The following is a 288,358-nucleotide window of genomic DNA, read 5'->3' as shown; positions in this document are numbered from 1 at the left end:
CTCATCTATTAAAGTGGCTGTTTTTGTTGAAATTCTGAAACTATAACTTAATGTCAAATTAAAACAATTCTAGCCAGACCTTAGAAATACTTCCTCATATGTGAAATACACCCTTAAAGGACTTTAAGTTGTATTAAATTGTAAGATTCTAGCCATAAAATTTTCTGCAGACAAACGTAGAGAGATCCTATCTGTCTACTGACAATGGACATTATGGTAAGATGTTTGAAAGGTTGTTTTTTAATTTCAAAAATACATGGTTTTGGGGTCTGAAGCAAAGCTTTTAATATTTGTGATTATCAATTACAGACTAAACTACATGGTTCAAATTTAATATCAAACTTAAAGTCAAATTTTAATTTCAAACCATGTAACAGGTAATAATTCAATTCATATCGATAAAAAAAGTCGATTTTCCTTAACATTATTATCAACAACTTTATCAAGATAACTCATTAATATAAAAATAATAATATATTTATTAATTAGCTAATGAATTTGGAAAGAAGAGACTCCACACCACTCTCAAATATCCACCATGTCTCATTTGTTTGGAACTAAACTTCTAAGGCTATTTTTATTCCCTGTGATTTACCACCGGTATCCTCTGGGTGATAGTTGAGGAAACAGATGCTGGGAATCTCTGTCTGCTCAGTTCCTGAGAGGAGAATTCTGACTCACAGCCCTGCCAGCTCTTGGCTTTGTATGGCTTTGTACTCGCACATGCCGAGGTGGGTGGAGTAAAAGGTAAATGACGGCCCGATTTCCAGTCTCTCATTGCCAGTTTCCTCAAAGTTTCCACTTACGCATTTGACTCCCTTACTAACTTCGTTTGAAGTTCCCATTCCAAAATCCTGAACAGCATGTTCCCAGGATACTTTTAATTAAAAGAAAAAAAAAAAAAAAAGCCCTCATTCAGTGGGGATTTTCCAACTGAATTTTTTTTTTAAATTAATTGAAAACTAGAGAGGGGAGCATTCTTTTTTCAGGGTTCTTCCTTCACTGTTAATTGGTAGTCACTGTTAATTGTTACTGATATCTGCAGAGGAAAGATGCAGAAAAAAATTGTAAAATGTTCCCTTCTGAGCTGTAAGCACGTTTTCTTGTGGGAAACCATACACTTTTCCAAAGTTTCCTAGACTCTTATTTATTGTGAATGGATTTGAACTAAAATAGATATATATCTATTTGGAGAGTATATTTAAACTGTTAATAAAAAATTAATGTTAATTAAATACCCACAAAGTCTAGAGCTTTGTCAGTGCATCTAGGCTAATGAGAATATGGGGTTTTGGGGTGTGGAGGGAGGAATCAGTGCATTTTAAATACCTTTTATAATGGATTTATAACGGAAGTACATTATAGATTGAGAATTCAGTTTTACAAGGCAACAGCTTCTATTAAAACTGTTATTTTACAGAGAATTTAAATTCACTAGCTAATCTATATTTTTACAAAGGCTTTTTTTAAATACCTACTTTATTTTAAACAATAGGACCTATATAGGTGATTTTTACAATTAAATTTTACATAAACCAAGGGATTTCCGTATTAAGCACTAAGAATTTCCTAAATATTTACTTTTTTAATCCTGCTATTTACTGTGGTTTTTTTATAGCCCAGAATAATTGATTTAGGCTATTTTTACATTTAAAAAACTTTGCAATTGTTATTGCATTTAGGATAAAATGAGTTTAAATCAACAAATTGGGTTTCACAACATAACTACAACACCTTCTCTTGGTATATCTACGTGAAAATGAAGCAACAACTCAGTTTACTAATTTAATGGAAATCTGTCAGTTCTAGGTAAGGGAAGAAAGCTTTTGGTTTATTAGAATGTAGATCAAGCAACCAACTTAAGACTAAACTACTGATTTTCCATCATAGACACCTACCTACACTCCAGTTTACTACTATATGATCCTCTAGGGAAGACCTCACTGGTAGATTGGGCACAGTGCCTCCTCACTACCACCAAATAAATATTTTTTACCAGCCAAGGAAATAAATATATAGTGCCAAGTTAGTAACATTCTAATGGAAAATTAGATACTTTGAATAAGAAAAACTACTTTAATGAAAAAATTTGGTGAGTGGCCCACAGTGAGCAAAGAACCTTAAAATGCAAGAGATTCTCCAGTGGAAAATCCTTACAAACCATTACCCACAGGCAAAAAGTCAACATAAAAACAGACATTTTAAAAATCTATTCCCCGATAATATTGTGCACAGATATTATAAGAATCATGAGAAAAACACACATGCACGCACACATGCACACATAAATGATGTTAAACTACTTTGTAGCTACAACAAATAACTGATGTTTAACAGTTGCACTGTTGGGCTCTCTGTACAAAAACACCAAAATAATCATTCAATTCAGTCAGAAAGTCAGTCAAATGTGCTGGGTGATCAAAATAACTATTTGGCCACCCAGGGAAAGAGGTTAAGTCACCACCATTATTATATAAATGAAAAAAGATAGGGTCAGCAATATGCTTATGATGACAGACTGGAGCAGGGGGGAAATTTTTTTAAATGCATACTTCAACTCTGGTGTATATATCACAAAATCCCTCCAATATACACAATTACAATTTCCTAATTTAAAAGTCCCAGGCAGTGCCAACATGAGTAAGACATACTCTCATTTTAATGTATTCCTGATACCATAAATGGCCTAATAAGTGTAATATTGAAAGTCAATTCTATAGCATCCTAAGGGTTAAGTTCTCTGCTGTGAATAATTTTGAAAAAGTCTCCCAGTAAGAATCAGGCTCCGGCTAGTTCAGCAAGAGGAACTGTTCTATAATGAGGCTTGGCCTGGACCAGTCCCAGTAGAATTAATTTTGTGCCATAGAACACCTAGATAAATTAGTTTTGCTTTAAATATTGAGTCCTAAAAGAGTTAAAAGAGGGAGAATATCAATCAATAATTTTTAGATTAACTACTTTGTATATGACAAAACAAAATTAACTTTGGCATTATAACCCCTTCTTCTGGCATTTCAGATGAACCCCAAGTTTAAAATAAAGAATTGGAGATTTAAAACTCAGGCAAACATGTGCATTTGCTTCTTGGTACAGAATATTAACTCTCTTTCTAGTTTGAAAAAGAAAAATTACTCATACATTTTGTAAAATTACAAATATGACTATTATTTTTAATTATTAAAACAACAACATCTGTGAATTAAGAATGCTGAAGATATATAGAAAGATTTCTGTACAGTTTTTAATGAAAATATGGAAGCAATTAAGCTTAAATTTAAGTGGAAAACATTATCTCAGTTAATGTTAGATTCTTAAACTCTATTTTAACTAATCCTCCCAATGTCTACCCATTGTTTCCCTTTTATAAAATTGATTTCTATTGAAATATTTGTGCAGAATTAAAACCACATCTACAAATGACAACAAATTTAAGCTAAAACTCTCTTGTGTTTTAATGTTTTTTTTTCTGGTTAAATGCCTACCAAAAAAGGTAAGTACAAGATTCATTTCCACAGGATATGAAATCAGGCTTTTAACCTGGCCAATGGCCCATATAAACAATCTTCAATGTTATTTGGTCATCGTTTGATAATTAAAATGGCAAATCATAAACATACTGAATTTACATTCATGTGCCAAAAAGTTATTTAGCAGATAACTACAGATAGAGGAAATGTCTCTTTAACAAATTCTTTTAAGAATACAACTACAGGAAGCATCAGTCATAAAAAACAAGAAGCAGTTGAACAGTGGCACCCAGAGGTGAAAAGTATATTACTCCCAGAGATTTATATGGTTCAACATAATCTGTTTTTCAGCCATCCTTTTTGTCACTTCCAGGTTTTTCACTAGTAGCATACTGGAAATCATTTTTTTCTCAGTTGCATATTAAATGCCATGTTTAATGAATAAAATAAATGTTTTACTTTAGAAAAAGTACTCTACTTCTGGATTAAATTGCATTTCAATTTTCCTCCTTCAAAACAACAAACCAGCTGAATGCCAGGCAAAATATTTTCCAGAATCAAATAGAATGCTCACTCATCTACATCTAGCCTGTCAAAATTATCAGCAATAACATTTTTAAGAAATGGCTCTCTGACTACTACACAATTTCCTTACACCCCAAATTATGAGTTTTTTTTTTTTTCTTAAAATGTTTATGTCGAACAATCGTTTATCCCTGAACCAAAATTATAACCCTGGGGAGATTTTCAGAATTCCTCGTTGCAGCTTCCCATTATTATGGTGGAGGATGAGGACAGGAATAAGAGTGCTGAGCAAGGAGAAAAGGAAATAAAAATATTGTTTTATTTCACTGGAAATCTAAATAAAATCTATTTTGACCAAAATTAAAATGAGCCTGCTGGTTTTTAATTAAAGAAGCTCCATACTTTTGAACCTGCCAACCAGCAGCTGCATTATGCATTGGGCTAGGGTTGAGTTCTTAAACTAAACTGCAGAAAAACACCTTTTCCTGGGCCTAATCACCTTCAGGGAGCCTCAAATAAACCTTAGTTTGTGAGGCCAGCATAGGTCAGGTTTTTTAAGAGCCTCAGAAGAACAAAGTCTTATTTTTTGCTCCTGAGCTGAAATGCACACGTGTACTTTAGTAGAGAGGGTTTTCCAGAAGGGTTATGCCTAATCCATCATGGATTTACATCTGTTACCTTTTGTCAGATGTTTTCTCCAAGATCGTACTGCTTTTTTAAAATCACCTAAGAAGCAACACTGATGTGACATGCTCTGGAATTAGGTCCATCCTTTCCTATCTGCATTTTCACCTATTGATGAGAAATGGACTTCCATAAAATTGAAAAAGGCAGGAAAATTCTGCCAAAGTCATTATCTACTACCTAGAACTGAGAAAAGAGAGCTGTCCCTTTTTAGAAGAATATTAAGTATAAAATAATTTTACAAAGCTTTCAGCATTTCACACACGAAATAAAGAAAATTGCCCAGTGTTATTCAAAAGAAAAACAAAATACTACATTTCCTACTATCTGAAATCTACATCAGAATATATTCTCAATTTTGCATATCAAGCAGTGTTCAATCGTCCAACAGAAATGAAAGAATTGTATCTGCATGAAAGCTAGTATTAATATAATCGCTCCCTCTTTGATACCTTCTTTATTGTCTTTTTCCCCCTTTCCCATAAACAGCAGTGTCGTTGTCTAAATCAATATGTGGACCTCAAGGAGTAGCTTCTATGTAGCTTCTAAGTCGCTACATGCTGTTTACATGAATAGGTTGTGAACGCCAGCTAAACGCCTGTGTCGGCCGGCTTGTGGCTCCATCTCGTAGAGCAAAATTGCGGGCTTTCTCGTACTCGAAACCACACCACCATTGCCCATATTTGGTGATTCCATTACAGTAACAATGAAGGAGCACCACAATTACAGCATGTCGGAGCAAACCTTAAGGAAACTGCTCCACAGGGATCACACTGATCTCTCCGGCCAGTCTTAGAAAACCCACGGCTGTCCCCTGATCCAAGCCCCGCGGAGGTAACACTCAGCAGTGGATCTGGGCGCCATCTAGTGGATTCTCCTGATCTGAGGGAGTCGTCAAGAAATAGTGGGGGGTTTTATAAAGATCCTGGGAGCTATCCCTACAGCCAACCTATAAAATAATTTTTTTTTTCGAACTATAATAGAAGCAATAGGGAAGGAGGTTTATCTATAGACAAAGGGAAAGAGGGCTATGTATATTTACTCAAAGGACTCTCACAGAAACTTCACAAATTGGTCTTTCAACATGAATTTTAAAAGTCTTCGAAATGTCCAAGTGTTCATTATTTATATATTTACTACGAGACTGAAAATATGAAAAGCTTATTTTGCCAAAATATTACTACTGTCCTATAATCTGCTATATTGGACACTATACAGCTAGATTTTACCTGAAGGGTTTATAATTCTGTAAGCCAATTTAAATGGAATTGAATACTTATTTTTTCCTCTCATCTAATAAATACGTGAATCTTAAAGATCCACTTATAAAATATTCCACCAACTATGTCCTCCTTCTTTACTCCACACCATCCATTCCCAAAATCTCCTCAAAAGAGATCTCAACTCCACCCCCTCTCTATTCTTTGCACACATATTTTCTGGGTGAAAAGACTTGAACCTTCTTCTTGGCAAAGTCGTGTCTATTACCCAGATTAAGATCAAACTCAAAATACAATCCCTCAAAAGTTGTACCTCTGACTGATCCAAAACCACTCCCTCCTCTGCTGCCAAACATATCTTAGTCAACGCTGCCACTTGTAATTGATCTTCTAATTGCTTATCTCCACAAATACTATTTCTTATGATCCACAGTCTCTGCTGCAGTGAAGGAGACTATTAAATATTGAATAAATAGCTATGATGTAAGTAGATGACTGTCTTTGTCAAACTCCATTAATAAATATGTAGGTTATTCTGCCCTTTTGATGGGCTAAATATATCAATAACTAACATTTATTGAGCTCTACTAAAGCAGGCTCTATGTTAAGTACTTACATATTTTCTTATTAGATGATCATAACAGCCCTATGAAATAAGGACTTCTACTGTTTTTATTTTACTGTAAAAGAAAGCTGAATCTGAAAGGTTAAGAAATTCACCCAGTTGACACTGGTAGTAAGAGGTAGAGCTAGAACTCTATCTCAGTCTATCTCCAGAGCCTATACTCTGAACCACTTTATTACACTGTCTGTCTTCTACGTTGTTATTAAATATATAACATATTATGATCTTATTACTGGTTGTATTATATTTCGATGAGTCACTTTACAAAAATTAAATAGTTATTTTATCCCATGCAAAACCAGTTATTTTAGATACTTGCTAAAATTATTCAAGTTGTTCATATTTTTTACCATGTTTGTTCTTCAAAGAATGAGCTTACTATAATCAAAAGATTTGTACAGAGGAAGGAAAAGAAATTACTTTACTGATCAAAGGGCTGATGTAGGAAAATATGCAAGCTGACTGCATTTAGCTAAGATTGCAACAATGAAGTGGAAGAGCTAGGGGAAATGGGAGATCTGGTAATAACTGTTTCTTTGTTTTTTCAGTTCACCTGACCACTTTAAACATTTTAATTTAGAAATTCTCCTCACAGTCCTCATGCTTTGCCTCATGAGTAAGCAAATCAGCAACCCCACAGGAACCACCTGTGGGGGTTCATTTCAAGGGAATTAAAAAGGGCTCCCACCCCCCTAAAATATTAAAAGATGTTTAAAATTATATTCTTAGAGCTTCTTGACTTTGACTTGATCAAAAAGGGACAACACTGATCATAAATGTTCAAAACCGGAATAAACTTACGTATCCCTAAACAATGAAATGGATAAATAATATGGTAAATTCATACAACAACATATTATCCAGCATCAAAAATGAATGCACTAATGCCACACACAATACAAAGTATAATTTTGAACTAAAGAAGCAAGACACAGAAGAATAAATGTAATTCCACTTACACAAAGTGCCAAAACAGGCAAAACTAGACTCTGTTGTTTAGGGATGCATAGTTCAGGTAGGGAAACTACAGAGAAATGTAGGGAAATAATGCTGTAAAGGTTGGTTTCGTGGTTGCCTCTGAGAGGAGGGGAACAGGACAGGGAAGGAGACACAGACAATTTCCAGAGGTTTGACAATGCTTCTTCACACTGTACACTCATGTTGTGTTCACTTTTCCATTTGTACGTTCTATTTCACAATAAAAATGTAAAATAAGCACATCCAATGGTCATTTAAATGCATCAGGAAAAAGAACACATTAAACTTCATTCATCACTTATGTTTAGGTGAGAATAAGTTTACTAGCTCTATGATTGCAGGCAGACTTGGGAGGAGAAGAGAACAAGCAAGCATGAAGACTAAATTTCAGAAGAAGGTAATGGTTGGACTGTGAGCTTTGAAATTAGATAGACCTGGATTTGAACTACAGAACCGCTACTTGCCAACTGTAGGCCGTGGGCTAGTGTATAAACCTCTTAAACCCTCCACTCTCTACCTATAAAATGAAAATTAGAGTAGGCCCTACATCATAGGGTCATTAAGAGGCTGACAAAAGGTACTGGTTTTCATTAATTGCCCTATAAATGTCTTTTTCTTTCCCCAAGATTAGAAGTAGAAGCAGAAGTCACGACAGGCAGTAATAGAAAAGGAGAAAGCTCAGAGACCCCACTTACTGTATTTCCTTTCCACTCATTCCTGTTACTCCACAACCCTTTTTGTGAACCACTCACCTGAGATCACTCTAGCAAAAGTCACCAGGGACCTTATTACTAAACCCTATAAAGATCTTTCCTCTGCATTATCTGACACTGTTAACTGTTCTTCCTTGAAACTTTTCTTGCTTTGGTTTCTTCAATATTCTGAGCTGTTCCTTTCTCACCAAACCCCTACCACTGCCCCTGGTCAGGCCCCCTAGCATTTTCCCCCTTGTCCTCCCACAGCCTCCTAACTTGTCCTCTCCAGTGTGGCTCATCCGCACTCTTTAGCTAGAGTGTTCTAACATGTAAAGCTCATCATGCCTCTTCTTCGGAGCCTCCTTATGAACCTCTGTGATCTTTAGTTCTGGAGGAACTGGTTTGTCTCTGTCTTTGGGCTCATCTACTGCCATGTTAACCTACCCAAACTCATTTGGACCTCCTTGCCTTTATACCACATGCTTTCTCTGCCTAGAAGGCTCTATTCTTCACCATATGGCCTGCCTCACCTATTAATCTTCAAAACCCAGGACAAATCTCTTTCCCACCCGCCACCCACCCTTTTCTAGATCACATACCTTCCTTGGTAATCAATACAATCCCTGATCATTCTTGAACCATTGCGCCATTTGTATGATGGTTTATGTCCTCACAAGACTGAAAACTCTTTAAAGGCAGGTACATTCCTTACTCACCTTTGTACACTACCACCCAACACAGTGACCAACAAACACCTAGTTAAGTGAATTAATGAATCAGGCAAAAACCGGTGCTTACATCACAGTTTTACAGGACTACCATTGCCATCTCTTCTACTGTAACTCTCTTACCCACTCCTTCTAAAGGGAAAAAGAATTTGTATCATATTCTCATCCTTTAAACCCTGTCTTCTAACATTTCTTGGTCTTGTCATAATTATTCTATTTTTTCCATATTATATTTAACTAATCAAAAGCTTTACAAGTAAATTAAACCTATCTGATCTTGTTCAATTCACTGTGTGTGTGCAATTGCACCACCATGGATTTAAATCCTAGCTCTGTCACTAACTAGCATGGGGCTTTGAATGAGTCACTCAATGCCAAGTTTGTTTTCAACCTGTAAAATGAGGGTAAAATACTTAACCCATGGCTTTCTTATGAGATTATATGAATTAATATACATAAAGCACTTAGCATATTGCCTAACACAAACAAGTATGCAATAAATATTATCTATTATTATTAATGTACAATTAAGAATGTTACTTTGCAGACTATAATTTGTTAAGCATTTATTATAGTGCTCTGTACTTTTTCTTTTTCTTTTTTTTTCTTTTTTACCTTTTCACTGATTTTATTTCAGGGTATTCTATCCTTGTTAGTGCTCTGTACTTTTCAAAACTAAGGATGACCTTGGTTTTAAGATTAAGGCCTCAATAAAGCCCTTTATCTATCTAAAGAGATATTAGATAGATGATAGATAGATAGATAGATAGATAGATAGATAGATAGATAGATAGACAGACACATAGATATATCAAGGGGGGAAAATCTAAAATATATGCTAGTATTATATATAGAGAGATTTGCATTATATATATTTAACAGTTTTACTACCTTGTTTATTTTATAACTGAAAAATATATAAACTAGAATAAATTAAATGAAATATAAATAGATTCCACTTAATATTCACAGTGGAATCTACAATTTTTATTAAATTCCCATTAATCATATTTGTTATTCACTGGTAAAACATGCTTTAAGTACATAACACGAAAATCCAATGCCACAAAACTTAACCTTTGCTATTCCTATTTTCTGTGCTTAATATTGCAGTTCAAATAATGTTAAATTTAAAACAATGATTTTGAAGACTGCAATAAGTACAGGAATATAGAAATGAAGAAAAACAGAACTGATTAGATAGAACTATGTGAGAACACTTGTATGGCCTTTTTAAATATGAGGATGAGATCTTTGGAAGATATTCCTGATCTTTAATTTGTATTATAGGTACCTTATTATATATTTGCATCTTTAAAAAGTCACTAATTTCAAAGCAAAAATCTGTTTCTTTTATCTACAACTTTCCCTCTCCCACTTGCCCCCTGAAAAAGAAGCACCAAATGTGAGCACTTAACTCAAAAAATAGAATCTCATGATAATAAGATTATTATGGTAAGTATTTTCCACACTTTATCCTTTGTGCCCTAATAACGGTGGTAAGATAAGACATTTTAAAAGTCAATAGCACTTAGTTTGAAGTTTAAACTATCATGTTAAAAAAAAAAGGTCACTTCCTTAAACAGGAAATGTATTAATAATGGCACAAAAGACAGTAGAAGTCAATCTATAGAGTACAATGTTTCCTTTCAAAGAGAAAATAATATCCTCATTCTCAAAGGGTAGTAATCCTTTAACATAGCTATTTTAGAAAAATACAGAAGTGGGAGAAATCTTGGCACCCTCGTATTTGCATATATTTTGTTGAGCTCTGATCATGTGATTTAACTAAAGATTTAAATTGAAAATATCTGAAATTTAAAGTTGCAATAATATTCTCTAATTCTCACCAGTCAAATAAGTTCTATTTGCTTTATATATTTTTTACACCAACATTTGCAAAACTATCATATTTTTTGCAATTGATCCATTCTGTTAAGTGTCATACCCCAGAAAGCTCTGCAAAGAATGACTTATTAAAGTACATTTTTACAGACTCTTAAAGTTTTTAGATTTATTAATGGCTGAGAGGGATGTGTAGAGGGAGAGAGGGGTTAAGCTCTCTTGTGTGTTGACCAGCTATTGGTCATTCAAAGGCATTGTCATATCTATCCTTAAATACAATAAACTAGATTGTGTCACTTCACTTCATAAAATCCATCAAAACACATCAGAATTAATGAGTTTTGGTCAAATATTCCAAACTCTTTTTCCAAAGTAGCTAACAGATTTCCTAGAGCCAGTGGATGATAGCTAGTATGGAGACTCTCCTGGGGGATTGAGTCAGTTCATCAAATTGGCCTGTTAGTGAGGAAATGGTTATATGAAGATTGTAAACCCAATGGAAGCCCCTTATCTTCCAGACTCAGGATATGAGTTGATATCTGGCAACAAACAGTTCTTTCCTTGCAAAAACTAACCTTCTATATGGAATACTTCTAAGTCTCTAAAACTGTTGCTTTACTTGTAAATCAGCATCCTTATGATCTAGGATATAAACTACTCACTTAAAATAACTTTTCACTAAAAATTGTTTTGAGGCATGATTTAGAAATGTTTATTCTTTGCTCATTTTTCTGATCAAAGATGAATAGTTCTGGCTTGGTAACACAAAGAGCAAAGATGGAATTTTAACTTTCCATAAAGCTTGAATAAAAGTTACATAGATACATAACATGAAAAGGCACATCATTTTTATATGAATTACCTAAAAATGTTTTAACCAAAAGCCAAGGAATAGAAAATATGGTTACACCAAACCTACCTATCTAATATACTTGCATTCATTCAAGTTGAATGGGGAAGCGGGAGATTCATCCCGTTAAGTTGATTTAGTAAAAACCTAGAAATATGTACCTAAGCACAGCATGGGTATAAGGATGACTCACTCTTCCACTATTTCTTGAACTGTTTCATGGGCAAAGTTGCCTTTACTTTGTCTGATGTGATTTGAGGAAAATTTAGAGATTCCAGAAGTCTTCATCTATTCCAACAAAAAAATAAACACACACATTTTGCTATCCCAGAATATCTTCCTTATTAATGTGTGACATTTCACCATTCTATGAAAGTAAATAAAAGAGTAAGTCTATATATTCCAAGGGGACAGAGGCCATAACTGTCTCACGGTTCTATCCCCAGGACAAGAACAGTGCTCGGCACAGAACCCGATCAATAAATTGTTGAATTAACACATTTCTTGATATTTTATGCAAAGGAGGATTTTTAAATGCTATGTGTTGCTTTTTTTCTTATCAAATTTCTTCCTAGTCCATAAATGCTAGAAAGCAAATTATTGAAAAGCTAAGAAAGAGGGAACTTTGAAGGAACAAAGTGCGTTTATTCTTTCAGAATAATGGAGATGAGGGGAAATTCCTGACTTGTAGCCATTTTTGTCCAGTGTAGCTACAATCTAATACATGAGGAAAAGAGAATAGATGTTTTTTTTCTCTAACACATGAATTTGGTTACTTAATAATGGAGTATATTCTTTATCATCAAAATTTTGTAACCCAAAAATCAATGGGCGGTAGTGTGCCCTTGTCTTTATGAGTTCCTATAAATCCTAATTCCAGCCTTATTTAATTGAGTAGTTGAGGTGGGAGTGATGGATTAACCAACAAAAAATAATTCCAGCATGTAGATTTTCGTTAGCCCCTCCCTATTATCAGATTTCTCAGTAATAGTATTTATTATTGAAATGGAGCATTAATACACTTAAGAACAAATAACTGAGGCTAGAAACATTTTAATCTTTATGGGAAAAAAAAAACCTTACATGAATAAAGTTTTTTTCCCTAGGAACCTATGAGTCTGTGTTAATTTGCACAGTTTGTAACCTAAAGTCTGAAGAAGACATTGGAATAAGTCAAATTGAGAGCCGTGTACTGTAGAATCGTGCCAACTATTAGATTACTTTTTAAAGGGGGAAGATATATGTCAGGTTTCATTTCAACAGAAACGAAAGAAAAGGCATTAGGTTATGTTAAGTTCAGGAAGGAAAATAGTTAAAGTTGCATCTTTGTTAACAATTTGGAAGCATCTATTGTATTACTTCTGTAATGTTATTGAGCTAGTTTTATTAAGGCAAATTTATAGCGATGTTAGAAATTAATATCACTCTTATTTCCTCCACTGCCTGACTTTATTGAATGCCATGGGGCATATTAATCAGTAAAGCCAAGTAGTGCATGAAATAAAAGTATAAATTAACCTGTAACATGAATGTAAAAGGGGCTTAATAAAATAGAAATAAATAACACTTTAATGATAATCAACCTGCCCTGTCTGAGCCAAGCAAAAATTGTGATAATGCCAAACACAGAGTCTAAAGAGTCCTATTTATTTGCATGAAGTTAGATGGAAGCGAGCACTGACATGAAAGCCAATGGCCACATAAGCCAGAAAGGATGTGTTGCTCGAATGATGATACTATTGGTTCAACAGATAAACAAATGTACTGCATTAAAAGAGTTTGAACAATGAGCAGCTAACTATTCTACGTTCCTACTTTTTGTCAAGTGGTTTAGAAGAAAATGATTTCATTATTGGGTCCTCTCCCCTCCCCAATATATTCTGGTACTTTTAAAAGTACAATATGTGGCTTTTAAATTTATTAATGTATGCTGTATTTTCTTCAAAAAATTTTAAAATATTATATTTTATTAAAATTTTTAAAATCTCTTTTCTGTCTGTAATTAGGACTCTCTTTTTTCCATGTTATCATACCTTTTCTCTTTCTTTCTAAGTAAAATACAGTATTAATATCACTAATAATATGGTATATCTATAAATCATAAATATTTTTTAGGAAAAGACATTACTGAGCACACTTACACATAACTGGATACACTCTAATTTATTTTCCTCCAAAAGTTGTTTCCTATGAGTGTATAATTGAATCAACTATGGTACTACAATGTAAGACATCTACAAAATGAAAGTCAAAGCTTAGTTAAAACAAGTATCCATAGAATGATATTCTCAGCTCTTCACAGAAAAACTGAAACAGCCATAAATCTATACTTATACATGTAATCAAAAAGAGATCATGGGAGCAGAAGGAGGGGTTTGTAATATCTCTCATTTTTAGAAACATCCATTAGCCTCACCAGGTTGATAGAAGAACAAAACAAAATAATATGATAGCATTTCAAATAATAAAATGTGCTCCCCAAATGCAAGATGCTATTATTAATATTCATGGGAAGCAAATACTCACAGCTCTACTGAGGCTTTTTCTCTTGGATTTTAGCATTGACCATATTAATCAAGAAAGGTGATATAAAAAAAAAACACTTTAAATCATATTTAAAATTATGTGAACAGTGACTTTAAAGTATAATTTTCTTATTTTGCTTTCTAATGCTGATGCTAAATCAACTGAATTAAATTTTCATAGATCCTGTTGCCTGTCACCAAATCGAGCTCCCAGGAATAGTATTCCTGTTGTGTTTCCCTCTAAAATTCTCCCTGGCTCCCTCTGCCCCCAGAATAAAGCCCTGGATGCTTAGCTGCACATTAAAACTTCAGGCAGCCCCATATTTCCCTGTAAGCACCCAAGGTCACCATGTCGGGGTCTAACTGGGCCCCTTTCCAGTCCCACTCTTTTGTTTATGAGCTTTCTCCCTGAAGAATCTCACCACACTACATACTCCAGCCCCTCCACCATTCCTATAAAGTTCTTTCCAATCTTCAAGGCACTGCTCAGATGCCACTCCTCCCTAAAGTTTTCTGATCGCTCTGAATTGGAATTTTTTATTTCGACATGAGGGGAACCAGAAATGGAGATCCGCATAATTATTGATCCATCATAGAATTTTATGTCTTATACTGTTTTGGCAAAAAATAAAATAAAATAAATTCTTTCTTAATTTTTAAAAAGCTGTATGTATTGTTATCAATATTCAATGTCCTCGGCAATGTGAAGCTGATGCTTAGTGTTAAGCTATTTCTTATGAAATCAAAAAATTACTCAATAAAAATTGTTTAAATTTACAAAACGCTTCTTAATACAATTATGAAACCTCACATTGTCAGGTGACTTTTCTGATATTATGGGCAAAATTGCCAATGCAGAATAGAGCAGAATAATCCGGGATGGGCTACACCATGTAAAATGTATGCCAGAGACACTACGATGGCTTATTTTGAGGGCAAAAAGTCATTCAGATATTCTAAATTATTTTATAATGGTGAAATCCTACCGACCCAAGGACCTCATCAAGCATAAGAAAACAATATTAAAGGCCAATGGGCTTTCGCATTTTATGAACTTCAAAACCGAAAATTAAGTCTGGGTCATATTAAAATACCAAGTGATTATGGTGGGACTTCCCCTCATTATGACAATCTCAAAAATATGTCAGATGATGTATTTTAACATCTACATTTTATTTTAGAGAGAGAGAAAAAAAAAGTTGTAAGTGCCAGAGAATGGCCACAGAGATTACAGAAAGATTTTAGCTGATTCCATTTTTTGTGTGTGAGAAATAACAAAATTCTTACCGCCAAATTCTTACCTATCAATTTTTCTTAGTGATATACGAATAATGTTATATAATTAAAGAATAAAAACTCACCCTCTTTGACTTAAAATTATAATGGTCTAGCACATGGTGATTATCTGAATTTCAAATATCTATGTTATAAATGTACGGAGGGTGTAAACATCTTTGTCATAAATGTAAAACAACTATAGTAATTATTATTATTATAATCCAGCCAGAGAAATTGCAGAGCATAAAACAGTATGGGCTCCCCCTGCTGTTTCTACTGCTAAACTTAACTAACATTTCCGGTTGCCAGGGCTTGGTGCCCTGGTTTGAAGGCTGATTCATAAACGAAGGGTAAACAAAACAAAATTAAAATGCCATTATGTCAATAAATCAGCAGGTCAAGGCGAAGAGGAGAAATGAGGTTGTCAATGCATTTAGTGTAATAAGTGAGCACGTATGTGAAGATGAGCATTGCCTGGAATTCCAAAAGCTACATTAATGAGCTTCTGGGGAGCATTAAGACTGTCCCGCCACTGCATTTAGATTAAGAAGTTTTCCAAGTTACATTTGCTGTAGAACTTTGTCAAATTCGAAAAATCATATAATGCCCATTGGCAACTTGGACACAGTGCCGTCATCTCAAATCTCTTCAAGTGTGACATGTAGACCAGCCCAAGCCCAACAAGGCACACTGGAGATTACTTTGGAGAAACTATAATGACATTGAACAGGAGGCTAGCTTAACATCTTGTCCAAGTGAGATCCCAGGCCTCCTCCATGATGGCTGCTTGGAGTTCTGTGGGCTAATGAGGGGAACCATCTGTAGTACTTTGCTGGCAGATGTGTCCCCCTCACACTGTGCCAAAGTCTCCTAATGGGGAAGTCTGCAGAGGGCTCCATATCACTCCGTGAGGGAAGATTGTGCTATATAGCAACTGTATAATCTAGAGGCCAAACAAATATTTAAGTATTTGTATATATGCATTTTAGTATGCCTTGTTTTTTCAACTCTCAGAAAGATGTGTATTTATTTGAAAGTCTGTTTTTATGTTGTAACATTCAGAGATACCCATGAGTAAAAATGATAGCCTACATTTATTTCTTTGGTAAAAATTTTATAGACTATTTCAAATGAAAGAAAGATCCAAATTGAGTGAACTGGTTATTTGCTGATATCACTATTTCAAAGTCATTAGAAAAATCTCGAAAAATATAGACACACACTCAGGTACGTTTTCCTTCCTTCGAATTTGTTCATTTTGGAATATAGAGTTCAATTTCTAATTTTATAATATAAAAAAGTAATAAGAAATTAAACTCAAATGAAAAATCTTAAAATCTTTATGAGTAAATTTCAAATTATGATGAAATGACATTTCAAAGCATTTACTTGGCAGCATATGGGAAATTATATAAGGATTATAGTAGGCATCAAAATATTTTAAAGCAACCATTAAACAGTTTAAAGATAGACCTAATCACAAACTCGGCATTTAAAATAAGTACTTACATACTACAAAGCTATTTTAAAAGAGCATAAATAATTTTATATTGCTGTAATTCTCAAAATTTTATGTCAATTCAACTGTCGTTCAATTCAGATTCAATTAATCTACTGTCATTGAAAAAGCCTTGTTAAAATTAATTTTCCTTGCCCCCTAAAATACTAATAATAATCCTTTTCAGGTCCTGATTTGAAATTCTTATTCACTTATGTAGGCTCAGCTTCTATCTCAAAAGAGAAATAGAAGAAACCAGATAAGACTGAAGATTTTAAGATATTTAACCAGGCCCTTATTACATACCAAAAGTTACTAGATGCTTAAAACCAAAGAGAAAAACATTCAAACTTTAACTTGGTTTGAAACACGGGTTGGTAAATTTTTAATGTGAAATACTCAGTTTTTAGCAAAAGTGTAAAATATCCTTAAAATAGTAGTTTATGTAAATCTCACACAGCAGTGCCATGACCAGCTATTTTATCATCTAACGTTTCACACAAAGATTTTAAATGTATTTAAAATATAACTCTATTATAACAGAGTAACATAAATTAGACTACTAGGTAAAATGGACAATTCTTCCTGCCTGAAATCTCCACTTAAATTAGATCTACCTTCCAAAAATATTATAAGAAATTTCCATTCAGGTTACCCTTTTTCTCTATAAATAACATAGGTATAGATATACATGAATGAAAGAAAAGTTCTTCTTTATAAGCTTTAAAAGGAAAAGTTCTTCTTTATAAGCTTCAACTTGTTTTCATAATAAATTCCACTTAGAATATCAGTACTAATAATTAATTTTAGGAATAAGTAAGAGAGTTATAAACAGCTCCCACTATTTAATGATAGAAATATCTCAACTTCTGATCTTATTTATTAGCATTTGAAGTCCCTCCATAAGCCTAGTAAGATCAATTATGGCATAATTACATGAGAAAAAATGGCCTGCCAAAAATTCTTTGTTCTTAAAATAAATACTGTATGTTTTCAGTTTTCCTGTAAATCATTATAACCTATTTCAATCTGAGGATAAATTAGACTTCAAGCCTAAATTTATTTCATGCATCCCAAATAAAGTGTTTGCTGCCTGGAATTTATATATATTTTGTTTTCATAGTGCATCCGCTACAAATATCATCTTAAGAGGTTTCTGCTTTATTAACCATTTGAGAGTTATTCATCTTAGAATTGTACCAGTGAGAAGGTAGCAGAGCCTGTTCACAGAAGAAATATTTGCTACTTAAAAATGAACACAAATTTAGACTTACAACATGTCTGTCCTCAGTGCTCTGTTTGTGGTGAGATTCCATAGTTATTACATTTCCTAAGTATATAGTCAAATACATCTACAAATGAAAAACAAAAAGCTAAACATTCCCTGGCAAAAGACTGAGCTGCTCCATCAACATGGCAGGAATATTTCAAATAAATGATCTCTTCTCAAATCCTTTGGAAGAACGATTGCGTTTGTCTGGCCTTTCCTCTCCCCGCCCCTGCCCACCATTTTTCTCTGCTTTCATCTATAATCCCATCTGCCCCTCTCTGGTCACACTGCAATGATCCCCCATTATATTAATGGGGGGAAAAATGGGGAAGGACGAGGGCTAAGGAGAGGCAACAAGATGACAGACGCCTCCTCGGATTTGAGAACGACAGCGTGGCTCTCGTCTCCTACCACTAGCTGGCGCCAGAGCTCTAAAGATGCTGTGATACATCGCGTCTTAGCTCGCTAATTAACAAAGCTGTTTTCCATCTGCAGTTATCGGAGGAAAACATGAAATAATTTTAACTATGAACATGTAGTAAAGCAGCAGCACAGAGTTTGCCATTCCGATTAAAATACCTCCATTTTATGCCTCCAAGCTTTTGTCTTCAAAAAAATAAAGAAATGCAGCATTAAAGAATTAGTGAAGGGTTTTTTTGTTTTTTGTTTTTTTTAATCCAGATAATAAATCGACGGGAAGTCTTCTTTTCCTCCACAAACTATTTTCTATACATATAAAACTGTAAAATTTTCCGATTATATAACGCTCTGTTAACCTAAATAAAGTATCTTTTTTATTATACCTTTAGTCTAATACAGAAATGTCTGACACATCAGGGTCACACACAGAAAGCGATTTTACTGCCTTAGCTCCTAATTCACTCTTATACCCTTTTTCACTGTAACTAGCTTCAGCTTTCCACTCTTGGCATACATGCTCCCAGAAACCCCTGCTGTCCTGGCCTCTTCTTGTACAAGCAGAACACTGACCTTCCAGATACTTCCATGGCTGCAGAGCTGTGGGATGGAGCTGGCCAGCCATCTAAATGCACATAATTGCTCATTTAGGGAAAGACGGCTTCTAGACAAAAGAGCAGAAAACAGTATATTTGGTTCACGATATAAATGATCATTATTCAAGTAAGATATGCTGAAATTTCGAACTGGACACAACAAAATCGTATGTGAAAAATTCAAACTTATGCTGCCATGGAAAATATTCTTTTTCATTTGGGAAAATTTCATATATGTAGTACATTTTTACAATTAGAAAAAAGAAACCTATTATTTTGGCAAGAGAAGGTGAATTCAGACAAAACTACAGGGAAATACCATCATGTTATAAAGAAATACTTCATAGTTTGACTAGTCAACGTTCTTAATGGCTGGCAATAATCACTCAAATCATGTGGCCTATTACACTCCCCCATCTTCTCAGGGACAGTGGTGTTGGGCCGCTTGGGAGAAGAGTATAATGGGACGGATTGGTTTCTCGGAGCTTTCCTCTGGCTTTCATTGGCAGAAAAATGTCAAGCTTTCCTTCCCTCAGTCTTACCCTAATTCCTCAAAGAAAAGAATGATAAGCTTTATCTTGGGCAAACTTGCCTTACCTACTTTACAAATGAGATAAATGTCTTCTGTACTTACAAGCCAGTCTCTCTATGAGCCAAATGTGTACATGTGGTGCCTCTCAGGGCTGCAGTTCTAAATCCTTTATTGAGCTGAGTTTTCCCTTAGGATTAGGGAATCATTGTCCTTTAGTGTCCAAATACAGCCTCAGAAATAAATCAGGAAAGCGTGGTCTGTAATATCAGTTGATGTTTGTTTTGATGCTTCAGTTTTCCAGCTGAAATCTTTATGAACCCTTATCTAATGAACCCCGAGTGACTTGATGTAGGAGAAGGGAACATTCAGAAGGTGAACATGAAATTTGTGCACAGTGAGCACATTGGAGTTCAGTGTGTTTGTTGTGTAAGGGAGGGTCAGATTTAATCCTTTGCTATTGGTCATAATTTTGCTGGGCTTTTCCAGGAGACAAAATGACAGAGAAACTACATTACCACGATTCGGAATGCCTGGCTCTTCATGCTTACTACAGTTATCTTTTGTTACTTAGTGGCCTTGACCCATAGATGGACTGCATCAGTTGCAAATGAAGCCAGCGGGTCCATCTCCAAAGCCTAGTGCAGGCCCGAGTCCTATATGGTTTAATTCATATTCCACTCAACATCCCCTTTTTATTTCCAGTGGAAATTGCTCATTTAATTGCACTGTAAGTTTTATGGGGTATGCCCCAGGCTGCGTTCTTTATTCTAGGCATTTCAGTATTTATGGGCAGAGCTATACCCAAAATTTCAAACATAAAGTAAAACCAGCAAAATATGCTCTCCTCTGGTTCCATAAATACTTTTTACCAGTTTCATTATTTTTTCCAATGAAATTAAATGAGTGTATTAAACCTATAACATAGACTATTGCTTGGTGTCTCTAGAGCTGCTTTTGTCCTTCATTTTCACATCTGATACAGCTGCGCTTTCCTACTTAAAAATGAGGCTGCCAAAGAGCACGCGTGGTCCGTTCTGTGTGTGGGCTAGCTCCCCAGTAACAAAAAAGACTTCTACAGAATGTTTATCTATGAAACTAACATTATTTAAAAAGAATTTTTTTTTAATAAACTGCGCCTGCTTCTAGGTGACACCTACACACAATAAATAAACACTAGATTACAGATCTAATGTATGTGTTGAAGAATGGGGTTGGTTTTAAGAAATAAAGATCTATGTCGGCCTCTGTCACAGATGGTTTCTGTGTTTGGGGGCAAGGGCGGACAGACATGATTTCACCTACAATAGGTCAGAATACATTCCTAAAACTACCTAAATGCTAATGAGGTTCTATTGTGTTTTACTAAACCTATAATTGCTTCTATCTGCTACTGCTATCCCAGTAAGAAATATATGAAAGCATGTTTCCAGGGAATTCTGGAGATTTAGACAATTATTTCCAATGTACTAGATCTTAATGATTCAGGGATGACTGCAAATGAGATGGGGGATGGGGTGGGGAGTGGAGGCTGGGAAACTTAAGAAAGGTGTGGCTTCTTCCTTCCCTGAAAAACCCCTGGCAGAACACGACTCCTGCAAATCCCGCAGAGTATGGGGGAGACCCTCAGCAGCAACCCCTCATATGGGATTTGGTTTAAACCTACTGATCACAGTACTGATGTGATCATTCCTGTATTGGTTGGGATTCAGTGAAGCTGCAAGTCGCTGAAAACCCAAAATAACAGCAGCTTAAACAGGACAGAAACTGTAGTACTCATTAGGGCAGTTCACATATACTGGTTCTCTTTCCTTTTGGGCATGTGGGAAAACCATACTTCCCTACGGCCTTTAAGATTAGGCATGGCGATGTGACTTGCGTTAGCCAACAAAGTGACATGTGTGTCATTTTCAGTGGAAGTTTTAAGAGCATACAATTCACTACATCCCCTTCACTTGTTTCTGAAATTGTGGAAGCTCTAGTTGAGATGGAACCCTTCAGCCTGCATCTCTGAGTACCAGCATTGAACAGAGTCCGCCTGCTGGCCAACACTGGACAAGTGGTGTGATCAAGAAGTAAACTTTTGTGGTGGTATAACACAGTAAATTTCTTTTTCACATAAAAGTCTAGGTAGGAGGCCCAGAACTGGGACTGTGACCATGGTTTTGGGGACCCATACTCCTCTGTCTTGCTGTTCTGGTGTGTACTGACATGTGTTCATGAAGCTCCCAGAAGTGGTCTCCCTTAGATTGCCCCTTGCAGAATTTGGTTATATGGCTACACCTGGAGCTGTAAGGGAAGGGGAATGGATGAAGACTAGATGAGGCTCAGCCAAAATCTCTGGACTGTTCCACTATGTAAGGGAAGATAGGTTACTGCCACTCTGCTCTTAACTCTTAAAAACTCCTTTTGTAAATGGAAGCTGGTGAATAGTGAGAGATAGAGGCCACTTGATTTTATTTGTTGTCGAAGAGGGACATTTTTTTCTTCCCCAGCATCTTTTTTGGTGAGAAATTGAGATGACAGTCCTCATTATCACTGTCAACAAGATTTGAGAGGACACTATTTGTATTAATTCCATGCACTTGCTCATCTGACTACTTTTCAGGAAACACTACAAAAATTAGATTTATATTATCTGATATGATATCTCATTAAGAGTCCCAGAAATACAAGATACAGGACTGTGAGTTTGGCTACACACTCATTGTTTCTTACAAAGACCAGAACTAAAGAAAAATTGATCACTGTGATCAATTCTAACTTTGGGGGCTTGTTTTCCCATTGTGTCTGAGCTGAAGATGGCAGCAAGAATTAGTGCTGTCATCTTTAAATGTACACACCACAATCGATCCACTTTCTGAGATAGTCATTGAACAGACTTGGTGAAACTGGTCACAGTAGAATTGTCATTGCAAAAAGAACTTCGTTCTTTTAACAATATACTCAATTCAAAGCAAAGTGAAAAGGTATTTTGTCTGTTTTAGTTTCACATCTAAGTTCATTTTCAGTCACCACTCCTTGTGTAGAAATATTTTTTTTTCATTTTTTTATTGTCAAATACTTTTCCTAAGCATTTTTTACGAATACAATACGTAGGCCAGGAAGGAACATTACCCACGAAATACTGATGGTCCAAGATGTGGGGAGAAGGCAAACCAGTGGGTGTATAACAATTTTTGTACCAAATTAACCATCAAAATGCAAATCAGAAAAGGACCCGAGGAAGGCAGCAGGAACCGTGCTGTTCTTTCTCCTTTCATTGACTCTGCTTCTTTTCCTTCTTCCTTACTTTATTTACACAGTGGGAAATCTATTGTCCATTCCTGGGGTTCAAGCGTGCCTGGATTTGTTTGTCAGACTGGTTGAGCAGGCCTAGCAGAAGCCCAGGGGCCTCTGGCAATGGACTTCAATTGGGTCTGCTGCTTAAATTCAAACACATCCAGACAAGTCTGGCAAATTAGTAGGAGGTAGAGCAAGGGGTTAGGTGTGAGATGCAGAAAAGTCTCCCAACAAAAGAACTCATTCTCTTGGAAGAGGGAGAGACTTACTTGCATGACACAAGAACTGATTTATTTTCTCTTCCCAACCTTTTTTTTTTTATTATTAAGGTATAATCGACATACAATATTAGTTTTATGTGTACAACAAAAGGATTTGGTATTTGTTTATGTTATGAAATGGTCACTATAATAAGTCTAGTTAACATCCATCACCGTACATAGTTACAGAATTTTTTTTCTTGTGGTAAAAACTTTTAAGATTTACTCTTATGTGGTGTCACATGAATACTAGATTTATCAGGGCAATCAATTTGTAAGTTATATAAGTGTCTAATCACTATGTTATATACCTGAAACTAACAATATTTTATGTCAAGTGTAATTGATTATTTTTTATTTTTTTATTTTTACTTTTTTAATTAAAAAAAGATTTACTCTCAGCAACTTTCAGATATACAATACAGTATTGTTAATTACAGTCACCATTCTATATATTACATCCCCATTCTATATATTATAGTTGGAAGTTTGTACCTTTAGTCTCCCTTCACTCATTCTACCCACTTCCTTACCCCCAGCCACGGGCAACCACCAATAATGCCAACCTCTGTGTATCAGTATAATTTCAGTATAGGTGCTGCCAAAGCAAGCATTCAAAATAATTCTTATGATTGTTTTTGTTTTTCAACCTAGGAAATTGAGACCGGGGTCATAATCTGTGTACCTAATGGGATCATCACTGTTAGAGGTTTAAGCAACATTTGGTATCAGATCAAAAAACAAGCCTGAAGGGTACCTTTGTGTACATTAGAGAAAGATGTCCTGCATCGGAGCCTGGCCAGGGGTGAGGCTGGGGCAGGTAACCAGGTTCAAAACCAGACAGCCACACATAGAGGCATGAGGGCCTCATGCCATTAAATCAAGGTACCCAAAAGTACCCAACTCCTGCATCAGCCCAGCAACCTCTCCTCCCCATAGATCCTGGGAAATGGGACATCAAAGAACTATACTCCTAAAATCCCAGTGCAGAGCTCAATGTTAAATAGGCCGAGCACATGGTTTAGGCTTAACTTGAAATGAGTTCTCTCCCTTACCTTAAGCCCAACCCACATCTTGGCATCTTCCATCCCTCAAGCCAGCTAGCCTCATGGGATAAGAGACCAAAGTAAAAAATAACCCAAATAGTGACCTGAAATCTGACCTAACAAAGCTTGAGAAAGGGACAGCAAGAGTTGGGGCAGAGACCTAAGGAGAGTGATCTAATGCTTAAATCACCAACACTCTATGATATCATTGGTCAACTTTAGTCTCAAAGTGCAATTTTAGGGAGCCACTACAGCAAGCTGGTGAGGAAAAAAATTAGGGGTCCAAAAGTTATGCAGAATAAATCAATACAGTATTCCAATACCATAACCCAAAAGGAACAAGAATGTTAACGAGAACTTAGAGAAACATTAACACTGCCCCCTGGCACATAAAACATAGAAGAGTGACATTTTTCTGGAACACATTCATTTCTTTAATTACTAACTAATCTAAGGGAGGCCAAATTTGCTAAACTCCAAGATCATAACCAAGGGTTTTTCTTTCTTTTGATATATCTTAAAACATTTTAAGTACTTTAAACTTACATCATTTTATGTAGATTTATTAGCATGGTATGGAATGAAACTGCTATCATTTTAGTAAATAATAAAATTAATGCCATCTCAAAACAAATAGTGACATAAACAATAAAATGATTCACAGTTCTTCAAATGGTAATATTCACCAGGTATTTTACTCAGAAAGGAAGAAAATATCTGAGGCATGGTTTTCAAACTTCTTTTGGCCCGAAAAACCTTTTTCAAAAGCTATATTTTACATAGACATTCTCTATAAATACAGGTAAAATCAGACCTGCTCCAGGAGTTTGCTGGTAAATGTTTAACAAGGAGGTCTCCAAGAAAAACCGATTTGGAGGTTTACTACTTTCTATGCCGTAAGTGCTCCTACCCATGGCCACTGCTGAATGCAGATTTGGGAAGAGATGCACATAACCTGCTCTTAGGAGCATCCCACCTCTGAAACCTCTGCACCACCCCCAGCTCTCACCCCCTCCCCCGCCCCCGCACTGCCACTACCACCACCTTAATGCCCCGAGGGCACAGTTTGAAAACTCACAGCAAGATAACTTTGTTCAGGAAAATGTTTTGGTGATTATCTCTAAGATTACAAAATCGCTGCTTACCAATACTGAGAAATCCTGTTTCCCTAGCCTTATCTCATGAGTCAGTGATAGAACTTTAAAAATACACAGTAGGGATTTAGTAACCACTAACAGACAACTTCCCCCCTGCTCGTTTAAATAACCTTTTGACCTTCATCCTATGACATTCCCAATAAATTATTTATTACATTTTGTCTCAAATGTAACGAGACAGAATTCTAAAGAAGGTCACAAATTCTTAAAATTTTGCTTTTAAAATTATAAAAGTCAGTGCACACAGATTTTATCTAACTCCCACTTTCCCTCCCTCTCCTTTCCCTTATCTCTTTCTCTCAAATTCTCTCATCTCCCTCCCCAACTCCCTCTCCTTAACTATCTCTCTCCAAAAGTTATAATAAATTTGGAGATATGTAGCCTGGTTGAACAAGGAATTTCTACAGAAATGGAGAGAATGTTTCAATCCTTTACCCGCCCACCCTTAGAAATGAAGGATACAGGCCTTTAGATTTGGGGCAGTGTAGGGGCATGGCCAGAAGCAAATTACCTTTTTGCTAGTGTTTCTGTCTCTGAAAGCCCAGGAGGTCAGAACAGTCGGCTACAGTCATGTAACAAACAAATGTTCAGTTAGAGAATGCTTTTGGGAGCAGAATCACCTATGGATAAAAGGATTAAAGAAGGAACCGATGAGGAATCCCAGCTTTTGGCACTTCTTAGCAATACTCATGTTTTCTCCCCTCTTTTTACGTGTTTGCTTTCTTGTTAGCAAATAATCATATCATTTCTTTCTTCTTTTCATGGCTCTCTCTAGCCATCTTTTTTTTTTTTTTTTTTTTTTTTTCCATAATATTGCTGGATTATACTGTCAGGGGACAAGAAACATTTCCTCACATATGCTAGGAGGACTCCACAGTGAAATCCTTGCAGCTTTCTCCTCAGCGGATCAAGTTAACCAAACAAAAGAAGGAGCTGGACGGAGTCCACAGAGTTAAATAAAGACAAGAGCCCTAGAAGGCGGTCCGGTCCTTCTCAGACTGTGGCAGCTGAGGGGCTGAGCCAGTTCACGGATTCCACACACTTATATGGATCCATTCATTACTATGTGCTGGGCACTTGCTAAGTACAGAGGCTCTAGAAATCTGTTCTGCTATCCAAGAGCCCCAGTGAGCCTTCATTTTATTGTTATTGTTGTTTATTTTTGTAGGGGCAGGGAATTTGGTAGTCTTTTTTTCACTGCAGGCAATATTTAATTACCTTGCATATACCCCACAGAGACTTGTCTGAAACTCGAAGCAAAGGTCCACCAAGGTGACCGTGCTCTCTGCCTAGAAGGGAGTGAGGGGTGGTGTCTTGGGAAAGGAAGGTAGGGGAGGAAGGCAGATATGTTGTCTAGATTAAGCTAGGCATATCGAAGATGGGGAGAGGAGCTTGTAAAGGGCTAAAGACTTTAAGGAAAAAAACATAAGAGATCTAGAATGTACTAATTTAAGGTAAAAAAAAAAAAAAAAAATCCAGCAAGGAGCAAGGATAGGAGAGGACAGAAAGAAAACACATGCTAATGGGAAGCTCACCACAGAGAAACCGATCAGAGGGTGAACTTTATGACCAGGAAATACCGGAAAGCTATTCCAACATTGGTGTTGTAATATCCTTTTATGTTTTCGTTATTATCACTCATTTTTCTATTATAAAAAAAAAAAATCAACATGTGAAAGAACATGTCTTGCATTATAGGTATCTGTGTAAATATTTTAAATGACATTTTGAGGCCTCCAAACATATAAGTGATTCAAAAATTGCTTCTCTCAAAAACACAAATTCTAAATTAACCAAAGCAAATTCTGAGTAATCACAGAGGCTTACTAAACTTTAAAAGAAACTTCTAAATGTTCTTCTGATGTCTCATTACCTGTACCTTCTGCTCCTTTGCCTCCTGCTTATCCTCACCCCCAAACCCCCACCCTGACCTGAACTCCCTTTTCATAACAATGAACGTGAGGCTCCATTAGACCCCACTGCTCTTACCACCGCGTTTAAAGTTAAACTGTCAGCTGGACCTGGTCTAGAATGACAACTCATTATTTTCTGTACCCCATGGACTAAAGCTGAGCTCCATGACATAACTAAGGATTTTCTCAATCCTATAGAGGAATCTGTTGGTTATGCTAAAGCATGTCTGCTCCCTATCCGACCACATGAGCTAAGGTTCTTTGACCCCTATCAGCTTATCTACATGCTTGTAGAAGGACATGCCAGAGAATGGCTAAGCAAGGTAGGACGGCAAAACCCTAAGGGAGACTTTTCCAGGTCAAGAATGAGAAGCCATGAATGAAGCCTCAAATCTGGCTCACCTGCTTCAGGACCTCCTAACTATCAATTGCCCTTTTTATTGTTTATCCATGAAAGAGAAAAAATGTCTTAGGTGTCTACCTGATGACATGGAAGCCAAAACAGACCCATTGGATACTGTCGATCCGGTGGCCAAAGTTCTCGCTCCCTGTAGGAGAGCGATTGCGGCCACTGCCAGTGTACTCACATGTAGAAGAGATGGTAATGGGCTCTCCACTGACTCTTTATGTGCCGGTGGAAGCCTCACTTAATTTATACTCAGCACATCTCTGCTAGCAGACTAACCTCTTACAAAGTTCCTTTACTGTCTTCATCTAATGTGACTCTTGATCACTACAATACTCTGAACCCTGCTACTCTCCCCCCTCCTTGTCCTCTGACAAAAGCCCTCAGGACTATCTGATATTAACAGATCCACTACTAATTCTTCAAGTCAATTTACAGGAAACACCTCTTGAAAATGCTTAGTTACTTTGGATTACTGACAGTTTTTACTTGAAAGATGAAACAGGCCACTATCAAGCAGGCCATGCAATTATCTCTCTAAATGAAACCATAGAGGCCAGTCTAATGCCTCAGGCAACTTCTGCTCAACAAGCAGAGCTCTATGCATTAATTCAAGCTTGCAGGTTAGCCAAAGGCAAAATGGCTACCAGGTGCACTGATAGCAGGTAAGCTTTTGTTGTTCCCAGGACTTGGTATGCTCTGGAAACAGAGAGGATTCTTGACTTCTTCCAGATGAAAGATAAAAAATAATTCTTATGTTTTAGAACCCTTAGAGGCTATCCCATTATCTAAATCTTTAGTGATCACAAAAATCCCTGGACATTCAATGACAAACACAGAGGAAAGTAGAGGTAATTATTTGGCTGACATTGCTGCTAACTTAACAGTGTTAAAATAATCCCAGTCCCAATGGAAGCACCTATGCTACCGACTGAAGCAATTGGTAATTTAAAAGATAACATATGGAAGCACAGCATTTAGCTCTTCAATATAATAGAAAAAGAAAATGTTTAGAATGAGGCTATAAATTTGACCCTGAAAGAAACTTACAGGTAGGTCCAAACAACCAACTACTTCTTCCTGATTGTATACAACACTATATGTTACAATATGTACATGAACTTAACTCACTAGAACACTGACGAAATGGTTTTACAGGAAAACAATACTACTGGAAGTCATCTCCAAAGATAGCTTCCCTGGCATATCATTAATGCCATATCTGCTAAAAGCATAACCCTAGAAAGCCCATTCCAACCTCCATGGGGCATTTTCCTTTGCTTTTTGGAGCCTTCGAGGTCTGGCAAGTGAACTGTATTCAGTTGCCCCTTCTCAAGGATACGAATATGTGTTAATGATGAATTGTGTGTTTTCTCATGGGGTGGAAGCATTCTCATGCCTCAGAGTCAAAGCCTCAGCAGTTAATAAAATACTCCTGGAAAAGATCTTCCCCACTTGGGGAATTCATTTCACAGGACAGATTATGCAATTTGAAAGATTTGGCCAATTTTGCAAGATTCCCATGGTGTTTTTTATCCTCAGTCCTCCAGTCTTATAGGACGAACTATCAGAGTAATCAAAACTCAATAGGCAGATATGGTTCCCTAGTGTAGCAGTTAGCACATCTGCTTTACATGCAGAAGGTCCTGGGTTCATGTCCCAGTAGAGGTACAGTCCATTGTCTGTGGCCATGCCACCCTGAATAAGCCCTATATCTGATCTTGGAAGCTAAGCAGGGTTGGGCCTGGTTAGTACTTGGATGGGAGACCACCTAGGAAGATGAGGTGCTGTAGGCATAAATAATAAAAAAATAAATATAGATAAAAAAAATTCAATAGGCAAAACTGATTCAGTCTTATAAGTTCCCTTGGCCTAAGGTTCTTCTTCCCTTGGTATTTTTCAACCTAAGATCTACTCCCTTTAGATTGTCTCCTTTTGAAATTATTACCAGCAGACGCACGAGATTAGATCAAGGGATGTATGAACTTGCACTGGTGAAAGGAGACCTTATGATTTACTGTACAAAACTTATAAGGGCCCACAAGACTAACTCATAGCTCACAGAGCAATCTTTCCATAGCATGCTCTTGGGAGATAAAGATCTACAACATCATGGTCTCCACCTGGAGTTTACATTAGAAACACCCTCTCCATAAAGATGCCTTTCATTGAGAATACAGTCAACAATATTGTAATAACTACAATATTGTAATAACTACATTAGATGCATACTAGACATACCAGGGTGATTACTTCATAAGTTATGTAAATATCTCTAATCAATATGCTGTGTACCTGAAACTAATATATTGTATGTCAACTGTAATAAAAAAATTTTTCTTTTAAAAGATGCCATTCAGTCCCGAAGGAAAGGGCCATATGAGGTATTACCCCTCTTCAGGCTTCTCCTCGATGTGCAGGAATCCCACTACATTGCCCTACCCAGGCATGTCATTCCAACTTTATCCCTGATACCGTGACCTATAAGCTTTCACTTTCACTCAAACCTGATTGTATTGTTTCCTTAGGTTTAAAAAAGTTAAGGGTTTTGCTTCTTTCTCCTAATTTCCTTTCTTGCCTTTGCCCAAACCAGTCCCCAAAAGTAATGTTGATGATTGATCTGAACCTGAGATATTAAATTAGACCAAGTTTACTGTTGAGCAAATTCACTGTGTTTAAAGGTCATGTTCCCTTCTCTTTTTCCCAAAACGACTAGATCAATTGGTAGCCTGATTCAGGTTCTCAGACATCTATCTCTCTCTTATTATGTTCTTTCATGTGGTCAATCAGATAATATCTCAAAGCAAGTTCGAGAACAGAACTGTCTACAACCTCAAGAGAATCTAATCTTCCTTGACTTTGATTAGACTCTTAACTAGCAGTCTCAGGGAGAAATACCTAAGGCAAAACAAAACAAAAAAAAGAGCTATCTTCATTCTGGTAGCAATCCAGTTAGGTCAGGAGTGAAGTAGTTTATGGGAAACTGGATAAATACTAAAAAAATAATAATCTGAAGAGTCATATTTTATGTTTTACCTAATAGCAAGTCAAATATTCATAAAATTCTTCATCTGTAAGGAAGGCAGAAGAGATGCCTGGTGAGTGCTGGAAATTTATCATGGGGATGGAGCGAAGAGGAAGATCCCATACATATATAAAAATAATTTACTAAAATTTTTTTGGTTAATCTGAGAGATATGGGCTAGTGAACAGAGAGGATATTCTGTCAGTAGAAGGTCTTGGTGAAGGTACAGTAGGAAGGGGAGGGAGCTCTAGTTTTGTTCTGCTACATGGAGCTCAACTTAGAAACACTACCCACTGAATATGCTATTGGCTCTTTCATGAATATGATTTTATTATTTTATGACTGTTGTGGAGATTTTAAAAAGATAAAGCAAAAGGGATAAGGAATAAAAACATGGAGTTTTATCTGGACTTTACCCACGTTTAGCAATTACTCTTTGGTCAAATTATTCAACCCACAATGAAGAGACAAATTTGGACTGAGTTGAAGGGAAATGACAATAAATTGTTGGAAAGCACCTCATTACTAAATACCAACTTGATCAAAGTTTGGTAGTTTTTATTTTTGTTTTTTTTATACAAAATGAAAATTAAATGTTTAATTTTTTAATTCTGAAAACAATATTTTCTCAGCACATGATGCTAGCCAGAGGTTTCTGAGTCTTCCTGAGGCTGCCCATAGGAGACTATGAAGACAAACCCATATAAAGAAGGATACGTCTAGAAATATCAAGATGTAGTCCTGTTTGTTTGTTTGTTTGTTTGTTTGTTTGTTTTTAAGTAAAATATTGAAACATGTTCCTTGGGCAGAATATATTTTAGATGCCTCAGCCCTTGGGCAATCTTGCAGGACTGAGTTCTTAACCTGTGGAATCCGATGCTATCTAAGGGTAGATAGGGTGAGATCGATCTGAGTTGTAGTCCACCTGAGTTGTACCTTACACACTCTCAGGATTTTACTTTTTCTGATTCATATAGCTGGCCTGTGTTTTAGCAGTTTACTGGAAGACAGAGTCTGAAGGAGACTGAGTGCTCTTGTTTTATGGTAAGTGTAAATCTAGACAGAGAGAGGGAAAAGCAGGAAGGAATGGGAAGCAATGCACAGGTAGGCTATATGGAAAAACTTGCCATGGGGTAGTCAGTCAGTGAAAGGGAGGGAGGAAGGTGATAATTGATCAGCCACACTCTATTTGATTCTATTTCTAGTGATCACAGTTCATCCTGTGTGTAGTTAATACCTCAGTCCTTTGCATTGCATCATCCAGATCATTTGACAGCCGCTTGGGAAGCCAGATACCATGATTTTTAGTGTGATGTTTCATCCAAGTCTCAAAGTGGTAGGAGGAGCCAGAAACCTAATGACTGGCACAGCAGTAGCCAGGAAGAATCAACATCCTGGACAAGCAACTCATCAGCCCCAGCAGCAGAACTACATAGGCCCCAGTTATTCATTTTTGGGCTAAGACAAAGCAATCATCCCTGTGGGGGCAGAGAGAGTCTGCAGAGGTGCCTATGATGTCTCTGGCATAACGTAGCATAAGATTCAGAGGAGAAGACCATTTCCCATTTTCTCTGAGAATTCTTTCCCTGAAATCTCAAAGAGGCATGATATATTCATTATGGTAATCAAATGGAATGCCCCAGCTTCCATTCTGTGCGCATAGAACAAGGATCTTTGCTCACTTCATTGGAATTACATTAGAATGTGTCTGAGATAAAGATAATCCTTCTGCCAGCTAGCTATACCATCTAGGGGTGAGCGGTGGGAACTAGCTTCTCTATTTTCCATGTGATACCTGATATATGAATAATCTATGGTTTAAATCAAAATGTATTCTATGAGAATTGTATAAATTTATCAAGGGACTCAACTGTGCAGCTTCCACAAGGAAATGGGTTCCTGTAAGAGAGAGCACCACACTTTAGTTTCCATACACAACCACCTTCCATTGTAGGCCTGCCTCCTTGGGGGATAGAGTAAGCCCACTTTAGTTCCATCCAGAAAAACAGGTAAAATTTGCAGGGCCTGAGGCAAGAATACAAATAGAGGCCAGTGCCTGCCTGCAGGCTGCCCCCACCTTCTCTTTCCACCACCTGCTCAGACCTACCATAGGAGTGGCCTCTGGAGTATTCTTGTGGACACTCTAGCGCATTCATCTAAGGAGCCCATGGAATGGTACACCCTAGGGAGGAGAGATATAAAGGACACTGCAGGCTCTGCTGTGTGTGCTGGGCTGTTTGGGCAAGGAAGCATGGTCTAGAAGGGGGGTTGCACTATGAAAATCAAAAAGGTGCATATCTTGCTGAAGGTAGTTGAGGGCAGTGGACTGGCTTGCTCTGCTTAGGCCCAGAGGCCTTCTCATGAGTTTCTAGGTGTGGTATCAGTACTGCTTGTTATCTGCAGATGACATACTGACATTTGAGGTAACTGGCTGCATATATTTCTTATGAGAGATCAAAGGCTTTGTTTCCTGTGCAGTAATTTTGTGTTTTGTGATCCTATTTGTAATCTAGCCTAGGAATTGATTATTGACTTTCAATAGCTTATACTGCAGAGCTTGTTTTGACAAAGAACTGCAGAAACAAAATAGTATGAAGACGTTAGGAATTATATAGTGAGACATTACTAGGCGATGATTATAGTTTCAGTTTAAATTGTGTGCTGCAAACTGTTTTGTTTCTCCTGTGAATGAGGAGATAGGATTTGAGGATTCAGCCAATCTCCCAACCTAATTTCTCAGGGAGAGCCCTTAGAAATAATTCATTCCTCTGCCATGAAATGATATCAGGCATTATTTTGATTACAATTTATGTCATTGTCCTGCAATCAGAGATTTATTGTATGGTGTGATAAAGTAGCTAGTGGATTATTTTATACGCCTTAACTCACGCATCTAATTAGATGAGCAAAACATGATTAGCATCTACATTTTGCACAACTTTGGAAGGAAAAGAAAATATTTACTAAAATCCAGTTCTGAGTCTTAAGAGACAAATTGCCCATTAATTGAGAGAATCAAGTGGGAAAAGGTTTGAAAGCACAAAAATAAGCCTGTCAGGCTGAGGTTTATTTGAGGTCACCAGTACGGGTGCCCCACCTCACTCTGCAACAGGAGCTATGCTGACTCCCTATGGAGAATTTTCACTACGAGACTGCTAATAAAAGAAGGAATTCAATATTATACCTTAAATTATTTTATGGCATTCGACTCAAAGCGTACTTGGCAGGTCATGGGCTTTATTTCAGAAAATTAAAACTTCTATGGAATGGCAGTTGCCTTCATCCTGCACACAGGCCCAGGGCTGCCTAAGCTATTGCTACTGTCACTGTTAGTGTGATAGGGCCAGGAAGAAAGATAGGGGTGAGTTGCTTTCAGAGTGCTATGTTTATCTCACACTATTTCTGTTTCAGGTCAGACCTATTATTCTCTTCCAGTCTTACTCTTATTAGCCATATATTAGGCAAATGACTTAGCTTCTCTGACATATAGAGTCCTAGCCTCTAAAATGGAGATAATAAACCTATGTATGGCCAATAAAAGCATTAATTAAAACAATGTTTGCAAACACTTTTTGGCAACTAGTGGGCTCTTAATCGACATGTGGTTTCCAGTCAACTTCTACCTTTTAAATATAGGTGGAAAAGAGAAACCATACTGTTTCTACCTTGTTATCTTTATTGCCCAGAAATTTAAGCTCACAGGACAGGAAACAGCACAGAATCTAATGTTGAAATTGACAGACAGCCAGGAATGGGGGAGATGGCTGCATCATTCTTACCGGATAATTAGTGAAACAGGTTCTCAAAGGCATAGGCAAGAATTTCTTTTTAGATATCTATTTTTAATTTTTTTTTTTACTATTCAGAAACTTTACTTTATGAACACTTTTTAGAAACAATCTTTGCTCCACACATTAAGGGTTACTTTAATGACACCCTTGGACTTGGCTCATACTACCATGTTAAAAAAAAACACACACACATTAGCTAGAATGTGATATTCTTGGCAACTAAAAATAGCCTGGTGTCTGTCCTTTCCATTTCTAAGCTGAAAGACTCCTTTCAGATCTCCCAGGTGTGTGGTCACTAAACATGAACAAAACTTAAGTGTTTGACACAGAAATAGCTTGAGGACTTCAGAATACATATTCCTTATAACCGAGATGGTACCTTGTCCATCAGAGCACTGCAAATATTAATGAATATATTATAGAAATAAGCCTTTTGTTTCAAATAGTATAAAGAATTTTAAAATTTTATCCTAAACCTTAAATAAGCTTTTCAGATTTGTCTGCAAAGAAAATCTCAACATCAGTGATGTATTTAATGTCTATGTATATTTCACGAATGTAGGAAGATTACCTAAAAGTTGGTTTTCTTTACTGTAATAGAAATCATAAACATGACCACCTTCTTATTTCATATCTGTGAATACTATGATTCAAGTAATATAAAACAAAGACAAAAAGCTATCTTATGTAAACATTCAAGTAATAACTATGGCGTAAATAAATAAAGCTCCACTGATAAAGATGAGGCCTCATTTGAGTGGCATTCTTTCTCCAAAAAGTATTTCATTTTCCTGAAGTCTCAGATTTTTCTTATTGCTTGTTGCTATCTCACTAAAATATTATTATCAATAATTATAAGCATAAAATATGGTATAAGTTAATGAGGGAGTTGAACTAGATCATTTCTAATATTTCCTCCAGGTCTAATATTCTAAATTCTATTATAATAAAATTTCATAAGTAATATAAAGAGAGAGGAGCATAACATCATTATAGAAACAATGAACTAATTAAAACACCTGAGGTGTAGAAGACTTTTTGTAAACTGATCTGGCAATTCTTTTTTGATGGATTTGAATATACATGGAACTTCATTATCATGAGAGGAATTAAAGTGGTCCCTAGAGCATAAGCAACACATTCACAGTCACATGTCAACCCAGTGTGAATTCGTTAAACTTATCATATATCAAGAGAAAAATCTTTAAATAACCTTATTAGATTTTATTTGTCTATCTTAGCCAGTTTGGGCTGCTACAACAAATACTATAGAGTGGGCTGCTTGAACAACAAAGATTTATGTGTTACAGTGCTGGAGACTGGAAAGTCTAAGATACAGACAGATTTGGTGTCTGGCAAGGACCCTCTTCCTGGGCTGCAGATGGCAGCCTGCTTGCTGTATCCTCACATGGCAGAGAGAATGATATCATATCTCTTGTGACTCTTCTTACAAGGGCACTAGTAATTCCATTCATGAGGTCCTACCTTCGTGACTTAATTACCTCCCAAAGGCCCCGCCTCCAGTACCAACATATTGGAAATTAGAGCTTCAAAATACTAATTGGGGTGGGGGACACAAGCATTTAGTCTCTTTTGATAATGTGAGCTGTTTACTAAATAGAATTCTTGAGAAATATGTGAATTTAAAAATATAGTGACAGGAAGTTGTGGCTTTGCATCACTCACTTTCTTTGTCTGTGTTTTAATTTGTTCTTCTGTAAAAGTGTGGGATTGAACTAAATGACTTGTAAAACCCCTTCCAGATGTAAAATACTATAATTATCACCATGAGGGTTTGATACTTTTGGAAGGTCTAAATATTCTCAAAAGTTTTGGTTTATCAAATGTCTCTCTAGCTGATATAAGGCTAAAATTAGAAATTTAATGTTTAAATTCATTTGAATAAAAATAAAATAAAGAAGTAAAAGACAGACATAGAAACAAATGCACAGTATAAAAAATGCTAGTCTATACCCCACCTGCTATACCCTGTAACACTGTTTTACCTTTCCGCAAATAGCAATACTCATTGAATAAGAGTCAGTTTTCTACATTTGAGAATTAACTATCTCATACAGTTCTAACTGTAGCAGTCACACCAGTATGTGACCAGTTTGTCTTTATTACTTATTATAAGGTCTAGACTAAATATTTCAAAATTGAAAAATTAAGGTCATTTTTTAGGCAGAAGGAGAAAAAACTCAAAATTAATTCCAATTGGTTGCTGGAAATTTGTGACAATTCTCCCTCAGACACATGGAATCAGTGTTTTGAACATGTTAGCACATTTTGAGGTACTTAATGGGAAATAATTTTTATGAGGCTGCTTGAGCCCCTGCTTAAGTGTATTTGAAACTTCCTTTATGCCTCCCCCAAAACACTTTTATTGCTCTATTATTTAATAACAATACTGTCTGCTTTTCAAATTGTCTTATTCATAATAGTAATAGCGCTTAAGATAAATCCAAATTTAAAATAATATTAATGAAGTAATATATACATTTTATTTCCAGAACTCATAAAATTGCTTTAAATCTAAATCCCTGCACATTAGAATATTCATAATTATTCTTTCGTATGGTTCATTGCATATTAGAATATTTATAACTATTAATATCATATGATATTATCTGATTTAAGGGACATTTCACCAAGACGTAATTAACTTGCTGAAAAAAGTACAGTAGAAATATAATTACATGTAGATAATTAAAATAATAAAAATTGGAGAAATCTAAGATATAAACTGAAAAAATTAACCTGGCTTTACTAGTATATCTAACAGTGTTTAAAATATTGTAACAATATTTTAAACTTACAACTTTACAAGAGCATGATAGTATTTGGACTGAACAGAATTCACAGTTGATATTGTAAGTTTGAAGTAAACACAGAACATATGGTAGCTAGCACACACTCTGTGAATAAGCTATAAGATACAAATGAGACCAGAGATGTGTTATCATTATAAATCCAACATGGTTAGCCCTACCAAATGGAGATCTGTATCTTGCAAAAAAAGGGGTCGGGGAGGACATTCAGTATTCTATCTACTCTGTCCCTATAACCCTTCATAGTGTTTCTACTATTATATCAGGTTTTTACTAGTAGTCCTGCTTTGTTCTATTATGTTTACTCCCAACCACAATCTGAATTGTACTTCGTTTTGTACTTTCAGGTTTATGATTCTCATAATTGCTGCAAGGGACTAACCAAAACCATAGATCTGTCACATTAAGGGTAGAATAACATTGTTTGGATTTAATATTGCTCAACTGTAAGAATAACTCATTAACTCAGCCTTCACCCATTTGTGTCTGTCATTTCCTATAGATTTAGGGTTATTTCTATTTTATGAATTGGTAACACAACTGAAAGCACGTTTATTCATTCACTAACTTTTGAAAGTATGGGTTATCACCACCTACATCAGGCTACATAAACATCTACAAAGAATCAAAAAACACCTATTTTCTGAGCCCAAGTAGACTTCTTAGAGTTCTATTTTCGTTCAGTCATTTCTCCATTTTGTTCTATGAGTCATAATAATAATAATGCATAATAATTAACTTTTTTGAGTTTTTTCTATATGTCACATTTTAATTAATTTAATCATTTTAAGAATCTTATAAAAACTTTGTTAAAACCCCAAACAATACCACATCAGGTAAGAAATCTGACATAATAAGAGAGACGCTGTATAGTGCTATAGAGTCAAAATAGATAGAATCCCAAACGTCTTTTTTTTTTTTTGTAAGGTACAGGCAAACACTCTCCATTTGGTAGGACCAACCATATTCAATTTTACAATGATAATTGATGTCTGGTCTTGTTTATATCCTGTAGGAGTAATTAAATAACTTATTCCAAGTTACAGAGGTACCAAGAAGTAGTACTGGGGTTCAAATCTGGACAGTCCAAGTCCCAAATACTTGCTGTAAATCACTATATTGTGTGGTCTCTATGCCCATAAAATGAAAGCTGAAACAAAGCAAAGCCTCCTCTGAAACTGAAGGCATCAGAGCTGGGCACATCACAAAGTGCATATACCTTCGCCTGCTGCTACTCACTGGAGCCAGACGCTGCAGTAGGCCAAGATCGAGGTCTCATATTAGAGGTTCTCATTAAGGCCTTTCCTACTCCCCTCAGACCTACCTCCAAATTCTTCAGGCGGTATGACGAAGAAATATACTCATCAGGCTCCCTTCCCTCTTAGAACGTATTTTCTGAAGAAAGAAACCATTCTGCATAAAGTAGTTTATAGCAAAGACAGGACGGGACCAGTCTTAGCTGAAATTACAGGATAGGGAACATTTCTTTGTTACTTTCTAAGCTAGCAAAACCCATTTCCTAGCTTCTTGACGTACCCAGAACTAACCTACTTTTGACACTCAATGTCCTCACATTGGGTTGCCGTTGGGCCACCCAAAGCTCCCTATTACCCTGTTACAATACTGTTCACTCAGTATTGCCCTCCATCTTGAAGTCTCATTCTTCAAACTACCTCTTTTTCTGTGGCAGAAAGTGCTAGCTATTTCCTCAATATCTTTATGTCCCTTTTTCCATAATGATAGAGTTCCCATTTTCTGGCTCCATTGCAGTTTGTTATGGCCATGTGACTAAGTTTTGCCCAACAGGATATGAACATAGATTTTGTGTGCAATTTATAGCAAATGTCCTTAAAGAAAGGTGATGTATCTTTCTTTCCCCCACTTTGTCCTGCCTGCTGGCTACAACGTAGATTTAATTTCTGGAATTATAGGAGTCTAAGTCTCTAAGTCTCATGGAATGCCATCGCATACTTGGACTGACAAGCTCGTAAACTAAAAAGATTTCTAGAACATGATAGAGAAACAAACTTCTACCTTGTTTATTATTATCTGAAGCAATTTTTTACTTGCAGAAAAATTTAATCTAACTATTCTCCCTCTTTCTGTTATTGAGCAGCAGGACTTGTGGTTTTGCTAATATAAACAGAAGAGTATCCTCTCTATAACACAGAACTTTATGAGCTGGTCCCTCTTGATTCAGCCAGTGACTATTAAAGGAATTTAGAAAAACCCTCTCTTAAAAACTCAGCTTGCAAGGCTACTTACTGAAAGAGCCTCTGTCCAAAATCAATTCCTCCCCTGATCTGATTCAGTGACCCAAGCCCCCACCCTTTGAAAACATTTGCTTTGTGTTAAGGTATTACTGTCACAAGAAATTTTAACAGATAACTCTCACATAACCCAAAGCTGTGGGATTCATGTGTCAATGTAAATTCAGAAAGCCATGAAGGAACAAGGCACAGGACAGCTAAATTATGGTGTGTGGAGGGCTCCATGTGTCTGTTCTTTCTCAGTGTCTCAGTCAGAAGTCTCATATCACTATATATGTTAACATGCTTTCCTCATTTAATATCCCATATTACTACTGATGAGTATTTCCCTTTAATTATAATTAATTATACTTGGGTCAGAGTTATCTTCACTCTTCCCACACATAAAAGCAGGCAGTTCTTAATTTATAAACAAGCAAAATATTCATATAGTAATTTCAGCCTCCTGCTGCCAATAAATTATTAAAAACAGGAGAGCTTTTGGTGAATCTGGGGCTCAAATATGAAGGAAGGGAAGATTCTCCAGGTCAAGATGAGCCTAGGAGGGCTGATTCCAAGGACAATCTCACTGGTCTACCTATATAAGAGCCACTCTTTCCCCCCTTCACCCCTAAATCTGTTCTGCATATTGCCTAAAATTCCACCTTATAGAGTTCGTTTTGATTAGTAAAATTCAAATATACCGGAAAGAGAATTTAGGCACCCTCTTTAAGACTCATAAGGGCATGACAAAAAAAACCATAAAAGTCAAATTGGGGCAATTTAAATACCGAAAGGAATAATAGCTGCAATTAATTATAAAACATTTAATAAATACAATATTTAATACATTTTTTAAAACATGATAATGTGATCATGTAAGAGAATGCAAGCTATAAAGTACTAGGGGGAATGTGTCATAAGGTTGGCAATGCATTTCCATACAGATACATAAAGAAAGAATATATTGCAGATTATTATCAATTGTTGAGTTTAGTTGATGGGCATAAAGGTATACAATTCTCTCGATTTTTCTGTATTATTGAAATCATCTATATTTTTTTTTTAAATGAGGGAAAAGGAGCCCAGAGAGAATTTAATGTCTGTTAGACAATATGGATGTTAGTCTCATTTCTTTCAATCGGATTATTTTCTTTCTAACAGTAGCTGAAACCAACTGTACTTTAAGCAACCACGACACTAAAATTCTTTTTCTTCATAGTCTTACATTTTATACTATTTCCATTCAGTGTGTACTCTGAGCTTTCTTAGCTGCACAGAAGCCAGGTGTTGCACGATATTAAAATTAAAGCAAAATACACCAAAATTAGGGTGATTGGGGTAGTGGTGGTTGCCAGTGATGAAGAACTGAGGTTGAGAAATGAAGATAAAACTCAGGACTGGCCACTAGTAGCTACCAAGATACCACAGTAAAAACTGCCAAGTCCAAGTTGTTACATACAGCACCCCAGTTGTATGGAAGTAATCCTGAGCTGAGGAGCCTGTCCACTAAAACTAAGTCCATCCTCTTTCTAGGCTCCTATCTTTTTCCTCTTACTTCATCTACCTATCTCCTTCCTAATATTTGGCTCCCATTTCATGTTGAGATTGCTCTGTGACCCATTCAAAATTCTATCCCTTGCTTCCGGGACTGGAGCTGACAGTTCACCTTCGGCTTCTCCACTCCTGAGCCCTTCCCATGTAGTACTGTGTTGTAAGTATACTTTTGGGTATTATCTCATCTAATGTTATCTCATTTAACCCTTTAAAGAAAATACCATTATTTACACAGCTACTAAGTATCAGAAGCTGGCTCTGCTGACTCAAAAGTTCACCTTCAATCTTCTTTCAAGGACCTAGTATCGAATTCCTTAAAAAGTCACCTTATTTTCTCTACATATTTTATCCCTAGCCGTTAAGCTGTTTTCTCACTTCCCTATATTAATTGAAGATGTGGTATTCAACACAGTTTTCTTCTCTCCTCCAAGCCCTATTATCATCAGGGATAAGTCCAATGTCCTTGGCCAACTAGCCTAACACTCTGACTTCACATTTCCCTGACCCTTTCACCCCCAGGAGGCATCATCTCCCCTCTACTTCAGCCACCCAGTTCTATAAATTTTATCATCACAGGGGATTCTTCCTCTGACATCTTATGCTCATATGTCCCACTGGACAACAATCTTTGATCCTTCTAGCTGTTCTGCCTAGTTATTTTCACACTCCTTTTTCAATATCTGGTCCCTTGGATTGCTCGATTTTCTTCCAATCCATCACGGTTTTTACTTCTTTATCTAGTCTTCATGACCCATGACTTCAACCACTCATCAATACTCTCAACTCCATTGCTTCCCAAGGCCTCCTGTCCAGTTCCATAATCCTGGACCAAAATGACTGGCTGATTTCTTTGCTCATGCTCTCAGTCTGCCGAGACTATCTGGAAAAAATTACTCAGCTAAGGAAATTGGAGCCACCCCAGTTTTTGATTTCCCGACCTCAAAATGGGTTTCTGGAGGCCCTCATCAGTTCTTTCACAACAGCTTTTCAAAATTTCACAAGCTTCCACCATCCCTAACCATCTCAGCAGATAATTTTGTTTCCTACTCGCTAGGGAGAGCAGAGGCCGTCAAGCATTGAGGTCCTGAGACCTTACCAACAATCTTATTTGGTACCATATTCATCCTTGAGTGAGACAACTGCCTCCCCAGTAAAGGGCTAATCCTTCTCTCTGCTCCCAAGAGCTCTTCTGCTGATCTAGAGCCCTTCTACGATCTTACTTCATGCATCAATTTTCCTTTCTCTTGCATTTTCAAATGTTTCTACTCTGTTGGAAACAAACAGTTCTTAACTGGCCGTTCCCCTTCCTACTTCCAGAGCTCAATGCAGAAGGAGAGTAGACAGAAATACCCATCTCCTGGACTTTCCCTGAAAGAAGCCTAATTGCTACTGCCTGAGGATCCAGCTTCCAATCAGCCTGCATCTAGGTGCTAACTGAGAGTCTCCCTTTTACTGACTTGTCGTGGCACACACACCCTCAGCCACTAGGAACAAAGAAGGCTACTTGGACGATCAAGAAGGTTTGAAAGAGCATGGACAGGACTAAACAATAAGGTTCATCTCCTATAGGAGACCACTACTTCAAGACTCTTTCTTATTCTTATTCCTTGTTCTCCCCAATATCCACAGTACTCAATCCTTCATGTCCTTCAAGTCTTTGTTCAAACCCCAATCTTCTCAATTAGGCCATCTTGGACCACCCAAATGCATTTTCTCCTGCCTCCCCCAGAACTTTCTACCAATTTCCCTATTCTGTTTTGCTCCACAGTATTTATCACCTTATAATATCTCATATTATTTATTTAGTTAGTTAGTTTATTGTCTGTCTCTCTCATTTTGAATGTAAGCTCCTCCTCCACCCTTCAAGTTTCTTTCATCTGGTTTAATAGTTAAACCTACATGAGATGGATTAATAAGAGAAAATAACCAGATTTAATTACATACATTTGTATGGGAATCCCACATACATGAGAGAATCAGAGACCCCACAAACATGAGAGGTTCAAAGACAGAAAGGGAAAATGAGGTATACACGGCATTCTGAGATAAGGATGAGGTAAAGTAACTTGGGGCTTCAGAGGAGAGAAAAGTCATTGCAGGAAAATAAAAAGAGCAGATGTTCATAATTACTAGTTTGCCCTGTCATATAGATAGGTCAAAAAGGTTATCTCTGCTAATCTTTTATTATGACAAGACCTCTAATTTAAGTTCTTCTAGGTAGTTAACTGAGGCAGGGAGGGTGGAAGTTTCTCTTGAGCCTGCAGGGTCTTGATTGACTTTAGCTCAAAATAATCCGCATACCACAGAGGTACTTTTTGAAGTGACCTGTTCTGAATCTCTGCAGCAAGGACTTTGTCTTTTTTTAATTTTTTTCCCCTAGTGATGTATCCCTAGCACCCAAAATTTTGGCAGACACATGGCTGGTGCTCAATAAATATTTGTTGAATAAATAAATGAATTAGTAAATAATAAGTCACTTGCCCAATCTCAAACCAATTACTGTAGGTAGAGGAATATAATATTCTTATTGGCCAGGCCTCAGTCAAATGCTGCCCCTGTGGTCAGGGATTGGATGAACTCCCCCTGGAATCACATGGTCTAAGAATGAGAAGTGGGTGGTCCCATAAGAAAATCGGAGTGCTGTCACTAAAAGGGAACTAGATGCTAGGCAGGCAACATCACAGATATTCGTCTCAAAAAGATGTGACTAGTACAGGGAAGCTGTTGTTAAAAACAAAACAAAACAAAACACAAATACCAAGATTTTAGCCTTTCAAAGTCCAGTTGAGACCTACCTGAGAAACAGCAGTCATTGTATATGACTCATCAGTACTTCTGGTATCAAATTACCTCTTCACTTTTTAAATTACCCATGCATTGTGTGCATGTGTGTGTGTGTGTGTGTGTGTGAGAGAGAGAGAGAGAGTGAGAGAGAGAGAGAGAGAGAGAAGGAGGGTGTGATCTATTCCATCATCTCAATACACTAATCAAGCCTGACCACTACTTCAGCCTCCCAGGTATGTACAAATTCCCCAAGGGTTCTCAGGCACGTACCTTACTCACAGTCTTTCCTAAAAAAGTAACCACTCCAGGGAAAGCAATGGGTGCCTTTCACAAAGTCCCTCAGGAGGTTCCACACCTCAATGTGACAATGCCTTATGGAAAGAGAGGGCAGAAGTGAAAGAGGGAAGATCCAGAAGGAAGTAGAGATAGCACTAAAGGAGGGAATCAACGTCCTTAGTAAAGACAAGGCAGGAGAGAAACGAAAAGGAGGAATGGGCAGTAACGTCAATCCCTGGGCTAGGGAGGTATTATGGACTGAACATGTGTTGAAACCATAATCCCCAGTGCGATGGTACTAGGAGATGGGGCTTTTAGGGAGTAATAAGTTCATTAAGATGGAGCCCCCATAATGTTATTGGTGTTCTTGAAGAAACACAAGAGCTAGCTAGGGTGAGCCCTCTCTCTGTCATATGAGGACACAGCAAGATGGCCATCCGTAAACCAGAAAGAGGGTTCTCTATAGCACATGACCATGCTGACACCATGATAGACTTCCTTGTCTCCAGCACTGAGAGAAATGTTTTTAATTTACCAGGCCATGGTATTTTGTTAAAGCAGCCTGAACTGACTGAGACAGGAGGATTAATATTGAAAAAGGGAAAATTAATTTGGCAGATAATTTTTTGTGACCTTGGAGAAAGAGAGTTTCCACAGCCTGGGACAGAAACTAAATTCTGAACACTTAAGAAATGAGTGGCTAATAAGGAAGTGGAGGCAAATCACAACATGGAAAATGAATAAATTGCTTAAAAGAGACTAAGAGCCTACTCTAAACACTAGGTACCAGTGCCAGCTTTATAGAGTATGACCTTTGTAGTCACATAGGGCCCTGTGCTCAAAAAGGTCTTGGTGCGGCTTAATGCTCTGATATCACTATCTTGAAATTCTTAATAAATTCTGAACAAGGGGCCCTGAATTTTTATTTTGCATGAAGTCCACAAATTATGCAGTAGAACATGTAGGGCACTGAAAGGGACTCAAAATCTTTCATTCCTCATTTATTCATTCATTGATTCAACAACAAATAAATGAATTGCCTACTACAAACTAGGCATTCTAGTAGTCTCTGCAGACATAATGAAAAAGGTAGTGAACATGACAGATATATGACAGAAAATATTATAGGAAAAGCTTTTTACTTTTAGGAATATTAAAATAAATATTAAAATAAATACAGCTAGCTATGACATGACTTTCTATCTCAGTTCCATGTCGTATGGCCTATATAATCCTGGTAAATTTATTCAACTTCCTTAAACCCTAGTTTACTCAAAACTCAACTTAATCTAATTGGCTGTATTAATGATTCCTAAATCATGCAGCATCCCATCTAGCAACTGGAAAGGCCCTCCAAGGGGTTGTACAAAATGGAAGGTTTTTATAGGCAAGAGAGTGGGACTAAGAAGTTAAGTGTGGATTATTTCAGGCTAGGACATCTTCCTTTAGGGAAAGGCAGGGGGTCTTATTAAGCAGATTACCTGACTATTGTGGACCAGGAAATTCCAGACTGATTGGTTTAAAACTCCAGTCTTGGAAAAGGCTGCAACTGCAATTAGGTTAGGTGTTACATCCAGGTTTGGTATCATGGGCTTTTTAGCTCAAACGACACCATTTTGGGCTCATGGCTTTTCTTTTTAACATCTAAAAAATGACAATAATAGGACTTCCTCCTAAGGTTGTCTGGGGAATTAAATGAGATCAGGAACACAAGGTGCTTAGAACAGTAGAAGATATGTGACTATGAAGAATTTCTGGCACTTGACATTGCCTAGTACATAGTTAAGAGTTCAATAAATGACTGGTTTGTTAAGTAGAGGTAAAAAGGAAATTACATATTAATCTGGATAGCTTGTTATATGTGTATACATGAAGCAGATATAGCTATATATACACATTAGACATACTTAGGGCATTGAGTAGCCCCAGAAGAAAACGTAAAAGGATATATACTAAATCGGTAACAGCGGTCAAATCTATGTAATAGGATTTGAGGGGAGACACTTTTTGCTTTTTGTTTTACTTTATATATGCTTTATTTAAAAAACCAAGATTTCAGAAAAATAAAGCTATTGGGATATTTAGAATACAGTAGCAGATAACAAAGCTTATAGTCTATCACAATTTTTCCCTTCTAAGAATTACTATCCTCCTGTCCAAAGTATTTTCATTTGATTTCCATTCTCTTTCTTCTAGTTCTGAATCTGCCATAATCTGTTATTAATCTTGGAAAAAATCAACTTCTTGATCTGCATTACAGCTTTCTTATTCATAAAATGAAGCACACAATCCAGACAGTGCTTCCCAACTAGTGGGTTATGGCATGCTGGTGTCCTGAATGTGGGCAAAAAATTGACCCCTCCTGCAATGAGGCAGTCAAGAAGGGTCAGAGGCAGCCAGAGCCGCCTGATCCAGTACCTCTGGCAATGAGCAGTCTTGTTTAGGGCTCCTCAGGGTTCTCTGGGGTGTATGCCAAAGATGCAGCAAGCACCATGGACAACAAGCAACACATAATTTGGCTGTCTGTGCGTGGCCAAGGATGCCTGCCACATGGGCATTTATCTGTAAGGCACTCCACTGCCCAACATGAATCAGACATTCTGGTGTCAATGTACAAGTTTGCGATCCAGGTGCCCAAGGGGGACAGTACACAGACCCAAGGGAAATCTGTCAGAGGGTGGGAGAGGAGGAGCTTGGACACAGTGGGGTTCCTGGTGGGCTCAACTCTAGGCAATGCGCTTAATATTTGTCTTCACATGTAGTGGCTATTTCTACCTTTTTATGACAGTGCACTCTTTTAATGGTCCCCAGACTAACTTGACAATGCATGCATGTTCTGAAAGCTAGAATTTCATTGTGAAAACACTGATATAAAAATGTACTATTAGTTTGAAATCAATTTGCATTATCATATGAAATTGCAACATTACATTCGTCAATAAGAGTTGTTATTCTTTAAATTTAATTACAACTGTAAATTTTGAATGATAGTATAAAACGGTTATAAATATTTTATCATCTACTTAAGTGATCATAGTCCCTCACTGATAATTACTATTCAGAATCTGAGTTTATCATTAAAAAGTTGAGATTAGAAACTGCATAAAGCCATTTCAACCATAAAACCTAATATCAAAATATATTCATAGAAACAAATTCAAGCTTATCATTAAAATATGTGGAAAATTTTTATCTGAAAGTTTTATTCAAATTCAATATTTAATATCTTCTCTAATACATTGCATTTTATTATTACATAATTTAAAGAAAATGTTATGAACTTTTAAAACTATCATTTAGATGCCTCCAAATGTTTATGTAACCTAGTGTATTGTACAAAAACAATCTTTTTCTGTATGTGTTGATATGAAAGAAGTTGAGAGGCCCTGATATAATTATTTATAAAGCTATCTGCCACTCCATCCCTCCTTAGGACACTTGTCCTGCTTCTTTACCCATATACTCTCTTTCTATCTCAATTTCAAAGAGCAAGGGCTATAATGATAGACAGAAGCTAAGTTTCAAGTTTGTGTCCAACAGGGTCAAGAACACAAGTAGGGATATTCATATGAGATACCACGTGGCCCCAGAGCTGGGGGTAAACTTAGACAAAAGCATAAAAAGTAGCTAATGTCTAAAACTACAGTCTAGATGAACAACACAACTCCAAAGGGAGGAATTCACTTTTTACTGAAGGACAAAAGACCTGAATAAATGGACTAATATACTATGTTCCTGGATGGAAGTATTTAGTATCCCATTCTCTATCATTTATTAATTTAATATAAGAATTTAATACAATTCAAAGAAGAAAGAATAACAGAAATTACTAATTAGAAGTAACTTGGTAGAAAATCAGTCTTCATGATCACCTTTGTAGTGTCTCGCAGAGTACTTTGGTGTGAATACTATCTTCCTAAGGCCTTTGACTTTCCATCTTTCAACTTATAGTAGAAACAGAAATTATCCGTGACTATTTCATAGTAATCAAACTCACAAAACCTTGATATGTTAACAAGACTCTAAAGCTATAAATGTTCCCTACAGTCTCAAGTACTGTTGTTGACTATCGGAAGTACCTGATAAGCTGAATACACAACAGTTTGCTTGTGATTGGAATCAGAGCAACGGGAGGAGGCTAATTTGGAGGGTTATTTCATTCAAGTCATATTAAAGCCTGGTAACTGGTTTCTGCCCTGGAACAGAGTATCTTTTGTTCATGTCTGCCAAAAATACCTGTTCTGCTTGGGCAATACTAGATAAACGTTAACAATTATGTGTGTGTGTGTGTGTGTGTGTGTGTGTGTGTGTGCGCGCGCCCTCCCTTTTCCCAAGCTCTAAGCAGACCATTTGTGACCCTTTTCCCATTTGTTAATACAAACTTAAAAAAAAACTACAACATAATTAAATTTCTAATCTTTCCAAGGGGGGAACTTCAGTATGGGTTGCTATATTAAAATACAGGATATTACTTAATAGGATAGGGAGACTTGTCAGTTGTGGTCACTTTTATCAGTACCTTTGCTTAACATCAGTTAAGAGATTGACAGCTGTCTTGGTGAGATCACCTAATTTCATCCTATTTTTGTTTTGAAAAAACTAAAACTGGAGCTCAGTCAGGTCAAGAGATTTAAAATCACTTAAGGCCAGAAAGGATTACATTTCTATTTTTTTTTTGACTCTTTAAGTGATCTCATTCATTACTGCTTCAGAACACAATTAGAAACAAAGGTAAAAATCGCTCGCGAACAGGTAGCATACCTACTTTTTAAAGTTTTGTAAAGCATTCAAGTCCTTAAATTCCACCAGTGAGAAAAGTTGCTTCAGCTCTTTCCACAGTAACTAGCAAAGTGTTAGAAAACAGGGCCGACAGATCTGAGTTCAGTGAGTACCTAATGAATTGACCATGGCTAGTCCTGCCTCAGCTCGTTAGGGTAAAATTTCAGTACGTCAGCCGCGTTGTGAGGCCTTTCCAAAGTGCCCATAATTCACATATGTCGGTGTCGCAGGGGTTTTAAGTACGGTCCCTCACAGTCGGCATCGCAATCACAAAAACTGGTGCCTGGCATTTGGAACCATGTGAGGAGACGGCGAGGGGCCAAGAATTCTTTCTTGCGACCTTTAAGTACAAGAGAGAAAAAGTATGGTTTTATACAGGGACCCGCAAAGGAAAGAATTCGGAAATGGAGACTGAGAGGCCTACGTGGGGGAGGGGAAAGAAGCCCGAGAAGAAAGGGAAAGGCCTTTTTCTCCGGTGACGCGCGGTCACGAGGCGTTCTCCCGACGTGGGCGCTCGCCATTGGCCAAGCCCAAGCTGACGTTCCCTCAGCGGCCTGGGCGCGAACGGCAGCCAGGGCGGCACCGCCCTGGAAGTTGGAGAGGCGCGCGCGCTCCCGCGGCCTGCCACGCCCCCGCTCTCCGCCCGCCAACCCGCTCCTCCAGTCCCTCTTCGCGCCCAATTGACCACGCCTCTTTCCTAACTCGCCCCTCCTCCATCAGACCGGCGGCGCGCGGAAAGCGCGTCACGTGATAATTGGTCCCGCCTCTTCCTCTCGGTCCCATATTGCACTCGAGTTGGAAGAGGCGAGTCCGGTCTCAAAATGGAGGTAAAACCGCCGCCCGGTCGCCCCCAGCCCGACTCCGGCCGTCGCCGCCGCCGCCGGGGGGAGGAGGTATTAGGGGGAGAGTGGGGGGTTGATGGGTAGTGGCCGGCGTGGGGGGCCTGGCTCGGTGGGAGCGGGGAGGCCGGGTGGACGGGTCGGCCGTCCCGCGCTCTGCGTTGAGACGGGCGGTGGGAGGGGGAGGGGAGAGGGCCTGGGAGGCCTCCTCCGGGCCTCTCGCTCGCCTCGCTTTCTCCTTCGGCTGCACAGGTGGCTCCTCGGAGGTGCGGCATGGCTGAGGAGATCTCGGGAGGGGAGCTGGCCCGTCGGCCGCGCGGCTTCGGATCGAGTCCGAGAGCGGCATGGCGGTCCTGGGCGGGAGCGGTTGAGAAGAGGCGGTGGGGGAGGGGAGGGGACGAGCAGGCACATCCGGGCGAGCGAGCAGGCGGGCGGCGGCCACATTGACATTGATCCGCTGCCGCGTTACGAAATGGCGCATTGGCCCGCAATGGCCGCCGCCTCGCTCCGCCACCAGGAAAGAGCGCGGGATTGGAAGGAAGAGGGAGGATGCGGCCCAGCAGAAAATGCTGCAAATGGCCTCTAAGCTTGGGGTGCAGTGCTTTTCCTGGAGTTCTGCCGTCGCGTTCTAGGCTTTACAGACATCTTTAAGGCGTGGAGAATTTAATTGTCTTGCCCGTATTTTTGCAGCATTCTGTTGAAAATAAGTTTTGAAAAAGTTTGCTGCTTTTTATTACTCCCTGATCTATTATTCTTGCTAAAGTACTTAAAATTATACATATCTTCGCGCCATTCTCACTAATATTTGAGTGTGGATGTAAAATAACTGGAAAATTTTTGATCTCCATTTTTCTCGTTTTCTGATTGGTCGGCTCTGGCTAGAGTTTCTTGGATTTTTGTTTTAGAGGACTGCAACCACAGTTGAATTTTTCGTGTGCTTGAGAGATAATTTTATATGGGTTATAGCTTTTTTTAAGTCAGTGTTGTATGTTGCTAATGACATGCATTTAGCCAAGAACTGAACAGATGAGAGTAACTGAATTAATGTTTGAGGCTATTAATCATTTAACATTTTTTCCTAGCATGTGACAGTCTCTTCATATTAAATGCCTTAACGTCGCCACTTTTAGAAATCACAGGAAGACCTTAAAATGTAAACGTGAGCCCCTTTAAGGACTGGATGAATGATATACTAATGCATGTATTAGTGGCAATTAATGTAATTTTTTAAAGAACTGGTTAAGTTGTAAAACAATTCAGTCCCCTTTAAAAATCTCAATTTTTGTATTATTACATTCTTTTAAAGAAATATAATATATACATATACACACAGTTAAATACAATGATTTTTTTTTTTGTGATCCCCATAAAATATATTAGAAAATTTTGTGCGATAAAATGCAGATAGGTAATTTTCGTAGCACTTAACCTGTAACAGATGGTACAGAAAGCTATCAAGTTTCGTGAGGGATTTTTTTAATTTGGGGGGGGTGTTGGTGTGGCCATTTATTGAGAAATAGCCTGTTTTAACATTTTGATTTGCTTGAAACCGGTGAATTTATCTAAATTTTCCCCTCAAAACTTACACGTTAAACCTCACCATTTTATAGTTTAAAATTAAATGTTTGTTGGGATGTAGACGGAGTAGGGAAAACATGAAAAAAAAACTGGCATGGTTGAAAGCACCACTTCTATAACTTTGGTTTCTTAGAAAATGGTTTCTCAGTTGCAACATCTGAAATCTATTACCAGGTACTTTTGTAGTTCAAAATTAAGGGGCTTTTGATTCTGGGATTCCCTTGGACTTCAATTTAGTTTGTGATGTTGGCCTTTGAAAGGCTGATGATAGGTTTTCTTGGTAGTTTGGTTCCTTTACTAAGTTGATGTGTAATATATGTGATCCTGCTCCGTTTTTTAATTGGACAAAGTGTTAATGGTACAGAATTTAACATTGAGCTTATTCGGAGCTGATTAAAGGCTTGTGGGTCTTCCTTAGCAATTCACCTAAAAGAAATAATTAAAATATATTGGTTTGTTTTCTTTTCTCAGGGCCATGATCCGAAGGAACCAGAGCAGTTGAGAAAACTGTTTATTGGTGGTCTGAGCTTTGAAACTACAGATGATAGTTTAAGAGAACATTTTGAAAAATGGGGTACACTCACAGATTGTGTGGTAAGTTACTAAAGGAACAAAAAAAAAGTTGTTAAGTGGAAAAGAATTTGTGGGGATGTCTCAGTGCTTTAAAATTTGTATTTTGTAGGTGATGAGAGACCCCCAAACAAAACGTTCCAGGGGCTTTGGTTTTGTGACATATTCTTGTGTTGAAGAGGTGGATGCAGCAATGTGTGCTCGACCACACAAGGTTGATGGGCGTGTAGTGGAACCAAAGAGAGCTGTGTCTAGAGAGGTATTTTAATGATATCATGTTACATAATGTGAAATTGTTATAAAAATTTGTTCTTTTTACTTAATCATAGTTTTTACTTGTAGGATTCGGTAAAGCCTGGAGCCCATCTAACAGTGAAGAAAATTTTTGTTGGTGGTATTAAAGAAGATACAGAAGAATATAATTTGAGAGACTACTTTGAAAAGTATGGCAAGATTGAAACCATAGAAGTTATGGAAGACAGGCAGAGTGGGAAAAAAAGAGGATTTGCTTTTGTAACTTTTGATGATCATGATACAGTTGATAAAATTGTTGGTAAGTAGTTTATCAGAATGTGAATAAGAAAGCAGAAATGGCTTTTCTACACTAAATTTGCTAAATTCTTTATAATTTTACGTTGTGCATGATAGCATATAAAGTATTTAGTTTTCATAAAGTGACTAAACTTGTGTAACCAGCATTGGCTCAGGAAATGTTAATATCTGAGAACTTTTTCTAATCCCACTCTAGAAGTCCCTATGTTGATATTTTAATGAGTTATGTAGTGCTAAAGGATATAACATACGTGTGCTTTTTCAGACATCAAGTAACTTTTGTTTGTTTGATTTAAAAAAAATTTAGTTCAGAAATACCACACTATTAATGGGCATAATTGTGAAGTGAAAAAAGCCCTTTCTAAACAAGAAATGCAGTCTGCTGGATCGCAAAGAGGTGAGTAGGACCATGTATTACTTTCACAGTAAATGCGAGTGGTATTTGTAAGATTCTTAAAAGATCATCTTGCCTGTGTTAAAGGTCGTGGTGGTGGATCTGGCAACTTTATGGGTCGTGGAGGAAACTTTGGAGGTGGTGGGGGTAACTTTGGCCGTGGTGGAAACTTTGGTGGAAGAGGTAGGATGGTTATCTTACTTTTAAGTACATGTCTACCTAAAATTTATTGGTAAGTTGAATGTACACTTTTAATTGATACCTTGCTTTTTCCTCAGGAGGCTATGGTGGTGGAGGTGGCAGCAGAGGTAGTTATGGAGGAGGTGATGGTGGATATAATGGATTTGGAGGTGATGGTAAGTTTTTAAAAAACTGATGTTTGATGTTTTGACTGTTTACTGTGCTTTATTGAAAATTAACTATTTGTTTTAAGTTTTTCTAATTTTAGGCAGAATTTAGAGTTTAATAAAGTGTGCTTTTGTATATTAATAATGTATAAGACTAGATTTTTTTCTCTCTAAACCTTTAACATTAGCTATTTTTAGCTAAGATTTGTTGTGCTAGTTAGTAGCTGAGCGTGTGTTGGCTTAGAAGAGACTATCATTTTCCTTAGTGAAATTTAAAATATAAAAAGCTTTTAGTGTCAAGATATTTAATCATTCATCTTAAATTGTTCTACCTAGATTCTTGGGATTCTATTAACCAGCTGTTGAAGTGTTAAATCAATTAATTAATTTATTTTACAGTGTTCTAAATGTAACATAATAAACTAGAATTCAATAATTTGACTCATATTTTTTGTGTGTGTGTGGCCCAATTTTTTTTTCTTTTTTTTTTAGGTGGCAACTATGGCGGTGGTCCTGGTTATAGTAGTAGAGGAGGCTATGGTGGTGGTGGTGGTGGTGGACCAGGAGGATATGGAAACCAAGGTGGTGGATATGGTGGTGGAGGATATGATGGTTACAATGAAGGGGGAAATTTTGGCGGTAAGTTTTCACTTGTTTTAAATATTCATTATAGTTTTATTACAGATGTAAAGTATTAAAGTGTAGAATTTGGTCACATTTCACGATGTATAAAATTGGAAAATATTCAGTAGGTAATCGAACTGAATTTTCTCACGTTGCTGGTTATTTAGTAAGTTGGTGGAATATAGTCAGCTCTTCATTTTATAGTTTAAATGGGCATGTATTAGTAATCTGTCAGAATTTTACTTAATCCTTGGCACTTTTAAGTGGGAAAATGGGAACTGTAACTTTAATGTACAGACATGTTAAAACGAATGGGGTGTCACCTGGAGTCTAAGTGACAAAAGTACTTTGAGTCTGTGTCACAGATATATTGGAGACGGTAAGCAAATCTACATCATTGCTCCATGATACTATATAGAGTTATCAGTAGGTTTTTCTTAATTGTCAATTTAGGGTACTTTCTCTGTCATTGATTTCAAAGTTGTACTGCATCAGAATTTTGTGAATCAAACTAACAGTTTTAATAGTGTTAGCATATGGAGAGAACATGTGCTAAAATGTCGCCTCAGGTATGAACAACATGGCAGCTATCTAGATACATATTCTTCAGACCATCTTCCACTGTGTTTTTTCCCCTACTCAAGCCTGAGGTCTGCTGATGGACCTCTGTTCGTGGTGGAGTTTGGTAGTTCTGTAAAATATTTTTTCAAAGGGGTTGCTTAAAAACATTGTATAACATGTTGCCATGATTATCAAAAGAATAATAGGTACATATATTAGAAGAGAGAAGTAATTGTGTAAGTTAACCATAAATGAAACCTTTGTCATTTCAGGTAACTATGGTGGTGGTGGGAACTATAATGATTTTGGAAATTACAGTGGACAACAGCAATCAAATTATGGACCCATGAAAGGGGGGGGAAGTTTTGGTGGAAGAAGCTCGGGCAGTCCCTATGGTGGTAAATAATTTTTTTTCATCAAAAATTCATCATTGTCTTTTAAATTTAAAAACTTAGGTATATTTCATTTAAAACACTGCATATATTTCCAGGTGGTTATGGATCTGGTGGTGGAAGTGGTGGATATGGTAGCAGAAGGTTCTAAAAACTGAGAAAAGGGTAGGTATCTTTAAATTTTTATTATGATGATAAAGCATATGTGGAACTGTTCACTGAGTGTAATAATTTTTTTATCCTGTATTATTCAACAGGCTACAGTTCTTAGCAGGAGAGAGAGCGAGGAGTTGTCAGGAAAGCTGCAGGTTACTTTGAGACAGTCGTCCCAAATGCATTAGAGGAACTGTAAAAATCTGCCACAGAAGGAACGATGATCCATAGTCAGAAAAGTTACTGCAGCTTAAACAGGAAACCCTTCTTGTTCAGGACTGTCATAGCCACAGTTTGCAAAAAGTGCAGCTATTGATTAATGCAATGTAGTGTCAATTAGATGTACATTCCTGAGGTCTTTTATCTGTTGTAGCTTTGTCTTTTTCTTTTTCTTTTCATTACATCAGGTATATTGCCCTGTAAATTGTGGTAGTGGTACCAGGAATAAAAAATTAAGGAATTTTTAACTTTTCAATATTTGTGTAGTTCAGTTTTTCTACATTTTAGTACAGAAACTTTAACAAAATGCAGTTTTGAAGGTGTTTCCTTGTGAGTTAACAAGTAAAGAAGATCATTGTTAATTACTATTTTGTATGAATTTTGCTAAAGTTAACTGTAAAGAAACACCTGCCGACTTGCAGTTAAGGGGAATCTATTCTCCCCATTTCCAAACCATGAAATAAATGGGCTCTGACATGTGGAGAGAATAGATACTTGTATGTTTGCAATGTGTGTTTTAGATAAATAGAATTGGGTATTTAAATTAGCATATTTGTGACTTTAATAGCGTTAAGATTTACCTTCAAATGAAAAATTTCAATTCCTATTTGGTTTTTGTGCATTTTCTTTCAAAATGTAATCATGATTTTAGTGTGTTAGCTTTGCTGAGAGTCCTAGCTGTGTTTGGAACATCTCCATTCTACATTCACCTTGGTCACATGTGAACTGCTGCCATAGTTTTATTCGGGTGTAAAGAATGTCTACTGCCCTCTGTTTAAGGTCTGGAAAGGGTGGGGTAGTGGATGTTTTCCTTTTCCTCTTACATTAAAAATTATTCATAGAATCTTTTCAAAATACAGGACCACTAAGCCTGCTATATCTGAGCAAATTAGTGGCTACATTTTTCCTCCCCCCCTTTTTAAAGCACAAGAGGCCCATAGATCTTCAGTTTTTTTCCCCCTTGGTTTAATATATTTTTTTGATACAAGCTCTTAAAGCAACAGAATAAAAATCATGCATTGTTGAATCCTTAACCGGCTGGCATGCTTTACTGTTTGTACCCTCTACATTGTATTGGTTGTTACCAAGGGCAGTCTAGGTACAGTTGTCCCAATTGACTTAATGCAGTAGATGTGTACCACTGTTGCTTAGTACAAGCTTCTCACTTCCCAAAGACCTGAATTCAAATTTGCATAGTCTTGAGTTATTCAAAATCCCAAAGAACACACTGTTATTCCTTGTGTATGCTTGAATCTAAATCATGTTGGTATGAGCAATTTGTTTGGAAGACCCTGGTTGAGAATTTTAGATATTAAGGTCATATATATAAACCAATGTCAACTGTTTTGCGCCAGCCTACTGCTTACAATTTCATTTGAGCCCTAAGTATGTGCCCTGCTGTTATTTCTTTGGCAGTTGAACATTGACTTCAAGATTCTTTTTGTTTTAAGAAGTACTAAGCAAAACAAGCAATAAAAAGGGGAATGGGGCGTGCTAGTGTTTGCATTTGCTCTCATGTTGCTCTAATTCTGTGCCTCTGTGCATTAATATTTGGATGCATGCGATGCCAGCATGGAAATCGGTCTTCACAGATACTGAAGTTTTCCAGAAAACACTCACAAACCAATAAATGTAACAGACAACACACCATTTGTTAATGGACATATGTGAATAAGCAGTGTAGACAATAGGAAAATATTAGAAAATGGTTAAGTCTTTAACAACTTCAAGTGTGGTTATACAAATGGACACTGTCAATGTTTATAACTTAAAGCTGGGTACCTGGTCAAAATGCTTGGGAAACATTTTATTAAAATCGAGCTAAATTGTCTCAAGTTCTTTTATTCATATAATAAAGGTTGAAGGAATGGGGGAGATAAACATTTCCTGTTTTTATGTTTGTGGAATTGTTTGACACAACCTTGACAGTATCCTTTAATGGCATATGAAGTTAATTGTACTGTTAACAAACTTTTTGTGTTCTGGAACTAGTTTAATAGTGAATACTTTAAGTAAGTTGATGTTTGCAACCTATAAGCAGGTGAAATCTGTGTATGTGACCTGTTTATAAGTTGTATTAGCTTAGTTCTTGTGAACAGTGTGGAAAAGTAAGCCATGAGGAGAGCGATTTAACCAGCTTTAATGGACCTAAGATGTGCTTTTTAAGCACAGTGTGGATCAAAGACTCACTAAGACAGGACTTCAGCAGCCTTTTGAGTATGGACAAGTCAGCATAAATAAAGAATGACAAGGCAGCAGCAAGAGCATCAACTACAGAGAAGTGAAGGCATAAGATACTATGGTGATAGTGAGCAACTTTACAAAAGCTAGTTAAATCTGCTTATTACAACTGAAATATCGAAGAAAGTAGCAGGAAGGAGCTCTTCGCCTTTTGGAACATCAATGAGAGATAGTTGCCACAGTCACTAGGTCTAGCATTTAGACCTGCAAGGAAGGGCAATAAGCATTAGGTAAGGCTTGAATTTGATTTTTTTCACTAATTAAAGAGTAATTTTTTGTAAAGCAAGGTAAGAGTAATCTTTTTGATTTGCAGGTTGAATGAGAACCTACTTGCCTAAATGAGGAATGTCTTTCCTACCATCTTAAATACGAAGGTTTCTGGCTGGGTAAGGTTTGTAGCTCACAGTAAAACCTGATGACACCATTTGTTTCCCTACAAATTTATATTACATATTTAAAACTTAGATACATTAGTGAAATTGTTCAGATGAACCACATCCAACACATTTTAAAGTTTTAAAAATTAACCTGCACTAACCATGAGTGTTCAGTCTTGAGTGAGATGTGGCCTCATGTACACAATTCATTATTGGTGTCTTTAGGGTAAAGTAAATTTTTGATGAGAAAGGAAGGGAGTAACCTCAAATTTTGTGAAATTTTTATATTAAGCATGATCTAACAATTACAGCAGTGAAAAAGTATTGAGCCGTCAATCCTTGTTCTAGGAAAAACACCTTGGAGTGAACTTTTTAAATTGCCAGATGATACATAAAAATGGTCTTTGTTCAAGTGGCCTCATATATAATATCAGGGGATTATTTGGACTAAGGATACCTTGGGGTTTTATTTTGGAGGGGGTCACCTAACCTATTAAGCAGAAGCAGAGGGGGGGAGGCTAATTACATTAATGCTCCTTTTTTAAGATTGATGAGATCCAGCACATTCAGAGTGGTATGGCCTTAGAATCCTCCTTTTAAAAAGACAACTTTTCCCAAAGAATAAACTCTTAGTTCAGTTGCTGATTTCATAAGGGCTATTGTTGCCCCAAAAGGGCTTGTTAAAAATTGAGATTTGATATTCACTTTTTTTTTAAGGCATTTGGTAGATAAATGCTTAAAATTAGTTTCTCAATTATAAATGACATTCTTATATAAAGTTTGCCAGAGTTTAACTCTGAAAATGACTGGTTGGCTCTCTTTAAATCAGGACTGAATTTCTACGCATCACCAATAGAATGAAGTGTTGAACAAGATAATTGGCCTTTCGGTAAATTTTCTTAACGTGGGTTTAGTGAAGCAGATTTCCTAAAATAGGAAACATTTTCCTTTTTTAAAGGCATTGCTCTTTCCAGTCCAACTCATTTCTTTCGGTAATAAAGTGATTTTATTTAAATGTAGTCCCACTGTCATTTCTGAAAAGTACTCTTAAAGTCATGGTACCGGTAAATAAAAGGACGACATTCATAAGGGAAGTAGACAAGGCAAACAACTGATTCTGTCAAAGCAACTCAAGAGGTTATTGCTTGCCACACTGTTTCTTCAAAATTTTTTTTTTTACATTCATGTCCCAAAGAAGAAAATTTGGTAATAAAGACCCATTAGTTAAGCAACCAATTAAAATAACCTTGGTTTTATGAGCTTCAGTATAGAAGTCAATTTGAAACATTGCTAGTTAATGACAGTATCTCTTGGGGTTCCAGTAATTGATGTCACAAAGGGGATAAGCATGCTAATGTGCAGGGGTAATGTAAGGATTGTTAGCCTATATACTCAAAATTTTAAGTTTCAAATGTTTTCTGACTTGAGGTGGCCTGTAATGGATTAAAATGTTTCATTTGTGGTATAATGAAATGTTTACAGAAAGATAACTTTTTCATTAAAATATTTTTAGAAATGTGTGTGTGTTTTGTCACTTCACAATGTTCATGTAACTTAAATGCTATTATAGGTGATTATTGCATACTTTACTAGTAATAAAATAACAGGAAACTTGGAATGAGATCTTACATGTCAGTTGATTTAAAGAATGGATTGTATTCAATGGGAAATAGGCGTGGGAAGAAAATTGTAAGCAGAAAACACAACTAAAGGGTTTGTCTTGGACAATATGAGATCTTGGGTGATAAGAGGAATCTAATTTTATTTGGGGTGTAGGTAAGGATAAGTGAAAATTGAGAAAAAGTTTTCTGGATGTTTCTTAAAGGCATTGGTTGAATATTGGTGTGAGAACGGGTTGGAAAACTCATTAAGTCAAAACTACAGTGCTGCATTTTGAATCAAGGGAAGAGAATAACCTTAAAACTTGATAGGTTTGTGAGGTAGGGTTTTGATAATTGTGATTTTGAATTTTTTTGTAGCAAGTATTAGGATTTTTAGCATTAATAGTTAAAAACATTAAGGTAAATTGTGAGTTGAAGCCTTGGGTGTTTTAAGCTGTTAACAGGATTGTAGCATGCTTGTATTCCACATTGGTTTCAGAGTGTTTGTGTGTGTGTATATATGTATGTATGCATGTGTATATATATACACACGCGTGTGGTGATTTCATATTCTGCAGCTTGTAATTCCAGTTTATTGAATCAGAATAACTCAGAGCAAGAATAGATTTCATTTCCACTAAAATAGAACAATAATACATAGTTAAACTGCAAAATATTTAGGCAACAAGGTAAATTGGAATCTTACATGTACTCCTCATAGGCCAGTATTTTGAAGATCAGTGTTTTCTTTTTCAAAAGTGGATACTGTCAGTATATTAGGTCAATATAACTTAGAATTGAATAGAAAGTACCAAAGGTTAGGGGAGAGTAAGGTAATAGTAAAATACCCCATTTTCTACCTATCATGCTTTCAAAAGTAATGGCAAGGGTGTGTTTACTATTCATGAGGGAGAGTTCAGTGGACAGAGTCCTGAAAGCTAAGAAATAGGAATTTACCCTTACTGAACTATTAAAATTTAATAGTAATGGGTAGTTAAGTACAAGGGTGTTGACACCTTTAAAATATTTTAAAAGGAAGTGGCTAAATTACATATATAGCCAATAATAGTTAACAGGTTTATAATCAGATGAAAAATTCTACAAGTGTTAACTAGCTATATCTGAAAGTTAATGGCAATTCATTCTTAAAAATCATTACATGCATTCTCATGTTGAGAAAAGTACATCCTTTAAAATATGTTTACATCAAAAAGTGAATTTTCTATTATCAGTTGTCTTGCATCCTTAATAGGTACTAGAAGAAAATGCCTATCAGTAAAAAAATTAAGTACAGAAATTAAGTATTGTGAACTTGGGCAGGTTGCTTAAGGCTTACTTTTTATGCCGTGTTCCCCTTTGGCGGTTTGGTGATGCCAACTGACCCCTTAGAATGAATTCATATGAATTAAATGTGTAGAATTAAACACGTTGAAAAGTTACAAAATATTAAATTTGGTTTAGTATGTACTTTAAACATTAAATGAGGTTATGGTGGGTCTTCTAACTTTGAAGATATGTATTTTGAGATACTTGGTGGTAACAATAATCTGATGTGATTTAAATGACAGTGACGAATTTTGAGAACCATAGTTTGCTGACTGATATTGAAGGAATGTTAAATTTCACTAAATGTTAGTGAAATTAACATTCTCCCAGTCAAAATCCTGACAAATTCTATTCCGATTAAAAACTTTTTACCTAACTCCTTTTGTAAAATGGAGATAATACCCTCATTGAATCTGAAGGTTAAATATAATGAAATTAAAGAGCTTAACCTAGTGTCTGGATCTTTAGCCCTAAAAATAGTATTTTTGGTAATCATGAGTACTGTATTCTTAATGTCCTGAAGCATATCTAAAGTTTTAATGGGTGACAATAAAGTTAATTATGCCAATGTCTCAGTTTTTTCCTCCACACACACTGACTCAAGTTTTTATGGTCTTTACATTTTTCCAGTTCTCAAAGTATTACACAGCATCAACTGAAAGCTGAAAATGCCCTGATAATTAAAATAGGAATGAGAATTGTATATGTTCTGAGGCTTAAAAGCAGAAATGTGGGTATGGGCCATCTCAAGCATGGGCTTGAGAAATCTCAACAAGAAGATATTTTATATAATGTATCATGTGATTAAAGTTTAATAAAATATTTTATAAGTCAATGTAAACTGCATAGATGTATTTTAAAATTAGAAACAGTTCAAGTGAGGTTTAACAATTGGATAACCAAATTTAGTGTGAGGACACGGATCTAATATTTCAAATCCATAGGTAAGTTGGGCTTTGTTATACAAGTGGACCTCCGAGGCTGCCTCGGTTCCACAGCACCACAATAAAGCAAGTCATAATCTTTGGTGTAAAGGGTATTCATTTTATAAAACATCTGTGAAGAACAAAATGAGAAATGCCTGTATGTAAGTTGTTTTTGTTTCTAATAAATGTACAATATGTCTAGTTCAAAATAATTTTTAGGTTTCTGTAAGGTTTCTATGATACCTTGAATGAACTTGGCAAAGTATTTTGAAAAATTTGACTACTTCAAAAAATGCATGTGAACAAAGGCATCTGCTATCAAGCTAGTGGAAGTCTGGTCAGCCTAGCAGTGCTTTCTGTTGGAGGTGCCGGCCAATTCCAGGTGCTCCTGATGGGGCTGCTGGTAACAGCCACCACCACCCCAAACCCCAACAATGATTTTAGGGTGGGGCACTCTTCAACTTTTTGTCCTGAGATTGGTCAGAAAAGTCCTGTCTTCTGCAGGGCTTACTCACCACCACTACAGGAGGAAATGCTTGACCACATTAGGGAGACTAGCAGTGGAATCACCACATTTGAATGTTTGGATTGATTTAGTCTTGTAGTCTGCAACCTTTTTGGCACCGGGCACTGGTACTCCTGGAAGAATCTGTAAGAATCTAATGCCTGATTATCTGAGGTGGTGGTAGTGCTGGGGAACAGCTGCTTCATTCCCCTGCTGCTCGCCTGTGTGGCCTGCTTCCTTCAGGCCACAAACCAGTACCTGTCCATGGCTTGGAGGTTGGGGACCCCTGCTTTAAGTCATTTTCAACATGGGGCTTTCCAGTCTGAGTCAACTTCTAAGCTAATTTGGCTTTAGTTTCGTGTGCAACCAAAAGGCATCCTAAAGCTAAAGAAAATGAAATGCCCATTTATAGAGTGCTAGGTACAGTACTTCTTGTGGAGTAACAAAATTATTGCTTTACCGATGAAACAAGCCTGGTTGAGTTTGGCGGTCATTCTAGGAAAGTGGCAGCAGCAAGCCCAGGTGATCTGGCTCTAGGGCCAGTGGACCTCTACTGTATTGCTAGCAGAATAATAGGATGCTCGGTGAACAATTTGCACGCAGTGTTTATTCCAAACATGCTCAACTTGCAGATGAATCTGCATTTCCTCAATGCTATAAATGGTTTATTAGGCAGCATGCAGATTTTCAGTTTTGTGGGGCTTTGCCTTTGTGCTTATTATTTACATGTTTAACATGTTCCAAAGTGAACCGATTTTCCCACCTAGATTTCCCTCTAACCAGTTTTCTCCATCTGTGGGCACCTCAGTTCTTAAAGATGTTCAAGGCCTGACTCCACCTTCACCCCACATTCATTGTTAAAATCCTTTTAGTTCTACCTTTGAAACGCAGAATCCAGTTCCTTCTCACTACTACTATCACCCTAGAGAAAGACACTATTACCCATGTGAATATTGCAGAGGCAGAGGAGACTATATCAGATGTTACCCCTATTTAACACCTTCAATGGCTCCCCAGCTTTGTTCTGTAAAAGCCAAAATCTTTAAGGCTTAACAGAGCAGTTATATGTACCACTCTTCTACCCGCCCCCCTTTTCCTCCGTCTCCATTTTCAACCATATAGTCCGTCCATCTGAAACAGGCCTGAGTCTTTGAACTCGAGTTCAGTCTGAAATATTTTTAACACCATGGGTTTCCCACACCTTCAAATATTGCCACCTCAATAAGGCATTTCCTATTTATGACCTATTTTAAATGACAATGCTTCCTTTTTACTGGTCTTCCTAATCCTCTTTCTGGCAGTGTAGTACATATGTTGTCTTTACCCACTAGTTTTAGGACAGGGGTTTCCAACTTTAAACAATTCCCTGCACATAGGAATACATCTTTTGATAGGAATAAATGTTTCATGTCAAGGTAAAACATCTTTGGTTGAGATGTACAACCTGTTGAAGTGATAAAGTATCTTCTTGATATATTTTATTTTTCTGTGTCTCTAGCACCAGAACTTTAATATAAAAAACATATCAAAACATTTCTGAAAATGCATATCACCTAAATATGTTGTATGTAATATTAATGTCATGGAAAATACTGTGAATAAACTCATGAATTGCAAAGATGATTTAACAATCATAATATTCCTTTATTAGTACCAGCTTTCCAACTAATTTTTTAACCAGAGCTAAACAATTTCATATAAAAAATGCCATTTTTTTCATACAGTATTTATAAAAAAGTACATAGTGGTTAGTTTTGCAATAATTTGCTTTTAGCCAGATGTCAAAACATAGAAATCTATGGATGTAACAAATGAGATAAGAACAGTATAAGAAATTTTCGAGTTTTTGTAGTATTTACATGTATATAGAATGTATGGTGTTCTAAGAAATTAAGTTTGCAGTTAAAGTGGAACTGATTTCAGCATACTGACAACTTATTTTAATGCCGCTTAAAGTTTTATAGTATTTGCTACACTAGTTTGACTATAATTTTGCATAGAATTACTTATAAAGTATATTTCTGCATTTCACATCACAGTAGGAACTTTTAGTATAACAGTACAAAAAAAAACCAACAAAACACTAGCTCAGAAAACGTCAGGGCTTCCCAAATCTAGTTTTTCTTAACATCTGGCTTCTTACTCTTGGGAACAAGGAATACATTGCCATCTCTTGTTTGCTGCAGGGAGTATTCACTAGGAGAGTAAGGTTTCCCGTCTTCATCCCGTAGCATGCTGAAGACTTCGAGATACAAGGTGCTGAGTTGTTTTTTCAGTAGATGAAGAGTTCTGTCATTTTCTCCTTTTTCTTTGAGCAATTTTTCTTTTTCATCTTTTAAATGATCCAAATCTTGCTCCAGTTCCACTATGTTTTCCAGTTTTCTTTTTCTGCAATTCTGAGCAGCCACTTTATTCTTACCCCTCCTACGTATATCTCGAATTAATGCAAGTTGAGCCTCATTGAATTGTTCCTTGGACATCATTTCGTTGAAGTCATCAACAGGGAGGTTAATGATTTTTTCTACAGGGAATGGGATATGGAGAGCTTTTGCCCGTAGCTCATCTCTTGTTAGATGAGCCTCCAAGCGGCTTGAATGTTTATCTTTTGTGAACGGGGTTTTGCGATGACCAGGACTTACAGGCAGTTCTTTCCTGGGTGTACTTTCGCACTGGGCATCATGCGCTGGAGCACTGTGTCCCTGAGATGGTGACAGGGGTCGGGCCGCATCCTCAGAAGACTGTACTGGCTGTGTTTTAGGACCATTCTGTTTGACACTTCCAGGGGCACTATCTGTCTCTTCCATTTCGGAATCACTGAAGCCAAGTGGTGTGTCTCCATAGATAGAAGATTCCAGTGAGTGTTCTGGGGATGCCATACTGGGACTTCTGTTCAGTGAAATGCCAGAGTCAGAGTCATTGAATTCTCCTGTGCTTTCAGGGTGGTTTTGGTTGAAGGCTTTACAAAGTGATAGTTCAGAAACATCAATGGGTCTATTTAGAAGTTCAGAGAGTGACTGGCTGAAAGTAGAAGAGGACATGCTGTTGCTGACACTGGGCTCTGCTATGAAAGCAGAATAAAATTCGTCACCAAAATCTATGTTTATTGTGGCATTTGAATTTGATGAATTCACTGTCAGCTGGTTGGGGTCTTCTGTGGAGAGGATGCTGCTGAAGGAATCCTCAAAAGCACTGAGAAAATGTGGACTGTAGTTACCTACTTCTTTTTCCAGTGGGGGGACTGAGGAGTAGAAATGATAACTGTTGCCAATTTCGGTCAGTTTGGTTTCTGGACTTGGAACCGTGCTGGTCTCAAGCAGCTTGAAATTTTGAATATTAAGACACTGTATGGAAAAGACATTTATACTATGTAAATCAAAGTTTTTTAACATTCATACTATGTAAATCAAATATTTTTAACAGCTGATAATCTGTATATGATGGTAAAAACTGTCCCTACCCCCATTATCTCCAAGCTGGTCTCATCTATAATTCAGAGATAATTCCCATTTCCGACAGATCTTTATTCCTAAAGCATCTGTATTATTTTCAGAGTTCCTAGATCAGACTTCAGGTTTCTGAATACATCCAGCTCATGGTAACTAACAAGACTGTACTTAAGTGAGCATAGGCAGCTCTCATGACTAATTTAACACCACCCTCTAATCCTTCTTAAAGTAGGTGGCATATAAATAATAACTGGAATGACTAAAAGTACTGAATATAAAATAGCATCTTTGGAATTTATAATATCAGATCTTAGTTACCTGTAATTCTGGAATGGATAATAGCTCCTCCCAAACTTGCTCCATGTCCTGCTGCATATTATCTAAATTGGCACTGGTTAGCTGAAGGACAACAGGTTCAGGTGACTGAGTCTGATTTGACTGAGTCTGATTAGGAGCAGTGAAGACTGGGCTCTCGACGTGGCTGGGAATATCAGGAACAAGTGGCTGAAACGTAGCTGAAGAAACCTAAAATTGACAAGGCATTTATCTACGTGAGTCTGCTACCAGCAGTGGATGAGTACACTCCAAGGCACCATCATAACACCTTAAGGTGGAACTGGCTGCAGTTCTGCATTCCTCTACTTAAAATTATTTAATCCCCCTATTTCTATATAATGAAATATCTTTTTTTCTTACCCAACTGGCTCCAAATTTATTCCTTCTCTACTGGTTTGTTTGATCCTATGCATTCAAAGCCAAACTTCAAAATAGGTAAGAACAATCTTTAGGGTTTAACTTGTATGTCTTTATATAATACCTCATACAGTGCTTCAAACATGGTTCATTTATTAAAATTGTTAATTAAACCAGTTTTTGGTGTATTACTCAGTTTGCTCTTTACTCATCAAAATTATTTTTTAGTACCTATAACAAATGAGTTCATTGTTTCCAGGTTATGCTGATCCATGCTGCTTCTGACTATGCAGTAGTTAATGTTTGGGGTTTTGTATTGTGAGGGGGCCTGTAAAATTATGTATAGGTTAAGGCTTCATTGACAAAATTTCCTCCTGATACGTTTTTTATTCTTTTTTTAAAAACGGAGACATTAAAAGGACCCATAAAAGATGTATTAAATGTAGCTGTGGAGTTTTGCTATGAATCAAATGTTATACCTCATCGTCATCTACAAATGGGAATGTCTCTGCCAAAAGCTGCATGCAGTCATCGAAGTACAGAGCATCTGGTTTGGGAATGTGATCAACCTGGATAAAAGGGAAAGACATAAAGGCAAAAAAAAAAAAAAAAAAATGATTTAATGTTCCATTCCCAAGCTAAAGGTTCATGATCAATGTTCTTAAAATGTTCACTATTTGCTTAAGTAAATATTTCTCGTATTTCAGAAAGTGGGTTAGTGTTGTGGTTAAGAGCACAAAATTGAACCAGATCATCTGCATTCAAATTGGCTCCCCCAATTTCTTGAGCGCTCTGGGCAAGTTATTTAACATCTTTAAGCTTCAGATGCTCATTTGTAGATAAGATGAGGATAATGGTACCTAATTCACATAGCTGTTATACTGATAAATCAATCAGTATATGTCAAGTGCTTTAGAACAGTCCACAATGCCTGCCAGTTAGTGCCATAAATCATCTGTACCTACTAGTTCCACTACTGCCACTACAGCTGCTGTTTGATCCTTACATATTTCTGTAGTTTACAAAGCTCATCTAATTCATGTCCTAATCCTAATAAACTCTGTGAGGTAAGTCAGTCAGGTATTGAACTCATCAGGAGGCTGAGGTTGGGAAAGTGACGTGATATAGTTTGTAAAGACACGGTAAAAGGCAAAACTGGAACTCATCCAGATGTTTTACCTCCTGGGTTAATGTTCTTTCCTTAAACCCTGCCATACGCCTGCATAGGAACTAAGTACTCCATACCTGGGAGTAGTTGTCAGATCCACTGGTTTCTGACGGGATGTGCTGGGCTGGCTGAATGGGGAGGAATTCTCCTGTCTCTTCGTCTAGTTGTAACTGGGCAAAAAAAGCTTTCTCCTGCTCCTTTTGGAGTTGTTCTTGTCTTTCTTTTTCAAGTTTTTTCTGTTTTTCTAGCTCATGCTCCTTCCGTCGTTGACTAAAGTCAAATACTTCTCGACTCACTCCAAGATCTATATCTTGCCTCCAGAGTATGTCAATCAAGTCCATGTCCTATGTGCAAAACAAAAAGAGAAAGACCATAGTTAAGATGGTTTTAAAATGGCAGATACCACATAATTTACTTCATGCCATTGATGATGGGGGCAAAGAATTACAACCTGATTCTGAATGGAGACAGATCCAATGTTCTGGAAGGGCACAGTTAATTCCACTCAATCTATTCATTAAAAAAACAAACAAACAAAAAACCCCCAAAAACCCTACAAATACAGTCATCCATTCTAATCTCTAATTACTTGGATTATTAGCAACCAAGTCTGGGCAGAGGTCACTAAACAGCAAAGTTAACAAATGTTTCACGTTATAGTTCTTGAAAGAATCTACACTTGTTTAATGGGATACAGAAATTAGAGAAAGCACTTAAAGCCACTGGTTTATTATCAGAAATGGGATTTGGAAAACATGATTGAATACATAGAATTTTTTCTAAATTTGCTCAGCAACGGTCCAATTTACAGAAAAGGAGGAAAACCCCAAGTAAAATTGTTAGTCTAGCAGTTGTAAAATAGCACCATTCTTTTGGTTTTTCCTACATTGGTTTATCTTTTCCTCATTTCATGCTACTGCCTTTGTGGCTCATTTCTTAAAGCAATATCACAATGACTTAAATTTTATCTCTTGAAGCATGAACTGGCAAACTGGTAAGAAAAGTCATAGCTAATGGTAATCTTATCACATGTGGGTGGGGCAAGAGGTTGTTTGTTGTCTACCAACAGTTGGGAAAGGAGTAGTGCCCATTAGATTCACTCCTGAGAAATCATACTTTAAATCTCTAATCTTACAACAAAAACAAAAACAAAAAAAACATGGCTCCAGGAAAGAATGAAAGATGTTAAGTTTTAAGATACTGGGAGAATCTTATAAGGAGAAAATGGCTATTTTGATTTAAACAGCAAGGCTAGGCCTAGGTACCAAGTCCATCCAGATTTTCATAAACAAAATGTGTCAAAACCAGTTTTTCTGATTTATAACTTTAGTTTTTGGAAACTTATAAAATGGGTAGGAAATATAAGTCAGTTTCCACTTAATAAACCATGATATATTGAAAACAATATCAGATTGGAGAAATCAAAACACAGAGGGAAAAGGAGTTGTGGCCTGACAACCAGGAGAGTGTGCACAGAATCGAACTTTGTATTTTGGTTCTGATGACGGCTGGCAGCACCAGGCCGGCCCAGTATGTCTAGAGCTCTCCTAATTTCAGCCTTCCAAGGACAAAAATAACATGGTTGTTGCTTCAGTTTGCTTCAGTGAGCAGTCAAGCTATTTTTACCCAACAGAGGAGGAGTAGGTCACCCAGCCTAGAGGCAGCTTTTGGCAGATAGCTGGATAGCAGAGGCCATCTCGAGCCTTGACTGAAAATTGGTGTTGGGATCTTAAATGCTATGAAACCTTGCTCATGGGGATTCATCATCATTCTAGCCTAAGCAGTATAACATATAGTATGTAAAGCACACAGAGTGGGTAGAGTTTAAAGCAACACCTGTAGCTCTAAAACTGGCTAAGGTATATATGTGTTTAAAACATCTATTGAGAGCTTTTATATGCCAGGCATTATTCTAAGTGCTTTAGATATACAAACCAATCCTCAAAACAACCACGTAAATATATAGATCACTATTTTACAGATAAGAACTACAAGGTTTAGAAGGGAGACTACTAGAAAGTGGCTGAACAGGGATACATGTGCGGCGGCTTCAATCATGGACTCTTGCTTTTTAAACACAATAGCCTACTTCTAAACATATATAATCCGATCATTGGCCTAAATTGGGCAGGATGTAAAATCCATCAGCTCATATACTTTGTCTTAACATCTTGATGGTATAAAGAAGTGGCCAGTTTATAGAAGGCTGGATTAAGCACATGTCACCTGGATCATTTTCCTGACCACAAGCAACAAATAGCAGCCAACAAAATAGCAACCATAGAAGCATTCACGGCTATGTTCTCAAGGGGATCCCCCACTGAAATAAAGCATGAGAATCATTTCCATTTTTAAAATGATTTGTTTCCATTTTAATAGGCATGTTTACCGAAAGGTCATGTGAAAGAGAAAGGCCCAGGGTATAGAGAAACCTATTTTAAAATTGCAGTTAGGTTGGGCTGTATCCTTCTGGGAATCTAGATAAAGCAGAGTATCCTATCTAGGCCTTTTTTCTGAACTGGAGCTATTGCACCTACTAAGACTAAAAATTAAAGGAATGCATGCTCTCACAATCTCAACTGAACTGCAGTCTCTAAATAGGCAGTACCTGCTCCTACTCATCTCAAAAACTGATGTGGAACATGCACTGAGCTATTTACAGGATCAATAAAAGGGAAACTCAAATGCTTGTCCCTGCACCTGGGGACTACTCTGACACATCCTTCCTTCACTTTCCCCAGACTGCCTATGCCTGAGGCTTCTCTTTCTTAAGAGATCCCCAAATAAAAACCAGTATCCAATTTTTATTTTTTTTCGCAAAAGAACTGAAAGGGCACTGCAGCAATTTGTGTTCAAAACACCTGCACACACATCTGACTATTCCAAAGTATCCCTATAACAGTTGGAGGAAATTTTCAAATGTAATTTACTCCAAAATCATGAGTTGTACTGAGTTGATAAAACTTTTTCTTCCTTTCCTTCCCACCAGATGAGATGTGTTGAGTAGGTTCAGATGGTTTAGCTATAAATTTAGGATAATTATTCCATCTTATTGCTACCATACAGATGTTGGTGGATCAAATGAGATACGTAAATGAACTCTATAAATGTAAAGTATATGCAAATGTTGTCACACATGCTGACGGTGGTGGGTCGTACTACCTGCTATAATGGAGACCAAAGTCCAGGCCATAGGATAATAATGAAGTCGTGGACCTACCTGTATTGGGAGCATGAAATAAAGCAATGAAGCGATTTGGTTCCTCCTCAGGAAAGGCCTGAAATTGACTATGAAGCATGTACAACATGTGTTGTAAATAAAAATAAACTTTACTTTTATGTACACGCCCATTCAATTGTCACTCAGTTCCTGATACGACTACCTTTCAATGCACAGCTCCAAACCAATTCAATTTTTTAAAAAAAATTTCCCATAACATGATCAGAAAAGGACACTTCGATGGAATCTTATCAACAAACAGGAAATATAAAACATGAAGTATCATTTGGATCCGCTCTTGAGTACCTACCTGTTCTCATTATCTGACCTGAAACAATGCAGGACTCTGGGGTACACAGAGCTCCTACTGCCCTAGTTCATTGTGTCCACCAAGAACACCACCAAAAGACCTTTCAACTGACAACATCTAATTGTTCTTAATGCAGGCTAGGCAGCCTTCAATGACATCATAATGAACCCCAAACATGTTTCAAAGTATTCTCAGATGTTTTCCTCTGTATGTTTATTTTTATGTAATGTTCATTCTTGCTATGAGAGGTCTCCAAAAGAAAACATGCCTTAAAAAAAGAAAAAAAAAAGCTGAGTTTTAACCACTTTGAATTCCTTAAGAAAGTTGTTCTGATCAAATTTAGGATGCAGCAAAAATGGGTTTCTTTCGTGGCCTCAATATGTAATACTCTGTTACTCAGATTGTCATGTAAGTTTCAGAAATTAAAAACAAAAAAAAAAACCTGCAGGGATTTGATACTGTGTGAAATACTCAAAACTTAATGTTGAAAATGAGAAAAGAAGTTTGTCTACCCAAGACTCAGTGCCGGGGACCCCACAGGCTCAGGACTGTGTGTGTCCGGTGCTAAACTAACAGACAGTGAGTGTTTTCCTGCAACGAGCCCTGTGACTGTGCACATGACTTCTTCCACAAATGACCCAGCCCTGCAAAGCTCGAGCACTACCTCAGAGGAAACAGTTCTGGTGGAGCCCCGTAACAAAGAACATGACACTGGACAGTGGGGAAGGGAAGTGCTTAAGGAAGAACCAAAACTGCTCTCCTATACATAAATCCAAGGCACTGAGGAAATACAAGCTGCCTTACCCCATCCAGGCCCCCATGAGAAAAACCACCATACAAAATGGCAGATGAAGGGTTAGGGAGGGATAGGAAAGCAGGGGACGGTTTGCACAGTATTCCAACAGGAAATACATGAAGGCTTCCCAGGGCGGCTGTGAGCCTTCACATGCACATGGAGCAAATGCTGCTGACCACTTCAGTGCCTGAATTTTTTTGTTGTTGTCCTTTAGTAATTCCTGAATATGTTTCAAATTATGTTGCCAGCTTGGTTTAGACAAAAGACAATTTAATAAGAAACATAAATGTTCGCCAATTCACATTAAATCACCATCTGGCCCAATTGAAATATTTATATTTAAAATGTATATATCATCATTTGCCATCTGGGTAATATTACACGTTTATGGGAAATTTGAAGTTGGACAATTAACTTATACTACTTTAAAACAAACATCTTTGTTCCAGGATAAACAAAGAAGAAAGCCTCGAACACAGAATCCCATATTAAAAGTCTTTTGCAAGCCAGTTCTAGTGCCTTGAACAAGCCAGCATTTATCATGCTCAGATGATTCTCACAAAATAATAATAAGATACAACAAAAGCAAAAATACTAGAAAAGATAAGCAATTCGGTAACTGAGGCTTTGGAAAAGTATTTGAAATGAAAAATAAAATGGTTTCTATTATACATTCAAATGTGTAAATGAGGCTTGTACCCCAACTCTTCCTTTCTCTCATCATCTATTTTGTCCTAAGAATGACAGGATGGTGGTGGGAGGTTTCTTTCTAAAAATAAATTTCTCCAATAAACTGTTAAAATAAATTTCTGATTACTAACTTTGTAAGCAGAGAATGAAAATTGATTCTCTCAATTTTACAGTATGAGTTAAGACAATATCTCAAGTTATTCTTTCTTAAAATCATGTATTTCTATTAAGAAAATAAATAAATCTTAAAAGTTTATTCCCTTGAAATATTATCTTTATCTAAATATTACTTACTAGCAGTAAGAGTCTGAGTTATACCTGATCATGTTTTTCTTTCATACAATTTAGTTTTTATATTATGCCCAGATTGTTATATTTATCTAAAAGATAAATCTGGTTTAATATGCTTTCCATAGAAGTTGCTCAAATATTTTTGAGCAAAACCTGATGGAACATGAATCACATCCTACTGTCTGTTAAGAGTATAAACCCCATGAAGAGCTATAGGAGGCTACAAAAAAAAAAAAAAAAAAAAACAAAACACAAAACAAAACAAAACAAAAACTGAGGGCATGCTTGAATTTTGAAGAATTGCTAAAACAACAAAAATAATCTCCTCTACATTCACATGACTCTACCTTGTAGTATACTTACCAAATAAAGTAAAATGACACCAAGCAGGTGTGTTTTTAAAATACATCTTGTTGATGACTATTATTTCATAAATATCTACCTATTTACTTTTTTGCTTCTCTACTACTGCTTCATTACAAGATACACAACACAATGCCAATGGTTTTCTCAGGGAAAGCAGATGACACATTATTCTTTAGTTTGCCCACATTCAAGTACTTTTGGTTCTATTGGACTTGCTAATTTCTGAATATATTGCTACAATAATGGTGAAGTAGGTGATTAAAAACAAATCTCTTTCATACACACACACACACACACACACACACACACACACACACAATCATAAAATGTTAGTGATGGAAGGGCCTTCCAGCCATCTAGGCCAAATGTCAATGTTGCCGGGTTCATTTCTTTGTAACCACAGCTCCTTTTTTTTGAAATCACCTACAGCACCTGTTCTTCCTAGGTGGTCTCCCATCCAAGTACTAGCCAGGCCCAACCCTGCTTAGCTTCCGAGATCACACGAGGTCGGGCATAGCCATAGACTATAGCTTCCTTTTTTTAAAAAAAAAACTAACCTAGCAACCAGTTATACGTGTCAACAGAGATTCCTAATAGGTAGTAACGGTTACCACTAATCCAAACTTTCTAGAGAAATCTCACCTTTAAGAATCACTTCCCTAATCTTCAACAACTAGCAATTTTTAACAGCATAAAAATTCTCAAACACACACCTAGAGAGGAATTATTTGACAAGTTAAAAACTCTAGATGACAAATTTTGCTATTCCTTGGGTTGTAGAATCATTCTTGTACCGTTGGTCTTTCAATGAGAAAGTGGGCCGGTTTCCTCAGTCTGGCATGTTACTCTGTACAGACACTTTAATGGGCTGTTTCCTGTTTCTTAGCAATGACTCAGTCTAAGAAATATGATCCCTCCAGTTTACTGGAAGTCATTTATTACGACTGTGTGCAAATTGAAAAGCATGATGCAAAGATAAAGCAAGACTGGAAACTGAAAAGAACAGGAACTCTGATTATTTTCTCACGAGGCACATAGGTATTTGACCAAAAAGATCAGAAAGTTAATTTTCAAAATAGTAGGTGATCCCACCAGCTACCAAAAATGCATGGATCTGACGTTTCCATGAGAAGTTTCACGCCTAAATCCCGACAGAGTTATTTTTTGGTGGCTGGTGTCAGCAAGATGCTGCTGCTATAAAGGATATATGCTATCATTACTTTGCCAAGAGAATGATTTGGTTTGATAAACAAACTTTAGGATATGTTTTGCTAATCTCTTCCCCATTTTGAACAAGCCATAGTATGTATTCAGTTCTGGATGCTGTCTTCCACACATAAAAGGGAATTCTCCCTTCGTGAGGTCTTCCATTAGTATTAGAGTGATTCTATAGGGGAACATACACACCTGCATGAACCATTATTATCAACAGAACCTTCAGGAGCACTGGATCTAACTCCCTAACCTCCTCTATACCTTGTGTATAATGAAATTAACTGGATATGGACTAACCAGGTGGCTCAGCCATCCACCTTGGGCAAATAGCCCTGCTTGCCCACCCTGTGTACCCTCCTCCCACAGGGCGCCCCCCACGAGGGAGGGCAGTGCTCCATCTGGCCTGCTTGAACACTTCAACTCCCGGAAGATCCTTGACCCCATTTGGGTTCTGCATTTGTAAAAAGCAATTATTTATTTCCATCTTAAAGCTCCTTTTCAGGTTTAACTACCTACGACTAGCTTAAAAAAAGAATCAGAACACTCATTCAGGCCTGGGGGCCGGGTAAGTTCTCTAAGGAGTCGGCTGCTGATAGCGAAAGACCTGTGTGCTGGTGGCAGTGTGAAGACTGGCCATGGTGATGAATGTTGTAACAGAGACGATCTAAAACGCTTACCTTCCTTTTTTTTTTTTTAAACTGCAGATACTGTTAAACTATATTCTAAGGGGTTTAATATTTTTAGTGTGGACTTTTTAAAGTATGACAATAGTTCTTCAAATAATAAGCTACTAATAGCTAAAACTTAATTTTACCAGAATGATGGTTATTACAATAAAAGTGGTGATCAAGATCAACAAGATTAGTACATACACTACCCTAAATGGATCATTAATCCATCCACCTATCTCATACATGTGTATAGATCACCTCTCAGGTGCCAGAATGTGCTAGGTGCTGGGGACACAAAGGTAACAGGTATTTTCTGATCTTAGCTTTGAGATGTGATGAGAAGCATGCAGGAGCTAAGGCAGCACACCAGAAGTGTCGCTAAACTGCACAGACAGACCTCACAGGGCGACAACTGACAAAGTACACCAGTCACAACCATGTGAGCATCCTACCCAACAGACCAAGCGCTGAACTCGGTTTCCACACGTCTAGTCCAAGTGAACGTCTGAAAGCAAAGGCTATAAAGCTGAAGAGAACACAAAACACTGCTTTTTGGGGTCACCCCTCGTGGCAGTAGCAATGTTTTCCCCTTTTCCCCCCACAGAGGATCATATTTACAGCTCAAGGAAATTCTCAAACACAAAGAGACTTCTTCCTTGCATCTGGACTTTTCGGTCAGTATGACTCATCTCGGCTGTGATGGGAACTACTGCTAATGCCACACTGTCACGACACGCTACAACTGGAAGGGACCACAAGACTCACATAGATAGCCTCTTTCATTTTTCAAATAGGGAAACAGGTCTACAGGGTGAAATGACTTGCCTCAAGGTCTGAGGTCAAGGCTTCCAAAACTACCTTCGATCTACTTTTCTAATTTTATAACTCTTGCCAAATTATTTGGCAGAGGGAAAAGGATGTTTCTTTGTCCTTTAATTTCTGAATTAGCATCTCTTGCTCTAGTCTGTAAGCCTGTAGCTACCTAACAGCTTATATTGTAGCTGGTGTCTGCATGGTTTACAGGAGTGTTTGTAGGCAGCACTTCATTCAAGCCTCACTGCCAAAGCATGGAGGAGGTGCTTTATCTTTATTTATGGATGAGCACATTTAGGCTTTGGGTATCAGGCAACCCTGTCCCAAATCACATGTTCCGTAAGTAGCAGAGCCAGGACTCCAACCCGGAATCGTTTCTGAGTCTGGCAGGCTCTTCGCACATCGTGGTGCCACTCCTTGGTAGTCACACAACAAAACAAGGTATGGAAACTATTAGCTCTGGTGCCCTCTCCCCAGGCAGGACACAAGCGTGCTGGGAAGTCAGCCCTCTGACACTCAGACCTGCCTGCTCTAAAGGCCCATGGGTAAATCAGGTCTGCCTAACAGGATAAGGAGCGATTAACATTTAAATAAATCCTTCCACAAAGCTAGTATTTTACCCTGTGCTTTTCTCAGCTGGGCTTTCTTTTCTTTCAGTGGCCTGACTAAACTGTAAACTCCTATGTCTTTCGTAAATAGTTAACATGCATATAGTACAAAATGTAAAAACTACAAGTTACCCTCTATTACCCTCCCCCAAGGTAACCACTGACATGATTTTTTTTTTTTCTTATGAAGGTGTTCTGTTAAATACACACACACACACAAAGTAGCACGTAACAATTGGATTCTACATTTATTTCTCCCTATTTAATATATTGTAGAGATGGTTATACATCAGGGCAGAGTTGTCCCATTATTTTTAATGGCTGAGCAGTATTTCATTATAAAGATATACTATAATAATATTATTTAATAATATAATTAATCAGTCCCCTGTTGGGCTTTTAAGTTATTTCTAATCTTTGGCTATTACGAATAATGCTATAATGAATATCCTGTATATAAATCATTTCATAAATGTGTGGGGATATCGTAGGATAAATACTTAGAAGTGGAATTGCTGGGTCGAAGAGTATATGTATTTTTATGATAGATACTGCCAAATAGCTCTACACATGCATTGTGCCTTTTACACTCCCACCAGCAATGTGCGAGTGTGCCTGTTTCCCCACTCTTCCCCCAAGTCATGCATCTTTCACACCTGGCACATGGTACCCACTAAATAAATACACAGTAACTGTTGTACAAGTCTCCTATGTTAATTCCAGAATGACTTCAAGGCAGAGGTTGGGCAAAGTCTCAATAGGTGAAATACTCAAGCATAATAGGCAAAATCAGCAACCTCAGCCTTTAATGAACTTAATGAAAAAGCAAATTCAGCCAGGCTGACTTGTCTACTAGCTCCTTAATGACAAGGAAAATGTATTCCTTCTAGGGATGCATCTCTCAGGAATAGATGTTTGTTGGCCATTAAATTACATTTAGAATACATACAAGACTAAGGAGAGCTGACAGTGACCTTGGAAATCATGGTCCAAGCCCAAGGTTTATGAAAATCTTAAAGCCCAGAGATGCTTAATGGGCAACTAGCCCTGGGTCTCATCTGACTGAGCAGAATCCAGGAGGGGTAGTCAACCTAATACAAATCAGATTCAAACTAGACTTCCTTATTGCAATTTCTATTACTTAAAAACTCACAGACTATTAGGAATTACTTTGAAAACAGACCTTTACAAGACTGTTGTGTGGCATTCAACCCTGCAGCCAAATTAAGGGCCCATGAAACTCTTTTATTAGGAGAAAACGACCAGCAACCAGCGTTTGACCTGTACTTGTCTGTAGAGAACTTTCCCCAACCCCAGGCTATAAGTACTGTGTGGATTTCTAAAGACTCTGCCTGTGCTCAATACAGTCAAACTACAACCAGACTAAGAGTCTCCTAGTTCTAAGGCCCTTCGGGCAGATCACCTCTGCTACCAAGAGCAAAAGTGGCTCAAAATTAATGTGGAGCCCTGAGAACTCCCAAATCTTGGAGTAAAGGCCATGTACCCACTAAAGGCACATTCTAATTGACTGACTCATGTAAGGGCTGGCTAATACCAAGAGTAACCCAAGAAATAGCTCTACATCTCCTTGGAGAAAGTCCTTGGAGACACCAGCCCTTACATCTATAGTGCTTTAGAGCACAAAACTCTCTCACCTGCAACATGACATAATTTATTTATATATTTTTTAAAGAAGAAAGCAAAAGCTCTATTAGGGGGGGAAATACACTTCCAGACATGGAAGTGGACCTGAGCAAGAGAAGCGTGACTCAAAAAGCCTGCACCATGATGTCATTTAATCCTCACACTGCTCTGTGTGAAGATTAGGGAGGTGAAGAAATTGACACGGCATTTGCGGCAGGAGCAGCCCTCCTCCAAATATGATGATATACCCATAAATCAAATCATAGAAGTAATGCCTCCCTTTCCTCCTCTAAATATAAATACGATTCTGGTTTGCTCTAAGAATGTCCACTGTAGTTGTTGGTGGCTTCTTCCTTTAAGTCAGTTTGCTAAACTCATAAGACAACAATACCATAAAACAGGGCTAAACCTCTGCCAAATGATCTCAGAACACCTAACTGAATAATAAATACAACCTAACTGAATAATAAACGCATGAGGTCAAACTCTTAGCCGTCTCCTCAAGGACAAAAGCTGTGGGTCTGTCTGCTGTAAAATCTCTGGCTTTGAGAAGAGGACTTAAGTTAAAATCTGAAAGCCCGCTGTACAGAGTTCTCCAAAGCAAATGCTCATACGAAGTATGAGAATTATTTTTACCTTACTATTCCCATGAAAGTATCATTATACTGCCCAACAAAAATATACATCACATACATAATTAATCATCCTATTTGCTGCTAAGCACAGCACAAAAAATTACTTTTCCTTACCACCTGAAATAATTTCTTTAAAAGTCCTTTTCTTTAGCCTGGACCTGTAAGAATTAAGTTCTTTGAAGCCCTGATGCCTACCACATTTCCAACGCCATGTTAACCCAGGACACATCAGGTCCCGCTCCCTGTCTGGGATTGGGTCATGCCACTGTTCAGTAACTGTTAGCCTCAGTTTCTTCATCTGCCACAGGACACATCTGGTTTAGGCAACCCTAAGATCCCTTCCTTTAAATATCTCTGAGTCTATGAAGTCCAAAATTATGTAAACTAATTCTGAATTTTAAAACAGACTAATTTCAGCTACCTGTAACAGATGCTCTAAAGCAGTACTGTCCAACAGAAATACAAAGCAAGCTACATTGTATTTAACACAACTTTAAGTAGCCTCACTAAAAAAAGAAACAAGTGAATTTAATTTTAACAATATATTTATTTAACTCAATATGTCAAAAAATTAATGCAACATGTAACCAAGATATAAATTTATTAATGTGCTATTACAACTGATGAACATGTTCAACATACAGGAAATTCCACCTGATATGATCACAGGCAATGCAGCCTTACCAGAATAGTTCTATTTAACAGAGATTCCTTATAATACTGCTGTTTTTACATTTAAACCAAAGTTCTTTAAATTTAAAAATTCAGTTCTTCAGAGGCACTAGCCCCATTTCAAGCACTCAAAAGTGTCAAGTGGCTAGTGACTGCTGTTGGACAGTGCAGCTCTGCAAGAGCCTACAAAGTGAGGCCTGCACACTGCTTAGGGGGGATTGTACTGAACCAAACTCCTGTTTTGCAAGTTACTTCCTGAGGATACACTGGGAAATTAGCCCTTCCAAACTACACTGGGTAGTATTTATACTTTTAGCGATTATTTAGAAAAAGCTACCTCAATGACCTGGAAGTGCTAGCGTGAATCTGAATTACTAAGAGGGCTCAAAATGATTAAATGGATCATGATATTATTTGGCAATGTTAAGGTCCAGATGCCACACAATTACCATGATTATTGTAAAGGTCATCTGAAGAATGGGTAGAAATAAGGCGTCTTAGATGATGGGAAAATATTTATCTGTTCCAACCAAGGATATGAATAATCCTGAGTTTGAAAATTATATTTTGCCTGCTTTCAGATGTATACATTTGAAAATGCACAGTACCTACTGTTGTTGCCAATTGCCAGGTGGCAATTTGGACCTCTTATAAAGGAAATTAGTGTATATGTCATATTATATTCTCTTAAAATCAGTATAGAAATCTTTTAATGTAAATCTTTTCAATTAACTTGCTAAGTAAATATGTAAGGACAGTGGTTACCTGGTGAGTCTTCACATTAAGATTTGAGAAAGATCACAGTGCCAATATTCTAAGTCCAGATAAAGATAAGTATGATAAGCTAAGCGGTAATAACAATGGCTACCACTTACTGTGCACCTTTTATGTGCTCAACACTCTTCTAGGTACTTGTATTCACTATCTGTTTATACTCACATCAATCTGTGAGGTGGGTAGTATCATTATCATCACCCTTTTGGAGCAAGGAAACCGAAGCATGGAGGTTAAGTAATTTTGCCTGAACACCTCAGTCTAGTAAATGTTGACAATGAGATCCAATTCAAGTTCATATTACAGAATCACTCAAATAACACAGGTTCTTACTTCAGAATAACCCAGGCCTCTTTAAGGGAGGCTGACAACGCTGACTTAGGGACACCTGCAGGTGTCCTGTTGGGGCTCGGCTACCTACTAGCTGCATAGGGTAGCTCGGCCTAGGCAACTGATCCCACCGTGCTGTTCCTGTGAGGGAAAAACCAAGACAATAAGACATGTCATCACAGAATTTTTTTTTTCATATATAAAAAAAGTATGTGAATGGCCCTTAAAAATACAGTGGACAACTCAGGGGTCAGGTATTAATACCATTAATAAATTCAGTTCCTGTTGCAGATGTCAAAAGAACATGAGAAGCATCAAATTTTCAGGCTTCTGAGTATAACCACTATATAAAAAATAGCAGGTGAGGTCCTAACTTGTTTAAATATCAGGTTCCTGCATGGCAACAACAAAGGGTGGTAAATGTAAAATTTTCAGCTGTGCCATCTTCCTGAGGGTCTTAGAAGGTTCTTTTCCTTCACCACTCTGGTTTTTCTGTTGTTGTTGTTGCTGTTGTTGTTGTTGTTGTTGTTGTTGTTGTTGTTGTTAAAGGCCAGAGATACTTCGGGGTAGTTATTACTAAAGAAATATTTTGGTCAAGACTAAAAGAAGGGGGTGTGCTTGGGAAGAAGACAAGGCCACAGGGGTCAACTTGGTTCATGTTCGAATTTAGCCTTGCACTAACGTACTTCTGCCTCCCAAACTCTTTCTGTTCATACAACTTACCTGTGGACACTGCTCTGTTTCTAGGCCCAGAACCTCAGAGTAAGAAATTCTGGCAGAAGTGAAAAAGTGTATCTGGGAAGACGTTCAGTGAGATGGCTTATTAATCCACCTAAGTACAGGGAATCCAGAGGGAAGGCCAGAGGGTTCCACAGAGGAAGCTGGGCATTGCGTGACATTGCTGTCCTAACGGTGCACATTAAGGCCTTGCCACCCACCGATTGGTTTTCTGTCTCAAGAGGCTTCAGTTGCCAACAATCAGACCCTCATATGAGGCCTGGGATGCACATAGGGAAAACCACAGGAAAATAAGAAGTTTATAGCAAAGAGCAAGAAGGGTCACGTGAATGCTCATGCCGTTATACAGCTAGAATTCAAGGAGGGATTTTTTTTTTCAAATGGGCTATACACATCTCAGACTCCCACACATTCAAATATCCCTGACAAAGAAGAAATGTAATAACAATAATCACAGTCACCATTTGTTCAATGTGTACCATGTGCTAGGTCTTGTACCCAGTTCTTTTCTTAAGAATACTGTGATACAGATCAGCCACATCGTAGAGATGATGAAACGGAGGCACATCCCACTGTAAAATCTGTCAACTTAACCTCTTGGGACCTTGGTTCTGAAAGCCTATAAAACAGGGATAATGCTTCTTACCTCACAGAGTAGAGTAAGGAGTACACAAGACAAAACCAGTTTGTTAAAGCACTCAGCACCCTGCCTGGCCTTGGTGAGAGCCTGAGAGATGGCAGCTGTCATCACCAATATTGTCAGATGCCCACCTCTGTTAGCTTGGGACTTACAACCAAATCCCATGGCAGAGAAAAGAGAGGACACTGTTTTTTCTTTTCTTTGGTGAATACTGCTCATCACTGGGACTGGAAGCCAAAGATGAGACTCGCTAATGACTGGAGATGGCTGGAGCGAATCGATCTCAGGAAAGGGCAGAAAGAGAGAAACTCTCCCTATGCCACCTTGGAGAAGAAAACGATCCATCCTTGCAGCAAAATAGAAGTTTCCGGCTTGTCCTCCTCTCCTGTCAATGGAATGAACACACTGGTGGATGGGTTTCTGTTAAAACACAGGAATAACTGGGCATGCAAACTTGTGCACAAATAATTGCATCATGGGGCCAAAAGGAAGAGAAAATCTACTCTCCTCCAAACTTTAAAAAATTCTTTTAAAATAGCTAACAAAGGTACAGTTTAGAGTTACAGTTACTGATCCTCAATCGTTGTGCTGATGCCAAATTGACTCAGCCATTTGCACACCAGAGCCCCCTCACCATCTCTGCCTTCAACCTGCCTGTCTTCTGATTCACGGGCCGTAATAACTTCCTGTCCACATCCAGCTCTTCCTTGACCTTTCCAAAATATTCCATGATTTCCAGCTGCCTTGTATAAACATGAAATGTCACACGCAGGCACTTGAAGGCTCTCTACAGCTAGCCCCAGATTAACCTTTTCGGCCCTACTGACTCAATATGCTGCCAGTCCATCCAGCTCACGCCGACACCTTTCCTCGGGCTTCCAACTAAAGCTCGTGCCACATGAAATCCTTGGCTTGAAAAGAAGTCTAGATAAAATGCTACCTCTCCTCTGCACTGTCATGGAGCTGTCATATATCACAGAAGAGCCCGTATAAACACCATGCTCCTAGAATGCAGTAACACACTCACTCTGGTGTTTATTGAGCAACTACTATCAAGTACCAGGCATGGTGCCAGAGGTCAGAGTTATATAAATGAATAAAGGACAGTCCCTACCCTGGAGGAAGTCATACCTTAAACAGACAAATATGCAAGTTATAATCATTATGATATGATGCATGCCCTATAATCCAGGGGTACAAAGGGATTGATTAATTAGGAGGGGCAATTTAGAAAGCAAACATCCTTCAAGGAGAACAGCACATTTGCTGCATTATCTTGAAAGGGTAAAACAATTTTATGCCCTGCAAGTTCCGCAGGGTGTGTAAATACCTAATAAATATTTATGGAATGAGTAAGTGTACATTTGTGCTCAGAATTTGGTATCTTCATTGTACATCTAGATGTCTGGGGTTAAATAGTTCTAACTACTGAATTTACAAAGGTATCATGTTTAATATCATTTATGACTCAAACACTAGCCATAGAGAAATTATTTAACTTCACTCACAATAATGATGCTTCAAATTATTCTTTGGGTACTTTACTAAAACAAAATGTTATTTCTTAAGAACTATAAACGCACACTCCACATTAAAAATAAAGTTGATTTTTTTAAGAAAACGAACATGATATTATCTTTAAATATCCATTAAAGAATTTTGCAATTTGGATAGTATAACAATTAATCAACCAACAAATGCTGATTAAGGATATTTTCTTAGAGGACACTAGTTATTTCCCTCAGACTGATGTTCAGTAAAAGGACAAGAAATGGGCAACTTCACTTTGCCCCCATATTCTAGGTTTTTTCCCCAAAGCATCAATCTATTAACTATAACATTCCAACCTCTTTCACTGTTCTACAGCTTCCCTTACTCTCAGATCTCAGGCATCTTCAAATAGTGCTCAGCAGAAAAGGCAGTAAAAACCTAGAGAGATACAGTATATGACTTTTAACTTCATCTTGAAAATTAAAAATAATGTTTACCTTTTTCAGACCAACTCCTTGCAGCTGTAGGCTCAAGAAATGGTATATAGTGGTTAATAATCACCATCAAATAACACAGCTCTGTTAAGGGAACTGGACTAGATATTCTACCTGAGTCAATGAAATGGACCTGGTCCCTCTGGTTTCTAGAGCTTTCACCACTTTCTATGATTTCTCTTCCATTACACCGTTTCAGTTTAGAATACAAGGTGTGAATCGGCTGCCATCTGAGACAGTGGGCCTCTTTACAAAGACCAAGGAGGTAATATCCTGAGATTTCCTGAGGACAAGCAGTGATATCTAGAAGTCAATGAATGCATCACAGCGGTTCCACTGGGCTGGCATTGACACCTCGGAGCATTTAGAATTGTATGGGGGCTGATGGGCCTGCCTTCTGGTTGTCACAAAATATCCTGTAGTGTGGGACCGTCCTCCAAAGACAAGTTCGGCCCACGTGCCAGTAGCACTCCACTGACAAGGTTGGGACTCCTGTCTTCATTTTTGTTAAGGAGTCTCTTACTCATTCGCATCTAACGAAACACCCATAGTCATTAGACAAGAAAAGAAAGAAAGCAGGGAAAGAGGAAAAGAGGGAAGGGAGAGCAGAGATTATGAACAGATATCTCAATTCCTGCTCTGCTACCACAAGTCACATGGCCCTGGACAAGATACTTTAACTCTTTGTATAGGTTTCCTCATCTGTAAAATGGAAATAACAGCCCCCATCAGCATAGATTTATTGTCAAAATCAAGTAAGAGAACATGTCTAGGATCTATAACAGTACTAGCAGGTGTTCAGTAAAATTTAGTCTTTTCCCCCTTTTTCTTCCCCATGAAATTGCCAGTTATCTGTATTCAGATGTAACAACAGAAGGCTGGTTCTCTTCACAACGTAGGAAGGAAATTAGTTGGCAACGTGAACCTAAATAAAGACTAGGTGTTCTCTCTGCCTCTGTTATCATCTTTACCAGCGCACACATAATCACTGAAGCTTTACGGCGCAATTGTACTACCAAGTGGACTTTGGAAACCTGTAGCACAGGGCAAGAGATATGTATTCTGGAGCCCCAGACTTCCAGGAGTCCCTCAGGGACAAAAGGAAGAGAGATGAATAAATTTCTATCTAGGGGAGTTATTTCTACTCATATCTCCCTAGGGAGAAAAGTCTGTTATTTATTAGGATGAATGGGAAGAGCTGTGAAGTTATCCCAGTTCTTCTTAAGATTATTCCCTCCTTTCTGAACTTCCCCCCAAGTTCAAGACCCAAAGGTCTAAGTCCTTCAGCAAACCCAAAATCTCTCTATATAATCAATCCTGCCCTGGCATCATGAGGGAAGGGGGAGCACAGAACCTACCAACAATGGGAATAGTTATCTAAACTGGGAACTCCCAAAATGGAGCCTCCGCCCGCACTCTTTAGAGGAATTTCTAGGATTACATTACTACTGAACTACTCTGCAGTCACATACGTGTGGCTCCATAACTAGAGGAAATGTATAACTATAACATGTTACATGGAAGTCAAAATACAGTGGGCACTGCAGTCTCATTCTCCTTGCAAACGGGGAAATGTGAATTCTATACTTCATGGAATTCCCATTCAATTTACCCGCAAGCAGGAATGACAACTGCCCTTGCTCCGTTCCCAGGCTCCCTTGCCAACTGGCTTCCGACTATGTTCCAAGGATTGGGGGTGGGGAGGACACTGGAGAGATGCCGGAGATGGGAAGGCCACTTCTCAGTGGTCGCAGCTCCCAAGGCCAGGCTAGCTTCAGGAGGGCAGGCCAGACCCTGGTATTCCACTGCCTCCCTCAGCCCCTCCAGCTCTACGGATGGCAGTGGCTTCCCAAGGCTGCTCATTTCTGGGTTGTCTGGCTTCTCAGCTCTTCTATCACCTATGTAATTCATTTCCTATGTTAAATTCCTTCTGTTTGAAATCGCTCTCATGGTTTCTGGTTTTCTAAACCAAACCCTAGACTGTTTTTTAACCTCTCCAAAGAGTTTTCTCAATAATGACAATAACTACATTAAAGGGTTGTTAAAAGAACTGAAGATAATGTGTGTAAACATAACACAAGTAAATACTCACAAACGCTTTCCCTTTTTTCACATGGAGAACTTAACTGAAAGCTGCATGTTGAAGAGCATAACTAAGCATTACAGATTTGGGAAATCCTCATGTGAAAATTCTGGGGCAACCTGAGGCTTCCCTCAGGAAGAGCCCAAAAAGAAGAGATTCCTCCTGGGTTCATTAAAAGAAAGTGTACAGGCTAGTTTTCTTTTTCCTTCCAGCCCCTCTCAATTTAATTACAGAACCCTTCCTCCAAGTGAAACCTAACCTGGAATCTCCTCTCTTGAAGTCACCATCCTCACTCTCAATCCAGTGACCCAAGGAGTCTCCCAAACATGCAGCGTGGTAAAGAAGTTCCTAGCAGAGGTGAGCTTCTGCCTCTGGAGAAGAACCTGAACCCACAGGACAGTTCTCCTTTTTGGCCTAGTCTCAGCTTGGGTACCAGTGGAAGAACGTACGGCCAGGGCTGAGAAGAGGACCTAGCCAGCACAAAGGAAAGGAACCCTGTTCCTGTCTTTTAGGGTTTCTCAATATAGATTTTGTAGATGTTAATTATGTTTCATTGAGAATTATCAAGAACAAAAACAACTTCTTCAAAAATTGGCAATTTTTCCTATTGCAAGCAAAAAATGATTTGTTTTAATTTCTGGTGGTTTTCGTCACCAGGATTTTTAAGATTTAAAAAATTTTTTTTTGCTAGGTCGAAAAAATTCATGGTTGTTTGATACTCTCGAGACACAGCAGCAAGACTCTAGCACTGTAAAACAAACCAGCAAAAAAGTACAGGCTCTCAGCCCTCAAGCACCCGAAAGAGTGGTATAGTTCCATCATGTGCCGCGCCTCTGCGCCTCTTCTGTTCACAGATGGCGACAGAGCATCGTCATCTTTTCCTCTACACCACTCCCTTAGGCTGGGAATAGGCTGGACTCTACATCCACGTATCGTATTATAATAACTGTGCTGAGGCAGAGGAGACAAGACTGTCAAGTCTGGAGTAAAGCAAAATTCCACACCCTTTATCAGCAGGCCGCCCAATACCTGTTATTCCTGACTTTCACACAGACATAGGAGGGTGACAGGGGAGATGGTACTAGCTGACCCTGAATGTCGCTTACGGTCTGGCAAAAAAAACAGAAGGGGCATTTAATGGGAAAAATGATACATTAAAATACAAGTATGCATTGCATGTAATCTAAATGTTAGCACTGAAGTCTTTCCCTTTTGAGGTAAATACATTATGCACAAAACTCATAAGAACATGTGAAAGAATAGGATAGTTTTTTAAATCTTAAAACAATAGGAGGGGACAGGTTAAAGAATTTCAAACTACTGATGACTAGAATTGGAAAAGCAGGCATTTTCCCGGAGATGACTAAAGGTACCCCTACCCCAATGGGATGATGGCTGGGGGCAAGACTGGAATTGGGCCGCACAAGCTCTGCCTGGCAACACTGGAGAGAGATCGTGGCTGGCACAGTGGTGCCCACTTCCTTCTGGGCCTGTTCCTACCCTGTGTGCACGGTGAGGCTAAGCCGGCTTCAGAAGGCCCTGAACCACACCCTCAAGTCTCGTAAGTGGGACTTCTGTGCTATGGATCACTTGCTCACTCTCTCTCCTTCCAAAAACAATTCATAAGTTAGCCCCTGTTGCCAAATACGTAGACCAGAAAGCCACTCAGGTAAGTACAAACAGTAGCGCTATGGTCAGAATATGAAATTGACTTTACTGGGCAGATACAGAAAATCAAAAAATTGACTTGCTAAAAGATGCCTTGTAGATTTAAGCGTTTTTTTGTTTGTTTTGTTTTGAATGGGAGGAGACGAGCAGATAAATAAAATGTTGTGTATCTGTACAATAGACTAGTGTATTCAGCAATAAAAAGAATGGAGTCCTGATACATGCTACAACATAGTTAGATCTTATATACATTATGTTAAGTGAAAGAAGCCATAGTCACACAAAACCACACATGGTATGATTCTATTTACATGAAATATCCAGAATGGATAACTTTACAGGGATAGGAAATAAATGAGTTCTAACCAGAGCCTAAGGAAGTTAGACAGAAACGTAGAGTGACTGCTAATGGGTATGGGGTCTCTTTTCAGGGTGATGAAAATGTTCTAAAATTGATTGTGGTGATGGCTATACAACTTTGAATATACTAAACCACTAAACTGTCCACTTTAAAGGGGTGGACTGTATGGGATTTGATTTATATCTCATAAAGCTGTTAAAAAATAAATACAAAATATAAATATAAATTCTATGCCCAGCTCTCAGGGAACTAGCTGCAGAGAGAAAGAAAAACAAAGTTTCACAGATAAGACAAGCATCAGTAGTTTTTTGTTTTTTTTTTTTTTTTTTTAATTTTTATAAGAGTTTTTTGAGCCAAATTGACATATGCCAGGGAGCAAGCCACCATATGCTCCCGAGCATTAGATTTTAAAAGGCCATTAAAGAGAACTGCCTAATGCAGAAAACAAAATCTTTTTTAGTTCAGAAGGAGGCTTCGAAGCCCAAATAATATGATATTTTCCTTCTTACTTAATCATTCTTCTCTGATTTGTGAAAATGCAATGGAGAGTTCGGATCTCCTCAGCATGCTGCTGATACTACCAGCCCTAAGTCTCAATTTCCAAGCCTGTGAGAAAGCAATGACTACTTATCATTCGGATATATATATACACACACACATATATATACATATATAAAATTCAGATATCATATATATCATTCATATATATATAATTTTTAATCCTTCAGAATATAGCCTGTTGATGGATTATAATGTCTCTCAAGAGTCAATTATCAATAAGACAGACTTGGTAATCTAGACACTTCCTTTGCCTGGCATTTGTCTTTACTACTACCAGTGTTTGGGCCAACACACTTATATGCTCACATACACAATAAGACTTTCATATATGAGGTTTTGTGACATACAGTTATCATAGGACATATGCTGTAAAAACGACTGGTGAAAAGTACTTTCCACCCGCAGAGTTCCTAAAATTCTAATAATAAAGTATTTACTGTGGCAGGGGTTGACACTGAAAAGGCCGACTTTAGGCAGGGTGGGCTTTTGTTTAGCAGTTTTGTTTTTATTTGGGGGGGAGAAGGGAACAGTTGGTGTAAGAACACCACGTGTATTTTTCTAATACCGTTTGAGAATTATATATTTGAACAGATTTTTGCTTCCATTTCCAGAGAACATACCATTATCAAGTGAAGAAGCCTTGGCCGACACCTTAGAGCCCTTTTAATAAATGTCCATTGAGCATACTTAGAAGCAGATGGTAATGAAATTTTAAGAACTCACAGAAATCATATTATCAAAATATAAACTCTATTCTCCATTTTATGGTAAACTTAAACACACAGTTATAGGTAAAGAAAGCAAGTTAAATACCGCTTTAAGTAAACTTGTTCTTCTACACCCTGGTTTGCAACAGACTTCGGCAAATTTTGTAAGTGACTGTGCCAGGCATTTAAAGACTCAAGAGTTTACCCAGACCAACTTTTAGGTAATATCACCCACTGGATCCTAAAACACCTGCAGGATCCTTAATTCAGACAAACAGGACAATAATTCTGAAAACGATATAAGGATAAGGACTAAGAAATAACGTATTTAATTTTGAACTGTACTATTCTCAAAATTCTAAATGAGCTTTAATTAGACAGACTTGAGCCCTTACATGTGCTTCAATTTGTAAATATCAAAACAGGAGATTCATGTTTCATTTGAGCCAAAGGTTCCTACTAGCTGTTTACAACTCATTCTCTCTCTTCTACCCACTTTCCTTCAACCTGATTTAATCCCATCTGTCCCACTCTTCACCATAAATTTTCACTACCGAAGTTACTTTGGACCACTACTTCAAAATGAAAAAAGCCAACAGAACAGAAGAATATACCAACTAACAAGGCGAACAAAGGTGAACAAATATTCTAGTAGCTAAGAGACTTGATCAAGAAGAAGGAAAACAGCCTCTGAAAAGTGTTTGAGGCAGAATATTGGACACTGCTGAAATCCTGGAAATTTTAAAAACTATTTTTAAGAAACAGTCCTGCCTTTCTAAATTAACCCGTTTGGCCTGTGTCTTCCTTAAAAGGCCCCCATGTGGTAATTCCATTGATAGGTTTATCGATTCTCACTGTATTAAAGAAGATCCACCTCCTCCCTCACAGTTACTGAATTTCTTGGTAAGGAAAAGGCTAGTCTTTTTAATTCCTACCTTTGCTCAGTTCTTAATTTATGCACTTTTTAAAGTGTGAGCTTTTCTTCCAGTGCAAAGTTTAACTAGTCCTGGTCCAGTTTGGAGGCAGTGATTAAGTGCCATGGGAGTCAGATACCTAGGTCTGAATTTCACCTGTGCCACTCAATAGTTGGGCCACTTTAAGCAGGACTCTTGGCCTCTCTATGCCTCTTGTCTCACCTGGAAACTGGAGATAATAGTATGTCCCATGGGGTGACTGTGAAATTATGCATGTGAAGCAATTATCACACTACCTGCCACCCAAGGGAAGTGCCCAATAACACATCTATTATCACCTTAGTGTCAAGTTGTTCTTGTACCCTACTGAAACCTTAACCTCAGATCAAGGAAAAATTAAAGAGGAAATATTATTTATGCAAAAACCCCTTTAAGTAAATGTGTTCAGCCAGGAGAGAGGAAATTCCCAGCAGGGAGGAAAGTGCTTTTAGTTCACAGAGGGTTCCTTTTCTCATGAAGCTTTTTAAGTAATTCATCCTGAATAAAAATAAATATTAAGAAAAAATAATGTATTTGGCTTTCAACTCTTCCTGGTAAACCTAAATTCAAATTAACAAGAAAGATTTCAAAATGGCCCAAGTTATTTTTAATGCAGAAAGAATGATATGAGTTGTGTATTTATCCTTTTACATGCTGCTTCCACAATCCCAAGAGCTTTTTCACATCTAAAAAGTCAAGTTCGTTTTTGGTTAACATTCACTCAGGAGATGGAGAGACCTGTCCTAATTTTCCTTTAAAGGTAATTGTATTTGTCTAATCTAAAATCAATGTCGTCCCTCACACACAAAAGTACTTCATCTTTCCAAGACACCTTTGAAAAAAGTAACGGATGGCTTCTTCCACCGATGGAGAAAGCACCTGAGGCTCTCCTTACTGACCTGTGCATCAACACCTCCTCTGCAGAGAGGGCGAAAAACAGTATCATAGTACCACATCGCACCTGAAGTTGCTTTGACTAAAGGTCAGAATCCACTTTGACTTTTTGTATCTTTCTGCATTACAATGATTTAACATGAATCATAGTTATGGACATGAAATTGATTCTAAATTTTACTCCATTTTCCTTTTTCATAGTCTTCAAGTATGCTAACTGATGTCTGATTACAAAGGTGGAAAAGGAGTAACACTATCAAACATAACTAGAAAGTTCACATTTAAAAGAGAAAGCAGTATAAATGCCTTACGCATTTCTGTATAAGGAATTTTAAATTATGGAGTAAAGAAAAGAAAAATACTAAAAATAATGGAGGGCTCTAGGCTATAATTCCTGAATTTGGGAAAACTAAAGCCCATCAGCATCATATTTCCTTTTGTCATACAGATGACTATACAAATTAGTCTCGAAAAGCACCTAAATTTGAAAGCATACTTCTTCACACCATTGGCAACCAGGGGAATACAATCCCAGTCATTACTGGGGGAAAGTTCAGGATAAACAGCTTTAAACAAACACAACTAATACATTGTCCAAAACTTCAAAACTTACTTTAGATCTTCAGGATCAGTCTAAAACATTAGGTTTAAGAGCATAAACATATTTACTGTACTTATTAAGTTACACACTTCCTTAAACCAAATATTTTTTCCGAAGAATTTAATCACACCAAAAATGGAAATATAAATAACTACTCCTTTAAAAGTCCATACGAAGTATGAACAGAAACTTATTTTCGCTTTTATAACAATTTACAGAACTTTATAGCAAAGCATTATGAAACACAGGTGTCTCGCCCTTGATCTTGCCAAAGCAACATGCTAAGAAATCGAAGCAAATTCTCAAACAGAAAAGGAAAACTATATAAAGCACCCAAGGGAGAAATAATATCCTAAAACCAAATATTTAGTAACAGCCTAATATCTACAGGAATTCTAATCTACATTCGCAACTCTTACCCTTGACAGCACAAAACAGAATATCTTCTTGCCTTACACATTTTGGAATTGCAATTCTGAAACGCTAAATCCAAAGACAAAGCCGCCCAGGGGAAAAAATAACAATTGCGCAACAGATCTACAGCTCCAACTTGTCCCTTGGCCCCGGCGCGGCGCGGCAAGGTTTGCACGCTATAAAGCAGGAAAGGGCCAACCGAGGGCCTCCGTGACAGCCAACCGGCCACGGTCACGGAGGCCAAGGCCACGCACACGGCGTGCGCCACCGGGCAGAAACTGAGAAGCCCGAGGCGCCGCCGACTCCGACCGCAGAGTCCTCTGCTCCGAACCTTTACCAGTGGCGCAAGGCCGGGTTCTGCCGCCGCACGTCGGGGCATGCGAGTGCATTGGGCACTTAGGGACCTTCTCCATCCCCCCACCTGGGGGCTTGGCTTTCGTGCCAAGTTGTCTCAGAGGGTGATTCGATGGATGAACTGATGACTTCGCAAAGGATCACCCTTAGACGGCCCAGCGGGGCGAGCGAGCCGTGCTGCAGCTCGCGCAGGTCGTGGGGCCAGGGGCGGCGGTGGCAGAGAAGGGGCTCCGGGTCCCAGCCCGAAGGAGACCTCAGCTCCCCCGGGAGCGGCCCCGTGACTAGGCACATTTTTGCTGTCTCCGAGGCGGGGTAGCCGCGCGGCCCCGGAAGGGCCGGACCGCGCCGGCTCAGACCGCCAGTGTCCGCCCCCTCCTGCCTCCCGAGCCGCTCGAACTCGGGGTCCAGCTGGGCCACCCGCGTCCCAATCCGGCGGCCCAGGACGCCGCTAGAAGTTCCTGTTCACCCCATGCACGCAGGCGTAGATCCCCTCCGCCCCTGCAACTAACCACACAGTCGCCCTCCGGGGTCGCGGGCAAGCTGTCGGTGGGACCACCGGCCGCGCCCCCACACTCCGGACGGCCCCCGGAGTCCCCGCTCCCTGTCCCCGCCCTGTGCTGGCGCAAGGGCAGCGGCCCCGGTGTGCGGCTGCGGCAGCCCCGGCTTCGGCCACAGACAGCGAAAGCCGGCTGCGGCTGTCCGTCCCGGGCCGCGGCTCCCTCGCGCCCCTGTCTCCCTTCTGGTACCACAGTGGGGCCTCGAGGGCTGGGCAGCACCTGCTGGGACGGTAGTCCCGGCGGCGGCAGCTCCGAGTCCATCATGCTGAACTGGGGACCGTGCTCTGGGACTCCCCGACGGCGACCCTGTCCCAGCTGGCGAGGCGCGGCGCGGACCGGGAGGCACTGACGACGGCGGAGGTGGCTAACCGGCCTTCTCCGCAACAGGGCCCGAGTCGCCTGTCGGGCTCTCGCCCCGCCACGCCTTCCGCCCGTCCTCTCCCCCCTCTCCCCGAGGGCGGGGCGAGAGCCCAGGCCTTCCCTTCCCTGGCCGGCCTCGCGGGCTGAGCTTCCGAAAATCCCCCACCCCCGTCCCGGCTGACGCAAGAAGCTCGCGGCCCGGGGGTGGACAGGGCGGCGAGCGGGGTCCCTGTGGGCGGCCGCGAGCGGGCGGGGCGCCCGGAGGAGGGCCGCGTCAGCTCCCGGGCTCTGCGCTCCATTCGCCCTCCCTGCAAAGAAAAGCAGCGCTCTCCGCCAGCGAGATTAAGAGTTATTTGCCAAAGGTCGCTCGACTTCGGGCGCTTTGAGACAGTTTAAATAGTTTGAACAAACACGCTTGGAGACCGGGCAAAGGCCCTGGTGTTGGGGCTGCGCTTCCCTGGTTTGGCGTTACAGAACCTTGCCCCGCTTTATTTCACCCCACCGCCAGAGCGTGGCGCCACCCGGGGGGCGGTGGCCGAATGCTTGGACCCGGCCGTGCGCATCGCCAGTCGCCCTCGGTACCCTCCCGCGCTGGGGCCAGTGGGACTTTCCCAGGGGAAGTGTGGACTAAGCTGGGAGCTCGTGCTCGTAGTCACCCTGAACGCCCTCCACTTAGTCCCAGGCGCTTGCAGTCTCACTACACTCAGGACGCCAAGGGCAAATGAAGTCTCTTTTGGTCGGAGACTAGTCAGTCCTGCCCACTATAAGCTTTCTTTTCCCAACAAAGCGCACACACCACAGATGGCGTCCTTTACCACTGTGCAGTACGACGACATCCCATAATCTTCACAAGTTTCTTTTCACGTACTCACGATATAATTACAAAAAAAAAAAAAAGACAGGTTATAAAGTAGTTTGTATAGTATGAATCCGTTTTGCAAAAACGTCTAGAAAAAAAATTGAAAGTCATTCACCAAATATTACTAGTTGTAGGATAATGAATGATTTTATCTTTGTTACTGTTTTGTCTCCAATGAGTATGTTTTACGTTTTACATTAAAAGCAATTATCTAAAAATTAATCATCGCCCACAGAAAACTTCAAGTTCTTGAAAACAGAAATATTGTGAAATCGTATAAAAGAATACATATTTTTTTTTCTCAAGCATTAACAATATTTCTAACTCTTTAACAAGCCTGGTTTTCAGTTTTTAGCTTCTTGGAATTATGCAAAACCAGGTGAAGTAGTGCCAGCGGTGGTTTTGCTATTTCATTCAAAAACCACATACCCACCCACATACACACACCTGACTATAGCAGATCAACACCGAAGGAACTTTCTTTCTCTTGGTTGCATAATTTGACACTCCCAGGATTTATCTGTAAATTTATATGTTCAAATATTCCTTGAGGTAAGTGAAGCCTAAGTTAATCATTTGTAATTGAAGCTAGCGTCTTCAACTTGAATTAAATCCTTTCAGTTCTTATGTGAAAAATCTGCACGATGATCTGCACACCAAAAACAAGCTTAGGAGAAATTATTTACAATGACTCGTACATGAAACACAAAGAGACATAATGAAATGACATTTCTGCGTCAAAGAAAGGCAAAAGTATATTATTAACAATTCAAATTACTTATTAAAACTACTGTATTTCAGAAGGTAGACAATGAGCCCAGGAGGTAAGAAATACCAAAGTTATATGTGATATGGCTGCTGCTCTCAAGAAGTTTATAAAAAGTGTTTGGTATTTCCTCATTAAGCAACAAGTTTCCATTGAGTTTAGACTGAATGAAAAAACCTTTTACAAAACTGCAATTGCTGGGACTATATTATTTCAGGCACCTGCAGAGTACATATTTTCAAAGGGAGTAGAACAGTATGATAAGAGTCTGAACATGTTTAAGAAAAATAAACATTAAGAAAAAGCTGTTTGGTACTGAATGGTGGTTCAGCACAAGAAAAGGGAATCCCAGTCTCAGACTACCCATGTAAAGCAGGTTCCCAGTCTTTGCAGACATTGAAATGAGATTGTCTTTATGTGAGAACTTAGGTCTTGCTCTCTGAACTTACATATTGTACTGTGCGGGCACGGATATTATACATTGAAACTCTCCAGAGGAACAGGAAAGATGATGCCAGTTTTTTCCCCCTGTCCTGGTGCCATGGGAGTCCTTTTTACTGCCAGGGTCTCCTAGCCACTATTTTATTTCTCTCCTCTGCCACCCCCCTCACTCTGCCCAATTGATTTCACATTCTACTAATCCTTGTACATTTCCATTGATGTCTGAATTCTTTGCTGACTTTGGAAAGACAACCCGCTATATATGCTTAAAATGTGTCAGAATTTTAATACTTTGCTCTAGAGTTCTCATAAAAAAATAAGCATTACCAAGTAAAACTTCTGAGCACAAAGATTTTGGATAATGGTAAAGCAACGACCCATTTATTTCACCATCTTCTCAGAGATCTAAGCTGCTAAGTTTGCAAGACCCAAGAAAGTACCTACTGTTTCAAAATCCTTCATCATCTTGAGGTTTCTTTACTCTTCTTTTCACTTCTCCTTAATTGTACTATGAGTTCGAGCCAGAAAATATCCAGAATCTTTTGGAATTATAGTTGAAATTCTATATTTGTCCAGCTTATAGTTGGAGCATATGAGGTAGCTAGCTTTTAAAGATAGTACCCAATGAACCCCTTCACCCAAACTGATGTAGTCCCTTGACACTGAATCAAGTCTGGCCCTGTGACTTGCTTTAACTTATGGAAGGAGGCTGGAAGTGACACAATGTCACTAAGCCTTAAAAAGATCTCACCACTTTTAATTTTATACTTTAGAAGTCAGCCATCATATAAGAAGTCTGATTATCTTCAAGGGAAGAGAAGTTATGGGGAGAAGCCCTCGGGGATGAGACTCTAAGTGGAGAGAGAGGCTATGTGAGTGAAAAAACCATCTTGGATCACCCACCTTACCTAGTGAAACCCCTGAGGACTCCGGCCCCAGCTGTTATCTGTCCGCAACTATATATGAAGATGTTAAGCAAAACCAGCAGAAGCCTGCCTGGTTGAGCCTAGCATAAAGAATTGTGAGAGCTTATAATAAACTGTTTTTAGCTGCTAAGTTTTGGTGTGGCTTGTTTCACAGCAATAGATAACCAAAACAACACATATTGAATATCTAAGGCAAGGTTTTTCACAGGTGCTTTTTGTTTGTTAACCATCATTGCAAGCGAGCACGAGCATGTATAGGGACAGTACTTTGCAATTTAATAGTCCCGAACTCTCAGAAGCAATTGACCACCCTGTGAATGAGGAAAGTATCTTTCCTATAACATATGATCGTTGCTACATAACAAAGTAAATCATCTCATCCGAGCATGCATGCATCAATATCATACCTTTAGATAGGTGATGGTGAGATATTCTCCTTATTGAAATACACTTAAGAAACACAGACATTTCAGCAATTAAGTAAATGGAAGTATAAATGCATATAGAGATTCTGGGCCTGACATGACCTCTTTCATATCAGTTATGTAAGATACTTTCTGAATATCTGCTGAGGGAATTTAAACTTCAGGATCAATGTGCCCAGTGGATAAACTGAACTCCAGTACAGCAGAGTTCAAAATAATTGGTGTATTAATTTCAAAACACACCCATAATCGTGGTTCCTTGGTGTGCATACCTCACTGTGCAAACTACTGATACAAAGAGCTGTAAATCTCAAAAGCCAGTTTTAACTCATAGTTTCCTGCTCGTAATAGAAATAGTTCTCTGCAGAAATTGCAATGCAGTAAGTAAAGAGAAAAACCCAGAAGTTTAAAAGAGTGCTTTTGAATTATATGTGTCGATACCTATGTAAATATATATGCATAGGAAAAAAGACTGACTATATATCATCAAAAATGTTAAACATAATTATTCTGATTAGTGATTTTATTTTTTCTCATTTCACCTATTTGCATTTTTCTAGATAAACATAATTACTTTTATATTAAAAAGCAAAAAAGGTGTGTGTGTATGGGGGAGGGAGGGAGTATAGGAGAGTATGGGAGGAACATTGGCTTTTCTCCCAAGCTACTGGGTCCACTTCATTTTCAAACTGAATTTTAACCACAAGCTTTGGAGATCTCTCCATTCTGTATCTACTAGAGTGGAGCCTGGAGAATTTGACCACATCTTTAAGTGTGGTTGTGGTAAGGGTCTAAAAATCCCTTTGCCCTTTCAATCTACTGCTATATTTGCAAAATGTCACTCTGTAGAATAGGAGTCCCCAGACAAAGATGGAATTTTACAGGTACATTGAATAGAAATTAACAGCTGCAGCTTTGGAGTAATATGCAAAGTTGTCCATACATAACATTACTGTATGGGGAAAATAAACAGGGTACAGAAAAACACATACCTAGAGCTATGATTGCAAAGTTGGTTACCAAATGTTAATAATGGACATTGAATATCACATAATTTTCACTTTCCTCTTTGTACTTTTCTGTACTGTTCCAATTATAACAGTAAGCATTTTTAGAATTAAAGAAAACATCAATTAAATTCTTTTCATTTTGGATGAACAAAAAGCAAGATTCAGTGACGGAAGAGCAGACATCCTCATGGACAGGCTTTGCAGACAAAGCCTTTAACACTCTCGAGGCTGGAATGTGAAAAAAGAAAGCAAGATTTGCCAAGATATTTGTGTTTTGGCACTTGCTATACTGTGTACTCTCATTTGGGCTTTTGAGTAATATTAGAATTAAAAGAACTCTTAGAGCTATTTTGGCTCAAAGATGGCAAGTAAATTTTACTTTGATTGCCAACTCCAGCTGATTGGTAGTGGCTTGCCTATAATGCTCTGCTGAGAAAAATTCAGAAGCAACTTCCTAATTTGGTAGGAAGTTTTCAGTGATTGATTAACGTCTGCCCCAAACACAGAATGATAGGAGTGGTGGCACGTATCAGGTGTTTCCTTCCCTAATCTGGTCCCGCTGTCTGCTTTTACATTTAAGAAAACTCAGGGGTGAAGTTGTTACCAATAATTACAAAACTAGCTGTTGGCAGGGCCAGAAATGAAATAATATTTCCTAATTCCTGGAATTATGTTCTTCCTATGCAACAAATTGCCTTGGACTTTTGAAGGCAAATCTAGCATGGGGCCAGACCTAAAGAGTCTGATGTAAATTTTATTTCCATTTCAGTGCCTTATTTTGGGAGAATATTAATAACCCAATTTATTAATGATATTATTTCATGTATTTTATAAAAATTCCCTATAAATCATGAATATGTGATTAAGCCCAATATTATAAACCAGAAGGCTACAAAATGATTAAGTGAGTTGCTCAAAGCTCAAGAAAATTATTATCTGAAACTGGCTGGTTCTAAAATCCAGGCTCAGTCCACTATAGGTCAGGTCTCTGTAGAGTCCCTTGGCTGTGCTGTATTTACTAAGAGTACTCACAGCAAACCTCCCTGAAGATTACATTTTTCCACATTCTGTTTAATTAATTCCCCATGGACAGAATGATAAAGTATTTTTCACTAGAGAGAAAACTTGCAAACAAATATGAGAACTGGATTCTACATTCGAGAACCTCAAAGTGAAGAGTAGGGAGAAACTAAATGGGCTGTTTGCAACCTCAGCCTCTCTACCTAAAAAAAAATATATGATTGGGTTTTTATCTTTCTATTTTAATGAAGAAGTCTAATGAGGTATAAAATGTACTGACAAGACTGTAAGAAGCTATCGTAATCCTTGTACTTTTTCCAACAATTAAAGTCCTCTTGTTGCCTACTTCTAAAAAGCCTAAGATACAGATAGATGGGTTGTTTCTATTTTTTAGTTTTAATGCCAGTTTAGAGCTATCTCTCCTTATAAAATTCAGGTACCTATAAATTGTATTTTCTTTCTTCCAATGGAAGATAAAATATTTTGGTCTTTGGGGTTCATAAACTGTCAAAAGTTTGTGAAAAGACATTTATCGAAAGACACTTGTCTTCTTTCTGGACTTTCTTTTTAGGGGAGGGAGGGAGGTGAGTGAGGGCGTGAGTAGTGAGGGGGGAGGAGAGCTGGGGAGTTAGGGAGGGATGGAGGGAGTGCAGGGCGTGGGGGCAGGGATGGGATCTCAGATAAGATAAGCGATGCTATATATCTCTCTGGGCTTAATAAAATATTACACAGACATCTAAACTTACCTTCCTTCCTTCCTTCCTTCCTTCCTTCCTTCCTTCCTTCCTTCCTTCCTTCCTGGCAATCCTTGGTTGACCTCACAGATTGCAAGGACCTTGTCGGCTTACAATTCCTTATTTTTCATTTTTTACATCTACAGCACCTGGTCTTCCTAGGTGGTCTCCTAAGTACTAACCAGGCCTGACCCTGCTTAGCTTTCAAGATCAGATGGGATTGGGCTTGTCCAGGGTGGCATGGCCATATCACTTTTTTTTTTTTTAAATTGAGTTTTGACTGTGGGCCATGCACTTTATATGGATTATTTTATTTAATTCTCTCAGAAAAGCAATGACATAAGTATACTGTAACCTCTTTCGAAGTAAGAAAACTGAGACTTGGAGAGGTTAGCTAATTTTCTCTATGGTCAAGCAGTTTAATAGTAAGCAGCTGAGCAGGTCACTCTGTCTCTAAAGTTCCTAAGCATGAAGATTTGCTGCCTCCCATAGATGTTTAAAAAAAAAAATGGCAAGGTTTAGTTAGGGAATTCAGGTAGAAATGTTTTGCTTAAATTATCTAGGCAATTTATTCATTTAAAAAACAACAGGTGATGAGGGGTACCATGTTTGGGGAAGACCAAGATGAATTAAACATAGATTCTATTCTCCAGGTTCTTTCATTCCAGTAATAAAACATCACAATTGCCCATATCCTGGAAGTGGTGAATGCCACGGAAGAAGCGGGCGGTTCATATACCCAATCTAATAGCAGAGGGTCAAGGTTGTCTCTTCATTTTTATGAAAAATAGCCTTATTGAGGTATAATTGGCATACAAAAAATGGCACATATTTAAAGTATACAATTTGATAAATGTTGATATATATATATGTGAAGCCATTGGCACAATCCAGATGTCCATCGCTCTCAAGTTTGCTTGCGCCTCTCCCTGTCCCCCATTCCATTCCCAGACAACCACGGGTCTGCTTTCTATAACTATGAATTAGTTTGCAGGTTCTAGAATATTATAAATGGGCTCGTATGGTATGTATTCTTTTTTTTTTTAATTTGGCTTCTTTTACTCTGCCTAATTAAGATTCATATATTTGGTTGCATGTAGCAACAGTTAATTCCTTTTTATTGTTAAATATTCATTGTCTGGGTATACCACAATTTGTTTATTCATTCACGTATTGATAGATGGGTTGTTTCCATTTTTTAGTTTTTACAAATAAACTTTGTAAATGTTGATGTACAAGCTTTTGTACAGATATACATTTCACTTCTCTTGGGTAAATATCTAGCAGCGGAATGACTGAGTCATATGGTAGGACTATGTTTAACTTATAAGAATCTGTGAGACTTTTCCTAGTGGTTGTACCATTTACATTCCCAGCAGCAATCTATCAGAGTTTCAGTTCCTCCATATACTTGCCAAGACTACTTGGTATAGTCACCCCACCAAAAAAAATCTACATAGATATAGATGTACGCTACTGTAATTTTAATTTTCATTTCCCTGATGACTACAGATGTTGACTATGTTTTCATGGCACGGTGGTTTTAATGCATAATGTAATGTTTTCTATACATTGACTAAGAGGGAGAGCTACATCTCTACAATATGCTTCATTGTTATAAACTCTGCTGTTAGACAATCAAATATGAGGTATGGTAAGAAAATATCATTAACTGTTCATTTAGAAGTCATTAAAATTCCTGAAAATATAAAATGTGCACCTTAATGCATATTTGAGTTCTTAAAAAAGAAACTACACAGTACTAAGCTTTTACTTTCAACTGCTGTTTTAGAATTTTTTCTACACATCCTGCATTGATGGACTCACTTGTGTTTCCTGAACTGCATTGAGAAGCAACAACTATTAATTGATTCTTTTCCCTCTTTGATTCATCTTCCTTTGACATCTTAGTTATTACCATACAAAGTTTTAATTGAATTGGTTAAAATCATCTATTAACTACTCTGACAAGATCACTGCAGTTTTATTTATTTATTTTTAAAAGGCCATATTTTGTGACCATATTGATTTATAAGACAGACAGAGGAAGTTTTTACTGTGCACTGTAGACTTTTCCATAAAGGAACATTATTGAGACATTTCTTGCTAAGGTTTGCCTATTCTCATCTCTTGGGGAAGTAAGTACTATTGTCAGCAGCAAGAAATATATCCTTTCAATTTCAATTGTCCACTCTAGGAGGAAGATCATATAATACCAACACCTAATCTCCTAATAATCAATTCAATTTAATAAAAAATCATTTTGTGTGCTATGTGAAATGCACCATGTGAAACGAGCTTTTTCAGCACTTACTATATATGAGGCTTTACTTCCGTTAACTTTATATGTCATAACTAATCCTCACAATGACACTTTATAGGTGATAAAGCTGAGTTCAACCTGATTCAATAACTTGGCCAAGGTCACACAGTTCTATGATTCAGTAACATGGCTAAGGTTCCATGGCAAAATTCATGTGAAATCGTAGGTTTAACTCATCCCCAAACCTTTGCTCTATTCACTGAGCCAAGCCAAATCCCAAGATATCACCCAAAGTTTTGTGAATAATTAACTAATATAGGGATATGAACTATGTTATAATTTCTGCCATTTAAGTGTATAACAATCTTTGAAGGAAAGAAGCATAATTTATGCTATTGGGATATAATAGAGCTATATAAACTATGCCATAATTTTCATGTTGAAATTCAATTTAAGATATTGCCACGTATTTGTTTTTCCTTCTTAATTGCTGCTTACCCACCCTCTACTATTGACCTAAATCTTTAAGTACTTTGTAAAGAAATTATAATGGCTCCTAGAAACCTGTATCTGATTGCTAGTAGCTCAGAGTTAAATTTGAAGAATATCACTCTACAAAACATGATTCAGATTTTATAATATAATTGCATGGTCCAAGGTCTTTGAAGCTACCTGTTTGCCAATCAATGCCAGATTTGATCATGGGACTTTACCCAAATTATCTCTTTTACAACAGACACCTTCATGATTGCAATAATCTTTATCCTGTTCTAAGTGAGCTATGCATTGATCATCCTCTATAAAGTGAATGTCTTACTTCTTAGAAGACTTAAGTAGAAGAGTGTATGTGTTAGAAGAATTGCAACAATGTGGCTAAAAGAAAAAAAAATCAGGTACCTCCTAAAGCCATAGTAATAATATATAAATATTATGGTATCTTTCAAGATATGGTAAACTTGATATGGCTATTCAAGAACTGTAGAACAAACTAGTTCAAATGAACTAAATATACGGCTATTGCAAAGTTTGAAAATAAAAGGCATATCATGGGGAAAAAACAGTAATTTCATTTATACATTGATCATTTTATTGTAGAGAACTGTAATGACTGAAACTAACAAATACCCAGTATCATCTCATGGTTTTCATGAACTGGCATTAAGGTACTCAGAAATATCTTGTGTCTACAGTTATAGTGCTTTTCTCCAAGAAATTCTCTGTGAAGCATCATGAGATTTAACAGCCAACTGACAATCATGTTTTCTTAAAGTATTAATACAAATTACAATTTCCCTAGCCTACATTTTGACAAATCTTGCTGGGTACTATGGTAGAAAGAATATAAGCACTAGAGACAGATCTGGGTTCACTTACTTAATAGCTGTGTGATCCTGGGAAAATTGATTAATCTCATTGACATTACTTTCCTCATCTGTGAAATGAAGGTTCTTATGAGGCTACCTGGCATAATGTATGTAAAGTTACTTATAAAGATGAAGAGCAGTTAGATCTCCTGAAATAATCCCCAAACAAGAAATACTATGTAAAAAGCACCGACTAGACCACTGCCAATCCATAAATATAAACTATTTAGTTCTTTTTGTAAATTCTTGATATTTGGCATAATGAAAAGTAGTACTGATTTGAACTTGAGAGATCTAGAGATTCTTAAAAAAATAAAACAAAGGTGTTGGCATAAACTTAAGCTCCTCAAGGGCCAGGGACAGTTATTCATCTTATCCTATTGCTTTTTACTTTATATAATGTGTGGAGACACTCAACAAATATTTGTTAAATGAATGAATAATTGCATCAGTAGCCTTGCTAATGTCTAAGGTTTCTTCCAAAATTAACACACTGCTTTTATAAGAAGATGACAGGAAAGAGAGTGCATCGTATAAACATTGTATTGTTGTGTTGTATTAGGGCACATGTATTAAAAATATCAACTGCTAGTTTGGCGAGAGACCTTGAAGTTTATGTGAAAATGCGGAAGCTGTATGTGTTATTTTATATATACATACATACATATATATGTGTGTGTGTGTGTGTGTGTGTGTGTGTGTGTGTGTATATATATATATATATAGTTAATAGATATTCGTAACATTGATTTGCTACTCACCAAGGAATTATTGAGTCAAAGGAACATGATCTTAAGGTCTTTGTAATGTAATGCTTGCTTTATTGCACTAGTAGAATGTCAGACTCCAATTAGACAACATTTTTTAATAGTTTTAAATAATGGCAATGGAAAACAAGGCAAACAATTCTTAGTGTTCTTTGTAACTTTTTGTTTGTAGCTTAGGAGCCCATGCTGACTGAATTCTGTGCCAAGAATTTGCAGACTGCATAAACATTTTCATTTGCTGAAATGTTAATGTCTTAATTTCAAATCTACATAATACTGAGCTCATTAGAGCTAATAACCTCTGCCATTCACTTTTACATTGTGACCTAATTCAGAATTATTTTCCAGTTCCACTTTTACATATACCTGAACTCACATAGGATTAAGTGCTGTGTAAGCCCATCAGCTCACTGAGAACCTGTACAAGGGGATCAATATTTATTTCATCTGCTTATCTTTGGTCTAGCAAATTTGGCATTGCAGCAGCAACATGATTTCAGGGACTCAGAAAACAGTGCTTTCCTTGCCTGATACATTTTTTTTAAGTCTCTTGTCGTTTGTAAAGTCAGCAGGAAAGCAGACATCCTGATCACAAGGACTGATGATTATGACCCATCTGAAGACAATCATAAATAGCTAAGAGTAGCTCAGCTTAGCAGCACCAATTGGAATTTTTTTCCTTCTTTTCATATAATTATTCCTTTCCTTTTTCTCATAAAAACCCTTGCTTTCACCCTGTAATTGAGACACTATTTGTGTTTCTACCTAAATCTAAGTACTATAAATTGTACTTCTTTGATCCCAGATAAACACTTTGCCTCCAGTTGGGTTCTTGTCTTTTCAGGTTGACAATAAGAAATACATATTTGGTCTTGTCCCGTTTCTGGCACAGAGATAAAAAAACAAAAAACAAAAAACAAATAAAACACCTTGGAATGTCCTGAGGATAGCGGTAAAGGTTTTCTTTTGTTGTGACACCTTTAATGAGGAGACTTTTTGGAAAGCACTCAAGGATGGGGGCTGGTTTTCAGGGTAGCCAGCTGTGTGATTAGAGGGCTGAAACTTTCCTACTCACTCCCTGACCTCCTATGAGGGGAGAGACTGAGGCTTGAGTTCAATCAACAATGGGCAATTATGGCTATTCAATTATGCTCATGAAATGAGGCCTCCATAAAAACTCCAACAGGAAGAGTTCAGACAACCTCTAGTTGGTGCACCTGTGGAGATTCCGGGAGAGTGGAGTGCTTGGAGAACATGGAAGCTGCGAGATCTTGCTCAATTCTTATACTTCCCCCTTTTTATACTTGAAGTCTTCATCGTGTCTAATTGTGATTGGTAGTACCATCAATAAAATTTTAAATAGTAATGGTGACAGTGAGCACTTCTGTCTTATTCCTAACCTTAGGAATAAAACTCCCCGAGCGTTTCCCCATCAAGCAGAATGCTGACTTTTGAGATAACATAACAAGTATTTTATCATGTTAAAGAGGTATTCATCTATTCCTATTTTGAGTGCTTTTTATAAACTTGTTGAAACCATGAACACTTTAATAAATACCAACGACAGTAAAGCTATTCTTCTGACCTATCAGCAGTCCTCCTACCCTCCAATCTCTTGCTGATGTCTCCCATTGGCTGAAACTAACCAGAAGACAGAGGAGAAGGGAGTCCCTCAGGAGCAGCTCCCCAGAGCACAGAACAGAATAGACAGGGATAGAAGGTAGATCTGGAAGAGCAGACACAGTATATCTAGTGCCAATAATAGATAACAAAACAGCTTCTCTCTTCATTAGTTGAAAACAAAAATATTATAAGCTGGCAAAAGCAATTTTCTTGAAGCTAATAGTATCATCTTGGCTTATAAAAACAAGTGAAAGAAAAGTGTAGGGTCTCAATTTTAGGCACTTTTACATGGAAAGCCACTGGTACTGACCTTTTCTGCGTCTAATGTTGGCAGGCCCATGGGTTGCATTTCCTGGTCAGGACCAAGTTTCCTGAATGTACTTTCCCCCTGTATCCAATACTTTATTTTTAAAACCTTGTCACTCCTTCCTCAAACCTAAAAATAATGTTCTCGTGTGATGGATATCTGACGGGTCAGTTGTCACTACTGGAACCAGACAGTGTATCTTTGGGGAAGGGTCCAGGAGAATACGCCCTTGTTCCTGGCACCTCAGCCATTCTCCAGTGGCGTCCCATTCAGGCCTACCACAGATGCCCCCACACATCAGCAGGCCTGGCTTTGAGGGCAGAGTTCACTGGGCTGTACCAAATGATGCCCTCTTGGGTGGGCTTGTTCCTTTCTACTACATAGACTATACATTTGGGAGACATCGTGGGTCATGGGGTTGCCAGATAAAATATAGGACATTTAATTAAATTTAAATTTCAGGTAAGTAACAAGTAATTTTTAGTATAAACATATCACAAATATTGCAAGAGCCATCGTTATACCAAAAAAAAATTATTCATTATATGAGATTCAAATTCAACTGGGGATCCCGGATTTTTCTTTGCTAAATCTGGCAACCTGCATCACAGAGCTCTTCCCAAAATAATCTTCCACTATGCTTCCTGCCTCCTCCCTCAGTTTTAAAATCCCTTCACTGGAATTAGGTTCGCTAAAGTGTTAAGACAACCTAGGAGGGATGTTACCTATACAGGTCACAGTTAAGATTCACTTTTGAGGCTTTTGCTTCTGTCTCTCTCATTAGCAGTGATTAATCTACCTGATCAGTAAATGTGTTATTTGGGCACTAAGGACTTTTTGATGGTGGTTGAGGACTAGGGTGGATCATGAAAAATGTAGATTCCAGCAGGTGTGTGTAGGGGTAGAAATAGGGGTGAGGTGTCTGGGCATAGCTTAAAGGAATGCATACACAAAAGGGGATGCTGAAGAGATCTGTACTACCTGACATTTCCCCCTGACTGGGATCCTTGCATTATTCCTTCCTCGCTTTCCCCTTTCCTTCCCTTCTTCATTCAACACGTATTCATCCCCAGGTGTAGGGCATTAACTAGAGGCTGGGCCCTAGCAGAACGGAAAGCAAGAAGCCTGGTGGAGGAAACAACTGCCAAGCATCCAAGAGCTGGGGTCAAAATAGGCTGGAAGGAGAAATAAAACCAAGAAATATTTAAAAATTAGGTGCTTGACATTTAAGGAAAAAAGTCCAAAGTTAGCCAAGAATGACTGCTTATTGCAGGATTCAAAACCTCTGAATGACAAAACTAAAAAAGGAAGTGATGGTAGCACGGGGCGCCCTGCTGACCTTCTCCCTGCCTGAGCACTTCTCCATTCCATCCTCTATGCAGCCACAAGCAGAGACAAACAGCAGCCGCCCTCTCCTTGCAGGCTCTGAACCACATTGCTGTGGCTGACACAGCGGCCCCATCTCGATGAAGTAAATAAACCAGACCACAGCCTTATTTTCTGAGACTGACTCGACCTAACCAGCTTTCCCAAATGTTGTGGCCCAAGAGACTAAGAGTTCAGTCAGTCATGAGGCAGACAAAGCTTCCGTGTGGCATCGAAGTTCATGCCTGGAGACTGATCATTCAGTGGAGCCAGGCTTGGTTAAATTGTGAGGTATAAATTTGTGCTTGCTGTCATTTCCCCACCTGAGCCATACCACTCAAATGTGAGGCTACAAGACCCTGCTCAAGTCCAACCTGTAATTGAGTAGGGTGGTCAGCGCATCCTATTTTGTCCAGGACTTTCTGAGTTTCAGCCATGAAAGTCCCACGCCCCAGGAAATCCCTCAGTTCCAGGCACACTGGGGCAATTGGTCAACTTAAAATCAAGATACCAAGATTTTGATATCTGATTATCAGTTTCCTCAGCTGTAAAAATGCTGGGGCTGATCAATACAACTTCTAACACTACTGCTGCATTTAACAGTCCATGATTTACCCTCATGCTCCCGACCTTACTCATCAGCTCCCAAACGAAATTCAGTTGGTTCGGGTTCTCAGTTTACTTAATCTGAGGATGAACTATACACTGGTGTGTTAACAGGAAGGGATGATAGTGTTCGCAGAGGAACTGGAACAGTGGCTCTGGGAGGAAGGCATGTGGCTGTGGCTGAGCACCTCTAATGGCGGGAATTCAGCTGGGGAGGCAGGGGTGTGGCTCTGTGCCACCCAGAGAGGAAGGTATTTTTTGGTAGGCAGGTTTTGAGGCAGCCAGCCTGAGAGAGCTGGTTTGAGGGGCTGGTTTCAGCTGCACAGCCGGACCAGTAGCCACATTCAGGGCAGTCTTGACTGACTTGAACCAACTTTCACACTTACGTGAATTAAGTCAATAGTTGAAATCAGAGGCTGCAGCAGAAAGGAAGTAGTCTACTGATAGCACTATTTATTTATTTTTAAATGTATTTGCTTTAAGCTTTGGTCTGTCATCTGAAATACAGATGTATAGTTATCATTTGGGAGTAGTCGAGAGTTCAAACTCTGTAATCACCACCTACTAATTATGTAATATTGGGCAAGTATTAGATGGAATCACACAAACTTGCCGATATTAGACCTTTTTTGACCTGCAGAAACAGGAATGTCACATGGTTAAGCCTAATAATTTACTCTCTCTTTTCCTTGGAACGCAGATAGGCACCAACCTCGAGAGGACAGAGAGAAGACCAAGTAGTGCTCAGAACAGACGCCGACTCACACTCCCTGCTCCGTGCTGACCATTACTCCCCCACTGCCTCCTCTACCACTACGGGCAAAGAAGCGCACAGGGCCAGAGACTCCATCGGCCGAACCTAAGGGAGGCTGCACTATTTCCAGGACGTGGGACACTGACAAACCAAGGTGGATGGGTCGTCTGAGCTGAATGTAGAACTGCCTGCTAATCCCAGGGTTAGGAAACAAGAATAAGGCGCATACCACAGATTTTTCAGGTTGTTCTGAGAACCGAAGATTTTGTTTTTCTTCTCGGTACAGAGCAATCAGTCCCAAAGCACAGTAGGGAGCTTTTACAATGGGGTTTTGCTCTAACAAAACTGGGCCTCATCATTAGTCTTACATCTGTGTTCGTAGCAACCACACAACGTGGCTGTCTTATTCGATTTAATCACACACACACATGCACATACATTACGAAGCACACACAAAACAATTAGACAGCCTCATCATTACAGAGTACAAAACAGTTACATTGGATTTCTCCTCTCAATAACTAACAGGAAGCAATAGAAAGAGAGGAAACATTAAACATTTTGCTGTGGTATTATCATCATAATTAGACAAAATTTATTAACTTAGGCAAATTCACTTGGCTTTTTATAGCTCGAGGAATCTAGGAAATAACTTCCTTAAATATAATGAGGAAGTACATCTTTAGGTCTCAATGTTTTTTATCCATAACGCTCCTGTGTTTTATCTGTTCCCTTCGAGTTCATTCCCTTGGCGCTGAAGCAATCTACTGACAAGAACACTCCAATCCTTAGGTCAAATGATGGCTGGGGGAGCCTTTGGACTCCAAGGCTAGCACTTCCCTACTGTGTAGATACCAAAGATATGATGTCAGAAATCTAAAAAAGAAAAGAAAAGAAAAGAACCTTAACATTGCTTCGTTTAAATTCTCTCTCAAGCAGGCATCTTTCAAATGTGAGAAAGTTCAGTTCTCAACATGTATTAACAAAAAGTGTTTAAAACAGAAATGCCTGGTTGTGCCTAATAATGGCTTTGCCCTTTGAATTAATTCTTTGCTGGTGACAAAGCCTGAGCTTTTGAACTAGTGGGTATGGCTAGGCAGGGCTTTTTTGTTTGGTTTGGCTCTCTTAAATGGGTAGAAAAGGCCTGGGTTGGCACCTGGTATTTTGTGGCTAGTAATTATATTACAATTGCTACTGTGCATTACTGAAACTTCAGGTTTTTTTTTTTTTTTAACAAAAGCCAACTATACTCTTCAAAAACAAACATCTTTTGAAAGATTAGCATGCTTTGAAATAATTTTAAAATCTACAAATAGGATTTGGTACAAGTCAGATTGTTTTTTCTTTTTAAAGCTGGTTCGCTTTAATGTAGTGTCTCTTTGCCTGCCACTTCGTCTGAGTTCCTTCAGCTCTTACACGAGTATGTGATCTTTTCACTTAAGCTGTCTTAATGCTTTCTTTTCCCTTCACTGCTGTGGATGCACTGTACAATGACATGTTCCCCTGGGAACAACTTTACCCTAGGGTGCGTGCTCATAACTGAGGCAGGGATAGTGATAAACACTTAAATACCCAGAGAAATGATTCACCTTATCCACATTTAGAAGACTAGTAAATCATCTATGGATGGGCTTTCACAGCTGTGGGTCTTCCTCTGAAAAGACCAGGTTCCCAGTTCTTAAGTGAAAACTTGGTCACTAAGCTTGTAAGATCAAGCCATGAGTGTAGGCCTGTGTGTGTGTGTGTGTGTGCTGGAACCACAGGAATTGAGGTAGGTGTGGGGGGGAGGGGGGGAGGGGAGGGACATTTAAAGACCAATCAGGCAGGACAGGGCTTAACATGCTAGTTCCCAAATATAAAAACTCCCATCAATGCCTTTTCCCCTCCCTATTACGACAGAAACTTCACCTCACAAGGACCTGAAGAAGTTAAATGTGACAAACGTGATAAAACAAAAGGTTTTTTCTTGGTATTCCCCTATCCCCCACCTTCAAGCCACAGACAGCAGGCTGCTGTCAAATTGCCTCAGGTGGGGGGAATGATGTGACAGGATAAAAAGCAAAACGAGAACAAAAAAACTTCTGTGAGTTGTTTGTTGTGTTATAAAAGTCTTCAGAGGACTAAAGAGAATTTTGAGCGCAGCCAAAGTACTGGGAAGAAAAAAGGTTTAAGGAGAGTGGGGCTTCCCTGGAAGACCAGAAACAAGACCTCCACTGGGGTCAGAGGAGGGGAAGATGAGAAGTTGGAGAGAAAAGGCATGGGTGGGCCCTTGCCTCTTACTCTACTCCTCTGTCTCAGGAAGGCAGCAAGCCTGGGGAGAAGAATGGCTATGTGATGCAGGTCTACAGACCTTTCCAGATTCGGGATCGGTTCCAAAGTAGCAAGCAGTGGCTGGACACAGATGGACTATGTGAACAAGAAGACACAGATGTTTTATGGTAAAGGAAGACTAGAAGAAACTGTAAACATCTTGGCTGGTGCCTCCTCAAAGTGCTATCTCCCAATATTTGGCACTAACTCCTGTACCCCCACCAAGTCCCACCCCAAATTTAGACACATCCTCAAAGCTGGGGAAATACCAAAATAATGGAAGTCATTTCTAACATCTTCCAACATAGAACAGGGACTTAAAAGATAAATTAGGTTGATTTATAGTGGAATAAAAATACTTCTTGCTTGAGTTTTTATATTGTTTCCGTGCCTAGTCTAGTTGAGCTTCTGGGGAAGATGATGTGCCACAGTGGAAAGACCACTAACCTGAGAGACAGCTACCACCTTGTGGTGTGTGATTTTGGACAAGTCATGTAAATACTCTGGATCTCGGGGTCCTTCATCTATAAAATATGTGTGATAACATCAGTCCTGACAATGCGCAGTGCTGGTTTAAGAAATGGGATGCTACGTGTGGCTGTCATAGAATACCATGCAAGGCAAGGAGGCAGTCTAAATAGTATCAAAAGCAAAGTAAAATTAGAAGAAAAACATTACATAATAACTCCAGCTTATAGGAACTTAGAGGAAAGACTGGCTAGATACTCATCAATTTCATTTTCTCTTCTTGGTACACAAAAGACAATATTTTGCTGCCATCCCTGCAGTCAGGACAGGGCCTTGTGATTGGGTTCTGCCAGTGGGATGTGGCAGAAGTAACGGACTTGTAGAATTAGTCACAAATCCCACTGTGTGGTTTTATATATACTGTAGTCTCTTCTCTCTCTGTGGCAACTGTGAAATCTAAATGTTGACAACGATGGCATTTTAAGATGAAAGGAGCCTGAATTCCAAAGTCACCTCTTGGAGGAGTTGTTCAGGAGGTCCCTCAATCTACTACAGTGGATTGTGATGTAAGATGTAATCTTTTATTTTAAGTCAATAATATTTTGGGGGTTCATGTATTATCTAGCCTATCCTGATTAGCATAGTACTACAATAACTGAATAATAATATGTTGTTATAACAATATATAGACACATATCATGTATGTATACATATAATGTGAGGTGTCTCAAGTGGTTCAGTCTGTATCTTTCCTACCATATTACAAAAAACATAAATGTTGAATTGGTGCTGTTCTTGGGCAAAGATGTCATAAGCACAAGTTATAGTGACATTCAAGTCTATGGAAGTCAGTAGAAGCATATTTATCTGTAAACCTGGGGGAAATCTCTCACCTGGAGTTGACAGACCCCAGGCTCTCTGCACTACCTCATGGCAGCTGCTGAGGTTTTCCCTTGAATGACTGCTGCCTAGCTGGGAGACAGCCCCTCCCTTCCTGGCTCAAACTTTCCATGGACACCCAGTATTCTAAAAGGGAGGACCCAGGAGATGCTCTTGGATCTAGGCAATCAGGAAGCTCGTTCTGTAGGTAGCGCAACTATCATAAAATATCTCAAAGCAGTAGGATTTGCATGTTTGCTTATTGCTACCTCCATTCCCCAAACTGTTTCAACACACTCACATTTGCAGTTTAACTTCTATGCAAGCCAGCAGAGCAGCTGGTATTAGTGACTGTACTCAGAAACCTAAAGCTCAGTGCAGTCCTGGAGGCTGTCCAACTGCAGTCAGCAGGAGAGCAATGCTCTCCCCCAGAAACCGCGCTTTCTTTGTCTAGGGATGGCAAGAAAGTCCAGTTATCTTTGAGGCCCTGGGTTTTAGATTTCCTCTAAAACATGCCTGGTCACCACCCCAACTCTGGATAAGGCTTTATCTTAATGCCTTTGGACCTGTGGGAAGAATCCCTGGGGATGGCTGGTCACTTATTCCTTAACAAAAACTACCTCCTTTGGATGAGCGAGCTGGCTTTGATCCATGGTGGAGAATCCTGCCAAGTGGGCATGCAGGCTTGGGCCGCTGGTCACAGAGCAAATGAAGAACCCCGAATACTGTGGGAAATCTGTCAGCACAATGGAATAAAATCTTAAAGCTTCCATCCTATACCAAATGTCGGTAAGTGCAACTGTACCATCATCTTCAAATAAATGGTACTCACCTTCAGAAAAAGAAAGCATTAATATACTTTCTCTAGGTACTATATTATTATCATTCTGAGAATTGGTAGCCTGAAAAATAAAGATACTTTAAAAAAACTGTTGCTTTCTAAAATAAATTATTTTAAAACCATGAAATGACTATGTGCTTATTGTAGTAAATGTGCCAAGTACAGAAGGTGTTTAAGATGTTTTAATAACATCTATCAGCTTCTGTCTTGTGATATGGTTAGCCATGTACATGTCTTATCTCCCCACTACATTAATGTTTCTTGAGGGAAAAAATCATAGCATTTCTTCATCTTCGTATAGCCCATAACACCAAGACACAGAGCCTTTAATACAGTAGAGTACAATGAATCTTTGTGGAATAATATGATTCAATTAATTTTAGAAAGTTAGTATTTTCACCTACCTTTGTGGACCAGAGTTTCCAAGGTTGAAAACAAAAGATACCTGCAATAAAGACTATCTACCCTGGTTGAAGTAGTACCTGACTATGGACTCTGAAGTCAGAGAGATGTGGTCTAGAACCCATCTCTGATCTTACTAATGGTGTGGATGCAGGTAGGTTATTTCAATGCTCTGAGTCTCCAGCGGGATGGAGGCTCTGCTTCAAATTGTCCTTGCTACTGGCCCCAAGCTGATGGAATGATTCTAACTTGACACGTTGCCTGGAGCTGTCCTAGTTTAACACTGAAAATCCCATACCTTGGGAAATTACTCAATCTCAAGCAAACAAGGAGGTTGGTCACCCTACAGAGAAGTCGGACAAATCACACACTGGCTCTTAAAGCTTCTGTATAGAAGCCAAACACAACACTTCTACACATTTCAGTGATTCAAGCAAGTTATATGGCTACAAGAACTCCAAAGGGTTAGGGATGTGTCATCCTGACTATATCCAGGGGAAGAGAACAGGACATATTTGGCTGCCAGCTCTAAATGACCATTATACCTACTTTCTCCTTCCTGCTCCTATCTGGATTTATAGTCCCTCAGGTGACATTCAGCTCTAGCACTGGATACTAGTACAATTATTGTCAATGAACTTTTGTTCCCCATGCTCCACTCCAAAAACAGCATCGGTAGTAGACTGGACATGGATACCAAAGACAGAATTAGCTTCTCCTTCAACAATATCTGTTCATTCATTTATTGATTAGTGGATTCATTTATTAGACAAATGCTGATTGAACCCCTATTGTTCTAGAGATGCGCTATGTGATGTGATGTGAACTTTAGTACAAAATATTTAAGTCTAAGAAATAATATTAGGCTTTTACTATGCCATTTATTAATCTCATTTCTTCTATTAGTTTGTGGGCAGTTTGATATTATCTCTCCTGCCTCTCCTCAACATTCACTAAAGACTGAATTTAGTGGCTTAAGGTAACGTTATTAAAATGCTCAAACTGATAAGTTCATGCCTGCTTAGCCAAAGAGCACTTCCCACCCATGGCTCTGCCTCGTGGGTTAGGTGCTGGGTTTGGGGAAGGGCACAGGACTTAACATTGGAAATTTGTGGTGCTCTTACATATTCACTAGTCCCTGCAGTTTGATTTTATGCCATAAAAATGTACCATTAGCCATTCGTAGATGCAAGTGGCTGCTTCCAAAGGTCTAGGTCCCAGTGGTCCCCATCATCTGTGGAACACTGAGAACCCACATTCAGGCCACATCCTGAACCAATTAAAGTGGAATCTCTGGGGTGAGTGAGACTCAGGCAACTCATAGCTTTTAATGTTTCCCAGATGAAACCATTGGCCTAGGATGAGGTCCTCACATTTTAACATGCATCAGAATCACCCGGAGGGCTTGTTAAACTACAGATCTCTGGGTCCCACCCCCCAGTTTATGATTTAGAGGGTCTCAGGTAAGGCCTGAAAATTTGCATTTCTAAGACGTTCTCAGATACTAATGATGCTGCTGGTCTGGAGGGCACATTTTGACAATCACTGGCGTAAGAGATCCTTGGCATTCTTAACAACTGAATGGAATGGGGATGCGATAGTGGCAGGGAGGCCTGTGCTAGATTTTGATCGACTCGGTAGGAGTACATAGTACGATGGCATATGTAATGTTTTGCAATCTTTTAAAAACATGTACATAGCTGTGCAAACTTTTCTCTTTCACTTAAGACTGTATCTTGGGGATGGTTTCATACAAATGTATATAAACTTGCATTATTCTTTTTCGTGAGACTGCATCACCTCACTGAAACTATGTAGCGTGCGTCGATTAACCAGTCTCCAATAAATGAATGTTTGCTTTTCTTTTGCCATTAGAAGCATTCAAACAGCAAGATGAACAGATCTATCAGATAAATTCATTAAGGTTAAATTGTTGGATCAAATTATGTCCAATTTCCATTTTGATCCAAACTGCCAAACTCCCTAGGAATTCCCAAGAGGCAGTATAATTATAAGGTTTCTGCTCGAGTTAGCTACTAGCTTAGCCACTTACTAGTTGTGTAACCTGGGGCAAAGTATACTCAATGTCCCTGTGCCTCAGTTTCCTCATCTGCAAAATGGTGCAAAAAGCAGTGCTTTACTCAAGGCTGTTGTGAGGATTAAGTGAGAGAATACATGTGAAACAGTATGATACTTGACACAAAGCGAGTCCTGACACAAAACAGAAAACTTTTAAAAAGACAGAACAAGTAGAATCTTTGAGACAATGGTGGGTGACCCAGATAATCCCACCTTGGTTTGGCCTGCTGCTTACATGTAGCACAAAAGTTCCCAATAACCCCATATTTGGACTATACATGTAGCCTATACCAATGAGGACTGTGTTACAAGGGCATGGGGTGCCTAAAAGGCCCAGCAATTTCACCAGGACCAATGTGACTTCCCTGAGGCTCAGGTCTTTGTCTTTGCTTTGGGTCCTGTCATGGTAACTTACACAGATAAAGTGTGGGGTTCCAATACCAGCGTCCTCAAAGGAGCAATGTGTCCAGAATGAGATTTAATGCTGATAACAGGTGCAAGAGGCTTACCTGGGGAAACTGATGCTGAAAGAAAAGTGACTTGCTAAGATTATACAAAAGGAAATGATGGAGGTGGAATTCGTAATAGGAGAAAGCATCATCTTCCCATTGTGCAAAACAGCTCTCTCTCTCTCTCTCTCTCTCTCTCATTAAAGGAATGGCGTTGGCCAAGTAAAGAAATGACGGTGATAACTATGACTATGACAACAGCAGCTAACTAACTTCTATTGAACACCACAGACCAGGTGCTACGATAAGCATTTTATGCGGATTATTTTACTTAATTCTAACAACCCTATGGTTGAGTGTTCACATGTGCCAGCTGCTCTTCTAAGCACTGTATGCATGCAGATTCCTTTCCTTCTCACAACTATCCCATGAGGTAGGTACTAATATTATCTCCGTTGTACAGATGATAAGTTGAGAGAGAGAGGTTAGCTAACTTACAGAAACTTAGTGGGTAGCGGGTTCACAGTTCTGACCCAGATATTCTGGCTATTTGTTTGTTTGCTTTTTAAAACTTCAGGTGGAGAAAGTCGTATTAATCACGCTTCTTGGTCCACAGCGTCCTCTCCTCATTGGTCTCTGCAAGGCCCCCCTTTGATTTTACCTGTCTGTTTGTCTGTCTATCTAATAAAACAGGGCAATTATAATAATAAACTGTAATAAAAATTATGTAAATTTGGTCTCTCTCCTGTAATTTTTATATTTTTCAATCCAAACTATTCCTGAATGTGTGTATCTACCCCTTACTGATAGTAAATGGCTTGGTGTTACCTGTTTCAGTGGATCTCTTGCTGAAGGCTTCCTATTGGTTCAGTGCTTTCTAGCACAACATGTTGTTATCAGTTGGAACGTGTCTTCTGTGCATGTCTTCCATTCATGAATTTAATGCCTTTTCCATCTTAACTAAGCATTTATCATGCACTGTGGCTATAACTTTTGCAGTTTGAGGTGTGACAACAAAATCGGCATAAATTTCTTTTTCCTTCCTCACAATTTCATGGATAGAAGGTTTGCTCTTACCATAGAGCTCAGCAACATAAGATTACAGTCTTTTTTCTTTCCTTTTTATGTCAAGAACTTATACCTTTTCACTTAAAGAAAGCACTGAGTAGCTTCTCTCTGGCATATCCAAATTGCCAGCATCACCACTCCTGTGCTTTGGGACCATTATTAAGTAAAGTAAGGGTTACTTGAACACAAGCACTAGGACAGGAGGACAGTTGATCTGATAACACAGAATGCCACTAAGTGGCCAGGGGTGAATAGCATACACAGCGTGAATACGCTGGACAAAGGGATGATTCATTCCCCGAGTGTAACAGAGCAGGACGGTGCAATATTTCATCGCACTACTCGGAATGGCATGCAATTTAAGTTATGAATTGTTTAATTTTGAAATTTTTCATTAAGTTTTTTTGGACTGTGATTGACTGTGGGTAACTGAAACCATGGAAAGTGAAACCGCAAATAAGCGGGACTAGTCCACAAGGCTCCACAGGGAGACATTTTAGCAAGGCTTTGCCCAGCATCCCTGGCTCCATCACCCACGCCCTCCCTGTGCTGCCAGTCCTGCTGATCCCGACTCTGGATACTACACACCATCACATTTTTGTGCTCCTGTCCGCAGGCTATCAAGATGGTGGTAAAATTTGATAAATGGGTTATGTTACAAGGTCACTGCCGCTGACCACACTTGCCCCTCTCTGAGCCTGAGCAATATTTGATCACACTGAACTTCGGCATCATAGAGATTCTCAACTGGGGTTGGGAGTGAAAAGGGCTTGTGGTTTGGAATAAAATCTTTGCCTCACTGCTTTTTATGCTTTGCAAAAGAGTGTACAGGTCCATCATGTTTTCCCTTTGTGCCACTTGCCTAAGGTTATTAAGCAGGAAAACTGAATTTGAGCCAGGTGTGCCTGACTCCAGGAACTGCTCTCTATCCTGTTCCATAGCCCAGCTTCTTGTCTCTTCACTTTAGTAAAATTGCTCTTTGAAAGATCACCAATGGTCATTGAGTTGCCAAATCGAAAGATCTTTTTTTCTCATCTTTGTTTTCGACTCCTTCTTAGCATTCGAAACGGATGACTTTCTCCTTTTTCTTGAAATTGTCTCTTCTGCATCTGCTGCTCTTCTGGGCCTTTCCTCACACCAACTGGCTCTCCTCTGGCTCCACTTCCTTCTCACTTTCCCCAATATGGGCATGTCTCGAGGTCTCACCCTTGGCCATCTTTCGCCCTTCTCTGCTTTCTCTAAGTAATGTCATCCAGTCTCCTGTTTTGCCATCTACTGGCATAAACTTGCAGGGCATCTGAAAATCTGTCTAGCTCTGAGCTTTTCTCAAGTTCCATATTTCAAGCTTCCTCCTGGACATCATTCCCCAACTATCTCAATAGTTTAAACTCAAAGTGTCAAAAAAATGAAGTCATTGAGTTTCTCCCCCGAGACCTGCCAGGTCCTTACTTTTATCTTCCCACTCACCCAGGCCAGAGATTCCACTCTTTTCTTTAATCTTCCACTTGCATTAGATGTCAAATTCAGTAAATTCTAACCACCCCAGTATCTCATATCTCTTTTCTCTCTCAGTTCCCTCCACCACCTTGCCTTTGTTACTCTCAGCACATAAATGGATTAGTACATTACCTATCACGTGCCTTCCACACCAGCCAAACTGAACTAGTTCTGCTATGAACACTCCATATCTTCTCACCTCCTTTCCCATCCCCTTTGTTTGTAGTTCATCTTCCTGGAGTACCTTCTGTTCCTCCATCTCTGCATTTCCAAATCTTACTTATCTTCAAAGCTCAGTTACAATGCTACTTTCATAAAGCCGTCAATGAATGCTTTTCTCTGCTCTGCCCCCTCAATTAGAAACTATTGCTCCAGCCTCTGAGTTTTTATAGCTCTTTATCTAGACCTCTCCTCTAACACTGAACATTTCCTTTGTGTGTTAGTTATTTGTATTAATAACAACAGACATCCTTCGTTAATATCTTAATGCATTATTTCATTTAATCCTCCTAAGGACTCTATGAAGTAGCTACTATTATCCCCATTTTGCAGGTTAGGAAACTGAGCATGGAGAGGTTAAATAACTTATCTAAGAATGAGTAAGTGGTGAAGTCAGGGTTCAAGTGAACAGAGCCCTAGAGCCCACACTTTTAACCACTACTACAGAAGACACCATGTGGTCCTCCAGATAAGGAGTTCCTTAATGGTGAAAATACTTGTATGCTCCATCTTTGCATCTCCCAAAGTGCAGAATGCCAATCATTACATTTCCTTGCATTTTAAAGAAGCTCAGTAAAAAGAGGCATAGACTTGGTCAAAGGTTCCCTGTCCCTCATTGATAGGTGCGTAAACTGATAACTATTATATGGTGTTTGATGCAAATACTGCAGTTCCATTTCCCCACTAGTCTCCCTCTTTATTTCTTTCTTTTTGTCCCTTTTCTGCCCTCACCCTGTGGAGAAGGCAATGTTATCAGTAAGGGCAAAAGGGGTCTCTTTCTACTCCAAGGAGACCTTAGAGGCATTCTCCTGGAGAATAGAGGCTTTTAAAATAGTATCCAGGCAGCAGCTTTCTTTATCTGGCAAATGCTCTACAGTCTGTAACCTTAGGTCATTCCAGAGAATGAAACTTCTGAAATAAACACAGAGGAATGGACCTTTTATTATCTCCAGATGAGACGGTGCAGCTTTGGAAGATGTTGAAATAATTCTGCTATGTTAGATCACACTTCTGTTATCTTCTGAAAGGGAAAGAAATTTTCTTTCACTGAGAAGTAGTAACTTGTGTTAATTAAAAAGCCAATTTGGACTAAATTCTGCAGATTGAGCACCCCACCCCATCCAGATTTTTCTGGTTTGCTTTTTATTTAATTTTGCACCCCCCCTCCCCTTTTTAAATAAGAGATCATGTTGGATTCAAACACACACACACACACACACACACACACACACACACACACACACACACACACAACTGTTGTTTTTGAGTCGTTACCCAAGATTTAGATGTTATTTTATAAAACAAGGATGAAATCTAAAAGTGAAATGTCCTTTAAGACATTCCTGGAAAAGGAAGTATGATAAAGCGTATCTGTAGAATTGTAACTTTTACTCTTGTCTGTAACAGATCAGAAAATATGTGTGAACACAGGAAGTCCTATGGAGGAAGTGGAGTTTGAGTTCTGTTCTGGAAAATCCCTCGAGGGATTTATAACCTAATACAGACGAAGTCATCAATGTAGAGGGATCTCTTCCAGTCTTGACTTCGTGTTTCAACTTGGATTTTATGGTTTACTGTGCCAGCTTACACTTTTCCCTCAGTCAATGACTGAGTTTTTACTCAATCTTGGCAGAGTCCAAAAGCAAAGGAGAAGAAGTCAGGTAGTGGGTAGCTGCAAGGCTGTTAACATACATTTTACTCCTTAAGTCTTACAGGAAGGAGTATGCGAGTAGCCTAGAAAGGTTTTTCCTTGCTCCCTTCCTCCAACCTAACTATGTGGTTCAAAGTATTCTTACAAATATTTGGCAATATGTATCAAGAGTCTTAAAATAGTCATATCTTTTAACCCAGTACTTTCCTTCTAAGAGAGTATGCTAAGGAAATAATCAGAAATGTGAACAAATGCCTTCTAAAACAAAGGGAAAATCTGTACTCAGTATGGAGCATCTGTAGAGAAAAAAGGGAAGTATTTATTTTTTTGCTATGGATATAAGACAATTCTCATATGCTAGTAAAAAAAATGTGGCACAAAATTTATATAGGCAAGTTATCCCTGAATAGAAAGATGTGGGTTGTTTTGAGTTTACTCAAGTATAATAAAGCCTTTGAAATTTAGTAGATGAAATTTAGCTCAGCCATTCTGGTCATTCCTCCTTTCACTGTCTTTGACTACATTATTTTACAACTCAGAAAGAGGTTAACATGTAAAAAATTGATAGTTAGGTAAATGTTTCCTGTCCATAGCTATATAAATGATTCCTATTAATTCGATGCAAATGAATTCTGTCTGGTAGATAATATAAATCTCTGTAAATCAAATCCATTTGAACTGGCTATAATATCTTGCTGGTTCCCTCATTAATTGATGAGTTAAATAAAATCTTTGATATGTGTTCATTTGATGTTTAAATGAATTATGATTTTACCTTTTTTTGGAAGCTATCCTTTAACACTACATGTTTCCTATATTATAGATTTTCTAAAGTAAATATGTGTTGCTAATTTTTAGTAAAATGTTAAGTATATATGCATGGATACTTAAATTTAAATTTCAGTATAACACGTATTATATTAAATTAAAATGTTTTAACTTTAAAACATGCACATGTTAATTTAGCACACATGCATGCATATATAAGTTTATAGCACAATGAATTTTCACAAAATCAATGCACTTTTGTGAAAGTTGCCCTGTGCCTCCTTCCTAGTCACTATTACCTCCGCACCAAATAGGTAAACGTTATCCTGACTGCTAACATCAGAGATTCATTTTGTCTGATTTTTAGTGTTCTATAAATGGAGTTATATGGTATATATTCATTCGTGCCTGGCTTCCTTTATTCACCCTCATGTTTGAGATTTATCCATTTTGTTGCATAAAGTTTTAGTTCATTAATTCTCATTGCTGTGTAGTATTCCTTTATGTGAATAGATTACAATTTATCTATTCTTCTGCTGATCAGTATTTAGATTGTTTCTGGTTTGGGGCTATTACAAATAATGTGCCTGTGAATATTTTTGTACATATTTTGGGGTGAAAATATGAACACATTTCTGATGACTATCATGTGTATTTAAAATTTGAAAACTAAGCCTAAACCACATTAAAAAAAAAAGTTTCCCTTTTTTCTCTATGAATCATTCCATCAATACAAAATTCTTTTGATTAACAAACTCTTTTAAAATGTAAATGTATTCCTGAAGAATTCTTATTTATGCCTGACTTTAAATTTCTATAATCAATCTGATAATGAGATCAACAGATAGTTGGGAAGTTTCTACTGGTGCTGAAGGGTGTGAGGAAATATGGGGTGAGGAAAAGGGAGTGGGAGATTGGGTCTGATAGAAGGCAGTGGGCGCTAGGACACTAGGGGTGCAGCTGAGGAGAGGGCAGGAGGTGGGAGCGGCACTGACTTTTCCACCGAAGGTCTTGGCTGTTTCCTTTGAAAATAATCACTAGGTGGTTCGTTTTAAATAGTTTACAGTTGGCAAAGTGCTTTCACATCCATTACCTCATTTGATTCTGCTCTCACAAGCAGGTCAGTATTTTCATAACTGTTTTTGTTTTAGATGTTTAAAGTATAAAAGTGGATATCATGGTTGGACTGGTAGTTAGGTTACCATTCCTCCCAACTGATGCCAAGCTCCATAACCTAAGTGCGTCTAATTCATCCTCTCCAGATCAAGTGGTACTTCCCTATTCAATCCCCATCTCAGAGGCAGGGAAATTAGGAATTAAAAAGCAGTGGGAGCAGAAAAAATCTCATCGCCATCTCTTTTATTATCAAATATTGTAGACTCTAAGGGACGGGTCCAAGATCTATCTCTCATATGTGACCAAGGGCTAAAAGAGTGGTACAGACTAGCACGGTTTGTACTTTGGTCTTCTGCAACAGGGCACTGACCCAATGAAGAAGAAGGCGGGGCAGGGTGGAGTGGATGAGGGTGGCATGGAGATCCAGGATGGGCCAACCCAGAAGGCTTGGTGGGGGTGGGGCATGGGACTAATCCTTAGAATGGCACTAGAGTTAAAACTGGAGCACAATCAGAACTGGAAGGAAATTTTAGCATAACTAAGGGTTCCGGGTAAAATAGTGCAATGGACAGACTATCCTAGAAAAGCTGTGGTGAGTTTGGGGGTGCAGGTAGGTATCAGGTAAGTGGCTGAGCAGCAAGTCCAAGATCTTGGAGGTGATGAACAAAGAAGCTCAGGGTGGAATGTAGTCAGGCATCTCAGCAGATCTGAGACAGACCTTTGTTTCAAGAAGATTTTTTAGAATGTATATCTGGACTCGTAGCTGTTTTTGAGATCTCCCAAACATGGTTCAGCTGAGCTTGCTGTATGTAATAGACTCTCAGCAGTCCTAACAGCAGATGACAGGGGAGGCAGCTGTGGTGCATGGCTCCTGTTGATGGATGGTCAGGCAGAATGGGATTCACCTGAGCACCCCTGACAGCTGCTCTCCTGTGTCCTTTGCTTTAGTGCCCTGAGAAAGGATTAAGGCTGATCCATGCCAGCCCTGTCAATGGGCTCACTCTAACTTGGCAAGCATATTATTGTTGACAGCTTCCAGGTGTGTGTTTTATTAGAGATAGATTCCATGCAAGAAACTGCAATTCTCGTTGCCATGGTATTAATTTAACAAGTAAACAAAGTGCTAAAGGAGAGCATGAAGATGTTTCCAGGCTTCTTGCTGGGCTCATCTAGAACAGCTTATCTGCTTCCCACAATAAAAAGGCCCAACAACTCTGCTGTAGACAGTGTGTACTCCATCCTTTTTTCTTAATAAATATTTTAAAGCTTATTCTTACACCTTAGAACTCTAGCACTGTACACCCATAGGGAGCCTCTCACATAATATGAAGAATAAACAAAGAGTAGGATTCCATTTTAAATCTGTAAAAATGAAGGGATCCAGGAGATTAAATAAATTCTTAAGCCTCACATACCAAGGTATTAAAAACTGGATCCCAAACGTGTAACTAGGTATCTATCCAAGTTCCATCCTCCATAGAGAACATATAGTCTTGGAGTCTCACTTTCTACAGATCGGAAACATTAACCCTGAAAGCTAGTCAGGCTACCAATCAGGACATATTTGCACAGGTTAAAGCCCTCTTAAAGGAGCCCTCAGCTGCATCTTACTCTCTAACTTCTAGAGTAGCCAAAGGATTTGGTTATCCAACAAGCCTCAGAGATAAATCTTGATCGTCCTTTCAGGATTTCAAAGTTATTCTTTGGGAACAGTCCAATCCTAATTGCTCAGTTCTGCAGGCAGAAGCGTGGATTAATCATCAGTATGTGAATTCCTTTTCTACATTATCTGCAGTTTCTTGAATGAGTTTTTAATTTATAAAGTAGTAGCCTATTTAATGTTACTGCTACAAATGACATTTTCCAAGTATATTTCAAATTCTCAAAAAATTTCTTACTGACGAATATAAATCTGCATTCTTAAAATTTCAAAAAGCATTTTACAAAAGGAAAAACAATTGAGGGGCTAGTTATTAGTATCATATAACACAGATCGGGATTGGGTACGTTTTATAAGATACAAAATTGTGATGCTGTGGCATTTTATCGCTAAAATGTGCTCCATATGCGGCAGCAAGAGGAAAGGAGATGGCTCTAAAGAGCAGAGTTGAGTCATGTTATCTTGTTGCCTTTGGAAAAGAGAGTGAGCCACTGGGTGACCCCTGGCCAGGTGAAGGTGGAATGAGAGCTACAGAGATGGTTAAAATTTTTTTAAAATATAGTTTTCTATACTACAAAAGGAATACTTCCTCATTATTCAAATAGAAAATATGACTAAAGAGAGAGGGGAAGAAAATAAAAAACATCTTAATACTATAACTAATTACTAATTTCTGCACTGGCTTTCTATAGTTTTGGGAATTACTGTCTAAATTAAGGGAGGAATGAGAATTACCCTTGAAAGTACCTTAAGTCACTCAGCATTGGAACAGAATGTTGTGCTTCCTCAGATGAATGTCTAACGAAGTAACGAAGTAACGTATTTAAAAGTGATGTTATTTAAATGTAAACAAACAAAAAAATAAAAGAATCTATTAACTCTAGAATCACACTCCCATGACAGACACTCAAAGTCTGAAAAGCGCTGGGGATCAGAATGGGTCACATTCACATCCCCTCTTTCAGATTTACTTTGGGTTAAGTCCAAGCTAACTGAAAGGAACATCAGGCAGAAATCGCCATATCATTGAGAATGTTCTCTCTTGCTATCCTGCTTCTCCTCGCTTTCTCCCCTTTCCCTCCTCCTTTATTCTTTCTCTTTGGCCACCTGCCCCCACCAAGTTTTGGTGAATCCTAGTGAAACTAAGTGCAAAATGGTGTGATACTACTATATGAACATATTTGTATCCATCCTTCAATAACTTTCAAAGTTACCAAGATATATACATACCAATGAAAAAGGTCAGATAGTACAGAAAGTATAAAATAAGTAAAAATCTCCATTTCCCATTTTCTTGTCTCATTCTTCAGCATTCTTCCACTTCGATAAATGGAGGCAACACTCTGAGTTGGGTTGGCGGTGAAGCCAGCGAGAGTTCCTTTTTGTACTCTTACCTTGTTCTTTGTCAGTGTTTTAAAATTATTTTAGTGGTATTTGGAGTGCAAGGGGAGATTAAATGCATGTAATCAGTCCACCAGCTTAAAACAGAAGATTTGAGTTTTTAAAACTACACTTACATTCACACATTCATTTTTCAAAAATGGAATCTGTGAGTATGTATTGGTTGGTTAACTGTGTTCTTAATAAATTTTAGATATCTTATATTAATAAATATTTATCTATAACATTACTTTAAATAGTATACAATATATGGATATATTTATTTAACTAAACTCATAGTTGGATACTTAGATTGCTTTTACTATTTTTGTATGATGAACATAGGTTGGACGATCTGCCTAGTAGCTCAATCTTTGCATATATGCTTAATTACTTCCTAAGCACAGAGTTGTAAGACTGAAGTGGTTCACCAAAAGATATGAGCATTTTTAAGGCCTTTGAGTGTACTGGACACAGTGTATGACTATTCTTACATTTTAACTACAGTCTAGAAGCTAACAATGAATCTAGCTTCTTTTCTAGGGTGGGTCACCTGCTTTCATGTGAAGATCTGCCTCATCTCCCAATGTGAGAGCTCCCAGCCTCAGGCTTGTGGTGGTGGAAGCATAATCATCCTCTGGTGTGAGTCACTCTCAGCTTTCCTTTCTCCACCTTTACTGAGTCCATGCACATCCGTGACACTCTCTTCCCCCATCATTTTTTTTTTTTTTAAAGAGGTAGAATCCAGCCTAAGAATTCCGTTGGAGTAAAATTGGAAAAAGGCATCTATACTAGGTCATTCTTGCTTCCAGACTGGAATGTACCTGTCTCTTAGACCAATTTTAACATAAGCTCTTGTCTTAAGAGCTAATTTAAGAAATCTTAACCAATTTAGCAAAGCAAAAAAAACAAAAAACAAAAAACTCCACATCTCTTTGAAAACTATGAGCAATAAAAAATGGCTATTGTGTTTTTAAAAAAAGTAATGAATTTGGGATGGACAGTTATTCTGACAGTAAGATTAATGTAGATTCTCTGATATCTGGAGAGACTCCCTGATTTGTGTTCCTTTCTGTTTGAACATTAGACAGCTTTCACAGAGCTTCGTGGGGCATGAAGAAAACCCAGCACACAGGTGTACACAAACACACACCCCACCACCCACCCTCCTCTGTCTGTTTTCCTTGCTGTTACTACCACCACTGCCAATGTCTAGCAGTAATTTTAAAATATGTAATGTGCTCATATGGCCAATCAGGGCACTTTCTAGATTGAAAGGCAAAGGAAATATAAAAATGACTTTTCAAAATCTGTAGTGATATATGGACTGCATTAAAATTTACAAAGTATTTTCATATGATCTTATCATATTCCTGTTAAATGGGGATCATGACCCCATTTCACAGAAGACAAATCTGAGGTGGGTGGAGGTTTAAAAATTCCTCAAAGCAAATTAGGGTTATCTTCCACTTCAGTATTCTCCCCTTCCTGCAGGCGCTATGCCCGGGGGTCGCATCCTACTGAAATTGCTCTTAATCTGAGGAAGAAGCAATGAGAGGTTCACTCACTGGGCTTGGGATTTTGTTTCTTCCTATGAAGCCCTGACATTCTGCTTTCCATCAGGCTTCTGTACCAGACTTGCATAATGGGGTGGCCATATGAGACAATGGTTCTGATTTTCCCTTCTCTAGGACTAAATTCATGGTCACAGAACTCTCAAATGAAATGTTCTAGTACACTAGCTCCCACAGTAGACCATCTTACATTCAGTTAATGAAGGATTAATTTTCAGGAGATTCCATATAAATGATGGTAATTAGAACTTTGAAAAAAAAAGGCTGTAAAGTCTTAAATGATCCCTATGAGAGAGCTCCATTTTCTCTGAAGTGGCTAGAGGCACTAATTTGCTCAAGTCAAGAACGGTGTCAGGAAGAAACTTTTATTTCAATTCGGGAGAGTAAAGAATAGAGAAAACCAGAAGTTTCACTTTAAAGTGGACAGGTTTTTAAATTAAGGCACCTAAGAAATGCAAAGAATGTAACATTGTTACATGGTAATCAAGGAGTGTCACCAGATTGAGTTCCAAAGTGCTTTTTTTTTTTTGGTGGGGGGGACGTGTACATATTTTTCTATATAAATCTTACATATAGTGATTAGGTATCAGGTTCATCCCTAAAATCTATCAAAACTATGCTGACTCTCAAACGGCACTTTCAATTCCCCTAAATTCCATTCTCATCCTAACCCCGGTGGAAGCCTTGAGTGTACTGGAGATTTGGGAAGTTGAGACTTGAGACCCGCTGACCCCCAAGGGGGATCGTGGGTGGAGGTGGGCCTTTCAGGGGTCAGTAGCTTTCAAATGAGCATAAGAGGAAACTTCTGCTATTTCTGGGAGATGACTCAGAAAAAAAAAAAAAGACTATCAAAAACAATAATAGCTGTTCATATGCCTGAGTCTCAAGTGTCTGATCAATGGGTTAGAGATGGAAGGATTTCCTTTTCTTTCTAATTAAGTTAAGTTCCATTTGTGTTTCCTATGAAAGGGAGTCTTGTACTTCTTTTGTTGCTTATCCCATTCAGTCATCAGAACTCACGCTGGACATATAGCTGGTGCCTAGAAATACTTGCTTCATGAAATGAATAAGGAGATTAACTCGGATGACTGACATGCCTTGGTGTGATGGGTCTTCGCAAAGATCAATTCTGGAGGCAAGTGGAGATGATAACAAGAGGTCTGTGTAAGATCTGAGAGGCAGGGCAAGGGTGGGCCATTAGATTATAATTGAGCATTCACACGAAAGAGTAAGGAAAATCAGTCCACAGCAAAATCATCACCAGTAAAGAGAAATGAGAGCTTTGGGCATGTTACCTAACCTTGACGTCCTAATCTATAAAATGTGGATAATAATAGTAACTATATAGTAACTATAATATAGGGTTATTATGAGGATTAACTATGACAATGGATATAAAGCAATTAGAAGAATGCTTGACAAACAGGAATTGGAAGAACCTAGGAGCAATGGCTATCAGCTACATCTATGCAGATGGTCAGACCTCTAGGAGACCCAATAATAGAAGGCTCCTAGACATAAATGGGCCATGGGGACACCTACAGCATATATCAGTCTTGGCAGCATCACTGTGTATTTGTTAAGGACCAGCTGGGACAACCAACCCATTACAAAAGTATTGGCACTGTGTAAGATCCTGAAACTATATGACTTAGAAATAACCATCTCAGTATCACCTGCGATGAGCAGTGTTACTTTTCCTAATAGCCCAGAGATATGGGAACACAAAATTGAGTTGAATAATTAAAAAACCCACTTCAGCTATTATTATTAGGGAACAAAAGTGTAAATCCAAATGTCAAAGGAAAGAGCAGGGATTCAGGTACAAGGTTGTTGAGAAGAATTATGTTCTAGATTTATTTATTGTTCCAGGGGTCACCCCAAATTTCTAGGGGAAGACCCTATTGGGGGTAAGTCTGGTGTAGGGGAGCCAGGGAACTTGTTTCCTGCTTTTTATAATATCTTACATAGGATCGAGACATCAATTATTCCACATAAAAAAAAATTGCAGAAAATCACTGTGCTTGTCAATAGGGAAGAGCTGGGGCAAAGGAACTTGTTTAACCCACTTAGGAGAACCCACTTTTCCTCTTTCAGAACAATGCCCCATATCTGACCATACCTTCTTATATTAGGTAGTAAAATTAAAGTTTATTAAAAGTAAACTAACAGTCACCTTTACCCACCAAGTCTAACCATGGTTTTATTTTTATTTATCTGAAAGCAGATAAATTCTTGCTGTTATTTCTAAAAAAAAAGAATACAGTGCTCTGGAAACAATGATGACATTCCAAGGGGCACGGTAAGAAAGAAGAGGTAAAGTAACTGCCACAGGTGGACTGTTGCCATTAGGGAAGTGTAAAATGTAGAAAATGGCGATCCCAGATGATCACATTTAAAAGGAGCTAACTGTCCTATAGTGTAAAAATTCACCTAAGTTAACTGTTAGATATGCTCTCTTGGCACTCAGCATTCATTTTCACCACCTTCTATAGATACTCCATCCCCACCCCACAGTATACAAGAATTGGAAGACTCAAAACTGTTATTTCCTACTCTTCGTTATACAAAAAAAAAATCAATTCCAGATGATTATAAAGCCAAATGTGAAGAGCAATACAATAAAGCTTACACACACACACACGCAAACACACACACACACACAAACATAGGAGAATACCTTTATGATCTTGTAGTCAGCAAATATTTCTTGAACTGAACATACACAAAATAAACAAACCATAAAGGAAAACCTCCGATGAACTGAACTACATCAAAATTATGAATGTCTTCATTAAAAGACACTATTAAAGGAGTAAAAAAACAAGCCACAGAGTGCCAAAAGATAGTCTCAATACATATAGCCAACAAAGGACTCATTAAGAATAAAAAACTACAAAGAAAACAAGAGAAAGTCAGATAAGCCAAGAGAAAATTTGGAGAAAGACTTGGACAGGCATTTCATGGCTTAAATTTTAAAAACAGTGCTGCAGGCATAAAAAATAAAAAAAAAAAAACATAAGGGATTGTAAACTGGCAAGGTCCTTACAATCTGTGAGGTCAACCAAGGATTCTCTCACCTAAAAATAAAAAAAAATAAAATTATTTAAAAAATTTAAAAACAGATAAGTTTTGATAAGCATGTGGCACACCCAGTACTTCGGAAAACTGGCAGTATCTACTTGAGCTAAACATATGCATCTCTTATATCTCAGAAACTCCATTCTCATATATTTACTGGAAATGCATACATGTATTCACTACTGTTTGTAGCTACACTATTTGTAATAACTCTAAACTGGAAACAACCCAAATATCCATCTGTAGTAGAATACATAAATTGTGTCACTCATCCAACAGGACACTGTACAGCAATGAAAATGAGGACACTATTGCTACACACAATGTGGGTGATTCTAACAAATACAATGTTGAGTGAGAAAAGCCAGTTACAAAGAGTACATACTGTAGCATCCCACTTTATATAAGGTTCAAAAATAAGCAAAATTGCTCAAGGGTGTTAAAAGCCAAGGCTGTAGCTACTTTCAGGGAGGATAATGCCTAGAAAAGCGCATGAGGAGGGCTTCTGGTATGCTAGTAAATTCTGGTTCCCAATCAGGGTGCTGGTTAAACGGGTGTGTTCACTTCATAAAAATTTATCAAGCTGTTTATGATTTGTGTATTATGTATTTATGTTATACTCCAATAAAAACTGCCTTAGAGTTTTTTTTTTAAAAAAAACCAACAACTATAACTCTTAGACTACCCTGCTAATAGGATTCTGTATAGATTTTGTCAATCATATATAATGAATGATATGAAATTTGGAAGGTTCAAGGAAGGTGGAGGCTATTTTCACTGCCTGTTAGTTTTCCCTTTTAGTCACCCATGTGCATGCTATATTAGATGTGATTTTTAGTGGTCAGACTTTCTGTGCCTTTGTATTGCCACCAACCCGATTGGTGAGAAGTGCCTGTGATATTGGTAGTGCTTTCCACAGCTTCTTGACCTCTAGTTTGTTGCTATGTGGTATGACCTGGAAGTTTAAGTACAATTCTCTCTAACATCTGTTCTTCTAGCTCCTCTAATGGCTTCTAAGCATATCATTCCTTGTATTCAATGCCTGGAATGGTATCTGCACCGAACCCCAGTTGATATATCAACTAATGACACAACTGATAGGTGATGGAGTAGGGTTATGGTTGGTTTTAATAGTCTTTAAACAGAAATTACCAGTGGCAATCCTATCATCTTGGGTCATTATCATGAGAAAGTTCTGTCTTAGAGCTCACCTAAATTTATTTTGATGCACCATAAAGCCACTTACTTTAGAGGATATGATCATTTCTGCTGTCATTAAAAAATGATTCTTAAGGCACCCTTTGTCCTCTCTTTACAAGCTAAATAATGCCAGTTCTTGAGTTTTTCTTTGTTCTGAAGCAATTCCCATCTTTGTCTATTTTAGTAAAGTATTTACATAAGGACTGCCTATTCTGGTAAGATTAGCTGTGCCTTTCTTTTGGTTATACTCCTAGGTTCACACCTGCTTATCTAACCAAAGCCTAACACTGCTGACTCAAGTTTAGGTTATGGTCCAAGCCCAACATCATGTTATTATTAGCCAAAACTTCCCATGGATTGAGGTGGACTTGTAGACATTTGAAAAATAAAATTTGTCCGCTATAAGCATGAGTTTTTACATGGCCTTCTAACATAGAACAATATCTAATATAATAATAGCTTATAAACAATGAGAATCAGTAGTCTAAAGAAAAATTGGTTAATTGGCAAACAGGGATTATGGAACTGTGGAATTGTACAGTTAGAAGGGACCTTAGAAATATATATACCAGGAAACTGAAGCTCAGATATTTATACAGACTTCTAGTCAGTACTTATTCTGAATAATTGCTACTCAAGTTGCGATCCTCAGACCAACAGCATCAGCACCACCTAGGAGCTTGTTAGAAATGCAGAATCTCAGGGCTCTTTAGGACCCACCGAATCAGAATCTGCATAGAAAACCTGATCTCCTTTGGGCAAGACCTGTATCCTTACAGATCTGGGACTATTAGATTGTTCAAATACCTGGATTAAAGAAAAAGAAAAACTCTCAGTAATGATCTCTGAAAAAAGAGGGCATCTATTTGAGCTGTGCTAGTTTTTAATGTACTCAGATTTTAATCCGTTAGAAAAATTAACAGCCTATTTGAGGGTAGCATGTTTTGCAAAAATAAGTGCATTAAAGTGAAGGTATTTAAATGGATATTTAAACTATGCAGTCATCAGTGATTTAGTTTTCAATTACACAGAGGTAATTACCCTAGAATCCACCTCTTTCACCCTTCCGTGAGAAAATGCCAGAGTTGCTGATGCTTTCAGGCAATGAGTGATCTCCACTCCTTGTTGGCCAGGGAATGAATTCACTTACTTTAAGCAGTTTAGGGTGAACACTAGGAATATAAATGATGAAAACACCCTTCGTGACCCTTCTCACAAAGGAAGTTGCATCACTACTAGGAGTGTATGTGAGGGCACAGGGCCAGCCTCTCAGACTAGGGAGGGCCCACATGGCGTGCAGATTTGGCCCATGCAACTCTAACTTTCTGCACTTTTTTATTTCAGTATAACATACATATAGTAGAATGTGTTTATTGTAAGTGAACAGTTCAGTGAATTTTCACAAACCGAACACACCCACGTAACCAGAACCCAGATCAAGAAACAGAACATTCCCAACACTCCAGAAGCCCTCCTCTGCACTTGAACTTTTAGAATGACTATTAGGGGGGAGCCCAGCTGTGTGTGGAGCACTTCTTTGCCCAGCCCCACCCTTCTATCATGGGCCAAGATGTAGGTGATCTGTTTCCCTGACTTTGAGAAACACTGCCCAGAGCAATCCAGGAGGCTGCAATCAGAGAAAATAGATGAGCAAGCTTCATTAACCCAACACATTCCTAGAAGTAGACAAGTAATAATGCCTAGTACATGGTGCACTGTGTTCTAGAGGTGATACAGAAACATTTTATTGGTCTTCACAACATCCTTGGGAGGACAATATTATCTCTGTTTTATAGACGAGTCAAATAGCACCCATAGAGAAGGCTGTGCTGAGAGTCCATGCTGGGTCTCTCAGGACCAAAGTTTATCTTTTTCACCAGGGCCAGTGCTGGGCAGCTTGAAAAAATAAATAAGTCACAAAAACAGCCCAAGGGAATAAGAGTGGACAGAGAAGGAACACAGGGCTCTTTGCCAGGCAATAAGTAGTCATCAAGGGCAGATTGCAAATAAGCATTGCCGCTCTTTTCAGAATCTTCTGGCAAGCAGACAGCAGATTCTGAGAGGCAACAAATGCCCAAAGGTTAAAACCCATGGCACCTCCAAGTACCTGGAGAGAGTCTTGGACCATGTCTCAAACTTGGCTGAAAATCAGAATCACATTGGGAAGGTTGAAACATACAGATTCATTGCCGCTTCCCTAGAGATTCAGATTCAGCACATTTGGGGTGAGGCCTGAAAAGCTCTTTAGAAACGACCCCAGCTGATTCTGATGATTAGCTGAATTTGGGAACTGCTACTATAGACACACTGACCACACAAAAGAGTCACAGGCCTGGACTTACCTTGGTAGTAGTTCATCACGAGCCAACTAGGTGAAAGCAAAGGGCTCATTGTGGCATGTCCTCAAACTGAATAAACGTAACCAGATGTCAAGCTAAGAAACAAAGCAGAATAAAAGGGAACCTTGCTATCATGAGATGGAAACTTGTGACCAGTTTAGGCCTGCAAATAAAAGGCCTATATCTGTTGTGTCACAGGCATTACATATAACTAGAGTTCCTCCTTTTAGCCTGTCCATAAGGAGATGATCTAAAAGGTTATTTTTAAAAACTATTATAAAAATAAAACATAAACAGTAAAGCAATTTAATATCTTAGATCTCAATCTGAAATCCTTCGTCTAGGCTGTTTTTAGTTTAGATATTTGAGAATTGTGAACAGAGCAAAATTGAACTTTGCAAAATTTAAGGAGCCAGTATCACAAAGGTAACAAGATCCAAGGGCACCCTTCCCAACCCCTATTAACCTTAACTGGTTTATTCTAGGTTTAAACTGTGACCTTGAACAGCCTAGACTTCCATTTGACCCTGCTGTTCAGTGGTGAATGTACAGAGGTGATTATGTACAGTCAATAACTTCCCTATCTCATCTGTCAACTAGAAAAGCTAAAACTGGTAAGTTGATAAAGTGCTTTTTTTTTCTTATCAGAGAGTTAATAACTTACTCTAAAGTAGACTTTAATTACTGAATCTTGCTAACAACTGACATATGAATTAATTAGCTTAAATCATTGCCAAGTTCAGTCCCTGTACAAGTTTAAAGGAGAACTACACAGCACTTAAATCTAGAGAAAATCTTAATGATATAAATGATAGAACAAAATGAAATCTATTATTAACCAGTATAAATTGGGGAAAAAATACAGCGAGCAGTAAAATGAGCCTAGAATTGGAGCTTATTGGTTTTACAAAAATCACCTCAACCCAAAACATGTTCTCAGCCGAAGCTCTTGTTTTATTTGAGAAAACAACCCTGTGCCTCATTTGGGTAATTAGAATTCCATGTTTTAGTTCTTTCTACGTGTGGAAGTGGGTAAAGAGATTTTTTAGCCAAGAAATATATTCTGGGCCCAAACACTAGAGAGATGACCAATCTCCATGTATTTCACAAAAAGTTAACATTATTATTCTTTTGGATAAAAAGAAAAAAAAGATGAGGACAAAAAGAGGAAATTAAAACACATAACCAGAGATTAAGGATATCCGTTGTGTCCTCAGTTTCCTAGTTTAGTTAGATTTGTTTTCTGTGTGGGCAAAATACCTCTAAAGGGAAAGAATGTTTTTAGCTGCAAGTAGTATTTTTCTAAATGGCTCTAGGGGAACAAGACAATTGTAAAAGTAGCTTTTCTAAAATTTTTGATTTAAAAGTCACAATAACCTGAGGTATGACCTATTACTTACCTTGTTAGAAAAAAAATTATAGATATCAGAAAAAAAGTATTTTCAAAACTCATACACCCTCACACTTATGGTCAATTGTTTTTTGACAAGGGTTCCAAGATAATCCAATGTGGGGAAAGCAGTCTTTTCAACAAATGGATTGGGACAATGGGATGTCACACGCACAGATAAAGTTGGACATTTACCTCACACCAAATATAAAAATTAACACTAAATGGAACAAAGACCTCAAAGTAAGAGCTAAAGCTATAAAAGTTTAGAAGAAAACAGAGGTATAAATCTTTGTGACCTTAGATTAGTCAGTGGTTGCTTGGATATGACACCAAAAGCACAAGCAACAAAAGAAAATATAAACAAATTTGATAAAAACTTTTGTGTTTCAAAGGACACCAGCAAGAAATCTGTAGAATGGGAGAAAATACTTGCAAATCAAATGTCGGATCCGGGATCTGTATCTAGAACACATAAAGAACTCTTATAGCTCAATAATGAAAAGACAAATAATCTAATTTAAAAATGGGTAAAGGATTTGAATAGATCTTTCTTTAAAGAAGATATATGAATGGCAGATGCACAACATCATAGCCTTCAGAAAAATAGCACTCAAAATCACAATGAGATACCACTTCACACAAGTGGTGGTGAGGGAGGTGGAGAAATTAGAACTTTCATTCATTGCTAGAGGGAATGTAAAATGGTGCAGCCATTTAGGAAAACAGCCTGGCAGTTTCTCAAAAGGCTAAATACAGAGTTATGATATGATCCAGCAATTCCCATTTTAGGTATATAACCCAAGATAAATGAAAACATATCCACACAAAAACTTGTATACAAATGTTCATAGCAGCATTATTCATAACATCTAAAAAGTGGAAATGGCCTAAATTCCATCAACTAGTGAATGGATAAGTAAAATGTATCATATCCATACAATGAAATATTATTTGACAATAAAAAGTACTGATACATGCTGAAACATGCATGAATCTTGAAAACATTATGCTACACGAAAGAAGCCAGTCACAAAGGACCACGCATTATAGGATTCCATTTATAAGCAATGTCTCAAATAGACAAATCCTACAGAGACAGGAAATAATTAGTGGTTGCCTAAGGCTGGGGCAGGGGGCACTGGAAAATTGGGAGTGACTGCTAATGAGAACAGTGTTTCTTTTGTGTGACTGAAATGTTCTAAATTGACCGTGATGATTGCACATACTGTGAATATACTACAAACCACTGAGTAGATGAATTGTATGGTATATGAATTATATCTCAGTAAAGCTGCTTATTTAAAAAATGTAGAAGAGATATTTGTCACATCCATATAGAAGCATTGAAGATCCAGTGCACGATTCTCTACACTTTCTCTTTCTCTGCCAGAGCAATCATAGACTCATAGAAGCATGTATTGACAAGAAGGTGCTATAAGATCAAAGCGGCCCATGTGTTTGTGTGGGGCAAACACATGTAAGAACACTGTTCTGGAGAGCCACCCAGACCTATAGCTGACTTTGAGTAAGAGAATAAAATTTAGTGTGTTTTAAAAAAAACAAATCTCACCTCGTTTGGGTTTTAGAGTTGAAAGAGGATTTAGAGACAGTTCACCTAGTCTAGGGTTTCTTAACTCCTTAGTATTAATGATATTTTGGGTTGGATAATTCTTTTTTTTTGTGGAGAGCTGTCCTATGTATTGTAGGATCCTTAGCAGAATCCTTGGCCACCTCCAGCTGTGACATCTAAAAATGTCTCTAGACAATGCCAAATGTCCTCTAAGAGAGAGAGAGAGTGTGTGTGTGTGTGCGCGCGCGTGTGTGTGGCAAAACCCCTGTTCTCCCTTCCTGTTGAAAACTACTGATTTAGTCTAACATTTCCCAAAGAGTGTTCCTTAGACTGTCAATTTTGCCCATTGTTGCAAAAGAAAAGGGTTTCATAGTTTAGTAGTTTTGGAAAACAGTAAGCTAAATGAATTCTCCTCCCCCTTACCCTAACGCCATTATACATCAGTATTAGTACCTGAACAGCAATAACCTATTAATCATTGCACTGAGTCAAGAACTTGGGTCTTCTCTTGCCTTCATCAATATGCTCTTTTGACTTCTTTAGAAACTGAGCCTTCCACCTCTCAACTTGATCTCCACCAAATAAAGCTCTGAGATTGGTTGGCAGATTGTAAACTACCATCAGGGTCCTAGCACAGACTCTCCCAGGAGGTCACCTCCCATTCTAAGATTCAAGATGTAGTATAGGGCATGTCAAAATGCAAATAGAATGATAACAGTGGACCTTGCCAGGCAATACTGAGGCTATCTTTCTTCTCTTCTCTGTAGTTTAATGACTAAACATTTTCAGCTTTACCTGTTTCTACTCCTTTATTTACTATCTGATAATATAGGAATGAAGATATAATGTATGCATTTGCAGGACAGGTCTCAAATCTAGCATTAGACTCAATCTATCAGTAAACATCTGGAACATATGAAAAGGCGTGATAACATCCTCAAGATCAAAGAGGATACACTGAAGATATGTTGCACTGTTTGTTTATCTGATGGGTTCAGCTCTGTACCTTGAATGTCACAGGAGGATAAAAGTGTTCAGAGATTCTTTTAGAAAATGCTGCTTAAATATGGACATTAGTAAAACAGGAAAACATACTCTATAAAATGACATAAACAATATTAAAAATTGGAGAAGGTTACCAAACATTTTAGAAATCCAAACAAGATTTTTAATGAGTTTTTAATTTTTACCATCTTGGGATACAATTTGGACCTAACTATATGTCAAATAAACTTAGAATAACAATTTTGAAGAGCTTTTCCTCGCAACAGGTAAATAATACATTGTAGGAGTTAGGGCTGCCCCTAACATTTGTGGAACGGCAAGAGTACAAATGGAGGTCTGTATTCTATATATCCAACTATGCAAAAGTTATACATAAAATATATCTTTTTTCCCAACTTGATAACTATCTTCCTAACGACCCGAAGGCCGAGTATGAATGTGTAATTGTTGGACTCCTTAGAGTTCTGCACCAGGATGTGGAGGCATGGGGGTTGCTGGCAGAAGCTGCCCCCTTCTCTTCTCATTCCTGGCTGACTGAAGAGGGCCTCTCAGGCATGAGAATGGATGCCGCAGTCCACATATCCAAAGCTCTGCGCACCTCTCCGAGGCTCCCCTTGGCCACTTTCAGGCTGATGAGTGCATACACTAGTGGCACCTGTCTGCCCTTGTGAGGATGGGAATGGGGAAAGGAGTGTAGGCAGGCCTTGGAATTGGGCTTGAGGCATTTGGGCAAGAGATTCTGAGGTGGTCCAGGGTATCCAGAGTCTGATATCCAGAGTCTCCTTACTCTGTGGCAAGGGGCACAGCCAGGAGGGGTCAGAGCAGGGCTTTCCAAAAGTTGAAAGGTGGTATCAGCAGGAGCCTCACATTCTGGACTGTGTGATAAGTAGTCTAAGATGCTTGTTCCTGGAGCATACCTCAGGCCTGCTTTAGCAGAAGGTAGGCCAGACCAAATTTGTCCAGGGAGGGATGATGGATCATGCCTCACTTACCCTGGAGGCTTCACAGAAGCTTATCAATGCTTAGCAAAGTCAAACAGCCCAACCTGGGAGTCTGCCCAGACTTAAATGCCAGTTTAGTTAATGATTTAAAGGGGTAATTCACCTTTTTACTTTACAGAGAAAATATCTGGAAAATTCTGGTGACTGTTCTCCTCATTGTGACCCTGCTCCCTCACCTACCACTTTCTCCATAGTGCCAAGGACCCCTCTGCCCCTGCCTGCCGTCCTCTCAGCCTGTTACTGTGTTGACAATTTCAGCAATAATCCTAATAGGCACCCTCATTTTCTTGTTCTTTCATCCATTCCTATCTTCCTAAGCCCAAGCCCTGAATAAAATTCATCATGTAATACTTCGTTTCTGCTCCAAAGCAGAATTTATTGCTGGAGAAATTAGAAATCTGATCCAAGCCAATATCAGCTGACTGGTTCCACCTGAGGCTTCACTCCTAATAGGCAATTGTGATTTTTCAATCAAGGTAGATGCCTTCCTACCACATTGCCCTCTACTCCTTTTCCAAACCTTTCTTACTTCTCTCAAGCCTCAATCCCACCTCCTGCATATCACGTTCTCATCTTGCTTAATAGAAGGAACAAAAATTCTACAATGTGAGCTCCCACTGTCTGCTTCTTTTTTGCTACGAAATATTTGAACAAAACATTTCCTCTTCTCCTTCCCTTTCATTGCAGAGGACGAAGGGAACTCTCTTCTTTCAAGAATTTGTTTTCCTCTTGGGTCCTGAAGTCCGGGGATTCCTAATGCTTGCAAACACGGTATCATGCATGGCCCCTTTTCTGTTCTACATCTTCTGTTTCTTAGTATGCTAACTTTTTTTTTTTTTTTCACTTAGTCTTCCTTACATAAAAACATCCAATTTCCTGAACCATCTTCTACTCCCTCTCCCCCGCAAACTCTTAGCGCAATCTCGGCTCACTTCTCAGTGTGGAGCCTAGCCGTCGTTACTACTTTGTGTTTTCATAGCATCATCAATCCCTTCGCCCCTCGGTCCTTCTGCCCCATCTTCCCAGCAAATCCCAAGTCTTGGATTAATGCACCACCCACTTTCTCAGCTTTTACCATTCATAACCCAAATTATTAAAGAAAATCACACAATTATGTCTACTAGTGCCAAGTTTGGTGTCTAACCTCAGACTCTCAAGGGATGATAATTCTCATACTTGTCCTTCTTGGCTTAATATCCTTTCCTATTTCCCTTGGTAATAATTCTAATCACTCAATCCCTCTCTTTCAGTCATTATCTTCCTTCCTTCCTTCCTTCCTTCCTTCCTTCCTTCCTTCCTTCCTTCCTTCCTTCCTTCCTTCCTTTCTCTCTCACATATACCAATACCTGTGATGCACCTTGTATTTTTCTTTCCTTTCTCTTCTACCCCAATCCAATCAGTAACCACATCCTGCTGATCTTCCCTCCCAAACACCTCCTAAACACACACTCTCCTCTCTATTTTGTCTTTTTCTTAACTCCTGCCTTTATCTCTGCCTGCCCTCATTCAACTGTCTCCTAAATGGTATTCACTGATACTTATCTCTCTCCAATTCATTCTAGATAGTATTTTCAAAGGAATACTTCCCTAGGGAAGGGAAGTAGACCATGTGGGTGGGGGGGGGGTGGGAGTAAAGAGGAAGAGAGAGTCAAAAGGGAAGAAGACCCAACTTTTGGAAGCCGAAGAGGGATACTAAGGGGTGAAAAGAAATGCCTGCTTTTTAAACCCCCTCCTCTGTCTTTTCACAAAATCTTCAGTCAAATCTACATCACTCACCTCTGCTTTGTGGAGCTAATTTGCTTTTGGAGAAACAAAATAAAGTACCAAGTTCTACTTTAAGACAAAATGCAGTACACATGAAGCCAGCTAACATCTGGCTTGCGTGTTCAATTTATTCTTCATTCATTCATTTGTTTTTTATTTAACAAATATTTATCAAGCACTTAGCATGTGTCAGGCGCGTGCAAGGTGCTGGAGGGTGAACAGCAATCAAAACAGACATAATCTTGCCTTAAAAGCATTTATAATCTGGTGGGAGAGCAGACCAATAAAGCAAATTAAAATGTAATAAGTGCTATGACACCAGAAGTTTTATGGGAGTGCACAGAAAGGACACCACAAAGTCAGGGGTGGGAGGGAAGTCAAAGAGGACTCTCTGGGGAGATGGCATTTAACCTGAGACCAGAAGAATGTGCAGGAATTAGTCGGGCATAGGGCATAGCTGGAGAAAATCTTCTAGGAATGTGAGAAAGTCCAGACAGAGGCAAGAGAACATGGTGAGCCCATGGAACTGAAAGAAGAGGGGAAATTAAAGGAAATGATGTAGGAGAGGGAAACTGGAGACAGATCTTAACTTGTAAGTTTAAAAGTTTAGACTTTATCTGAAGGTAATGGGACACTACAGGCAGACTTTAAACAATGAATAACCTGATTAGATTTATGATTTTGACAGGACATGTGACAGGATGATATGTGACATATTAATGGAATGTACTCTCTCCATTCATCTCTCTCTTTGGGCTCTGGGATGCCAATCGCACCTTGCCACCCCACCAACACACATGTGTGTGCACACACATGAAAACACACACACTCTACCAGACTATTGTCAGTAGAGTGGAAAGTATCATTCATTATTATGGAGATAGTCTGCTTCTGAGAGAGACTCAGACTTCACATTATAAAATTCAAATACAAAGGGCTCCACACTTTAACTCGGAGATTAAATTGATGAGATTAAACAATTTACACATATGCGTAAATATGAATTGTTTTCTTCCTCCTCTGTGCGGGGTGGAGAGAAGAAATGACCTGACTTGGAAGAAGATGTGCTAGACAAAAGGAAGAGATGTTCCTGAATTGCTCGCTGGGGTTGTGGAGGATGTGGCAGCCTCTCTGAGTGATGAATCTACATGGAACCTACCCATGTGTGCATCCAGCCAACCCATCACCGCCTGTCAGAGCCAGCAAGGTCCAAAAATCTAGAGAATATACTGGGCCCTGCTTGTGCTGAGAGGATAGACAAAAATGGCATTAGCAGCTTGTGCCAGCATTAGGACCACCCCAGATGAGACTAGATGGGGAGCTCCTGCCCCATCACAACATTCAGCCAATTACCATGGAGATCTATCCTCTTTGCCACTTCCCTTGGCAGCCAGCCCAAGGAGACCCAAGAAGTAAGAAGAGGAAAGGGAAGGCCTGAAATTGAATTCTGGACTGATACACATATGTAGTCTCAGTTTCGGACAAGTCACTAAATTCACTTGAGAAAGTCTAGAGTGAACTGTCCGTCAGGAAAGAAAATGGAAGTTCAGATACAAACATTAATTTACTCGAGGAAAAAAGTGTCTCATTTTTCATACCTGAGTGTTTGCAGAGTCTTGTGCCTGTGAGGTTTCTTGCTTATTACAATCACATGGCTACTGTGTGGGAAATGGTTTGAGAGAAAGAATGGAAACAGGGAGACCGGGAATTTAGGTAAGGCATGCTGGAGTCAGAGAGGAAGGAGATTGGCAAAAGGACAGGCAAAACAGAATCAGGGATTCATGGTGATGCAATTGGATGTGAGAGGCGGTGAAAGGAAGCACGCAGAGATGATATACAAATTTTTGGCTGCATCAGTGAATCGATGGCAATGTTTTCCACTCATCAGGGGATTGCCAGAAAGAAGTAAAGTTTGAAGAAAAAAATGAGTTCAGTTCAAGTTTAAGGTATCTATGGAATCCATAGGTAGAGCTGACTAAAAGGTAGAGCTATCTTGGTCCATAGCTCAAGAGAAAGGTCTGGGCTAGGGAGAAATATCTGCGAGCATGTAGACAGTATCATAAATGCCCAAGAAAGAGAAAGTATTAAGAAGAACATGTTGAATGCTGTATAAATTCAAATAGAGAAATGAAAAGTGTCTCTTGAATTTAGCTACACCGAGATCACTGGTTACCTTGAAGAAAGCAATTTTGGAGAGTGAGTGGGAAATGAAGAAGTTGAAACAGTGAGTGGCGATAACTTTTCCTAGAAGTTTAGCTGGCAAGGAGGAGAGAGGACTGTAAGTTGAGGGGAATGTGCCCTTTTTAACCTGAAAAGGAAGGAGCTAGTAAAGAGGAAGAGGTTGAATAGATAGATAAGAGTGAGAAAGAATTACTGAGAATGAGGTCCATGAAAAGTCAGGGGTCCAGAGCACGGGCCAAGAGATGGGCCTTAGATGGGGGAAGGGATGTCTTTTATAATAAGAGGCAAGGTTCAGTTATGAGGCAAGGTGGGTAAAGGAACAAGTAAGTTTACATGTTGGCATAGAAAACTGAGACTCCTCACATCCCATAACTTCTATTTTCCCCCACCCTTGCTAAGTGGGAAATAAAATCACCTACATGGAATGACAGAATGGAAAATAAAACCACCTGCAGAGAATGAGAATGGTAGAGAGAGCAAACATGGAGGTTTGGAAAGAGAGAAGAAATCCTGAAATAGCCGCTCTGGAGATTTGAGAGAAAGAGCAAGTAGTCAGGGAAATGTGGCAGGATTGCGAGTCCTGCTTGAGGTTGCTGAGCGTGACTTTAGGGCAGTTTAATCTGCATGGCTATGTGGTTTGTTCCCAGCAATGTCCAATAGTCCAGGTACAGAAATGGCCAAGGCAGACAATTGGATTCAAGGTACATAGTCCAAGTTTTGTCAGACAGATGAAGCAGAAGAATGATGAAGAAATGGAGTCGAGGACTCAAGTTGGAGGCTAATGTTATAAAGCATGAATTCCTGCTGGGCAGAGAAGGAAAAAGAGACAGCAAATAGATGACAGATAAGGAGAAAGAAGAAAACAGAAAGAATAGAGGTCTTGGAAAATCGACAGAGCGAAAATAACCAAATGAGAAGATCTAGAGGAATAGAAAGTCATGGGTTGAGAGGTGCTGTAGTTTCTTGGTGACGAAGTCTGGGGGTGGCCGAGGGATTGAGTGATTGAAAAAAAATGAAGAAGGTAATCAGAGATGGAATCAAGGAACTGAGAGGTCAAGGCGCACCTCATGGATATATCAAACGTGCCAGGTCGTTGTCAGAATTTGGCATGAAAGTAAATACTGTGGGTACACTGCCAATGTCTTCAACAAATAAAGGGCATGGACAAGCAGTCAGTAGACGACAGACAGCTGGAGTAGAGATGTTACTTAGTGGCTACGTAGCTTGGGTCTCAGAGGGCAGAGAACTGCGACCCATAGACATGGCAGTGTGTGAAAGAAAGAACCTGATTCAGCAGCCTCCCCTTGTGAGAGCTGCAGAGGAAGCGCTGTTTGTGGCAAAAGCCAGGTTTCTCAGAATGGGAAAGGTAAAGAATGTTTAGTGAAGAGGCCAAGGGTCTCAGGAATTTTGTTGATGATGGAATGGGATTCTTGAAGTCACAGGAAAAGTTGAGGAGGACCAGGAGGAATGGGAGACTGAGTCAAAATATGAAGATGAGAAGATATTGAGGGTCTGAGGGGTGGTGGGTTTGGCAGCTGCAGAGATGCAGGAGAATTAATGGGTCAGGCCTCTCAGGATTCAGCATTGCCCTGGGTGTGGTACACCTCCAAGACTCCAGGGTTTCAAGAAGGAGTGAGTGAATGACTCTAGGTAAGGCTCAGAGCTGAGGGCTGCTGGCCTGCAGCTCTGGATGGTGTGAGATGGTATGGCCCTTGAGACTCACACAGGTGAGTGACTAGGCAATACTCAACATCTCAACTTCCTTCACTCTCTCTTATTCTGCACTATCTCAATGGCCTCTGCCTGTTCATTTTAGGGCTTGGTTTTGTCTCTAAACTTAGAGCCCAGGGATAAGAAGTCAGTAACCTTAGAGCACCAGGAGTTGTTTTGGAAAAGGCAGAGACAGCCAGATTCACCATGGCATTAACTAATTTTAGCCCAAGGAGTATCAAAAGGTACTCCTTCAAGGAAAAGTGTGGTGTTTAGAGTAATTTTCTGGAATGTTTGCCTTCATTAAAAAAAATAAAATTAAAAAGGAGAATTTAAAAAGGATTCTGATACATTACAAATTGATTTTTTTCTTAAATATGAACCATAATCTACTTGGCTTGAGGTTGGTTCATTTATGCACTATATTTATTTACGCTTCCCATGTGAATTTTTTGTTTGTTTAAGAGGCAAAAGTCACATCTTAGCTTCTGCCCAGTTCATCACACATGAACAATTTAGTATTCTTTGTAGGATTCTGGAGTCCTTGAAATGATATACCTTGAAGGGGCCAGCTTCCTTATGTTCTCGCTGTCAGCAGATTTTGTTGTGAACATCTTGCTGGTAGATGCCATTTTATTGTTTAATGAAGAGATTCAATGATACCATGAAAAGCGAATATTTTTTTTTTTAAAAAAAAACCCGTAGTGGGGCTTTGATGTAAACTATAGAGATCTAAGTGTGTTCCACTCCTTTTCTCTTGCATTATTAATTCATGCTTTTAATGAAGTTACCTTAAAAGCATAAGTTACATGCTTTTAATGAAGTAGACCCTTCATGTGAACTTTCTAAGTAGCGTCTAGTGACATGGTGATCACTTTACAGTAGATTCAAAGCATTACGTATCTTAAATGAATCCAGTTCTTACAGAAAATCAGGTGGCTTGGTATTTGGCTGTATCAGATGCCCAGTGTAATGATGCAAAGGACCATGCCTATATGACATAGGAATATTGATGACAGTAAGATACAAAAAACACATCTAGCTAGCATGGGAGAGACACTGCTAAATAGTCAGTTTCCTCATTCACTGAGGTCAGTTTGTCATTAATTCTTTCCATCCCTAATAACTGATTAAATCTTTTTGAAAAATTTGTCAACCATCATACCTCAGGTTCTGTTCATTTTAAAAAAAGGAAAGGTGAGTGGCAGGCTGTTGATAGATGTTTGTGGCTGTTGAAGCCAGCCAGCTCCAGGGTTTTCTGCAATTTTTTTCATCTGTGCTGCCATCTAGAGAGAAGAATTAGAAACACAAAAATAAATAGGAAGTCCCAAGATGGAGTTGAGGGAAAGTGGATATTTTATATTGATTTGTAGAAAACTGTCAGAAACACCAGTGAGATGTGGGGGTGATAATTTTGTGACTCCCTCCATCCTTCCCAGATACAAAACAGGATTTGTATCGGTTTTTGTGACAACATTCCAGGCATTGCTGGGGAGCCATTTCCTGGATTCAGATTGACTTCTTTTTACTTAAGAAACATTCAATTGTGTTAACGTTCTGGCACCTCCAAAGTGGTGTCATTTTTCCATAGTTAAAACATTGCTGGAAATGTTCTCATTTTTAGTTCTGTGGGATTTGCAGACAAAATAACATTTTGTTTGTTTGTTTAGTTTTTTTCTTTGTAATTTAACAAGGGGGTCCTTTGAACACAGCTGGGCAGTTTCCTGAAGTCACTGTGTTCCACAGAGCCTGCTATCAGCAGGATGTTTGCAGGTGAAACATTGGTCAAATAATTTGGGGGCATGCTAGGTAAAACAATTTTAAATAGTTTTCCGTAGTACGGGCAAGACTTCTGATAGCCTTTAATTTACCAATATGCACTGTGACCTTGCAAGAGAGGAAAATGCTGGGCAGAGTTTCCCAAACTTATTTGACCTTGAAACCCTGGGCTTTTATTAGAACTAATGTTGTATGGAGCAAACAGTAGAAAATACTACAACAGGAAAAGGAAGTTGGGCTGCTGCACGCACAACGTATGCAAACATACCAGTCCTCCCCTGACCTGCCCTGTCCCTTCTCGCTGTGTCTAAATATATTTGAAGCTTTGCTTTGATTTGAGTAAAGAGTGTAACATTTAACAACTTTTTTTTTTTCTAGCAGGAATGTTGTATGAATAGTTTTTGTTCAATAATTCCTAGTTCGAGATAAAACAAAATAATTTTACCTCTAACATAGTCTAGATTTTCTTTCTCAGCTTACATATCAAATAGCACATAAGCTGGTCTTTTCCCTTAGCATGCATTTGGCATGCACTAACTCTATGCAAAGAACCATGGATAGGGAGAACAGCGAGAGCCGAGTAAAACACAACTCTTGCCTTTGTAAAACCATGAAATAGGTGGAGGGATAAATTCAGATACAATTTACTAGAAGATACTGTTGAAAAACAAAATTCGACTGAGTAAATTTAAAGATCAAATTGGCTTTGTTCAATGATTCATTCCCAACAAGCAAACAGAGACACTCTAAGGAATTATACAAAATGGAAGGTTCTTATAGGCAGAGAAGGGGGAAAGACACGGAAAGAGTAAATTGTTTCAGGCCAATTCACCTTTCTTAAGGGGATAAAAGAGGTCTATCAATGAGAATTACCTCACTACTGCTGATTAGAAAATTCCAGACTGATCAATTAGGATTACCTTCCTGGGAGAGGCTGAAATTGCAATTAAGTTAGGGATTAAGTCTCAGTTTGCTGATGTGGCCCTTAGCATAGGTGACTGCATTTTGGGTCTGATGTTTCTTTTCTTTTTTAAACAATTCCTTACATAGATAAAGTTCATACTAGATTTTTTTCATCTCAACTGAAATAACAAGACTTTGTTTCTGTGGAACAAAGCCATGCTTACCCATGGAAGAAAATAGCCTTAAAGTAATGTAGTAGCATCCATTGTCAGAAGATTTCACATTATTTTTTTAAATTAAAATATCAATGGCCACAAATATTTTTCTGTATTAATTCTAGAAAATGACATTCTTAGTAAAACTAAGTGAAAAATATTAATGCTTCTCTTTTGATAATTTTTTTGCACTTTAGGAAAAGGAATATATATAATCCATATTTTTGACTCAAGAAGTAATGTCTCCATTTAAATATTAATAAGAATAATGATAAAACATCATCTCTCAAAAAGGATACTTTCATTTTATGGAAGCAGCTGGGGTTCAGAGAAGTGAATCAGTTTGTTTAATAGATTGTAAATGGTGAGGTTGGGATTCAATTCCATTCCTATCTGACCCCAAATCCTTATTATTTAATTCCCTTATGATGGAGCAGAGCAATTTTAGAAAACATTTATATACTCCCTTATTTTCATAGCCTAAAAATATGACTTGACAAAGTGAAATGGGAAAAACAATTTACCTGGGATTTAGAGAATTACACACACACACACACACACACACACACACACACAGAGACTGACTGTAAGCTTTATCAGAGCAGAAACCATGGACCATATCTATTCTCTTTATCATACTAAACCCAGTGCTTACTTAGTACATGACTGTAGGTCCTCGATAAAGATTGCTCAATGACGTACGCACAAATGATAATGTTTGGAAATAGATGGTGGGCACACATAAATACCTTCAATATCCTATTGTTATTTTTTTTGCTGTAGAATTCACAGTTATGAATTTGTAAAGTTTTCTCTCTTCATAAAATGAGCTGAACCTGGTCAAGGGCAGCTTCCATATCTACAAATGTGTTTTCCAATCGAATTTCAATAACTAATTAATAAGATCATGAATCAACTAGTGGATGATCAAGAATCAACTCCTGTATAGTTGTTTGGTCATTCTCTAACAAATTAATTCCTTGAAAATGGATAAAAGAAGTAGGTCTGAAAAATAAACTAGACTTGAAGGTAAAGATTAAGTATTTTTTATACATGTATTCTTAGCACCCTGCTTCATAATAGACGCACTGTACATGTTGGAAAGGAAGGAAGAAAAAGGGGTGGGGGTAAATAAGAATTAGGAATCTTGGATTTTAACCTTGGGTTGCCTGTGTGAACTTGGACCGATCATTTCTTCTTTTTGTTCCTCAGTTTCCTTGTCTGGAAGCCAGAGATGTTGACCTTGTTGATCCCTAAGGCTCTTCCAGATTCTGCCTGTGGAAGAGACTGGGTCATTCTTGGTATAAAGACCATGTTTCTTTGTGTCCACCAGGGGGTACTGTAGTACTAGTGTAGTACAATCTTCCAATTTATCCAGTTCTGTTGATTTTTTTCTCTGAATTTAATCACCTGAAAATATCCCTACTTTTAACTCAAACTCAAATGTATACTACAAAGTATAATTTGGTAATGAAAGCTGTAATAAACCTAGGAATAATTTAGCTCAATGATTCACATAGCTTAGCAGAGAAATTAGAATCATAGAGCAATTGATTGGCATAGAAAAGTTATGAGATGTTAAGATTTTGCTTGGGTCAAAAGGAAGGCTTTGAGCTCTCTTAAGGGAAAATAAAATGAAACAAATACCATCTACCCTAACAGGAAAAACATAAACTTAAGAAGTGTGCTAAATCTACATGGAAACAGCTATATAACTACTCAGGAACATAAAAGAAGGAGTAAGAGATATACCATGTTCTTGGATAAGAAGATTCAACATTGTAAAAAATTTAAATTATTCCCCTAATATATTAATAAATGTACAACAATTCCAATCAAGATCCTAGTGGGATATTCTTGGAAGCCTGATGAAGGAGTTCTGAAATTCATTGAGAAAAATTAAGCTGAGCGGAGCTGAGAAAAAATTTTTTACACTTTTGAGAGGGAAGATTTGAATTATCAAATTTTAAAAGAAATTATAAAATGCCTGAACATAAAATAGTATCACAGTGTTGACAAAATAAACAAACAGAGCAATAAAACAGAATAGCAAGTCTAGAGGCAAACACAAGTATGACAGCCTGGACATGTGTATGCGCGTGTGTGCGCATACGTGCTCCTGTGCTTGGTTGCCTAGCATCCAGCACTTTTCCCAGTATAGAAACCAAAGAAGGGCAGATGTCCCCTCTTCTAGACAGCAAGACAGTCAGCATGTAACTGAAGTTTGTTCAGGGGGATTCTGACATTGAATTCAGGAGTAATGCAAAGGTAAGGGGTCCAGCAAACTATTTACAGAGATAGTAGTGATGTCAATCATCAAGGAGAAAAGATTGTCCGGTGGGGGCAGTATCACTGGAAGCATTCTGCCTGGACTCTTCCTATAACAGTTCTTGCCCAAGTTCTGGCAGCATTCTAACCAGATTATTTCTATAGAGGTCCTTCCTTCTTTGGCTGAGTTTTCTGTTGCCAGCCTCTTTTGGCTCCAGTTTCCTGAGCTTAGTTTTAAACTTTCCCATAGATTTTGTGAGATACTTGGTGTTTTTCCAACAAATTCCATTCTATGTAAGCTACCTAGTGTTGGTCTCTAATGCTTGCAACTACTAATCTTTGACTTTTACAGAAGCTGATAATGGGGCATTGGTTACAAACAACAGACTCTGAGGGAAATGAGGAGACTCTAGTTATCCACACTCATTATGTTTAAAGATAATAAAGGCCCAATTAATATTCAGAGATAAGATGTTGGGAGCCCACAGACTGTTACAGTAAAACAGCTGAAGAAATTAATGCCCATGAACATTAGGGTTAAGATGGTCATTGAAGATAAGACCGTGGAGGACCTAATTATTGTTGCCATAGAACAGTAGGAATGGTACAAGGAATTCAAAAGCTGTGTGCTGAGTTTAGCTGCTTCAAATGAAGAAACTGACATGTGAAAATTTCTAGGTTCTCATTTTAATCATTTTAAACATGAACTGAAACCCAAACTGTGAATTTGAATTTCAGTTCATGTTTAAAGTGATTTTAAAAAATGATTTAAAAAATGACTAAAATGATTTAAAAAAACCCCAAAACCTCTTAAAGCTCTAGAATTTAGAGAGCTATAAACCAGTATTTGTACTTGCTGATTGCTGCCATGCAAATCAGTTAAATTCACCTCCTTACCTGGGGTTTTATATGAACATATGTTAAGGTACTGATCGAAAAAGAGTTACATCTTTAAAATGAAAATGCTATATAGGAGAGAATTTGTCGAACTTAGAGAATGCACATCCGCAAACTCCATTGAGCCTTCCTCATCAGCTGCAGCAGTATCTCCTTAGCTTATGGAGGCTGTTTCTCTTTTGTTTGAAGATACTGAAACACCCTTGTTTGAGGGAGTTACCTTATAAAAGGAGGCTAGTTCTCTTATGCCCTATTCTTACCTTGCACTTCCTCCAGATCTTTAATAAAAGTCAAATTCTACTGTGCTTCAAGATGTCAATTAAAAAATGAAATTCAGAAAGAGATGGTTCAAGCATCATAGTAATTGATTAGTTTGGGAAATGTGTGTTAGAATAGACTTTAAGAATGTTAAATGAAGAAGAGGAGGACAATTTTGACTGGGCTGATTCTACAAATAGGGCTTATGAGAGATTCTAGATTAACTGTTTCAGCTTGAGAAGCTGGTGATAATTCTATTTATTCTGATAAAGGTTGATTGAAATCTGGACATAATGGTGGCTTATGCAAAATAAAGTCGAGATGCAAACCTCTTTGGTGAAACATAAAAGAGCAAATCTAAAAATTTCAGGAGACAATAATGCTGGATTTGATTTATCATTTCTGTCCAACTACCTACCTCAACTGTATCTTACAAAATGGTCTAGAAGACATCCTTCACAAAGGCCTTATGAAACAAATCTATAAGGAGGGGGTCAGTATATTTGAAAATGCTTTGGAGAATGTTCTCTGTAGACCAGAAAAGATGGTGAAAGAGGCTAAAGTTTAATCTGGTTTACAGAATTTCAAGGGGATGAGAGGATCCCAGAGTGGCATGGTCCGAGCTGCAGCATGTGGCTAACTTGAAAGGCAGTAGGGTCAGTGTGAAAATCAGAATAGTCTGATCCATAGGTTCTTTGAGGTGACAAGCTGGTCATGGAGTCCCTTAAATCAAGATAGATGGAAAAAAAAAAGGATAGATGGGTTCACTAACATCCTAAGTGACTGATATATCAAACAACAAAACAAAAAACCTTCAGGTTAGAAAAGAGGGATATTAACCAATTTTCAGATACATATCAGTTCTCAGATATAGTTTAAAGAAATCTGGATACTCTTAAGGAAGTGTCTACTAAAATTTTCCTTCTGTCATGAAAAGGGACATGTTGCCATTTATTAGGATAATTGTGAATAACGAGGCGGAAACAGTTTGCTTTCACCTGGTGCAAACAACAGTACAGCTTCACCTTTTTGCCACAGTATTATATCGCCTTGAAGCCTCTGGGCCATGACCAAGCAGAAAGCTTGCTTATTTCTCCATTACAAGACATCAAATAAATTAACAAAATTAACATAATATGTTTATTTTTACTTTTTTCTTAACATGACTACTAGAAAATTTTAAATTACATATGTATTTTGTTCGATATTTCTCTTGATTAGTGCTGATGTAACGAAACCAAATCAAACCAAGTGGAATCTGACCTATGTTTCCTGTAGCTCATTAGAGTTGTCAGAATTATAATGATGCCAGTTCACAAGTCTATGAGATGCTGAGCTTTTACTTTTGGCAAAATCACCATCCACATACAGGAATTTTGCACTTTTCAAAAAATATGAGTATGACAGTGAGCAATTTGGGATTGAGTCTAGTTCTGTTTTTAACACAGAACAAGTTACATTGATTGTACTTGATAATTTTGTTTTAGAAATCAGGTGGAGAAAAACTCATTAGTTTCTCAGAAAAGGTATGGTGAAAATGGGCCTTCTAGTCAATTGCTTTGAACATAGAAATACCTACTTAGATCTGAGCCTCGTATCACTTTATTATATTCTTTTTGATTTTATTTCACTTATAAAATTGTAATTCCTCTACCTCTAACCATGAAAGCAGAAGAAAGCAGAGTAGACAATAAGTTGATGATATTCTTCCTGATGTATTATACACAAAATTTTAAGTTTGGCTATAATTATTCTTTTAATTATATTCATTTAGTCAAAGATGTCTACCAGACCAATACATACCAACATGATAAAACCATAGTAATGCCTTCCTTATCAGAGATCAAGGAGAAATCCTGTTTCCAGAATTTAATGATTTCTTTGACCTCCTATACTGTGGGGGAATTCCAATAAAGTACAAACAACCTACCAAGATATAATCACATATGGCTGTCTTTGAAATGATAGAGACTGAGTGCTACATGAATGCATAGTACCCATACCTGCTAAAATGGACCAGAAATATCAGTGGTGGTACTCAGATTAGTATCTTCTTTTCAAATCTGTTTACAGTCTTTCTATATTTCCTCACTTTTATCCCCTGTGGTCATTATGTTGTACCAAGTCTACCTTTGAATTGCCTCTTCAATCCTTCTGTCTCCTAACTATTTTCAAGGTTACTTTTCTAGGTGAGTCCCTTATCAATTCAGTCTCTGATAACCTGGAGTAGCCTTTAAGTGATTAGGTTTCCAAAATAAGGACCTATTAAACTGTTTCCAATGTTTTCCCCATTTTAATCGAAGTTCCACATTGCCACCAGAATTGCTATCCAAACGTCCTAAAGATCCAAACATCAGTCCTCTGCTTGAAAACTTTCCATTTGGATCCTCTCTACCTATAGGATAACATCCAAACTCCTTAACATGACATTTAAGGCCCTATAATCTCAATTTACCTTTCCAGATTTATGTCCTGCCACATACTAGACTATGAAAATCTAAATTTAAAAAAATCACATAATCGAAAATCTATTAACATTCTAAATTCCTTTTTTATTGCTAATAGTGGGGGAACTGAGAGGATGTATGTATGATACAATAAAAGAAACATTACTCAAACATAAATCTATTTATTACTTGTGAAAAATATATTCTGTGTATTTCCTTTAATCAATGAAGTGGGAATTCTTTTGATAGCAAGTGACAGAAATCTAATCTAAATTAGCTTTCGCAAAAAGCAGAAATCATTGGCTTATGAATTTCAAGGAAGAGTTAAAAAACCGACCTCAGAGATGGGCAGGGCTGTAGTTGGGACTCAGAAAAACCCCAGGAACTCCACTGCCATCGAAATTCCTTTTGACAGTTGGCTAGGCTCTTCTCTGCCTGTCAGCTTCATCTGCTCACACTGCACACAGGATTTCCCCACAAAGTGGAAATGGAAACATGGACACCAACAGCATTTTGGGCCAGTGTCCTTTAACAACTATGTACTGACTCTCTTTCTTAATTCCAGTTTGAAAAATCCAGAGGAAAGCCTCTGATTGTACTGGCTGTTGCCAGGTGCCTATCCCTGGACCCATCAAGTGTAACCAAGGGAATGGGGTCATGTAAGCACAGAAAAGTTCTGCCTAGAGCTGTGTGTGGATGAGGGCAGGGGAGTGGGATACTAGTTCTTAGGAAAGTAAGATTTTAGGGAAGGCAGTATCACTGACATCCACTGTAGTAATTCTTAAATAACTTTAGTGACATTAAATAAAAACAGCCAAAAATAGAATAATTAATTATATTTAACTTTAATTATAATTACTAATTGATCCAGGCCAACTAATACTGTAGCTGGCTCCACAGTAATAGATTTTCAGGTCTGCCTGGCTTACAAATTTGTGCTCAAGGAAGGAAGGGTAAGGAAGCAGAAAGGGTATCTCAACAGAGAGACTATATAGGTTCTTGTTGGAGCTGGAAGGGAACTCAAACAATTCAACACTTGTAATAAGCCAGTATGCAGAGTACAGCATGTTCAGTTTTTAAAATGTTGGAACAGTTCTATATTGGTTGGTGAGCTGCTGCTGCCCTGAAATAATACCCTTCCTCCACCTCTAAAAAAAAGTCCAACAACTAAAGAATTAGATCATGGCATAGTAGAGGCTGATTGGTTCCAACTGGTTGTTTAATATTTTGTGTATCAGTGATATTAAAATATAGTAATTTGACTGTGGGATTTGTGATTTGACCCCTACTGGGCTATAACCTCAGGGAAAACAAAACAAAAACCAAAAACCAAAAGCAGAAAAAAAAAATCTTAAATCTTAAATTATCTTTAATGACCAAATTGTCAGTAAAAATTCTGGAAGAATTAAAGTACTCTAAAAGGAGGGACCTAGATTTTTTAGCAAAAAGAAAAGAAGTACAACTATAAAATCAAAAAGTAAAACTTTGTATTCCTAAATTTGAACTGAATATATCAGTGTGAGTGCATAATGAATTTTTCTCTTAAAAAAAAAAGGCATTTGTTCACTAAAAGGGCTCAGAAATAGTGAACAATCTCATAGAAATAAATACTACTACTGCCCAGATTGTGGTCTCTAGAGCTTCTTAGAGAAATGGCTGATTTGAGATCTGGGGCTGGAAATGTATAAAATAAGTCTGAACATCTTATCATACCAAAAAGTGAGGAAGCTTGATAAGACATGTCAAAAATGATGTATCAAAGACATGTCAAAGGACCTGTCAACCTAAGGAGTTTCCTAAATTTGAGCATCAATAAGAACTGCAATTGATCAAACACATCAATATGTTAAAATCTGTGAGATTATAAAGACACTTTTAAAATAGTTTCATTGGTCATCTTTAGAAGATGCTAGTGAACCAATTCATTCTGAAAACTGATAAAGGAAAACATCGAGCATTTAGCCTGTCATTCTTTTATGAGCTGTAACTCATGGTAATTAAATAGTTTAAGTCAGGAAAATTAAAAAACAGGTATTATAGAAATAGCCTAGCTAATAAACGAAGAAAAAGAGATAGAATATTACCATTTTGTAAATCCTGATGGAAATAATGGAAGTAGGCAATTATCATCAAGAGCTGTAAATAAAAAGAACAACAACAATGCATCACTATCCCCTGGTGGACGTACTTACTATTCCTTATGAAGCGTTCATCTCTCCGCCACCCTGAATCAAACCTGAGTCAGATCAAACCTCTGGAACTAACTTGAAGTTTATAGGTGGTAAAGGAAACAGAGAAGCATATTAATTGATGCCACAAGAATGCGATCAAATCCAGATGTGGAAAACTCTTTAGGATTAACAACCTGGTTTCTTCAATAATAATGTTACAAGAAAAACAAAGATGGATGAGATGAAGAAAGCATAGATTAAAAGAGACTTAAAGGACATATCGGCTAAATACAATGTGAAGACTTTGGGTTCTGATTTAGATAAACCAACCGTAAGAAAAAAAACGAAAAAGAAAAAAAACAGGGACATTTAAACCTGGATATTTATGATATTGAGAAATTATTTTTAATATTTTAGGTGTGCTAATGGTATCCGGCTTATAAAGTCTTTCCTTTTAGTGATAAATACTGAAATATTTGCAAATCGAATACTATATCTAGGCTGCTTCACAAGAATCCCGTGGGGACAGGGGTGGGATGCAAAGTCTGGAGAACAGATGAACCGCGAGTGGCTTTGAGGTGCTCATTGTTGTGGCTCGGTGGTGGGTAATCGTACTAGTCTCCCTACTCTTGTGCAAGTTTGAAATTTTTCATAATAAAAGTAAACAAATAAATTAAATATCATTCCTGGAGGTCACATAATTAAATTCCCTAATTTTACAGAGGGGAAAAAAAAAACTAAGGTCTAGAGAATTGAGTCAGTGGAAAAGGCAAGAACTTTGGACTCTCACTTACTATGGCACCAGCTGTGTGACCTGAGGCAAGTTACTTAACTTCTCTGAACCTCAGTTTAACAATCTGTATAATAAAGCTAATAACACTTACTATGTAGAATTTTGTGAGAAAGGAAACCTACACAGTGAGCAGAGAGTAGATGCTCATACGTGGCAATTGTCACTATCATTACAGCACTGAAGATCACACAGTTTTCAGTGCACAACCAGATCTTGAGCACAGATTTCCTTAAAAGTTCTGTACTATTTTGTCTTTTTTTTTTCTTTCTGTTTTTCAGTAACAGAATTCAAGAAATACTAGTTGAACTGAAGAAAAAAAGAAATTCTTGAATGGAAATTAACTGGCAATTGGGAAGAAGAGGTTTTAACTGAAAAACTTATTTCCCTCCATATCATATGTCTTTGGTAATAGCAAAATAATTAGTTTCTCAACTGACAGTCATGGCCTGGCTTCATCCTCCCCCAAGTCTACACATGCTTCTATTAAACAAAAAGGAAGTGCCTTTAGGAGGCTTTCCATTTTAAAATCTGTAATATGAGGCACCAATTGCAACATAACTAACTAACTATGGTAATCTGAATATCCTAAGGTCACCCTGCTAGATTGGAGCAGAAATGGGATTAGAAACTAAATTTCCAGGTCTATATGTTTGGTTTCAGTGAATATATCATTTTTAGATGTTTAAACATTAGGGAGGATGATTTCCACTACAATGCATATAAGGAACTTCTAAGAATCGACAATAAGGCATGTTCAATTTATCAGTACGTGGACTATTTCTTTTCCTTCTCTGAGATATCAAATGCCCTTGGCATTTTAAACTTCTTATCATATGATTTGAGGAAGAACTCTGAAATTGTAAACATGCACCATATCTAAATGTATGTGTTTATTGACATTACTTGGTTTGTTATAAGTTTTTATAAGCCTCTCCTTTCTTCTTCCCCTGTAATTTTGGAAATCATTAATAGGAAGGGCAAAGGGAACAAGATATCTTTATTCCCTGTACTTCATCATGGAAGTGAGGAAGAATATATAATGAAATCAATGAGTGGAACCGCTAAAACTAAAGGACTTTGCCCACTTTGGTTCTCTACTAGTAAAAAAACGAAATCAAGTTAGTTTAATAAACACTTAATATTGTATTAGATGCTGAGCTACAAAGATGATTCAGACAATATATCAGTTCAGTTTGTCTACCCTCGGAGAGTATACAGTAATATAATAAAAAGCCAGAATATAACCAATAAAGTGGGGTAAAAACAAAATGCTTTGGCAAGAAGAGAGACACTCTGACAAGACTAAGCAGACTTTCAGAGAGAAAGAGACATGTGATTGGGACCTTGAAGGGTCTTACTTCAGCTGGCTGAGAATCAGAATTCAAGACTTGTTATTCAAAACTGTTGGTGGTTTCAGAACAAAAGGAAATGGGGAAGGATAGGGCGTGTTCTGAGAACACTGGTGTGGCTGCAACTGCCAGCTACAATTCCATCTAAGAGTTCTTTCTTGCCCTTTGGAAATAAAACATAAAAGCATAGAGGATAAAAACAATTAAACCAACGCAAAGTTAAAAGAATGACAATACAGGGACACGGTAAGAACTGGACTGCTTCTCTCTGATCCAGAACACGTGTGTCAGGGAAGGAGCCATGTTAACGAGTGCCCCCTTGTGCTGGGCATTGTGATAGATGCTGGGGATAGAGCAGTGAACAAGATAGCCATATTCTCTGGCTTTATTACGTTTACATTCTGACTAGGGAGACCGTCTTTAAATAACTAATTACATAACTGCAACCAAGTAAGCATGGCGAAGGAGAAGTGTGCGATGCTAGGGGAATTTCTGATGGGGACCCTCACTTAGTCTGGCATACTAAGGAAGTCATCCTTGAAAAAGTGACATTTGAGCTGAGCTCTTAAGGAAAAGTAGGGGTGTAGGTGCTGGGGTTAGGGTTGAGCTCATGGTATCACCAGTGTGGGTGGCCCTCAAAGAGAAAGCTAAAGAGGTGGGTAAAAGCCTCTTTGTGCATGCCCTTGTAGGCCCCACTCATGATTTGGGTCATTACTTCCCTTGCACGCCAAGAAGCAACACATTTTTGAAAGGTATTCTGAAAGCAAAATAGAGAAACGACCAAAAGTAAGAAAAATATAGCCATAGAAAGGCCAGTTAGCATGCTATTGAGTCCTGCTTAGAATCCAGGCAAAGAAATGAGGGTGACTTGGCCTAGGGTGGAGACAATGGAGAAAATCCAAAGAAAGGTTAGGAAGAGGGCACGATCTGAAGAATGTGGCTTGACAACATCAGCCTGTGTGCGTGCATGGTGTGTGTGTGTGTGTGTGTGTGTGTGTGTGCGTGTGTGTGTGTTCCATAGCAGAAAGAGGGATCAGATTCTCTCTGTAAACAGGGACCGGATTTTATGTTAACAATTCTGCATCATTTTTAGTTATATTCTCTTTTCCTTCGTAACACAATCTCCACAATTCCACACCCAAAGGCCCAGAGTCAGACCAGACTTTAAGAATCAGTCTTTCTTGTAATCCCCATATACAGAAACTCTGCATGATTTGGCTTGTGGGGTCACACCCTAAGCTTTCTCACTCCTTTCCCAGAATCTTGTGCTCAATTTTAAACAGAGACAATAGGCAAGGATGCTAGAAAGATATAAGGGGAAAGAGGAAAGCTGTAATCACTATCAAAAAAAAAAAAAAAGCAGTATGGATTAACTGTACAGAGTTAGAAATATATATTAGTATAAGTTCCCCAGGCCTTCCCGTTCTGGGTAGAGATGAACACACTCTTTAAAGTGAATGCTAGCCACAGTTGTGTTTAAGGCCCTTATCCGCTGAAACAACATCTAGTACTAGGGCTTGGATCTTGCAGTCACTTAGTAAATATTTGTTGCATTGAAGGATAAGTACAACAGTATGTAAGACAGGGCTGTCCCAAGATCCTTAGGACTATATATATTCTCGGCACAATTTAGAGTCCCCAACTCCTATCATTTCATAATAGAAAGGAGAAGGAAATAGGGCACAGATAGGGGCTTGGTTTCTGCTGTGGAAACAGGAACTTTGAAGTGGCGTATGAAGTAAGCTCTGGACCAGGAGTTCTAGTAATAACTAGTTCATCCTTGACAAGTCGGTGTCTTTGTGTTCTCAGTGTTAAGGGCTTTGTTTTCTTAGTGTTAAAAGCTTTGTTTTCTCAGTGTTAAAGGCTTTAAGTAAAATTTTTCTAATGTAGTATGGAAAGCAAGGCCCAAAACCTTATATAGATTTGAGTGAGGAGAGAAAAGAAAGCAAGCCAATTATTGAAGGCAATTAGGGAAACTTCTCTGCTACATTTCAATCTTAAACTGAGACAGGATCCAAATGTGGATTCGTTGCTGGGTTCCTGACTAGGAAGTGATTCCCATCACCTGTTTTTATTCACACCAATAGCTGCTCTTATCTAAAACGATTCTTCCTTCACTAAAGTTCTCAGTTGCCAAACAACTTCCCTGGCAACACAGGAAACCCAAGCAGCCTTGCCAAGGACTTGAGTTCATCTAAGTTTCAACATTAGCCTCCCAGGGCCCTTACCCAGGGTGGCTAAGCCTCAGGCCTTCTTTCCAGGCTCCTGAAAAACGATTCATATCTACCACTTTCCAATAGGTTTTCATGAGAAATGGAAGAGAAAATTAAGTCACCAAATTCCTAGATTAAGATAGAACTGGTTGAAGAGAGAAGGATCAGGAGAAAGGTTTGGACTAAAGATAGATTTTTACTGCCTAATTTTGCGAGAGCTTGGCCTTTGGCATTTAGGGACTACATAATTGGATTGACAATATTTAGCTTTGATTTCCATTTGCTTTTGAAGGTGAGGTTCTCCTAGACCCTAAACAAATGTACAGATTGCTGTCAGCATGAGGACAGTCAATACTGGTTTAGGGTGGTATCTTAGAGATGCACTTGACTTTTGGTGGCACTGTATTACAGAATTTCAGAATCTGAGAAACCTGGGTAGCCTCTTGTCTACTCGGCTAAACTAAGAATTTACACATTATCTTCTTTTAAATTCACGGGGAATTTCAGGGATGTAATTTTAACTGAATTTCACTTCTAAGTTGCAAAACCCACTAGAGTAGACTAGAAGTTTTCTGCCTATCATCTCTGGTCACCAGCACAGGGCAAAATACCACACGATGTATGTGGAATTGTTAAAAATGCAGTCCCCTAGTTTACAGATGTAGAAAGGGAAGGCTAGGGAAGGAAAACGATTTTCCTAAGGTCATGGAGTGAGGTGACAGCAAGACAGGACTAGGGAAGAATCTTCTGTGTGTTCTTTTCATTCCATTCTGCTGATTTCTCACAACTACTCTCCCTCTCTCTTCAGAGAGATGTGCTGATAATATTTTGTTGTACTTCTTCTATCTTTTCTTGGTAATTTTTTTTTTTAATTTTAATTTTTGCCATCAAAACTGCCTTCTTTGGTTACCTTCTTCTCCAGGGGTCATGTGTGAAGACCACATCTATCCAAAACACAACTGACTACCCAGTTTAATTAATGATTTCAATGGCCTCTTATGGAAAAATCCCTTCTGAAAAGCAGCCCTTAGTAACTCTAATATAGTGGTTTCAGGAGTTCAAAGGAAGGCAGTGAAGGAGGCTTTGCCCTTCTCATCCTCCCTACTTCTCTTGCTTCCCTTTGCCCCTTTCTTGACTTCTGCTTGGTCTCCTTTCTTCTTCCTCTTCCTTGCTCTCTCTTTCTTCTTTTCTTTTTACCACCTTTTCCCTGTCTTCTTCCCTGCCTGTTACTGAACTTAGCGTTGTATCAAATGGATGGACCTTTAAATGCTCACGAAGATCCCAGTATTTAGCCTTTGGGGATTATGCCATGAGACTGTGTGAAATAAACTCCTTTTCATATTTACTACTGTTATTAATAGTAGCAATTATTATTACTACTAACAATAAAATTATTATAATAATACTTTTTTTTTCGTATCATGATAGTCATCTTATAAAAGAATGTTCCCATCTAATATCTATCTGGCTTAATTCTCAGTGCCACCACGTGAAGAAAGGGAGCAGCTATTATTTCTATTTTTCAGATGAAGAAATAAGGCTCTAACAGGTTGACCAGCCTGTCATAGCACAGAGCTAATAATGAGTTTGGGACTGGAACCCAAGTGTTCTGGTAGCTGTATTCTCTTAGATGGAGTTGAAATTGCATCACTATACCTAATTTTAAGTTATGGCTAGTGGTTTTCAATATAAAAGGTTTGTGTTTGTGGATAAATGCAAATGCAGATAAAAGAAGTGGTGCCTAACAAGTGATTCTTTATACACTTGGCAGATGTGATTGAGTTGGCTTTTGCCTGGTCTTACTTCCAGTGGCTAATCCTAAAGTACTCTTTGGTTGCCTCTGCACATTTGAATATTAAAATATAAGCCCAGGATTTAACCAGACACAAACATGCACAGGATTTGGAACAAAACAGTAATTTTCCTTTAAAATTTTGATACTTTGAGATTTCTTTACATTTAAAATAGATTTTTAGAGCAAAGAGGGATATGTGAGGCAATGTCAGTGAGACTAGGAGACTACTATATGTGAAGTACAGTGAATTCAGCAGAAGTTATGAAAAATGTTAGAAGAAAGCACTGGTGTCTCAGGGCCTGGCCCAATCATCCTGATCTTGCTATAATGTCCTGCAAGGCTGGATCCAGATGAGCCCGTGAAAGATATCATCAACTTTGTTTTTGTAGTTCTCCTGGTGCTAACTCCCTCTGCATACCCTTAAGTCCTTCCTAGGCCCCTTATGCAATCTCTTCACCACTTTTAAGGGCCACATCAGGAGCCCTCTACACAACCCATGCCTGAAAGTATCTCAGGCGTTGTCGCCTTTTCCATCTTGGTTTCATTGTCAGAGAACTCTCCTCTGGTGCCTAGTGGTATTGTTTTACTTTGACCCATATACCATGTGTCCATATTATCTTTCTGCCCTTATTTGTGAGGAAACTGAAATAGCTCTCTGATATCTTTTTAATCTGTGAGCAGTGACTTGTTATGTAAAATCCTGACCTACTGCTTTTAGGTGATAACTTCCAGGTTTGAACATCTCCATGTGGTCAAAGTATAGCAGTCTCAAAATCAACATCTGAAAACTGAACATATGGTTCCCCCAAAACTTGCTCTTACTTCTATGTTGTCAATTCTTTTCTCAGTAGACTAGGATTGAAATATGCTCAATTTTATATAGCAAGATCTAGTTTAAATTTCCCCCACATCCTCAGATTTCTCTAATTTCCTCGGCCAGAGTGGATCCCTCTCTGACTCTAACCTCTGTACCCTGGCAGCCCTTGGCTTGTATCTACAGGAGAGCAAACCACCTTATCTACTGGTGGTCACCTCTGAGGATACAAATCTCAACCTACCTTTTACTTGCCCTCTTACCCTGGCCCTGGCATAGGGGGGTTGTACGGGTAGGGGAGGGGCAGGTGCATAAACTCTGGTAATTGAAGTCTCTATCAGAACATACTCTTCACATTTAGCTAGGCTCCCAATTGTGTCCTTAGCTCTCTTTCCTATTCTTCTCTGCAGCTGTTCCAATTGTGAACGCCTGGTCCTCAGATACTCTTACCTTTCCACTTCCCTGACTCACTCTCAGGAAATAACCTTGCCTTTTACTTCATTCTGGAAAACTGAGAACTCTAAGGGAAAACTGCCATCCTAGAAAGTATTCATTAGGGAAGAGCTCTTTCTTTATATGGGTTTGCGTCCTGACTTCACCATACAACAAGCTACTTACTTTCTCTTCAGATGGCAATTTCTTTATCTGTAAAATTGGGATAATATGAGTGCCTCCTCTAAAGGGTTCTGTAAAGATTAAATGAGACAACCCACACAAACCATTTAGCACAGTGCCTGGCACAGAGCAGGTCCTCAATGAATATGAACTAACATCGTTAATAACTTTCTCTCTCAGCACCTACGTCACCTCTCTAAGTATATCTTTTCTTTTTTTCCTGCCCAGTAGAAAAGGCTGTCCTCTTTCTGTCTGTGGCTAATTCTTCCCCATCTGTCATTTATCCTCTACTCCGTTTTCTCAACTATCTAGCTTTATCTAACCCCAATTCTCCTGTATACTAATCTTTCATCTCTACTTGGCTCTTGTCCCTCACCACATAAAGAGGTTCAAATCTCCTCCTTGTAAAAAACCTTCCTTCAATGCTGCATCTCTTTTTCTCCCTTCCTATGTGACTCCCAACCTTTCGCAGTCAAATCTCAAAAGGGCAGTCTACACTGTCCTCACTTCCCCATAATCTCAATCCACTGAAATCCTCTTTCAATAGTCCCTTGGTAACTGTCTTGCTAATGTCCCTAATAATCTCTTGATTGCCAGATCTAGGGGACACTCTAATGTCTTCACTGGGGGCTGTGATGTTTTCTGGCTAACTCCTTCTTGAAATTCTCTCCTCTCCCTCTACTCCTGCTTTTCACTTTGTTTTGGGTTCCTTTCTCCATCTCTGGCCAGTTCATCTTAGTCTCTTGTGAGCCACTCCTTTTCCACTCCACGCTTAAATGTTGATATTTTCATCCTGGGCTTCAGCCCTCTGTTCTTCTCTATCAGACCTCACCTACACAGAAGGTTTCAACCACCGTTTTTCTCCCAATGACTGGGAAATCTCTATTTCACACCCAGGGTTTCCTACAGGTTTCTTTAACACAGGACTCCCCTAAACGTATTATTGTGCTAGTGGGCTTTGTGACTTTTTGAGACAAGAAGTGAGTGTCCAGTATTTCCAACATTTATTTGACCTTGGAACCTTGTTTTTCCTGTGTTTTCATGGACTAGTGCTCTAGGAAACACACTTTTAACAATGGTGTTTCATTCCTTATTATTCCTATTCTGGTGTCATTGTGTCTCGTCTGGGTGCCCATAAGCACTTGCACATACTTTGAGTCCTCACCACACCAGACTTGTCTGACTCTCCCACAAGCTCCTTGAAGGCAAGACTTAGATCTCTTTGCATTCATTGCACAGTGTCTGGCATACAGAATTTACTTTAAAATGTTTGATGAGTGAATAAATGGTAACCTACCTTTTCCTGGTATAGCATAGAATATTCTATGGCACATTTAAAGCAATACTAACTGGGCAGGACTTTACCCTGAGGGTTGGTCTTGAACAAGTCTTGCATTGGGGGCTATAGTAGCTGAAAAGAAATGTGAGAAATATTTTTACTCAAGAAAGACAAAATGAATTCTAATCCAACTATCTGAGAATACTTAAGTGTTAAACTGCTTGGGCCCGACTGTAAGTACTATGAATACTTTGAGTTTGTAGAGATTATCGAGGTCTATGGTAGTCAGAGTTGCTAGAGGGTATTACAAACAGTACTTTAGTAAGGTTATTCTGGTAGGAATGTATTTAACTGTAATTCAAAGAAGGGAGATTGGAGAAAGTTAGATTGGCCAGGACGGAGGTGATATGGCCTGGTATAGGCTACGGTAGTATAAATGGTGAGGAAAAGATTTCTTTTCCGGTATAACTTGGTGATGGTCGAAATAGAAGTGGAAGAACAAGAGAGAAGTCAAGGAGCGCTTTCAGACTTCTGATTGGGAGAAAAGTGTCAGCACCAGCGGATTTGGAGAAATTAGTAATTGTAGGTATAGCCAATCCAAACTCTTAGAAGTCACAACTCTAGAATATGAGGAGGATGTAGAACTAATTACTCTGCAAGTTACAAACTATACAGAAACTTTGATGGTAAATTTAAAGAATATATCCAACAAGTAAGCAGACACCATTGACTTGATAAGGCCTATGGATAATAATGACTAATAATGTGCATAAATTTCAGGCCAGCCCTGCTAAAAATGTAATGCATGACAAACCATGAACACAGTAATGAGAAGTTCATGATTTCACATGAGCAGTAATTCATATTGTGATCCACTAACTGTGCTATTTGTAGCAAGTCCTCTTTTTCCCAGCCAGGGGAGAGATAAAAGAACAAAATATGTTTTTGATTGTCCATGTCTTTAAAATATCTGGTATTTCCATGATAACTCAGCGCAATGAGACTTGCAGGCATTGCAAGTCAATACTTAACAGAACTACTTGAGTAAATTATTTTGAGGAAACAAAATCAATATATTTAAGACACAGTTTAAAAGTAGTACAAGATCTGGCTTTGCTGGAAACTCAAGCACTGAGAATCCTGAATTGAACCTTATTAACTTTCAGTCTGACTTTGTGTTCTTCATTTAAGCTTCTTTATCATCATTAATGGAACACCCCCAGGATGCTTACACCCACCCAGAACATGCCAGAAATGCTGTTCTAGAAGGTCACTTTCTAAAAAATGGATAAATGCACAAAGATGATTCCTTTCTTTTTCTGGATGAAAATACTGAAAGAGGATAATGAAGATTATTCATAGAATTTAGAGTAGGAGATAATCTGTACATTTCATACAAACAAAACACTTTATCCACTTCTGAACCCCACTCTGTCTATAAAGCTGTTGGGAATTCAAGTTAAATATCAAAGACAAAGACAGAGCTGATAATCTCCTCACCCTCCACCATACACAGTTTTCCTATCACAGCAAGCATTATCCTCTAGAGTAAGAAACACAGGAGTACATTTGGAAGCATCATGATTCTTTCCGGGTGCTGAGATACTGTCAAATTCCCTCTTTTCCTTTTAACAACCTCTTCCATCTGCACCTGTTTCTCACTCTAAGAAGTACTAATACCTTGCTTCTTCTGTTCTACTGTTTGTTGAATGTTTCAATATCACCTTGAATTCTTGTTCTTTCATCCAGGAACTTACCAAGCTCACAAACCTTGGTCACCCATCCATACATTGCTTCAATGTATAGAAACACTGAATTTATATGTGTACATGTAAATGTGTGTGCAATAAGCTTTCTAGTCCTCTTTAAAAGGCTCAACTCCGCCCCACTGGCAGAACTTACCTTATAGCCAAGAGAAAAATATTTTATTACATAGGTTTAGCTTAAGTATCATATCTAGGTGTTAAGAACATGCTCTCCTGACCTTCATCCAGGGCATTAATAATTTAAACTTTGGACAAACACTTTGGACCACTAGTCACAGAATAATTCATCAATGATGACTGTTCTTTGGGTGCTAGCCTTGGTTTTTCGTATCTCAAGCACTTGCTCTGTAGGACTTATAATTTTAGCTAATGTATCTCAGAGGGATATAAATAGATGTTAGGGGTGAAACCATTCTGTGGGTAAACACACTTTATTACAGAAGGTTACAAAGAATTTTCAGAACCTTTAATAAACTAATGGGCAAAGTGACTCTGCAAGGGGGCAGAATTACAGTGGTGTTTCCCAAATTTATGACAGCAGAATGAGAGAAACATGCCCTTGGAAGAATTAGCATCCTATAGAACTTTCATTGGGAAACCTCAAACTAGCTAAATTTTCAAAGCAAATCACATTCTTCTTTTCTCTTCCTCCTAAGAGAAAAGTGCAATATATTCCACAGGCCCCTGAAAAATCCCCATTTGCTGTTTGAGGTTTGACCAACTCTCAGTAGAGCACTAGAACCCGATGTACAACTACCAAATTAGAGTCTGGTCACTTAAGTAGTTCTAGAGTGGAATGTAAGAATCCTGACTCTTAATGTAAGCAGTTCTTATTACACTTCATTGTGTGTGTGTGTGTGTGTGTGTGTGCGCGCGCGCGCTTTACAATTAAATTGAATCTTCAATTTAAAAAATATTTTATATTTAATTTCCCATTTACCACTCTAGATACCCCAACACTCTAGCTTAAGGCTAAAGCCAAAAGCTTTGTCTAAACCAAGGAGCAAGTATTAGTCAGAGAAAGAGAAAGGAATGTGAAACAGAATATAAAGCTTCATTAGTTTTTCTCTAATCATATTAAATATTTGTGAGCATTTGAACTGTGGCTGAAGCAGACTTACTTATTATTTTTCCCTTCTGTACAGAGTCTCTTCTTATGTCATAAAGGAATTTATTTGATGTCATCTCTCTTTGAGAAGTCATTAACTGCTACCGAACCAGGAATTGGTACTTTCTTGAAGGATTAATATTTTATTGATTTGTTTTAGTATTTTTTTCTATCAAAACTAAACTAAATTGGGTTTTCCTTTTCCTTATTTCTAGTGTTAGGTATTACATTTAGCTTTTTGCTATTTTTAGGAAGTTTTATCTTCCAAGGTGTAAAATAGAATGACAAAAGACAATGTGTACTTAGCAATGCTGACATTTTTACAGGACTCATAACTTTGAACAGTACTTTTATATGTATTATTTCACTTGACCCTAACAATATCCCAAAAGTTGAATAGGGATTAAGATCACCACCCAAAAGGTAAACAAGGTGAAGAAAGGTAAGGAAGACAGAGAGCAAAAGTTTTGGGTATGATCTTACACTCAACCCAGGTCTCCTAACTCAGAGTTTTGAGTTATTTCTATAAGACCAGGAGGTTCTTCCCCCTCTCTTAATATTGTGAGGTGTATGCCATCAGGCCCTCATACTAAATATACTCAGTAATTAAAAATATACATCAGCCATTTCTATCCCTGACCTAATGAGTTTGGCTTTCTACAACCAATTATTTTACCCAACTAAATTATTTTATAAAATTTGAGGATAAAACAACCATGACCCAGAAGCCATTAAAAGAAAGAAAAACAGTTATCTTTACATGGTTAATTGTAATCACTTTTCCTTTCTTGTTTGGGAGTATGTGTGAGATTTCTCTCTCTCTTCCTTTAAATGTATAACTACAGAATGCTTTTCTGTTAACCTTTATATCCATTTTAGATTATTTCTCATTTCTTACTTGTCTCTCATCTTGTCCCTATAAAATGATGACAATCCGTTATGTTACTCTTAGGTAATTATTCTCAATTTTTCTCTAAGTATCAGGGACAATTTCCTGAAATATGAGAGTAGTTGTGAAGTCCTTAGGCAGAACTTGGATAGAAGGACAGATGAGTGATCTTGGACATAGGTAAGTTCTGCTTGACCTCTCTTAATTCCCTTTTAGGTGCCTGTTGTTCTTGTGATATCTCTATTTCTGACCGATCAAAATGTGCTCTTAGGAAAGACTATGATATTAATCATTTATTCTTTGGTGATCAGTTGAGGGTTCTCTTACATGTTTGTATAAAACAAGATTTATTTCCTACTACCCTTGCTGCCCCTTACTTCACACACACACACAAATCATACAGAATAAACTTCTATCTATGGTTAAGGCCAAGCCAGTCTGTGGGAGTTCTTCAAAAATAAACATATGAGAAAGGAATTAGACCAACCGCTATGATCAATGACAGTTTTTCCCTGGGAAAAAATGTCTGCTAAAGTGACCCTAACAAGAAAACCCACATGATTTGGCTGTATAAACATAATAACCCATGGAGAATAAACAACAGGAAAGAATCTCTTCATCCTAAACCATTTAACTTTCTGTTAAAGAATAACAAATATTTAATTTTTATTTTGGGGGTGAAGTAGTATAGGTGATTTATTCTTTAGAGTGGTACCAAAAAAATCTCTTTGAAGAGATACCAATGGATCATCTTGACAAAAAGAAAATACCTGACAACAAAATAATTCTACACATTCTGATAACATCAAGAGAGGACTCAAAAAGGAATGTGTAGGATATTATTAAGAGTACTATGGGGTTGGGAGGAGATAATGATTAATAGTGACTATTAGACTCAGAATGAATGGTCGTATGCATCAAAGTCTTTCCATTAAGGAGAGTTAATTTATTATTCAACCCATTTAAAAATGATTATATCTCTCTTTTACCAAAGAGTAAATTTATTACAAAGCCTATTTCTTTTGTGATAGCTATTATGAAAGTGAAAAGATGTCACTTGTCTTTCCCTTTCTCTTATACTATACCTAGACAATCATTCTTTAGTTTGTAGTTTACCAATTTTAGAGCTACTTTTGAGTGTATTAGTCTATTTTTGATAAGAAGAGATCTACTTGCCAATGGATTATAATACGATCACATCCCTTATTACAATCTAATCAATATCATAGTTGAAAAAATACTATTCTATGTTAGACTGTAGGATTTATCTACTACTTCAATGGTTTACCCATATATTAAGTTTTTTGGTTGAGTTATTTGCAATGATGACTTGTATTTTGGGAGTATGGTAGGAAAACTTAAAATATTTTTCAAAATTACTGGTGCTAGAAATCAACACATAAGTATTGATTTAGTGATGAACACAGAGGAAGAGACTGAAGCATAACTTTTAATTTGGTATGTATAAACTGAGGCCTAGGGATAGCTAAAGACTGTCAGTTTACGAAGATCTTAGGATTCTTGGAGGCAAAAACCATGTGCTGTATTTTTTTTTTTCTCTTCTACCATGATTCTTTGGTTGGGATGGTTAAGATTACAAACCAACAAAATGCCAGATTATAGCATTTGTGCAAAATCAGATTAAAGTCCACTAGGAACACGACTAGAAACCAGGAACTGAATTTCGGCAGAGGCACATCTGACCCCATTTGGGAATGATGGGGATGAAACAATTTAGCAACAAAACTGCTATTGCTGTCCTTTTCAGCTCTAAATGTAGATAAACTCAGTAATCCCACAGCTTGAGTGCTTGATGGGGTACTCTGCTTTTATTCACAGAGATTTACAGCATTAAGGTATTTTGAAAGTTTTAAATGGTCGGAAGTTACTATTTGGCACCCTCTTTAGTAACAAAACTATCCCAGATGGATTGGGGTCCAACTTTGCTTAAAGATAATCCTTGCAAATCCATTTTCATGTATCTTATTTTTAATACGTCTTTTCTCTTCTTCTGTCCTGCATGTAGTAGCCAGCCTCCAAAGTGGTTGCCCAACAATCCTTTCCTCCTGCTATTCACATCCCTGTGTTTTCCCTCCTGTGATGTACTAGGTTCAGTCTGTACATCAGAAATGATGGCATGTTATTTCCAAGACTAGATCATAAATGACTATGGCTTCTATCTTGGGCACGCTCTCATTTCTTTGCTCTCTTCTTAGTCTTTCTCTCTGTCTGAACACTTTCTCTGTGGGAAACCAGCTTCCATGTCATGAGGATACTCAGGCAGTCTATGGTGAGACCTTTGTAGTAAGAAACTGAAGCTGGCTAACAATTTTGTGGGTGAACTTGGAAGTAGGCTCTTCAGCTCTAAGTGAGCCTGAGATGACTGTAACTCCTTAAGAGATCCTAGGCTAGAACCACCTAGCTAAGCCATCTGGGTTCTCGACCCTCAGAAATGGCGTGAGATAATAAATGTTTACTATTTTAAGCTGCTAAATTTGGAGGTGATTTGTTAGCCAGCAATATATAACCAATGCACCACAACTGCATTGAAATATGAAATATTGGTTTTACGTTAGGCTGAAGAAATGACCTCTTTTGCTGTTCTGCTGGTGGCAGTTATTTGCTCATTAGTGCTTTTTCAAGGTGCTTTGCAAAGCTACTGCAGACAATAATTGACCTGATAACATCTTGGTTTCCTGATGGAGTTCCTTCAAATCATGGAAGATAAAAACATTACGGTATCTGTTTACTCAAATTGGTTAACCTGACCTTGCAATTATCACTATTGCTGGATGGTTAAGTAGTACAGTGTACTTTATAGCTGTTTTTATCATCCCTCACTTTCGCAAACATGGGGCAATACCAGCCAATACTGGAGAAATCATGGCATTAAAATTAAGGACTAGTAAGATTGACCACTGATCAATTCGTATTTATGGAGTGACATTATTAGCATATTTGATATTTGAGTGTTGGGAAAGGTCGTGCATACTAAGATTTTTTTCCCTCCTTTACTCTTTACTGTCTTGTCTAGATATTTTATAATCTGCATTGATTGTTTTAAAATAGTAATAAAAAAAGGCAAAGTTAAAATTTTAAATATAATTCTTAAACTTTTTGTTATGGGAAATGCAATATCTACACAAAATTAGAGAGTATGTGAACCCCCATGTAGCCATCACCCAGCTTTAACGTGGCCGATTTTGTTTGATCTATTCTCCGACCCTCTTGCTGCCTCCCTGCTTACCACCTACACTGGATTTTCTGGATGCAAATCTAAAACATCACATTCTTTCATAAGACAAGGTAATTTTAACAATCTCATTTCAAAGCTGGGAAGAAGGCGCTTACCTATTGTTCTCACCAGTAGGTTCTAAAGAAAATGTGATTTAGCTGAAATATGATTTTATTTTGGGCAAGTTACAAAACTGGTCATCAACACATATTTATAATTTCTTATAAGGTAAAACTGCATTTTCACACATTTTAATGGTGATTTTAAGTCTTCACATCATGATGAATTCTGGATTTCTGTAATGTTTTTCCTAACAATTTAAGATGTGCTGGGGAGCTGGAAGATCCATAGGTTGGTTATAATAAACGAACTCCTTCAATGATGGAGCAGTCTTTAGAAAATCATGGTAAGTACTTAGGATGGTGCTTCCTATGAACACAAATGTACTTGTAGCGAAGGTGCAAAAGGGCAGGTCAGTGGGTAACTATTGAAGGCTGATTTTCCTGACCCCTAGTGCTTTATAAGGATCACCCAGAACTAGCATACAAAGGGGCTCATTCTCTCAAATATCTTTGCTTTTCTTTTGTAGAACCCCTGGGTGCTGTGGGGCCTAGGTCTCTCTCTGATTATTATTGCATCTGGTGTCACGTTTTTCCAGCTGGTGCACTGCTTCCCTGTAGGTTTCTTGATGTTCATCCCTCTACCAACCTCCTGCCTGCTCTCCAGAGGCTCATCTTATGACCCTGCTCTACACAGGCAACTTCTTCTAACCTGAACTCCTGAACTGAGATTAAATGGATGGGTTTAAAAGCTGCTTATGGATCACATGCTCATCATAAAGTCAGTTAGAACTGACTATAATTAAAATTTTAGTAATCTGAATTTCAACTCCACCCTATCCTCTCTCCCCACAGAAAGGGAAAAATTTAATACTTTCACACACACCATTATTTTGCACACAAGCTTAGAACAAGCTGGATCAAAGATATATTTTGAGGATTATATAGAGGGTCAGAGAATGTCTTTTAAGAGCATATTTCAAAAAGGACAAGAAATTAGCAGAATTAGTTGGCCTCCTATGCCTGTCCACACATTCCTGCCTTGTAGTCTGGCTATCAGAGATTCTACACAGGGCTCTAGTTTGGGGTATGCTTCCCATTTTGGCTTTCCTAGAGGGGCCTCCTGGCATTAGCTTTAGTTGTCTTCCCATGACTTTGTCTATTAGCTCATGGACTGATTTTATTGTTCATTTTAGTGACCACGAATACTTTCACTTCTCACCTCTCCAGTCCTGCATTAGATTGACCCCCCCCCCCAAAAAAAAAAGTAAGAAGAGCATGAAGAAGCTACCATATCGCTTTGCTTGATAATATAGTCGTTTAATATGTCAACCTTTTAAAAAGTAAAGATTTCAAAAACAGATATTGCTCCTTTAAGTAGATTTAGGGGAACAGTGGAAACACTGCATGGATGGTTAATAGGTCACTTTAAACATCTGATTCATGGTAGCTTTCAATTGGCCCCAGGACATCTTTTTAACTATTTACCACATATAATGATAAAAATAACTTTACAAGCCTAAAATGGTAGTGAACCTAATTCAATAAAGTAATTTAAAATCATGCTGTCACAAAAGTGACACTAAATTTATCTATTCCATTTATAAGAATTGTATTTCCATTCACATATGAATTAGATTTTAGAATTTGATTTTAAAGTGTAGGAATCACATTCAAAATGTGATTATGTGAAATTTAAAAACATATATATTTCAGAAAGAATGTATTAAAATATGAAATTATGCTGTAAGTATTCTTGACGACATTAGTGGCACTGCATACTACTTCTTTGTGGCAAAGCATTAAGTAACATTCAGTTATCTGGGGCTTCCCTAGCCATCGTTTTAGCAGACGTCTATAGAAATACTTTAAAAGCAGCAGTTCTCAAGATGTGATCTAGAAACTCTTGTGGGTTCTCAAAATCCGTTCGGGGATCAGCAAGGTCAAAACTATTTTCTTCATAAGACTAAGAAGTTATTTGTCTTTTTCACTCTCACTTTCTCATGAGTGCAAAGTGAAGTTTTCCAGCACTTACATGGCTTGTGATATCTCAACAGATTGAAGTTAGACACGAGATATGAGAACCTAGCTGTCTTTCATTAAGTTAGACAAGCATTAAAAAAATTTCTTCTCTTTTTTTAATGGAAAAGTTATTTTAATAAAAATACATTTTGATTGGTTTATCATTATTTTAAAATAAATTGATAAAGACATATTTTAAATACTTTCAATTTTAATTTCTAATATGGTATAGATAGGTTTGTAGATAGATATAAACATAAATAAAAGCTTTTTAGGGGGTCTCAATTTTTAAGATTATAAAGGAATCCTAGAGACCAAAAAGTTTGTTTATTTAAAAATTTAAAACTTAAGAAGTTTACTGCTTTAGAGTATTAACTGAGAAATATCAAATCTTGATTGTATATGTTCCAAAGAAAATAATCATTTAAAGTGACTTTTCATTTTGTTTTCCAAAATGCTTGCACATTTATTATTTTACAATAAAACTGAAAGGTAAGGCATCAGAAATTATTCCTACCTAAAATATTAAGTAATGAAGAAACAAAGAATTTTAGGATGCATAATAAGTTAGTGCCAGAGCAGCAAGAGAATATTAAGTACTTTCAACTCTACCCCAATGATTTGGCTAATTAAGTCAGTTTTTCCTTACCCTATGTACGTTAGTGTGATTGTGACATTCTGAAATAGGATAGTATTACAGCAGAACACGGAACCATCTCTAGCCATTTTCACATTAAACATCTTTACTTATCGAGCTAACTCAGTGACTTTTACTGGAGCAGATAGCTAATAAAATTTGATGCTTTCTTTTAAGTCAAAAATATTGTTAACTTCTTTTGTAGGTCTTCATCATTTGCTGGTATAACTTCTTTTTACAACTTCCAATAGGTTCTCTGGTATACGGGACAGGCTGATTTCCACTTGAGAATGAATTCCAAAGCAGTAGTCTTTACAGGCTTGTCATGCTAATCCCCTGTTCGAGAATTTATAATAGCTCTCACCAGATCAAGGTTTTACTTCTCTGCTAAGTTTTCAATGTTCCCATAACTTGGTCTTATATTTCCTTATTTTTCTTCTTCCTAATATGGATTATCTTTTCCAGGAAAACTCTCTGCCTTACACAGATACTCCTAGCCTCACTCCTCCTTCCATAATAGAGCTTAGAATTTACTATATTTTTGCTTATTAATTCTTTAATATGCCTGGGAAATAGCCATTACTATCCCAATTTTGTAGACAAGGGGCCAAGCCCTGAGATATTAATGTGACAAGCTCGAGACAACATATCTGGTCAATGGTATGTAGAGTCAATACTTGAACCCAAGTCTGTCTTGCAATAAGGCTAGTGCTCATAGCCGTTACAGCCAATACATTTGTAAGTCAATTAAATTAAAATGGGCTAAATGATCCAGAATTCTACTCTCAGACTGCTTAAAAGAAAACAAAGTCAAAAGCTGGTCCTTTAAAAATGTAATAAAATTGATTAATGCCTGGCAAACTGATTTTAACAGAGAGAGAGAGAGAGCACAAGAAACTCATATAAAATATATGGTTACAGAAAGATTAAGAGTTACAGAATAGAACCATTTACACACACACACACACACACACACGCACACAGAGTTGATGGAGCTAAACTTTAAGATCATTATAAATTATTTGAAAATATGTATTCTCTATTGTTTTGAGGTACAGTGTTCCCCAAATACAAATTTGACATAATGGTTGTGTTGTTCCAAGATTTTTATATCCTAACTGGAATTTTGTCCACTTACTTTATCAATTATTAAAGTATGTTAAATCTCCCACTATCATTATTTATTTTTTCCTAATGAACTGAGCCTTTATTTTCAAATGCAAATGAAACTACTTGGAACTGGATAATAATGAAAAAAAAAAACTGTTATTAAAACTTGAATGAATGAAATTGTTTAGAGAAAAATTTATAGCCCTAAACATATATCAGAAAACAAATACACACAAAAGTCTGAGAAATCAATGAGCTAAGCATTCATTTCAAGAAATTAGGAAAGAAAAATAGAAAGCAGGAAATGACAAGGAATGTTAGTGGAAATTTTTAAAAGCATACATATAAGAGAATCAACAAAGTCAAAAGCTGGTCCTTTAAGAATGTAATAAATTGACTAATGCCTGGCAAACTGATTTTAGAAGAGAGAGAAGGAGCACAAAATAACCAATGTAAGGAGTGAAAAGTAGGATATTACCACAGATCTTATAGACATTAAAACGAGGATATTATGGAAAACTGTTGGTAAATTTGAAAATGTAAATGAAGCAATTTGCTAAAAAATTGAGAAAACCTGAAACGAGTATAAACAAAAAATTTGAATAGCATTAAATAACTTCCCATTAAAAAATGTAGAATTTCACATCATTTCTTTGGTGAGTTCTAATAAGAAAGAAATAATGATCAGTCTTACATAAACTCTTCCTGGGACTAGAGAACAAAGGAATACTCACTAGCTTGTTTTGATGAGGCCATCAAAACCTGATATGTTCCTGTCAGAAAAAGAAAATAATAGATCGACCTTACTTATAAATATAGACACAAAATCTTAAAACAAAATTTTAATATACTGTATTCAGTAATATGTAAAACGGCCAATACATCATTGACCAGGTTGGGTTTATGCCAGCATCGAAAGGTTGATTGAACAGTGGACAATCAATCCACGTAAGTTACCATAGTAATGAAATAAAGGAGAAAAATCCTATGATCATCTCAATAGATACAGAAAAAACATCTGATAAAACTCAATATCCATTCATGATAAAAAAATCTCTCAGCAAACTAGAATATATTGAAGGAGAGCTGCTTAATCTGTAAATGATTTATTTTAAAAAGTAATCCACTTCAAACAATGGTGAAATGTTAAGAAATTTCTCTTTGAAATCAGGAACAAGAAATGGGTGCCACTATCACAACTTCTACTCAACACTATATTGGAGGTCCTAGTCAGCTGGATAAAGCAATAAAAAAAATACTGTTCAGGGTTATAAGGGAAGGAAAAGAAGTACAAGGGTTATAAATGAAGAAATCAACTGCTATTATTCACAAATGATATGACTGTATGGAGAAAGTCTAAAAGAATATATATATGTATATATGTATATATATACATACATACACACACACACAATAGTTAAAACAGTTTGAATCTGGCATAAGGTAGATAAACAGACCAATGGAATAGAGAGTCCAGAAATAGACCAATGCTATATGGACACTTGATTTATGACAACGGTGACAATGCAGAACAAGATCTTTTCAATAAGTAGTGCTAAGACGACTAGGTATTCATTTTGAAAAAAAAAAATACCTGATCTATACAATTCCAGGTAAACTGTAGGTATAAATTATAAAGGAAAAACAATAAGGCTTCTAGAAGGTAATACAGGAGATTTATCTTCATTACATTCACAAATGATGATATCCAAATGGCTGACAAACATACAAAATGGCCCTTGATCTCAATAGTAATCAGGGAAATGCAAATTACATCCACAACAAGATAATGTTACATAAAGCTAAAACTAACTAGACCGGCAATAACATATTAGAGCAATGGGAACTCTCATATGCTACTGAGATAGTAGCTTTTATATAATCCTTTTGGAATACGGTTTGGCATCACATTATCTATTAAACATATGCATGCATACTCTGTGACCTAGCAATTCTTTTAGATGGTTACTCAACAAAAATTCATCTATAGGTCTACCTGGAGACATATGCAAGAATGTTTATAGCAACCTCATTCACAACAGTGCTAAACTGAAAATAACTCAAATGTCCATTAATTGTAGAATAGATAAACTCCAGTATATGCATTCAATGGATTACTATACAGCAAAGAAAATGAATGTACAACTACATGCAACAATATGGATGAATCTCACAAATATAATATTGAGTGAAAGAAACCAAAAAATATTATATGACTCCATTTCTATAAATGTAAATAAGAAATGCATGCTTGTTAAAAAAAAAGAAAAACAAAAAAATGTATATCATAAAACTCAGGACAGTGGTTACCTTTGGCAGGTAGAAAGGATGAAGTGATGGGGGTGCAATAAGGGGAATGTCTGGAGTGCTGGCAGTGTTCTCTCAACCTAAATTTAAGTTACATGGTGTTTAATCTGTGACAATTTATGCTTTGGTTCATTTTTCTGTTATATTTTATAATAAAAATATGTAAAAGTGCAAGAATTTCTTTATTCAGGGATCACTCAGCAGCTCTGAAGATTAGTAATGAAAATCAGTGCAGGAAAGAACTTTGGTACACGTTTCAGGAGTTTATCCTGTTAAGACTTTTTGTGCTTCATATTAGAAGAGATATAAATGCAAATAAAGGTCACTCCATTAAAAATTTCGTATGTCATTGGTTCACCTCTTGTTTCTATGCATGTGGTCAGCTCTCCATTGGAATCCAGGTTGATGAAGGGCCAAGTATTCCAGGACTCAGAAGAAACAGGTTCATTGAGGCCCTTCTGAATGTGATATTCACTGAGGTTTGCTTTCTGTGGGAATCATAAACATCTCAATGGACCATGTTCAAGAGAAACATTTGTTCCTCTTAAATAGCATGAAATAAATTTCAGGGCACTCTGCTTGGGCTTTGCAGCTCACCAAGGTCAGCTACATCAGGGGACCCCAGCTCCTGGGGTTGTGAACTGGTAGCAGTCAGTGGCCTATTAGGAACCGGGCTGCACAGCAAGAGGTGAGCAGCAGATGAACAAGTGAAGCTTCATCTGTATTTGCAGCCGCTCCCCAATGCTAGTGTTACAACCTCAGCTCTACCTCAACTCATCAGACATTAGATTCCCCGGTTGCTGATGCCAAAAATGTTGGGGACCGCTGAGCTACATCACTCGTATTCCACAATAGTATCACAGTTTTTTCCTCACATATATCTGAATTCCTAATTAGCTTGATCGTATTACAGAGATGAAGCATTGGTTTAAATACTTTTGCATCCCATAGCACATAGTAATGAATTAGGTATATAATAAGCTCTCAACAAATGCTTTTACTGCCTATATGTATTTAATTACCCATATTCAAAATATATGTAGTCAGTAGTTATTCCACTGATACATAATTTTGGTTGACATTAAGCTTTTTATCACACAGGAGAAAAAGATTTTTGTTATTCTGTTGATATCTGCAAAATTTATAAATTTGTATCCTGAGAGTTGGCAAGAAGCATGTCCATACCTCAAGTTGCATAAGACTAAAGAAGTCAGTTAACTACATTTACATTTAAAGCATGCCAGTGGTGGTAGATTGAGCTCTCTGGTGGTCAAGCAAAAATTAATAGACCAGTGTCATTCAAAAAAGATTCTGTGTTGCTTATAATGCATTTTGGCAAGAAACCTACTAATATTACATGCTTGCAAGTAACATGCTAGTTGGTGTTTTAACACTATTCTAGTAACATCTAGAAAGGGTGTGAGCAGCTCAATGACTAGAGTTGCTGAACTCTTCTTGAACTTGAGGAGCCCTTTTTCTTAGAGCGCTCAGCAATTTACTCATACTCCTGCCGCTTCTTCACATCTAGTCTATTTGAAATAGCCAATGGCTTCCTCTAGGAAGAGTACAATGGTTAGAAGCAGCAGCTCAACAGGAGTTGGGTTCAGTAACTCTAAAGCTAGACTAGACATTTAATGCTGAACTCTCTCTTAAGATCTGGAGATCCCACATACAAATTAGTCCCCTTACTGCCTGAATATTTTGAGAACTAGTAAAGGGTTCTTTATTAGTCAAATAACTAACTCCTCAAATGTCTTAACTTTTTTTCGCAGAGCCGGCGTGTAGGTAGACGGTGGTTATTTAGAAAGGAGGTGACTTCACTGGGCTTGGAACCCTTGTGGCAATCCTTCCTCTTACCACTCCCAAGACATCTTTGAACTTTACACTAGGCAAAAAGGAACTTTACTCTGATTGTTAGGTCTGCAATCTAATCCACTGGCTGAGAAGGGTTGTGAAGCACCTAGTTTTACCAAGCGCCATGCTCCAAAAATGAGGTCAATTTGTAGATAAGGGAGAGGTCTTAAGAACAGCTGTTGGGTGATTTTGTCTGTGGCAACAAAAAACTTTGCCTCCGTTAGGGTAAGGAAGGACTCAGCATCCAAATGAATGGAAAGAGGCTGCAAAATCAGTTTTAGCATTTACTGGCTGCATGCCCTTGGACAAGTTAGTGCCTCTCAGCTTCGGTTTTCTTATCTGTAAAATGGGATTGAGATCTAGCATTAAGCGCAGTGCCAGGCACGCAGTAGGTGATGAGAAAATGACAGATATTTGCTCTAATGATTATAGGCAACGAGCCAGGTTTTAGTTACTTTAGTGGCTCTGCAGAGAGTCGGGGCAGAGGTGGAGCAGTAGGAGCTTATTCAGGGAAAGGATGCTCAGGTTTTGCTATCAGATCTAGCAGCACCGCCCACGCGTCTTACTCCAAGGCTTCTGCCTCGAAAACTACTGCTCCAGAGGCCCAGGCTACATCCGAGGACACCACCCGGGGCGCTTGTGGTTTGGCTCCTGGTCCAGGCCAGCCCGAGCTGGGCCAGTTGGATGACAGGTTGAACTCACCTGCTCTGCAGGTGCACACCGTCCGAGGCGTGACTGCGGAGGACGGAGGGCGCGGTGGGCGGGAGCTGAGAATATGAAGCTCCAGGCGCAAGGCACCCGCCGCCCAGTCGCCGCGGTGGCTGCTGGGATGCACTGCAGCGAATGGCCGCGCCGGGCGCCGCTCTGAGCGACCTTTCACCCGCGCCCAGCGGTCCCTGGTGGCGGCACAAGGCGGAAGCCATGGCGGAGGCGGTGGCTGCAGCCGGCGGGATGGGCGCGGGTTCCGACTGTGACGCAGACCGGGATCGGGATCCAGACCGGGACCGCGCCGGGCGGAGGTTGCGGGTTCTCTCGGGCCATCTGCTGAGCCGGCCTCAAGGGGCTCTGAGTACCAATGAGTGCAAAGCGCGGAGAGCACCGTCGGCTGCCACGGCGGCGCCCACGGCCACTCCCGCCGCACAGGAGTCGGGCACCATCCCCAAGAAGCGGTGAGTAGCGCTTCTGGAGCGAGCTGGTGGCGAGAGACCAGGCCGCGACTATGCTGCTTGGTGGCACAGGCGAAGTGGGAAGGGAAGTGACACGGGTGGACAGAAGGCATCGCGGTCCCTGAGAGTACCAACCAATCTCTCTTCCAAGAGAAAGTTGACGAGACCCTGAACCCTGTTAAGAAGGGGACGGGATGGAATGGTGGGTTTGGGTTACTGTTTGAGAGTAACAGACTTGAAGAATTCTTATTGGAGTAGCCTTTAAAGGGACCCTTTTTCTTGGATTCTCAATGATGGGAATTCATGCTCTATCTTAAATTAATACTTTGGGTGCTAAGGTCTTGGGATGGATCGAAGGGGTTCTCTTAGGCTCTTTCGAGGAGATTTAAGTTCGTACTAGATGATAGGTCTCTTCTAATTCTTCTAATTGTACTAGATGATAGGTCTCTTCTAATTCGTATCCAGTCGTCTTAGCACTACTTATTGAGAAGTAGTGGTTCCTGGAAGAAGGTACCGACTAGTTTCTGTGGGCGCAGGTTTCCGCTTGCTTAGGAGCCTGGTCCTCAACTTTGAGGAAGGAAATCTAGAGGTGGGTGAGAAGCAAAAAAACTGCAGATGATAGTGAGTTTAGGGTGTAGTGGTAGCTTCTGAACTCTTGTGTAACCAGAGCTGAAAGACCCTCGTCTGTGGATGAGGATGTTCTCTTGATCATGAAATCTGACTTTTTGGAGAAATCTTAAGCCCTGATGGAAGCTGCTAAGATAAGCTATTTTCGGAGATGTGGATTGTCAGCATGGATAAACGTTGAGAGTAAAAAAACTTGCTAATGTTTAATGTGTATTTCAATGTGTCAGAGATTGTGCTAAATCTGTTATTTCTTTGCTCCTTTCCAAACTATGAGGCAGATGCAGTTGTATCCCAACTTACAGATGGAAAAATTAAAAAGATTTACAAGCCTGTTGCAGGCTTGGCAGGTATACTGTGTGGCAGGTTAAAATTCAAGAGCATATCAAATTAACTTTAGGTCCAAGTTCTTAAGCTGTACTGCTTCTGGTTAATTTATTTATTAATTCAGTATTCATTGAGTCTTTCCTCTGCTGTATACACATTGCACTAGGAACACAGAGATTTAAAAATGCAGTGTTTACTCCTAATAGCCTAGTAAAGTTATAATACACTGTAATAAGAAACTAGCTGATAACCATAGCAAATGTCAGTTAACCTAGTTTTGGGTGTGTATTTGTTAAGGCAAAGGCTTTCCAGAATAAGAATTGTTTGAGAAAGTCTTGAAGTTTGTGTTGGAAGTAGCCTGCCAAAGGAGAAAAATGTTCTTGTCAGAAAAAGTATGTTCACTGGTAAAGCAGTGAGAATAGGTAACTGCTGGGAGTTAAATGTGACAGAAAGGGGTGAGAATAACAAGACGAGGCTGGAGAGCCCCGTCTTGTTTGCAGGATTTTATGTGAGGCAAAACATGGTTACATTTACCTTTTTGAAGGGTTATATAGGGGACTGAATTGAAAAAGCTTAAGCATATGGGAACATAGACCTGAATTTGAATTTCCACCGCACAATTCCAGAGGCATGACCTTGGGGAAGTTACTTTACCTCTCTCAGGGCTTCTGTCCCCTCATCTGTGAAAATGAGGACAGTAATTCCTGCTTGGCAGTGTTACTGTGAGAATTAAAAAATATAGAGTTAATTGATCAAGAGCTTACTGCAGTGCTGGTTATATAACCCCTCAACAAATGATAGATGCATTTTTCATTGAGTCTAAAGACAGGAAGACCAATTAGGAGACTATTATCCCAATGAGAAATGCTGTGATTCTGAACTAAGGCATAATATTGGGATAGGCAACCTATTGGAAAAATAATAAGAGGTAAATTTTCCATAACGTGGTTACTGAATGTTGGAGGAGGAAGGAATCAAGGATTACATCTTGGCCTTGGCTTCACTTGATATTACATTAGCTGTCATTAGGTTTAAAACTTACATTTTTAAATGGCTTCATGTATATTTATGTCTGTTCATTTGTGTGCATCTGTATGTGATTGTACATTTACATGCAGGTTCTTATTCTTAGAACTAAGTAGGCAAGGGCAAGTGTGTTCCTTATGGTTGGATTTAGGTGCCTTGTTCTATAGTATTCAGAGAAAATTACTAAGATTTGTAAGGCACTTTGGGATAACGGATGAGGCTTCCCAAGGCTGAAGGTGATTGGGTCCCTGTATGGTTGGTTACACCATGGTCTGAGGGCACAGCTATAAGCCATTGATGGCTTAGATTACAAAGCTGTGGTCTTTGGTTCAGGGTTAGGTGTGGTTAGTTGTAAAATCTAGTCTTATAAAACTATTTTGAAGTTGGAATCAAAATAAGAGAGAATACAAAAACTTGTATTAGATGAAACATTAGAAGTTTTCTGAGAGTGGTCTACTTAATATATTGTTCACAGGTAACCCAGGTCTCTCTTTCAGGGAAGGCAGATAATGGAGCAAGAAGGAGCCAGCATGTATAGCTAATAAAGTGTGAGTGTGACTGTATGCCAGTCATTGGAATTGTTTGGTTATGTATATTTTTTGTATAACTCCTCTTTTATTACCTTGGACGATGTCATGGGTTGTTAATTCTTTTATTTCATGACTGGTTATCATCATAAAATTAGAGGAGTGACTTCTTGAAACTCCGTATTTTCATTCCTCGAATAACATAGACATGCATATATTAATTTACTCAACATTTATAAAGTAATTGCTGTATGACAAGTATTATCCAAGACACTGGAGGTGAAGATGAATAATAGGCCTTGGCCTCAGTTCAGAGTCCTGCAAGGGAGTTACACATTCCAGTACAGATTGAATAGAGTCACTTAGATACAGGTACAGATGTAGCACAAAGAAAGGGATATATTCTCTCTAGGAGGTCAGGGGAAGCTTTCTGGAGTTTGTTTTAAAATATCGGTAATAGTGTGGTAGGTTTATTAAATGGTGAGGAGAGTTTGTATTCAAGAAAAGCAAGAGGGCGTGAAAGTGCGTGTTGTATTTAGGTAACTAAGCAATTCAGTATAGGTAGAGTTGCCAGTAAAATGAAAAGAGGAGGGCCCTGACCCGTTATGGAGGCCCTTGGCCGGTAGGTCACTAGCCATTTGTTTATTCACTTATTCACTCATTCATGTGTGCATGTTTGAGTACTTACTATGCAACACATAGCAGCGAACAGAAACTCTGCCATTATGGACTTATATTCTAGTGAGAGTAGAGATAGCGAACAAACATGTAGTACTACTGATGGTGTTTAGTGTAATGAGGAAAGATGAAGTAGCTGGAAGGGCTAGGCAATGGAGAATTCTTGAAGGAATTGACCTGGGAAGGCACACAATCAGAGTGGGTTTGAGAGAAATCACTCCAGCTGAGGATGAACATAGATCAGTTAGGGAAGATTGTTGTAGTGGAACAGGTGAGAATTAATGAAGGATTAAACCAAGATAATAGCAGTGAGAATAGAGAGAAAAGGATAGATTTGGGTTTTGGAAGTTAGTGCATTGGGTGATACTTAAAATTATGTGGCTAAATGCCATGGGGGTTTGGAGATGGCGAAAGTAGAAAAGGGATGACAGAGTTCTGAGGAATGTGGACACTTAAGAAGGTTGACAGGCCACAACCTGTTGCACTTGTCACGTGGTCTTCTCTGAGGTGGTTCAAGTTATTTCTGTCCAGGAACATATATTCTTATTATTTGAAGTTGCTGAGCAGAGTTTTGAGGGTAATTGATATACTTTTGGATTCTCTTTTTTCTTTAAGTGCATGTTGTTTCATGAACAGTTTCTTTTTGACCTTGCTTCCAAATGCACTTTTAGATTCTTAAAAATCAAAGTAAATGTTTGAATATGTGACATTTTTATGCCTTGGTTTTGGATTTTTTTTTTTCTTTCAGCTATTGTAATGTTAGGAAAAAAATAGAAGAAAAAAATCCCCTGTTGACTTCTGTCACTCTATACTGATAACTGCTTTCCCAATTTGAATCCAACCTTTTTGTGGTTTTTATTAGTCAGAACTGCCCTATGGTACTTTTTCCAGAGGTTATAAACTCTTCTGGTTCAGAACAAAAGAATATCTGATTAAGAATGTTATTGTTTGATTTACTGTCATTTATACACACCATTTATTTATCATTTATTTATTTTAATATAAAGTACATATCAAACGAGTGTTTTCACAGATATTACTGCATAGATATAGGCTAAAATAATTAGAATAATATTTAGTGTTTACTATGTTCACTTTCTTAAGTACCTCTATTGTCTGAGGTAGTAAAATATTCCTAGATACTAAATCATTCTTATAAACATATTAAATTTATAAACACAGTGACCTTAAAGTCTTTGTAATGTTCATATGATATATGAACTTACAACTTAAAATCACAAGTCTAAAGCTATTACTCAATTACATATTTTAAATTTGTTATAAGTCAGTCGTTCTTACAGATGAGATTCTCTCTTTTAAGCATTTGTATATTTCATTCTGGATCTTCGTGTAGTTGAAATATGCTTACTCATTAAGAAAAGCTGTTACCATTCTAGGTAACTGAAGTTTTGTCAAGGGAGTTTTGCCTCTCGGGTGAGATTTGGAGCTCCAGGTATCATTTTATCACTAAGAAAACTATTGTATTGCATGTAGTAGTTGGTCTTGCCAGCACGTCTCCAGTTACCAACCAGAGGTTTAAGCCAGGATCATGACCAAATTCTCGTTGGCAACTTCACTGGGACTCTTCAAATTCTATTTATATTAGTCATGTCAGCTAACTCATACTATCAAGTGGGGAGTGTTCATGTATCTCAGGTCCTTCTAATCAAATAATATGAATTATTTAATTTATTATATTCACAGTTCACAGCTCCTACTCAGATTGATTATGTGGTTGGATTTTGCATTTCTTCTAAAGATATTTGAACTTTACAGGAATCCATCTTCAGGGATATTAAAAAGACACCCACTTGAATTCTATTCTGCTGTCAACTCAAATTTTATAAATCAGCTCTGTCCACTGAGCTTTCTGTGATGATGAAAATGGTTGGTAATCTGCATTGTTCAGTATGGTAGCCACTAAACACATGTGGCCATTAAGCACTTGAAATTTGTCTAGTGTGACGGTAGCAGAATTTTAAATTTTATTTAATTTTAACTAATTAAAATTTAAATAGTCATATATGGCTAGAGATACCATGTTGGACAGCACAACTATAGGTTGAAACCTCATTACCTGTGTTTTTTCATTCCCAAATGAAGTTATTTTTCTGGGTTTTCTTATTTCTCTTAGTACCAGTCCTATAGTCATCACCCATCTGACACCCACAAATTTGTTCTCTATATCTATGAGTTTATTTCTGTTTTGATTGTTCGTATTTTCTGTTCTTTAGGCTCCACATGTAAGTGAAATCATATGGTATTTGTCTTTCTCTGGTGATCTATTTCACTTATAATACCTTCTAGGTCCATCCATATTGCTGCGAATGGTAAGATTTCATTCTTTTTTATGGCCAAGTAATATTCTGTTGTATAATCATGCCACATCTTCTTTATCCAGTCTTCTTTCGATGGACACTTAGATTGTTTCCGTATCTTGGCTATTGCATATGAAATGTCCCCCTTTGTCTCTTGTTATAGCCTTTTGTTTTCAAATCTATTTTGTTTGATGTAAGTAATGCTACCCCAGCTTTTTTTCCGTTTTCATTTACATGAAGTATCTTTTTCCATTACTTTACTTTCAGTCTATGTGTCTTTAGATTCGAAGTGGGTCTTTTGTAGATAGCGTATATATGGGTCTTATTTTCTTCTCCATTCAGCTACCCTGTATCTTTTGATTAGAGCATTTTCTCTCTTTATATTTATAGTAATTATTGATAGGCATGTAGTTCTTATTCACATTTTTTATCTTCTTAAAGAAGTCCTTTGAACATTTCTTGTAATATTGTTTTGGTGGTGATAAACTCCTTTAACAACTTCTTATTTGGGAAGGTCTTTATCTGTCCTTCAATTCTAAATGGTAGCTTTACTGGGTAGAGTAATCTCGGTTATAGGTCCTAACTTTTCATCACTTTGAATATTTCATGCCAATCCCTTCTGGCCTGGAAAGTTTCTGTTGAGAAATCAGCTGCCTGTCTTATGGGAGCTCCCTTGTGTATGTAACTGCTTTTCTCTTGCTGCCTTTAAGAGTCTCTCTTTGTCTTTAACCTTTAGCATGCCAAGGCCAATTGTTGCTTGTTTAGGTTTGTAGACCTTTCAGAAATTTTAGGGAAGCCCGCAGAATAGGCTGAGGCCAGGTGCTTGTAATAGCCACTGAAAAAGATTCTGGCCTATGTGTGAGTTAGGTGGGGTGGGTTCTCAAGGAATCATAAGGGCGAAGCGGATTTGATGGAGACTCAGATTTGGCACTTATTTGCACCTGCAGGCTGGGTTGGGGGCTCTTGAATCCATTTTTTACTCACTATCTTGTGTATTATTTCCATGTCAAATATTAATGTGCACATTATTTTCAGTTACTTAACAGGTATTGTCTTATATGTAGGTACTACAAATTTAACCTATACTATATTTAATTGTTTCCAATTTTTTCTACTATAAAGAATGTTATGATAAGTGTTTTACAATTAAATTCTTAAAAACTTCCTTAAGGCACATTTTTTAAAAGGATTTTAATGGGTCAGGCGCATTGGAATACATCATTTGTTTATTTCCGTGGGCAGTGGGAGAAATAAAAGACAACTGCTTGTTTGGACTTAATTCCAACCAGGAATAAAGAATTGGAAATGATTGGAATCCCAGGAGAAAGATTGCCATTGTGTTTGAGCAGATTTATATCTTTTAATTTAAGAAAGCAGCTTTCCAGAAATTCAGGTAAAAGGAAATTAGATATTTTGTACTGAGTTGCTAAATGGAAACCAAAACATGACCACAGGGAGTCTAGGAAACAGTGCTTACCCCTGCCTGGCCCTCTGAGATGAGGAGAGAGGGCTGAGGCAACTGGCTTAGATGTGTCAATTTAAACAACTTATTGTTATCAGTAAATAATGTACACTCCATACTTGTTCCGATGGCTCATATCTCCTGTTCGGGCAAATCTCTCTATAAGAGTTGGTGTACTTTAAGGATTATAGTGTCAGTATTTTCTTTTCCCTAATATGCTATTTTGAAAAAATTTAAACATATCAAGTAGTTGAATTATAGTTAGTTGTATATCAACCACCTAAATCCTGCCATTAACATTTTACCATGCTTGTTTATTACATATCTATTTATCCATTCTCTTCTCCATCCAATATTAGTTCATCTCATTTTTGATGAATTTTAAAGAAAATCAGTAGCTTCATTTTTGAAGTCAAATCTCCTGTATTAGCTTTTACCATTATTGGGGGGAAACCTTTAAGTTTATATCTCTAACTCTTCAATCCCCATTTTTTACATTTTTAATTATTGAACATTTCTGTCTGAATATCTTGCTATTTGACATAGTGGTAATCTCTTTTTGAAGTAAAAATTTTTTTTAAAAAATCTATATTTTGAAGTAAAAGGTTCTACTTTGATTTTTGTATATTGGTCTTGATTTCCATATAGTATTTTGTCTGCTTTGTCTTCATAAAATATTTGTAGCTTGACAACATGACTATTAGACAGCTAGTTTGATTTTGGTTTTATTTCCAAATTCTTACCTGCCATCTGCCATTATTTTCAGAAAGTACATTTTAGTTTACTATACCTGCCTTCAGATTTTATGCAAGTGGTAACCATTTTAAAAAAAGGAATTCTTGTTTTTTTAGTATGTGTATTTGTAGGACTTATGGTTATAAATATTAATTTGAGCTAGGTTAAAGCATAAAAAGGGAATTTATTATAAGAGTACAGGGGCACCAAAAACCTCAAGGGCAGGAATGGAGCTTGGCCTTCAGTTGAAATTAGAACTAAGAACCAGAAAGCCATCAGATTTCTTGCTAGGATTACTTCTTGCTGTATCTGTTGCATGTTTCTCTAAACAGAGCAGTCTTTATGCTTTTCTGTCCACATGGTAAAATAAAGCCACCGCACTCCTCTGAGATATTCAGCCAATAGCAAAGAATTAAACCCCCTTGTCTGCATTGCTGTAAGCAGCTATCACCTGGAAGAAGTAGTGGTGATCTGAATATAAAACTTGTCCACATACTAAATAAGGTAAACTAACTCTGGCTGTCATGCACTGAAAATTTCACTACCAGATCATCTGTGCATCTTTTTTGATGAGTCTTTCTCCAGAATCTTTCTCCATGAGTTATCCTATTTATTTTTCTCTTGAGTCATCACTCTTTTTTCCTGTATTGACTTTTCCTGCTTCTTAAAAGCATGGGTAGATAAGTTTTTGAAATTGTTTTTTGCCTATATTACTCTTTGAAATGGCCCTCTTAAAAGCCATCAATAACCTAAGTATAAAATCCTTAGTCATCCTAGTGACCGACTGCTAATACCTGGTAGATATTCTTATATTTTTCCTTAGTTCCCATGCTATTGCACTATCCTGGTTTTCTTCCTATCCTTCCTACTTTTCTGGCCATGTCTTTACTGACTTTTCTTCCTTCTGCTTCCTAAATTTACAAATCCTTAAGATTAGTTTTTAGTCCTTTCTTTTATATTTTTCCCCTTAATTTCATCTATTCTGATTTTATTAGCTTTGAGGGGTACTTTCAAGTTAATATTTTTAACTCTCTCAACATCCATTTTCACATTTTAAATTATCAGGCATTTCTACCTGAATGTCTTTCTGGTTTCTCCAACATAGCATACATGTATAAAACCATTATTGTAGCCTTCAATCCCAGTACTTCACTATTTCTGTTTACTTCTACCATTATTTAGACACTCAAGCCCAACTTCTCAGTCATAAGCCTTGCTGAGCTCCATTTCTTCTCCCTTATCCAGTCCATGGACAAATCAGATAGTTTCCGTTAGTTTGGATTCTTAAGACACTTTTTTCTCTCATTGACACTAAGCTAGATGAAATCTTGTCTCCCATCTAGTCTAGTATATTTTTCTTTATTTTCTCCCCTTCAAATACTTCTCCTTTCCATAACTAGACTAGTCTTTTGCTCAGAGAAAGTGTATTTGCTGCCTGCTAGTGCTCTGCTACATTCTAACATTGCAAAATTGACTGACAGTCCTCTAAAGATATGTAGACATATGTAGGAGATATGATGTAGTAAATGCTATAATCAGTGTATATAGGAGCAGTAAATTTGTTTTGAGGGAGATAGGAAAGGCTTATAGGAAAAGTGACTTTTGAACTGATTCTTGATGGATAAATAGGAGTTCTCTAGAGGGAGAGGCATTTCAGACAGAGGATATATAGCATGTGCAAAGACAAACCTAAAAGGGCATGGTATGTATAAGTGATTCTGATACCTTTTAGTATGGCTGAAATAGCTATTAAGGAAGGTGAAAATATAGTTTGGAGCCAGATTGCAAAGGGCATTGTATGCTATGTTAAAGCATTTGGATTTCATCCACATTGGAGAACAGCAAAACTTTAATGCAAATACTGTTAGACTTTTACTTTTGGTGACAGCCTGGAACATGGAAAATACTGTTTTGATCCTATTGCTCCCTATTGATTATTGAAGTAATAAAGCTCAATACCCTTAATTTGGCATTTGAGGCTTTCTGCTGTTCTCCATGACTTTCTTACATATGCTCTGGGCTTCAGGCAATTTGGGCTACTTATTAGCATGGGAAAACCCTTGTACTTTTCTATTTCTGGTCAAACAGTGAATTTCTACTATCTAACAATGCAATTGGAAGTTTAGATGCCACCATAGTGGAGACTTCTCCTCTCAGCCGGAGATGAACACTACGTTCTCTGAGCTTTTATAATACTTGTACTCCTTGTGTGGCAGTCAGTGAGTATATTGAAATCAGTTTGGTAGTTAAGGAGTGTTGGAGCCAAAGACCAAGATTTAAATTCTAGTTGTATCACACATACTGTTTGTGTAATCCTGGACAATTTACTGAATCTTTCTGAACCTGTTTTCTTATGTTTTAAACAGAGATAATAACACTAGATTAATGTGAAAAGGAAATGAAATAATGATTGTAAAATTGCTAGCATTACAGTATTATGCAGGACTATCAGTAGTGCAGTAAACTGTATGGAAAGGAGTAAGACGAATCCAGTGCTGAAATAGTTTCTGAAGGTGAAAGCACTGTAAGAAGTAGGAGGTACTCAATGGCAACCATGGCATTTTAATAGAACAAATTTCTAATAAATATTACCTTATACATTTGGGAGGAAAGGAAGTAACCAAAGAGTGAAGAGCATCAGCAATTTCTTATACTGTATGGTAGGCTGATTGTCAATACCATGTATGTATTGTTCGCCGTTGTGTTATTTCTCATTTGCAACTTTACTCTATGGCTCTTGGGAGTCATGGCCCACTGCTGCCTCCACCTTGTATGGCCTCGATGTCCACATATATTGGAATTTGAATAAATATATTATTGTGCTAAAGACAAGTTATTGGATAAATTATTGTCTTCGTTTTTATGCTTGGTAGCCCTTTGAACATGTATAAACTAGGCAGAGTTTTATAACAGATCAACTTTCCCAAAATCTGGATCAGAAAATATTTTGTTTTGCTTTTATTCCTCCTTCTAGGATAATGCTCTGTAAGATTTGTGTGTAGACCTATCTACCTCCCCTGTCCTGTAACCAGATCTTCATTTTCTCTTACCCATTTCTTCTGTCTTCCACATGGTGAGTGCCCCTTGCCCGCTTGCTGTTTTATTATATTGTAAAACTCCATGCAGGTCCATCCTTTCCTATAGTGCAGTGAGTTTATAATTTTTCTTTTTAAGGCTTTATATCCCGTTGTGGCTTATTCAACAGATGAGGCTTCTGCTCTCAGCTTTCTCTCATGTCTTAAGACCATGTGTGGTCTGTGGATGACCTGTATCAGAATTTTCTGGGGGCGCTCATTTTAAATGTAGATTCCGACACCTACCTGCCAGAGATTCTAATTATTGGCTAGGTCTAGTGACATCCAGGACTGTAGTTTTAAATACCCAAAGTGATTATTTTACTCTCAAGACGTTTGGGAACCTCTTGCTGTTGTTGGGTCCTGATTTTAATTTTTCTTTTTCTTTCCTCCCAAACTTTGTGGCGTTCCTTTTTTTCCTTTGGGTTTGCCAGAAACAAAGGTACCAATTCCAACTACCTGTCACTTAAAGTAGAAAGCTAGGCTGCTGCTGCTTATCATTTTAAATTAAAAAAAAAAAAAACACACACACACAAAAAACAAGACACTTGGTACAGCAAGAATACTATGTATGTCAAGCAGGTGTGAATATCAGTTTTGGCTTTTTTAGGATCTTGCTGAGTTTTGGTGAGCTGTCTCCTGGAGGAAACTTAGAGGCTTGGTTTCTGTGTTAGAATGACAAGAGATTTTTGGAGACATTCATATTTTCTTTGTTTTACAGTTTTTGCAGAAATGTAAAGCTGTAGCAGAAATGACCTCTGGTCACTTACAGATTGGTCAGTATACTAAGCTTGTGATCAATTCCTTTTTCACTTACTAGCAAGCAGGAAGAGAGCAATGAAAGTGAATTGGCGTTTTCTAGTTGGTGGTAAAGCCTGGAAATGGTAGCCTACATTGGCACATTGATTAGATTATAAGTGGACAGTGGAAGGAACAAATGAAATTTAAGTATAGTCCATGAACCACAATGGTCAAGGGAGGTGTACATCCTTGTCATTTGTCTTTTGCTAAGACAACTCAGTGATACTGATTTGGGTTCCTTTTTCATTTATGTAGTGTAGTACATGAGGGTAACCAACTGTATGGTGGTCGTATCTTTCTAGACCTCCAGAATGACAGGTACCAAACTTATGTGAGTATGTGCATGTATACACGCCTGCTCTAGCACAAAATATTTGGAATATATACTACCGTAAGCATGAATGGCTAGTAGTCCCTCCTTATCCATGGGCATACATTTCAAGACCCCCAGTAGATACCTGAAACATCAGCTAGTACTGAACCCTGTATACGCTGTTTTTTCCTATCTGTGCATTCTTATGATAAAGTTTAATTTACAGATTAGGCACAGTAAGAGATTAACAACAATAACTAATAATCAAATAGAACAATTACAACAATATACTGTAATAAAAGTTATGTGAATGTGGTCTCTCTCTCAAACTTATTATACTGTACTCACCCTTCTTGTGATGATATGAGATGATAGAATGCCTGTGTGATGAGATGTAGTGAGGTGAATGACATAGACACTATGACATAGTGTCAAACTACTATAAGGATTACTTGTACACAAGTGCTGCAATATTGTGAGAGTTGATTGGATAACCAAGGTGGTTACTAACAGGCAGGTCACATATACAGCATGGATATGCTGGACAAAGGGATGATTCAGGTCCCAGGCAGGATGGAGCAGGACAGTGGGAGATTTCAGCATACTACTCCGATGGCACCCAATTTAAAACTTACAAATTGTTTATTTCTGGAATTTTGCATTTAATATATTTGGACCACAGTCGACTGTGGGAAACTGATACTGGGGAGAAAGCAAAACCACAGGTAAAGGGGAACTACTGTATACCATGATCTTTCAAGACAATAAGAATAAATTTTTCACCAATAAAGAAGAATGGTAGACCAGTACAACCCCAAAAAGACACATTTGAAATGAACAGTGAGCAAGAAAACATATGAACCTTCATTAGTAATTTTTAAAATGCCAGTAAAATCCTCATCAAATTGTCAAAAAATAAAAAGACGTAATATCCATTGTTGAGGAGAGTTTGGATACAGGCTGACACTGTCATAGGTTGTGTTCCTCCAGAAGATATTATGACACTACTCAGGATGGCGTGCAATTTAAAACTTATAAATTATTTATTTCTGGAATTTTTCATTTAATATTTTTGGACTGCATTTGACTGCGGGTAACTAAAACCATGGAAAGCAAAACTGCGGATAAGGTTACTACTGTATTTTTATTTTCAAAGAGATTATTTAAACAACAATGAATTTATAGTAGGTAGAATTTGGTGAGGGATAAAGAGTTGGGGTGGGAATGCACTTCAGGAGCCTGCAGTGAGCAGTGAGTGCCAGATCACTCTGCTGCGGGGTATGGCTGGCCTTACTTTATCTACCCCAGGTCTCCCTTCTTTCCTCACTTCTTTGTGCCTCTGTCTATAAGATTTTCACCCTGATACTTGAATATTCCTTTTTCTTCCATTCATTAATTCATAGCAAGTATAATAGGAATTAGACCTTGGGGACACAATAGGTTTTAAAAAATTTCTTCAAAGTGCCAGTTTCTTGCAAAAGGAACTATAAAAAGTTGTGTTTTGGAAGTTAAAAATGTATTTGCTTAGCTATTTGTTGAAATCGACTCATTCTTATAGAATTCTTTCATTTAAAAAACCCCAAAACTTGTCGAGATTGCTAAGAAGTCCAACAGTAGGATTTATAGCAAACCATCATAGAATTTCTGTATACATGTGAAAGAAAACATTGGTTTCTTTGAAAAGAGAGAAGTGGCTTTGTGTTTCAAGGGCTGAGCAGCATATTTGCTTCAGGTTCAGAGTTGCAGTAATCTTACTTATTTAGTTCATGGCATTTGTCTATAAACAAATGTGAGGCCTCTTTTTTTTTATTTTCCTCCATCTCCAATTCCTAATCATTCCATTTGCCCCCTCGCATGAACAGCTATGAATATATGTGTGTTTTGTAAAATATTCAGTGTTATTTAGTGTGTATATCTTTAATTTGCTTAAATGATATTGTGCAATAGATCTTATTGTTTCTCCTTTTGTGTTCACTACTGTTTAAAAAATCTTTTCATGTTTCTGTGTGTATATCCACCTCAGTGCTTCTGATTGTTTTATAGTATTTCATGGAATTTACTTACCACTTATCCATTTTCTAGTGATGCCTTCAGCTACACTTACAAACAATACTCCATATATCAAACATGCTCCCTTACAGAACAGTATGTGAATTTGTCCCAAATACATACCCAGGAGCTGTGTAGCTGAGTCATAGAAATGGCATTACCTATGAAAACTTAACACATGCGATTGCTCTGTTGAGTGGCTTACCAGGAATGCATGTGGGTTTCTTTTCTCCATGTTCTTTCTAACAACCTTCTATGTCTTAAGTCTTATATTTAATCCATTTTATACTATCACACTGGAAAAATTAAAAAGTTGATTAATTTATTACACAGAAGGGCAAAATTTTTATTATGACAACTAGAGTTTTAAAATTGACAGTGAGGTTATTGAGGGAAGATTGAAATGCATGTCAAAGTTCAAAGAATTGCATGATAATGTCCAGGTTTTGCACTGTCACGAGGGCAGGGACATATCATGTTGACTTGCCCAGAAACCTGATCTTGTCAGTGTCCAGAGTCAATCATATTTAGGTAGTCTGACTTATATTAACTACCCTCACTAGTGACCAAAGTTAATTAGAATGCCAATAGACTAATTCATGATAAGAAAATAAAATTGTCAAGCCTCCTGGCCATTTCATTTGGCCAGTTTTTGTCTGTAGGAAATAAGGTATAATTAGAGGAGGTAGCTTGGTGAGTTTTAATCAGGGCAACAGGAAATACTCTATGATTCAGACGTTTAATGGTGTCAAGCTAGCAAAGCTTGATGGTATTTACCTATTTTCTAATTTAGATGTTTTAACAATCTTGGAACTGTGAGATTTGTAGCAGTATTAATTAAGTGGTGATAATATATGCATATCTTTTATTTGATGTTTTCTGTTTTTTATGAAGGGGCTTTCTGTTGTGATACACATAAATTATTGCCCTATAACTAAGCTTTTTAGCTTAACTGAACTATTTGAAAGGGAATTAGTTGCACTGTTAGATTGGGGCAATGGGCATTGTAATTAGTTTTATGAGACTTTGCTATTGAATTTTTAGAAATAATTTCGTAGGACTGTAGACTAGATATGAGCAGGGTTTTATTTTAAAGCACATACATTTTAAATTAAATTTAGAATTAAACAATATTCTGTAGTTTTCTTCCTTCACTAGGCCTTTCATTATATTTCTAATGGGAACTCAGCTTCATTTTTTTTAAAATAAAAAAAGCCAGTGGGAATATTATTTCAGTTATAGAATTTTTTATAGAATAGCTGTTTTGTTGATTAAATCTTGATATCTTCATCATTACTTTTATTTTTTGCTTCACTTTTATGAATTCTTTTAGGTTATCTGGATCTTGAAATAGGCCCACAACCACATAATAGAATTTTAATTAGCCCAAAATATCCTTGAAAGATTTTTTTTATTGTTTACCTCTTTGTATTGTACTACTTATGGAATTAATTTGAATTTAACTGATACTGAGCATGGCTAGTTAGAAATCCAACTTTGGGGCTTAAGTTTCATACTTCAGTTTTTATTTTTCCAAAGCTGTGAGAGTATGATCTTTTTCTCATTGTTTAAATTAGAAAAGGCAGGTGAAATTTTGGTTTTCATCTGAACTGAAGATCTTTTATTAGAATTCCAGTTATTAGAATTATATTGGAAAAATATATATATATATATTTAGTTATTAGCTAGCTGAACTTTTTATTGCTAATGCAGAATACCAGTAGGTTAAAGTATATTTCCTTTTTAAATTTTTTTAAATGAAAAATGTCATGATTACAAATAGTAATGGTAGAAATTATCCATTTTTATCAGGATGCTTGCAGTTTATTTTTAGAGGAATAGTAATTGTGTGTGTATGTACAGAGACTTAGAAGTAAATATTTCCCATTTTAAGAATAAAGGAACTTTATGGTTTTCATAATAATAATAATACTAAATATAAGTATTTCAGTTAAACATTGTGCAAACAGCAGCCCTGGGAAATGCAGAATACTGAATATTTAGATCATGGGAGAATAGTGCCACCTTGAGTATATGTGATGCTATTTTATGTCTTCATTTTCTTTTGTTATGCCAGTTGATACATTGTGTTTTTTTGGTACTGTGTTCAGATGTGTAAATGTCTAAAGATGTTTTTTGTTTTGTTGTTTTTTATGTAGTAAAATCAAGCCAAATTCTCTTTTTTCTTGCCAGGAGGAGGAATCATGAATTTTAATGACATTAAATTTGATGTAGTTAGCTTTAAGAACTGGAAAGTCTGAGACATCAATCAGGTTAATTGATATCTGATGTTAGTAGAAAATTGAATTCTTTTATTTGAATCTTATGGATGATGGGTGATTCTTTTAGCATTCTTCACTTTGGGATCATTCCGAATGACAGAATTCATTATATTATAGGTAAAGGAAGTATAGGGCACTGGACTTTACCAACACAATCCTATTCTTTGCTTTTTAAATGTTTTCCTTTTAGGTCAAGTGCAGAGGAATGACTAATAATGACATGTAATAGTATTTTGAAAAATATTAATGTGATGAAAAAAGAGTTCCTTTAAATCATTTTGGTTACCTGGAGGCATGATTTAGTGGATTTTCAGGTATTTCTTCTGTAAAGAGGAAGAATCATGAGACTGGGAGTTCGCTGTCTAATGGTCCCAATTAGCTTAGCTGTGTAATCATGAGCACAGGTTTCTCCATCTGAAAAATGAGCAGTTGAACTGGGTGGTTTCTAAAGACATTTTTAGCTTTAAAATTCTATGACCGTGTAAACTTTTACTCTAATTTTTAAAATGTTAATGCTATAATGCCCTTCGGTGTACTCATACTCTTCTATATAAGATGTTATTTTAAAATTTAATGCAATCACATAGTTGTGTTTAACAGTCATAGAGTATATAGTAATTTGAGGGGATACATGTGTACAAACATTTTAAACTGGAAGCCTAGGAAATTTGCCTACTTTTTAACACATAGGGTACTTCAAGATTGGTTTTGGAGTAACCTAGATTTTAATTGCATACCGTTTAAGCAACATAACATTTTGGGAGAGGCAATACAAATGCATTGAAAACGACTGCATTTCAACTTCTGGGAAGGCTCCAAAAGTTGGTATAAATATGGTAAGGCCCATATCATAGGCAGAATTTTCAGATTGAGATGAAAAGAGAGAAAAAGGCACCTCAGCCTACAGTTAAAAACTTGGAAGTTCTTTAGGATATTACCCAACTGAAAATTTAAGGCCAAAGATTCTTCAGTATGTAAATTTCTTCATTTTTTTAGTGTTGCAGATATTTCTTGCTTATTTTAATTCATTTTTCTCCTGAAGTGCTAAGAGTGAACATATGTAATCAGGTTTAGCTTTTTACTTTAAGGCTATTTGAGGATAATTTTTTAAAATTCTAAGCATAATTTTAAGGAAAATGATTCTTATTGTTAAGCTATATAAACATGCCAAATTCAACACCTATACTGAAATAATTTCCCAGTGCCTCATGGTAGTAATACCAAGGCAAAATAACTATTTGTTATTTTTGCATTTATTTTATGTTATACCAAACTGTTTCATAGAATACAGACTTCATGACAAATGTTTATATTCACTAACTAATAAAATGCATTTCACATGCAAAAACTTATGTACATATTATAGAACATTAAGTAAAAATGTTAATTAAAATGTACATATCCTTCTAATGTAAATTATGGAAGTATAATAAAAATAAAATATTAAGTAAACTACACGTCATAAAAGTATAAAAGAACATAATCATGAAAAAAGCAAAGTGGACGATAGTCTAATCTGTTTTTAGAAAGCGTAATCTTAAGAAAATGAGTATGTCAGTCATGAGGTTTTTCTCTGGAGATTTTTTCAAAAGATTTCTTCCAAAACCTTTCTCAACAGTGAGGTAGGAATGTGAAATTAGAAGAAGATATTGGGCAGTAGTTTCTAACAGGCTCACTTACAAATCTAATCTCTGGATTGATACTCAAGACATTTTTGAAGTTTGTTTTTATATAGGGACTATAATTTTTATTGATAGCAAACTGTAATTTTAGAGAGAGTGTTCCTAGTTTTTTATCTTTATTTTATATGTAGGTGGAGATTTCCATACCCAGTAACCTGTATTTGGTTCATTTGTATTGTGTTAGTGTTACACTTTTTGAAAAGTCTTTGATCTCGATGGAGAGTTATGATTGCAATAAAAAATTTGTCAATTGTCATTTTCTCTCTTGAAAATTATAGAGTAATTCTATACTTGTAAATATTAATACATAGACATTTTGGTGTGTATTCATTTTATTTAAACAAATATTAGTGGGATGCAATCTTTCTTTAAGTGATTGTGAAGGTTAATAGTAAATAATATACTGTTCAGTTTTGAGATGTTTAGCATAGATCTCATTTATATATTTTTTTCTTATTATTAGGCAAGAAGTTATGAAATGGAATGGATGGGGATATAATGATTCCAAGTTCTTCTTCAATAAGAAAGGTCAAATTGAATTGACTGGGAAAAGGTAACTGGTTTGTTTATTCTTTCTTTTCTTCCTTTTTTCTTTTTTTTTTGGTATGAAAAATTTTAAACGTAAATAATAAACATAGCATGTTCAATAATAGACATACATAAAAATAGAATAATATAATGACTTCTCTCAATTTAAAAGTGTTTTGCCATAATTGCTTCTTTTTTCTGTAGTATTTCAAATTCTGACATTTTTGTGACACTTCTAAATATTTACCCTAAATATTTACTTCTAAATATTTACTTCTAAATATGTATCCCTAAAAAAATGAAGACCTAATATAACCAATTATACAACACCATTATCATTCTCCTTAAAATAACAGAAATTTTATATCTGATTATTCAGTCCACATTCACATTTCCCCACTTGTCTCAAAAATGCGGTTTTTATAGATAGTTTGTTTGAATCAGGACCCAGAAGTTTATAGTCACCCCACCACTCAGCCCCCACTCCATTGACTTGTCGAAATTAACCTTGTTTTTTAGACTGAGAAATTACATTTGGGTGTAGGTTATTATTGCCGGTAAACAATTTTAGGGGAATATATATAATATTTTTAAAATTAGTTTTCTGAGATATATTAGGGAAGAAGTGAAAAGAAAGATCAGTCATTTGTGTGATACCTTTCACATTTCTGAAACATTTTTGTAATGTGTTGATAAGAATTCCGAAGAATATTTGTATTATTATTGTTTCAGATGCAGACAATTATAAAATATGTTCTTAGTTGATTTTAACCAACATTAACCTTGCCAAGGCTGGTGTTTTGGGTTTGTCTCTTAAATTTTGATATAATTTTTTAAAGGACATTGAGTATAAATATGTAACATTTGAATATTGACTCTAAAAGTAAATTAAAAAGTGAGGCTAGGTTAAAAAGTTGAATATCTTCTAGTATTGTACAACTCAGTGTATGTTGGGCATATATGCTTAGGCTAATATTGAAATATCAGCAAGAAAAATTTTATTTCTTTGTAGAAATTCTTCTTTGCAACATAATTGTTCTATTTTTCTAACTTAAAAAATAGAAAATGTACCTGAAACAAAACCTCAAGTAGTAATTAAGAACTAATTTTAATGAAGATGTGAAGATGTACATTTAACATTTTTTAATAGGAAAAATAAATATTCCTCTCCTTATTTGTGACTGGGCAACATGTTGGTGGAGGCTTAGTTGAGAAATTATAATTCAGGTAGAAGGAATTTCTGATTAAAATTACATTTACCAATGTTCTAAATGTCTAATACAGTAGGAACTTATCTATGTAGAGATTGGCTTTGCAAATCTTCTGGGGTGAAAAAGTGAATCTTCTGAACTTAGAAAACCAATTTCCTCTCCTCACAGACAGTCTTCAGTTTTCTCTTTGGACCTCAAAGGTATAGAATCTTCTTTTTGTGGGAGGGAGGGGTCAGATAGTCAACTTGTATTTCAGCACAGTGCCACTGAAAGCATGAGGGATCTATAGTCTTCTCTAGAGTACTGTAGGCTATGTACTGGTTTATGTTAGAAGTGTATGTGTGTGAAACGAATGATTAGTTATAGAAAATGGCACAAATAATTATACTTTAGTGGTTTCATGAGTGCAGAATCTGGTTCTGTTTTTGGGTGTTCTGGCACTTGATTCTTCAGTTTTCCCAGAGAGGACCAGGTCGTAGGGGTCAGACACATGTGCCACACACATAAGATACTTATTTTAAAAAATTTAGAACCCCAGTGTATTCATTTATGATTAGACTATTCTCTTTTCAGTATATAGAATACTTGTTAATGCCCTTCCTGATATTGACATGTAGAAAACAAAATTGGAAGAATGCCACTGCTGCCACTGTAACCAGAATGGATTCTTTAAAGGCCTAATTTCTTTGCATGGTTGACTCTTGAGTTCGAGTCCAGTAGGAAATGTGGGAAAAGAACAGGGTACATCTGACTGTCACAGCCTACAAGGGAGACCAGGAAAGTGGATGTCAGGCTTGTTCGATTTTGTGGAAGGCAGCCTTTGGTTCCCATTAAGACTCATCCAGAGGGTAATTCTCCAAACACAGGAATAGAATTTAGATGCTCTGTGATTAAATATGTACTACATAAACAATTTAATAACTGACAAAATATTAACTAAATAATATTCATTTCCCATTTTGGTGCTTCTAGAAGCACCATTACCTTGTCACAGGATAAACTGGATTGAATTGGATCTATATCTATTCTAGTTTCCTAGGCATAATGGTTGAATTAGTAGATGTCTCTGTTTTTTCATGAGAAAACATTTACAAACATTCTTTAAGATAGTAACAGTATTACTTATTGAGTGCCTACTGAATTATTTTAAAATAACCCTAAGATGGATAGTGGTATTTTCTTCAAAATAATTAGGAGATCGAGGATGAGAGAAGTTAAATAGCTGGCTTGAGGCCACCTGTTCAGTGGGAAATTGGGATTAAAAATCAAGTGTTTTTAAGATTCATTCTTGAGCTGTTTCTTTTATGCTGTGCTCATGAGGTACTTCTGCAGATCGCTATACTCACCCATTGTATTGATCTTACTCTCTTTCCAAATTCTGGGAGCATGTCTGCACTCTGTACAACAGCACAGTAGAGTTAGTCATATTGTAAAAAGTTATCCTATGACAAAATTTTTATTGTTCCAGTGGAAGGCAAAGGACAGAAGCCTAAGAAGGTGGTGGTATTCTTAAAAGAGAAAATGGAATTTATGACTAGAAGGGATAAGTACAAGAAAATATTAATTTGGCTGAATAATATTAATTCACCCTTTAATGTTAATGTTATAAGGACAATTTTTGAAATTCTTTGTAAAGACCTTTTATTCTGGCTTTGTAGTGGACTGAACACAGACCCTTTGCCCTCTATAAACATATAAAAAACATGGATAAAATACCAGAAGAAAGAACTATAATAGCCGGAAAGAAAGGGAAATCTTTAAATGCCAGAAACTAAGAATGACTCTCAATGAAAATTTATGGGGGTTCCCTTATTTCTGATCCAAAGAACATTGAAAAGGTAGGAAATTTTTATAAGGAAACTGTATATATTTTTGGGAAGGCAACTTTGACATTTCAAACCTAGCCATTAAATTAGCAGCAATTATTATAAGCTATTATAGATCTTAGAGGAAAATCAGAAGTTTAGTCTATCTTCTGAACAGATTTGTCATTTGTCAGTTTATAAATCCGTAGATCTATAATCTTGTCACTCTTATTCCCTCCAGATATAGATGAATTTAGTCCTAGTTTTAAGCAGCAGATGACAGTATTTCAAAGTTAATGCTATAGATTTCTATAAAGTAAAATTTTTGAAAAGCGTCATTATTTTGACTTTAAAGGTATCATACCGTAACCGATGCTTATAAAGCACAAGTTAGTGTTTAAATGGAAAGAAATTGTTTGGATTTGTTGCACTTTGTGTTTTCAGTGGTGTAATTTTTCATTCAGTTTTTATCTTCAGTTATAAAAAGGCTATCAAATTGCCTTTCATTTGTGGAACTCACCCTGAAGATAGATGGTTGCATATACTGATATTTTGCTACCTCTGTACACTGCCCCCAGAGTATCACTTTGTCTTTGGTCATCGTGAATCCTGATGTGTACTTCCTTCTTGGATATTTATGTCCACAGGTGATTTCCTTGGTCTTGAAAGCTTGTTCTGATTCTATATCTTTTACAGTAGTCTACCTTGGTTCTAAGGAAAAGTGGTAATTTGATCTCACCTTACATTTACAAAAAGATGATTTCTTAAAGTTCTCAAACTAATCTTAGGTCACCAAAAGATTCATTTAGTAGTTACCCTGATTCAACAATTGATATAGGCACTTGGATTTTCTCTTAACACATTTCTGATAAAAGTTTTATGTTTCCTGCCTACATGTTCACCCTAGAAATTAAATGTCTTTGAAGCTTTGACTAAACTAGGTTGTAAGTTTCTTAAGAACAGAATGTAGTTTTTTATACATCAATGAGAAAACAATAATAACCCAGTAGGAAAATGAGCAAAAGATTAACTAACATTGAAAACAGAAGATATCCAAATATACAATAGCTATATGAGTAGAAGCTCAATCACATAGGTAATTGGTGAAATTCAAATTGTTAAGAGATTACCAATAGAATGTCTCACATTAGAAAGAACTACAACATCAAATGTGGGGAGGATGCGGAGCAAGCAGAACTCTATACGTTGCTAGTGGTAAACATGTTGGAATACTGTCTACTAGCGTCTTCTAAAACTAAACATATGCATAGACTATGGCCTAGAAATTATGCCTATATACTCATCAGAAACATGCAATACATTCTTCAGAAAATAAGTTCAAAATTGTTCCTGCATGCACCAAAAATTGTAAACAACTCAACTGTCGACGGAATAGTGGCTAAAGAAATTGTGTACACACACAGTGGAATTAAGCCATGGAAATGAACGAACTGCAAGTACATGTAACAATATAGATGAACCTCATACACATTGAGCAAAAGAAAGCAGACACAAAAGAGTATATTTTGTAGGATTTTATTTATATAAAGTTCACAGTCAAAATTATCCTGTAATGTTAACAGGACAGTGGTTCCTTTGGTGTGAGGAAAGGAGGTAGTGCCTGGAAAGGGGCATTGTTGTTGTGTGTGGAGGGATATTTCTGGGGTGCAAGTAATATTCTGTTTCTGAGTCTAAAAATGGATAAATGGGAGGTTTCCTTTGTAAAAATTCATTCAGCTACAGACTTATTTATCTTTGGTATGTATGTTATATTTTAGTTGTAAAATATACATCAATGAGAAAACAATAATAACCCAGTAGGAAAATGAGCAAAAGATTAACTAACATTGAAAACAGAAGATATCCAAATATACAATAGCTATATGAGTAAAATAAGTAAAATATTTATAAGTAAATTTTATAAGTAAAATATTTATAAAATCAAAAATGAAACAGCTGTAATGTAGTATCATAGCTTTATTTGACTGTCCCATCATCATTTTTGGTGGTGAGTAGAGAATGTACAAGAACATTATAGTGAAAAGCAATTTCAGATATAGCTACTAAGATTTTATAAATATCACTCATAAAGATTTTAATTATCTCATTTAGAATGGTGGTAAGGGAAGAATCAGACTAGAGGCGGCATCATATAGTGGTTAAGAGAACAGACTGAAGCCTTATTTATTACCTGGTTAAGATCCTGGGTTTGTGACTCACTAGCTCTGTGACCTTAAGCAAGTTTCTTAACTTACTTAATTTCTTAAGTTATTTAACATCACTGTGCCTTAGCTTCCTCATTTATAAGAAGGAGGTAATAGTACCAACCTCATAACGTCATTATAAGTTAATATACCTAAAACACTTAGAACAGTGCCTGGCACATGGTAATGCAATATGTTTACTTAATGAAAAATTTAAAGTACCATTTGAAAACATTTAAATTTTGTTTTGATGCTTTCAAAGAGCTGTTATATTACTGCTATTACTAACATTTGATGATGATGTTTGCATATCAGCCTTCTTCACTACACTAATCTAGTGTAGGATACTTCTTTTATGTCTTATTGCTGTTTAATATTTTGCTACCTCTGAGAATTATTTACAAAACTGAAAAGTTGGATCACTAAGCACTTGAGTTTTCTGCATTAATCTTCTCATTATATAAAATTTGTATATGAAATAAGTTGATGTTTCATATAAACTATCTATAAGTAGAGATTGGGATGAAAGATGTAGGAGCAAATATAATTTTTTTATAGTATACCCACTGTAGTGTTCGTGTGTATGTTTTAAATGTATTGTACTACCTACTGTAAAATCTAAGAACCTTTCAAGTCTACAGGTTTATTTTCTATTCCTTGTTCTTATTATAGTTGTCACATTGTAAACGTCATAATACAATGTTATAATTTTTAAGTCATATGTATTTTAAAGAAATTAAGAAGTCATTTATATTTACCTGCATATTTACTCTTTCTGATATTATTTATTCCATCTTGAAGATTTGGTTACATTTAGTGTTATATCCCCCTTCAGCCTATAGAAATTCCTTTAGCATTTCTCGTAGTGTAGGTCTGCTAGCACTAAGTTCTAAGAATAGTTTTCATCTGAAAATGTCTTTATTCACTTACATTTTGAAGGATATTTTCACTGGATGTATATTTCTGGGCCAACATTTTTTTTCCCCATTCAGAACCTTAAAAATGTTCATTAGTTTCCTGAGTTCATCATTTCTGATGAGAAGTCAGTCATAATTTTTATTGCTAACACATTGTATGTAATGCATCATTTTTCTGTAGATTCTTTTAAGATTTCTTTTCCCTCTCTCTTTCTCTAATTGTAATTTGACTATGTTGTGCCTAGTGTGAGTTTCTTTGCATTTATCTTCTTTGAGTTCTCTGGCCTTCTTGAATTTGTAAATTTTTTGTCTTTCATCAAATTTGGAACTTTCAGCTATTATTTCCTCAAATTCTTTTTAAATTCCTGAGTTTTTTCCTCTTCTTCTTGGGACTCCATTTATATGTATGGTATTTTGTTATTGTTCCATAGGTCCGTGAAGCTTTAATTTTTTTAACCTTTTTCTGTATTATTCAGATTATAGATGTTTTATTGCTCTGTTAATACTGACACATCTCCAATCTTCTCTTAAGTTCTTTCAATTAATTTTTATTTCAGAGTTTTATTATAGAATTTCTGTTTTGTTTTTATAGTTTTTATTTCTCTGCTGAGATTTCTTTTTAGTTACTCACTGGGAATATATTTTCCCTTTTCTCCTTTAGCATAGTTATGGTTGCTTTAAAATCCTTATGAGTTATTTGCAGTATCTTAGGGTAAGTTCCTATTAATTACCCTTTCTCTTTATTATAGATCACACTTTATTGTTTGTTCATGTCTAGTAATTTTGGAGTATATCGTGGACATTGTTAATGATGTGTTACAGAGACTCAATTCTGAAAATTCTGAAAAGGCTTTTTTTTTTTTTTTTCCATCAAGCAATTAATTTGACTGATTTCAGACTCCCTATTTCCTTCTTTGGTGGCGAGCACCTGAGTTATCTGTTCAGTTCTTTTTGCTTAGTGTCTGCTCCATTGACGGGTAATTCAAGGTCGGCCAGACATTTGGACATGTTTATACATAGGTCCCTCTCTGACTCTCTCCTTTTCCGTGATTTCCTTGTACTCTTTCCAGGTGCTGTGCTTGCTGCAAACACTGTCATGTGGTTCTTCAAGCCAAGAAGACTGTAGGTTTTCCACAGTTTTGTTTCTTTTTGTGGTACCGGCTGGGGCTTTCCTTCAGGCTAAAAACCTGTTTTAAAAAACAACACTAGAAACTCATGTAGTGCTGTTTCCTTCTTCCAAGTGTAGCACACTTCCTTTTTGCCTGCTTTTGTTCTGTCTGTACTGCCCTCAGATAATTGGGATTTGTTTGTTTTGTTTTTGTCCAGAGTTTATAGTTGTATGTTAGAAGGTTGGTTTGATAGGAACATTACTAGAAGCAGAATCTTTAAGATTTAAATTTAAATGAAAATACATTACTCTAATGTTTTACCTTCTTTGTACCTTAGGTACCCTCTTAGTGGCATGATTTTACCATCTTTTAAAGAATGGGTCCAAAATACTCTTGGAGTAAGTCTGGAGCATAAAACTACCTCTAAAGTAAGTAAAAAGAATGATTATAACATGCTTACCTGTGTCTGTATATATGTGTTTAATCCCAAATTAGATTTATCTTTATGATTTATCATGTTTATTTTTTGTTAAGTTTAGTGTTTATATTGGTCTTATTAGGGTATAGTTTCATTTTTCTGAAAGTGGGATTAGAAAACTTTAAACTGTATACATATTAAATTAATGAAATTGTTAGTATTTTTATATTATTATGATTTTATTTATTTTTATGACATGGTATTCTGCCTATTCCTCTAACTGGAAATAAGTTCCATAAGCTCCACAGGAGCTATGGCTAAAACTGTATTTTCCACTGTATCTAATATGTTTTTAAGGACTGTAGGTATTCAGCGAGTACTTGTTTGGTTTATTTATAAATCCCCAGTTACATTTTATTCTAATAATTAAATTAGGCTAAGCAGCTAATTCTTACCTCCCCAAACCAAATTCTTTTAATTTTTTAAAAATAATCTTTTTTTTTCATCTCAATTCTTTCTTGACTATTTATAATTACTTTTTTTTTTTTGACATGGATGAAGTCTATGTACCATATTCAGAAATTTCACTAGTTTTACATGCACTTCTTTTTTCTGTTTTTGAGCCCTTTTCAATTTTCAATAACATAATAGTAATCCGTATGTTTTGTTGGAGTTCTTTTGGTTATTTCTTTTCACTATAGGGTAGATTCTATGAAGTCAAGATTTTTTTCCTGTTTAATTCATTGCTATCTCCCTAGGGCCTAGAAAATGCTTAGCTTTTACTATACACTAAGTAAACATTTATCAAATAAATATATAATAATCTTACAGGAGATTGGTTTCAGGACACCGTATGGACACCAAAATCCGTGGATGCTCAAGTCTCATATAAAATGGTGTAATTTTTGCCTGTAGCCTATCTTTGCATATGAGCTACAGCCAGGTATACCTACATCACGTCATTTGTGTGGATTCAGTGTAGTGTTTAGCATGTGACAGATTCAAGTTTGGTATTTTGGAACTCTCTGGGACTTGTAAAAAATATATTTTTTAGTTCACCATTGTTTGAATCCGCAGATGCAAAGCCCACAGACACAGAGGGCTGACTGTAATTGAATATTGAAAACAGATTTTAATAAGATACTAAAAGGTTATATAATTTTTTTTTTACATATTTAGTATTTTCTTTTTTCCAAATACTATATCATGGTTATTCTTTTTTTTTATGGCAGATTTGATTTGGGCAGCCATTTATAGATCTCTTCTTGTATGTTAGGTGATGTTAGGTGCTTTTCACAAAAATTACCACATTTTACCTTCTTTCCTTATGACAGCTATGCAAGTTTGGTGGTGATAATTTCATTTAACAGATGCAGCATCCAAAGGTCATAGAAGTTGAGTGACTTCCCCAATGTCATATAGCTTTAAAGTTGAAGATTTATTTTTCAAGTCACCTGTCAGTTGAAATTATGTAATAAGTTTATAATTTTGTTGTGAGTTTTAAAGTATACTCATATTGTGAGGCTTTTTGCTATTCATTTAAAAATTATAATTGAACCGTGGAAGACATACAAATGGCCAACAAATATATGAAAAGATGTTCAACATCACTAGCTATTAGGGAAATGCAAATCAAAACCACAATGAGATACCATCTCACACCTGTTAGAATAGCTATAATCAACAGGACAAGTAATAACAAATGTTGGAGAGGATGAGGAGAAAAAGGAACCCTCATACACTGCTGGTGGGACTGCAAATTGGTACAGCCACTATGGAAAACAGTATGGAGGTTCCTCAAAAAACTAGTTATTGATTTACCATATGATCCAGCAATCCCTCTACTGGGTATTTACCCCCAAAGACTTGAAAACTCGTATCTGAAAAGATATTTGCACATCGATGTTCATAGCAGCATTATTCACAGTGGCCAGGACATGGAAGCAACCAAAGTGTCCTACAATAGATGATTGGCTGAAGAAGCTATGGTACATATATACAATGGAATATTACTCAACCATAAGAAGAAATGAAATACTGTCATTTGTGACATCGTGGATAAACCTCGAGATAATCATGCTAAGCGAAATAAGTCAGACAGAAAAAGTTGAAAATCGCATGGTATCACTTATATGTGGGATATAAACCCAAAAGCAACAAGTGAACAGGACAGACAAACAGAGGCTCATGGACATGGACTATAGACTAGTGGATACCAGAGGGTAGAGGGTGGGGGAAGGAGGAGGTAGACAGAGTAAAGGGGCTCAAATATGTGGTGACAGAAAGAAATCTAACTATGGGAGGTGAACACACAGTGTAAATATATATATGTCTTACTGTTAAAGTGTGCAGCTGAAACTTACTAGATTTCATTAACCAATGTCACCATAAAAATTAATTTAAAAAATGAAAATAATTGAAGTATAGGAAGTGATAAATTTTATCTACAGGTGAAATGAAGATAATACAAAAGTCAAGTAGGTTTCCTCCAGTCTCCTTAATCTGAAAATGAAGATTTGAGACTTTGCTATCTTGACTGCAATCTTTAGAACTAAGAAAAAGTTGGGCCTTAGGAGCAAAAGAGGAAACAAAAGGCTTCTATAACTTATGTTACAGAATGTGATTAACCAGACCATTTGTAATTTGCTACTATCAAAAAATTGGTTTCCATATGTATTATTTGGCATTTTCCTATGTTTCTGTCTTAGTTTGGATATAAAAACATTTTACAGTCACTCTCCATAACAGAGGTATTCAAAATTTATCTTTTAGAAATAAGTCAAAGAACCCAATTTTATTTTCTAGGCATCCTTAAATCCTAGTGATACACCTCCTTCTATTGTAAATGAAGATTTTCTTCATGAGCTTAAAGAAACTAATATTTCATATTCACAAGAAGCAGATGATCGAGTATTTAGAGCTCATGGTAAGCAATTTTATCTAAGTGCTATTTATTTTTAATTTTTAAGTTTTCTGTAATTTAAGATGTTTTGCATTTTTTTTTTTTTAAACAACAAAATAGGTCACTGTCTTCATGAGATATTTTTGCTCAGGGAAGGGATATTTCAGCGAATTCCTGATATAGTTTTATGGCCAAGTAAGTTCTTTTTTTCTTTGTATCCTTAAATTATTGTTGTTAAATTAAGTAAATTTAGCGTTGGAAATATGTAATTTTTAACATATGAGTTGTAAAAAATATAGGTAGCTGTATTTTTAAAGTTTGCTACAGGTCATATAATTCTTTCTTTATCTGATTGTCCTAAACTGTTGGTTTTAAAGATTGATTTTGTTGTTGTTAATTAAGTCTTTATTTTAAATAAACAAACAAATATCAGGAGGTCAGTAGAAATAAATATATTGAGAGGCCGGTAGAAAAATGTATCTGGTTAATTTGAAAGCTTAATGAAATTATCAATTACAATATATTCAGATCATTAATTAAAATAAACTTAATTAAAATAATTGATTACTGCAAACTAATAATAGTGATTTGTTGATCTTAGCTTACGGGCTAAAAAAACATGGTGTTCAGATGGCAAAACAAGTTGTTTATTATGCATTTCTTCTTTGTTATAAATTACTAAATTTTGAGAATTTTATATAGGGATTTGGCTTGAAATACGGGATGGGTGATCTGTCTGCTATTTTACTCTGCTGATGCACTATATATATCTCTAGTCTTTATACCCATTTCTTCTATCAGAAAATTTAAAGCAGAACAGGTATAATGTTCCTTACTCTTCATAATTACCTTTTTAAAAAGTGCCATTGGTTTTCTGACATTTTCCTCTTCTGACTCTATAAAACTGCCTATTTTTTAGCAGTTCATAAAATTGGCTCATTCATGGACTCTCAGTTCTTAGATGAAATCCTTCAGCTTCGTAGGTAGTATCTGAGTATCATACCTCAATATGGGGATAGGAGAGAGGTGACATAAGTAGGAGGAAAATCCAAGAGCATATGTAGCTGAGATGAAATTACTTTCCTTATACTTGTGATGTATGTTTTTTCTGTGTACTTGGAATAGTGTGAAATGGCTTTTGTCTCTCTTAGTTTAGTATAAAAATTTAGCAGTTCCTGAAAAAGAGAAAAGACATACTCAAATAGAAGAAATGCTTTTGTTTTGCCTGCCTATTTTTTAGTAGTTTTAGGCTACTTTAAACCAAGATTTGAGGAAGGTTCATGCCATATTTTACTGGATAAAATGAAAGCAAAATTAATCAATCTTCATTTCCTGTAGGCCACCTAATACACTATTATTTGATATATCTTGAGTAGAACTTTCTACTGCTTTTGGGTATTTTCTTTGCGTGTCTGAATATTAAAATGCTAAGAGAATTACTATAATGGGAATATATGTCTTGCTTTAAATAGTCCAAATATTTTTTAAAATTCAGATTTTGGAAACATATGGAGTTGTTGCACAATCTTCTTTATATTTTAAAATCCTTCTCTCACAACTTTGACCTTTCCATTTTTTTTTTTTCCCATTCCAGTATCTAATTTAGGCCCTTATTATTAGCTCTATCTGCAATTTTGCAGTAGCTTTAAAGGTTCTCATGACCCAAGTTTCTTGTCTCTCCAAGCCTCCCATACACTATTGACATTAATTTTTCTAAAGTATTCCCTTTGCCGTCTTATTCATACCTATATGAACAGTGTATTGGTTCCTAAATCAAGTTTATAATTTTAATTCTGTTGACTCTTCCAGTATAAGGACTTCTTGGAAAGAGTTTGTCTCCCAACAGGTTATCAATTCACTAAGGCCTTTATTTAACCTTAATATAAATTTTTTATTGTTGATAGAGTTCAAGTATTTTTTTTTTTTTTTTGGCATGAGGGCAAGTTTTGACACAATGTGGCACTTTGAGAGACAACATGGCATTCCATAGACCAAAGGTGGCTGTCTCATCTTGCAGTTTGAATAGATATATACCATATATATTATACACACATGCACACACATGCGCTAATGCACACACACACATACACATTTCTAGGAAATCTATCATTATGGATGTCTTTAAGTCCGGCTGTAATAAATCTGATTTCTACATGTTGCTTTAATAGGATGTCTAAGGCTTATCTAAGAATAAGAACTTGTAGTTTATGTAACTTCTCTGATTTAGAATACTCTTTAAAGCAAGATTCGTCACCAGATAGCTCTACCTTTCATTTAGTTTGTATAAGTAGTTACTGACTCATTTAATATATGTTATCTGCAGTAAGAATGCTTGTAAAAATAGTTTCCTTTTACAATAACATTAAAATTACATCAGGTATTCATTTAGTATTTATGTATTATTTGCAGTGATTTAAATGCCAGAACTTTAAGTCTGTGAAAATATGTGCTAGATACTATTCTAGGTATTGCAGATAAGCAGTGAACAAAACAAAAAATCCCTGTTCTCAGTTGCCATACAATTTAATTGGGAGAAGCAGGGAGACAAAACAATTAACAAAAGTATATAACGTATTGAGTGGTGAGAAGTGCTATAAAGAAAAATAAGACAAAAGACAGCAAAATAGGGTAGGTAGTGGGATTGCGGGAGTGCTGTTGCAGATAACATGGTCAGGGATAGCTTCTGATTATGTGACAGTCCTGGAAATAGGTTTGCCTTGTTAAAGGTTTTTAACAGACATCTTCAGGTATCTTATTTATTATTAAGGAAACTACTGGTATTTAATATAAATTTTACCACAGAGAATAAGCTTTATAAGCTTAATCTAAAAGCTTAAAAGTGGATTTTCCTTAAATTGGAATGATACAAATGACATATTCTTAGCTTTAAGCAAACCTGAGAAATGATAATTACAACTTTCATAGAACAGTATTTTTATATTCATAAACGGATATTCTTTCATATGTTTTTCTTTGCATCTTTATTTCCTTTTCAGGCCCTTAGTAAATAATACTCAATTTTTCAATGGTTTCCTTATCTCATGTCTCTTTCTTCTTCATGCTATTGCGTGTTGCATAAGAAGATTGATCTTTCTAAAATACTCTCTTTGCTATGTTGTTCACCTCCTTAATGCCCTATCGCTAGTCAGATTGAGTCTTAGCACCTCTTGTTTGGTATGTAAAGTCTTACTCAGTCAAGTTTTTGTTACTTATATAACTTTTACACTAAAAAGGTAGCCTTCAGTTATGTACAATAGTAAGGAATTCATATATAGTATGTCATAATATTTTAAAAATTAGTTTAAAAAACAATAAAGAATCATCAGTGGATACAAAAATCAGTGAAAGTATAATGAAAGACATGATATCTCCCCACAAGATACTCATTAATTATAGTAATTTTAGAGTGGAGAAACCTAGTAGGTATTATATAACCACATGATGGAAGGTATTATCAGAAATGAGACTTTTCTACATCATGCGCTTCCAGATGTAATACACTGAGAAAGGTACATCACTTCTGTGAAATTGCTGCCCAAATGTGTAACCTGAATTTAATCATGAGGAAGCATCATATAAACTCAAATCAATGGACATTCAATGAAATACCACCGTTCTTAAAAAGTGTCAAGGTCATGAAATTCAAAGATAGACAAAGGAACTGTCTCAGATTAAAGAAGGCTAAAGAGACATGACAAGTAAATGTAGTGTGTGATCCTGGTCCAGAAAAGTGTACATTAGTGGAACAGTTGGCAAAATTTGAATAAGGTCTATAGGTTAGTTAATAGTATTATACCAGTGTTAATTGCTTGGTTGTGATAATTGAACCATAGTTATGTAAGATGTTAGTATTTGTGGCTGCTGGGTGATGGAAATTTTTTGCACCATTTTTGCAACTATTTTGTAAGTATGAAATTATTTCAAAATGCAAAGTTACAAAGATAAATACTAAACAGTTGTTTTAATATAGGTATTTCATGTGTTTATGAATGAATAATTGAAGGTAAAGTTTAGACGCTAAAGAACTTTATAGACATATTTTTCAAGGTTACCCAGATTTTATTCATGCTCCTGTGATTAATTTATTTTCCTTTTTTTTTTTTTTTCAACAGCATGTCATGATGATGTAGTTAAAATTGTGAATCTAGCATGCAAATATAACCTTTGTATCATACCAATTGGTGGTAGGTATTGTGCCTTTTGAATTTTAATAATATAAATTTGTTTTCTATTTAAAATATTTGTATTTTAAATATTTGTGCCATCCCACTGAAAACAAATATTCTATAATTATGATATGATTATTCTGAAAAGTTGATTTATACTGCTCCTTTCTGTTCGGAGTAGATCTAGCTAAACTGTTTGAGATGTGATATACCCTTAATACATGGCTTCTTTTCTATATGGATCCTCACTGAAGCCATGCTTTAATGCCTAAATAGGAATATGTTCTTATTCCAATAATTACTTTTTAACCATTATTCTTGTGGAGAGAATATTTTTCAAAGGCTAAATATACCCCACATAAACCTTCGAGGAATGCAATACAGTGTAAACGATCTGATGATCAAATCAACAGAATTTTTTAATACTGAAAACTAACATTATTTTGCATTTTAAGACAAATTTGATCTTCCTTGATCTTTTATTAACCACATTGTTTTAACAACTTATATAAGCCAAAGGAAATTGTGTTCACTGACTGAACTGGCAACGATGAAATAGAAATGGGACCCCAGCAAATCAGAAGCTCCAGATTCCTTCTTCAGCTGACACTTTCTGTTAAATTCATACAAAAAAGACACTACAGTGCAACTATTAATGAAATATTTTCCTGATTTCAAATGACTGTGACAAATTGTGATTACTAAGCACAGGCATGTTCTTAACTAACAATTCATGATCTCACCTTATAAAATTAAGCTGAACCTCATAGATCAGCACCCCCTATAATTCCTAACCTTGTATCAAGGTGACTTCCACATGTTTTCTGTTCAAAACTTATGGAAGTACCAATCAGGAATTTATTCTGACATACGATGATAATACAGGTATGGTTAAGACTAAGAACACTGTATTCTGTATTGGTTTCAAGAAATCATTTTTCCTTTGACAACAAATGTTAATGGAAAACAGGAAAACATTGTTTAAATACATCTATGTATTATTTATTTTACATTAATATCACTTTCAGTGAAGAACATACAAATTTGTTTTTGAATATCATATAATCTGGACAGTTTTAACTTGTTTATGTTCTAATTGATTAAAGCCTTTTTGTTTAAGAATATAAGATACTATTTTAAGTGATCAATGAAACTCATAATTATGGTAGAAGGGACATAACAGTGTCTCTAGTTTTTATAGGATGGGTGTTTTTCTCTTAAGCTATCTTTCTACAGTAATCATTAGCTTAGAACTTTTCTAATCATGTTTTTGGAGTTTCACAAATTGCTAGGGGCTTCACTTGAGTGAAGGGGATGGAGTCATCTCCCATTGCTTTCAGCTCCATAATAGCTCTTCATTTTGGCATGCAGCATGAAATAAAGGTGAGTTTGCTTTTAGTGTGTTAGCATTTACAAATTACATTTTGCAAAGTAGAAATAGGTATTACTTTCCTAGCAGGCCTATCTGTATACTTTGTATTAGGGTTTTGCCCTAGATATGTAGCTAAAAATAAAATATTTGAACATAAAGTTGTTGTTCCCTATTTTGGCAGGAGGAACAAGTGTCTCATATGGGCTGATGTGTCCTGCAGATGAGACAAGAACGATTATTTCTTTGGACACTTCACAAATGGTATATGATCATTTAAGATATATTTGAAGATAGCTTTTGGTTTAAAAATGTCTTTATGGTTATGTCTTGTTGTCATGGAAAAAGAGTGTGTTGTCCATTTTGTTTTTAATTAATTTTATCATATTTTATCCTTGTCTTCAGTTTCCAAAAGCTAAGCTCACTCTTACTATAAGGCACATATCTTGATGGATTCTACCAAATTGACATTTGAAATTGATGATTTAAGAAGCATGGATTGGAATATTGGTATAATACATGACCCGATTTGTATTGTTAAAAAAGAAAACAAATAATATTCGTTAAGGTTAATATGAATCACTAAAACTTACTTGTCTCTCAGATTTTTACCAGTGCTGTTGCATTTTCACTTGTGGAAGAATAGAGGGGTTAGTTTTAATGATAGGATTATTTTTTGAAATTTTGGCTCATTGTGGTCTGAGAGTTATACACTGTAGCATGCTAAAGTTTTAATTTGAGTATGGACTTAACCTTCATATAGTCAACAGTATTCTTGGTTACATAGTCCTCCATTACAATAAAAAAGAATTTTTTGGTAACTTTGAAATTCTTTCAGACACCAAAGTAGAGAGAATAATATACCCATTTTCTAGATTAAATAATTCTTAATATTTTGCCATATTGGTTCTTTCTTTTTTCTCTACTATTTTTAAAGCAAATCTTGATATGCTACTTTAAACCTAAATGTTTCTGTGTATCTCTTTTTCAAAGGACATTTTCTTACTGTATTATTATCACTCCTGGCAAAGTTAAAAGTAAATCCTTATATCATTTACTATCCAATCCACATTCATATTATTTAGCCATCTCAAAATTATCTTTATTTTATAGTTCATTTGTTTAAATGGAGATTCAGGCAAGGCCCATGTTAGCTTTCAGTTGTTCCCCTAAGTTTCATTTTATCTGAAGCCCTATTCTCCCTTTTGAATTCTACTGACTTGGAGAAACTAGGCTATTTGTAGTGTAGAACATGTCATATTTGAATTTTTCTGTTGTTTCTTCTTGGTACCATTTAACTCTTCTTCAAGGCTCTGTATGTGTCTAAACCTGAAGTTAGATATAAAATCTAGTTAGATTCAGTCATAGCTTTTAGTAGTATTCTAAGCAAGAGTATCTCATAAATGATATGTTTTTCTATGTCACATCACATCAGGAGGTACATAATAGCTTGGTTGTCCACTTTTAGTGTTGCTAAAATTGATAAGCAAGTTTAGGCAATAACAGCCTGATTATTCAACTATAAAATTACCCATCAACTTTTGTCCTTATCCCAGATTTTAAGAAAAGGCAGTTTTCTTTGATGATAGCTTAAAAGTAGGCTATTTTGGAATAGGATTTGGAATGTTTTTGAAATTCTGGGTCTTTACCTTACTATATACAGATTTACCTCTGAATCTGTGACTGAATGTGTAAAATAGAGACAATAATACTGCAAAGGTTATTGTGAAGATTAAATGGGGTAATATAAGTAAAAGTCTTTACATGGAGTAGATGCTTAAAATTCTGTGGCAGAATTTTAAATGCCAGGTTTTTAACCATTTATTTTGTAGAAAAACCTATGTTCACACCTCTTTTTTAATGTTTTATTTTTTAATTTATTTCCTTCCTCCCTACTCCTCCCCTCCCCCGTTGTCCATGTCCATGAGTCTCTTTTTGTTTGTCCTTTTCATGTTCACTCCTTTTAACATTCAACTCTCAAATATTATAATAGATATGTGGTCCTTATAACTGTCATTTACATTGAAATCAGTAAGTTATAGCTTGCATTACTGTGCACAGTGTACTTCTGATACAGTATGTACAACATATGACTAGAATTAATTGTGTCAGTTTTCTACTTAAATACACATGGGCAATAGACTAGTGGTTACCAGAAGGGAGGGAGGCAGGGGGAGGGGGGCGGTAGACCAGGTAAAAGGAGTCAAATATGTGGTGACAGAAAGAAATCTAACTATGGGAGGTGAACACACAGTGTAAACATATATGTGCCTTACTGTTAAAGTGTACAGCTGAAACTTACTGGATTTTGTTAACCAGGGTCACCACAATAAGTAAATGAATGAATGAATGAATAATACTAAGACCTATTGGCCTTAAAAGTTTTTGTTTTGTTGTTAACTTTTGTGAGGTAATATATAGTGGATGTAATAGGGTAACCAATACATTTTCCTTAGGTTTCTCTGTGAGTGCCTGTAAATGTATTTTTTCTCTTTGTTTCCTTTAGTTTCTTTGTTCTACCAAAAGTATCTTTGAACCCCTGGTAGATACAAGGCATATAATTAGCACAAGTATATAATTTCCTTAAGAATCAATCTGCTGATTCTTGTTTTTATTGTAGTTATTATAGTATAAGGTACCATCAGATTACTAAATTCTTTTTATTTTATAGTTTAAAACTTCCTTTTGTTTAGCTGCCATGGGACCAAAAGCCTGATTTTGCCGTAATTATATTGAAATTGCTATTATCTTATTTTGAGAGTATAGTTGTAATGATAGTTTTATGTAACACAGAACAATAAGTACATTCACAGACATCATCTTATTTAATGTTTATCATAGCCCTGTGAATTAAGCACTGCAGTTATTTGTGTTCAAATGTGGAATATAGGCAGACTTATTTTTGTATTTATTGCCTTCTTTCCTTTTTATTCTTAACTAGTTTTGTCTGTATTAGTTGTTGCCATAAAATTGAACATTTCAAAATGCTAAGAAAGCTTCTCTGGGATCCAGAAGAAGATCCTATATATTATCTGATTGCTCAACCAAATAGAAAGAGAAAGAAGTCTTAACAGGAGAAAATAATTCATCAAGATTCATATATATATAAAAATTAGGTCAAATAAATTAAAAACATTTTTTTTTATAGTCATGCATTTGGTAAGTTGAGCCCGATGATATTGTTTGTTATTTTTGGCAGGAGGCCAGGTCGTGCTTTGTTTTCTAGCTGGCCTCTTTGATCCTATTTTGTATTAAAAGTAAAGCAGTGATGCCATTTACTGTATTAAAATGTCTTTGTACGTGTCTTTTTCTAATCTCATGGCATCCCTCTTCTGATAGTCTTAAATTAGATATGATTACTGACTGTTAACAGTAGTGCAGATAGTATTTACAGAATGCCAGGAACTGTGTATGCTAAGCTTTTTATGTGTAGTATGTCACTTAACTTTTACAGCAACCGTGTAAGTAGATATTACTATCCACATTTTACAAATGAAGAAACCCTAAGCTTAGTTAAATAATTTACCTAATGTAAGAGGTAGAGTTTAATTCAAATTAATATCTGAATAAAAACAGGATCTACGTTTTAAAACTCCTATGTAATATGCTCCCTTTGTTACTATTTCTGTCCTGGGGTATAGTCAGAGACAAGTGTAGCTTTCTGGTGTGGGTATTCCTACTTGCTAAATTGCTCTCTTGTCAGTTGCTGCTTTGAGTTAGGAAGTTATATTTCCTGAGAAAATGTTAATAGCTCATAGAGATAAAACTTTTTTCTTCCTTTGCAACAGAATCGCATCCTCTGGGTTGATGAGAACAATCTGACAGCTCATGTAGAGGCTGGCATAACAGGACAAGAGTTGGAAAGACAGGTATGTTATTTTTTTAATATAGATTTTCAAAACTGCTATGTGTCCCCTCTGAATGAAGGACCTTTCACAATACATTCACTGCATAAATTTGTTCAGTTTCTGTTGTGTGTCAGGGATTGAGGGCACAATAATGTTTAAGACACCATCCCCTACCCTTAGATAGCTTTGTTATATTATGACAAAGAGTTATGTAAATAGGCATTTATGATTCAGTGAGAAGCCTAGATAAAGGCTAAATGTGGGGTGTGTGACTCATCAGATGGGGTTAGGAGGAAAGGAGTTGGGCAAAGAAAGTTTCACAGAGAAGGGAGCATTTAAAATGAGACTTTGGGATGAGAAAGAATTAGCAAAAAAAAGGAGATGGGGATGGGGAGAACAATCCAGTTAGAAAACAGCATGTGCAGAGGCTTTAAAGGCAACTCTTGCTTTGGGGGGCCTGCCGATAGCTGAATAAAGCTCAGGTCTAGTGTGTGTAGATAGGAGAACACATATTCTTGGTGTTTGTATATTTAGTGGGTGTACATAGAGTGGTGGTAGGATAAACACAGGAAAATACAAAGAGGTCAGGTCCTAAAGGGCTTCATATAAAGCCCATTTTAGAAGTTTGAACTTTACCTTTCTGCTTAGCTAGTTTGGATTATTGTGTGGAAGATGGATGGGGCATGTAGGGTAGGCTAGAAGGATGCTGCAATAATTCAGGCAATTGCCGATAGTGACCTGAAATAAAGTAGTGAGAATAGAGCATGATGGAACAAATTGGATATAGAATTCTCAGAAGTTGATGATAAATTATATCAACTAGGTAGATGTTGATATTTGCTCTTTATTGAACTTTTCAGTGTATAATTTCATTGATAACTGGTCATCTTATATAGTTAGTGAAACTCATAGTTTTGGGGGGATCCTTATATACTTTCGTTGAGTCCTTATATACTTTTTTGGGGGTCCTAATGAATTTTTGGAACATTTTAGATTTCTTTCATGGATTCTAAGCAGGTAATTATTAACATGTATCAGTTCCTTCAACCTCCTCAAAAATGGTTGAGATGACTATAACTCAGCTTTTGTAAATAAAAATTAGAAAGTCTAGTTTGTTGGTGATGTACTTACCACTTTATTCAACGTGGGTTACTGAGACCACCTCCCTCTTTTTAATAGGACATTAAGGGGTATGTGACATGTTTGTTGATCTTACTTTTATTTTTTTCCTTCTTTCTTGGTAAAAAGTTGAATAAAGTTGATATACCAGTGAAAATTTCTAGATGAAAAGCTTTGAAAAAAAGTATTAAAACTGTTCATTGTCTTTATTTTTTATTTAATGCAATAAGATAGAGAGACCTGGAATAAAATGGAGCATGTTTGTTGAGGCATTGTTAAAGATCTTTAATAAGTCAAGGTTTTATATAAGTCAAGGTAATTAGATTGGTTAATTATTATAGTTTATAATACACTTCAGTGGACAGACTATTAGTATTTAATGAAAAAAATCTGTAAAAAGTCCTGTATTAGCCTTCCATTATGCCTGAATGAGGTATTATCAGCATAATAATTTTTTATAACAAAAGATAGTCTTTCGTATCTCCAATTTTATATTGTTAAAATTAAAATTTTTCTAGACTAGAAACTTCTGATATTTTACTTACTAGTTCATTTCTCTAAATGCCAATACAGAACTTTATTTTTTGCCTCTAATAGAAAGTAATATAGTTTCTACATCTGTTTTGACCTCAGTTCAAGTTCTTTCTCTTTTAAACTTCTGTGTCCTTCAGTTTCTGCTTCAGCTGATGTAATCAGCTTAAAACATACTGCTTTTTCCTTCTAGAAGTTTTAAAATGACACAAATATAGTAGTTGGGTAGCACAGGTTTTAATCTTTTTAACTTGTTTATGACATTGAATTTAATATCTATAAAGGAGGTCACTAATATGTCAGTTATAGATTTTGGGAATTTGTTTCTAGGCTTACCAAATTTAAATCTTTGGCTACTTTATTTTATTAGTTAATAGTCTGGGGATATGTGACGACATTTTTTCCTGCTTAGGGGCTCATTTCCCTATGCCTTAGTTTCTTAATCTCTGGAACAGAAATAATAATTCCTGTTTCATGAGGTTTTTTGTAGGATGGAGTAAGTCAGTAATGTAAAGTACTTAAGAACTTTTATCATTCCACTAATTTTTATTGAGCACTGTCTGCTTCATTTTAGCACAGCTGACTTTAAATATTCCTTCTATATGCTGAAGACTCCCAGATTAATATCGTCATGTCAGGCTGCTTTCCTGAACTGTAGACTTATTATATCCAGATACCTAGTTGATGTCTTCACTTGCATATTTAATGGACATTTTAGACAAAATGTTCAAATAAATTCAATATTTTAAAAGTTGAATTTTCATTTTCCTCTACAGTTTGCTTATTCTATAGACTTCTCATTCTCAGTTGATGGAAATTTAGTTCTTTGGGCAGCTCGAGCTAAAACTCTTGTAGTCATTTGTTTTTGTTTTGTTGTTTTTTAATAGTTTCATTGAGGTATAATTGTCATACAATAAATTACACTCATTTAAAATGTACAGCTTGATAAATTCTGATATATAAATACAACCATGAAACCGTCACTGCAATCAAGATAATGAACATATGCACCAACTCCAGAAGTTTGCTCTTGCCTTTTTATAATCCTCTCCAACCTACCTTTACCCTGCCCATGACAATCACTGATCTGCTTTCTGTCATTGAAGATTTGTTTAAATGTCCTACAATTTTATTAAAATCAAATCTTATACTTTTTTGTAGGGGGAGAGTGAGAGGACGGCTTCTTTCACTAAGCATAATTATTTTGAAATTCACACATATTGTTGCATATATCAATAGTTTATTCCTTTTTATTGCTCAGTAGTGTTCCATTGTGTAGATTGCCCACAGTTTGTTTATCCATTCACTTGTTGAACACTTGGGTTATTTCCAATATTTAGCTGTTACAAATAAAGCTACTGTGAAAATTCATGTGCAAGTCTTTGTATAGGCATATACTTTCATTTCTCTTGGGTAAGTATCTAGAAATGAAATGGCTAAATCAAATAGTAAGTATATGTTTACCTTTTTGAAAAACTACCAAATGTTTCCCAGACTGATTACATCATTTTATAATCCCACTAGCACTGTGTAAGAGGTCCAGTTTCTCTACATCCTTTCCAATACTTGTTAGTTTTTTTAATTTTAGTCATTCTAGTACAGGTGTTATGGTATCTCATTGTGATTTTAATATTGCATTTCTCTAATGACTTCTGATGTTGAACATCTTTTCTAGGGGTATTTGTCATCCATGTATCTTCTTTGGTGAAGTGTCTGTTCATATCGTTTGCCCAAATTGTAAATTATGTTGTTTATTTTCTTACTGAGTTTCAAGAGTTTTTAAAAAATATTTTCTGGATATGTCCTTTTTCCTTCCAAGTTTGACTTTTTTAGATTCCACATATAAGTGATACCTTACAGTACATGTCTTTGTCTTATCTCATTTAGCATATTGTGTTCAAGGTTCATTCATGTTACTACATATGGCAGGATTTCCTTTCTCATGAATGAATAATACTCCATTGTGTCTATATGTATGTGTGTAATCATATCTTTTTTTATCCATTCATTCGTTGATAAGCATTTAGATTGTATCCACACGATGAGTTTTGAAGATTTTTGAGTTCATGTTTGTGTGCGGTATGAGGGATGGATTAAAGGTTTTTCTTTTTGCTTACACATGAATATCCAGTTATTCCAGCATCATTTGTTGAGAAGTCTATCATTCTTTCATTGTGTTGACTCTGCACTGTTGTAAAAAAGTCTGTTGTTTATGTATATGTGCATCTAGTTCTGTTTTGTTCCATTGATCTGCTGTCTGTCTTTATGCCAGTACCATACTGTTTGGATTATTGTAACTTTATTATAAAAGTTGTTTTGGCAGTTCTAGATTCTCTGCATTTCCATGTGCAGTTTATAATCAACTTATCAATTTCTGTTTAAAAAAAAAAAAGCCTGTTGGGATTTTGATTGGGATTACATTAACTCTGTACATCAGTGTGGGGAGAACTGACATCATAACAATGTTGATTCTTCTGGCTCAAACATGAAATATCTGTAGTTTTGAGGTGTATATAATTTTTTTCTGCAGTGTCTTTTGGTTTCTAGTGTACAGATCTTTAATATTTTTTAAATAAGATTTGTCTCTAAGTATTATATATATTTTTGGCGCTATAGTAAATGGTAAAAAGTTTTCAATTTCTGAGTGTTCTTTATGAATATATAGAAATACAATTGATTTTTTTTATAGAGATCTTATATCTATCTAGTAGCCTTTCTAAATTCACTAACTAGTTTAAAAGTTTTCTTGTAGCTCTCTTCAGATTTTCTACATATATGATCATGGCCTCTGAATAAAGACAGTTTTGCTCCTTCTTTTTGAATCTGTGTGTCTTTATTTCTTTTTCTCACCTGATTGCACTTGCTAGAACCTCTGGTGCAATGCTGAAAAAAAAGTGAAAGTGGACATCATTTTCTTGTTCCTGATTTAGGAGAGATGCATTCAGTCCTTTACCATTAATTATGATGTTAACCGTAAGAGGTTTTTTTAGTAGTTGTCTTTTATTAAGTTGAGGAAGCTCCTTCTTAGTTTGCAGGGACCTTTTGTTGGCAATGAAAGTCGAATTTTGTCAAATGCTTTTTGTGTCTTAAGGTAGAAGATGGGGAAATTTATTATTTTTCTTTTAGGTTTTCAATACACTAAATTTAGGCTTTCACTACTGTAAATTTCCCCTAACTACTGCTTTAGTGGTATCCTAAAATTTTGATATGTCCATTCATTTTCATTTATTTCAAAATATTTTCCATTTTTGACTTTTTTCTTTCACCCATGAGTATGTACAAATTATCATTTAGTTTCCAATGATTGGGGGATTTTTCCACATTTCTTTCTGTTATTGATTTCAATGTTAATTCTATTGTGTTCAGAAAAAATATTTTATATGACTTGAATCTTTTCCAGTTAATTGATACTTGTTTTATGGCCCACAATATGGTCTATCTTGTAAATGTTCCATGTACAGTTGAAAAGAATGTGTCTTCTGCTGTTGGTTAGAATCATCTGTCTGTTAGGTCAAACTGATTTATAATGTTGTTCAGGCCTTTGATGTTTTTAATTATTTTCTGTTCTATCAGTTATTGAGAGAGGGAATTAAAACATCCAGCAATCGTTGTAGTTTTTTTTTTTTTTTTTTTTGCAGTTTTATAAGTTTTTACTTCATATTTTAAAGCTCTGTTATTAGGGGAATAAATGATTAGGATTGTTATAACTTCTAAATTAATGAACCATTTTGCCATTATGAAATGACCCTTTGTCTTTCTGATGATATTCTTTGGCCTGAAATCTACTTAATCTGACATTAAAATAGCCATTCCATTTTTCTTTTGCCTATTATTAACATGATATTTCTTTTTCTTTTTTTCATTCTTTTTTCTTTTAGTTGATTTGTGTTTCTATATTTAAAGTGCTTTTCTTATGGAAGCATGAAATTGGGCCTTTTCCTTTTCATCTAGCCTGACAATCTCTACCTTTTAATTGGAGTGTTAGATCATTTGCCTTCAATGTGTTTTATTGATGTAGTTTAAGTCTGTAATCTTGTTCCTTTTCTCCCTGTATTTCATATGTATGTTTTGTTGTTCTTTTCTGCTTTATTTACTTTTTTGGATTAAATATTTTTTATACCATTTTTTCTCCTTTGTTTATTAACTGTAACTTTTTGTTTTATTAAGGGTTGTTTTAGGGTGTATAGTATACATCTTTAACTTAAAACAGTCTACCTTCAAGTTATAACACTCAGAGTTTAGTATAAGAACTTTACAATATTATACTTCCCTCTCTCCTTGCCTCCTTTGTACTATTATTGTCATTTTCTACTTTTACATGTTGTAAAGCCTACAATATATTATTTTTGTTGAAACAATTGTCTTTTAAAGATATTTGAGTAATAAAATTTTTTTAATATATTTACCCATCTAGTTACCCTTTCAGGTACCCTTAATTCCATCCGATGTTATTTACCTATTACTTGAAGAACTTTCTTTTAACATATCTTTACTGTTGATGAATTCTTTCTCCTTTCTTTGTCTGAAAATATCTTTATTTCATCTTAAACATAAAAAACTTTTTTAGGAGCAGTTTTAGATTTACATCAAAAAGAGAGAGGGAGGTTCAGAGATTTCACATATGCCTCCTGCTCCTACACATGCATAGCTTCCCACATTATTAATATCACTTATCAGAGTGGTAGATATTTTACCAAGAAGGAACCCATATTGACACATCGTAATTACCCAAAGTCCATAGTTTATCTTAGGGTTTAGACAAATGTATAATGACATATCCATCATTATAATATCATACAGAGTATTTTCACTACCAAAAATTCTTCTGCCTGTTTATCTCTCTCCTCACCCACCCCTGGCAACCACTGATCTTTTTATTGTTTCCATAGTTTTTTACCTGTTCTAGAATATCACAAAGTTGGAATCACAGAGTATGTAGCCTTTTCAGATTGGCTTCTTTCATTTGGTAATATGCATTTAAGGGACCTCCATTTCTTTTCATGGCTTGATAGCTCATTTCTTTTTAGCATTGAGTAATTTTTCATTGTCTGGACGTACCAAAGTTTATCCATTCACCTACTGAAGGACATCTTGATTGTTTCTAAGTTTTGGCAATATATGAATAAAGTTACTGTAAACATCTGTGTGCAGGTTTTTATGTGAACATAAGTTTTCAACTCCTTTGAGTAAATACCAAGGTGCCCAGAGGCTAGATTGTCTGTTAAGAGATGTCTAGTTTTATAAGAAACCACCATCTGTCTTGCAAAGTGGCTGTACCATTTTGCATTTCCACCAGCAATGTATGAGAATTTCTATTGTTCCACATCCCCACCAGTATTTGATGTTGTTGGTGCTCTGATGTTTGACTAGTCATATAGGTATGTTGTGATATCTTGTTTTAATTCACGTTTCCCTGATGACGTATGATATGGAGCAGTGTTTCATATGATCTTTTGCTATCTTTGGTGGGGTATTGGTTTAGATCTTTTGCCCATTTTTTAGTAGAGTTGTTTTCTTATTGTTGGTTTTTAAGAGGTCTTTCTGTATTTTGAGTAACAAGTCCTTTATCAGATGTATCTTGTGCAGATATTTTCTCCTAGGCTATTCTGTGATCCTTTTGGATTATTTTTTTCTTTGATACTGGGTAATTTTCTCACTTGTATGTACTTTTTAGCACTCTGCACTTATAGAAATAGTTTTAAATGTCTGTTTAATGGTTTCTTCTATATTGGTAATGTGGAGATTTTGTCATGGGAATATTTGAAAACTCCCTGTGCAGTGCCTAGCACATCTAAGTTCTCCATGAATGTCTTTTCTTTTTCTTCTCCTAATTTTAGAAAATTTGAGTGACAGTAACCTTTTGGGAGCAAATAATATGAATATAGATTGGGAGTTAGGGAAGAAATATAAGTCTGACAATCTTTATTATAACCTGTTCAGTCATTTATTTAAGCTACCTACTTGTGGTTGGTTATTAACTTCTTAAAATTAAATAAATGTATTGAATATTTAGTGAAAAAAAATCCTATTTTGTAACAATTGATGTGTTTTTAAACCTGAGCAACAAAACTAGAAAAGGTAAATAATTTGCATTGCTTGTGTTCAAGAGCTAACAAATTATATTTAACCTAACAGGCTCTTGATATTTAGGTTACAGCTTTCATACTGTATTTAAATACATAGATTCAAACATAGCTGACATATTCTACATCTATGCATGGCTTACTTGAAAAATTGAAGCAGTTGCTTAACTGGATGATTATCAAATGGTCAACACAGATTGATGGGCTTGAGTGCAGTCGACAGTGGGTATGCAGATGGTGGTGTCTGTACTGTTTGACATGAGATGGCTGAATCTTTAAAATGATTTCAGTGGAATGGCTTTGGTGTTGTTGCAATAGAGGGCATCCATTCAACCTCAGGTGCTGTGCAGATGGTAAAGCCAAGCTAATATAAAAAAATGAGAAACAAGTGACTATTTAATGTACAGGAATGTATGATCTGCATTCCAAATAAATGACAGTATTACATGCAGGAAACCTAGCCAGATGGCTGTACATTAAAACACATGACTCCTTGAGAGAATTAAGTACAGGCAATTTGCTTGGATTTTCTGCAGGCCTGCTGCATATTATATTAGGGTAGGGAGAACAAGAGATTAAGTACTTTATTTATTGAAAGTGTTTAGGTGAAATTGGCAGTTATTTAAGCATAATCTGATCTCCATAAGTATTTAAATGATCTCTTTGTGGAAAAAAAAAAAAAGTAGGGATGATAGTTGGCCTTAAAAATAGAAGTATATAAAGAGTAAGATTGGTTAGTAAACCTGTAAAAAATTCAACTGTCTTTTAGACCACATTTTTCAGTTTTGTAAAGTTTTCCTCTAGACAGAAGCTTAAAAATTTTTTTGATCAGTATTATAAAAGTATTTCTTTTTCTATGTAGGGTTTAATGAGTCCAAATTCCAGTGACATATGGGAATTTTAAAGTAGGAAGAGTTAATGTGTTGAGTGATGTGTGAAATAGGACCATTTTCACTAGTAAAACATTACATTTTTGTTTTTCAGCTTAAAGAAAGTGGTTATTGTACAGGTCATGAACCAGATTCTCTGGAATTCAGCACTGTGGGAGGATGGGTATCTACTCGGGCATCAGGCATGAAGAAAAATATCTATGGCAATATCGAAGACCTGGTAAATTTTTTCTGGTTATCGTATAATAATTGATTAGTATATAGAGATTATTGTACAGTGATTAAAGCCTTTAAAAATTGAGTAGAATGGTAGAGTCCGCCAGAAGTATATCCCTTTTGATTATAGTAATGTCAATTATGTATAATAAAAGCAGTAAAGGACACAACTGTGATCTTTACTTAAGGGTGCTCCTTTTCAAATGACTGATGAACTTCCTAGATGTTTCATAATATCCGACTTATAAAAGATACAAATATTATTTATAAGCCTCATGGAACCTCAACCTTCAACTCCACCAAGATTTTAGTCAGCTTATTTAGGTGATCTTGTCATTGCTACATCTTTTGCCTTAGGAGATTTTATATTTATTTTGTTGAAAAAAAAAATCTCTATATAGAATTAAAGAGCCCAAATGAAAATGTTCTAGTAAGTGGTAGTATAATATCTAATGTTTTATGTGCACTCTATTTTTTGCTTTAGCTGATCCAGTGCCAGTGCTCTGGAAGTTATTGTGATGTTAGTGTAACTATGGGCATTCTGGTTAGGAATCAGGTATCATTTGTTCCATTTGTAGCTTTTTCAGTGATTAGTTGTATGACTTTGTGTTAATTGGTTCACCTTTCTAAATTTCAGTTTCCTCCTATGTAAAATAATGACAATTGCTGCATAGAATTATTATAAGTGAAGAACATAAAATGAAAACTCTTAGCAGAGTCCCTGGTGTGTAGTATGTTCTTCATAAATGTTAGTTCCCTTATTATCAATATTTTGATAACAATTTAAAATAACTTTTTATGAGACCATTAAAGTGATGTTCCTAACATTATTTTTAGAGCTATTTAGCTTTGCTTTTCAAATCTAACGTTCCCACATTTTCATCAGTATCTTCATTGCTAGAAATATCAAATCTTTAATGAAAATTTTGGTTCTTTATAGTTAACACCCAGCAATTTAAGACTTTAAGTGTTTATGTTATTGATACTTTTTAAATGTTTATATTATCCTGGATAAAGATGTTTACACATTTTTAAGTCTTTGAATCCTAACAGCCAAATTGTTCTTACAAGAAGTTTATGCCAATTGACTTTTCCACTAGCACTATGAGAATATTTATTTTATTGGACTCCATATTTTGTCTTTTAATTTTTTATTTATTTAATTACTAGTGAATGTAAACTTTTAAATGATCTCATTGGCAATTTTTATTTCTTATTTTGTAGATTTCTTATCGATGTCCTCTGCTTATTTTCTTTAGCAATGTATAAACCGTTTTTATTCATTTGTCCAAAAACCATTCTAAAAACGTATTAGATTTTTACCTAATCATTTCTGATTCGGATCTCAGGAACTATTTTCGAGTGACTCCCTCCCCCAGTACTTACTTTCTCACCTGTGTGAGACATATCTCACAGCTATATCAAACACTTGTCTCTCTCCCTCTCTTTAACTCAATCACTGGATCTCCCTCTTCATTCTAGTTTTGACCTGATATAATTAATAATTTGTTTTTTTCACCACTTCCTCCTAAATGGGCAGATTAGGTAAGTTGAAGGAAGAGAGAAGGCAAGAAGAATTTTTTTCTTAGAATTCTAAGCATCTAGAACAGTGTTTGACATGAAATAGTTTTTCCTAATATTGTTAAATAAATGAAAGAATGAACCTATTAAAATATGATCATTGTTTATTTTATCCATCCTTCAGTTTTTTTGCCACATGAATAATTCTAAACTAAATTTGGTTTAAAGAAATGTGCTTTTAAGTTCTTAAGATGATGAATCTACCTAAACCAATAAGAATAATAGATGATTTTTACCTCTTTGAAAGTTTATAAAATTTACTTTTAGTCTAAGAATTGCTAAAAGATATTAAAATTCTGAAGGGCGTCACCATTTATCACTTACCTCAGTATTTAAAAAATAGTGTTTTCTATAAATGTATATGGATGTGTGTGTACACACGCACACACAACATTCACTAACAAATGTGTAGAATTTATATCATGCATTGTATTAAACAGGTGGTTCATATAAAAATGGTAACACCTAGAGGTATAATAGAAAAAAGCTGTCAAGGACCTCGTATGTCAACAGGCCCTGATATTCATCACTTCATCATGGGATCTGAAGGTAAATATAACTGCAAATTTATTATGAAAAAATACAGGTTAGTGACTCAGTTTTGTGAAAATCTGTGATGTTGTGATATCAGATCTTTGAAAGAAAGACATGTTTTATATATTTAAAGAATGGTGATTTTAAAAAAGTTTTATTACTTTAATTTAGTATTTCATTAAGTTTTTATTATGGGAACATCATTAAACTTCCTCTTACATTTTGCTTTTTTACAGTTTAGAGACAGCTTGGTCTTTTTGGTTTTATTTGATTTTTCTTTTAGAGTTTTTAATCAATAATATTAAGAAGTACTTGTTAGGGTTTAAAATGGTTTGCTTTAGCATATTATAATATCCTTTTAATCTTGTCTGAATAATAGGGAGAAAGGACTGATAAGTATTGTTTTTTGTCTTGTCTTTCTACAATTACATCTTTTATTATTGCTATTTGATTTTTTTAAGAAGTAGAATTTAAGATTCTGTTGATTCACATATCTTTTAAAACTTATGTTGGTCGTTTATTTATTTATTTTTATTACTTAAGTAGTATCCTTTGCTTGGCTACTTGAAGTGTAGTTCTTTATTTTATCCAAAACATTTAATTCCTATACCAACCTGGAAAAAAGCTGACCTTCTATTTTGCCAACTAACTGTTATGTAAGCACTGTAAATTGTATGGTTAAAATGATCATGGGTTTATTTTTTAATTCATAGAATGGTAGAAAGGGTTACTCCTTAAATTCAAAGAAATAAGATAAAACAAGTGTTTCTGAATTAGCAGAGGAATTTGTTACTAACCTCAGAAGGTGGTACAAACTGAAGAAAATATTTTGGAAACATTTGGCTATATGCATAGGTAAAAAAACAGCCATATAATAAACTACGATGTTGGGGCATAAATTCTGATCTTTGACACTCACATCAAGGAGGGAAAAAGTAACAAACTATGTCTCTTAGAAGTCAACTACTGAGTTACTAACCAGTGGGATAGCTTAGTGACAAAGTTTTGTCAAGATAATCCCCCCATTTTACTCTCTTCCTTTTCCGATCAGTATACTCTTTTATAGAAAAACAGAACAGTTTTAATGAGAAAAATATAAAATGTTAAGTTCATTCAGATAATATAGTTCTCTAAAAAATATTCTGAAACTTCTTATACTGTTGCATCATCTAAAAGTTAAATAAAAATAACTTTTTTACCATCACATATCAGATTAACAATTAGATATTAAAGCTAATAATTATTAATTATACTATAGATTTATATGTGGTTGGTCAACTCTATAAATATAAAATATCTTTTCAAGTAACATCAACACTTGAAAACTATATGATTTTATTAACCAATGTCAGCCCAATAAATTTAATTTAAAAAAATAACCACATCAAACATTTTTTTTATCTCATCAATTAGCATTTGGAAAATTCTCTTTGCTAGGTACTGTGCTGGCACACTCAGGACACAGGTAATAATAGGCCATTAAAATACAATATGATAAATTCTCTGATAGAAATAAAAACAGAAAAAATATAGACAAAGGTCCCATTGATGGGTACTTAAAAAGATTTCACAGAGAGGCCATGCCTGAAGGGGCCTGTGAAGGTTGATAAGAAGAAAATAATTCCTGACAGAGTTAAGGGAATAAGGTGGGGAGGGAGTTGTTCTGCAGAGAGAACTGCATGTGGGCAGGCTTAGAAGTGAGAAAGAGCTAGTTGTTTACTGTAATGGGAACATAAGATTTAATTGTAAGTGAAGTGAGCAGCAGGTCTAGGGGCAAAATGGTAATGGTTATAGGCGGTTGGAGAGATAATATGGTCTTTTATGCCTTTTTAAATAGTTTGAATTTTATCTGAAAGACTAGACTACTGTCCTTAAATTATTGAATAAATTTAAGGAAGGCGAAGTCATTACAATGATAAAGTAAACAGAGAAATATGATTTATAAAAAAATATATTCTAGGGTAGATGACTGTATTTAAATGAGCTCTTATTATAAATACACATGCAGAATGCCATAATGATTTAAGAGCATGAACCTTGAAATCTATCAGATCTGGATTTCAGTCCTGGTTTCACCACTTAAAATTCTGTGACTTTGTGAAAATTAGGTAATTTTCTATGCCCAATTCCTCAGCTATAAAATGTGAACAATAAATGTATCCATCTTCATAAGCTTTTTGTGAGGATTATTTGAGATTCTGCTAAGCAGTTTATAAGGATTTAGTAAGTGCTCAGCAAATGTTAAATTTATCACGATTGTGACTGTTTATTATTTTGGCATTAATGTTCTTTATAAGTGTATTTATGGTTTCTAATCCCCATTTCTGTATGTATGTGGATATAGAGTTATCTTAATAGAAGCTGGAGGACAGCATATTCAAAGAAGTAATTCCTGTAAAATCATATTCTTTTATAAAATATTTTATCTTCTATTTTGAAGTATCTAAATAACCTTCTGCCTTAAATGAGAATTATAAACTTTTCCTTGAGCTTTAAAAATATTTTCTTTTGCTATAATTAAATCATTTGAGGTCAGTCTTGAATGCATCATCATTAAAAAGCCTATTTTCCCTACTAGGTTCCACATGTGACTAACCACATTAAGTTTAATGTTTTTGTATTTTTGGTTTATGAATTTTTCATAACAATTTTTTTCAACAAGCAACTTCTCATTTTAAGTGCTATGACACGATCAGCATAATAAAATTATTAATATTCAAATCATTTGGAATGCTTTGTATTCTTTTCCTATGTATGGAATTGACTGGTAACTTATAATGATTTGTTCTTATTAGAAAATTGGTTAAAAGTACATTTCTTAACCCACGATCCACTCGTTAGCCTTTGCTCTAGAATGAAAAAGGGAAATGCTTGCTATCAGTTCTTTTGTGTGGTTTCACTAATCATCTTTGGTTAAGTAAATCTCATCCTTTACTAGATTCCTCAGGAAAGGCATGTTTGTATATCCCATGAGTTCTGAAATGTTCTAAACTGGTTTTTTTTTTTGTGACCCGATACTTGCAGGACAGCTTGAGTGGATATAGTATCCTTGGGTCACACTTTACTTCCTTGTGTTTTGAAAATACTGTTCCACTGTTGATTTGATTTTATATGTTGTTTTAAAGAAATCTGATGCTTCTCTCTTCTGATGCCTTTGTAGTTTGTTTTCTCTTTTGCCTAGAGGCCTAGAGGAATATTTTTTCTTTATTGTTAAAGTTTACTGCTTTTACAACTCAGAATTTATTGTATACTGGGTCATTTTGCTCTGGTACCCAGTGGACCATGTATATTCAGATCTTCTTTTATTTGTGGATTTTCTGAGAGATTGTAGTAGTAAATATTAGGGTATTTTTTCCCTCATTGTTTTGATTTTTCTTCAGGGACATCGTGTGTGCGTGTGTGTGTGTGTGTATACACATATACATATACACATATATACATATGTATATGTATATATGATTTCATTTACTTGTTTTCCATTTCAACCACTATTTCTCTGACCTTTTTTCTCATCTTTTTTTTTTTTAATTTTTATTCTTTTGGTTATTTTTCTGCATTTCTTCAGTGTCCTTTAAAGTTTTCATTTGACTCTATTCTCTGTTCTCCTTTGGATACCATATAACTTAGCCTACTTTTTTATATATATACATATGTTATTGTTGTTGTTGCTGCTGCCGTTCTATATCTTACCTTAGTTTAGTCATCTCTTATTTCATTTTTTTTCTTGTTTTTTGTCCATTTGTGTTTTTAGTGTTTATATTTCTGATTCAGGTATTTTTTCATATCTCCAAATGTTTGTTTTACAATATTTAATTCAGTGTGCAGTGCATTACAATTTTCTTTAGGACCATGGTTGGGGGTTACTTTTCGCTTACAGAAAAGTTTTTATATTTTCTGACTTTTTACCGTAGTTTTTTATGGATTTGGTCTGTTTTTTTCTGTTCTTGTTTATTACTTAGAAAGGGTTCCTAGTTTGAGAGTGTTCTTTGTTTTCGTCTGTGCAAATGCCAAGTCCTCTGCTACTCTACTTTTTCTTATGGAATCTTTTAAGCCTCTCCTTACTCACTTTTCTGCCCTTACAAGCTTACAGCAGATGAAAGGCTATAGAAGGTCTCTTGGAATTTTTTCTTCTTATCTCTACTTACATGTAATTTGAAGATCATAGTGTTTTTTTGTCTCCTAGTAATACTGAAAGTGTAGGTCCTGTGTGATTTTGTTTTTGTATTGACTTTTATGACTTTTTGGGGGGAATAATAGAAGGAGAAGGAAAATTCAGAATTAAATGACTGCCATTCTTTTCAGTCCTGAAGGCACCTGAAAGCGTATTTTCAAATTATGAAATATTTCAAGCAAATACTTGCACTTTAAATAGCAATTGAAGCTTTTAATTTTCTTGAGAGCAAACATATATGAAAATTATAAGACAGAAAAATTTTAAGTTTATTATAACATTTTTATTAAAACAGAAAGTGAATGACATGTATTAGCCTTTATGATGGCACATTGCCTTGGATTTACTTGTAAAAAATTATCTAAAGTGAATATAAAATATTGGTATAATATGCATATAATGAAGTGATAAGTAGTCTAAGTTTTATATCACTCCATGAACATATTATACTCAGGAAAAAAAGAATCTATAAATCTAATAAAACCCAACACAAATGAGCCTTTTGATGAAGTGAATTTAGATGTATCCATTTGTGATTGGGTTAATTTGAATGTAAGTCCTAATGGAAGCTGCCATCTGTCAATCCGCATTTGGGACCCGGATGAATTTTGCTTTCACAGTGGGACCTCCCTGTAGAACTCATAGCTGGATAGTTGCATAGCCTTCCCTTGGTCATTTCATTAACCTTGCAAGAATGCAAAATATCATTTTACTAATTTTTTTTAACCTCACTTATAGTATTATGCTGAGTTAACTATTTTAAAGTGCCTACTATACAAATGAGGCAATATGGGTATACAGGAATTTAAGGCATGGTCACTTCTTACCAGTACCTTAGAATTCTTATATAGTATTAGAATTTTAAAGGAAGTTTGCTCATGTAAAGGTGTGTTTGTGTGTATGTATACATATATATTAAAATTAACATTTTGTATGGTATTACATGTACAAAATTAAAATATAATGTACTGTGTGATATTTAACCAGGGCCTCATTGTTTGTCATTTAAATGGTTTCTAATTTTTCTTTAGATTAAATTTAGATTATATTATATTATATGTAATTCAAAGAAATATTTTCTCATGGCTTTATTTTCAGATGCAAGAAAATATTTCATAAAAAGCTGGGAGCTTGGAGTTTTTTTTGAAAGATAGTTTTCCTATCTAAAATCAAGACTCATTCTGACCTATACTAGACTAGAATCTTGAGGGCAAAGGAGCTTTCTGATGTGACCCCCAAAAATGTTATATTTACCCACATACTTAATTTCCAGGTCTCTTTATTTCATACACTCAGTTTTGTTTTCTGAGAAACTTATTCTTTCTGAGTTTTAGGAAGTCCAGCTATTTGGTCACCTAATCTAATAGTTCGCAAGGATAATTCTTATACATTTTAAGTAGTTTTAGCTACTTATCAGTTTGATGTAGCCCCACTTGTTTTGATTTTGTTGCTTGTACTTAAGATCTGATTTCCAAAATACCATTACCAAGATTCATGTAAAGGAGACTTTTCCTATATTTTTTTCTAAGAGTTTCATGGTTTGGGGTCTTACATTTAAATCTTTAATTCATTTTGAGTTAATTTTTGTGAATGGTATGTGACAGGGTCAAGTTTCATTCTTTTAAGATGTAAATATTCAGTTTTCTTAGCACCATTTATTAAAGAGACTGTTCTTCATTGGATGTTTTGGGCTCCCTTGTCAAATATTAGTTTACTATATTGATGTAGGGTTATTTCTGGGCTCTTGATTCTATTCCACTGGTCTGCTGTCTGTTTTAATGCCAGTACCAGACCGTAGCTTTATAGTATGGCTTGAAATCAGGAATTGTGATACCTGTGGCTGAGGATTTCTTTGGCTATTCAGAGTCTTTTGTGGTTCCCATCACCACAAATTTTAGGAGTGATTTTTCTATTTCTGTGAAGAATGCCATTGGAATCTTGATAGGGGCTGCATTGAATCTATAGATAACTTTTGCTAGTATTAACATTTTAACAATATTAGTTCTTCCAACCCATGAACATGGGATTTGTGTCTTTGACTTCTTGGTGTCTTATTGTATTTGTGTCTTTGACTTCTTTCATCAATGTGTTGTCATTTTCAGAGCAGGGAACTTTGACTTCCTTGGTTAAATTTATTCCTAAGTATTTTGTTTTTGATGCTTTTATAAATGGGATCAATTTCCTTTTCAGAAAATTTATTTTTTATGTATAAAAATGTTACTGATTTTTGTGTTAATTTCATATCTTGTAACTTTACTAAATTCATTGATTAATTCTAACAGTTTCTTTTTATATCAAGTCTTTAGGATTTTCTGTATATAACCATGTCATCTGCAAATAGAGACAGTTTTACTCCTTCCTTTCCAATTTTGATTCCTTTTTGTTTCCTCTCCTGATTGCTCTAGCTAGGACTTCCAGTATCCGCTGTTTCTACCCAGGCAAACTAGCTGATCTACAGTGTTGCCTACGTCACTAATAAATTTATCTATGTCCTCTCAGTTGCTTTTTACTACACTCTCTGCTATTTTAGAAAGTGTTCTTAAGCTTGAATGTCTCCATGCTCTGTTGTAAATAAAATACTTTCTTTTGGGAAGGGATTAGGATCTGTTTTATAGCTTATTTCTCCCCTCAGACAAAATCTCCGAGCCCTGGCTCTGGAGATAGGGGTGGGGACAATGGCACGCTTTTCTCTGAGGATACCCCTGCTTTAGGAGCCGAGTGCTGGGGGAAGGAGAAGGAAAGTAGGTCTTTTCGGCTTGTTTCTCCTGGCAAGATACCAGCTCTTTGCAAACCAGGATAAGAGCAATTATGGCCCTGATATTAGTGTACCACTCAAAGTAGAGACTCTGTCCCACCAGTTAAGGCTGAGTGCAAGAACTGAGCCCCTGTACCTCTTGGCTGGGGAGGGGAAGGGAATTAGCCTCAATTAAAGGTAGCTGAAGGCCAGATGTTACATGGATAAAATCAAAGGTTTTTATGAAATTAAGAAAATCTTCATGTATACATCCAAGAGAGGAGAGAACATATGTCTACACAAAAACTTGTACACGTATATTCATAATAGCAGCCAAAAAGTGGAAGCCTGTGGAACTTTCAGCCCCACCCCCTGACCTCTGGGGAGGGGAGAGGGGCTGGATGTTAAATTAATCACCAGTGGCCAATGGTATGATCAATCATGCTTATGTAATGAAACCTCTATTAAAATACCTTAAGTATGAGTTTTAGAGAGCTTCCCAGTTGGTGAACACATGGAGGTGATGGAAGGGTGTTGTATATGGAGAGAGCATGAAAACTACTCACCTTCCCCCGTACTTTGTCCTGTGCATCTCTTCCATCTGGCTGTTCCGGAATTGTATTCTTTATAATAAAGTGGTAATCTGGTAGAAAAAAAGTAGAACCCAAAATGTCCAACAACTGATGAATGGATAAACAAAAATGAGTTATACCATACAATAGAATAATATTGTAGCAATTAAAAAGAATGAAGTACTTAATACAGGCTATAACATGGACAAAACTTGAGATTTTCTAAGTGAAAGAAGCCAGTCACAAAAGACCATATATTTTGAGATTCTACTTATATGCAGTGTCCAGAATAGGCAGATTTTTAGAGACAGAGAATAGATTGGTGGTTGTTTAGGGCTGAGGTGGGGGGCAGGGTGGGGAATGACTGTTCCATAGATACAGGGTTTCTTTTTGTGTATGATGCAAAGTTCTAAACTTTAATTGTAGTGATAATTGCATATATCTGTGAACACACTAAAATCCACTGAGTTTAATACTTTAAATGAATAAATTTTGTGGTCCGTGAATTATATCTTAACAAAGATGCTAAAAAAAAAAGAGAAAAAATCTAGTTGCTTTTGTTATCTTTAAAAATGTATAAGTTATATCCGTTATTTATTCAGATATTAATTGGACCAAACTTATAGAGTTTTCATGATTTTACAAGTCATAATAGAGTCATATTTGATTTCTTAGTAGGAAATCATTTTTATATGTGATGAATGTATTGTGATCTAATGTAGTTTACTTTTTATGGACTCCATAGTTTTTAATCTGGTTATTATATATTGACATTATATTTTAGGCATGTTATAAATTTATTGGAAACTTTGATTTTATGTGATACTTTTTTTTTCTAGTTTTGTAATTAAGTTCTAAAATTTCAAAGATTGCCCTCTGTTTTTTTAATGATTCTCAGAAAGTTTTTACTACTAATAATAATTTCTACCATTTGTACATCAGAAACCACTGATTTGAAAAAGTTGGTTTGTAAATACAATTGTTTTTAACCATGTTTCTTTAAAATTTTAGCATAGATATTTAGATCACATAGTTATATTTAACTTGTTTTTTTCGCTCTCCGATTTGTCCCCCAATGAAACATTTGTTTCATTGGTAGTCCTGTTGTGCTATATATTTGTGATAACTTTTGTCTCTGAAATACCTATTTACTTGTTTATTACAAGGGCATCTCAGCATTGCATTTGTCATATTTTTGTATGGATTCTTAGGGGAAAAAAGGCAAAGTGTAAATATTACCTCTAATCATTGTTCTATCCTCTTAAGTTCTCATGGGAGGTTAGGTTCTTTTTGCCCCAATAAATTGTTCTTACAGTAAAAATAAGCACACATATCAAAAGATTCTTTTGCCTAAACGCATATGGAATGTTAAAGCCTGTTATTTTTCAAATATTTATTTTTCTTTTAATAAGTCATAATATGTTTAAGACTATTTAAAAGTAACCTTCTTGGAGAAAGTTTACCTTAAAAATGTTTTAATAGATATATAGATAAGAAAAATGTATTCTAAAAACTATTTTTTTTAGGAATTATAAAATTTTCTTAGTAGTTTTTCTAGAAAAACTTGAGTAGTCATTATTCCCACACAGAATAGATTAAATAGACTTAAATATGAATACTACAACAAATTGAATAAATAGATAAAGTAGATTTAAATGTGACTTAGAAAATGGCCTGTGATTTATTGGATTATCCCCCTTCTTTTTCAGGAACTCTTGGTGTGATAACAGAAGCTACGATAAAAATCAGACCAATCCCTGAATACCAAAAGTATGGCTCAGTAGCTTTCCCTAATTTTGAACAAGGAGTAGCCTGTTTAAGAGAAATTGCAAAACAGGTAAAAAAGAAAAAAATAAACCTATCCATATATATTTATATTTTTTAAATTCTGCATAATTGATTTTGCTATGTCACTCATAATCTTAATATTTAGTGTTATATTTGTGGTTTTTACCCAGTCCTATATGAAAAGGTAATGTAAAATCATCTCTTTAAGTGCACTTGCTATTTCTTTCAGTAATTATACACCTATATCTTGGTTAAAGAGTGCTGTACAATTTTAAGCCAAGGTAAGATATGTACTTGGGTTGATGACTTTCAGTGACTGCCTTTTATTGAATATTGTTTTCTTAAGTTATTTTAGGGTAGGATATTTTGTGATTAATTGAAGTAATATTTAATTTTTCTTAAGACATTTACTGAAATTAAAATAAATGACTGAATATCAGTGGCCCCCAAATTTAGAAATTATGCATTGGTAATCAAACTTTATCAGATTTTAGAATGTGCTACTAGTAGGCCTGTGTTCTATAATATTACCTAAGCTGTAGCGTAAGTAATATAATATAGAATAGCATAACATAATAGAGAACTCCCATTTCGCCCTCCCTACTTAAAAAAATATATTATCAAGGGTTTTTAAAACACTAGATAATTCCAAATAATTTTATTTCTGTGTTTAGTTCTGTGTGGCCATTTTTTCATTTCTTTAGGCCTTTGGTTCATTGTTTGAACTACAGCAGTTAAGGGAATATACTTCATCCTCTTCTTGCTTTCTCTGAACTCCTAGAGTTCTTTAATACTTCCATCAGCTATACTGGACTAGAATCTTGAGGGCAAGGGAGCTTTCTGATGTGACCCAGAGAGGAGTAGAGAGAGGATCTGATAAGACCAAGGAATTATATCTGGCAAGTACTCCATATTCATTGTGGACTTTGCAAGTACTGAAATGGAAATTGATGAAGAGTTGTATCTTCCCACCATCTAAAGAGAACCACTATTAATGTTTTTAAAAAAATTTTAAATAGGCAAAAAAATGTCATATTTACCCACATACTTACACTTCCAGTTCTCTTTATTTCATACATTCAGTTTTGTTTTCTGAGACACTTATTTTGTTTTCTGAGACACTAATCTAATAGTTCACAAGGATAATTCTTATAAATTTTAAGTAGTTTTAGCTACTTATCAGTTAGATTGCTTCTCTCATCAAAATTTAGCCATAGCTTCTTAAATTTGATTGTCTTACTCTTGGGTAGGGGGAGAGTTAAAAAAGAAGTGTAGTCCTGGAATGAACATTCTTGAACTTGTGGCAGGTTACTTTGGTGGAGCTAAAGTAGATGTAAATGTTAACAGTTGAAATCCTTATATAAGAGCTTCAAATTCACAAGAACTTTGGGGATATTGTGTTGTGGTTAGGGAACTAAATATATAGTATTGTGCTATGTTTGCTAAAATAATGAGATGGCAACAATATTTAAAAACAGAATGGTTGAGTAAAAGAGGGATTGGGGATAAGTTTTAGGAGTGAATATCTGAGCACTGAGCAATGATGTTCAAGTAGTTTTGATAATTGTTGGTAAAACTTTTCATCACTTAAAGACCAAAGAAAGTAACTTCAAGATACCTCAGATATTAAGAAGTAAAATAACTACTTGCAAAGGATTATGGTATTAATACTAAGAAAAATGAGAAGCTAGGTTTTTTTTCTTTGTTTGTTTAAGAAAATAACCATAGGTTTACTGATTAAAAATCAACACCAAATCATTTTCTATGAAGAGATTACATTTTCTTGTTAATTTTAAATCTTCCTTAATGAGTGATTTTTTAATCCAGTTTTTTTACTTTGTTTTGTGATTTATTTTTTGTGTTAAGAACTTTTATTTTTATTTACTTTTTGTCTTTAATAAGCTTGACTATTCCCCACCCAAAAAGCTTTATTGTTAAAGATATAATTCAGATTGTCACTTGTCCAAGTTTGAATGGCATTTTTCAATTAACCATATTGCCTCCATTTTTTTAGCAAAATAAACATAAATGCCAAATTAGATTTAAAAGAATAATTATAAAACTTATGAAACTGGTCTGATTTGTATGTATTTTCAACAGAAGGTCTTAATGAGATCACATTCAGTTTACGATGATCGACTATGCTCTTGCACAGAATCTCCACTCAGTGGAGAACAGATGTAGTTAACTCGCTAACCCATTTCCCATTTGCCACGAGAATACTCACCTGTAGTCCTAACCTTGTTCCCAAAATTTGCCATGAAATATCTCATTCTTCTTATTTTTTTAGCAGCTCTAGTATATCAATAGTCTTTGGAAACAAATGATATTATTCTATTTATATCATTCTGTTTTTAGTAGTAGTATTTCCATTTATAAAATATAGTAATTCTCGATCACTGAAAATGTCTAATTCTGGAAAACATAGCATTCCTAAGTGTGATGTTAAATTAACGCTGGCAGCGAGCTGCACTTTTTTTCCTAAATGGGAAATGGGTTCAAAAATTGTTATATGATCTTTGGAGTAGAGATAAACATATCTTTTGCTTTCTTGAATGCCCTATCTGCTCTTCCACATTCCAACTACATGTAAATATATTTTAGATTTTGTTAATGAGAAATAATGTACAAATGTATTAAAATTTTAAATTTATAATTTTGACAATGAAAATGTTGGATTTAAACATAATAGTTGGCACAATATGATGTAGGGTTTTTTTTGGTCACAATTTAATATGCCCCTGGTAGAAGGTAATAGAGAATTACTTGTACTAATGAAAAGCAAGGGGTGAAATTTTCTTTCATCCTTGAATAAGTCAGTAAAAACTGCCCTTTTTTTCTTTGGATATTCACACACAATGACCGTAATCTAAAGTCACTACACAAAACTATATTGAATTACCTTGGAATAAATAAAGGTGATGATTGATAGAAAGTGCCACCCTGTGGTTAAAAAGCAGATCAAAAAAAAACAAAACAAAACTTTCTAATCTATAGTTTTAATAATTTGGTTCTTTGTACTTAATAATAGACAATTTTTAGAGATAAATACCAGGAGACTAGAAAGCTTGCCTTTTAAAAAACTGATTTAAAAGCCTAGATAGATAATATTTTATTTTCAAATATTGCTCTTATGAATGAAACAATTGAGATATCTCACTGTCTGGGGAACCTACATATTTTACTCCTATTATAATGCATGTGTAGAGAGGCATGAATGTTTGCCTTCCCTGGAAATGGGTAAATGCTAGCAAGGTTTAGGGATATTCACATATTAGTTTATGCAATGTACAAATCTCATATGTCAAGAATAGTACTGTATGTGCTCTGTAACAGTATCCTCAGGCAGAAAAATTGAGAAAATTTTAGGTTTTGGCACTAATCATTGTTCAGTTTACAATTTGAATTTTCAGCTGATAGCAGAAGAATTAAGATCCATTAAAATAAACAACGGTACATGTTTTATGATTGTGCCAAATTCCTGATTGAATAATGAGTTGGCTGCTTGTAATTCCTCACTGTCATTTCATAGCACTTCTATTTTTGCAATATTTTCAGACTCAAGTTGCTTTTGAAATGAGAGACTGTATTTTGTATGAGTATCTTTTGGAAAGGAGCATACATGATCACAAATAGCAAAATGGGCTCTGTTTTATTTTCATCACTGTTCCTACTGAAGGAAATCAATTGAGCCACCTTATACTGGTAGCAGAAGGATTCTACTAAGGTCTCTCTTCATCTGATCTTTGTCCATGTGAGGCATTGTCCTCTTTCAGTACTTCACTACTTTGTGAGGAACTAGAAAGGAAGATTTAGTAGAAGATTAATGTGATTCTGTCTTATAAGTGCCAGTCCAGTATAATTTCCAGCTTTACTCAGCAGATGGGTAAGTGACTTTTAAGACTGTCTCAAAAAGTAGATTTTCTACTGTAGCCTCTCAAGAGGGAAAAAATTATATTTTTTAATCAGAGTATCAGTGTCAGATGTAATATTTTATAATTTCTTTTACTGTTTGTTTTAAAATGACTTGAAAGGAAAACTGTTGAAACAAGCTCAAAAGCAATTTTTGAAGTTTGGGTTTTTTTCTCCCCACAATAAAAACTTAGGAGTTATGCCCTATGGTATTAGAGAGAGGAACATTTGTTCCATTAAGAAGAAACAATGACTGTATGTATGGCACAAATTAGTATACATCCCTCTGAAAACTGTATTTCTCAATATCAGAACTAGCTTTTTAGAATTGTAGATTAAAAGTCAGCTTTCTCTCCCTACCTTTTAACAAAGGGTGGCCCTTTCTACATATCATCACTTTTAAACAAACAATTTTAAACTGATAGTTTTTTTTTTTTTTCTAGTGAGTATAGACCACGATTTGGGAAGAAATACATAGTTCATGTCTGACATCTCAGAATGTCATATCTCAATTCTGAATTGTTCTGTTTTCACCTGGATTTATTCTGGAGGGGTTCAAATAAATTAAAAATAATTAGGTTTTGCATTTACACTATAAAATATTTAAAACTTCTTTCTATTCAGTGGTAATTCTTTAAAATAATTTGTTTCATAGAGAAAACGGAATTGTTATTTTAAATCATTTCTGTAATCATATCTTTTCCCCTTTCTGAAACAGAGAGAATAATCTAGCCAAATGTTTGGTTAATTGGATTCTTTACTCTGTGATACAGCAAAATGTATTAAAACTGAGGATAGTTATAAGACATACTCTTGACCAGGAGCTACTCAGTGCAAGTTACTACACCACTACTAAACTGAAAATGTAAATTTATGACTAGGAGACTGTTTGGCTTTAACTTTTGGCCCTTCCCTTAATATAAGTGGAGGGAAATATCTACTCTGTAATATGTATTATTTCATTCTTTACACCCCAGAGATATTTCTCTTGTTAAAAAAAGGTTCTTGTTGTTTACAGTGTAGACTCCTGGCTATAAACCAGTATGTCATTTCCAGTAGGACTAACCAGTTATATCAATAGCCTTAAATATTATATGATTTGATCTGTGATATCAATTCTGGTTTATTAGAGGAAGGACTAATTCTGTCTACATTTTAAGTTTTTATATCTAGAAATTTGCATTTAACAAAATTCTCTTTCACATGTATTTTTTGAACTTTTTTTATTTTATGTCTTTTATATGAGATATTATGGTCTTAACTTTATATCTAACACAGTACATTGGATATTATCTAAGTTAAATAGATATGGTTCCTGTCTTCTAATGATTACTAAGGATGTTGCCTATTAAGACAAATTTTCTGTGTTTAAATTTTTGTGTAGCTGTGCACAATAGTTTGGCTTTGAGGCACTGGCTTCTGGTACAGTATGAGATTAGTAGACTATCTACAGAATAGTTTATGGCTCAGAAATTTGGGCTGTTCTAGAATTTCTACAGAAAGTGTAAACTTGGAGAAACAAACCTTTTCAATTCAAAGATTCATTCCTTAACCAAGATACCAGAGAGATAGTACTACCATTCAGTATTTATATGTTAAAGTTTATTCTTATGAAGTTAGAACAGTAGAAATTCTGCAGACAGTTAAAATATGTTTATATTAAATTTCATTTGCCAGTAACTGGTGAACTAAGGGATGTCTTCTTGAATCATGTATCTCATCTGAAGTGTGAGTTCCGGTTTTCTCTGTGATCAGAAAGAGATGAATTGGCTCTACGAAAACAAATTTTGCAGAAATTTTTTCATGTGTTTTTTATAGGGACAGTTTTTTGGAGAAAATAATTAAATTGAGAAATCTGTTGCTTTTTAACTTAGTTCAGAGAATTTTTCTAGGTAAATAAGACTAATTAGAGTGGTTGCTTTTTTTCAGGTTTTATGTTCAAGTAAATTCTTGGTTGTAGATTCATTACTGGGAAGAAATTGCCAGAAATTTGACTTAGTCTTATACCCATGCTTTGAGGCCAGTGTGGTTTATTTCTTCTTTGCTCAATAGTGATATTTCTTTATTAGTTTATAAAGAGTTTCTTGTATCTTTTCAGACTGAGTATAAAGTACATTTTATAGGTACAATTCAGGTGATGCTAGAGATTCTAGTAAGGGCACATTTATTATAGTAGGAAGGAAATCAATTATTTCATTAACTTCAGTTCAAGTAAGCAATTTTTGTTGAATTCCTTGAATTCCCTGCATCTATTATATTAACCCACCATTAAACTTGGTAAAAATATTCTCTCTCAGGTTAGTTCTGATCACCTACCACCAGGGGTCACTTTAAATCAAGGACCCTTTTCCCCTTTCCTAATCTGTGATTAGTATAGCATAGTTGAATAGCATAGGACTGAATTTACAGTTCAGATTCTCAGAATTTTTGATATCTCTAACCTTTAAAGGAAATACTTTGAGGTTTTTTTAAAATCTACCAAATTAGTTTTATAGCAATTGAAACATAATCTTTATTAGCTATGTGTATAGTAACCCAGAATGTTTTTTTAAATTACAGTAACATTATTTTGTTCTTTTGATTATAGGAACTTCTATTTAATTAGCTCCATTGTGACAACTTTTAATTTAAAATTCTAAGAAACTTTTTTGCTTTATATTTTTAGAATGATGCACAATGATTTAAATTTACCCATTGCCAGAGGATTGCTATATTTTGAATACTTTACCTCTGAGAATTTACTTTTGACAGTAACTGAAAAAATTCATTTACTGACTTTTAAAAAAATGTGGCTCTAAAAAATATGAGATTTAATAAAGCTATTGATTTGATTTTGATAATTTTTTAAAAGTGCTGAAAACATTTAAAATTTATTATCTAAATACAAAAACTTTCTTTAGCGTCGTATTCTTTTTCGATAGTGTAGTTCTGTAACCATCTACTCTGCCTTAGTATAAATAGGAACAGTAGATGACTAACTAGTTTTTGTGACTCAGCTGTCAAGTTAAAATCATGTTCAACATAATTGAATATTGGTTGCTATATGTAGTAATATCATTTATCATTTTCTGATAAATGATATTACTCTGAAGATAAATGTTTTAAAATTTATGACACTAGTTAAAATTTTGTGGTCTGAAAGCAGCCTCCTGATAGCAATTTAACCATGTTAAATATTTGTATAGAAAATTAAAATCCCATTTAGGGTGTAGCTCACTTTAACTCTATGAAAAAATTGTAGCTAACTTAAATCTCACTAGTATTTGTGTTGTAGTATTTTAACATTACAGAATTAATAGAATATCTCCTTTTCTTGTTTTTCTTGCAGCTTTTATCATGTACCTAAATAAATATAACACTGGTACAGTTTTAGATGTTTTAGATACATAATCTTATGCTTCACAATTTTATTGCTGTTTTCATACAAATAACCTTGAAAGATCTTGGAATTCTGGATACTGTCTGATAGATTATGAGAAGGGACAAAAAGAAAGAACAATTCCTAGACTTATCAATGAAGACATCACAGATAGTTTTTAAAAATGCTTTGGTTCACAAAAATTCTACTGTCATAATCCTTATTTTAAAAGACTTTAAGAACCTGATGACACGTTATAGTTTATAAATGGCATAATGCTGTAGGCATCGATTTTATCTTTAAAATTTCTACTTTGTTCTAAAGTAATTCACTTTAAGACCTAGTATTTTTTTAAGGTATTTCCATAGATCTTTGCTACGCGGTAAGCAGATTTTGTTGCAGATAAATTAAAGATCTGGCTACATATGTATGTATGTTTTATGTATGTAGATTCCTCTTCAAATATTTGATGGAAGCCACTGATGTTTTATTTGTCTTCATAAAATTACATAAAAAGTTAACTTTCTGTATATATCCTTAGGATCTAAGCTCTTGATCTCAAATACAGAAAGATAACATTCATATTCTACCTGTCTAGCTTCTTTACCATACTAAATTTATATCACATTTTTGTTCTTCTTAAAAACAGAGATGTGCTCCTGCATCTATTCGCCTCATGGACAACCAGCAGTTTCAGTTTGGTAAGTAAGAAGTGGTCATTTTAAAATCTGCTCATTAAGCTACAGAAATTTATGAAACACCAGTTATGTGCCAGGAAGAGTCCTAAGGGCAGAGCTAGAAAGATGAATTTTATAGTTCCTGTCCTTAAGGAAGCTCTTCGTCTAATGAGGACAATTATATAAATAAACGAGTGCACAAGTGTTGGAGACGCTGTGAAAGGCCACACTGGCTGTCCCGTTGTGCAACTGCAGGTTAGTTGATCCTGCTTGATTTTGCTTGAGGTTGGGGTGGAGAGTCAGGAAAGACTTCTTAAAGGAAGGTGATGCTTGAGCTAAATCTTAAAAGATGAATAAAAATTTGCCTGAGATGGTCTCTTCTTTTTTCCTACCAAATTTTTTGCTTATCAGCAAAAAATAAGTTGTAAAACTTCAGTGGCATATTTTAATTCTATGTGGCCCAAATAGAAGGCAGGGTGAGAGTTGTCACGAGAGACAAGCTGGATGGTGGACTAGGGCTTTGCAGGATAGATTTGGATTTTATCTGGTCAACAGAGGGATTTCTTTGTAGAGGGAATAACAAATCAACTTTACATTTTAGAAAGCTCATTCTGCTAGGATTATGCAGGGTGGATTAGAATGGTAAAAGCATGGAGGAGGAGTTGAAACAGTTCAAGAGACAAATTTGGAGGGCCTTGATACAAGGCAAGGGCAATGGAGATAGAGGGTAAGGGATGTTTGTCAACTGGATGTAGAAGTTAAATAAAGGCAACTCCCAGATTCCTGATTTGACTGATTGGATTTGGAGAATAATTGTCTTGAAGAGATGATGATTTTGTGGAAAAGACTTCATCACAACGGGTTGTATTTAAGGTGCCCTTGGAATATTCAGGTGGAGAATGCAGTAGCATTTAGCTGTGTTTCTTTTTCTCCCTATTTTACTTAAAATATTGAACTTTCTGTCACAATTTATCATCTTTCCAAGTCTAGTTTTATTGCTTTTCTATATTTTCTGTATGCTGAGATTTAGTTGAGATTTAGGTTTATAGGATTTAAGTACCCTCAAAACAGTACCTGAAATTATGTGAATGTTTACTCAATAATAAATACTAAAGGCTACGATAGGCAGACTTTTGTTTGTTCTCAGAGTAGCTTAGATTTTAATTTAGGTAAGAATGGTTATTATAAGTTAAATGAAACTAAGGAAGTCAGGTACATAACATATTAAAAATTGGTTTTAAATTAGAGTCTTTTAAGTCACAGGCTTTTATTTAAGTAAATTGCTTTCAAACTACTGTACTACTGATAAAAGTCTAAGATAAATGTGTCCTATAAATAATGAAATAGTTAAATCAACTGAAGATCAAGCCTCCTATGTGTTTTGGCCTGTAGAGATCTAGGTCTTAGGAGAACTATATACCTGATTAATGATCATTATCCATTTATATGCTGCTATTATAGTAAAATATGTTAGACGTAGATAGACACCTTTGTAAAATTAACTATGATTTGGCAAGATTTTATTTATAATTGAGATCTGTAACAATTTAAAGCAAAGATTTAAAGAAAAGATCTTTCTGGCTATCGGTCATCCCTGTTTCACATTATCATTACTATACTTAGGAATATGCATTAAGGTAGGTTCTGTTCTCTTTGACTCTGTCTCTTCTCCTTTTGCACTTACTTGACCACCAAAGTGATCCTTTGGAAATACACATCTGATCATGCTCCTTGGTTGTCAATAATTTAACTGGTTTTTCAGTGCCTATGGAAGCCTTTCCATCTATATTTCTTGTCATGGCGCTGTGATCAAGCAACTAAAGAGTAACATTTAGCACAGTAAGGGGTGTCCAGAACTTTGGCCTGGCTATATGGCTGATTGGTCATATTGCTTCTTAACAAAGCACAAGCCTTATTCTTAGTATTTTTAATATCATTCCTCTGATAGAGGAATTATATTGAAATGAAATGTTTTCAGCATATTGAAATGATATATATCATTGAGTATAGTGAAATGATCTACATTATTTCCCCTGTAAACTAAAGTTTGTCAAATTTAGGGGATGATTCTCATTCATTTTTATATCTCTTGCACTTGTCACATAATGGGTACTTATATGATAATTGACTTAGTCATCAAATTAGCAAAAGAGGTTGGACGAATCTTGCATAGCACATAGTGTAGTGCTAATATTAAGCACATTATCAATAGCACAATTTATCAAATATCTCCTGACAACTGTTCCTCTAGGTGGTATTTCTGTTAAAAAAGACTCAGGGCTAAATATTTTAACAAAGTCCATAAGTCATATGTGGTAAAGCTGGGTTTGAACCCAAATCTGTCTGACTTTAATGCCCAAGATTTTTTCTACTGTCTCAGAATACTTCTTTGAAATGTAGATATTTATTAAATCCTTTAAAATTATTTAATTAACACTATAACAACACAATTCACTAATCAAACCGTCTAGCCAGTATTTGGAAACTGATTCCTTCATTTACCATAAAAGGTAAAACACAATAGCTGGAATATATTTAGAATGTAATTAATTTGATAGGCAACATTTAAGAATAAGTGAAAAATCATATGCTCAGTTAATACTAATGCTCGAACCACTTAAAAGTTAGTAGCACTGTTACAATAATTAGGCTTCAGAGCTATCACATCAACTCAGTATCAAGGATAGATGTGACTTCCTCCTACTAGTGTGGAAACTAGTGCATATAAGTTTCAATGTGTTAGATGAATATATACCTTTAAGGATTATTCCACATCAGAGTAGTAACATTCGGAGTCCTCACACCTTGTGTAAAGATTATGTGGATCAGAAGATGTATATGAGGAACATATAATTTCAGTTGCAAGAACACAACATATATACTCACATATTTATGTTTATATATTTATTTACAATTGTTAAAATAAGATGAATTCATTTGTGACGGGAAGTGAATATTTCGATAATATGTTATTTTTAACTTTATATGTGCTAGAAATGGTATCTAAAGCACTGGTTATGCTAGAGGAAAAAAAAACCCAAACAAACTTTTTACCTATGATCCAAAAGCCCCCAAAGATTGCTAGGTTGACCTCTTATCTATTCTGCCCTTCATTATTGTTTTGTTTTGTGCTTTGTCCAGTTATAGCATTGATAATCGAACTTGTTACTTCATGTAGACTTCATGTTAGTTGCTGGTCTTTTGTGTAACAGTTTCCTATTATAATCAATAAAAATGTAATAAATATTACAAATTCAGCCTCACTTTAAAAAAAAAAAAAGGGTGAATGCGAAAAAGACTGCAATAGTTTTTTCCACAGAAATCTTTGTTTGCTTTTCAAAAACCTAGTTTGCTGTTTATACCTATTTTAAAGAAGAGACTCACATTTTGAAAATAAAATACCAAAGCCTTAAAGCCTTTTTTTTAAAAAAAAAATAATAATAATAATAAGCTTTTTATTTGGTAATAATTTTCGATGTACTAGAGGCTTTAAAGTTCTTTATAAAAACTCTACATAAATAATATGCCACATTTTTCTGAATTGATCTCATAGCACAAAGACCAGATGCATGATTTTTAAATGTAACAGTCATGGGAGTTAAGAAGTTGCTACTCTGAAAACAATGAGAAAACAGTAAAAAACTTTCACTCAATTAAGCTCAATCCTCAGGCAAAGAAGTTAACAGATTCTGAGACACCATTTATGTTGTTTTGGCAATTTTAACTCTCTGGGTGTGATGAAGGAAGCAGTTTTATACCAAGAATACTGGATGAATTAAGAATTAATTAAGAAACAACCTTAAACATGGTATTGACTCCATATCTGGATATAGTTCTGAATGGTTTCTGCATAATTAAAAAAAAATAAAAGTAAAACCAGTCACCATCGGGTGGTCTTAATGAAATAAAAATTAATGAAGTGATTTTACTGACTATAAACTATACCGTTGAAAGATAACCTAAACTATGTGTAGTATTAATTACATATGGTAATTTGAGTTTAAAAAAAATGAAGAAGGGGTTTTGTAAACAAAAAGTTGTGACTTTTGAAAGAAGATACAAGATGTAGATATTAACATTAGTATGTAATACACATAACAGGGAGATTTAAAAAATTAAAGTTGTGAAAATTGTTCACCTTCTTTTAAGATATAAGTTAAATTAGCCTCTTGTTCTGAAAAAAAAAGAATTTGTTATTTAAAATGCTAAATTTTTTTCTTCTTAGGTCATGCTCTTAAACCACAGGTTTCCTCTATTTTCACATCATTTTTGGATGGATTAAAAAAGTTTTATATTACAAAGGTAAGAATTTTTATAAGATGCTAAAATTTTAAATGCTTAGGACTTAATTGATTTTGTTTCCTTCTTTCTCCCCTTCACATGAACCTATTATGTTTTTCCATGTTGCCATGTACATTTCATAACTAATATTTTTCATGTTGAAACAAATATTTTATCAAGTAAATTAATGCTTTCAATTTCAGAAATTTTAATTTTTTCAGGTTTGAAGTTCTTAAAAATAACACTGTATTAAACAGTTTCATGCATATAACACTATAGTTTGAATTTTCTCCTGTATGGTAGATATCTAGAAGTGAAATATAAGTATATTCTTTTTTTAACTATTAATTGCTAAATTCCTTTCTTATGTTTATACCAGCTTATGTGACTGCTAGCAATACATATGTGCCATTTTTTTTTCTTGCGTTCTTGCTGTTGCTTGTGAGATTTTTGTTATGTTTTAAATTTACTAAATCCAGAGGGGAAATAGTACTTTATTTTAGTTGATGTTTCTTGAAAGTCCAATTAGACTGATCATTTCCCTGTATTTCTTGGGTATAATTTTTGTATGAATTAGCTGAATATGGTTATTTTTCCAGGAATGGCAGCTTCATGTTTTTTTTTCTTGGTGTTTTGGTGTGTGCCTTTTGAGTAATGGAATTTTTGGATACTTTTGTCATAATGTTGTAAATAATTTTTACAGTCAGGTAACTAAATAAAACTTTTTTTTTTTTTTGGTGCCCAAGTTTAAAATTTTTATCTTTACCTGTGATTATTTAATTACTTCTGAGCTTAGAAAACTTTCCTTACACCAGAACTATGATTAGGATAATTTTTCTCTCTATTGCTTTTTTTGTTAAATAGGATTTAAAAATTTTTTATCTTTATTACTATTTGAATTTTTTCAATTTAATAATGTGAGATAAAGATCTAAATTAATTTATATCTCCCCTTCCTCCAACTGCTAACCAGTTATGACAGCGCCATCAACTAACTAATCCCTGCTTCTCTTTGATTTGCAATGTCTAAGACATTTTACGTCCAAGAAATAGACTGTCTTTTGTTCTTAAAAATGTAAATGGATTTAATTTCTGTAAGTCTAGTTCTTCCCCCTTTGTTTCCTGTGTTTTATCTTTTTATCACTATCACCTGCCTATTTATTATTCTAGAAAAACTTTAGAAACTCTTCTCTGTTTTAGAAAGTCTATCTAGATTTTTATTAGAATTGAAATAAAACTAGTTTATCAATTTGGGCAAGGTTGATAATACTTAGTTTATACATTCAGAAACATATATCTTTCTCATCTTTTTTTAGACATGTTTTCATAATGAAATTACATTTCCTTTCAAGTTTATTCTTAGGTATCTTGTATTTTAATTTTATCTGTAAGATCTTCTTTGAAAATATTATTTAATAAGAAGTTATTGTAGTATTTAAGGATGTGGTCGGTTTTTACTCTCTTCCACCTTACATCTTGCTACTTTATTATATTCCATCATTTTGGTAGTTTTGATTATTACGTTTATAATTTTTACAAATTATTTGTTGTGTTTACATACCAATATATAATTACAATTGACACTATGGCATACTTTGAACCGAAATGTTTTTTCATAGTTTTACTATACTATAATGACCTGAGTAAGTGCATTAAGCATTCTTTGACATCTAATGTTCCAAAGGTCAGGCTTTAAAGAGTTGGTGTGTTTGAGCCCATATCAGAAGGAAAAAAGATCAAAATGAATTTTTATTTATTATTTGTAGAATAAAACTTATCTGTAATAATTTTTTTCTTTGTAGTTTAAAGGATTTGATCCAAATCAGCTAAGTGTCGCTACATTATTGTTTGAGGGGGACCGTGAGAAGGTTCTTCAACATGAAAAACAAGTATATGACATTGCTGCAAAATTTGGGTATGGCTTTAAGTTCATAATGCCAAGAGAAACTTAAGCTAAAATTCTTTTATCTCCAAGCAGTTGTCAATATACCCCTTTCTAGTGTTATATTTGTAGTGATATATGATAGTCAACTTAAAATGTTGTGTTGGTTTACTCTCAAAATTTGTAGGAAGTTAGTTTGGTATATTGCTCTTGTCTAATCATATATATGATGTATTAAATATTTTATTGTATTTTTCCATTAATGCTAATAATATTTGCGGTTGTGCTAGAGTGGAATGGGAAAAAAATTCTTTGTCATGTTACTGTTTAGTGGTAATAGTATATGTATAAAACATGCTAATAGTATGTTTTTAAAAGGAAATTGTATTTAATCAAAAGTTTTTGATAAATTACCTATACTCCACCCCCTGTCACTTATTGCTTTATGCTGGTATAAAGAAACAGAAAACATTTCACATCTATAACCAACTGAATAATGATTGGGTGGTTTCTGTCTGTCTGCTTGATGGATTATATGATTGATCGATGGGAACTGTAGTGAAAATGCCATTTATCAGGACTACATTTTTTTTCTTTCCTTTTTAAGTACATAAACTAACAGTTTTGAGGACCATCTCTTTTATTTTAAAGTTTAAAATATATCATAGACATTATGCTTAATTCGAGTTCTTTGTGAATATTTACTTTTATTCCTGGTGTTTTTTATGTTATTTTATTTTTATTTTATTTTTCAATTACAGTTGACATACAATATTATATTAGTTTCAGGTGTACAACATAGCAATTATTTATTTATGTAATGTTCAAAGTGATCACCTTGATAAATCTAGTACCCATCTGACAGTATATATAGTTATTACAATGTTATTGACTATATTACTTATGCTGTACTTTACATGCCTGTGACTGTTTTGTAAGTACCAATTTGTACTTCTTAATCTCTTACCTTTTTTTTCCTGGTGCATTTTAATTTTTAGGTATTTATCAGAACCATTTTGTCAGTTTTATTTAATTTGAGCCACCAACTGTCATAAACGTCTTTCCATGTAATGTCAGTTTTGCTTTTCTCATGTAACACTAGCCATTTACTACTTAAAAGTAAGAATGGATCATCCTTAAAATGACTCTAGGTCTCAAGATACTGATACTGAGGCCCAGAACAATTGGTTTAATTGTAGCAATTTGCTTACACTAAACAAAATATATCAGATTCATCCATTAAAAAAGGTTATGGTAAATGAGGTATCTATTTAAAGCAAAGGGTAAAGCATTAAAAACTTAAACCCTAATTGAGGTCTTATTTTTTGCTATTACTCTTTGCTGCTCCTTAATTATAATTAATTTCTGAGTGTAATTTCATCCTCGCTCTCTTCATTTAGGTGCAGAAATCTGTGTTGAACAACCGAGGCTGTCATTTAGCAGATGACTTAGGGCTATTTTGATTTTTTGGAGTTTATGAATTTAGAATGCACACATCCGATTTCTTCCTGCTTTAAATAAGAAAATGCAGATTTCTGTGTGGTTTGTCACACTTTATTCTAAAGTGGAAGAAAACCCCCACCCTCACCCCCATACCACCCCCACCTTCACCAGATATTAGAAGAGGGTGTAAAAAAAAATGGCTTGACCCGAGACTGCAAAATAGGACTTTTTCTCATCCTGATAGGAGAGACAGGCCCACTAAACATTCACACTTGTTACTTCTCACCAGATACATGCTGAGAATGCGCCTTCTCAAAGATTCCCAGTGCCGATCCTCTGCACTAGTCTTCACTCTCCTTTCCTTTCTTTCTCTCACTATTCCCAGGCTGAATTGTTTATGTTTCCTAGATCAGTAGTGTTTTTTCTCTCTTAGACTCAGGTCTGATTTTATTTCATATCTCCCTGAAGTATGGGCTCAGCTATTTTCCGACTAGTTTCCGATTTGTTTTAGAACTTTGACTCCCAACCCCAACCTCACATCCATACACACCCAACTCAGAACTGTCTTCTGTTTCTTACTTTTCACTCTTAGCTGTTTGACCTAAGTTCTGTCTTCCTCGCTTATTAACATTCTACTGATACGACTCTTTAATTTCATCTCTGTCCCCAAGTAGTTCTAGATGGGAGCTGCTCCTGTCAAATCTTTGCTGCTCCTTCTGGATGACACTAATTAATGTAGATCCAGCTATAATACTAAGTTAGAAAATCTGATTTAGTCCATATAGCCTAGCCTAAAATTTCCTTACAGCATTGTATAGAACAGGGTACCTCTACTTTGTATTATTTACTTACTGCCAAATCCAAGCACAACTTCAGGGGAAAAAAGGATTTAACTATAAGTATTCATTGAAGCCACAAGGGAAATGATTCTTTTGGTAGAGACTCAAATCGCAGAGGCTCAACACCTGAGTCTTGGGCAACACCGTGGTTAAGGGCTCAGCATCTTGAGAATAAGGAGGTGCGGTTAGGGTATGGGGAAGAGAGACATAAAAGTTAATCAGTCATGACGCAAGAAAGTCACAAGAAAAGATATTTTTCTTTTTATCTGGTTTTAATAAGGAATTTTAGGTTGCTGCTTTGAGAGTTTGGGGTTTTATTTAGTTGACCAGGAATAGTTAAAATTTAATTTCTGCCTGATAATGGAAAGAAGCAAAATTTAAAACTCTACTGAAGGTAGTGAAAATCAGTAATCATTTGTAGTCTTTTAAAATAAGAATGACTCACAGAGCATAGACTTGGACTGAATTATGTGTTATATGGAATGAATTCTAACTGTAGATCATCAAATACAGTTTATATGGATAAAACTACTTTCAATCTGAAATAGATAGTTCATATGTTCGCAATAATAAAATCTTATATATTGGTCTTATTCTTGTCTGTGTATTGCTTCATAAACTTTAGTATTTCTGTGTAAGTATGTTTTGTCTTTCATTTAAGTTATAAGTTCCATAAGATAAACAACATGTCTAGTACTCCAAATACTATGTGGTCAAGTACTCAAGAAACTTCTCGGTATTTGGAAGGTCCTAATCAATCATTGCACATCTTTATATAGGATTAAGATAATAAGAATACATGAATACATGAAAAAGAATATAATATAAATAAAATAGAAGTATTTTAAGTATCTTGTTATGCTTGTGAAGATTATTTGTTTGTTTCTTATGTCCGATTTTCTGTGCCTTCAACAATATGGGTAGAAGTAGTTAAGTTCATGAGTCAGTTTTGTTAGTTTGGTAGATAAGTGTGAAATTAATGACCAAACTGAATATTAAAAGTGCTTTCAGATTTTACAAGCTTATTTTCTTAACAGCTTTTTGATATATTTATGAAAAATGAGAGTGAAATAAAAATGAAATGCAATGTAATATATGTTAATCTGGTAAGCTATTATCTTGACGTGTTATATCGGTTTGGTTAGTTTTATATTTTATAATAGTTCATTTGAAATTTATTAACAGTTCTTTAATTACAGTGGATTGGCAGCTGGAGAAGATAATGGACAGAGAGGTTATTTGCTGACCTATGTCATTGCATATATTCGAGTAAGTTATCTCATATTTCCTTTGTTAATTTATGTTGCAAACAATACTTGTTCTTATTTTGAGTGAATAAAATGATTTTCTTTATTTTCTTAATTTTAACATACTGTAATTTAGCACATCAATTTATAAGAACCCAAGATTAGCTACAAATCTACCTCAAGTTCTCCCATTGTGAGCATTTTAATGTACTTGTAGGTAAGACCTAAATTTTAGATTTCAGTGAATTTGAAGTATGTACATCTTATTGCTCCCCCTCTCCAATGCTGATGGGGAAAAAAGTACATTTATTGCTTGTGCGCTGTGTTAGAAATTGTAATTAACAGATTTAGAGATTATTAATTAAACTTTTCATGTGTGGTTTTGAGGAATTTAAATATTTTTAATAGATCTTTCTGTTCTTTAGAAGAATGGAGCTTTTCTGTGTCTGGAAGTTGATCGTGTCATTCCTAATATTGTTTGATTAAAATCAAGCTGCCTTAGTTAGCAACATTCCTAACTTGATCCATAATCTATTTCAATATGTATAAATCTTTTTTTTAACTGTCTTTAAAAGTTGATATTTAATTCGATTCTGAATAGTTATTGATTTACTGGTGATGATTACTATATAGAATTAAAGATAATTTGTATATATTTGAGCTCTAAAATTTTTCTGATTTTTTATTTTCTATTTGTGGGAAACTTTATTAGTCATGTTAACCTCGAGTCCTCTGTACTTATTGATATGACAGTGTTCTTTTGAAAGTTTATTCATTTGTTTGTTTATTTTGTTTTGTTTTTTTCCTACTTTAGCTATAACAAACTTCAAGTTTCTTAATTGTTTTCTGCTATTGCTAGGGTTACTTTGTAAAAATATTGCTTGTTACGTAATTTAAACTGTCTTGTTTTAAAAGGTCATTTCTCAGCTATCCTGTTGAGAATTTGGCTTCCCCAAATACTGAATTTTCTGATTTTTCACTTGAAAATTATTTTGAAGGAAATACTTACATGAATTTATATAAATGTTTTTGCTTTTCTAAGAAAGCTTGAGTTGTGTTCTCATTTTTAAAATAATTTAATCTTAAGATCCAAATTTCAGATCACAATGAATTTGAAGTATGTAGGTCTTTCTGTTATTCCATCTCCCTCCCCCACCCATACTGATAACGAGAAGTATCTCGCCTGTGTGCTGTGTTAGAAATTGTGATTAACAGATTTACAGACCACGAAAGATGATTTGAAGTCTCATAAATTTTTACCTCCATAGACTGACAGTGCCCCAAGTTATCCTATAGTAAGCATTTGAATATACATAAAATTTTGTTTGTTAGGCATTTTCTCTGAGGATATTGACCATTTTCTCATAATACTAAATTCAGAATTCTAGGAAGTGAAATGGAACTGTAAGAAGTACAGCATAGACACAGTTTGAAATTTCTTAATTATTAAGATTCCAGTTAGTGTTAAAACTTAAAAGTAAGTTAGAGATTTTTGGGAGACAAGGGAGATAATTTGTCTTATTTTTTATTTTCCTAGTGCTTAATACTGTTGTCACCAAATATATGTTTACTGAATAAATGAATGCATAAGAGAAAAACACATTTCAGATCATTAATTTGGAGACTTTTCCTGCCAACCAGTTGTAGAGTTGAAGTGATTCATTTTACTAGAAGTGAAAACTTAACATATATTGACTTTTCTACTTTATAAATTTTTTTCATATCTTTATATTTCTTTGGTGGCTTGTAAGTTATTTTCAGTTTTGAGATTATAAAATTGTACTTTAAGTAAAGAAATTAGTGTTATAAGTTACTTATCATATAAACATTACATCTTCTGTGCTATAAAATATATTTTCCTAGCAGAGGTGCTTCCAAATAGACTGTCTATTCAGTCACTGCAATGAGAGACACTATATTTTCTAATTTTCTAATTTCTGTATTTTCTAATTTGTTTTAAAGGAAAAGTTGCTTTGAAGACAGGGTGATATAGTGTCTCCTTCCTATAGTCTCCTTTCCACCCACCTTTCCTACTTCCCAGCTCCTTCAAGTGGCCTGATGGTCACTTTTTGGTATTAGTTAATTTGTTGTTTAGACTACTAAAAATCTGTTTTGCTAATATTCTCTACATGTACATAGGCAGATACTGGATAAACAGACTGTTCACTGGAGAAATATTTCCTGCCATGTGTCAGGCACTCTGCCCAGTGCCAAGGATACAGAGAAAAACAAAACATGAAGTTCCTATCCTTCTGGGGGTTATATCTCACTCTTGGGGCCACTTTTCAGTGCTCTTATAATGTGGATACTAAAAGAGCAATGGAGGTTGAAGTAGAAGAAACATGTAATGCTAACAATTACATGAAATACTAACAATGAACATGAAATACAAGCAATATTATTGATTCTTCTGCATCTGTTGTAATTTCTTGATTTTTGTGTATGTGTCTGAACAGGACTTGGGTTTGGAATTCTATGTGTTAGGAGAATCTTTTGAGACTTCTGCTCCTTGGGACAGGTAAAATGAAATAAAATGCCTGATATTAAAATACACTACCTGAATTGTTCAAATAATGTATCTTTGTGTGTGATTATGTAAGCATAAAGTTTTATAAGGAAACATTGAAACAAGGTAATCACTTTTATTTAAATATCTCCATCAGAATATCGTATTTGCAAGCGATATTTTTTGGCTTGAGGCAAATTTGTTCATGTTTCATAGAATGAAGGTATTATTAAAGTTTACATTTTAAAGAATCATATTGAACACTAAATGTCACTATATGGTTTTTATTAAGCTATGATCTAAATTTTTAAGTGATAAATATGTTTAAATGTTCTCTAAAAAGTCTCCCAAAATTATAAAATCAGTTAACTTTCTTTTGTAATGTGTCATTTAGCTTTTGATATTTATGTGTTTGCTCTTAAGGAAGATCTTAACTTACATTTAAGCAATTTCTAAAAGATACCTAATTTAAGAAATTATGTACAATTTTTTAAATTACATATACATACAGATATTGGTTAGGGAATTAATAGTAAAAACTGATTAGGAAATGAGAAGTAGTTTTATTTAAAACAGACTCAAGTTAATTCATTTAGTAGTAAAATATTTTTAAGGAGATTATATATTTTCTATTATGGCTTACATTTCACTTTTTCTTTATAAAGTTAACAAATCATTTAAAATTCACAGTAAAGTTTATAAGAAATAACAAATCCCCATGAATCCACCTCTGGGATGGTACATATCTTAACATTTTTATTCTGCTCTATCTTCTTTTTTTGTCCTTTCCCAGAAATCTTTTTACTTTTCTATATTCAGTCTTCAGGTACAATGAGTTACGACTTACGGAGTTATGATCAAGAACTTGTTACTTAAAAAAAAAAAAGAACTTTTACAAATAGGTAAAATTTGTTAACCCCTGGAGATATTTATTTTATAAGTTGGATTTTCAAAATAAAAACATATTAAATTCATTAACCCCTGGAGATATTTATTTTATAAATTGGATTTTCAAAATAAAAACATATTAAATTTTAATAATTTAAATGCTTTATAAGAGATTTTTTAAAAACATGCATTCTTACCATTCCATAAAGGAGGTATAGATAACGTTGATAAATCGTATTTGCCTGCAGTTCTCATAGAATTAAGCATAACTTAAGAGCAGTGTTTTGTAAAATTAAAATTTATAAAGGTTTCAGATACTGTATTTAAAAAGTAAAATTTGACATGCTAATAACACACTAAAATTCTTTTCATATTAATACTTTAATCATCTATTTTTGTTTTTATTGGAAATTTAGATAACTTATGTATTTTATAAAGCATAATATGTTTAATGTTATTACGTTTATCAAATTGATTCTCACACAGTCAAATCAGTCTTGAGACTAGAGATAGGCCAGCCTTTGAAGTTTCTTTGGTATCTTTTCCATTCTCATAATTCTAAACAGACCACACTTTAATAAAACAGAATCAGTGTCAGTACATAGCTGGGACATTTATTGGAGAATAAAATGGCTTCTACATACCTTAAGAGTTTTATCTTGTAGATGAAAGAAAATATGTAATTATAATAGTATGCTATAGTTCCCATTAAAAAATAGATTAATGTTGTGAAATATTATTAATCTCCCCTCATCCTTCTGCTTTCATTGACTTTTAATATCAAACAGCCTAGCATACATAGCTTTACAAAGGGTTACATGTTCAGTAAGTCTTTTTTGAACTGGAGTTTAGCTCAGTGCTTGAGAATCGGCTATTGAATGAACATTTGTTATAATGATTTTTTTGTTAAATTATTTTTAAATTGAGGAAAATTTCTTAGACATGGATACAAGAGTGGTTATTCCTATAACTGAGAACTGAATTTTCATTAACATGTTCTTTATAGCTTTAAAGCTTTTAAATTTTTGCAATTAAATTTACTTTGAAATTTGGGTTTTCCTAAGTGTAAGACACTGCCTTTAGGAGACTTGAGTGTGCTGTTCTGACTTTTTGTCTTTTCTATGCCGAAAAAAGAAAGGACTTTGCTTACTTGAAGTTATGAATGGAAGACCCAATTTGAATCATAAAGGCTCTTGTTTATTCTTGAAGGAATAAGTATGAAGGTTTTAGTTAAGAGTATTTCTGACTTGAAGGATGCCAGATAAACCAGCATTATTAGAATTTGTAATTCAAAAACAATATTGTATTCAATTTTCTTTTCTAGAGTTGTAGATCTCTGTAGAAATGTAAAAGAAAGAATAACAAGGGAATGCAAGGAGAAGGGTGTTCAGTTTGCCCCTCTTTCTACATGCAGGTGAGTTTTTTATTGCTCTTATACTTCTTACTCTGGGAAAATAAAACAAAACTTTAACTTAGCAAGCTTTCCTGAACTTCTCTTGCCACCTTGTTAGGATTGTGCCACTAACATTCTATAGCAATCCTAAACCCTGTAGGAGTAAAACACCCTTCTGTGAATGAGCCTTATACCATCCGGACAGCACGACAGTGAAGACCCAAATGTCTTGGCCCTGGAATAAGAGAAGACATCCTTCTTTATTCACTGAAACTATAAATTACATATATTGTCAAGGAATTTTAAGTTACATACACAGTCAACATAGCTCTTTCTTCAACAGAGAAAAATCGCTAACCATTTTATCAGATGTCGATTAAACGAATGCATGTGGAATAAAGGAATGAGTGGAACAAAAGATCCAAGTGAAGATTAAGTCATTGCTTTCCAGTAGGTCTTTCTGCGATAATGGAAACTTTCTATATCTGCCCTATACAGTGTTGTTGTCACAAGGCACATGTGGTCATGGAGCTGTCGAAATGGAGCTAGTGTGATGGTGGAACTGAATTTGAAATTTGATTTAATTTCAAATAATTTAAATTTAAAATGCCACGTTGGCATCTTCTATATTGGACAGTTAAGATCCATATTAGATCCATCTTGTCCTCTTTGTTGAATAGGGCAGCAGCCCAAATGGAGATTTTTTTTTTGAGAAGGGGCACTTTGTATGCAATCTTTTGATATTTTCTGTGTAAACACCAGAAGATTAAATGTGTCAAGATTGAACTGAGCATTTGACAGCTCTAAAAAGTTATGGAATTAATTACAAAGTAGAATAAGGAGAAATTGGGACAGATCATGAGCAAGGGAACCTTGAAGTAAAAGATACAGTAGTAATCTAGCACTTGAAAATTTATTGAACATTCTATATTATATAATTGCCTCTCCTTTTTTCTGTGTGTGTGGTTTTCTAGACTTTAACTCCAATATTTATTATAGAAACATAAAAAATAATATAAGCATGAATATAAGTTAAGTAATTTGAAAATAATGTAATATTTTTATTGTTAAGTGCACCAGATGCTGCACTCTGAAATAGCAGTTATGCTTCAGCACCACAGCATTTCTGTGTATTTCTGTTCACGATGCTGCTGCTTCTGATTTGCCTGGACCTCAGTCTCAGCCTGGGAAGGCAGACGTGGTCTTGTTCCAGCCCCAAAACTAGACTCTACCTACCAACTGTGTTTCCATGGCAACTTCCTGCTTAGTTTTTCATTTCTTTGTTTTGTAATACTAAATGTGTCTGAAGATTAAAGGAACTTTTCTGCTGTTTATTAGTAATTTAATCTCTTTGAGCTCTATGTTTATCATTAGTAAAGTGTAGCGGTAATCCCATCTACCTGAAAGGACTCTTGTGAGAGTGAAATACGAAAGCATGTGAAGAGCTCTGTGAATGCCATTGTTGTTATGGTGTAATCACATTAAGGTTGAGGTAGATAATTTATACCAGCGTTAGTAAGGAAAATTTGGATATTTATTTGGTTTTTGTCCCCCAAAGACAAATCATCAAGAAGGCATCAGTTTTTTAGGCCCTCTTATTTTTGACATAGCATAATAATTTGCATGTATTTACTTTGCAAGACTAGAAATACTTCTCCATACTCTTTAAACTGCTATCTTCTGTGATTTTTTTTCTTTTTGTTTTTACATCCTCTCATCTTGTACTTCCCTACTGCCATGTTGTGTTTCTTAGTTCTACTTACTCCCACTGAAACAAATATTTTTTAGAATTTAATACATCGTACTTCTGCCGGATAAGTAGGTAAAATTCTAACATGAAATGTGAGGAAAGCATCTTTCTCATGTTAACTGTTCATGTCAATTGGGATCTCCTTGAAATAGTCTTTTCTGCTTCTCTATAGAAAAGATAATTAGGGTTTGAAGAACATTTCAGGAAGTACTAAATCAAGTCCGTGTATTAACATGTTTTAGAATAGGTGTATTCAGGGTAGAATCAAAGAATATAAAAAGCTAAAAGCGTGGATTTAGAGAGACTGTTGGCTGGGGTTTGATATATCTGAAGGAAGGGTACTAGAGGCCTTATGTACAATAAAAAGCTTATAACTTGGCAAAGGTATTGCTGACTTAATGAGTGATATTTGAGAGAATCTTTTTAATTTGGAGGCATTATTAAAAATGAAACTTTTTAAGTCCTTGAAGTCTAAGAAAAAAAATTTTGTGTTTCTGTTATCAGCCCAAAGTGATACAATAAGTCCTCACTTAACGTCATCAATAGGTTCTGTGACTTTAAGGGCAGTGACATCTGAGGAAACCAATTTTACTGTAGGCTCCTCGATATAAATAACTTAAGTTCCTGTGGCATTTCGTCAATGTTAGAACAAAACGTTGAATGAAACAATGTTATTTGAGGATCTGCTGTACTTACTTCTTCTCTTGATAATCTAGTCTATCAAACCTCTTCTTATAATACCCAAAACAAATCGGGCCTGATAACCCAAAAGCCATTTGTTACCAGTGAAATTTGAAACATTTTAAATAATATAATCTATTCGTATGCAGTTGAGAAATTTTTATACTTTTGTCAAGTGGCAACCTAACACAATTTATTCTCCCTTCATCTTTCCCACTTCCTTATTCAATGTCTCTAGGGACTTCTCCCCTTCCATTATGAAAATATTATTATGATAAGCCACTACTTATTGAAAGTGATTGGGAAGTAAAATATTCTGCCTTAGGATACTTTGTATAATAAGTGTAGTTTCTTCACAAGGTACTCAAAAGATCTAAGAATCTTCATTGTGTATTATAGGTTGGTAGAATTGGTATACTTAGACTGAATTGGCCGTATGTCATTAATTAAATAGCTATTATTTTAAGGAATGATTGATAAAAGCTTAAATGCTCGGCTTCTGTGATTATCTTCTAAACCAAAGTTTAGAATATACAAAGTCTAGTTATTTGAATGGTTTTGATAAATAGGAATTTTACTTATAGCTCATACTTGATTAAACTAACATTTAACTAGAGTTTGGTTTTAATTTAGTTTGATATGAGCTGCTTAATAGTAGCCAAGGAGATTATTCCGTGTTGAATATAAATGTTGAATGTGTGAGATGTATTTATTAAACTAGTTTTTAAAAAAAGCTATTTTAAAATTAATTTAAAATAATTATTGATCTCATTGAAATCGAAATCCCAAGGAAAATAATTTAGCTGTAGGGTGCATTTATTGAATTTATTTCATTTCTGTCCATTAAAAAGTATTTCATGTATTGGAATAGATATTTCAACCTTAAATTTTCTGAAGAAATTTTACATGACACAAGTAAAGTAGTCCAAAAAAGTGTAGAGCAAAACACTTTTTAGAAGTTAAAGAATAGTAGGATGACTTTGGCAACCACAGTATCACTTGTCCAAGTCATTTTGGAAGACAGTTAAATAACTGTCTAAAATGATTCAATTAATCTATTAAAAGGTATTAGATCTGAGTCACTTTTTGAAACGGACCCAAATTGAGTTTCCCAAAAGATGTTTTTATTATTTCAGTTTTGTCTTTCTTTGAGATACTTAGCTACTGAAAACTAAACTGTAATATTGATCCTGGATTTGTTGGAAGGTGGCAATGATCTATTAATATTTATTTACATTTTCTATTTTTTGATATTACTTATTCTTATATGAGTGATGTATATTTTACTAATTGCTATAAACTCATTTCATTCCTGTATCCTTTAAATTTATTTAAAGTTGATTATTCCTAAAGATAGTACTATCATAGTTAAAATGGTTTTCTGGTTTTTCTTAAACTTTGTAAATTTGGTACTTAAAATGTAAATATTCAAGGAATCTTTTTTATGAGTGTGAATTAACACTAGAAAGAAAACACAGCTGGCAAATTGACAGTAGCATTGTTAAACAGTTTATTTCTTCTGTTCTGAGGCACCTAACATTTGGCCTAAAAGGCAATTAAAATTTTAGATTAGATTAGATTCTGTTTGTATTGTGTAGTAAAAGAGTATTTCTTCTGTATTTGCTCCTTCTGTTAAATTCTTTGTGGGAACTTCATAAATTGCATTCAGAGATTTGACTATGATTACCTTAGCTCCTTTTTAAATGCTTCGCCTAATTCATTTTGAAAGCCTAGACATACCTATACACGCAATTTAATTATCTAATATTCTTGATATCTTTTGTACATACACATAAAACATGCACAAATATATGGGGCCCAGAGTAACCTTTGAAGATACTATTTTAAGGTCATACCAGTCAGTGCATTTGATATAATCATTCAGTTTGTTTTCAAAGTCCTTTCTAATTATTAATGTGAATTTAGTGAAGATGCTGTATTTTACCTAGTATGATTATTTTAGTATTTGAACATTTCTCTTGTTTCCTAGTTTTAAATTCTCATAATTATTTCTGTTAACTTTGAGCAAGTTTAGACTTACAGAGGATCATCAGGTTTTACCTAGTGCGTTTGGAGGCTGTCTTTCACTACAATATACTTTATAAATTTAACTACAATGTAGTTTGTAAAAAAAAGAAAAATTTCTTCTGAGGAGTTGATGTTTTTGTTTATTTCAGGCTAATTGGAGAAACACATACATTGTTTTTAAATTTTTAAACTTTTTTGAGTAATAGCCCAGATTTACCAAAAAAAAGTTGTAAAATAGTACAAATAGTTCCTGTATATCCTTCATCCAGCCAATCTACATTCCTTCAACGGAGTAAGAGACTGGGTAGAGAATGAGATTATGTTTTAAGCAAATCTTTCAGATGATCTTGCTTTTAAATTTCTAGTCGTTAAATCTGATTTCACTTAAAGCCTTGTGGGGATTTTGTCTGTTTGTTTTTTAGGGTGACGCAGACTTACGATTCAGGTGCATGTATCTATTTCTACTTTGCCTTTAACTACAGGGGAATAAGTGACCCACTGACTGTTTTTGAACAAACTGAGGTAATTTTGCATACATTAATATAGCTCTTAAATTCTTCTGTTAACTTCAATAAACATGACTATCAGTTTATGAATTTTAGTTTGACTCTTTAATCACTCGTAGTTTACCTGGTTGATAGCCCATAGAAATGAAAATATTTGTTGCTCTGGGTTGTATACTGAATTGTGAGTATAGAATTAATATTCTCTATGTAAGAATTAATATTCTAAAATTCATATTCTGTAGCTTGTCATTTTTTTGGTTGTTGCTTATAGTATATAATGCCTGATGAAATTAAATAACAAAGGACTCTTAGGAATCCTTGATATCACTCTGGCAGCCCACCTATCTCTAGATGGTGACCACAGTTGAGATCAGAAGCCGTAATGCTCTTGGTTTGTGTTGCTGTAATACCCTTATCAACTTTTTTGTTTGCTAAAGCTCTGTGTAGGTCATTGAGGTTTATTTGTTAGCAGTTTTATTACATTTCTTAAATGGCCTTAAGCTTCTAATTTTTGTAGAGCCTTCTAAGTTTGATAGTCAGAATTTCTCAGGTCTAGAATTGAAGAAACAAACCAGACTGTGGAGGAACTCGGATGAGATTGAGGTTTATTAAAACCTCAGGTGTCCTAGTGTTTTAACTCCATTGCGTGCCTGCCAGAGATAGTATCACAGGTGATTTTCAGTGGTACTCTTTTAAACCCAAGCCATATACAGGTTTTGGTGGGCTCCCTTCTATGCCCCACCCTTTTAACAGCTTGTTGGTATAGTGAGATGTTGGTATAGTGAGATGTTTACTTCAGAGTAGGACCTGGCTCTGTCTTCACAAAAATTCTTTTCATTGTTACTAACAATTTCATTCGGCCAAATTGATTATTTTGCCTCCTTTTTCTTTTCTAGAATGTCAAAGTGACTACTGTAGATATTGTACCTATTCACTGAAAAAAACTACAAAGCTAGGCTGTATCTTTTGATTGCTTTCAAGTGCAATAAGTCTAAAAGAAAGGAAAATCAGGCTTCTAGTTTATTATTTAGCCCAGGAAGTCTGTGCCTCCTGTGGGAATTGGGTCTTACTCTCACTAAAAAGTGAAATCTAAGTAGCAACTATTTGTTGTGTTGTTTCCAAATACAGGCAGCTGCTAGAGAAGAAATCCTCGCCAATGGAGGGAGCCTGTCACATCACCATGGAGGTACTCTTGTTCGGGTGTAGAATTTACAGTATTCCTAATGTAAGGAATACTTGTTTTGATAAAATGTTGGGGAAAGTCACAATACGAATAATATGAGAGCACCTGAGAGTTCTTGGAAGTTTTAATGTCTGTCACTGAGGCAGTTTAGATTGTGGTAGTAACCAGCGAAAGCTTGACTTGACAAGCCTGCCTAGATACAAACCTAGACAGCCTTCTGAGTTCTCAGGGAATTTCATGTTACCCAAGAATAGCCCAGCTTGCCTAGGAGGTATTTGACCATTACAGCAAAAGTTTTTAAAGGGGAAAAAAAGAAAAACAACATAAATGTTTTTCAGCTGCCATTGGAATATAGCTAGATATTAGTTGTACCATACATTGAATAGCTGTTTGTTCTGCCCACCCAAAATTTAGCAACTTAAGACAGGATATGAAAATAATCTCTTTTCAAGATTTTAATGCTGTTTTATTCTTTCTTAGTAATCACACAATGATAGTAAGTTTTATCAGAGAATTGATTACATCATCAGCAAAAACTAAGGTATATCTACCTATGTTATTGCTGGGCTTATGAACGTCCTATGAAACTGTTTTTAAGAAGTGAAACAATGGCTCTTCTGTCATTAAAATCGTAATTGTAATTTTCAAGGTTATCCACTTGTTCCCCTTAATAGACACACATCCGAATATATCCTTCAATATAATTTGGTACTTAGAAAAATAGATATATTTAGATTTAGGGAAGAGCATGAGGATTATAAGACTACTGAATTAAAGAATTCAGCTCCTCTTGGAGTCTCTATGTCCCTCTTTCCCCCTTTTCATCGTTGCCATTTAGCATTATGTCGCATGCTTTATATTTATACTTCTTAATATTAGCTATTTTCTCTTACTGGAAAGTGAGGATCTGTAAGGCAGGGACTTCTGTTTTGTTTATTGCTAAATACCAGCATTTAGAACAGTATTACCCCACTCCCACTCCTCATCAGCTCTCCATACATGTGTATAGGATGAATGACAGAATTTTGGTAGAAAAAAGAGTGGGCTGTAGAGGATCTGTGTCCATGTAACATTATTGTAGCCAGGCCTGGAGAAGATTGCTAATGCAAATGAATGAAGTAAAAAGAATTCCCAGCATGCTTGTATCATCTTAATCTTTTGCTATCACCTTACTTTTTTTGTTAACGCCCACAAATAAATTTCTAACTTAGCTTACTGATAAATATTAAAATGAACGAATTTGTTCTTTTCCTCTTTTTCCTTTTATTATCTTTTAATGGAGATCATAATGAATGTTAGAATGACAAATGAAGAGTGGAAAATGTGCATGCAATTAAAAGCTTCTGATTAATCTAAAAGTCTGTACCTAATTTTGGAAATTAGGTTTTTTGTAAAGATACTTAGATTTTTTTAGCACCTCCCTTCAAAATGTTCAGAAAGCCATATACATTATTCAAAATATTTTTTATATATTCTATTTCAGTGTGTCACTATTTTAATATGTAAGGAATTTATAAAAATATATAATATCATAAAATAATGATATGTTCTTCATTCTAAACTGTTTTCATGGACAGAGAATGCAAAATAATTTAGCCATAATTGTTTGTTTGAAGGGAAAAAAAGTTTCATTCTGTAGCCAACAATTTTGCCTTTTGGTACATGTCAGTAGCCACCAGTGCTTTTTTTCCTTTAAGATCAGGAAGTATAGGTTCCACATTTTGTGATGGTAAATATGAGAGAGGTGTGATTTTACAAGAGGGTGATAATAGCTGAATCTTGTATATAGAAAGAGATAGTGGCTTAATTGTCATTTAGGTAATTGGGTTTTAGATGAGCTATTTCCTTAATTGAGAGGATTTTCTCAGTTTACTCAAGCTTTATAGTGTCAGAAATTCTATGGAAGTTGGAAATGACCAAGTGACCTCCCACTCTGCCTTAGAAAACCAAATCAAATTTTTTTCCTTGCCAATGACACTTTACTCCTTTAGGATCTATGAGGACATTCATGTCCCTTAAGTAGTGTCCAGTAGTGTTCAGTAGTGTTCAGTAGATGCTGAAGGCCGAACTTCTGGTGTTACTTATTCAGATATACCCCTGACACTGAGAGGTTCATAATAGGATCTAATAGAAACTTCATAAATATTAATGATTCTATAAAGCTGTCATTACAGAAAAAAGAATATACATACAAATTTAAAATAATAGAGTTAACTCTAGCACAAATTTATTTGAAACTTGGAGTGTTATTTGTGAAAGCTATGGTGTAATAGTCCATTTAGTACACTAATAGAAGTTAATAAAAAATAATAATGTTTTCCATATTATAAATATTATTAATCTAGTGGACAGTTAGTTAGGTTTCAAAGAATTGTAATCCTTTCCCTGAAGGACCTTATAGTCCAGTAAAATAATATATTATAGCATTTCAAAAGACCACTGATTAAAACTGATAGGATTATGATATTATTACCACTTCAATCAAGATAAAAGTCCCCATTTTCTTTGAAAGGCACTCAAACGTTAACTTTAATAAATATATAAATGCTACAGATGTTGAAACAGTAAAGAGAAGGAAGGACTTTGAATAGAATAGGGAAAGGAAAGAGAATGGAATTAACATTGATAAAGCTATAAATATTTGCTAGGTTCTCTGCATAACTTAATCTCCTTTAATCCTGCTCCAAATGCTATGAAGTAGATAATGATTTCTTTTAGATGAAGATACGTTAAGGCTCTGAGTGTACCATAACTTGCCTAAAGGTGTGAGCTGTCATTGTGAGTGCCAGAATTTGAATTTCATCTCAGGTCCTCCCGCTTCAGTATCCCTGCCCTCTTGCTTAAGAGTCTAGAATAGCTAAAATAGGCAAAAAGCTGAAAAGATTGAAATTAACAGCCTTAAGAGACACAATTTTAAAAGTACATAAAAAGAAATACTAAACGTTACTGTTTTTAAAATATAAAACCTCTATTTCTTTAGTTTTGACTATGTTAATTAACAATGTTAATTACTTGCCCTGCTTTAGATGTTTAAACAAATACATCAACATTTTAATTTCCTCATCTTAGATATTTAATTATTTTCTCAGTTCTTGCACATAGTTTTATACTTCCTAATTTTAAGTTTCTAACATATCGGCAATAGTGGGTAATTAAATAAATGCAGGTCAGATCATGTTACAGTAAAACTCCTTGTATAATTTATGTGCATATTCAGGTTCTAGGCTTTTAGGCCTTTATTTGCTACAGACCCAAGTTTGATGAAATAACTTAATTTTAGAAATTATTAGCTTTAACTTGAATGTAGCAAGATTTGATCTCATATTCATTGAGAGTTTCTGCCTCATTTAAATAGAAATTTTTTATTTCTGCCATTTCTCATATTTTTATTTTCTGTGTGGTCAAAAATATGACTGCATGGAAACAAATTAAAGTACCTGGTTACTGCTGTTGCCTAGAAAAAGAAACTAGGTAAATCTGAACAAAAAATATATTTCATATATGCTAGGAAAATGAAGATGCTTTCCCTCTTCTAAACTGACATGTATTGGTATGCTCCAAGGCTCAGCCCTGAGCCTGTTTGTTCCCGTGTGTTCACACACTTCCTCAGTGACTTCCTCAGTCCCAGGACTTAACACCATATGTATGCTGATGACTCCCAAATATCAGAAGGCATCACCACCACACCCACCGGACCACTGTAGACACCTCCTAACTGATCTGGCTGCTTCTACTCTAGCTCCTCTACTGTTATTTCTTTTGCTGCCAGAGTAATCTTTTTAAAATTCAATGTTTTCTCTTCATATTCCGAATAAAATCCAAAGCTCCTAACTGAACCTTCAAGGAAACATGGTGTGTCCATCTCTTTCTCCTCACCGCGTATTAGCTTTACCCTCTAGCAGTGTTGGCTTTCTGCTGTGCCTCAGATATGTCAACTCCCTTTCCCCTTCAAGGACTTTGCTGTTTGTTCCCTCTTTTTTCTGATGTTCTTTTTCCTGTTTTCCCCCTCAGATATTTGCATGGCTCTTTCCCTTTCATTTATATCTCTGATAAAAGTGTCACCTTCTTAGAGGTGGCTTCCCTGTTTCTTATTAGTTTCTGTGCTCCTCATTTGAATAAATTCTTTGAGGTTACTGACTTTATCTTGTTTATCACTGTGTTCTCTGGTCTCTTTGAACAGTGACTGCCTGTTTGACATAGTAGATGCTCAATGAATGTGTTGAGAGAGTGAATAAGTGCTCACAGAATTGGAGCAGTTTTGCAAATTCTCAAACAGCTCTGAATCTTTCATATTAGAATTGCATTAGCCTCATTGCTAATTTAGTTTCAAACATTTAATAATCAGGCTTTGTTTGAATATGGGGTCATATTTTCATGGAAGGGTTCAGTTTATTTCATAATATTTCCAGAAAAGTGTATTAGCAGAGACAGTTATTCATTGGAAAAGTAGGGTAAAAGAATGTGCTATGTCAATGACTGCGTAACACCAGCCATCGTAGTGTTCTTCCATAGGTGCATTGAGCATGTGAGATTCCGTTCAAACTTCGTCTTAAAACAAATAAAAGTCTGAGAGGTTTATGGACAGAGGGGAAGAACATAAGCTTGGGAATCAAATCTATGTTGGACTCCTGACTCTGTACTTAACTAGCAGTGTGACCTTAGGGAAATGACTTCTGTGAGCTGAAGTGTTCCCATCTGCAAAACGGGAATAATAGCACCTACCTCATAGATTATTGTAAGACTCAAATGTGATAATGTATGTAAAGCATCTAAAGTGCTTTGCATATATTAGGTGCTTAAAAATAGTAGCTTTAAAAAAAACTAAAAGCAGTAGTGTCAAGTGAAACTATGGTTTGTAATGGGTTTTTTTTGTAATTAAAAAAATTTTTAAATTACACTTGACATACAATATATTAGTTTTGGGTGTACAACAGAGTGATTAGACATTTATATAACTTACAAAGTGATCACCTTGATAAATCTAGTGTATGGTTTGTATTCTTAAGCCCTTTTTCTAAACATTGAAGGAAGGTTGTAGTTTATTTGAAAAAGATCAATATTCAAGGGATAGGATTCAACAATTGTCTTACTATATTTTCTTCCATAACCTTCAATTGGTCTCACTCTATAGGAAGTTCTGGTACAATCTCTATGAAAGAGAAATTTCCTTCACACTATTGGCTATAAAATTTTGTATAAAAAGACCTATTTTCATAGGTCTATTTTCTCTGCTTAAAGTTCATCATCTAATTTATAAATTTCAAATATTTTGTGCAATTCAGTATAGGTTCATAAAACAGAAACTTTTCCATATAAATTTTGAGTGGATTGAGATTTCACCTTATGTGTAAAAAAGATTTTCCTTAATTTGCATCCTGAAGTTAAAACTCAAGTTTACCTCTTAGCGGTATATTTATTTACTGACCTTCAAGCAGTGTCATGACACTCTCAGTGCTATTTTTGAGTTCAAGAGTAGAAGGGCTGGGGGTTGGGAGAATATTGATGCAATTTCTCTTAGAGGGTTTGGCCTGTAATTGTGATTAATAACAGTTGCTTTCACTATCTGGAAACAGACAGGCTGGTTTGTCTGCCTACAATCATGCTGTGATAAATGGAGCTATTTTAATTCTGGTTTTGTGTATCAAAGAAAACAGATGTAGTCTGGAACTGGAGGCTATAAGAAATACAAAGCCTACTTAACTTAATCTTCATAGCGCTTTTTTTTCTTTTGGTAACTGATGAACTGGTCAGTTTAAACAGCAGAGTTTATGTCAGCCATGTATTTAATTTCAATTTATGACTTAAGTTTTTAAGTGGTTCTTTTGCTAAAATTATACCAAAGTCCTTGTCAGGAAGTAAAAAGTCTCAATTAAATATAACCAGTCTTAGTTTAAATATTGGTGTCTTTACCTAACCAAAATTATTTTTTATTGTTCAGAGAATAATTATTGGGGCAGCTGCTCTTAGCTTTTCTGTGGTCTTAACAGACTCTTAATATATCATAAACTTTAAAAGTAAAAAGAGACTACTCAAAAGAATGAGCAAAAGATCAACTCTGAGGCCATTTATTAAAAACTTGTACTGTGAAATAAACATATAGATTGAGAAGGAAGAAATAAAACTATCACTATTAACAGATGACATAATTATCTTCATAGAAAATCCCAATGAATCTACAAAAACAAGATCAAGAAGATTGCAGAATACAAGAGCACATGCAAAAATCAGTCATATTTCTATATATTAACAAACATAGAAACTGAAATTTAAAATACTATTTGCAACTTCATTTACAATTACTCCAAAGAAAATGAAATAGGCACAAATCTAACAAAATATGTACATACTTAGGCGTACATCTAATGAAACATTTATAGGACCATATTTTGAAAATTATAGAATGCTGATTAAAAAAAATCAGAGAAGACCTAAATAAATGGAGAGACAAGGTTCATGGATTAGTAGAAAACTGGACATTGTAAAGATGTCAGTTCTCCCCAGGTTGGTCTAATACAATTCCTATCAAACTTTCAGCAAGATTTTTAGTAGATATGGGAAGATTATTCTAAATTTATATGGTAAAGCAAAGGAACTAGACAGCTAAAACAATTTTGAAAAAAAGAATAAGCCATGGGAATCAGCCTTCCTGATTTCAAGACTTAACAACTACAGTAAACAAGACTGCGTGGTATTAGAAGAGAGATACATCAATCAATGGGAAGACTAGAGGACCCAGAAATAGATCCACACAATTATGTCCAACTGATTTTAACAAAGGTATATAAGGAATCCAATGGAAGAAATATAGAGATTATTCAACAAACGGTGCTGGAGCAGCTGGACATCTGTAGGCAAAAAATAAGAAAGGAACCTTTACCTAAACTTCATACCTTATACCAAAATTAACTCAAAATAGATAATGAACTTAAATGTAAAACATAAAATAATAAAACTTTTAGAGAAAAAAAAAAAAAACAGGAGAAAATCTTCAGAACCTAGAGCTAAGCAAAGAGCTCTAAAACTAGTCACCAAAAGTACAGTTCATTAAAGGAAAAATTGATAAATTGGATCTTATCAAAGTTAAAAATATGTGCTCTGTGAAGAACTCTGTTAAGAGGATGAAAAAGATAAAGCTACAGAGTTGGAGAAAATACTTGCAAATCACATATCCAAAATCCGTATTAATAATATATAAAAAATTCTCAGAACTCAGTAGTAAAATGGAAACACCTATGAGAAAGCTAAAATTAAAAAATAGTGACAGTATCAAATGTTGGGGAGGATGTGGAGAAACTAGATCAATCATACTTTGCTGGTGGAAATGTAAGGCGGTACAACCATTTTGTAAACAGTTTGGCTGTTTCTTCTAAAATCGAACATGCACTGCCATTCTACCCAACCATAACACTCTTGGACATTTATCCTAGAAAACTGAAAACGTGTTCACACAAAAATCTGTATGTGAAGAGTTATATCAGCCTTACTCACAATACCCCTGAGTAGCCTCGATGTCCTTCAGCTGATATAGTAGTCCCCCTGCTTATCCATAGTTTCACTTTCTGAGGTTTCGGTTACCCACGGTCAGCCGTGGTCTGAAAATGTTAAATAGAAAATTCCAGAAATAAACAATTTACAAGTTTTAAATTTTACAACATTCTGAGTAGCATGATTAAATCTCATGCCATTCCACTCCAGCCTGCCCAGGACATGAATCATTCCTTTGACCAGCTTATCCACACTGTATACATTACTGCCAGTTAGTCTCTTAGTAGCCATCTCAGTTATCAGTTTGACTGTCACAATATTGCTATTGTAGTGCTTGTGTTCAGATTACCTTTATTTTACTTAATAATGTACCCAAAGCATAAAAGTAGTGATGCTAGCAATCCAGGTATGCCAAGAGAAAGCCAAAGTGCTTCCTTTAAGTGGAAAAAGCATAGTATATAAAGGGTGGGCACTAGTCATGGTTTTAGACTTCCACTGGAGGTCTTGTAATGTGTCCCCTGTGGGTAAAGGGGGATAACCGTAGATGGCTAAACAGTGATACCTCCATACCATGGAATACTATTTAGCAATAGAAAGAAATGAACTATTAATGCATGCAACAACTCGAATGAATCTCCAGGGAATTATGGTGAGTGAAAAAAAGCCAATCCCAAAAGATTGTGTATTGTGTGATTCTATAACATTTTTTAGTGACAAGATTATAGAAATAGAAGACAGATTAGTGGTTTCCAGGGGTCAGGTATGAGGAGGAGGTGACTGTAAACTGGCAACACAAGGATCCTTGTGGTGATTGAACTGTTCCATATCTTAACTATGTAAGTGTCAATATCCTGGTTGTGATTTTGGTCTTTTAATAGCTACCAGATGAGTATAGCCTTTCCAATTTTGAATCTTCATCAGATTAATGTAAGGTAGCAGAAAGTCTGTTTTGCCCTTTAAATTATTTTTTCTCCATTGATTTCTTCTTTTAACTGGTTTTTTCATAAAACTTACAAGTTGATTATAATGTTTTTTTTTTTTTACTGAAGCAATGTCATAAATAGATCCCAATACCAGATTATAAAAGCCAGTTTAACTCATAATTTAGCTGAACATTTAACTATTTCAGCTATATCATAGGATAAACAGATTTGAGAGCTGATAGAAATCCTGCTGTATGAGTATATTGATCTCTCTGCCTTCCCACCCATGCAATTACAGATGCACAGTTTAAGACAAAAGGGCAGAGACAGCATTGCGTTTGTCATTTCTTACCTGTAGTAACCTCCTGCCTCAGAAGTGTCACCAAGAGAGAATAAGTGTGTTGGATAATATTACTTCTCCTTGGCTCTCTAAAGAGAACACTTTATTCCTGGGAATTTTGTGTCCAAGACTCTTCTAAGTACCAAATGTTTGTTAGTCTAAGAATGCTTGTATTACATTATTAAATTGTCACAGAATAATTAACTTTTTATAGTTAGTTTCATGTGATTAGCAGTTACTCCTAATAGATATTTCCAAGTGTAACATCTGTTAAAAGTGACTTTAAGTAAAACTTATTTTGAATGTTCTGTGTTGTCAAACACAGAAGCCACTAGGCTACATGTAGCTATTTTAATTAATTAAAATTAAGTAAAATCAATAATCCATTTCCTCATTTACAGTAGTCATCTTTCAAATGCTTAATATCCACATGTGGCTAGGGGACTACTATGTTAAACAGTGCAAATATGGAACATTTCTGTCACAGAAGGTTCTGTTGAACAATGCTCTGAAACTTTATTACATGTATTTTTTCACTCATTGGTCGGAAAAATGGCCAGAAAATGTGACTTAAAAGTTTTTTTCAGTAGACATTAGATTCAAGTCTTTAAGTAATGTTCATCATTAATTATTGATTTCCTCAGTGTAACTTTTATCCACTGTACCACTTTTTCCAGAGTGTCTCTTACTTAATTTGGAAAAGAGCCTCAAATTTAGAACAAGGTCACCTTCAATGGCAATAAGCCTGTTGCCACTAATTCAATTGGTTATAGCAGTGAAAAAGTATGTTACCTTTATGGGAATTGTTTGAGCTCTTAGGAGATGGACCCTGGGAAGCATGTAGTCCAGGATTTCTTGGCCTTGGCACCACTGTTGATGTTTTTGGCTAGATAATTTTTTGCTGTGGGGGCGCCCTGTGCATTGTACGATGTTTAGTAGCATACCTGGCCTCTATTATCTAGATAACCAGCTGTCCCAGAGGGTGGCAGAATTGTCTTTCATTGGGAACCACTGATAGAGCTCAAACAGTCCTAGATGTGTGAAGGAAATGAGAGTTTTAGGTTCCATGGCATATCTTCTGTCTTAGCTACTATAGAATAGCTCCTGAGTATATCCACGAAATGATGTCAGAATACAGAATATGGGAATGCAAAGCAGATGTAACCAAAGTAAATTAAGGAAACCCAGACTGCTTTTCTAGATATTGGAATCCCTACCCTTTATCTAAAATAGCTTACAGATAACTGGTTCAATATTTACTTTTTTTTTAACAAACATTTATTGAATTCTCACTGTGTTGCATATGGGGCTGTTATGCAACGGGGCTACAAAAACTAATAAAACACGGCCCTGGTCTTTAAAGAACACATGATGTTTCCTATCCTTTCCTGTCCTTATCTATTTCATGTTATTTGACCCATTCGCTTGCTTTTGACTCTGTTGAATAAATATTAATGGCCATTGAGTTTAAATTTCAAGTGTGTTAAGACATCTTTTGGGGCCTTATAGAAGAATTAACCCATGATGTTCTGAAAGACAGATTGAATCCAGCTCTGTGATCTGTTTTATAATCTCTAAGGCCTTATTCAAGGATCTGTAAGATCTTAGAGCTATTGTATAAACTGCACCGATGAAACCATAGCATAAAGAAAATAGACATTTTAAATATTTAATGAGAAAAATTTTATAATATCAAATTTTAATTGCTTTGCTAAAGTCCATGCTATCCATGAATATGTCATCTTGATAACAGAAGTTTCATTAGTAGAAAATAAATCAGATGACTTAAAGAAACTAAACAAGACTTTTTCCACTAAGCATTAAGTTAGACTCTTGGATAGTCACAATTCCATTTATACACCTTTAAAAGCTGGATGTTAGCATTCCTCAATTGGAGATCTGTTGGCTGGCAGTTAGCATGTACCACCACCATTATCAGACACACAAAAATATGCTTTATAGCACAAATAAATAGATAATGAAATCTTTTCAGGTTGAGGCCTCTCATCCCCTCTGAAGAAACATCACCACAGTCAGATCACCAGGTACCTCAAAGAGTGGAAATTGTCTGTTGTCCTTCTCTGTTTTTATCAGTACTTAACAGGTTTCATGGGACCAGCACCTCATCTGGCAAGAGGTTGGATGTCCCTCCAGCACTAGCTTCTTACATAATCCACCGATAGTTTAGTTAGATCAATTAAATCTTGAAGTACATAGTCAATGGATAGATCACTGATACAAGCAGCTAAGTCTAGATTTTCTTTTTAAACCTGACCTATAGAATAGTACTGAAAGTATCCAATATGCTCAAACTAGAACTCTCAAAATGTAGTCGTTGGTAATAATGGCTATATGCTTTTACCTTGGCTGAATTCTACTTCTGAGCTTTAGCTTCAGTAATCTTTGGAATGTATAGTGCATTTCATAATTTGTTTTTTAAATCCATATATAATACATCTTTTTAACCTTATAATCAAATTCATAATTCAAAACGTTTTAAATTTAGCTATAAAGAAGTCTGGATAGCATGTCCTACCTGCATTTATCACTTTTAAGATAGGACTGGCGGATAGTTTTTGCTAAGTTTTTAGTTCTTTAGACCACAAAGAGTAGTTCCAGATAATTTTTAGCAGCTAGGCTAACCACTATGTCCACACACAACACTTTCTCTACCCCCTCCCTTGCATACATATCTGTTCATTCTTTTATAGTGTTGATCACACCACAAAATGCATTCATTCCTTTTTGGAGTTGTTGGCATCCAAAGAGGACTGTTGAGCCTGTGAGTCAATGTATCCCTGAAAACTTCCTTTCCTCTATTCCAAAGTAAAGTTTTTGAAATTGTACTACATGTTGTGGAAGAATACAAAATACTTTTTTTACCCAGTCTGTATATACAGTATTAGAAATTAAATTATAAAAAAGTGAACTCCACTTTTAATTTAAGCAGATAAAGAATTTCCCATTTGTTTTCTGTAATGTTTACTATTTGGCTGGTCAGTGTTTTTTGTATCATTGAAAATACTTCTAAGACTCTTAAATACCTGGCTTGAGAACTTTGGGCATTATGTATTTAGAATAATTATGAATTGTAGAATACAGGGTCCCTTGTTTTCAGAGGTGGTGGATTCGGCTTTTTGTAGCTCTAGCATTGACTCTCAGGCTAGGTTTATACTTCTAGAGAATCAGAAGTTAAAGGAGTATAATTGAATCAGTAGTCATGAATATCCCACATCAGATAATCGAGATCTGGAAAGATCATTAAGCTTAATGTGGTATAGATGTACACATGCCTTTGCACGGGTAACTGTGCATATAGGGAAATAGTCTTAGGCCACCTATTTTTGCTGTTTTATTCATCCATTGACCCCTATTCCTATATGGCATGCTTCGTAAAGGACAGAATATCATTTCTATTTCTGAAATGAGCTCTACAAATGTTTAAGCAGCTATGATATAGTTGTGCATATGTGTGCTACATGTGTCCAGACCAGTATAGTCATCTAATTCCTCAATGCCTAACAATGCAAAGGAAGATTGTACAAATGGCATCATCATTATTATTATCATGGGTTAGCTCTAGAATAAAAATCTTTTGCTTTGAATTTTGATGCTTCTTTGGGAGTAGGGCCTTTGATGTTTTTGGTATGTTTTGTATTTTAATTTATCGATTTATCTGAGACAGCCAGAGAAGATTCCCTAGAATTTTATGAAGACTGTATCCAATAATTGCCTTATTACAGACTCATTGAACGTTTTTACTTATATCGTGCTTTTTGTTCATACACTTATCTTACAACGAAGTTGACTTAAATTATTAAGCAAAACCAAAAAGATTCCTAGTGCCTTTAATCGTATAAGCCATGATTTCTGACCTCAGTTCACATTCTGTTGTCACTGACAGAAGCTCGCAGACCCCTGCTATGAAGGGGTTAAATTCTTCCATTAAATATGTTTATGAGGGGCCACAGCTATGCTGCCTGTACTGCCTTTTTTTATACTTTCTAGTTCAGTAATCAAATGTATGTTAGATTGATTATTGTAAAAGTATAAACCATAGAAAATTTGACAAGATAGATGTGTAAATTACCCTTCTGACAGAACTAATGATGCACTCCGAGCACCTTCTGTTTTCTAGCGCTTGGTGAGCGACTTCATTAAATATGCAATGGCTGTTGGGTGGCTTCTCAAATGATGGTTCAGTTCCTCGTGGAATTGCATTATTACTAGAAGTGTAAAACCAGGCAGACAAGCTAGCTGTTGGGCATCCTGCTGAGGTTCTAATGTGCTCCATCTTGTTGGAGCAGTTGTTTGCAGTCTTTTCAGGACAATTAGATCCATAACCACAGGACACATTCAGTGAAACTATATTACAGATAACAGTAGAGACTGGCATTGACTGCTCTTTACCCATCTCTCTTGAGCTGCCTCAGTGTGGGTAACTTATAATAATGCCACTTCTACCACTCACAGAGTAGTTTTTGTTTGTTTGTTTGTTTGTTTGTTTGTTTGTTTGTTTGTTTTTTAATTCCATGAAGCAAATCTGGAAACAATCGATTGGTAACCTTTTTAAAGTTCTATTTGAAGTGAAAAGAGTTTATAGATTTTAATCCCTATGCAGGTGAGAAAACAGAGGCTAACGTGTTGTGGTGGATTGTCCCTTAGGGAAATAGATAATAGGACACGGTAGAACATCTTTTAGGTGGTAGAGATTACATGAACAGAAATTTGTACTGTTTGGCTTCTAGTTTTAGAGCTCTCTTAATCAAAAAAATTCTTTTTAATTTAAGACTTTTTTCCTGCTGTCCCTCGTTTTTCCCCATCTTAAGACCAGCAGTGCTTTTCTTTTTAAATTTCTCAAAGTTAAGCAGGAATATTTTGCTTTCTGAGGATATCATACTATTTATTATTTTAATGACAATTTGATGGTTTCCTGGAGAACTGGATACAAAAGATGTTTTGAATTGAGCTTGAAATGGTATTTCAGGTTTCCAAAATGCAATTGCTGTGGTGTATCACTGCAGCCTGATAAATGGGAGTGCGTTTTAGAATGACAGGCTGAATACTTTAATGAAAGAAGGTTTCCCATTTTAGTTGGCCAATTAAATCACTGTTGATGACTTTGGATCATTAATGAACATGTGTGGAAAATGACCATTTGAATTCAATTATTACAATAATAAGTTTGAAAAGTACTAACCACAAATAATCCTATCTGTAAATTAAAAAATGTATCCATTTCACCACAGATAAGTCAGCATACCGCTTTGCTTTTTAATGCCAAAGCAAGTCAATTTTGCAGGATTCGTTTAAGGATTAAATATACATCAATTCTTATAAAAGTTCTACTTAGAAAAGGTTTTGTTTTTCATTGAGTGCTTTTTAAAATACAATTTATGCTGCTAGGCATTATATTACTTCATTATTCTCAGAAAAAAAATAGCAAGACCTAGAACAAAGAAGGGGAACATACTGTGTATAAAAGTAGAAGATTAAGTTTAAGATGGATTAGATATTTGATTTATTTAGTGCCTAAAAGAATCTCTAATTCTAGGGGGAAAAATACAAAATAAAGTAACCATTATTTGAAAACATGCAAATTTATTTAAAAGTAATATGAAAAGAAAATGCAAATGGTAAACTTCATAACCAGATTATTTTCTTAAACTCAAGGTTCAGGTTGTCTAAATTTTTTTAAACTTTTCTCTTTAAAATATTTTATGGATATGTATCCTGTCATTTTTACTGTAGTATACCCAACAAATTAACCTGGATACTATATTTTTCTCAAGTTAACTTTATTTTTCTCTGAAACTTTGACTGTTTTGATAGCTAAGACAGGAGGTGAGGTCTTTTGAAATGCATGTTTTTCTCATTTTATTATTTGTAAAATTGGCCATAATCTGAGTCCAGGCTTTTCTTCATCTCCATTTCATAGTTTACAGAAAAAGGAGTCACTGTAGAGCATAGGCTTCCCCTGGGAATACATTGGACTTAATGAGCTTGATAGTCTGGTGGGCTCAATAAATCAAATAAAGCAAAACATTTCTCATTTTTGAATAAAAGCATTTATCACACAGTGTTTGTTCATTCATGGTCACAAGATTGATTGGTTCCCAGCATCACAGTGTATACTGAAGCACTTTTGATTTTGTTTTTCCAGTGGGCAAGTTACGGAAGCAATGGCTAAAGGAAAGTATCTCTGATGTCGGCTTTGGGATGCTGAAGTCTGTCAAGGAATATGTGGACCCCAATAACATCTTTGGAAACAGAAACCTTTTATAAATACCTTACTATTGTTATGAAAAAATGTTACTTTTTTTTTTAAAAAAAAGTCTTCAACTATGGTTATATCAGTAATCATTTATATCATGGACTGTATTTTGGCTATATTTGTTAGTTGGTTTAACATGTTTGTTTCATTCTGTAGTTTGTTTTGTTTATACATTTATCAGTTAACAGATGGTATTCCTAAATCTCTCTCATTGTGGGTATATCGGTTTACAGCCAACTGGTTGTCATTTCAAATTTTAGTCAGGCAGCACAAGGCTGCCAGTTGTTATTTCAGAGGAAGATGCTGCCAGCTGTTTTGTATTGATACTTCCTCTTGGGAACAAAGGCAAATTTCGGTGTCATCTATTGCTTATCGAGTCTCTTTTTAAAGAATGTTTCTGGCAAGCAGATATCTAGAGGAGGATTTCACTGAAGAGTGATACACATGCATGTTTTTTTAAGAATGCATTCTAGTGTGAGTAGGCTGTTAAGAGGATTGCTCATGAAACAGTATAGGCAGCCTATTATTTAGGATGCTTTCAGTCATGTAAGGTGCTTTGCCTACCTTTTCTTTTGAAATTAGTATGCAGTTAAAAACCTCAGATCATCAGTATATAAATTATTCTGTTACGGGACACATTTTTGTTCTCCATGTTTCAGTTCTATTCAAGTCTGAGTTGTATTTATATCACCGAGATAACCTATTGCTGCCATACTATGTTTTATAAGAAAAGCTGACTTATCACTCATTGTATGGAAAGAACAGGTTTACCAGGAAATGAATGCTTTTATTCACACACACAATTCTAACATTTCTGCTTTCCCATTCTTGTTGCTGAGAGGCAAAAGAAGCTGCAACAGGAGAGAAGAAGGAAGACTCCTTACACTTAATGTCTCCAGTTCAAAGAATTCTTTGGCTAGAAGAACAGTTTCAATGATAATTTTTTTTTTTAATTAACCCAAACAATATGATAAATTTTTATATAAAAGTAAAGTTTCAATTTAGTTTTTAATAATGGTTTAATGCCTTTTTTGAATTACTGGCTTAACCTAAATTTAAAAAAAAAACTGTAATGTATTACTACACATAGCATAATCAGAAGTTTGAAATATCATATTTCTTAAATTGTAGGGAGAATGTTAATTACATTTAGCAAACATTTTTACATCCCAACCTGGATATTAAAATAAGTGAAACAATTACTTTGAATCACTGTCTGTCAAGGTTCATGATTCACATTTTGAGATGGATTCTTTTCCTAATGCAATGCCTAACTTTTGATAATTTTTTAAAATTAATATTTGTTCAGATAATATAAGTCAAAATGCAGATGATCCTGTAAAAGGACACACTGTCTATGTAGCAACAGCTCCAAAGTATTTTGGGGCAGTTTGATATGTTTTATATCTGAAGTAGCCTTAACCAGAAAAGTAAAAATTTTAAATCGACAAAAATGATATTTTTAAAACTTCAAAATGATAATTTTAACTAATAAAATTGGCCTCAAACTAATAAATCTATAAGCAAATCAAAATTAAGTATGTTTAACAACAAAATCTAAGTATTGATTTATTAGAAGCTGCCTCTCCATTGGTGATTCATTTTTAATTATAAAATTTCTAGCAGATCTTTGCTTAAAGCCCTTGATATCTGAAATAATTGGATGCCTGATGAAGAAATTATGCTTGCCTCTAGAATTATAAAAATCTCAGCTTTATAAAATGTATCTATCCATGAAAATAATTTCTCTAATTGGTGATCAAAATGGAAAATTTAATATGGTACTAATACCTCACTGGAGTGTATACATGTTTCTGAGTAATTTTTAAAAAATAAAACTTACAGATTCATAAGCAGATTTATTTTTTTGCATGTGATTGCTATAACATTCTTTCCCAGGGAGTTCAAATTTCAACAGCTTCCGAAATCAGTATTCGCTATTAGGAAACTATAAATATAACACCTGAAATTGTTGTGTTCACTCTTCTACATGAACCTTGTGAAAATTAGTGTTTTATGTCTTTGCTTTTCTTCCCCCACGTATGCAGGACTCCTCAACCTTGATTTTATAGTGATGAATACATTTTGTATTTGGAATCATTTCTACAGGGATCATTTTAAAACACATGAACACTCATCAGTGCTATTTCACTCTGATTTAGTAAATCAGAAAGCCTTTCCCCCACCTTCACACACCTGCTTCTGAGAGGTACCTCGGCATATTCTTAGTGTCTGTAGAGCCAAGTTCTTGAATGTGCTCAGAAGCACTTAACCTTGCCTCATATTTCTGAAATAGCTGAAAATGGCCTCATAAAAGTAAAAGCCTGGAGAACATTGTTTATGTGAAACTTCTTAACAATTTCAAGTAAGTTTATTTAAAATGCGGTAGCCTATTTGGATTTCATTACTGCATAACAGTGACTTGTCTTTCTTAAAGTAGTCATATTTCTAATATTTTATTTGATGTCACATTTAGGTTGGGGTTTCAGTGGGAATGGGGACTTGCTGCTAGTGAGAAATGGCATTGATTACTAAAGACTCAGTGTGAACAGGCTTTGTAATAAAGACCCTTAGAGAGTATCTGTTGCCTTAATGTTTGGTGCAATTTACAGTGCATAAATGAATTTAGTCTTATGCTGAATAACTTCAGCTTTTTTAGTAAAAATTGTAAAAGCTACATGTTTACTGTACCCATTATTTTACCACAAAGAGGATTACATGCTTTTCTCTTCTGAGGAGTTGAGAGTTTTCTTCCTAAATGCTTACATATTATAGTACTGTTACTGTAAAAGTTATTTGTGACTCTGGAAGCCTTCTAGTATGCATAGTTGTTGTATTTTGGAAAACAAAAGTGCAGTAAAGGATGAGCTTCCATCATTGTGTTTACTGTACCAGATACGGATGGTCACAAGGAAACGTGTTTTTCAGAATATTCTCTTAGTAACTTCTAGCTTGCAGTTTTGAAAATGTCTTCCTGAATCTTGGCTCCAGAGATTTTCCTTTGTTATATTCTTTTATACCTACGGCTTCTTAACCATAGTGATCAGAGAAGCCCATCCCAAGCTGAAGCATACCACCTCTGCTGTTCAAATAGGGCTTGGTTTGTTGAGCATCTATTCTATATAAATATAGACTACAAATGGTTATTTATTATAGATTGATTGATTCACAAACTGCATGTGCTGGGGCTTGAGGCACCCCAAATAGAACGCTGTGGAAAGCATATCTACATTTTAAGAAACACTAATACAAGAGTTAAAGATAGCTTTAATAGCTTTTTGTTTACCACTTACTGTTTAGCAACTTTGATTTTAATTAGAGTTTAGCCTATAGTGAGAAAGAAGCCGAAGATAACAAGTGCCAGTTTAGGATTGAAAATCTAGAACTGCCTTTGGCTTTATAAGTTGTGGAAACTTGGCTTTGCTCAAGACTTTCTATTCCCAGATGAGCCACATGTCAATATATTCATTTAATTATTAATTTCATTTTCCTAAAAGGGAAACTACATATTTTGATGCTAAAATCCAGAAAGTGTAAAAGATTTTTTTTTTAGTATAGAAATGTGTCTGATATGAAGGATATAAGTTACTCAGCTTTCTGCTCCTTAAGCCAAACAGTGTCTCAAACAGTGTCTTCAGTGTAAAATTTATCTGTATAACTGCTTGTAATGTCAGCAGATTATAGAAACTTATATTATTAATAAAATGGACCTGAGTCTAAGAGTTTTTTTTCTTCAAGGGGAATATGAAACTGTTCATTTTTCTGTTTGCATATGAGTTTCTTTCAATTTTAGATTTTCATCTTCATATTTTCACTGATTCGCAAACAATTAATTTTTATAATTTTGTTATTGAAGCATAATCAAGTGTAACCTAAATATAACTAAATCCCTTTGGATTTATAGCTGAGTATATTGTTAACTGGGTTTTATCACTCAAATTATTTTTAAATCGAGATTATATCCATAGGAGATGTTTGGTCTCCTGTGAACCTACAGCAGTCCCATTTGAACCTTGGAGGGCCCTCAAAGAAAGAGCTCTCTTGTGCTCTTCTAACCACAACAAATCCTTAACAAACGTGCGTAAGGACCGCTGATATATATCATAGGCACTCATGCCAAAGAACCATCGCAGAATTAAGTAACTTTAGTTCTGTGACCGTGACAGTTTTCTTTTTTGGTTCTCATAGGAGATTATTTCATACTGTTGTGTTTTTGTTTTTGTTTTTCCACAAGGAAGAAAAGGAATACATTAAGTATCATTAAGAACATTTTTTAGAGACTGAACTTCCAAATCTGAGAGAAGGAAAAAAATGTTTTAGTGTGGATTTCTAAGCAGCATATATTTGTTTTTAAGGCATCTTATTGTTGACAGTGTTTTTTATGAACAACACGAGCATCCTATAAAACATGTTGTTTAACCCTTAAAGAAATCTTGTTCACATATCTGAAAAGACATGAAATTCTTGTACTGGTAGTATACAGTTTCTATGAATAATTATCTTTTGAGCTACTTAAAGAATATCCCCAAAAGATCACAGTGCCTTGTTGGGATTTTTTTTTTTTTCCATGAAATAGCCATTATTTAAAATAAGTGGGAGAGGATATAGTCTTTACAGACAGTTTGTTTAGTTCAACAGTTCAAGGCTATTCCTCTTCAACAAGTCAGGAATTAAGTAACTGTATGTAGAAACACTGAAAATCCTTTCTACAGTGTTGGTTTGGATCACCTATTCTAACATATTTAACTTCTACTCCCATATACATCTGTCTATTCAGCTAGTGAGATTTATGTGTACTTTTATACTCTTTCATTCCTACTGTCCCATCTTAGTAGCCCTAAGGTGTGGCTCGATGGGTGTGTCATACTCTGTCCTTGAGACACCCACTATGTGTTTTTGGGTGTGTGCTCACACAGCTCCCTGAGGAGCAGAGCCTGTGGCGGGGGGCGGGGGGGGGGGGGTTCTATTATGTGGTGTGTTAGTCCTTTTTGTGTGATGGTGCCTTCAGAATAATGAATATTTCTGTTCCTGGACAATGATAAATCTTATGAGAAATATGTGTAGGTTATATTTCTTAATTTTTGTCCTTTTTTGCTAAGCCTGTGAAATTCTTTGGCTCTGATACAACTTGACTTGAATAATATCCCGAGTCTTCCTCCAAGGCAGTGCATATTCCTGCCAGTACTGTAGTAATCTTTTGAGAACTACATGTGGGTAAGCACTTGTATGTAAGCCATTATACTGCTGTAACTAATGCATACAAACAATTCTTCTCTTTACATTTATAGTAGAAAAGTGGCTATGTAGTAGGAAGGAAAATTCCTGAGAGATTCCAGGATAGCTTTGTCAATTCAGACTGAGCCATACTGTTTTCCACAAGGGCTCAACACGTAGTCTATATATTGTGCTTTCAGTGTATGTTTGGATTCTTCTTTTATTGCTTTTCCTAGACTGTACCGTTCTATAAGCAAATGCCGATGTGTGATTTTTAAGATGTGCTGGGAAAAAAATAAAACAATACCAAAACCATTGTTACAGGAATTTTTTGCTTATTTCGTGTTGAGTCCATTTAACCTTTGTTGACAGCATCACGCTAACTCAGAAAATGAATGGGATACAGTCTCTACCCATGAGTAGCCTCTCTAGTAGTGAAGGACATATGCATAGGTTCTGATTTTGTCCCAGCCTGTGGCTCCCTCGCTGGAGGGAAGGTTGTAGCTCTCTGGGCTCTGGAATAACAGAGTCAGACCTGCTGAACCCAGTTTTACTTGATATATTTCAATAATCACTTGCCACACTAAGATTTTAACTCTTTATTTAGTTAAAGCAATTTTCTAGCTGGCTGGTATAAGCTCAGACTGAATGAACCTTAGAAA

At 36.0% G+C, this 288,358-nt stretch overlaps 3 protein-coding genes, 1 long non-coding RNA gene and 2 pseudogenes across 14 annotated transcripts; 3 read left to right on the top strand and 3 right to left on the bottom strand.

Moving 5' to 3' along the window:
- The first annotated feature begins 29,474 nt into the window (after nucleotides 1-29,474).
- Nucleotides 29,475-29,590, top strand: LOC118614075 (annotated as a pseudogene).
- Nucleotides 29,591-49,830: 20,240 nt separating this feature from the next.
- On the top strand, nucleotides 49,831-59,556 carry HNRNPA3 (heterogeneous nuclear ribonucleoprotein A3). Of its 5 annotated transcripts, none has more exons than XM_016152607.2 (11): nucleotides 49,831-49,979; nucleotides 51,975-52,097; nucleotides 52,186-52,332; nucleotides 52,416-52,626; nucleotides 52,933-53,022; nucleotides 53,107-53,202; nucleotides 53,298-53,375; nucleotides 53,859-54,005; nucleotides 54,824-54,949; nucleotides 55,042-55,108; nucleotides 57,870-59,556. In XM_016152607.2, exons 1-10 carry the CDS (start codon nucleotides 49,908-49,910, stop codon nucleotides 55,092-55,094), a joined length of 1,143 nt encoding a protein of 380 aa, XP_016008093.1. In that variant the 5' UTR covers nucleotides 49,831-49,907; the 3' UTR covers nucleotides 55,095-55,108; nucleotides 57,870-59,556. The 5 variants fall into 5 exon arrangements, with proteins under 5 accessions (XP_016008093.1, XP_016008092.1, XP_036093927.1 ...); XM_016152606.2 differs by lacking the exon at nucleotides 57,870-59,556 and adding an exon at nucleotides 55,201-57,196; XM_016152609.2 differs by having other exon boundaries at nucleotides 49,836-49,913.
- A 4,357-nt stretch (nucleotides 59,557-63,913) lies between these two features.
- On the bottom strand, nucleotides 63,914-93,557 carry NFE2L2 (nuclear factor, erythroid 2 like 2). 4 transcript variants are annotated; one of them, XM_036238032.1, is made up of 5 exons: nucleotides 92,660-93,144; nucleotides 67,676-67,942; nucleotides 66,910-66,999; nucleotides 66,056-66,262; nucleotides 63,914-65,632 (listed from the first exon to the last, which is right to left on the bottom strand). In XM_036238032.1, the coding sequence occupies exons 2-5, from the start codon at nucleotides 67,937-67,939 to the stop codon at nucleotides 64,406-64,408; spliced, it is 1,788 nt and encodes a 595-aa protein (XP_036093925.1). In that variant the 5' UTR covers nucleotides 67,940-67,942; nucleotides 92,660-93,144; the 3' UTR covers nucleotides 63,914-64,405. The 4 variants fall into 4 exon arrangements, with proteins under 4 accessions (XP_036093925.1, XP_016008090.2, XP_036093924.1 ...); XM_016152604.2 differs by lacking the exon at nucleotides 92,660-93,144 and adding an exon at nucleotides 92,244-92,630; XM_036238031.1 differs by lacking the exon at nucleotides 92,660-93,144 and adding an exon at nucleotides 80,637-88,422.
- A 6,270-nt stretch (nucleotides 93,558-99,827) lies between these two features.
- Nucleotides 99,828-99,942, bottom strand: LOC118614298 (annotated as a pseudogene).
- A 29,703-nt stretch (nucleotides 99,943-129,645) lies between these two features.
- LOC107514668 lies at nucleotides 129,646-179,941 on the bottom strand. 4 transcript variants are annotated; one of them, XR_004955690.1, is made up of 7 exons: nucleotides 179,830-179,941; nucleotides 177,632-177,761; nucleotides 175,701-175,739; nucleotides 148,401-148,516; nucleotides 145,510-145,630; nucleotides 133,724-133,815; nucleotides 129,646-130,180 (listed from the first exon to the last, which is right to left on the bottom strand). It is a non-coding gene; the product is annotated as an uncharacterized LOC107514668 (long non-coding RNA). The 4 variants fall into 4 exon arrangements; XR_004955691.1 differs by lacking the exon at nucleotides 175,701-175,739 and adding an exon at nucleotides 155,196-155,247; XR_004955689.1 differs by lacking the exon at nucleotides 175,701-175,739.
- AGPS (alkylglycerone phosphate synthase) lies at nucleotides 179,909-288,013 on the top strand. The gene is made up of 20 exons (XM_016152598.2): nucleotides 179,909-180,296; nucleotides 198,655-198,744; nucleotides 206,303-206,393; nucleotides 209,189-209,309; nucleotides 209,406-209,480; nucleotides 213,398-213,469; nucleotides 215,005-215,084; nucleotides 218,609-218,689; nucleotides 227,386-227,511; nucleotides 229,529-229,637; nucleotides 238,809-238,936; nucleotides 246,807-246,858; nucleotides 251,060-251,136; nucleotides 252,917-253,029; nucleotides 256,478-256,547; nucleotides 258,982-259,043; nucleotides 261,244-261,333; nucleotides 266,194-266,293; nucleotides 267,406-267,463; nucleotides 282,372-288,013. The coding sequence occupies exons 1-20, from the start codon at nucleotides 179,971-179,973 to the stop codon at nucleotides 282,491-282,493; spliced, it is 2,043 nt and encodes a 680-aa protein (XP_016008084.2). The 5' UTR covers nucleotides 179,909-179,970; the 3' UTR covers nucleotides 282,494-288,013.
- Nucleotides 288,014-288,358: the final 345 nt, after the last annotated feature.

Source organism: Rousettus aegyptiacus, unplaced genomic scaffold, assembly GCF_014176215.1.
Source record: "Rousettus aegyptiacus isolate mRouAeg1 unplaced genomic scaffold, mRouAeg1.p scaffold_m13_p_2, whole genome shotgun sequence".
Lineage (NCBI taxonomy): Eukaryota > Metazoa > Chordata > Mammalia > Chiroptera > Pteropodidae > Rousettus > Rousettus aegyptiacus.
This window is presented reverse-complemented; position numbering and strand designations above follow the sequence as displayed.

Excerpts from the sequence above, each read along its gene's own strand:
- NFE2L2 (XM_016152603.2), bottom strand. The coding sequence starts at position 93,413 with ATGATGGACTCGGAGCTGCCGCCGCCGGGACTACCGTCCCAGCAG. Across the intron at positions 67,943-93,368 it reads CGGGACTACCGTCCCAGCAG|GACATGGACTTGATTGACAT; the intron begins GTGCTGCCCAGC and ends TTTTGCACATAG. Across the intron at positions 66,263-66,909 it reads CATTTGTAGATGACGATGAG|GTTTCTTCAGCTACGTTTCA; the intron begins GTATAACATTTG and ends TGTCAATTTTAG.
- HNRNPA3 (XM_016152607.2), top strand. The coding sequence starts at position 49,908 with ATGGAGGTAAAACCGCCGCCCGGTCGCCCCCAGCCCGACTCCGGCCGT. Across the intron at positions 52,627-52,932 it reads TACAGTTGATAAAATTGTTG|TTCAGAAATACCACACTATT; the intron begins GTAAGTAGTTTA and ends AAAAAAATTTAG. Across the intron at positions 53,203-53,297 it reads TGGAAACTTTGGTGGAAGAG|GAGGCTATGGTGGTGGAGGT; the intron begins GTAGGATGGTTA and ends CTTTTTCCTCAG.
- AGPS (XM_016152598.2), top strand. The coding sequence starts at position 179,971 with ATGGCCGCGCCGGGCGCCGCTCTGAGCGACCTTTCACCCGCGCCCAGC. Across the intron at positions 209,310-209,405 it reads TCGAGTATTTAGAGCTCATG|GTCACTGTCTTCATGAGATA; the intron begins GTAAGCAATTTT and ends ACAACAAAATAG. Across the intron at positions 267,464-282,371 it reads CCTGTCACATCACCATGGAG|TGGGCAAGTTACGGAAGCAA; the intron begins GTACTCTTGTTC and ends TTGTTTTTCCAG.